The sequence below is a fragment of the Anopheles cruzii genome, chromosome 3 (genome assembly GCF_943734635.1).
Source record: "Anopheles cruzii chromosome 3, idAnoCruzAS_RS32_06, whole genome shotgun sequence".
Lineage (NCBI taxonomy): Eukaryota > Metazoa > Arthropoda > Insecta > Diptera > Culicidae > Anopheles > Anopheles cruzii.
In genome coordinates, this window is record NC_069145.1 from 16,396,124 (window position 1) to 16,631,471 (window position 235,348).

A 235,348-nucleotide genomic window follows, 5' to 3' on the forward strand; every position below is an offset into this window, starting at 1 on the left:
CGGCGAGAGCATTCATTTGGTCCGTTTTCCGCCCACAGTTGGATTACGACAACGCGTTCTACGCGTCCTTCGCGGCCGATGTGTTGTATGTTTTGGTCGCCTGCAGTGCGGAACTGATGTGTGATTCGCTGGATGCGTTGCTGGAACACTATTACGGGTCGCTGGCAGAGAGTTTCGAACTGCTTGGCAGCAGCCGGCCACTTCCTTCGACTGCCAGTCTGACGGGGCAGCTGAAGCGCCGCGGAGTCCTTATGCTGCCTACGCTAACCGAAGCGCTTGCCATCGAGATGGCCGAACTGACAGTGAACGACGACCTGGAAAAGGTCATTGCCGACAGCCGCGAAGGTGTAGCGTTGCGGCAGCGAGTTTTCGGCAATCCGGCGTTCGTGGCGCTCATCGATCGACTAGTGCCGACGCTCTTCGAGAAGGGGTTCTTTAGCAGCTTGGAAGGCACTGGTGCGTTAAATAGACTTTGATAAGATAGAATAGGTCAGTTGTTGGAAACACCAAATGTTCCTTCGAGGTGCGGTTTTCTATTCCCGCATCGATTGTTTATTAAAAGCACGCGCACTAGTAGTTCAACAGCCCACGGTTCCGGAAGTACGGTAAAAGTAGTTTCATTTGGTCCCCGTAGCAGCCGTCGGTGAATAGTGGTTTCTCCGACGGTGATTCCGGAACGCCCTCGTCTACCGGTGCAGCCAACGCCTTCGGTAGATCGATCAGTGTGGTCTTGATGGCGGCAAACAGTCGTTTGTTGAAATCGATATGCAACTGTTGCAGGGTCGGTAGAGGTTTCAAGTATCCGAGGAACAGCAAGTGGTGGGCCAGTTTTTCTTGGTAGTAGCGCAGGAAGTGTGCCTGCTGCGAAAGCTTGAGGTCCAGCGAGACGGACGAAAAAAGGAAATGGATCAGATCGAAGGCTGGCGATCCCCAGGCCGCGTTGCGGTAATCGATCAGCGCCACCCGGCTAACGGTGCCCCCTTCGGCGTAGGCAAACAGCAGATTGCGCAGTTCCACTTGGCCATGGTTGAGCACACAGAATGCATCGGCATCGATGGAGGCGGTATCGAGCAGCGAGCTAAAGACGTGGCCGGTGGCCGTTTCCAAATCTTCCACGTACTGTTCGGCGAAGTCGAGGTCCTTCAAATAGGCAAACACGCGGTCTAATGTGGGAGACAAATGCTGATCGGTTGCCTTTGCCAGCTCCATCGCACAGCACCCCTCTCGTAGTTCCTTCGGTAGGAAGCCTCCCAACTCACGGAACACGGCAGACGCCGCATGGAACTTGGCCATATGATTAAGCACAGCTTCGGTGTGCTGCTTATCCAGCCCATCGGACGGGCTAGCCAACATGCGGTAGCCAGTAGCGCTTAGATCCTCCAAAACGATCACCTCGTAAGGTAACCCGCCACGCGGTCTGTATGATCGTGGACCAAAGGACACGCACTCTCCGCGCGTCCGATACATTTGCTCAAACTCTGGCAGCAGATCATCGTACAGTTGCTGCTCCCGCACGTAGGCGTCCTTATCGCGCGCGTATGCCGCTGCGTTTCCTTTCGGTGGAGCCTTGATCACGAGCGAGACAAGCTCTTCGGTGCCGGGACCCTCGTGGAATAGGGTCACCCGTACCGAGTACAGTGCCGGGGAGCCGGTGTCGTTCTTCTGCGTTGTGCTCTTCACGAACGCACTTCTCACGGTGCCCGCCACTCTTTCGCCGGTGAAGTTTCTGTTTACCAGGTCTTGGATGAAGTCCTGGGTGAGCCAGACCGGCAGTTGTATGGCCGGATCGCAGTCGATGCCCGCCGGCTGTTGGGTGCCGAGTCCCAGGATATCGAAGGCACCACTGTTGTAGAAGTAGTCCATAATTTGCTCCATCTGCCGGACGTACAAGGGGTTGTTGTACATCTTCAGCTTGAACGCCAGCCCGGCGTCGCCCTGGTCCAGCATTAGATCCATCGAGGCGTCATCGGTTTTCTCCATCAGGACCATGGGTAGGATCGAGAACGACACGACGAACCCGTACAGATGGTGCGCTATCAGGTCCGAGTGTAGCTCCGGCAGCGTGGGAATCTCTCCCGAGTACTCGAGAAAGGTCAGCTCGCGCACGAGGTGCTTGTGGTAGTAGTGCACCAAGTGGTCCATTTGCGTAAACCGTTCATCGCCGTTTACGGAAGTGCACATGAAGTAAAGCAGATCGATCGCGGGTGAGCACCAGAAGCTGAGCTGATAGTCGATCTAAATGCAAACGGAAACGCAATGAGCAACGATCTGGCTTTCCCCAGTCCCTAAGGGCACCCTGCATTACCAAAACAATATCGTCGAGGTCACCCTTATCGTCGTGGTGGAAGAGCAGATTATTACACCACATATCGCCGTGGTTTAGCACGTTGAACGTTCGCCGAGAGGCGCGAGTTACCCGTACGATTACTTCAAACATGTCCATTCCCCATTGTTTCTGAAAACAAACAAACAACCAACCGGTTCCACCGATGAGTGCCTCTGCAAATAGGGTGGCCACTACCAGTGCGTACCATTAGCTCGGCGTAGAACTTGCCCTTTGCCGACCATCCGCTCATAACTTTGTACATAAAGTCGGCCTGCACTTTCTGGAACTGCTCGCTGAGGGCACGCCCATCCTCGGAGAACATGCCCGTCTGAAAAATTTCATCGTACGGACCGGTGCGCTCGCAGTAAACCGCGGACGCAGCGTGGAGCTGTGCCAAGCGCCGCAACACCATCCGGCAGCGGTCCATCTCGAGACCGTGGCGCCGATCCGCCATACGAAACTCGCGATCCAGCATATCCTCCAGCACGATCACATTCGTTGGCTCGCTGCACAGCTTGAGGCAGCGCGGTCCAAACGTGACGTCACGGCCCCGCTCGGCGTACAGCCGCGTGAAGGCGGGCAGTAGCGTGGAGTACATGCCCATCTCCTTGGGGAACAGGTTCATCGACTGAACGATCTCATCGGTGAGCGCAAGGTTGGGTTGCGCTTTCACGATCAGGGACACTGCGGTCGTTGCGGTTGGATCGGCACCACCGTGCACCACCACGGTCACGCGAACCCGATAAAGCACCGACGCGTAGTTATCGCCCACTGCTGTCGCTGGCTTCACATCTAGCTCGATAATCGTAAAGTCTGCCGCCGGTCGAGCCAGCTTGGCGGCTATGGCGTCGACGAAGAACTCCTTCGTTAACCAACCAGGTACGGCAGGTCCTTGCGCGCTTGTAGCCATCGCGTCCAGCTGAGGTAGAGAGTGTCCTCAAACGATACTGTACTCGAACGACACTTCACAATCGGCACGATGCGTGATCAATGTCCGATACCCGCGGTCACCACAGTTCAACTAACGCGCGAATGGCGCACGCTCAACACTTTTTTTGGGGGTGCTATTTGGTGGTGCCATCGATAACCCATAGCCCTATCTTCCTTAAGATATGAGGTCGCCGAGATAAGGTTTAATGTTCGACTTGTCGACGCACTTTTGCACTTGCGCTGAGTCAGCAGTTCTGTTCAGGCCGAAAAGGAAAGCCGATTGAAGCGACTGTCGAGATGTGTGACTTCCTTCTTGGTCAGCAACTGTTCTCTAGGGTGATTTGATGTACCATGTATGCGCTGCGAAATTGGTTAGCTTCGCGCGCATACCGTCATCCGCTATGCAAACATCGTCGCTACTCTCGCAATGTTTTGCCACCATTCCGGAAGCTGAATTCTTCGGACCGAAATTTGGTTTTATCATTTCTTTGATAAACTGCACTGATAAACTTGGAGCCGGTACAGTGCTTGCTGCTCAATCACTCGTTCAGGGCGGTAATGTTGAAAGGCAATGATAACACAAGCGACCACAATGACGAACGAACAAAAGCAGTGCGTAAACATGTACGAGGGCTGATCAATAATTTTCGCGACATTTGAATTTTCTCGGGCTACGTATATCCGATTTTCGATTTTTTTGTGGAGTTAGGTTACTACACATGTCAGTAACTTATGGTGAAAAGTTCGGTCATTTTGAGTAATCAGTCAATTTTTGACAGCTGTTTTGCTTGGACGTGTTTTGGCTCATCGTCGATTTTTGTCTCTTCCATAAAATGGATGGCAAAGAATCTTTATCAAATTCTGTGTGAAAAACAAAATTAAGAGCTCGGACGCAATCGAAATGTTGGCTGTGGCTCATGGTGAAGCTTTTAAGATCAAAAGCATTGCTTATCGGTAGTTCAAAATTTTGTCAGAGGTCCGAGAAGATGTGAACTTCCAAAAGCCAAGTTTGGTCGAATGTGAACAGTTTTGCTTACAATTTTCTTCGATTGCATGGTCGTGGTGCATTATGAGTTGTTGCCAGAGGATAGAATGGTCAATAAAGAATATTTCCTGCAAGTTATGCGCAATTCGTCCGAAGCAATCCGTTACGAATGCCCGAATTTGTGGGAAACCCGAAATTGGTTGTCGCGCCCCTCCTCACACATCGTGGTTTCTGCGCGAAGTTTTGGCCAAAACAACACACTAATGATGCCAAAGCTACCATATTCACTAGATTTGGCCCCCTGTAACTTTTTCCTGTTTTTTCCTTTTTCCAAAACTCAAATTACAGCTTCGTGGTCAATTACTTTTGGAGTACACAAAAATCGACGATGAGCCAAAACAGTCCAAGCAAAACAGCTGTCAAAAATTGACTGATTACTCAAAATGGCCGAACTTTTCACCATAAGTTACTGACATGTGTAGTAACCTAACTCCACAAAAAATTGGAAATCGGATATACGTAGCCCGAGAGAATTCAAATGTCGCGAACATTATTGATCACCCCTCGTATGAGTGATTGTAGGCACATTTGTCTACGATCTTTTACCATTTTTGGATTGTACTCAAGATCCGCTTATGGACGTTTGGATGCAGAAAAAGCGAATGTCATGCTGACACCTGTTTTTCGGTGCCAACTAAGGTCAATTAAGGTTACGCATTCGGCACATGAATCCCTGTTTCGTTGTATTGGTTTGGTTTGGTTAAATGAATCTTTATTTCGTCTTGCTTGAAGCTAGTGCTGGTGCGGCCGAAGGATCATTTCGTCGGGCGTGGAATACCGCGAACACGGAAGTATGGGATAAGCATTTTTAGATGGGTTCGGAGCTGATCATTATCTAGCATTTGCTTCTGGAATCGTTGCCCAGCATCGGTGCTCGTATCGACGATTGTATCAAGGGATGCGTCCTCCGTTTCAGGGACTAGCACGAACGGTAACATCATCATCGCACTAATTAGACCGTACAGAAGATGGTCGGTGAAATCCGCGTGAAGTTGCTGTAACGTTGGTAGACGCTTACTGTAACCCAACAACACCAGACTCTCGGCCAAACGTTCCTGGTAAAAGCGAAGGAAGTAGTTTAGCTTGGTCAGCATCAGGTCAGAACTGACTGAAGAGAACAGAAAACTGTGCAGATCGACCAACGGCGATGTCCAACAGCAAATCTGGAAGTCTAGCAGAGTCGAGACTAGTGGCACACTGGAGTTTGCCTCGTACTTGAAAACCATATTATTAGTCCACAGATCACCGTGGATCAAGGCATTGAACTGATTCTCGCGTGGAGTTACCATATCCGCTAAATCGTCGATCACCGTGGTCGTCAGCTCCTTTAAATCGTCATAGTAATCCGGTTCGAGGTCCCAATTCGCCATGTATTGCATCAAACCATCCAACATTGGCTGAAGAAAGTCTTTGCCCATTTTTCTGAACCCTTCGATCGGTTTCGACCCCACAAACTCGTCCGTCAGGGTGTGACCACGATCCACGTATACCGCGGAGGCTGCATGGAATTTCGCCAGCAAATCCAGTGCCAATTCCGTGTGCTTCAGGTCCAAGCCAGCTCGACGATTCGCCATACGACAGCCGCTGTTGGTCATATCGTCCAATACCAGCACGTCTGCAGGAATGCCTTGACAAGACTTGAGACAGCTTGGGGCAAACTGAACCTCGACTCCCTTGTCACGGTACATCTTTTCGAACGCCGGTATGTAATCAGTGTACATCTGAATTTCGCGTATCGAAAAACCCAAGGAAGCCATTTGGCCAGCTAGCATACCCTTGGGTGGTGCTTTGATTATTGTCGAAAAACTCTCAACACTGCCCGTTTGTTGATTCTGTACGTCGATCTTGGCTCGATACAGCACGGATGCGTAGTTATCGCCCTTTTTAGTGGCAAGTTCAACATGAACGCTTCTGATGATCCGCTCGTTGGCAGGAGCTTCTCCAAGCTTACGGCTGATCACGTCCTCGAAGAACTTTCGATCGAGCCACATCGGTAAGTCAAGCGAATCGTCGCAATCAACGCCCAACGCACGCTGGACGCCCAGACCATTGATGTCGAAAGCTCCCATGTCGTAGAAATACTCCAGAAGCGATCCCATCTGTTCAACATAGGCGGCACCGTTGTACATCTTTCGTTTAAACTCGTTACCGGCTTCTCCTTGATCGAGCATTAAATCGATCGAGGCATCGTCCGTCTTCTCCATCAAACAAATCGGTAGCAGCGAGAAGGTTGTTGCAAATCCGTACAATTGCCGTTCAATAAAGTCCACGTGAAGATCTTTCAGCGAAGGTCGCATGCCGCCGTAGCCGAGTAGGGTCAAGTTTTCGGTCAAGTGCTGGTAGTAGTAGCAAATCAAATTGTTCATCTCGTGCATCCTCAAGTCTCCGCGAACCGACGAGAATAGGAAGTAGTTAAGATCAATCACCGGTGAGGTCCACATGCACATTTGGAAGTCGACCTGAAATCAGTTCGTAATAGACGTTGAACTTATCGGGATCCGGTTTTATGATGCGCAGAAGTGCATCAAACATGTACATTCCCCAGTGTTTCTGCAAGCGACATGGAACATGGAACCCAATAGATCTCTTTCAACAAACGTTCCGAATCTCCCTACAGCGAGCATACTCACCATGAGGTCCGCGTAGAAGTTGCCATTGTTGGGCCACTCGCGCATTATTTTCTGCATGAAGGCATCGTGCTGTCTTTGAAACTGTTCGAACATGTTGCGGTTCTTTTCGCTGTACACGCCTTCCTTAAACTTATCATCGTAAGGACCGTTCCGTTCGTAATACACTGCAGATGCCGCGTGAAACTGAGCCAAACGCCGTAACAGCGTTTGGCAGTGGTCCATGTCAAGACCATTGCGCCGGTTCGCCATGCGGAAATCGTGATCCTTCAGATCTTCCATGACAATAATGTCCGTCGGCTGGGCACAGTGCTTTACACACCTTGGACCAAATGCCACCACGACACCCGCGTCCCGGTAGAGTCGTTCGAAGGCAGGCAAAATATCTGTGTACACAGCGATCTCCTTCGGGAACACGTTCATCGCGGTGATCATCTCTTCCGACAATCCCATATTTGGCAAAGCTTTCACGATCAACGACACAGCACGTCGCTCTCCGGGAGTGTCGCTGGCCACTTGCACCGAAACCCCGACACGATACATAATCGACACGAAATTGTCTCCGGCCTCGGTGGCCAGATTAACTTCTAGTGCCTCGATGCTGAACTCATCAGCCAATAAGCCGAATCTGGCTGCGATCGGTTCCACAAAAAAGTTCTCTGTCATCCACGAGGGAACCGCAACTGGTTTCGGAGGCGCCATTGTGTCGTTCAAACGATTAGGTTCGCACTGCTCGGATGCTCGAGAATTACTAGCTAGAAACGGGTCGGTCGCGAACAATCTATTTTGGTTTGCTTATGGCATTTCATAAGGCGTGTTATCTATACTGCGAACAGATGTTCGTTGTGTGGATTGTACGCTGGTCAGAATCACAACATTATTCGAAAGAAGTGGCACTTTGCTAATGATTATCATTGAAGTTTTTTGATGTTTTAAGTTATTTTAAATTTGTAAAACATTATCCTTTACTATACTGGAGAAAACTTATGCTCGATGAAAATTCACAGTCGTAGGTGGATATGAGCGATTCCGAATTCCCCAAAGGCAGCCCTCAACCTTGCACATAATTAAACATATGATTAGATGCCCTGTTCATATATTAAGAGAATTGTGACGACATTAGGTACTCGTGGTTTCCGTACGACGCGAACGGATCGCGCTTGAAAGCATGGTGTTGAGGTGCGTCGTATTTTTTTGTTTATTTATTGTGTGTGCCTATTTACGTTTTGAATCTTTTTTTACAATAGCACGTTTCTTTCAAGAATCGTCATCACTGTAATCTTTTCGACACACTCAACCATGTTAGGGTTCCGCTATCGCTGGCCGCTTTTATCGGTCTGTGCCATTTACGGAAATATATTTTGAAGACAAAACAATTTCATTGCGACACACTAAAAACAAGATAAAAGCTTGTGCAATATATACAAACTCACAAGCATTTAAAAAGAAGATTATTAGCATTTGCCCCGCCGCTTTAATCAGCTAAACTCTAAAAAAAATTACCATTTCCACAGTCGATTGATTAATTATATGAATCTTTTATTAGCTCTTCGGCAAGGGTCAATGAAAGAATTTTCCGATTAAATTGACAACATTTCCCCGAAATTGAAATAGAAATTAAAATGAGGATAGCTTCAGTGATTGAAAAGAGTGAATCTGCAGCCCCGAAAGAAAAAGCAGCAACAACAGCAAGAGTTACCAATACCCGCACATGCCTCAAGGAACTGAAGGAGATGAATCGGGCATCGGAGGAGGGAGTGAAGCTGAACATGTCCTTTTTGTACGATAAAAATAAGTACAAAAAGGGCAAGAAGCTACTCCCTCTTCTGGCCTACAGTTTCTTCACTGCCGAATTTTTGACGAGTTGTACCTGGACGCAGAAGGAATGGAACGGAATATAACATAAGAGCATGGTTTTCTTATCGTTAAAGCCTAAAGCAACACGTTGCTTAAATTTTTGTCGTAGTTTTATTATTTTAGAATTTTACTTTTTAATATTTGGGATGTCCAAAAACTTTCGATACATACTGTAACTGCCGATGCCGAAAGAAGCTGTCAAATCCAATTCTGACAGCTGTCGTCAAAGCATCATCATCATCATCATCATCAAAGCGTCAGATTCTTTGCTTCACAAAGCAGAAAAAGTTAGTGCGAAACGATTCCCGAAAACAAATAGAAACTCCTACCCGGTGTTCTAGCGTCGCGCGTGTGCCGTTTAAACAGTGTTGATAGCCCACAAAACGGCCACCCGTGTGCGGACAGGGATTTTTGGGTGCGCTTGCTACGAAGCAGTGCTTTGTGGACTTGTTGATCGTCGTTTGCTGGGATGTGTTCCGAATGAGATATCCGGTGATGAATGATCTGTCGATGGCGCACCTTCCGCGACTTACCGAGAATGATCAGTTGTTTGACGAGCTGCTCGATAACATCGTCTACGTCGGCAACCTGCCGAAGGAGACGATGCTGACCGATTTGATCGAGCTGTTTAAGTTTGCCGGTCGTATCGAGCGCGTAGCCTGGTACGGCGAGCACCGAACCGACATCAACACGAAGGTGGCGTTCATCCGGTTTCGAAGTGCGCGCCACGCCACGGAAGCGGCCAAATGGGACCGGGTGCGCTACAAAGACTCGATACTGATTGTGATGCAGATTTTCAAGGACCAATGGTTCGATATGAGCGTATCGATCATTGTGCGAAACATTCGGGATGGTTGGTTACTGCTGCGGCCGGTTTTCTTCCTGTCCACTCATCTATTATCTCTTCCACATGCAGACACTAGCGACTGGCAGCTGTATGAAGCGTTCCGGAGGTTTGGCAAAATCTATGGCGTACTGATACCGACGCACGGCACTGCTTACGTGGGGCTCTACTACGAAGAGGAAACACAGCGTGCACTCGAGATGGATAACAACATGTTTAACGGGAACCGGATGCGCGTAGCTATGCTACGGCGCAATCTGCCCCTGCAACAGATCGACATCTTCGACGTGACGCGTAACGAGGTCCGCCTATTGCGTGATATGCTGCTCGAGGTGGACGAAAAGCTGGAACAGTACTACTCCGCTTACGACGAGGCGTTCAACTATTCGTCCAAAGACTATCGCCGCTGGAGGCGGAAGCGACGTCGCGCGACCCCCCTAATGAGCGAATCGAGCGACTCATCGTCGGAGAGCAGCGTCTCCTCGGTGTCGGCGGTCTCGAACCGCAGCACCGCGGACGCCCGGCGCGCCCAGTCCAGTTCGAACGAGGAAAATCGCTGCCTGGGCATCTTCGGCATGAGTCCGGAAACGACGGAGAATACGTTGATGAAGTTGTTCTCGCGCTACGGTCAGGTGAAGGACATCAAGCTCATCTACGACGGCAAGACGAATGTGTCGCGCGGCTACTCGTTCATCTACTTCAAGCACGCGGGCGATGCCAAACGTGCCCAGCGCAAGCTCAACGGTACCATGCTGGACGGGCGCAAGGTACGCGTGGACTTTAGCCGCAGTAAACCGCACGAGGCTCGGGCGGACCGTCGGAAACGATCACCTCCTCCGGTCGCATCGACCAGTGCCGATCACGATCGCTGTTGCCATCACCGTGACCGCAAGAACCGCAAAAAGCGACGCCTCTGCTACTCCTCGTCGGATTCGGAGTAGGGTTCGGTGGGCTTCGGTAACAGACGCTCCCCGCCCCAGCGGTGATTGCCAACGCGATTTCGCCACTCGAATCCCGATTTCCCGTCGACCGGACCGTCGTATCCGCACGGAACAAACGCGCATGCGAACCCGCGCCGAAAGAGTGTCGACATCTACCATCCCGTGTGTTTTACCATTTATTTTTGTCATGTTTGCCTCATTTGTCCTTTTCTAATTTTAGGAGCGTAATCGCCTTCCGCAACACCACATACGGTGTTGGTACGGGGAAGATGAAAAATTCCGTAACTTTTTATGATTAACCATTTCTGTTCCCGATTGCAAGCCAGTTCTTGTGGAAAACGTCGGAAATCGTTCGAGTTTACCAAGCAACACAAGCAACCATACCCCAATCGGGGACAACTATCAAGAAGGAAGAAGACACATGCACACCGCACGGCGCGCAGTCTCAATCAGTTTCCACATAAGGTCTCTTTATTTCGATGCTTGCCATTTTGTTTGAACTATCCGTTCTTCTCCCGTGCGTTACCCGTGTATCGGCTCGGACAGACAGAGAGACATGGAAAGCGAAAGCGTAGGTAGGATGGTGGCCCCGTGACAAGAATCTCGCGTGTCCGCGTCTGTGCTTTTATTGGGTGTAAATGATGATGGCACAGTAGTCTGTTGATAGCGTAGAGCGGAAAAAATGGGCCGATAGGTATAGGAACTTTACCACGAGCAAACCGGTGGCTTAAACGGGGCTAGCCAAGGAATTTGAGGGACAGTTTTTAAGCAAAGGAATTAAAGAAAGCGCGAAGTAAGTACAAGACCAAATTCGTTATTCGGTATGAGACTGTTAAAATGTGAAAAACACATCGAGTAACTGTGCGCTGACCGCGATCGATCGCGACCATGTACAAACGAGTGATGTACTGTAGATCGAGGTAGTGAGAGACAGTGGAGATCAAAACTAGATTTTTAAGGGTTAGTCCCGAAGTCAAGCGGCAGAGAAAGAAGGAAACTAGAGATGAGGAATTCTTATACATATATATTGTTATGTACATTGCGATTGTTGAAGAAGGCTCCCTTACTCGTGAGAATCGGCCGGCCTGTAGTATCGAATGTCTGGAGACAAGTATTGGAAGTACCTCAAAGGGACGGATGGAAACCGAACAATCAACAGCGTAAACTAGGCAGTAGAGGGTAACTTACGTTGAAGGGCCCGCAAGTGAAGATTAGACAGGGAAAGTTTAACAATCGAATCAATTATAGGCCACGTACGTTCCATATATCGATGTGTTCGTGTATGTGCATGTGTGCGTGTCTGTGCGTGAAACGTTGTGCCTATCTTGTCTACCCTGGCGCCTGACTCGCGCCCACCGTCCGTCCCTCAACATCCCTTGCCAACAGTCCAACATCAACAGAATGTTTTATCAAACAATTTCTCAATTCTTCCGGTCAACCGTTTTTTCAAGTCCATCTTCAACCAGCATGATGTGCCACCGCGGACGCACCGTACGCAGAGACCAGATAGTCACTGCCGTTGGTGGCCGCGGAAGACGAAGAAGCGGCAGCAGCGGCAACGGCGGCCGCCGCCACGGCTGCCCGCTGTAACGACGGATGGTGCAGATGGTGCACTCCGGACGACGAAGAGCCCGTCGTTGACGGTGGTGGTGGTGGCGGTGGATGGTGGCCGTGGTGGTGCTGCTGCTGCACTGCCGCCGCTGCCGACGGTGCCGACGATTGATGATGAAGATGCGCATGATGATGATGATGGTGGGGCTGGTGGTGCTGGTGGTGATGCTGTTGCTGCTGCTGCTGCTGGTGGTGATGGTGATGGTGTTGGTGAGCGGAAGAGTTTCCTGTTAGGGTCGGGTAGAGTTCCGGTGAGCGTCCATCGTGGGTCGGTGTACCGGTCAGTAGCTCCGACATGAAGCCAATGTAGGTGATCGCCAAGCGTAGTGTTTCGATGCGCGATAAACGCTTTTCGTACGCGAACGTTGGCACCTTGCGGCGTAGTTTGTCGAACGCTTCGTTCAGGTTAAACATCCGACGGCGTTCGCGGATGTTCGCCGCACGTCGCTGAGCCATCGAAGCGACTCGGCGGCGTGTCTTTTTCGTCGAACTCGACGAGCCCGAATGGGCGCCACGTGGCGATAGCCGTTGGCTCACGAAGCTCCCTACTTGCTGCCTTGGCCAGATGGCTGTGAAGATATATACCAACAGGAAGAGAGAAGAAAAAAAGAACCCATCGGTGAGAGAAAGAAACATGCATCCGAAATGTTTGAATCCGCCACCAGCACACATGTCCACAGCAATCTGCCACCAATATTCGAATCCAACAATCGTCAAAATCTATCAGCAACCACCGGGGCTGCCGCATCACGGCACAGCCCCTCCATGGCCTACGCGTTTCAATTGCACAACATTCAATATGCCGCAGCCGCTCTACGAGTCAAGGGACGTGTGTTTTCTCAAAAAGTACCAGACGAATTTGAAATGTAAGCATGAATGTAGATGAAATATTCCTATATCTGATTAAAACACTATCTCTAAATGATGGAGGGAACACTAGTGATCGGGTCGCGTTTTTCTTCAATCCGCAAGACGCCAGAAAACGGTGCCATGAACATTGCTCTCAGCGACACGTTTCAATCAAGTACTCGTTGCAAATCTGTTTCGCTCCTCATCCATCAAACCTCGAGCAAAGTTTCAACGAACGTTAAATCTAATTTATCTACAACCAATCCTCTGGTGGCCCAACGCCCAAGAAGGAGCATCCTTTCCACAGTTCCTCCTATCATTGTTCTACCGAATCCGAACGAATATCAATATCGCAATCAGCTACAGAACTCAGGTTGGTATTGAACTAATTATAGTCTTTGTTCATCCCAAGCAGTTCGTAGGTGCCACTAATATGAACTACTTGGCAACAGTGGTTTTACTACTTTACTGAACTTTCAGGTTTTTGGCACAAACTGAGCTTGCCGGGCAAAGGTTCAAATGTTTAAGCCACACAGTTATTAAGGTAAGTGTAGTATCTTTTATCATCCGAAATTCCCCCATTTCAGCTTGCTTAGATTTTACTAACACAACGGGGGAAAACATCTCATAATGAAAAGCACTGATTTTTTGGCAATTACAATGCAGTTTGGCCAACCACGCCACTGCACCGATGGGCGGTTCGACCCTTGTGTGTTATGGAACATAACACATAAGAATTTGATTAACCTTAAGCAACAATCGTTAATAACCGCCAGAAATGCTGCACTTCAGCAGCTTTTAATGGACAAATGTCGGCAATCTGTTGACAATGTATCCAATCCAAGAATATCCAATGAGCCAGAAGTCGTGTATGAAATGCATAAATCGTTGTGATGCGGAATAAAATGATGATATAAACAGTTTGTTGAACAGTTTGGGCGGATTGAAAAGGGTTTGTGGCAGAGATATTCACTGTATATTCTTCTACTTTCCCGGTTTGGTCTTGATTTCTTTCGCCCAACAACTTTAATACAATGAACATGGCCTTTATTTTCAGAAACCTTGATAAACGACTGCTAACCAGCTTTTTACGAACATTTTTGGCAATATCACTGTTATTTTTACCACTAAAATTCATACTTTTAACCGTCTAACTGGTTTTATCGGTTAGCATTGAATATGTCAACCTTTTTGTGATTTTACAAGCTGCGAAACAATACATTTGTTCGTTTGTTTCGGATTCGTCATCACGCGCATCTGCATTTTGAATATCAAAACGTTCAAAATCACGTTATTACTTACAAATAACTAATCTACTCTAGGCGCTGCAACACCAAGCAAAATGTAGACATTATTTGTGAAAAAATGAAAACTTCAAACTTTGAACATAAAATTACCTTGATTTGTTTCGCTCAAATTCACCAATGGCTCCAAATACTTAGGTACCAGCACAAGAAATTTAAAAAAGCCATAATTTTGCTTCTAGAACCTTAAAGTAACATTCAACACTCCAAAAGAGTTTGTTTCGTTAGCCAGTGTATAACTTGTCTACAATATGCCCTGTATGAAACATATTAAATGATCGTAAATAGCATTTCCAGCCACTCGGTAACACATTTTCAATTCCAAATAGTATATCACCAAACACTCGTTCCATTCCTTTAGTGATTCACGAAAATTGGTACAATCTTTTAAACAACATGACATTTTAAACAACTACACATTTCACTGGTTACTGCCACTGGCGTCAAACTTACCCAAATCTGCACACGGGAATCCGGCCATCAGCTCGGGATAGTGGACCATCGGCGAAGGATTCTCTTGACCCCAGATGGGCGTGAACGGAGCGACGTCCGGTGGGAACGGTGGCTCCATTGTGGAATTCTGTAGGCGACCAGATGTCCTTTCGCTATCCGACGGTAGGTCGTCAAAAGGAGTTCCTCTGCTTGGGCCACCGTTTAGTTTCCGATTCCGATCAACTTTGAAGCGATTTTCACTTCTCCATCATCCTTTAACTATGTTTCTAGCGATTTTTTCGAGCGTTTTCACCAATTGCACTCTGGCTGCTAAAGCTTCGCTGGAAACCGCAGCCACTCGGGTCGAGCGTTCCGATGTGGCCACTCTTTTTGGCGTGGCCGATGATATCCTTTCAGCACTTTACAGTCCCAGATGCCACCGCAAGCCGCGGTGGGTGAACCGCTCCGTACGAGTGATGCTGTCCGACTGAACCTGCCAGTCTCTGTGCCAAATTTAATATGCCACGACGAAGGCGGAAACGATCCCCGGGGCCGGAGTCGGGAGGTTGCATTATTTTTAATATCCTTGCATCTGTGCGCTGTCGCATCCTTTCCGGTGGCCGGGCTCGGCGAACCCAGTGCCGCCCGGGCCGGGAAAACCCCTCGGCGCCATTGGTAGCAGCTTGCGCGAATGGCACTTCCCACTTCCACCCTACAAAGCACCGGCAATCCTGGGCGAATATCCTGAGTGGCGGGGATGGAACCCGGATGAAATATGATGGCTCACCGAGGGCACCGCTCGCTCGTTTGCTGGGTAAAGAAAACCCGAGGAAATGTGCGAAGAAAACCAACTATTCTACTACAAAAATGTGCCCGAAAAGTCGGTTAGTAAGAATTTTGTGCTTTTTCTGATTCTTCCACAGCATAGGGCGGCATAGAAGGTTCTAATGGAAGCGATGATGGCGTTTTTCTTGGTTGAAAAATATATAAAGATTGTGCGGGGCCATTGGCCATAGTGTTGCTCCTGTGTTCGGACGAGCTCTCCTGTTCGATATTGGTTTTTACAAAGCTCCTTTTATGCAAACGGCCCCATCAAGTGAACGGCAATAATCACGATGGAAACTTTTCCGATATTTTCCCCAAAGTGCTGCGAAGGTGAACAAAAGGTGAGTCAAACTTATGCTTCGAAAACACGGTTTACAAATTATCGATTGAACTTACATTTCACGAATAAAATCATACTTAAACAAAACTTGGAAAGCATACAGATTATTTTAATCATGTTTATTAGTTAACCTTTGGTATCCTCAGAAAGAAAGTTTTAGTAACTTTAGTATCAAAAGGTTCCCTGTATGGCTTAAATAACTGTTCTGAAGTAAAGAAGTTTTTGGGAATGTTATTCTTACCCGATGCAAATCTTATCATTCAGCCTGGTACCAGCTTGCGCCTCCATTGGATAGCGATTCAACAAGCGAACGGCAGCCAAAACGAGTCCTTTCCCCCGAGTCCTTGCTGTAATGGCACTCCGGCCGACTCCGCCCATCGCCGGGTAACAGATTTCGGCGACCAATGGCGAAAAACATGTTGCCACAGTCAGGAGCAGGCGTCGGCACCAGACGACCCCGAATGGCGCACCGCCGAATGCTGCAGAGCCAACTGTGGCGCGCCGTATGGTGGTGTGCGTCCTAGAATGTCCTGGCAGTAACGGCTGCGTACTTCGTTGCACCATCACAGTTGGCGTCGTCGGTGGTTCCTGTTTTTCAGCAGAGAGAAAATCGATGCCCGAACCCAAAATTGGACTACCGAACCAGCATTAGACGGCCATTGGATTGAAAATTTAATCCAATTCTAGGTGTTGGCAGTCTGGTAATTTGTCCTAATGCTTTAACCATTGTCACTAAGCACTGATGGCGCTGCGTAATTTCTACGATGCTTTATGTCCCTTAAATGGGTCTTTTATGAAACAACTCCTGGTTCCCGTAGGAAAATGAACAGAATCCTTTTACGAAGAGCCGATGCCGACAAAATGGCTTAGAATGCTCATTTTTCAGTTCTTGCAACAGAAAAGAATGCCGCTTTGGCATTTTCTTCTAATTTTTCAGACTTACTACATTTCATATACGGGTGGGACATTGAACTGTGAACTGTCAGCTATTTCCTTTGGCTGATTACGTACCATGGCGATGGAAAGTGGCTTCAAAAATACCTGGTTGGCCGATCACAACCCTCCTGTCGGAACAACCAACTATTACTATTATGTAAAATTTTGATTGCTGGCAGAGAGAAAGAAATTTCAGTTCAGTTGAACAAATTCCTACTATTAGCATTTCTCTCGTTTCGCTAGCTAAAGTACTGTCGAGTAAAAACCCAATGATGTTGATTTTCGTATCAGAATAATTATCTATAATCTCTTCTCCACAATGAACCAATGTTTACCTCAAACAACAGCGCTTAGACATCACAATACGAATTAAAGGCAGGTTAATCGTGCCTCTCTCCCAATTGTGGTCAAAGCCTGTCCCTCGGGGCCAATTGGTTTCTACTTGTTAAAAATTTAAATCGCTCCTTTAAAATTAAAGGGGAGGAACTGAAAACAGAAGGCAAACGCGCGCCCATTTAGCACCCTCGTCACACGCAGGAAGCGCCGCAGTTTCTGGCAAGCAAAAATCGACCGGATTGACCGTAGCTCTCGTCGTCCGTCGATCACGCTGTCTGTCATTACACCCTTACGACTCCGCGGATTTAGCACGAAACACACACCTAAACTCCCCTCCGGGATGTTTTTACCGCAGCAATTAGACACAGATTTGTCATCGGAATGACACTTTATTAATATCTACGCTCACCCTTCCACCGGTCGGGGCATGGAAAGGGCAGGCCCGGGTGTGATGTTCCGGCACCGTCGGAACCGGGATAAGCTGTACTCGTTTGTCCTGCTCTCTACAGCCTGCCGCTCCCCCGGTAGGGTGTCGAGTAGCATGGCCAACAAACAAACAGCTTCCTTCGGGACGACCCAAGGCTCGTCCTCTCGAAAGTCACCAAAAGTTAATCCTACGGTCCGGTCGGCTGGGTTCGCGTGTTGGTCCACACCTGACAGTGATCCTTTAATATCCTGTACGAGGGACGGCTTTTTCCGGCCCGCGCTTGCTGCGGAACGGTTCCGGCTTGACGAGGCGTTGAATTGAATCATATTATTTTAATAAAAACGCTCTGCCATCATAAGTCATATTTAATTTTCGCCTGTGGCCTCCGGGGGCAATAGGACTAATTTGCGATGCTTGTTTCACGCCTCGTTTTCGTGTCGGGAATTGCATCAGATGTTGGCTCCGAAGTCGGTTTTGCCTACTGTCGGCGGTGGGAGCCTGGCACATATGTGTCCTGTGTAAGGTCAGGTGGCGTTTTTCACAAAACATTTAGCGCACGGTGCTTTGGTGATTTGGGTCACGTTATCGAGGCTTCAGAAGGGCTCTAAACAGGTTGATTTCCGTACCGTTGTTATTAGAATCAGGATCAATTAGAAGCATTTTCTAAGATTTTCTCTTTGTACTTAGTGGTGCAATAATGGGGTTCAACTTCAAAAACATTAGGTTTATTCAATTTTTTTGTTAACGTTTTTGATAGTTTTGATCAAGCATAAAAGAATATGCTCATTCTGCTCTATATTTTCGGGGCTGATTTTCTTTCATAATTTTAAAACACAAGAGAGTTATGAAGAGTTGCAGATTTTATTTAAAAATCATGGGCCATCCACAGACTGATCTAGATGTAAAACATGAACCACAAGAAACAAACACCATTATCGTTTACACATTTTCCCATTAGTTCTCTGGAATTTTCGGAGGTTCGAGTTTCCCAGACCATGCTTTTTCTTTCATCATTTCGCAACCGCACGTCGGCCGGGCGTGGAAAACACATTAAAACAAACTCGTGCTTACTCTTTGTCGTCATCCAGCTCTTTAATTCATCATTTTTTTTGTTTTCATTCTGTTAATGTGTACGTTACGAAACTATATTCTCCCGCAGTCCAGTACATATTTCAAGCTACATCAACGCATGCCTTTGCAACAAACTATTTGCCTGTCCCTCTCCACCGATTCCTGGCCTTTTAACAACTAGTCTTACGCTAAATATACACGGGACAGAAGATTCCTCTGTCGGTTTTTTGCATGTGTATGTGTAAGAGTGTTTTCAGTGTATTTTCGGGAAGAGTCGTTCTCCAACTCTTTCGGGTGTAGTTACGCACTAATATATAATCATAACTTTGCACACACGCGCTCGTTTTTGTGTAATATGCTGTGTTTAAATTCATACATTGTTGTATTTACTTGCTTTACTTCTGCTACGCTAGGCTAGCGCGCTATGGCTGCCAGTCGCTACGTTTGGGAAAAAAAATATTTCGACTGAAACTAGCCGGTGCGTTTATTAAGACGAACCTTTACGCACGGTCCCTGCTCTATCAGGCGGACAGGAGGTCAATCAACGATAAGCATAACATTTTCTGCTACCATTTCTCTTATCATTCCCCTTTGACGACTGGTTGACACGTGCTTCTTAACGCGGCCATCGGCGCCGTGCTGTTGTCTGTGTAATTCTATTTGAAAACGAAATCAGAAATACGTTTTTCTTAACCAAGCGCTAAAGCGTATCGAAATTTTTAGAAAACCAAATAAAACAAACACTCCCGAACACTGCTGTTTTCTGTCTCCGTTTGATGTGTTATACACACAAAGAATACGTACAATGAACGAAATATTGCTATCTTTACAAAGGACCGGGCGGGCTCAATCAAACGTTTTGAAATGATGGCGAATGGGGACTACCACAGACCAAACTAGTAAACTAAGTGTATGGTTTTAACGAAACACGTTCACGGGGGGAGCTATGGTTTGTTTTTTCTTGGTGGAGGGGTTCAGAGCAACAACAACAAGGGTGGTCCAATTGTCCAGATTGTTGCGACGAATTCCCTCATCTCTGGAGATCACTGAGCAATTTAAACTCGGAAAGCGAAGAACACTGCGGAGATATGCTGGGAAATGTTTGACCAACAGTAACTTAAAACTACGAATCTGCTTTGGAGAGCGTCCCATGGTACGTCTCCGATGGTTGGTAATAAAATGCAGGAAGAAGCTACCAACACAGAGTGGTCAATAGAGTGAACAAGTGTTGGTGAACTGAGAAATACAAATTCTGCATACGATGCATAAAATAAGCGCGCGCACGAATAGGTGATGAAAAAGGGAAGAGCAACAATAAATGCACTACATGTTAAAGGTCCCCTAGTTCGAACTTCCCAACCGACAAGTAAAAGTTATAGTTAACACAGCAACCTTAACCTGGAGCGTGACAACTTATCGCTTAAGACAAACCTATAAACCGCCCCAAAGGGTTCTTGCATTAAGTAGCAAGAAAGAAGAAAACACACTCCCAATAGCATCCAGCGCACTCTGGGCACACAGTTTGTTGCGCCGGAGAAGATCAAAGTGCCCTGTGCTTGTGCTCACCAAACGACATGGTTCGAATCTTGTGTAGCAAGTCGAGTTTTTGGTTCACCTCGTGCAAAAGGAGCCCCATCGTGTGCTCTTCTCTAGCAGTAAACTAGTAGACGTATCATATTTTTTCGTTAAAGCATTAAATTTGACCTTTTTTATGAACGACGTTTAACCGTAAGTGTAGGCCGATTGTTGCTGGCGGGGGGATCGATGGTTGAGTGGCTTCCAATTAAAATGTTAAACATCTTCACCTCGCGCGTGTGTGTGTGTGTGTGTATTTATAGTGAGATAATGGCAAATTGGTACCGAACCCCTGTGCTACAGTAAGCAAGGGCTCGGGTTTAAATTTGTCCAGAACGGAACGTGGCGATTTCCATGCGCCACAACACACCGCAAAAGTCCGTTAGGTAAAGCTATCATCTGGATTATGGCTTCAGTTTTTTTTTTCGTTTTCTCGTTCTCTCCCAGTCGTCCTATTGCCGGTCCCTGTTCAGGTGGTCAGCATTGCTGTGCCTCTATAATCATCGTGCCGCCGCGTATTTCGTGGAAACTATTTTGAGCGTACGAAGACTATGGGGTTAGGGACTAATCAAAGTAACCGAGTTCGATGAAAAAAAAAGAATAAACCTCTTATGCAGGAGCGAAAAAGAACTATAACCTAAGCGTTACGTTTGAACCCAAATCCTTTCCATCTCTCCGTCTGCGGTAATAAACCAAATTAAACGCTCGTAAAGGCAACGGACGAAAGCTGCTGGTGCCTAGGTGCCTAGAGTCTGCCGCTGCCGGGCGCGGCTCCGATACTACGGTTCGGGGCTCGGGGCCGATCGTACCACTCCGGGTCGTTCGGATCGTCCTCTTCGACGAACAGTGACTCGCCCGTGTCCGTTTCTTCGTCGTCCAGCGGATCGTCATCGTCGAGCATCGGTTTCTCCGTCGGTGGCACGATTTCGTAGCGTAGCGACGCGTCGCGATTGTTCAGCAGGCGCTCCATGATGCGCTGGTTTTCGGTGCGCTTGGCCAGCATCAGGTCTTCGTCGTCGAAATCGTCCAGGTCGGTTTCGACGGCCGACATCGTGGTCGAGGTGCAGGAAGCGTTCGAACTGAACGGATTTTGGCTGCCCAACCCGAGACTGGCCGGGGCCAAATCGATGCTGGATTTCAGCACGAGCAGCACATTGTTGTTCGGATGGCGTGGTCGGCGCAGTGGCAGACCGTCGCGCCCCGTCAGCTTGCCGATACACTCCTCGACCAGTGCGATGTGATCGCTCGGCATCGATCTTAGCATTTCATCGTAGATGTCGTCTGTCAACGGGAACTGCAGCGATTCGTACGGCGACACGAGCTGAACGGGGGTAAATGAATCAATTAGAATTAATTCGTGACAATGAACGAATCTTCTCCTACACAATTACCTCGCGCGTGTCCGGCGGGGTGTTACCACCTCCGGTGTGGGCTTGCTGTTGCTCCTCGCGCTTCGAAGACACCGTTCTGCGGCGTTCCTTTTTGCTGAGACTTTTGTTGAAAGCTACGAAAGGAAGGAAGTTCGATGGTTAGACGCACGACTAAGGCGCACGTTAGACATTCCCTGTACGTACCGTTGATAACGTTTGCCTCCGAGAGAACTTGCCCATCCTGTGGCGTAAGCGGCGTTGACGGGCATGCCGGCGACGACTGAAAAGTATAGAAAAGGGGCACAAATTAGCACTTTGTGTACTCGGTTCCCCGTCCGTGCTGCCGCTCGTGGCAACGTACATCGTGCTCCACCATCGGAGTCGGTGGTGCCGGGGACGTGGGATCGGGAGTGTTGGGACCACTCTGAGACCCGGCTCGGCTCTCCGTGCGCCGATTGGCACGCGGTCGACTCCACGGGAACTTGAGGAACGTTTGGAACTTTTTGCGCTCCTCTTGCAGCGCTCGGTCGTGCTTCAGGTGGATCGCCTCCTCGGAAATGTCCTCCTCGTCCTGTGCCGGCATCACGATCAGCTGCTGCTGCTGACTTTCGACGCAGCTCGGTCCCGGTTGCGGCGTGTCGCCGTAATCTTCCTTCTTGATGACGCTGAAAGGCAGCATCGTGGAGGAGGACGACGACGACGACGTACCGGCGGCCACGGTCGGTTTCGTACCGTTCGGTGGATGAATTGGCTCAACTTTAACCGGTTTGATGTCCACCAGCACCAGCTCGTCGCCGCTGGTCAGCGTCGCACCGCCGGTTTCGCTCGCAGTCACGGTGGTCGTTGAGGAGGGTGACACCGAACCCCGAGGGTGGGCTGTCGGCGGTGAACCGGTCTGCAGCATCACTGTTTCCTCCGCTTCGAGCTGTTCTTCTGTCGCAGCATCTTCCTCATCCTGCACGATGCGCCATCTACAAAGGATCAAGAAATTCAATCAAAACACTGCCACCAATGCGTCCCCCCCCGATGCGTACTTTGGTATCGCTATGTCCTTGTACTGCGGCAACGACACCCTGGTAGTGGCCGCCATACTGAGCGGAATAACAATATTGTCGATGTCGTACGAAGTGCGATGCCGCCTGGAAGAAGTGAGACAACGAAACGAAACGTTAGACCACCGAGCCCCTCTTGGACCGCCGCCGTGCGGTGATTCGTGTCACCTTTCGTTACGATGATGATTTGGTGTTGGCGATGAGTTCTTGCTACGGCCGGTACTGGCCGCCCCATCCGGGAGCTGTCCCTCGGTGCACTCCAAGCAGTGGGACGATTTTCGCGATTTGCTCGATCGCTGCTTGTTGTTTTGAGGGCCACCATTCGGGCCACCGCTACCGCCACAATCGCCCGTTGCGTGGTGGTGGTGGCAGCACGACGATTTGCGGCTATTCGGTTGTATCACATCCCGCCGGGACTTGGATTTCTTCGATCCTGTTCAAACGATGGGATGATGGAATTGAGTGGCGTGTGCTTTGTGGGTCAGTTGTTACACGGGGACACTTACTATTGTTGCCATCGGGCAAGGAGGAGCGTTCGTTGTTCTTGTACTTGTTGCTGCTGCCGCTTACGCCGTGCTTCCGTTTGCCATCCGAACCGATGTAGCGTTTGCCGTGCGACGACAGTTCGCCCTCGTCGCCGGACGAAAGGAACGGTGCGGCGGCGTTGTTGCGAGCGTGCTCACCCGGTGGTGACCGCCAGCGGTGCTGCTGTCCGCCCGAAGATTTGTACGAAGAGCTGCCCCCCGTCGCCGACGAGGTGCCGGCAGTAGAAGCTTTGGTCGAAGCGGTCGGGCCGCGTATCATACGGTTCTGCATCTCCGGTACCCGCATGATCGCTTCCAAGTGCATCGAATGGGAAATTTCTACAAAGAAACCGACGAAATGTTGTTAAAACGCATCATTTGTGGCGCACCCCCCAAGACCGCATGACACATAGCCCCGCGCCGTTGTTATTCATCGTACTATTATCGATCTCAAACGTATATGGGTTCCAACGGGAAGGCACTGTGTAATTACACGGTGCACAACAGCGCCACACAGTTTAAGCTCAGTGTGTCCTTGCATGCCTCTCCAAAGCAGTGCGCCACGAAAAACGGGAGCGGAACCTCGGCTCGTTGCCAATTCCGGAAACAAACCGAAACGCGGCCGAGCCTTTGTTTGGAGCCTTTGTTTGGATCCGTTGTGGGGTGGGGGCGACAAGTGCTTCGGTGAGCGGTGTTATCTGGGACCTGGCTGGCTGCCGCTTGAAGGACTCTTCTGGTGGGGGTTGGTTGCACCCTTTGCTGCTGCGCATGTGCGCGCTTCCTTCCACAAACGTGCATTTTCTCATTACGGAAGGAACGTGGCGCCGAGAGGGGCCGGCCAAACGACAGCGAAAGCGAGACGAAAAACGAGGAACACAGTCCGTCGTCGTGACGTGTGGTGCAGGCAATGAACATTTTTGCGCGGGAAAAATAGTTCACATCGCAGCAGGCCCGCCGCGAAGCAACCAACCAACCCCCCTCTCGTAAGTAGTGCGTGGCTCGTCGCGCGACCAAAGTGTGCGTGTGTGCTCACTCGCTCTCTCGCCTACTCTGTTCCTGCTGTTGGGTTTGCTGGGTGGTGGGTTTGGTTGCACGAGAGCGCAACCATTTTCACGGGTGAGCGATCGCAGCAACATCATACTCACACTACACTCGGCTGGTTGGTGGTTCCGTCGCTCGCTCGGTGCAATGCAATACACACAAAACAACATGTTTGTTCGCCGCCAGATGGGCGCATTACGACAAAAGCGGGACGCAAGAGTAAGTGGACAAACACTTGCCGTGTTGTACAGAGACATGTGTGATTTGGGTCCAACGATGATTAAGCGATTGGCGTTTGAGCCATTCTCACTCTCTAGGGAGTCGCGAACGCCAGACCTCCCAAGCAAGCCATGACGTATTACGGATTATCAAACCCACACACAATCAGGGTCGTTGGTGGGTCTTCTCTTTATGGGGGGCCGCCCGTGCTACGGAAGATCAATTGAATGACTCCGCGCTCAGACGTGTGCGAAAAGGGGTTTTGTGTTTGTTAATAGCACACCGTTGGCAACTTTTCGAGAGTGCATGACGCGAGAGAAAACCTATTACAACCTCTGGATTGTTGATTAATTACTCGACCTCACTCACGCAGCGTGTCCACTTCCAGTTCAATACGTATGGGTAGGCGCGGCATATCGAAACCCGAGTTGCCATATTGTCCGACACGCAGCACGCGGGGGTTAATCTACTTACCTCCGGGGAAACTTAGCACAGGATGGTACGAGGAATCAAGCAAGGCCACCCGTTCGGCGAACGGCATCGTGGCGGGCGGATCACGTGGTGCCGTCGGATCGGATCGTCCCGTACAGAGGGCACACGGTTGCAGTGGCCACTGGCAACCACACTTGATGTTGCTGTAAGGAACGAGAGGGAAAGTGAGCCACCGGGCGTCCGTCAGGGTGTGCAACCGAAATCTCGAGAGCAATGATCCCTCTCTTACCTTGGCCGTGCCGCTCGCTTCGATATGATGTGCAGATTCGGTGTCTGCATCAGCTTCCGCTTGCGGAACTTTGAGCGGTTGTAGGGCCGGGTGCGCGAACAACTCGGAATGGCTTCCTCTTCGTCCGTCGCACCGAGCTCGCTGTTCAGCAGCGGTTTGCTGCTGCCGGGAAGCAGGCCACGGTAGCCGTTTAGCGACTGCGGCTGCTGGGCGTCATCACCACCGATGCTGCTGCTCCCGTCTTGGACCAGGGCAAACTCTTCCAGCGTGATGGGGCCCTTGTTGTAGCGAATTTTCATCAACAACTCATTGTGCTGCCGAATGCGGTACTCCAGATCGGCGACCCGGGCCACGAGCCAGGTCCAACGGCTTGCCACGGCTGCGCGATCCTTCGACCACTTCCATAAAGCACGTTTCCGGCTGCGTAAGAAAGAAGTTGGGTTGATGTTAGTGGATGAAAAATGGACCAAAACAACGTGATGGAGCTAAAAACATGGATTATACATCGACGAGCGATGTCTACATTGGAGGGTGCGCGATTTATGAATCCCAATAACTCATAAATACTGGGAGGCATTGGGAGGATTGTTGTTTACGGCCGCGCGCCTTGAACGCGAGAGGAAAAATCTCTCTGCGTGTGGCTTTTCCCGGTGCGAGCGTAAGAGTGAAAGCGGCCATTCCATTTTCAAGGGCACCCACACAACGGTTCCGGTCGGACCTGGAATGTACAGTGGGCCCGCCCGGGTGTGCTGAAAAGAGAGGGAGAGAGCCTCAAACGCCCTCGACGAAAAGATGGATATCACGATACAACGAACGGAATCAAATTTCTGCACATTCCGTGTTAATACGTCCGAAGGCGCTGTGGGCAACTTAAAACGGAGAGGATATCGTTACGATCGTTTACTCCATTCCGATTCGATCGTAGAGGTGCAAGAGGTAATCCTTTCCGGTGTCTGATGTGGCATGTCCATTCTGTTCATTACGAACAGCCGGAGCGCTTAATATTTTATGTGCGCCGTCGTGTATCATCAGCGTACGCGAGAGACACAACCGCGAGAGGTCCGCGGTGAGAGCCACATTTTGTTTGAAAACAGTCGTCAGAAGAAGTGTCGTCATCGACAAAAGAGAGGGCCATTCCGGAGTCACAAATAACAATCCGCTTCTCTCGGGCGATGTTTTTGCTTAGAGGTCTCGTTTTAGCTAAACTCCCTACCGGATGCTCGATGGATCCATTCCACGAACGGAATCACATCTGTCGATGCTACACAAGAGTCTTTTTAAAAATCTGTTGCTTGCCGGAACTCGATGCTCGATAGTAATCAGCGATCCCTTCTTATCGGTGCTGGGGATGTTAATAAAAACTCAAAACGTTCTGGCATCAGGTGATAGTACTTACATCGGAAGCGTTTGCTGTGACATGTTGCTGTATGGTACCGATTCGTCGGCCGAGTCACCACCGGAACTGCTGAGCGTTGCGTCGGAGTCGAGGGTCATCTGCACCTGGCGCAGGCCGGAGTGCAGCAGACCCGCCGTCTGCTCCAGTTCCAGCGCCGAACTCTTCTCGAACAGTGGAATCGTGTTGGAAATGTTCGCGTAACTCGGTGGACGCTCCCCGGCCGCAGTCCCGCGGCCAACCATCTCCCCCGAGGCGTGGTTTACGCCGTGAAAGTAGCGGGTGTGCAGCACGCGTTTGCTTTGCGCCGAGCAGATCGTGCTCGAGATTCCCTCCAGCCGCTTGGTGAACGTTTTGAGCGCATTGGCCGAGATTGGTTTCAGTTTTTCCGGCTGCTGCTCCACCAGCGGCGGTGGCGCCTGGTACGGTATGATCTCAGGCCACTGCTGCTGCTGACCACCGTCACCGCCGCCGGTTGACGTCGTGGCATGGCCAGAAGCACCGCCAGCAGCCGCACTGCTGTGCAGCTGACCTTTCGCGTACTCCTTCTCGCGCTTCTTCCAGTAGCGCTGGGCGTACTCGAACGTTCCGGCCACCTCCTCGCTGATGTGCTGGCCCATGTACCGAGCGCACAGCTTGCTCAGCCGGCGGATCAGAAAATCGCACTTCCGCTGCATCTGCGTCTGGCGCTTGATGATGTCCGCCCGCAGCTCGGACCGCTCACGATCCTTGTTAGGCGAAGCGGCGGACTGGCCACTACCGTCCGGACCGTCGCACAGGTTCGCTACGTCGACGTCGCTGAACAGCAGCAGACCACTGGTGTCGAAGCTCTTCAGGACCTGCAGCAGATCGATGTCGGCCGTCGACAGATCGTGGATCATTTGGTCCATTTCGGCGTTCTCCTTGAGGTAGTCCTTTTGCAACCCGCCTGCCTCACTACCGGCCGTGGTCCCGATGGATGACTGGGACAGCTCCTGTGCCGGAACGTTCATCATTTCCTGCTGCAGTTGCTGTGGCTGCTGGTCCGACTCCGACACCGGTGGCTGCAAAATAGTCGTCGGCATGCTGGTGATGGTGCTGGTGGTGGCGTTGGTCATCGGCACACCGGTTACGGTGCCCTTATTCAAACCATCAACGGCAGCAGTGGTCACCGTGCAGTTTCCCAAACCCGGCATACCGACCCCGATCGTGGCATCCTGGTGGAGCTGCTCCAGCGCTAACTCGATCAGATCGCGGCTAGGGTCGGGAAGGATCTTCAGCGTTTGGTGTTCACCATTGTTGGTGCTGTTGTTGTTCTGTATGTCATCGACCGTGGTGCTGCTCCCGAGAGTGGTGGTTCCGGACTGCTCATTACTGGTGGTGGCCGTTTCCTGCACTTCTCTGAAGGAGGAGGTCGCTGCGGCGTGATGTTCTGCGGATAGACCACCGCCACCATCGAGCGCTGCCGGTTGTTGGTCCGAGGACTGTGTGGTCCGTTCCTCTTCGTAGGCAACGGCAGCATCCGACGAAGCGATGGTGGTATCGATGGTCGTGGTCGTGGTGGTGCTGCTGCTCGTCCGGGGCGAGGCGCCCGAGGCCGCCGAGGAGGACAGTTTGCTTTGGCTCAATGGCTCCGTAAGAGCGGGGGCCATCTCTTCCACTGCATCGGATCGGAGAGTCTTCGTTGGCACCGACGTTGCGACCGCTAGGCCCATTCACCGGTACGCACCGCCGCGGACCCGCGCAAACAAATCGCGGACTTTGAAGGTCGGAAACGATCAACGACTTTCCGCGAGGTTTTTAGCAGTCTAACCGTTTGAAGTGTGTTCCGTCTCTCCTCCTCCTTCAGCGGACCTATTGTAGAGCGGATCGACAACGGATTCTGGTGGTAGACGGAAGAAACGGAGAAAATTACAAGTTAATTAATGTTTTCGTTCATGGTATACAATTATATCGATTAATAACATTTCATTCAATCGCCAATGATTGAAAAAAACATGTTGAACGTGAGCATTCCACGGAATGACAAGATCAAACATGTTGTCTCGCCCATAATAATTTAGCGCCGCTATTCAGCGCAATCCATCAGAGAGTGCGGTGTGAGACCAGCATCGCGCGCGGCGACGGAGAGACAAAGCAAGCGGTGCTCGCGTAAGCACATAAATGCACTCACACCAGCAAACGCGAAGCTCACGGCCATGTGAGAAACCCGCTCAAGTGGCGGCGTTCACCGGCATTCGCCTATTACGAACACACGCACACTGTCGCACGCCAGGACCATGGAAAAGGCAGACGAACCTCGCTCTCTCCGTGCCGTGGGCTGATGCTTCGCACCGGAGATGCTTATGTTTCTACCCTACGCATCGCATATAACCGGACCCCGAATGCCCTCCGGGGGTGGTAGCATTGGCATTTCGCACCGTACACCGTACAATCCGCAGCGAATTAGCACGAAAAAGGGGTAATGCTGGCGCTCCAACGCACAAATGTATGCTAATACGCATCTTTGCATCCGATTTCATCATCCACAACAAACATTCGCGAACCGAACACATACAACCACCATAGAAGCAAACAGTGAGTAGAATGAGTATTCTCGTCCGCCCACCGGTTTCAGAACTGGCTCACTACGATAAACGAATCGAAACAATCGGAATGGTTCAACGCAGTGGCCAAGAGTGTGGTTCCGATTTACTCATAAACACCCATTCTTCGTCGCCTATCTCCAGGGAAGAAGCAAACCGTGAACTGCGGAGCCAGCCTCCTTTCTATTATTCATCGCGTCTCTCTGTAACCGTCGTCGTGGTAACCAACACAGCCGCCCGTCCGTCCGTTCTAATCGCTTCTCCTCTCACTGACGCCTCGTGACAAACGAAGCGCTTACGCACCGTGCCTGCCTGTGCTGTTGCTGATGCCACATATGCTAGGGGTACGTTGCATCTTTTTTATCTTGCTGTTCTTTCTGATACGACCACAGCCGGGGGATAACGAATGGGTTACCGAAGGCGTTCGATCTGGAGGAAGTCTTTACTGCCTGTTCTGTTTGCAAGTTATTTCCGGCGCTGGATCCAATAATACCGATCGTATGGATAGGACGTCTCGTTATATAACGCAAACACGTTCCACGACAGCAGCAGCAACTCTCGATAATGCTTACAACGGGGTGGTTGGCTCCACAGCTCTTTACTGGCATAAAAACGAACTAGAACGCATGAAGACAATGAGAAAAAATGATGAAACCATTGCACAGCTTCTAGCACGGAACAGGATATACGAATATACCAGAGATGACGAAATCAACCTTGAGATTGCTGTGGTCATGAGCAAACCGTAACACAATGAAACCTGGACTATTCACATTGGACAGCCTCCGTTCTTCCTTGACTAAATCACTGCGTCGCTCGTTGGGAATCGATGCATCTTGTGGACGCCATAGCTGGAATAATCGCTCAACTAACTATACTCGCACTGTAGGCCGAGGGCAAGTGCGTAGGTAATGGATCTTTTAGGAAAGACGCAAAACCAACTTCGAACTAATGACGCAGTCCGATGAACAGTCAATGCTGGATGCTGTTCATTGTGGTTATCGTTTATAGACGAACAAAAAATGACATAACAAAACAGCATGCATTGCGTGCATTACCGGACGAATGCACAATTTGAATCGAAACTTTACAATGCTTCTGCAAATTCCCCGTGCCGCCGTTCTGGGCTGTATCATCCTCACACACGGAGCCTTTGCCCCACGGAGTAAAGTGAGCCTTGGTGAGTTGTACCAACACCACCATACACACACAAACACACTCGCTAGCGGCAATGCGTGCTTCCGTCCAAACAAACAGCGCGGCGCGCGGCATTTTCTGTCGATTGTGGAGCGTATTGTTTGTTTTTAGCTGCTGTCGAACTTGATCGCTTACTTCGATTAGCAGAGGTCCTATTCAGTGTGCGTTTACAGACGATGGTTTGGAATGGAGAAATGTACTATTTATATCGCGTACTACTTACATTGATGTTTCGCACCACACGACTCACACACACCGTTTAGGAGCACGCGCTTGGGGTGTGTGATTTTCGCCGGAATCCAGGCGCTAGAGTTTGTACAACTCTCGGACACTCTCTCGGCGTGGCTAGTTTCGCCACAAAACAAAGAACTGCGTCGACGACAGACACTAAGCACGTTACAGGAGGCGGCAGTGGAAACGCGGCCACTTTAAAAGCGCATCAACCAACGCGGATCGGATCACCACTTTCAAAGCACTTCAGGGCGGCGGTGTGATTATGAAACAACGCGCGAGGTGAGTCGTTTTATGGTATTGGTGCGCTGACCGGGCCCGTCTTTATCATTTCTCACCGTGTCTCACTTTCACAGTATCTCACACTCAGCTCACCAGGGGGTCAACGCGCGTTCGTTTCTCACCCGTTCGTCTCACGTGCGAGCCGAACTCGCTTTCAGAACACCAAGCGGCCGCGCGGGAGGCCCGTATCGCGCGGTGCACTGGTTTTTTGGCGGAACACGGCCGACAAGAGATTAATGCTAATTGCTGCTCCTTGGCTGCGTGAAGTCAATGTATACGCACACACCACCAAGCCCGAGACTGTGGCCCGAAGAAAAAAGCGAAACGACACGCGATGCGGCGCGGTGGCATACAAACGTACGCCTTCCGACACAATCCGCAGGACACGGCTAGAACCTTCTTCTACGGTCGGAGAGCGATGCCTAATTGTGAAGCGAGCAACGTGACCAGCAACGGAAACACCCACCGCACAATACTGCCTCTTTTATCCTGTTTTGCCGGATGACGGCGGACGACGAGCCGCGTCTGGATTCTCACTTTTATTTTGCTGCTCGCCAATGCTGCTCATCCGTGGCCGTTGTAACTAATGGGGGCCAGTAAGCAATAGACATTCGTCACACTATCGCTCGCACTTAGCTTATGGAGCACACACTAAAATGGTGGTGGCTTTCACACACACACGCAAACACGCGGGCTCGGCACACTACACGCCAGCAATCGATTGGGGTTTTTTCTCACTCTCGCCTACCGGAAAAAACATTCATCTCACTTCTTTACTGCTCAACCACTTCTCTCTCTCTCTCCTTTTTTGTTTCCCGCCTTCCTTCCTTCACACCCCTCTCACACGGACACCTTTTTTCTTCGTCGTTTTGTACGACGGCTGCTTTTGCGCTTCGTCGCTCGACCATAGGAGGCGGCCGCGGCGGCGGCGGTGTGTGCTGTGTCGCACCGAGCGGCGCCCTTCGCGCTGCTCACTCTCTTTCTCACTTTTCACTTCATCCAAAATCCCATTCCTGCCACTCACACACATTCACAGCTCACCGCTGCCGTCGTCGCACCGAGCGTACCAACCACCACACATACGCACGCTCGCTCGCTCACTGCTGCTGCCGTCTCGCTCTAGCGCATGTCGCTATCGCACCCGATGAAAACGGAAAAAAGATGGCTTCACTTTTGCCCCACTGCGCTTCGCTGCTGCGAATTGTCGCTTCCGAAACGGACCCCTGGCTCGCGACGACTAGCGCACCACATTGAACGGCGTTCGAGACGAAATTTCACTCCACACCATCGCACGCAATTCGGCAAAAGCGTTTGCAAATCGCAGAATAAAACCGTTTTTTCCAGTATCGGAACACAACCGTGGAAACGCGGAACTCAACGTCGACGGCGAAAAAGCGCTGCGATGCCGTCGGATGTTCGTTCTAGAAGTACCGCGGTCTGTGCGCGGCGCTGCTGGCGCTGTGCGGGTTCGTTAGTGGTTCGCTTCCACCGCTTCACTTCACACGTTTAATTTGCTCGATTCCTGCGGATGACACGCACACATGGACACCCGCCGTGGTTGCTTCGCCTGGTCTCAGCCCAATACCACGCGACGCGACGATTCATCGACGAAGGGCGAGCCGAACGTTCGTCGATTGCGCGTTTGCGAAAAACGATTTCGGAGCATCGCGTGCCCGCTGGTTGTCCCACTCAACGGCATCTTCGATCGCGAGCGGAAACGAGAGAGACTGCTCCGGGTAACGGCTCGAACATCCGATTTCGAACCAGGGAAGCGACGCGTCTCGATGACGTGTTTGATCGGAGCGAAGCGTCCAGCAATTTTATTTTCCAACATTTCATTTGGTGGAAGGACAAACGCAACAACAATGCTGAAAAGATATAAAAAAGAGAGTTTTTCATGTGAGCATACTTTTTCAAAGCATTATCCTACAACAAGGCTTGCACAGAAAAAAAATGTGTTGGATTTAATAGGAAAAGGGAACGTTTTTTTTCTGCAAATTGCAAAATGCATTAAACTAAATAAGCAAATTGATGTCGAAAAACTATCGATTTATCAACTGTTTCAAATAGAAAGCTGAAGAACCATTTAAGAAAATTAACCGAAAAGGCGGACGAAAGAGAAAAACGTTCGGAAAAATGGATCTCAAATACGGCGGCGCGGCGCTCATGTAACGGATTACACCGCGCCACGGCCTTTCAAAAGTGCGGCGTAAAGCGCCTTCAAAATATAAACATTCAATAACACCACATAAGCTAACAGTAAAAATGCAATGTTTTTAAACACAATTGCTGAATGGGAAGGTGCCGTGCTTTTTTGCAGCAAATACAACTTTAAACGTTTTCTATAGCAGGCACACGCATAGTTAAGTTCGCCAAGCTATGACTTTCCTCTCCGCGGTGTGCACTGTCAAAAGAGGTCACCGATGGGGATGTTGATATCATTTGATATATTATTTTTTTTGGAGCAATATGATTGTAAACACACCCAGATATTCACGATCGCTAGGATCAAAGTAATATCATTGAATGTGAATGGAAAATTATGGAACGGTACGATCCTCAGATGTTTACTTGTGTTAAGAGTGACGTACGAGACAACATTCTTCGGAAACAACAAAGAGCAGAATCTGAGTATTGTTAATCTTTGTGCTGAACATTATAACTAAGAATCATCGGTAAAACCTGTCCTCATTACGTTGATTGAGATAGACTAAAAAATAAACTCACCTTTCTGTGTCGCCCTCACGGTACACGTAGCAGTTCTTGGCTCGTTCGTAAATTGGTCAACAACGTCCATAAGACTTGCAATATCAGTGCAATTTGTGAAATTGATAGATATTTTGGCTCCATCCAGGGCATTTTCTGTAACAAATAACAAAACAAAGTTCTTTCAATCCCTCTCATTAGCAAAAGTACCCGACCAAAAAACCAAAACACTGTTTCGCGCACGGCTAGTGATTGTAACACATTCGGATCCGTTGCTTACTTTGTTATGGCTAGGAAATAGGGTCATCTGTTTAATTCTAGGAACTTCTTCGTAACTCTTTGGTTACCACGGTGATCTTTACTAACATTATCTTTCCTCGCGGACTTGTTGTGATTGTCAACTTATCCGCCAACCTGATTCTCGATTGCTTACCAAGGCTGTAATGAAGGAAGATGTCAACTTTCCAAAGGCCAGTGAGTAGATACAACTGGTAACGTAGTGTGCCTCGATTGTTGGGTAAGGACACTGGACACCAAACTGGTTACCAACGATTTTGATCCTTTGCGATCTGCTACGACTTGCGTGGGACAAAGTAGTGTGCGGAAGCCTGCCGTGAGGAGTATGCTTTACATTACAACATGCGTTCATTAGGAGCAACATAGCAGTGAATGAACGATCATTTGCCTGGCCGACGCACGGCAAATGTCAAAACGGCAAAACCGGGATTTGTTTGTTTACATTTCTCGCGAATACGATGAACTGGCCTATGCTTTCTGCGATTTTTTATCTCACGCTATGTAATTTAATTTGCACATAAAAATGTAGAATGCTGGTAGCCCTAGAACATATGGCCAATATAGTTAATGTGGCGTGGTTGGCTAATATGTTTTTTTAACGTGGCCCAATATGTTTTTTTTCTATTTAATCAGTTGCTGTGTGCATAAGATTCTCGACAAATGTTCGCACGGTTCATTAACTTCTATTTATGAATCGGTGGAATATTTGGGTTAGTGCACTATTAGGTTCTAACTTCGTACTGACTTCTGAGTGATCTAATAATCTCGAAATCATTATTATTGATATTAACTAATATTAACTTAACAATTATCAATTAACCTACAGTAGATGTTGTTGCATTTCTGCAGATGCTTCTTCTGCTGTGTGATTTTGCTTTTGTCCTGACTGCAGGATTTGCTTAGTCACCTGATCCAGATCATAATCTTACCTGATAAATGATGAGAATAAGTTATCATCGAATGAGTTATCAATGCTTCTTCTGCTGTGTGGTTATGCTTTTGTCCTGTTTTGATTAGTCACGGTACTCTTTTATGAAGATAGTTTATTATTAATTCATGAATATGAATATGTAATAAGCAGAAATTTATATGTGAGTTCAAACTTCGTTTTCTGGACAACGTTTGCTGCGGAATGCTCTCGGAGCTCGGGTTGGTGTGTTGGAGCTCGCGTGACGATGAACAGAACTGGCCAATATCAGATGTCCGGCGCTCAGTCCGGACCCCACAGGAACCCACATCCGGCGGAAGTCGGAGAAGTGTAACACTCGCAAACCGTTGTGAATTGTGTATTTAGGTTTAAAACAATCGCTAACGTGATTCTGTGCACCTTCGTGCTCTGGCTTTGGTTAACGCTTTGGGTTTTTTTTATTGAATTTTGCTTGACACATTTGGACAGCTTGGAGAAAGTGTTCATTCGCAACCAAATTTTCGAAACCAATGAACGCTTCGAAAAGTAACGGAAAATTGGTAGGTAGAAGCATAGATTTGAAATTGCCAGAGGAATACCGAAAGTGTGAATCTCGTTAAAAGAAAGAGAAATGTAACATTGTGGTTCCACCTTATATTTAACTGGTTAACGATTAGGACAGTTGTTCTGGTGGGTGTTTGGTGGCACACACAAACTAAGCATTCCCATAGGCAATGAGCCACAAATGCAGTTTAATTTGAATGATGCCGAGTTTGACAAACAATGAGTTGGTTCAATACGTTTTGCCGAAACGTATCGAACATTTAATTTACTGTATTATTCCATAAAACATGTTTCTATGCTAGACAATAGTTTATGCTCGTATGTTGTCGCACCAGTAGAAGCGTGATTGAAACAAGAAGAGAACACACGGAGCGTCTCCATTTCATTCTCCTTCGTTCGGTAAGAGGATGCAAAACGCACAACTGCAATTGATCGTCAGATAGCGCCATATAAGAGGGAGATTTTATTTATACCCGCGGAACCGCGACTGGCTTCCCGAAATAAACTTCAGTGATAGCCTTCAACCGTGGAAAAGATCCCGCGCAAGGAACGGAGCCCTGTTATGCGTTTCGGAAATCCGGCGAAGTGCGTAGAGCAATCCCGCGAACGGACGATTCAGTTGCGTTTCTAATTGAGCAGCGTGCAAGTGCATCGCTCGGGAGTGCAAAAGTTTGCTTGAGACCGTACTGTTAATTTACAATCTTGTGGAAAATTTCTTAGGAAAACTTTGGAAGTGGTACTATTGATGGTTTTTAGTGTAAGTGATCTTCCGAATGCATTCCGGCCTGACAAGCGTACGTGGCGTAAATCTGCCACCATGACCTAGCTTGGTGAACTTTGTCACGGACGGAGCGTCAGATTGAGCGTGCAGTTTTTGCACCCGTCCGATTCGAATGGCGTACCCGCTTATCCTGTCTGAAGCGAAGGTTAAGCAGAAGAAATGGCTTGCGTCATAAATCTCGGCTTCTCCAATGCTCGGTAAAATCAGCAATTATTTCTTCGGTTCGTTCCCCGTCAACCATTTGTGCAGAATCGAAGTACAGCCGATCGGTAAGGCGACGGCGGCCTTCGAAGGAAGTGAGATGTATCGATCGAAACGGCCACCATGACAGATCTGTCAGGATAATGACTAGCATTTTATAAACGTTGCGTTTCACTCTGGCCGAGGCCGCCGCGCGGGTCCGATCCGGCAAACTGGCCAGTGTAGAGTGTTGTACAAAGATGGAGTAAGTGTCCCCCGAGAACGGGGCCGGTGATCGCGCCACGTGACACTTAAAAAAGGCCCTCACGGTGAGCGGCCACACATTTTTTGTTACGAAGAATCGCCACAAAAAGGAAGTCGCAAAACAACAGTCGAATTGGGCAGACGGACAGAAATGGTTTCGACGAAAATAGGAAATCCTCTCGTACACACGCACGCACGGTGGTTGCTGGGTAGCGCCGTAGGTCGCGCTGACAAGGTCCTGCGTGTCCGTAATTTCTTTTGGCGAGTAATTTGGCGTTTGCACCCGCTCTCAACACCACCTCCAACGCATCCCCCCGCCACCCCTGAGGGTACACTGTGACACGCGTACACAAACACCAAGCACGCACGCTTTTGGGGATGCTGCGCAAGTGTTGTTCGCGCACTCGAACACTCTCGCACGTCCCGCGCCAACACAGGCACAGACTGGTCCGTCGACCACTCGCGGCTTCGGTTCCGCTCAGTCAGTCGTCGTCCGATCGTTAGGCAACATTTAATTTTAATTTTAACATTTAAGTAGCTCAATAAGCGTAGAACGTAACCCTTCTCGAAGCCGGGACCTTTCCCCAAAAAGCAAGAAAATCAAAGCAACCCAAAAAAAGCTATCGAACGAAACGCGAGTGGAGTCGTAGAATCGGTCGCAACGAAATTTGCATACGAAACGAAACGGAAGAGAGAAAACAAAAATACCCGAAACGGATTGAATCTCGTGCGCGGTCAAAGTGATCTCGGTCAATCGGTGAGGAAGTGAATCCAGTGAGTTCAAACCTCAAACAAATAAACCAACGAACATTTTAACGAAACAGCTGCAACAGTTTTCTGTTTAGTTTCGAGCCATCCCGAAAACCGAACGTCAGGAGAAAAGTAAAGTTCTGCCCAAAAACACAAACCACAAAAGTGCGATTTTTCGGGTGTGTCAGCGAACACATTCGAACACGCCGAAACACGCACGATTGTCACGCCGTGGTGTGGTGGGCAAGGATCAGCAGAAATCGAGTTGTGTGAGAGTGAGAGAGTGGTGTAAAAATAATTGAATCGCTACGCACCTCGGAGACCCGTGCAAACCGTGTCAACGTGAGGACAGCACGCACCGGTGGCCGCCATTTGCGAGAGGTGTAAAAAGGTACATCAGAATATATGCTTCGCCCTAATGATTAGCCCAAAAACTGGTGTGTTGTGAACCAAACCCCGTTGACAGTCGGGTAAGGAGGCAGAAAGGAACCTTTTTTGCTCATAGTCGATTAACTCATTACCTTAGGTGCGACATGCTGTGCGTCGGCTTGCTTCTAATAGTCACTTGCTGGTGAGGATGTTGACATAAAAGGGTGCCACAAACCTGGAATCAATTAAATATAGTAACTAATGTGGCCGCTGCTCACTAAACGCATTACTTTATGAGGGCTAGAGATTCGTAGGTGGTAACGCGGGGGTTAATTTGAAAACAATTATTCGAAAGAAACGGCAAGAAACGAGGCGCAATTTATAGCCTTGGAGCATGCGTTTTGAGGGCCGCGTCCAGGAAAGACAAGCACCGAGAGTTGAACACGCACTTCACCCCGTTCTGATTAGGTCAGAGTTGTTTGGCTCCAACAGTTCCACCCTCATCAGAAACCCATCCATCGGGGGGTGCCACTGCCAGGGAGCTGCCCTTTTTCGGCAGATCCCCCTCGGGTTGACGCGTGAATAAACTACGGGTGCGATTGACTCCCACAGTTTTTCCACGCCTTGCCGTGCCGTGTCGGGTCTGTTGGGACTTTAAAACAAGTTCCGCACACCCCGCTATCATCTGTTGGTTCTGATCGCGTTGTTTATAGTTTTCGCTGCTCAACAAGCGCAAACACACATTATCCTCCGTCTTGGGGTGCGAGCATAAAAATTTGTTAGAATCGCACAATCGAATAAAGTATTCCCGGTGGCGCTGTGTGGCCAAGCTGTGGTCGGCGATATTGCGTCGATTGAGAGTGAGTAACAAATGACAACGCATCGCGGTGATGTGGTGTAGAATCTAGAACGGATTACGTCAGTCCCGCTGGGGGACCGTGTCGGGATGGGAGCACTCTGGACCAACTATTATAGTTCCGTGCCGGCCGCCGTGCGGCGCATCTTTATCTTCCGCCGAGCACGCGCCACTCTAAATTTGGAGAAGTTATTTCAGACCTTGGCACTTGGCTGGCGCCGTGCTGGAAACCCCAAAACAGAGCATCAATTCTAGTGCCAGATTGATCGAACGTTCTAGTGGTTGGTGTGAAAATCGACACGATCGTACGATCCGCTTGTTGTGCGATAGAAGAACGATGCACCGGGATGCTCCTTCGGTTTGCTCGTGTTTTTAGGCTGCGTAGAGCTGACCGCACAGGTCAGCCGGCCATCCGTCATGGTAATCGTCCAATTAATTTAAATTCCGCAATAATACACCACTCGCTTGCTGGCGTCTGAAGGGGCTGGCCGAATGGTCGTGCGCTTGAATTGGGTGTATCCGACCAACGGCTGGGCCGGACAGCATCTATGCTCGGCGGTATGTAACGTGGCCGCTCATTGTTGCATTGTTTTCTAGGGCCATTGCGCCGGGGCATAAAACACTGTCGCATGGTGTTGGTTATTGTAACCGGAGCGTTGCAGGGTTACGATGCTAGTCGAAGGAGAGCATTGCTTTTGCCAGCTACAAGCGGCGCTAATTATTTTATTTGAGGTCTTACATCTCAAGCCAGACAGCACGGCTTGGTCTGCGCCATTTTCTCGGCCAATAAATCCCCCTGCCAGGTGCTAGCCATCCGCACAATGGAGCTAGATACATTCTTTACGATCTGCTTACGCAGAATCCGTGAATCCGCGATCCGCGGTTGCAATTCTCGACGAGGTAGTAATAAATGTTACGATCCAGAAACTTCTTCCCACTGGCCGGCCCACCAGATCGGGCGAGAGAGAGAGAGAGAGAGAGTTGAGAATGTCCGAGAAATCCGTAGTAGCACTGATCGGAGAGCATCGCACGATCCAAAAATATCAAAAATTTACTGCAAAAATACTAACGCCCGTGTGTTGACGTGTTTGGCGAGCGGCTTCAAGTTCAGGAGAAACGCGAAGAACGCGCACACGAACGCGCGCGGATGATGATTGACCACAATGAAAGAGGAATGAAATCATGTTCCATATTCTGGTGCAATTAAACTCGTCGGCACTTTGCGTGTGGTGTGTATCGAGTTTTACTTGAAGCGAAAATGGCGTAACCTGAGACTGCCTGTTCGCTATCGAGAGTGCGTGTACCTCGTTTGGATCGTTTTATCTTAGACCCACCCGGTGACCTAATGCTGCCCGTCTGGGGCTATCGGGCAAAGTCAATCCAAGATGCCTACCTCTTTGGGCAACTTTATCAAGAAGCAAATATTGTGCCTCGGCATGATCATACGCACGGAGGGGTTAGATTGTTAGCTTTTAGTTGGTTTCACAATTTACTAGAATCAATGTACTGCGCAGTAACGTGACTCTGTAACTTCAACCCAACTAAAATCGATTCAGAATTTTTGGAAGGATCAGGATTTGAAGCTTCATTGTAGCGCCTTAAGCAGGTTGCCTTGTTGGATGTATGTGATGCAATTTGTCACTCCACAAATGACAAATGATCGAACTGGTCGGCCCAACAACATGTGGATCTCCATCGACCACGTGCTCGGGTCACTCGGTTCGCCATTCGCGTCAATGAGAACTTTTCGATCGTATTGACTCTTGTTTTTCTTGCGCACGAAAACTCGCGCCAGCAACACGCAGCAGCAGCACGCGGCTATAAATATCGACGGCAATGTTTTGGCGCTCGCTTTCACCATCAATGTCACCGTGGGACTAATGCTCACTGCCGCGGCGGCATAAACATGATCCTTGCCGGTGAACGGGTGAAAGAGAGGGCCCGTCATGGCCGATCCATCACAGAGTGCGGCCCCGGATGGGGCATCTTATGCTGTTGTTGGTGATCGCAGGGTCGTTTGATGGGGCGAAGATCGGAACAAAAACACTCGGCGGGCCGGTGTAAGTGGGTCCGATCGAATGGTTCAATCCGGACCGACCCGCCGCTGTTCACGGAAGTGGACGAGCTCTAAACACTAATTTTTCAATCACACCAACGCACTGGGGAGGATTAGGGATTTGATTAGTAGGGCCGACCGTTAAACTGCACGGCAACATAAACAGATCATATGTCTGTTATGCTTTGATGACGCCCGGTTTTCGTTTCTTTGTTTACTAGCTGCTCATCCTAAGTCCCGTTTACTGTGGGGTTCTAACGAAGTTTTCAGTATTTTCCGGAACCCGTCGGAAGTCTGTCTCCACGCCGCGGAGAGGCCACACCCAGCGTGTCTAGCGAATCAAGCGGCCGTTTGCGTGACGCTCGTCCACATGACATCATGCCGAAAACTTTATGCCACTGACGCCACAGCACCATTCGTTGGCAGTCCAGGGGGGGGACCAGAAATAAGCAGGTGTCGTGTTTTGGGTTTCGTTGGCCGGGAAATCCCATTTACAAATCCCGAACATTGGGCATGTCGGTCGATGCAAATTCTGGCTTAACGCCATGCTGAGCGTCAATGTAGTGATCAATAATCAGAGACGAAAGGGGTCCCACAGGATATTTCATGATTTAGTGAACCATTAAACTAGTGCCGCTTTAAGCTATTCCACGCGGTGACCTCATTTTCTGGGTGCAGGCAACAGTTTAGATTAGATTGATTGGTGTTTATTCACGACGCCGCCGCCGCCGCCGTACGTGGGAAGGTGCAAAATGTTCTGAAAAAAGGGGTTTAGGGAGGCATCAGCAAAACACCATGATTATAGACTTTTTATAAAGCAGCGGTCCTGCTCGACGCTGCTTCGCCCCATCACGGCAGCGGTACATGATACCGCCGCAGTGCGATGGAGCGTCGCCATTACGAAGCATAACCCACGTTCCAGCGTCACCCCGCCACCATTATATTGTTTCTGTTAATGATGATATGCTCATTGTGTTCGTTTTTCGTCCGTTTCTTTACATTTGTTCACCGCGGGTGGTTCAGTGGCGGGACCCGTTAACGACCACACCACACCCAGCCAGAGGCCAGCTCCGGAAGGGCGAAATCGTATCGATTCGCGCGTCGAAGGGAACGGCAGTTTGTCGACGCAGCGTCAACAAGAGCAAACATCGAGTGTTGAGTGTTGTTAAAATTAAAATTTAAATGTTTTGCCTAAGCACCGAGTATCAGCAGTGAGAGAGCGAGACAAGAGCGAGCAGCGAAACGAAATGGCGCACGTAGAACCCCAGACGGGCGGGCCGAGCGCGGGCAATGAACGGGATGCTGGTGAGCGAGAAAGCGGCGGTGGAGTTAGTTTGAAGCGCAAAAAGGTGCCCTCGATCGGCGATGCGGTGGCCGTGCCATCGGAACAGCGATCGTACGCGGCGGTAGTGAAAGACCAGGAGCCACCGGCGGCTCCATCGTCGTCTGCGTTGGGCAACCTTTCGACGGCCAACGGCAAACGGCTCAAGCTGGACATCAAGGACCACGGTGGCGCGGCGATTATCACGCCGGCACCGCTCCACGGCGACAAGCCGACGGTCGTACGCAGCAAGCCACCGATTCCACCGAAACCGGACGCGAACCGGACACCGTCGGGCAAGGGGGTGGCGACCGGGGCGCGGCCCAAGAAACAACAGGTCACCGAGTCACATAATGCGCACACCGTCCAGAAGCTACTGGCGCAGAACGAACAGATGCGCCTGGAGCTGGCCGATCTCCGGAGCAGTTTGGCCGCGGAACGCAACGCGGTGCGTGTGCTACGGTAAGTCCGGCAACGTTCTCGCTGCTGTTTCTCCTTAATTCAGGCCCCTTCTCTTTCTCTCTCTCGTTGCAGAGCCCAAAACGAGGCCGACCTGCGAAAGACGAAAGCCGAATGCAAGAAGCTCCAGGAGGCGCTCCAGCACCATAAGCGCAACGTGGCGGCCCAAACGGTGCCACCAGCGCCGGCGGGAGGTTTGCCGGCCAAACGCACCCGAGAACACGAGCTGCTGCCCGGCCTCGCTGGCCAGGAAGTGGCCCGCGGCGGCCACCAGCCCCTGGAGGTTCTGAAGCTGAACCAGGAATTATCCGCCCTGCGGGAAACGAACAGGTTTTTAGAGGAAAAATATCAGGTGCGTGGGGTGTTTGGGTCTGCGGGGACGGCGGGGTAGAGAAAGGATTGGTCCGGCCACGCGCCGTGCCAGAATTACGTTAAATTTTTCAAATCGCTTCGCACGCGGTATCTCTTGCACGCAACTTGGCTGCGGTTCCAATACTGGCTGCGTACGTTTGGGGAATGCGATTCAAACGCAAATCGTCGACGGTTGAAACGCAACTTAACAGCTTTTGGACATTTTGGGACAAAAGTTTCGCATCTTCTAGCGAAAAACGGTTGCAATGGGCGCCAATTGGACGACTGTGGTTTGGTCCCAACATTAAACAGTAGCAGCTTGACGGACTCGTTTGTTACCGAAGCCTCATTAAGCGCTATATGCTAGGAGTAAAACGAAGTTGACGCGACAAAAGTACCCGGCCCTGCCTGTCCGGCCAATCGAATCGGTGATTGATTATTTTCGCGTCACCTACAATGTATTCAATTACGGCTGATTAATTTGTTGATGCAAAAAGAACAGCAACACGGGATCGTTGTGGGGCCCGCAGTGAATTCTGCAGCAAATGTCATGGTTGCGTAATTGGCATCTCACGCGCATGGCGCTCGCTGTGCGCCCAATGTCATCGCCGGTGATCGCGGACTCACTCAGCGAACGCGCCTCATCCTGTCCGCTTCGATCGGCATCGCATCGGGTTCGCTTTAAAAAGGATTAAACGACGGGGTCGGACACGGGCGGGCGGACGGACTGGCGGGGACGGGTCGAGCAATCGATTCGGGTAACCAGATGCGCCCTGCGATATGGTAATCAACCGGACGGTCAATATCTTCATCATCGCCGACGGTACCCCGAGATACGACCGTCGCTTTACGCGCCAAATTGGTGTTCGCGTTACGAAACACCACCGATGACCCTCGCCCGACGGACAGGACGTGCGCGCAGGAAGTGGCGACAGTGGGGCGAGGTGCTACGCTCGGTGCGGTGTCAGCGAGATGTACGGCCTAGCCCGAAAAGGAAATAAATTGATTTGATTATTTTATGCAACTGCAGGCCGCCGCCGAGGCTGCCGAGTCCTGGGCTCGAGACAGTACCTCCCTGAGGTCTTCACTCTCTCCTTCCTCCTCTTCATACGCAAAACTTCACAATTGCGCCAAAAAAGGAATCTTCTTTTTCTTTCCCCATCAAGCCGCAACGACTGCCCGTGAACGCCACGGTAGAAAGTGCTGTTTGAGCTTATTTATCACTTTTCATAAATAATTTCAATTTATGAAAGGTCTGCGTGCGCGTGCGCAACCGCGGCCAGTAACATTAATCACGTGCGCACCCCGAAAGTGGCGCGCGGGCGACCGATTGCGATTCGGTAAGGGCCTTCGTGGCCTTCGCGACCGAGTGCCAAAGTCCTTCACCCTGTTGTGCGCGGATTACAAGCGGCCAGAACGGCCAGGGTTGGGGCTAGAATTACTTAATGATCCGGCGAACAATGTGGCGATCGTCCGGAAACGGTTCCCCGCCGTCCCGGGGACTTGTGCGATGTCCTTCAGCCTTCTGTGTCCCCGTGTCTGATATGGCACGTGTGCGAATTCCACGGACACCCCACCGAGACGGAGCTGACCATATATGAACCAACCACGGTTCGAGCCCGACGATTCGCCGGATCGAACGGTTGGTTTTGCATAAATTGACACTCTGAAGGATTTGATGACATTTTAATTGAAAAGTAAAACTTTTCGGAATCGGAATTTTATGGCGTCCGGTAGTCGGCAATGTCACGCCGTATTTCACCCCGGTGTCGCACGGGGTTGCCCCATAATACCCGAAGGTTACTTGTACTTTTGCGCCATCCTCTGGCCGTGCATTCATTATTTCGCTGCTTATGCGAACGGGCTGCTGAATTATTCACGTGTTGAAGAGTGGGGCCGGTTCTGGTGTGGAGCCCGTGAACCCGTGAAGGCTTCCACATTCTTGAACAGAACAATCCCGCGGCCCGAGGACTTCCTAGAGTGGCCCTCGGACCCTGAGCCACTGGCGTGTGTGTAGTGGGCTTGTTCAATAAATCAATGCCATAATTAGTCAATCTGATCGGCATGATCTATGCGCCTGACATTCGCTCTTCGAAGGGTGAGTGTTTGGCCGTCGTCCGATCTGACTCTGGCCTGACCGACCGACCGACCGGCTGACTTATGGCCCGATTGTACCGGCCGGCCGATCCAATCCGCGGCTTCCTTTTCCGGGCTTATTGAAATGCATCTCGAAATCGGCGCGCGGCGTGTTTTCACTTTCTGCCGAGCGCCGAAGAATCGAAGGAAATCATACGTCGGCCACTGCCACCCGCGGCGACGGGGCTTATGCAGATGTTGGGACTGTTGCAACGGCCCTTGTTTCGGAACTGTGCATTGTTGTATTGTTTTCACTTTCGATGCGAATCTAACGGGGCGCATGGTGCACCAGAAAATGCACCGTCTGCGCCAAGAATCCGGTCGCACTCGGGGCACCGCAATGCATCAATCGGCGCCCGGTGCCGATGTTTACCCATGTCGGCATGTCGGGTGTTTCGCTCCGCTCGCCGTTTCTATACCTTCGATCCGTCCTAAGCCTAATGCCGGTGTTTCGCTTTCTTTGCTCACATTGCCGCCCGCAGATTTCCTCCGAGGCTGAACGGCGGAAAGCTGCTGATATTCGCGTCCAGCGTGATCTGTACGAGCTACGGTTGACTCAACTTTCCAAGTCTGCCAAGAACGAAATCCAGCGACTGGTAAGTGCCTACATCACGGTTTCTTTTACACAAACCATATTAGTTTAGTTAACTGGGGCAGCTTGGGTGTTTTTGTTCAATCAAACTACGGTTCGATGTATTGCATCAATTTTGTGTTACGATTAGTTTCACTGTGTTACATTTATTTATGTTGAGGTTTAGATATGACAAAAGAAAAACTTAAAATTAGAGTTTACAATAAAGACAGGAGCAGAGATCATAATGAGGGCAATAAACGTACAAAGAAAATAAAAATCAAAATGGACGTCAGAATGAAGAATAAACGTCAGAAAGAGAAGAGCTAAATAGCGTTCTTGAAGTCGGTAATGAAAATGTCGAAAGTCGATACAGACGTAACGCGATTATATGCTCTGGCAATATGACATTCTGGGTCAAGGCTAGACGACAAGAATTAACACGGACTCAGACATAATCGCATCTTCCCAGCATTGAGACTGGGGATGCCGTATTGGACAGACCAAGAATTTTCAAACACATCACGTCAGTAACGTCCTTAGACATATGCAAAACAAACCCTAAAATTTTAAGTAGTTGCCTGTTGCCGCTATCTCCGCCTTATGATCATTAAATGTAAGCCTAGAATCTAATCCAACATCTATGTCACGCACCGCATCAACTGTAGGGACAGCTGAACTTTGAATCTTATATGGAAAAAAGGACTGGACATTTCCTACGCGAAGGATTTGTTGAATAATTTCCTTTTTAATTTGTAATAAACCGTGGCCTTCGAAGCGGAGTCCCAAGTTTGAGATGTGAGATTTATCACAAGGGACCAAGCAAAAGGTTGTGTCCTCTTGGCATTGACCGCCTGCGAAGTTCGCGCTATGCTAGAAGTGATCTATGGGCCACGGCGGGATGGGATCAGAATTGTGGCTACGCGGACCGAATACTAATGCGGTGCGCCAACGTTTCACAATGCGGATTATGGTTTTTTTTGTCTCTTGTGTCACGCTGTCAAACACTCAAAATTATCTCACCAAACAACAGGCGCAACAGGCTGTCGAGGAAAGAAATTCTCCGGAATTCGAACCGTGTCCGTTTCCGTGAATATCGGCGCCACGGCGGGTGGTTCAGTTGAAACCCTTTGCTTCTTCGTTGGGTTTATTTCGCCTCTCTGATCCATCGATGTTTGGGTCGCCGATGCGTCGATGAGTCATAAAAAAGGCGCTCGTTGTATCTTAAGCGAAAGATCGTAAAACATTTCGACTGCGGTGCGGCCGTCTGCGGTTGTCTTCCTTGGGCTTCGGCCTTCTTACAGACGTTCCGGCCTCCGATGAGAATCCCGTAGTGGGTCCGTTCTGCCCGTTGGATACCCGTCTCGAGACGGAAATCCTCTTAGAAGCAACATTAAGTTGCTGCGCCATTTTTTTGAACAGCTTAAAATGCCAAACAAAAACCAGAATGCCTAATATCGCGATTGGTTTCCCTTTGTGGGGTTCATCATTACCGTTTTTTGTTTTTCGTGTGTCCCTATTGGTCATACGGTTCCGTCAAAAGCTGCGTCTTATCCGGCGATGAGAAAGCTCAACGCTGCGTGAACGGTAATTACTTTTGCCGGTGCAATTTGCCGGGCTCTGCCTCGGGCGTCGTGGGCTCCACAATTTAGTGTTGCGCTCGATCAAATTATGTTTCATTCATACCGGGCGTACCGCCCGGAGCTACGCTTTCGGTAATTGTTTACATATGGGATCTTGCTATCTCGCGTTCATTCAGAAAAGCTGCCCGCGAACTGCCCGAAGGAGTGGCTGGTCAAGAGCTGCACGCCTGTGCGGGTCCAGCCGATGCGGGCTTATGGTAAATGCAGATTCGATGCGTAAACGAACGTCGTGCAGAACGCGCATTAAGAGGGATCTTGCAAATGCAAACCCCACAACCGGAGGATGCTTCGTGTTCGCGGAACGTTAGGGACTTGTCGGCCGGACAGTGTCCTGAATGAAGCCACCAAGGCCAGTCAGTCACACCTCCACAGTTTGCCGTTTGAAGAGGGGCAAAAACAACACGTCGAGAGGTCTGGCCCGGCAAACGGACGGACGGACGGACGAAGGCTTAAAACGATCCTCCAGGGCGTTCCCATGGGTTCCTTGGCAGGGACGGTGGTTGCGCCCGAAGATTGCAGTTATTATGAATTCTTAAAAGTAGCTTCAGGCTTTGCGCGCGGATGATGAGTCATGTGGAGCAAATTGTGGGTTCCCGGACCCTCATTCGAAGTTTGTTGTAAGCAGACGCCCGAAAACCCCCGCCCCCCCCAGCCTCATCTGAGAAAATGTTCTTAATCTTTTCTGCCTTTCGCTATGTGGTTAGTTTCGTGATCGTACTCAGTGGAACTTCTTACGGGCTGCTATCGTTCTTCTAATGTTGCGCCTCGGGGTTTGAATAATTAGTTTTACGATGGCCAACACTCGACGTGTCAAGTTTCGTGTCTATCGAACTCCAACTCGGTCGCGCTACTAATTGGTAATTAAAATGAGCATAAAAGAGATGAAGCCAGCAGAAGTTTTACAACGACGGCCCCATAATCACGGCCTAATTTTCGCCAGCAGTCAGCCAGATTCTGGCAGACAACCGCCGCGTAAGAGAACCACCGGCATTGCACGGCATTGTTTATTGCGTTCTCCAATTGTGGCTCCATAAATCTCCATTTCAATTACGCGAACGCAAATTGGGTGTTGGGGTTTGTGAAAGAACCGTTTTGCCGTTTGCGTCCCGAAACTGCTAGCCTCGAAAGCTCGTTCGGGCAGTCGGTCAATCGGTCCACGGGGTGTAGGTTCTGGGAAAAAGGGGCTCCAAGCGGTTGCGGGCTGTTAACCTACTTCTAAATTCTCATCCACCTTTTCTGTTCCGTTCTTCTACTTCGCGTCTCATTTTCGGATCGACCAACAAAGCTGGAGGAACTGAAGTCGAAGGAACGCAGCATAGCACAGCTGAAGAAGGAGCTGCAGACTTCCCAACAGACCGCTGTCGCTGGCGGATGTCGCAAGGAGCGTAAGGCTGCTGCTGCTAAAAATTCCGCTCAGCAATCGCACGAGGTGAGTGACTTCTGGTGACCGCTACATCCTTTACGCTACCGTTGAAGAAAACAAAACAACCGTGCCTCCGTATCGACACCCAAATCTTCGCGCGGCCGTATCGCGTCGGGGGGTTGATAGTGAAATGCAGATCACGAAACGGTGCAGTATCGCGCCACGCCAGTCTGTGGGACCACGGCTGGTGGACAGTTATGTTGATGTCACGATCTTGAGCCGGAATGGTAAATCATTTCCGAGCGACGGTAGCTGACAGCGAAATGGGATGGCATTAATCAGGAGGCCGCCACGAGGCTCGTGCGTAGGCGCGGAGCCAGTCTTCTGTGGTGACGACTTGGCGACCGCCCGACGACACAGCGCCTCCGGTTGTCCAGCGAAACTCCGGGATCTATGTGAGAACATACAAAAGGCCAAGTCAAGTCGTCAAGACACTTTGTTTGGGGCAGATTAAAACTTGTGGCCGCCCAAAAGATCCTCCTGATCCGCCGCGCATTTTCTTGTGAAGCATAAAATTATGTGACAGAAAAACAATACCGCAATCGGCACCGGAACCACCCCATAAATTTGGCTCCATTTGGGTCCTCGATTGAGCTGTCGCTTTCTTTTCGATCGGTCCGCTCAACGATTTTCCCATACGGTCCCCGATCGGTTACACCACCCCGTGCCGGGGGCCTTTAATGAAGAGCTCACCTGAAAAGCGCGGACCACCTACCTGCACCCCCATACACCGCGTCATTTACCGCGATTGGCCACCGACACATGCGGCGGCCACACTAATTGAGCCGCGAAGGTCCAGGCGCTCCGACGATGCAACTTCCTTCCGGGACCCCGAACGGACCCTGGCGGCTTGATGTTTAATCTCCGGTGAAATATGAAACCATATTTTTTGAACAACTCCATTTTGGTTGCCCGGACGGACTTGGGAGGCCAATCGGTTCGTTTTGGGCACCCGCGCGCGCCTATTACTTGGGGCCCTTTCGCAACACTTTCCTTCGGTCGCTGGTCACTTTCTTCACCTAATGTTTCTTTCCTCACCCCCTGGGGGGGAAAGTTCTTTGCGAGCTCCGTATCGAGCACTGATGATAATTTCTTATACTGCGCCGTCCGGTGGCGGGTTTTTCACTTTCGTTTACCTTTCCGTTTAACTACTATATTCGGGTTGGGAGTAATGTGCCGCGGTACCGACCGTGGTGTGCGCGCCAAGGTCTCTAAATCGGCCCTTCCGATAACGGCTGTCGAAACGCTGATGCTGGCAAAACTTTCTCCCTCCCGGGTGTCATCAGACGTTTCTTTGCATAAACGTGAATGAGATGCCCGAAGTTCCCCGCTTAGTATTTCGTCCATTTTGACGTAGCTTCTCCGCAGCGCTATTTGGAACGGCACCCGCTGGGAAAGGCTCGTTAAAGGCGTTGGGGTCGTTTGTTGGGCTGGGCTCACAATGTGTTCGTCGAGGTGGCGCCAGTAATTGTCGCTGTCACTGGCGCTCGTGTTGAAGCAAGTGACACTTTCAAATGCTTTAATAGGCACCACGACTTGAGCCCTTACGGTGAGGGCTATTTTTGCCACCGCTTTTGCTAAACAATAAATAGGAGAGCCACCGTTCGTAAAAAAAACCCGAGCCCGATGCAGGCGATTCAACTATTTTTAAAGAAATTTATTCAGACGGCTCACGGGGACGCTTTTCTCCCGACAGATACCGGACACTTCACTCATTTCGTATGCCGCATCGTAGCGCATCGAATAGCGAATGTCGCCGTGTTCCATGCAAATATCTTATCGAGCCGCCCGTTATCGGCTCCGGTTGTCTCCCGAGTGGCCAGTTGGCCGGCCGGAGAAAACAGCCTTTTCGCATCGCATCCGAGTGAAACACTGACAAATGTCACCAGCCCCACGCGCAACATATTCCGATTAATCACCGCGGTAGGCTCTATCGGCGGCGCCGGGTTCATCGACATCGACGGTTCGAAATCGAAATCGGAATTCGAAATGATATAATTTATCATTGCACTGGCGCTGGCTTGCCGGCTTTCGACGCCGACGACAGCTCAGGTCCTGTGTGCCGCTGGTTCATCTTTCTGCTGGCCAGTTCGTTCGTGACCAGCAAGCCGAACGCGATTGGCGCGTCGTCGTCGTTGAGCTTTGGCGAAACGTCGTCATCCGACGTGCCGCGGCGTGGGCATTCCTTCCGAGACGGCGGTTGGAAGCCCGCAAGATGCAGACGCAGACGACGAAAATTACGACCTTTCTCCCGGGTCGTTTCATCACTCGGTTGCCCACGGATTGGTCGGCCACCGTGCGGTTGGGCTCGGTTGAGTAATATTCTGGGCTCACCTACCACCCGATGGCTGAGGGTGCGTTAACGAAGCGACATCGAGTGAGAGAGAGACACACAATGCTGTGAACGGGGGGGAAAATGTGGAACACATCGGTTGGGTTACGATCCTTCAACTGGGCCACTGGTGCTATTCGGCACTTTGAGGTGCTATTTGACTCCCAAAAATTAAAATCGTCGCCCTCAACTCAATCGTTGGAGTCCATTACTAGCTCCACTTTCCCGAGTGTGTTCCACGTTGGAGAAAAAAAAAAGAGTATTAAACGAAATCTCCCGGACGGGCGTCGATTCGCGGAGTTGACCCAGCCTGGGAACGCGCTTTCCACGCGCCTCGAGTGATTGAAACACAAAAGATCATGTCATAAAAAGTGTGGTGTGTCGAGAGCGTCGACGCAAAAAATGGATTATGTTGTCCCCAGCCCTCCCTTACGTCTCTCTGTCTTGTTACCACACATGCACACACACGGCATGGCCACCCGGTACCGCCCGGTGCTTGCTTGAGAAATGTGGGAAGGAAGTATGTCGCGCACCGAGAGTGCCGCAAGAGTGGTACACGCCGCCTAATTTGCATCGATCTCGATCGTCGTCATCGGCCGACTGCAGCATGCAGCATATATGCAAAATAAGGCCCGGCCACACCGCTGGAGCAGGTTGTGCGTCAACTGTCAATGCGTACGGCGCGCTGAACGCGGTGAACGCACTCCGGCCGGGTGGCGTAATCCGGATCGGTTGTGATTTAATCGTGAACCAATAGAATGGGGTTCCCGGGTCTCCCAGCGGTCGCCGCGGGTTTGTCAAATGCCACAGCGGCGGCGGCGGAGGGCTGTTGTGTGGTGGAGATGCACCATTTTCCCATACGCGTTTCTCGGGCGAAAGCCGACCGGCGGTTCACGCGGGAAGCGCCACCGCCAGGGCAGCAGGTTATGTGTCTTTACTTTCTCGGGCACCGGGCTTCACATACACAACGCACTTTTCTCTCCGTCCGTGGCGTGGATTGTGCCCGGTTATCGTACTTGACGTAATTCCCATCAGCCATCAGCAATCATCATCATCATCGCGTAAAGAGCCGTAAGTGATTGTTTTCGCATTTCGCCGATCGACGCCATATTCTAACACTCACGCGGCTGTTATGCTGACTTCGGTGGCTGTTATGTTCGTGTTCGCGGCACGCGTTCCGTCTGCTGTTTCGTAGGTGCTCTGCGATCAGATCACGGCTCTTCTGTAACATTTAAACCGCAACACAACGTCGTTCAGGAACGAGATCAATCAAGATCGCATCGCCACTCCTATCACTCGAAGGTGCGCCAGGGATTGACGGTTTAGTCGGGTGAAAAGTTGTCATATGTTACTGCATTTACCAGCGCCAACAATGCGTGTAATCAGTGTCTACCGCGTTGAATTACACCTACTAGTGGGAGGCTTCTATGCCGTTATCTGTTGTTTCCCGCTCCCGCACAGTCTCTCTGCACATTGTGTGGTGGCGGAATAAATTATTTTCGCATTAGTCTTTCGCTAAACTTTGCATTGTGTCAGAATCGGCCAGCCTATGGGAAGGATAAGAGCGTTCTGGTGGCGGTCTAAGCAGGGCTGATGGCGATTGCGATCAACTGCCAGCAATCATGTTGTTGCGGGTGTCGCACATTTATGTTGCCCATAATTACGGTTCGCTCTAAAAGATTGATTACCGTTCTACGATGGTTCTACTTACGGTACGCTACGCATTTGAAGATCGATACTAAAGACGGGATGGGTGTCTACTCCAATATAGAACCAAGAATTTATGTGTCGGACTGTGACGTGCAATTGAAACAATGAGTGGAAAACATGATAAATGATGCGAAACGATTTCGAATCATGAACATCTATTTTGTCCCCTTCAAAGTAATCCGCATTAGATATTCAATACTTGTGCCAACCCTAAAAGCACTGCAAAAAAACATTTTTTTTTGTTCAGCTCCTCCTTCGATGCCGTATTTATCTCCGCAATCGTAGCATAGCGTCGTCTTTTCATGTGGCTCTTCAGTTTCGGAAACAAGAAAAAATCACAGGAGATGATTCTATTGTGTGGCAAGAACTCATGATGCACCACACCTCGTATGTGTGGAATCTTTCAAGGAAGAAAGTTACACTTTTAATGATGTTGCTTGAACTAGCATTGTACTATCCTGATTTGTCTGCAGGTCGCTAACAACAGTCTTTCACGTAATTACAGAACTTTGAGTAAATATTAACAAAACTGTGGAGTCCACAGAACCACTCTCCAATCATCTGCGTAGATGTAGTGAAAAAACTCTTCTTAAACTAAAGTAGAAAACAATCCAATCCAAATGTCAAGCAATCCTAAGTAGTCCTGTGATACATTTGGCGGCCGAAGGCCACGGTGCCTTCGCTGCCAAAAACAGTCGGTGAATTAACATTCGCCCAGCAACCATCGGCATCGCAATCGGGATTTTTTGGCACCGCTCAGAACCGTTCTCACGCATTCCTCCAGCATGTTGTGAGCGGCACACCGAAGAATGTTTTCCGAATGCGTTCGCCAAATGCGTTGGTGCACGCCCGATTAGCAGCATTCTTATGCGCTGCAGTTGCCGCATTCAAATGAGCCGACGACGATGATCGGCTCGCGTTCGGATCATCGAGCTCGAGGCAGGAGTTTTGTGGAGGCAGAACATAAGTGTTTCCAATTGTTTCAGCGAGCGTTCGGAAAAGCGCAGGTGAGCCACGGCGAGAGAGCGCAAAAAAAGCCGTCTCACCTTCTCACTCTGTTGTCGGTTGCTCTCACCGCTTGCAGCTCTCTCTCACGCGCGCAGGTGAGCGTGAGAGCTGGGCACGAAAGGGTTAGCGACGCGCTTTTTGTGCCACTCGGCGCGTCATCTCACGTCCGCTCGCGATCATCAGTTCGACTCCGATCGCGATCGTGTACGGTTGTGTTCCGCGTTGCGTCGTACCATTGTTTTTTGCTGTTTATCAAATCTTCCTAAAGTGAAGTGCCAAGTTGATCGAATTGATGAATATTATTGCCAACCGCAGCTGTGAGATCAGCGACTCAGAGAGAGAGAGAGATAGAGAGTGAGTGAGCAGAGGTTCTGGGAAGCCCCGAAACACGAAGCACGCACGCACGGAAGTGAGCCTGCTTGGTATGTGCATTAATGATCGTGGATAGTCAGTGAAGCTTGTCGTCGTTGCTGTGGAGAAAACTGCACACTTTGATGAGTGAAATACTTAACAACGAAAGGTCCGTGCGTGTTATGTGAGCCGCGACGCCATCGCCGTAAGAAAGGATCCCATCTAAACCACGAAAAAAAGAATGTGAAGAGAGAGCAAGGCCAGTTCCGCTGCAGTTCGTTACGCAAGTGTACGTGTTCTTCTGCGGCAGGACCTCACCATCAGCAGCTGGAACAGGTGCGACGTCGATTCCGTAGCCACCGAAAGGGCTCTCTAAGGAGTGTGGTTGTGTGTGTTTGTGAGGGAAAAAGTGCCAGACAAAAATAAATATTCAGCGACAGTGGCCGAGTGACGGGGCTACAGCGAGTTTTCCGTGACGCGAGTCCCACCGGGTCGCTTGCCTGTTCCGTGCGTTAATTAATTGGATTAATGGTCAATTGGTGGTGACTGCGGTGACGGGGTGCCCAGGGACGGTCACACGCATGGCGCATGAAACCGTGGAAAGTGGTCGACCACCGTTAACCGGAGCGGCAGCCCAGCCAGCGAATTAGAAACAGCTTACCTTCCAGTGCCCAACAAAGGTAACACGGAACGGGCCCCATCGTCGTGGGGCGCGTGAAACGAAGAGGAAGGAAGGAAGCAAACAATAACAAACGCCCACACCGCACCGGGAACCGGGCGGTTTCCCCTCGCCGGTTGGTCACGAGCCTCCACGGATCGTGAAGCACTCGCCGAAGGAAGGAAGTCAGTTGCATTTCCGGCCCCCAAACGCTTCACTGACCATTCTGGCCGCCGCCGCCGTGCGGACGTGCTCGTGATTCAGCAGCATCTTCGTGCGGCGTGCGTGGGTTTTTCGGTGGCGGCGATGAAGCCCCGCACACGAGTCGAGCGGGCGCTACATTTCCGACAAGGTTTTCGAACTCCGATCGGTGGGGTTTGCGCCATAAACGCAAGAATGGGTTCGATGGCGCGCGGCCCGCGCTGTGCGCCAATTTATAACACGCGTAACATTGCGCATCGTCGATTTCTAAAATGCGCGGCGCAGTGATTCGATTACCCTCGGCAATTGGCTCGGCGTGGAGGATCGATGAGGATCCTCGGTTGCATAACAGAAGTGGGGCCGATTCGGGGTTCAGAGGTTGAGAACTAAACCAAACAAACGGCTCGATGAAGCTTTTCTTGATCGATCGATCGATTCCTTATTGGGACCGATCGCTTCCGAGGTGAGCTTTTGCTACACGCACGGTGCTGTTGGGTGCGGTCAGTGTTGGGTAAGTGTTGATGGCGATATCCTTCGATGGGCACTGTAATGGGTGGTGGACGCTTCTCTCCACTTCCGTCTGATAGGCCTCGGTTGGTTGCCGTTGTTGTAACGGCCCTCGCTAGCCAGCACCGCCAGGTCATCGATGGGCAGGTCCCGGAATCGGTCGGTCGATTGCACCGCGGCCGAGTTGGTGACTGGTTTTTCACTGGTCCGCCGCTCCTACCCCCTCCGCGCTGCTTGGGGCGGATTCTTTCGAGCGTGTCAAAAATATGTATTCGCAAATCGGCATCGATCGGCCGCGCGCGAAACCTGCCGCACGGGCGCGCGCGCGCGCTCGCGCCCTGGAGAAAGTTTCTCTTTCCATTTGGCAACACCGACACGGCAACGGGCGGGTCAGGATGAGGAAGCAAAGCAAGTGGGCACAAAACAAAACCAGCTTCCGCTGCTCCTGCTCCAGCCGTGCTCGCTGGTCCCACGCTCACCTACAACCGGCCGTCGGTCGTCGTCGGTTTGGGTTTGGTTTTGCGCCAAGCGATTTGCCGGAGCTCCCTTGCGGCGGGCGATCCGCGATTTGCTTTTCTTCCTTCTTTAGACATGACCATTAGCCGGGGCCAATGTCGTGCACGGCGTGGACGCGAAATTAAAAGGAAGAAAGAGTGAAAGAGAGAAGGAGGAAGAAAAAAAACGGAACCGAATCGCTGCACTTTTGGTTCCGAGCGAAGAAACGTTGAGCGAAATAGAGACCACAACCACGAGGGACATACCCGTACGCGAAGCGAGAGGGGAAGGGGGTCCGAAGTCCGTGACTCTACTTCTGCGCGATTTAAATAAGGCTACGAGCAAAAAAGTCGCCTCAAAAGCGCTGCTTTTGCTTCGCCGAGAACGAAAGACTTCAACGTTGGTGCAAGCGACGAACGGCATCGGCCCCCAAACATTCCGTGGTTAATTCCGTTTTAAGCGTTTCCGACGGTCGGTGGTTTGGTGAATGAATTCGGTGCTCAATGAAGCGCTTGGTCTAGGACAACTCTGCCCTCAGAACCCTATCATTAGACCTCCCCGCCCTCGATGCGGCGGAAGGGTCAAAATATTGGCCGCAGCAGCAGACGCGCGGCAGCGAACTTGCCGAATGGCTCCAATGGGGAGGGCATAAATCATTAACCCTGAATTTCACCGTGGCCCCCGCCCCGAAGCCCGCCCCACCGGACAGGTTTAACGGAGTCCGGCGGAGAGTTTTTCTCTTTCTCGGCGCGCTCACCGTTTTCCTGCACGAGATGCCATTATCCATTGCTCACGTTGCTGGCCGTTTCTCGATTATGCTCCGCCGCCGCCGCCAGCCAGTGGCCAGTGGCGTGGTGCACCGTGTGGCGGTCGATGCAGAATCGTACACTGAGGTCATAACCGGTTCTGGCGAGGGGGGAGTCTCGGTGCGCCTGTGGCTCACTTTGCGCCTTTTTTCGAACGAATCGAAAGCGAAACGCTCCTCCGAAAGCATTCCACCTCGCTCGGGGTTGGTCCCGGCCTCGGTTGCCACGATCGTTTGCTCGACCATCAATCACACCAGCCTTTGCAACGTGCAACACCACGGTACCGGGGCCCCGAAACAGGACCCGCCAAGTGCACTTGGCCCGAACGCCACGTGAACGCCAGCATACGGTGTGTGCGGTTTTGGCGGTGGTCACCGGTGACCAGTGGGCCCCTCGAGGCACACGACAGCCCGTAGGCGACGAAAGCGTCCACCGGAGGGGTGAACCAACCTTCGGTTGAACTTGGCGGTGACGGCCCGGCAGTAGCGAACGGTTTGACGTGCGCCCGACCAGTCGTCAACCGATCCGCATCTGGGTTCCGTGTGTGTGAGATGCAGTTTTACGGAAACTTAATCTATGCACGGTCCCGGGTGGAGCGAACCGCATGGTCATTAGTACCGCTTAACTACTACGCTTGCAAGGAGCGTATGCTTTGGGACATTAAATTAAATTAAAGCACAAGTAGCTAACGTTAAGTTGTGCGAGTAGGCAACAGGACTCCGGGACGGGAAATGGCTGTTGATACGCTACGGTGATGGCAGGGCCGGTATTCTAAGCTCCCAGTGGGCCAGAGACCATCCCGGGAACCGTTTTACCCGACCCAAGTAGCGTCAAAAGCAACCAAAAAAGAAACCATTTCAGCCTTTCCGATGCGATTTCCGATCGGCTTTTTTTTTGTTTTTGGCAGGCGGGTGTTTCGGGGTGACCGAATCTTTGACCGATGGCGGCGTAGGAAACGTTGGTAAATCAAACGAAATGACTTGGTGTTGTGGCGAGCGTTAAATCACATGCTTCGCCGACCGTTTTGGGTTCTAGTCGGGGCCCCGTCGTTGAACTCTTTGTGGTCAAAGAAGCGTCCTAGAGGCGTCTTCGAGAGGAAATGAAATGAGAGAGAAAAAAAGAGTGGTTCGATTGAATCGAAAAGGCAAATTTTGGAAGCTTTCCATCGACCGCCACCGGGGCCGGCGTACCTAATCATTACCGGGGCTGGGGGTGTAGGTTCGTCATGGTGTAGGGCATCCACTCGGGGCCACGACCGGTGGCCGTTAGGTCGACCCATCGCCTCCATCGGCAATCACCGCGGTTCTAGGTCTGCGGTTCATTAAGTGCCACCGGATCGCTTGGTTGCTAGTTTCGTTCTCGGCAAAGTTGTAATTTCCGCTTTTTATCTTCTTTTTTTTTTGCAATCCCCGAGCACAACAAAGCAAATTAAGATCCTCCTCCGAAAAAGGAGTGAGGAACACTTTACTATCGCCCTCCTCGAAAACAGGGTATCAATTACCGCGTTGTAACCGTTCATCGGCTTTAATTTATTTAAGGGTCAAGAGGGCGTGCGTTAGAATCGTGTGCCTCGAGCTCAAAATCTCTCAATTGATAGTAACAACAACAGCAACGTGTTTGTTGCTTGAGGAAGATTTCAAATTGACCAAAAGAAATTTGGCCCACAAATCAACTGATAGCACTAAATCACAAGAATCGTCAGTGGAATAGTGAATGCTATAGTGGCCTAGCTATCTTAGCAGTAAAACATAAAGATGTAAATGCTGCAGCATTTTAGACGGAATATCTGGACAAGGTATCACTTTCTTGACAATTGATACTGTGATAAATCAGGATGAAGCAGTAAATTATCCAATATAGTTTTTACCGACTGTTTTACAAGGACTGTTTCTATATATTTTGAAGTTGAAGTTTGGAGCTTTGATTATTCTGTTGAGAAATATCAATCCACCGAAAAATCATCGCAGCCACTATTTTAAATGGAAACTATAAAGGAGAATATTTACTACTACAACCCCTAATTCTCATATTACCGTCGGATATGCCCTTTGAATTGAAAGGTGTGCAGTTTCCCCGTACGATTCGCCTTGGCGATGACAATAAACAAGGCGCAGGGACAATTGTAATTAAACCTAGCAGATGATTGCTTCTCCCACGGTCAATTGTATGTGGCCTGACTGACTGCTTCTAGGACCCCAAACCAACTCGCGCCGTGTACAGCTAGTTTTGAATAAAAGGCTCAAAGGACATTCTTTCCATCGTACTTTCCAAACATACTTTATGTCATTTAATGTTTTAATATTTTATATTAACTCATTTTCCCCCTATTTCCGTTTCATTACAGGTAAGCTACTGAAATCGGCTCTTCGAGACGCCACAAATACCGACCGGACGGGCCCTAGTTTCGGTTTAAAAGCCCCACGTGACATAAGCTGCAATTTGTTAGCGTAACACACGTGGCGTGGATCGCCGTCGATCGCTCATCGCGGTCTCGGGATTTATCTTAATTAATCTGTCTCCTTTCTATAATTCGTCATCTCTCACGGGGCCCTCACCGGTGTGAGGTTCGATCAAATTTGGCCAGCGCCGGTGCGTGTGTTGCCAAATGAAGCTATCGCAACGGCACCTTTATGGGAGGATCACTCGATCGCTCTCACCCTGAGCATGGGTGGGAAATTGGCCATTTTCGGTGCCGTTCGGCATTATTGGTGGTTGCGTTTTATGCGTCCACTCGATTATCGTGCCTTCGCCATCTCGAACGCGCACCGGGAATGTCGTCGGACTGTTTGCACCGTCCAGAAGGGCGACGATCATAAACGGCACCCATAACCGTGATGTTACGTGTCCGTTTTTCGGTAGGCCGCCGCAGACTGTGGGCCACTTTACATGACATCATTTGACACGGCCACGGGGATTTTATGATTCATCAACTGTGCCGTGTTGTGTGCTTTGCGAATTCCCCGACCGAAGCTCCGGGAGCGATGGATGGGTGGCCATTTGGATGTCACATGATCTCAGATTTGTTGTGTGTCGTTCCGTGTGCGTGTGTGTGTGTTTATCATCAAACAAAGACATCTCGTTGTTGATGGCAATTTTGGAATTTCTTCTTTTATGTTGGAAATGTTTTCGTTTGGGGCACGCATGGGGCTAACGGTACCTTTCGGTTCTTCGAATCGCTGCGACAAAGGTTTTCATTTGCATTTCGAAGATTTCTATCCGATGCCGGTGTCGGGGACCGGGGAACAATAGGCACGGCTCACATCATAATGGATGCTGTGCCACCTAACGTTGCATCACCAATCATCACGCCCCGGGGGGACATAACACTGTTTCGTGACTAATAGATTACGGGCGGCTCGGGATTAGGTGTACCATTTCGTGGTCCTCTTCCCTCTTCGATACGGACACTAAAATCCATGAGAAATGACCCTCTCTCAGTATTTGTTGGCCAGTAGAAAACGTTCTTGGTGTGCCCGGAACAGCCTGGCCACTTGCTCTAAAAGCCGATAATTTTTACAACACCCGTTAGAGACCCGAAGGATTAAGTAATGCTTTTAAATGTCGATGCCGCGGCCAATGAAACGGGTTGGCTCACTCGCTGTGCGCGGAACATTCACACAGTGCCGCTAAAAAAAAAACAATACGACCTGCTAAATGTCACTCTCGGCCCAGGGCTTGTCCCCGGACTGTGTGTGTCCGGAAGTTTCCCTTCATTAAACCACGAACCGACGGACGGACAGGAAGGATCGGACACCGACGCAGAGATAGGGACTTGGTAGTAAATCCCACCCTTTTCGCCACTTAGAGTCACATGGCCTTTTAGGGTCGCTTCTTCACTTCATTGACGGACGGGGGCTGTTTTCGGGGCGCTTTTACTTCTCATCCGTCAATTTTGTTTTGTTTTGTTTGCGTTGCTAGAGTGTGGCCGATAAGCCGGACTAGGCCGGGTGTGAAAACAAATCGAAATCAATTACAAGCCCCAAGCCGAAGCCGGATCCCGCTTTTGGGTGCGTTTTCGGTGGTGTGTGGAATGAATTAATCGGTTCAAAATCGGTCCGTAGTTCCTGTCCGGTCCGACCGACGATGAAGACTCGGATTGGAGCCAGGTCTCACAGCGGGTTCGAGTTCAATCCCACGAATATGCAGACCGCTGGTTTGTGAATATATTCCATCAGTCACGCAGTGCTACTATTTTTGTATTGACCTTCACTTTCCCATGGTGGATGTGAGAGAAAGCCCGTTTTGAAGAGCAACTGATGCAATTGCACAACTCTTGGGCTTTCGATTGAATTCTCTTCTTTTTTCAGAAATCAAACTTTTCTGCCCTCGAGAATCGAGTTGTAGACCAAAAAACAATAAAACCAACATCCTAACCTCACTCTTTCGTGGCATCTGCTCGATCGCACGGGGCGGATGGACGCGGTGCGGTGGGTTTGCGTTCACCTTCACTTTCCCATGATTATGCGCTTCCTGCGGTAATTCGATACATCCAATTGCACTCCGGGCGAGATTCTGGCTCCGGGCAGTTAAAACGCCCCAGAACGCCCGACGTCCAGGAACCGGTTGTAATCGAAGTGTCCGTGGCGCTGGCCCGGTCCCTGAACCCAACACTCTCCCAGGGGGCCCAGTTCTTGCTTCGGCTCTCGGGCCTCATTTGAATATGATCCCACGGGAAGTGGTCGCCGGAAGTGCACCAGAGCAGAAGAGATCGGATATTGAAACCTTCGCCCCTCGGGCCGGTTATCGACGAGATCGTGCGTAGATTTTCTCATCATTTCCTGTCGATACGCTGCGCTCGAGAACGCCATCGGCGGTGCTAACGAGCCGCTAGCTGCTGCGTGATTGCAAAACGTTCCCTGTTTTTACTTCATCGCCGAAGAAATGCCATCGACGTCCTCGATTGTCACATGGAGTGCGTGCGCGCGTGTTACGCCAAGTACCAAGCCATTTCTCCGGAGGCCGGAGGTCCGCACCGGCGATGTCATAATTGATGACATCCTTCCGATCGACACGCTCATCGCAGCACCGGCACCGGACGTGACGGCTCATGGCTCATTACCGGTCGGGGCGGCGCAAGTGGGATAAGGTCCTGTTATTGCCACTGAAGGTGCCGCTTGATGTCGATTGTCCGTCCGGCGGGAGATAGGGCGTAATGCAGCTGCAGCTGCCGATGGGTTGATCGGCATTTCAACACACTTCCTCCGTGCTCTCTAACTGTCATTAGCTCGGGCTCAGGGCATGGGAGCAAAAAAGGTGGAAGTTAACCGGTAATTTCTGAAGCTCGGAAGCAGCTGCAAGTGTTGTCGTGGGGCCAATGGGTTGCGTTGGGTCGAGCGAACTTGAGCGGCACGGTCCATCACAAGGCCACGTGCTTAAGTTGCGATAATTAGTGGGTTAGCAGGGTACTCCTTTTTTGCTGACCACGGAAGACGATTCCAATACCGGTGAACCAGAGTGATAATATCGGTTAACACAATCAAAGGTCTATAGTGCAGTATCAGTGCAGCGATCAGGATAAGACTTACGAAGTAATTTTATTTGAGGAAATGGACTAACTATATTGTACCTTGGCTGGGAATTGGCGATAATCCCTTCGGCGTTTTCGAAAAAATAGGGTCCTATGACACCATCAACATATAATGCGCACCATACAGTCACCTGTTCTGGATATAAAGGCCTCTCTTTAATCGATTGAGAGTTTCAATTGCTTCAGATGTGGTAATTTTGCTTGTTTCCGTTGCCGACAAGTGAAAAGTGTCCCTTCTCGGTGAAGAAAATTTTGCTGGAAAAAGTGCGTTTGCGAATCCCCGCTTTGGTAGACAGTTTTAATAATTTTAACACGTTGTTCTGTTGCTTAACGATTCATTTTATAAAATGGCAAATTCATTCAACTAAAAGTTTGACACTTGGGTTGACAGATATATTCGAAAACTAAAAAAGGGCCAGCCATGTGATTTCGAAACTATCAAAGTCAAGTCGCTTTCGGGTCAAAGTCAAACTGCTTTCGGTACTACAAATCAGGTTGATCTTTCGCTGCTCGCTTATCGAGCGTTAACTAAAATCTGGAAGCCCGTATCGTACACGGAGTGTTAAGCGGCCGAGTGTTTTCCCTTCGCTGCCGCCTTTGATGCCGCGCGGCCCTATCTGCCGCGCGATCTTGGCGCAGCGTTCGACGACGTACGCAAAACGAAAGTGAACGTCTGCTGTCGACCATCTGTCTCCCGAAGGCTGCCGCCGCCGCAGGGGCCGTATGCACCGGCGGTCAAGTAGGTGACAGCGTACGCGAAAGTGACACCGCTTCCCGGTGGGACAGTACCGGGCTACCGTGACTCGTGACCCGGGGCCGGCCCCTGCCGGCTATGTGTCGAAAAGTGTCGCCCGTCCGTGGACTTGGCGCGCACTTGAGAGCTCGGTGGCCGTGGCCGAAGATGCTGTTTATTTATGCATTCCATTAGATGCTTACGGGGGCCCTTTTTGTCTTTGCATTTGAGGCTACGGCGTTTTCCTCACTGGCCGAGGGGCCGAGTCAAAGGGAAAAACTTTCTTCTCGCGTGAATTCGGCTCATGCGCTCCCTCAAACGACGCCCGTTCAGTAGCCCAGCTTTCGAGGTGTTGTTGTTGAGCCCATCGCCATTGACCACAAGAAGCCATATCCAGGTTTATGGGCGACCGGTGGACGGTGGTAGCGCGCGGGAGTCAGCTGTGCATACATTTTCTCACCGCCAGACGGTGGAGAGCACACAAACCGGGCGCGGATCCGTTAGAAACTAGGAATGGGATGGTGATCGTCGTTAGTTTTTTTTTGGGTGGTGACACGGTGAATGGGGAGTCACTTGCCTGGGCATAGCTTGCGACATGTTTTCCGTCGGAAGTAAACGGATAAGTCTCGCGGGGAGAAGAAAGTCTTCGGGGAGCTGTCGACTGCCTAAGAATGTTGGGAGGCCAGGCGTTTGATGGGAACTTTGGGATGCTGCAAACATGTTTCAAACAACGGAGTAGAGCTACTTACTTATACGAGCAAGCGAGTGTTCGGTCGTTGGAAACTTTGGACAACTGCAGAAGCTCCCTTTTTAATAACTCTTCGTTGACTAGGTGGGACACTACGTCCAGACGCAATCCGATGTCTTCAATTCTCGTGGCGGGAACCTAATTAATCGTCCCAACGTCCCACGAGGAACCACTGATTGTGCAGATGTTTCGCTGGAACGGAAACTCGGAAAGCATCTCAAGTGCACGTCTTGGCGCGGGATAGAAGATCGCCTTTGACGCAGAGTGCCGCAGACCGGAGAGCCCGGATCATTAATCACCGGATTAAATGGCCGGGCCGATGGTGGAAAGTGTTTGCCCTCGATGGGTCGATCGGCGGCGGCTGATTGATCGGTGAAATGTGATCACGATTCACGACACACGGCTCGCGGGTCTTAGAAGTGGTCTTAGAAGTGAGGAGGTTGGTCCATTTCGGTCCATCTTCCCTATTTTCGTGGGGAAGGGCGAAACCCGATTGAAGAGGTTGGGCCTTAAGAGAGCCACAGCGTGGATGGTGTCAAAGTGCCGATCAATAATGGCGTGGTGTGAAGTGGGTCACTCGAAAAAGTTCGGTCCGGAAGTTGGTATCTTTTGCAGGATGCAACCCACGCCGCGGCCCGATTGAAGAGTACTCCGGGGTTCGGGATTGCTGGGAAAATTTGGCCCCGAAGCTAAAATGAGAAAGTGGCACCGGAAATACCAGCTACAGTACGGTGCCGCTCTCTCGATCATAATTCATGCTGATCCTTTTGACCTTCCTGGCGCGTACGGCACCGAGGCTCACTCTTAACGGGCTCTGCAATGCACTGCACCGTAGCAAGCCCATCCCGAGAAGGCACGTCGTCGCCGTGTACGTGTCGTGTGTACCGTTTGATGCGCCCGAGGGCTCGCGGCCACATAATTTGTGACACCAATCAACCGGACGGACGGGACGAAAAGGTGGGCGCTCCTGCAAAGAGTGAGAGTGCCCATTTCCGTCGTCCCGGCAGGAAGAGGGCCGTTGTGTTTGGGGGGGGGCACAAACACGTTTTACATGCTGTACCTACACACACACCCGAGCACGGGTCAACGACAATTAGGCGAATGGGTCTCTTCCTCCGGGGGCCTGGCGCGCGCAGAGTAGGTTATTTATGAGCGGGCCCAACGGCATTTACCAGCTTCCTCCCGGAGGCGAAAGGGCGAACCGCAACATCTTGTGACACGCGGGCCGCGCTCTGTAGTCGTGCATCATCATCATCATGTTGCTGCTTCTGGGCGTGTCAACGCGCCGGCGAAACCCTTGACATTGATCAACAGCAGCCAAGGGAACTATAACTCGTTGGTGGTTCTCTCGTTGGGGTCAATAACATTTAAAGTTTTCCTTAAAATGTCACGGGACTCGAACCGAGCATGTGCGACACCGCAAGCGATGGGAGCTAGCGACCGGATTATCCCGCTAGCCGCGATCTGGGCCGCGTTGTTTCGGGTAGACCAATAAAAGTGACCGGCTTTGGGAAGTTTTGTCACCGTTAGCGTTGCGCTGCGGTTACGATGCTCCAATAGAGAAATGGTGCGCAATGGTACAATAAAACTGAGTTTCATCCTATACAATCGGGGCCACGTTACGGCATGAACTTTATGATGTCGGAACGCTGCTGATGTCGGCATTTGGATCGACACTTGCACGTTGGATTGTTTGCCGAAGCGATCGACAAAGTGCCGCGCGATGATCGGACCGTCGTTCCCTTCTCTCTGCGACACCCTTCAGATGGCTCTGTACTCGTTTTGGGAGAACGGTGAAGAAAGATGACACCGTCTGCGTGCGGCTGATTTATAGGGGGCGGTCTGTAAGCCCGGTGTCCCCGGGATGTCGTCATCTTCGTTAGAGTCAGGTTATTGCCGGAGCACGATTGCCGGTGCCGATGCGTGCGGCTATTTGTTACCGGAGCGCCGCCATAACGAGCTGGAACGTTCTGTTGGAGCAAAAGTTCCGTCCGATAATTGGCCTGCATCGTTGTCTGGCCCCGTCTGTGGTGCGCTGGCAAACTGGGGCACGGTCGAAGAAGATCGCCCTGAAGATGAGACAGTGACGAAACGGTACCTGGTGAATGGTGTCGGTTTAGGAAGCAACTTCGCGAGCTAGGAGACAGACCGCGGCGGGAGTGGAAAACCAGATTTTCACCGTCAATGTGCGCTCAATTGTGGCCATTGATGTTCGCGTCGCGGTGATATACAGCGCAGGTGTTCGGCCATTAACTGATTCCATGAATGAACACTGGGGAACACTTTCGCGTGCTAGGAGTTGGCTTTTCCTGGGCGTCCACCGTCCACCGACATGGTTAGAAACCGCGACACCATTTCCGGACCTGCTATTGGTAAGCCTTCCTTTAATTGATCGCACGCCAAACGGCGGTCACCGATAACCGGGATACCGTTCAGGTGAAACCTCATGGACCTCAAGAGGGTACAGATGGTCCCCATCAATGTCGTCGAGCGTCCGTTTCATTGTTATTTAGGCTGGACAAACCCAAACATTGAACACCGTAGCAGTCCCAGGCTGCATTCCAGATGCAGCGCTCGGCACAAGGGTTTCGGAACAAGGGTCTCTCTGCAGGAAATTGGACGTCCGGTCCCGGGGCCGGGTGGCCGCGGGCAATGGACCACTGGAGCTCGGGCAGGTTATTTATAACAGTAACCCAATTTGCCGCGGCCGGACCGATTCTTTCAAGACGGAGTCGGCCGAAGTTGCCCTTCCGGGCATATTCGAGCCGAACTCCGAACGGTCCACAGTCATCTAACCACAGACTTTCGCTCCGCTCGGGATGATGTGGCTGCCGGTAGCTTCCGTGGGGTGATCGCGTCCGTCACCGGTCGACTGGCGGTTCGGAGGTGATACCGAAAAGCTGCACTTTCATCGTCGCTGATTGAGCACCCGACTCCGAATGACATTCGTGACAGTTCGCCGTTGGCTCCGGGCGGGAAAACGGTGCGCCGTGGGATACATTTTCTACCACCGATGTGACGTCAAATGACCCACTTATCGGATCGAGTTTGCAGATAAGGGACATTTCGTTTACATGCTTTTGGAATGCCTCAATCCATCTGTTAAAGTTGATCGTAAACCATAAAGCTCGAACGTGTGGCGAAAAGTACTAATTTATTGCTTAATTTCATTGTCGTTACAAGGGACCCCACTCCACGAGGTGATCGCTAATTGGTACAAAATCATTCGATCAAATTGGTGATCGGACTTTTTGTTCGACACACACGCGCGTCAACCCTCATTTCCCTTTCTCTGGGAGTGGCGTTTTTGGTGTCCCTCTCGAAAGGTAAATTTCCGGCGGCGTCACCGTCGCCGCGAAGGCACATAAAATTGTTATGCTTATTTGTTACGCGTGGTTATGCGCAGTTACAGTTTTTTCCCGTCTGCCACGAGGTGACGACGATCGGCCAACTTCACAGCATCACCCTGGTTGGGTTCCAGCGATCAGCTCGATTGGATCGTTTGATTAATGAAGTTATAAGGCCTCGCTTCGCACGCCTCGCACGCCGCGGTGCGCTTTTTGCGCGCCCAGTTACCGAGGTAACCTTTCTCCGCCGGTTCCTGGGCTGGGCTGGAAAGCCGGGAACAAAAACGGAAATTATGCAACGCAACTACTGTGACTGCTGCGGAACACACGCGAGCGGTACGATTAAGACTAATCCGGTGGAGGTCCGGGAAGCTGCGAACGAAGTGTCGTTTTTCGGGCGTATGCTTATGTTGAGCACACACCATAAAAAAGGAGGGCGCGTTGCATAAATGTGACCCGGTCGTGGCGGTTCCGCCCTGTTCTGTGGCCCGGACCCGGGGATCGGTTCGCCCGGTTATGGGTGATTTATTTTAAGCAAACGCCGTGCCACGTGCGTAATGGAGCGGAGCATATTGGGCGAGGAGCATCGGTAGGTACGATGCGACAAAGACAAGACACAATCCGCGGGAGTCAGTGACCCGTGGAGCAGTGCAGTTGAGTCCAAGGTCGTCCCAACAATGTGTCATATCTGTATTTGGCACGGGTTATGCACATTTGACAAAAGGGTTCGATCGATTGTGCAAAAACGTGCGTCTTGATCACTCTTTGTTCGAACATAGTTCACGTGTCTGAAGGCGCGGACGGTCTCATCTCGGTTTCTTTGTTTTGATTTCGTAAGGAGTTTGAGGATTGATTTCGAATTTAATAACAAAAAAAATCCTTAAGAAGCCTTTGCTTATGCCTATGAAACTTTTTTACAGCATTTTTATTCGATGTCTTCGTCATTTAACACGGATACAGTCAACGGGCCAACAGGCATAGTTAACACTTAATACTAAACAGATGAGAAATTTACAACTACAGGGTGTCCAAGCAGGAGCTCTTTTTTTCATTTTGTTATAAAACAAAAACGGCTGAATATTTTTCGATGATTAAACATTTATTTGAAAGGTTGATTCTTAAATTTTTTTTACGAAAAACAATTTTGGTCAAATGTCTACCACAATTGGTTTGGCAGTAGCCCATTCGGTCGACCTATTTTTGAGTACATTTTCGATTGTATCTGGTCCTATTTCGGCAATAGCATCTTGAATTTGTGTATTGAGGTTGTCAATAGCTGCTGGTATGTTCGCATAACATAAATATCGATTGTGGCTGATGCTGTATGGCACGTAGCGTCGTCCTGTTCAAACCAAACGCCGTCCAAGTTCTCAGCTTCAATTTCGCTGAAAAACCAATCAGCCAAAATCCGCATCAAACAGTCACTTATTGTGGATGCATTGGCTTCTCTTGCACGATATGTTGCATATTAACCACAATACTGCATATTAACACAGCCACCGAGGTGGAAATGAGCTTCAATGAAATGTGCTTTTGACGAATGATTTGACGCCCTACCACGTTGGAAATAAATTTTTCATATTTCTCAAATTTCTGCAACCGAAACTGTATTTTGCACATAAATTCTAAGAATCTACCTTTAAAATAAATGTTTAAGCATCGAAAAATATTCAGCCGTTTCTGTTTTATAACCAAATGAAAAAAAGATGGTTTGCTTGGACACCCTGTAGATACAGGAGGGACGATCAAGACAGAAAGTGAAGCTTACTAACAGCAAACAATGGTGACAAAATAGCACAAAAGTGAGCTTCAAAAGGAATGGAAAAATATAACTATTTCGCATGGTCGGTTAGTGGACATGTTCAGTACAGATAATGGTTAGCAAGAAGGGAACTTCAATTCCTGCACCTAGATGCCTGAAGATGAAAAGGGCCCGAGATATTGATCGGTTTTGTGAAAGCGGGCGAATCGAGAATTCGACGGACTAGAACACACAAGTTTTCTGGCACATTACATCGGGGAACTTCTTAGACAAAACAAATCCTAACATTCTACGTGTTCTGCTTACTATGTCCGCATAATCGATGATCATTATGAATGAACCTGAACCGCGAACCACATCAATTCTTGGGATAATTGAGCTTCACAGATTCAATTCCTTTGACTTTGAGTTGCAATAGCCCTACATTCGTCTCTTTTACCTATTAAGCTACCTCTATGTTATTGTAACTTTTAATCTAATTTCATTCCATTGTATATCAATTGAATGGCAGTTGTCTTTCGGGGATCCTGAGCGATAAAACCCTAGTCCCCGCCCCAAGGATAATTGATAATTGAACCATACAAAGCATGAGCATTTTACATGAGCTTCATAGTATTTCTCAGTTTCATTCACTTCTTTACTTGCGGTCACTTGCGGTCACTTGCGGTCTTCCCATAATTGTTGAGGTTTGCAGAACCAAGAATTGCATGAGAAAGAGGTTGAAGAAATGCACTCAACATCACTGAAAAGCAGTCACAGAATTCATTTCTTGGTGACCCAAGCCTTCCTCGTGAAGTGAAGAAGCTCATGAAGTATGCTTCAGTTTACGTCCAATTTCCATCCCCGGGGGCGGCTCGGTTACGGTGCCTCAGTGGCATTAATGGCGCACGGCAACGCAAACGTAGTTCCCAATCGAGGATCGTGCTCGTTTTCGGTTTTCAGCGACATTTTCAGTTTCACTCGCGACGACCTCGTCGGCGTCGACTGGCCCATTCCATCGACAACACGTCACCACCACCCGGCAGCCCATCCGCGTGGCGCACAATGGCACGGCCACGGGCCCAATGCGGAACCTTGGATGTCACCGTCGCCGCCTCCCCCGATATGGCGGCCGCAGCGTGCTCTTGGTGCGTGCTTGCAAAAAACATTATGATTTCTGTCACCCTCTTCGCCCAAGAGTCCCAAGATGGGCACCCCGCTCCCTCCCGGAGCGTTCCCGGAGGCGTTCCCCACGCAGCACGCCAGTCTCTGATAGCCAAAGGCCTGACGGAATTGCACGCCAACCCAACGGCGACAGAAAAAAAGGCAACGGCGAAGTCGAAAAGTTACAACATTCCTGGCCTACCCCTCGGCCACGCCGGTATGCGTTTTCGGGGAGCGCGCGAACCATAAACGGGCGGAAACACCCGGCACCATTCTGGGCGTTCGGGCGGCGCCCGGCCACACGGTGTGTGGTGTCTCCGCAAAAAAGAAGCCATGCCAATCCTTATAAGCTGCAAGTTGACCGCGATCGGTACCGTGGCGTGAGGGGTACACTTGTGCGGCGCGCACCGCACCGTAAACAATAGACGCCGCCGTTAAGTTTAAAAATTAAAACTGAAAAACATTAAACATTGCCACCATGCGCAAGCTGCACCACTGGCCCCGAGTGCGAGAGGTCAACGGGGACAGTTGCTTTTCGTTTTCGCTAAGGGTGTCCATGTTTTAACGCGAGCTGTCGACAGTGTCTGGGTGTTGAGGTTGCAGTCGCTTTATCCCGGGCGACCGATCGCCGACAGTGTACTAGTGGGCCATCTGGCCATTTCTGTTCACATTTTGACTTCGTTGTCAAATTCTTTAAGGTAGTGCTTCGGGTGTGTTTTAGAAAGTAGGGCAGAAACTACACTTTAATGTAACCAACTCCACCAGAAAGGATTTTCTCAACAAAGTCCAAGTTCCCGGACAAATCTGAGATCAGTCAGAGAGTCAGCCTCGGACCATAACGATCAGTAATAATGATCTGATTTAATGATGTGTTGATAAACAGCAGACTCAGACTCACGTATGATCAGATATCGGAGGCCCCCTCCCGGTTACCCGAAAAGAATGCTCTCGGTTGGCGTTATGCGAAAGCATGCCCCGGCGCCACATATCCGATGCGATCAGTCGACGATCAATGAACTGCCGTGTGCACGCTTTCCCTCGTGCCTCGCAGGTTGTTGGGCGGGCAAAAACACACGCCAAACGCGGCGGTCGGCGAGTGAAACTGGAAAGTTTAAGATCATAATTACAAAATTACCGAACGCGATTCGTGCGCGTACTCTAATACCGGGCGTTCCGAAGCCGGCTACGGCGCTCCAGCCGTAGTCGGTCCGGTATTGTCGGCCATTACCATCATCATCATCATGAGCATCGGCATTGCGATGCGCTGTTTTTCGGTACTTTTAATCCAAACATAAGCGATACCGAGGCGATCTTCGAGTGTTGGGCGGTTCCGTTCGCGTGCTAATTTTTAGTACAACCCCCGGGAAGGTTGGCCGCCATGTTCGAGGTGGTTCGATCGGTATCGTGCCTCGGTTGCCAAATCGCAGCTCGGCGCAACTAGATGTAATTGTAATTGGTTTATTAATAACATTGCACTGAGCCCGAGCCAAGCCACCGAGGGCTCTCTGGCTGGCTGGCCCACCGGAAAACTGCTTCCGTAGCTCGGAGATGGTATCGTTGTGGTTGTCGAAAACTGTCGATGATTTGATCAACGAATTGCGCGTCCCAGGAGTACCCACAGTGGCTGAAACGCTGGCCATCATTATAGCAATGCCTGCGGTTGGTAATTTTCGAATTAGCGAACGCACGTCGATCGGAACGGTAGCGATTCTTTGCGGATGAGCGATGTGTTTCAGAAGTTCTGACGCAGAACGGATTCGGGGCTATTTCGTTTCACCAAAAATACCGATAAGTTCTCCGCTGCTATCGTGCCTAATTGACGTGTTATTATTTCTTCTACTTTCAGGTGAGTCAGTTTTCGGCTACCGATGCTCCAGACGCAATCCACCTCAAGAGTATGTAATCTCTGCCAACAGAAGAATCTATTTCGTAGGGTTTCTATTTTGTCTGCCTCAGGGTGGCCCCAGGGTGGCCCTCAGGTGGCCCCAAAGGCCCCGCATTGCTTTCAAAAGACTCTGCGAGGCTATGGGAATTATGTCGCGCAGCGGGTTTGATGAAATGTACGAAAATCCATCGCACTTAAACGATCTGTTAGGCGACCGTTCAAAGCCGTTTAATTTGTGTTAGCTGGCGTATTGTTTTATGGGAAACAGGCCGTATTCGGGCCAGCTGACATAATTCACCTGATTTACACACATTTTGGAATTTTGTCACAATTTCAATCGATGCTTTCGGAGCTGCTTCTCTACCTTCTGCTTGCAACGGAGACCTGTTGTCGTAATGGACAGGCCGATGCCAGTGTTAACAGACATTCGGTAGCTGGCCACTGATTTGGTCACACAATCGCTGAATGACGGAGAAACAATGTTTGTTTAAATTTGTTGTACATAACACGGTGCGCGACAATAATGGTCTGCCAAAGGTGGCCGAAACTCCAACTCATGGTGACCGTGAAGTGTCCCACTGGCCACGCCACACATTAGATGACCCGCTCTCCCGCGGCCTTAAAGAGGTGAAAGTGAAAGGACTTAATTGGCTGCGTGACGAAGCTGTAACGGTACGTGACAAACCGTACGAGGTTTGCGCTGCTCAAATCCAATTGCGTTCCCCAACACGAAGTGCCGTGCCGTTGGAGCCTTTTGTGGCCTCGTTAGGGTTTGGAGGAGGCTTGAGATGAGATGGCTTTTCCTTTGAGCTCTCCCGGAATCCGTGGTCAATATAAAGGGTAAACAAGCGGGATTCGATGGTGTAAATAACAAGAGGTCTTTTCTTTATTCATCCACTATGCACTACAAATAAACATCCTTGGCTGTGTGTGTGTTTTTGGTTTGTTTGTGTTGACAACTGCTACTAATTAGTAGTGCTTGCCGTATCCGTACGGCTTGTACGATTGGTACGACTGGTACGGCTGGTGGACCACCGGTGCCGGAAGGTAGTGCAGCTCGGTGACGACCGGAGCGGCTGAGCGTGCCTTCAATTTCGTTTTCAGTACCTTCTTCAGGACGTGCTTCAGGACGAGCGGGCTGGCGGACACGGCCGAGATCAGGACCACCGCAAGGATGATGACTACCGAGAGCTGCCTCAGATAGAGAGAGAAAGAGATTGAGAGATCGTTTCACAAGCGGACCCTGGACCGCTCGGTACCGCCTGAGACTTACCTTCATGGTGAACGGTGTGAGCGGTGGAAAGTGATTCTGGGGCCGCGGTGGCAAAAATGATGGACTGCTGTTGAAATGATGCGTTCACCGAAGCTGACGGGGCACGATTGATACTGTACTCCGGTGCCGCTGACCCATTTTATATCTGTAACGAATGTGCGAAGTGCATTCGCGCCCAGAAGGTGGCGGACGAAACAGGAATTGGCGGCCGAACGGCGATCGGATCGGAGCTCGCCGGGAGGCCAATAGAGGCCACTGCCACTGGCTGGCGGCAGCCAAATTGCAGCCCCGGGCTCGGGGCCGGCCCTGACGCGGAACTGCTTTTGCTGGAAATCGGGTCACGCCGTCGCCAGAGCTGCGCGGACGCTTGGCAACCTTGAGGCGAAATTCGGGGCGCAGGTGAAGCGATGCACGTGTCAAAGTTGTGGACATTTTGTGCAACATCTCTCTTAGCTCTCAACATAACTCAACCTTGTAACTCTCCCATCTCCGTGACCTGTGCAAATAGGACTCCGAAAATTAGTATATTTCGTCTTCAAAATAATTGTTCAAGAAGGTGATGGCGTCTTCATTCAACGAAAGCTTCTGTCCTCTGAGAGCAATGTTTGGATCGGAGAACAAAATGAAGTCACTTTTGGGTAAATCTGGCAAGTAAGGCCTATGGTCAAGCAGTTCAAACCGTATTTGGGTGGTTTTCGCCATGGCAACCGTTGCGCAACGTGATGGCAATATGAGCAATCGCGGCAGCCTCATGTTTAAATGTCAATTTGAAATGTAACACAGTTTTTGGACATGTTCGTAAAGTTGGCTATACCTCTGTCTGTCAGAAGACAGAGAGATAGCAAAGTCGCCAACTGCATGTTGCGGTCGGAAACATATCAGACCACCCTCGTAAGGCATAATTAAGAGCTGAAGAGTTCAGTGATGCAGCCGCCCTCTAGCTGCATCTCTAGCCACCGCTAGTTGTGCGATAGGCCTGCTCTTAATCATTCACTCACCTCATCCTAAACCTATCATCTTTCTCCACATGGCCGCGACCAAGGGAGACAAACAAACGGTTTGCTTCGTAAACTGTGCCCCGACCACGGGGTCAAAGTCGTCCATTCTCACCGTGGCCGCACGGTGCAACACCGGGCTGCTTGAAAAACGGCTGGAAATCCGGCAAAACAATCAACTTTCTTCACCTACAAACCTATAATTTGCCCGCAACTCTCGGGCAATTCTCGACAAACTAGCGTTTCCGGCAAAAAGCGCGGAGCCCCAAATAGGATTTAAGCGTCCCGAACCTGACGGCGAACGGGGGGCCTCGCCTTAGTTTCTCCTCTGCTCGCTTTTGCTACCCACCGCGTGAGACATTTTCCCGCGCGCGCGTCCATGATCTTGACAATGGCCCGAAAGCATATTTTCAAATGCGCTCGAGCTCACAATTTGCAACCCACACTGGCCCGTCATTTCGGGCCATTTGTGCGCTAAACTATGGCCAACAAGCGTAGCTACCGTAACGTTCGCTAAACGAAAGACTTGCGCCGGCGGTAGACGACGAACGCGCGCAAAACCTTGCGCGTTGTTTTGAGAGGACCCCCCAACGACGACGACGACGCGGACGACGCGGATGAACTACCGACAATTAGGTAGCTTAACCACACCATTAGCAAATTACCAGGGGGGGAAGGCTCCTTAGTAACGGTACTCCGGGTGGGCCGGGTTCTGAAGCCGAGACCCGGCATCAGAAGAGAAAGCTTCGGTTCTGCGACGCCACGCCGATGGTGCCAACGATTGGCAGTTCCGTGCCGTTCCCCGATTATGCAAACGCTCCCCGGCGTGGGCGGCGTTTATCGCTCTCGCCGTCGGGAGCGCCGGGCATCCAATCCTAATGGCGACAATTTGACGGCTGCCGCGGCTACCGCACGGCAACTGGAGCCCGGCAGCGCGATTCGCTACTCACGAATATCTCATTAGACTAATTGCCCGGCACGGGATCAAAAGTGTGGCCCCGGAGGAGGAGTGATGCCATTCTCCGGACCGCTGTCATGTGGTGCAATTTTCGTGCATGGCCGATGGCTCACGAAAATCGAGCCCCGACTGCGATGGTGCTGCTCCTGATGATGACGATGATGCAAATGCAAGTGATCGCGTTTCTGGCGGCCGCGGACCACGATGCGGTCGTTGTGGAAATGAAGTTGTCATTAGGCAGTGTCGGGTCGGGGCCTGGGCCTGTTTGTTTGGCACATTACCGAACAGAACCGGAAAAGAGGGATTACGAAATCGGCCCCCGAGAGGTCGGCTTTGGTCTGGGTGCAGTTGCAGGCGCTGCAGCCGAGACGCAACGAGGGCGATAAACGTAATATTCTTGTCACCATTGGGTCACCGATTTCGTAATGCGGCAGTCTGTGGGTCAAAACGGGAACAAAATGCAGATGATGGTGTCGTTCCGTTCCGTTCGACTTCTTGCTCCACTTTGCTAGCTACGCCTAGATGTAGACTAGGTTACTACCGAACGCTAATTTCCGCTAAGTATGAATTAAAATGGTGAATTTCCCCGGTAATACATACGGCCAGCGGTTGGAACGGCGGGGCCACATTTATGCTTTCGCTGCTCTGATTAGACGACCGGAGGGAGTCGGTGCGTGAACGGCCGCGTGCGCGCCAAAACGCTTCTTGATTATGATGGGCCCCGCACCGCATCGCACCGCAGCAGAAGCAGGTCGGCGGTCACGCCAACACCAAGGGTGTCAGGCCCCAAACCGACCTTTTCTCACCCGGACCCGGAAACCGGGACGGGGGCTGCAAAATTCATTGGCACACTTTCGACGACGGCGAGGACGCGCTGCGCTCTGTTTTGTATCTGAAGAGCGCAGGGCAGGGCGGCATCATAATGTGTGAGAGAGCGGGCGAGATCATTAGGAGCACGTTCACATTATGTGATGGATGGGATCGGCCTACGATGATCGACAGAGGGTAACCCACGGCCATAACGCACCCACGGAGAAGTAGCGGCTGTCTCAGAAGGAAGAGAAATTCGGTTCACAGCAGCAGCAGCAGCAGCAGCACCGTCGTCGTTCGTCCCGTAAGAAGCCATTTTCGGCTTCAGGTGGTGGCAACAGGTGGCTCGGGCTCGTAAATTTGAGGGAGCTTTGCGGTTCGCATGATTGTGGCCGCCGCTGATTGATCAATGAAAGGGGCAGCGATTTCTTCCATAAATATTCATTACGCAATCCGAAATGCATAATCGCCCGGAACCAACCCCCGCCCGTAAGGGTGGCTGAGAGAGAACTTATCGGACGAGCGCCGTTATGAGCGCCGTTGGAAAGTGATTATTGATCCATAAACGAATCATGTTTGGGGGGGTGTTCCAGCATCCATCTCTTTTGCGGCATGTGCTTTGTTTCTTTTTTTTGCTTCGTGCAAAGTATCAGAGTGATTTCTACTCATGTTTTATCGGGAACTCTTCGAGATTTAAGATCGGAAGCGACACTCTTCCTGCTTCCTCTTAAATCCTTTTCTCTAAACGTTCCGAAACATGTTCTTCGAAGTGTCAATTTTAGTCAAGGACCATAGTTCTGGCTAAGCCATTCCGTTGCCCGGTGAACATTTTAGATGGTTATGCTCCCAAGCAACAATAATAATTTACGAGTACCAATTTCTTCAGTTGGGCAATGTTTCCCTGTAACAGAACTGAACTGAACTGTCCTCTTTTTAAATCGAAAATTTGCCGAGAGAGTATAAAAAAATACATCCGCTGGCTCATTGGCAGCCTACGCAAACAAATGCTGCTCTGGCAGTTCTTTGAACTTAATACTTCATCCTCGACGATGTACAAGCATCTAATTAAACTATTTACTAATTAATTATTCATTATCTCATAATTCTATATCATTATCTCTCGGCCGGTGGCGTTGTCAGCGAGATTTATAGCGGTATTAATCCAATCGTAGGCCTGGCATGATCGTCTACAGTGCGATCGGTGCGTGTGTATGTTTTTTGCCAACCACAAGCACTGCCGCTGACAGCTGTCAATTTTGAGCGATGTGTACACCGTGTGGTTCGCGTTGCGTTCCCCTACCACCTGTGAGGGCTGTGAAAGGTTGGGCACGATTCCGGACGAACCGTTTCAGATACAGTTAGCTGGCTGGCTGGCTGGCTGGCTACCGGCATAAGGCATTAGAATGCCTCGTCCGACCGCCATTAATGACCTGCGTACGGGTCGGACTTGTGGCTTGTCGATCGGAGCGGGCAAAAAAGCCGACCACAGAAACAAAACAATCATCGTTACACAATCATCATAATCAGCACAGCACAGCTGGTGTCGGCCCGGCCCCCGGAGCCCGCTTCGAAAGCAGCGAAGTCGGCGAGAGACTCTATCAATCTGCCTACCATTTGGACGCCCGTGAATGGTGGAGCGCCGGCTCGTGTGAACTGTAAACACATAAAACCAAACCCGAGCCATCTAAAAAAAAACAGAATCTAGTTAAAAATTCGTACAACTCCTCCTAAGATTTGGCCCCCGAATGTGGGTCACGCGTGTTGCGTGAACCGCGCCTAACTCTCGCCGGGCTCACCGGTGGTACGTGTTCTCCGTTCGGCTTCTTTCCGGCGGCCCGGGTCCACGTTCGACGTTTGGCTAATGTTCGATAATTTAGGGTTTATGACAGGCACTTATGCTTTTGCATACGCCCAGGGTCCGTACCGACCCGCACCGCATCGACCATCTTGCGGTACTTTAACTGGCGAATCTGCCGAGGGGCTGACGAGCGTGGTTGATTAGGCCACGCTCGTCGTAGCGAGAACCGTGGCTCACCAAACATATTCCACAGTCCATCGCCAGCTCATTCATCGGGGGCCGGAAACCGAAATCGCCGAAACTCGCCCCTTTGGGGTGGGCGCCGTGTGCGTTACTAAAACCCTGTTAATTAACCTTAATTGCGCCTGGCGTGCGGCGTTCAGCGCCCCGTGTCACTCCCGGGCGGCTCCCGATGGTTGTTATTTTCTGGTTTCACTCACGGCTCTAGGGCGTTCCCAAACAGCCAGCCAACCAGCTAGCCATAAGGGGTGAGAATGTCTACGACCAGATCCCATCACCTGTGCGGCGCACCGACTAGCGGGATGCCTTTGGTGCAGATGCAGTCATTTTCCAACCTGATTACGCGATTCCGTTTCGGAAGGAAATTGGGTGGCGAAACGGTGGCTTAGGGCCTTTACAGAGCCGTTACACCGTCGTCGACTGTCAGTACGGGAAGCTTCCTCAACTGAAAGCGATCTGAGGTGAGCAGAGGAGTTGTTAGCGATCGAGATCACAATTGGTGATCTAATGGCGGTGGCCATCGGAACTAGTAATCGCTCGCGCATATCAACCTCACGATCGATCAATTTCCTGCATGCAAATTTCAACAAGGGTCAAAGGTTAAGCCGCCTGACGGGGAAAGAGCCCTCCACAAGTGAGCATAAAAATGGAAAAGAAATCGTAGCTCGTACACATCACCATCATCATCACCATCATGATCATCGTCTGGCCAAGATGAAAACGAAAGTGTCAAAATGATCTCCTCAGCTTTCATTTTCATCATTCCGTCGGCCGCCCAATTTGGCTGGTTGCGGTCATTTTACTGGCCATACTAATGCACGCCGCCGCCCCGAACGGCTTTGGGTGAAGAAACTTTCCAAGAATACCACCGGGTAGGCAAAATTCGTCCGAGGCCGCGGTGTGCTGCGGATGAAAACGACTGGCCCGGCCCGATGCTATCAAAGTCCGGAGCCAACACCTCCGGCCAACTCTCCGACGTCTCGTTTGGTTGTTTGGATTCGGACGCCAACTCAAGCATCGCATCGGAGTTGTTGAGCTGCCGGGTGAAGCGGTGCTTGCCGAATGCCGGACAAGACCTGAATGGTTCGCGGAGGTCCTTCCTATGAGCCTCATCGAAATGAGCACTTCTTGAAGGTTTCGCGGACGTGGATTACCTCGTCTGCTTCACGTTGGTTTGTGGTTCATTTTAATTCAAATTTTGCTTTCTTAAATTTCACGGTCCAGAAGTGATGCAACATTTTAATGCTGGATATGAGCGTTGTTACCATTGCTCGGTACTCGTGTTTTCTGTCTCTCCGCCCAATCCGCCAAATTTGGCAAGTTTACTGATTGAATGTTGGTCACCGATCTCAATACCATCGCTGAGACGTAACGTCAGCTCATCCAAGTCTTTAAACCGAAGCTCTCTATTTCGATTCAATCGAACTCAGTTGAGTCGTTCGATGCCGGATTCGGCTTTATTTCTATGCCGTCACTGCGAGCTACTTGCCTGATTGGGGTGGTTAAGCTAGAAATTTATGGCGTTGATCAAGAGTGCCGCTGCCGCCGCCACGACTCCGAGTGTCATCGAGAGCTCGTTACAGAAGCCCGTCGCGACGAACGACGTGGATGTCCTCGATTACCCGTAGCGATCCGGCGATGACCCTGGCCTGGGCTGTCACACGGTGGCCACGGCCAGCGGGCCACCACTCGCGAGCTTTTCCATCGCGGATTCCCATAAATAAATACGCTCGTAGCAGCACGGACACCGAACCACCGTCATCGGAACATTAGGAGGGGCATTAAGGGCACGGCCGGCGTGCGAGATGCGGTGCGGTTTGTAGCGCGGAGAGCCCGCGGAGAAATGGGAAGATGAATCATCGCCTTCGGAAATCGGCCCGACCAACCGACCGCTTCCCGGGTGCCGCCTCGCCAGTGACAGGGGCTCCTGCTCGCTTGCCGCAACATAAACAAATTGTTGCGACCCATTTACATATCCGATCGGTGGTCCTGATCGGTCGCGGGTAAGGTGTGCGCTGTGTGCGGCGCACGGTGAAAGCACACTGACCTATTGGCGGCGACCGAGTGCGGTGGTTCGGCCACTGTTAGCTTTGGCATTAGCCTGGCCAGGCCTGGAAGAGCGAGAGTTGATTGACTTGTTTCCCGCAACTCCTGTCAGCAGCAGGCAGGCGCGGTCCGGTCCGGTGCGCGCGGTCCTGCGCGGCGCGTAATTACGCCGCGCAAGACTCGCGACAACATGATCAACGAAATCGAAAAAGAAAAAAGCCATGCGGCATGACAGAGGTCCGGACCTCTCGGAATGGGACCTACCTCTGGGAGGGCGGTGCCATTGAACATTCGATCGTTCCGTTCCCGGCGGCTCGGCAGCGATTGATCGACCGAACATGACGCGAGCCCAACCCTGACCCATCCTGGGACCTGGGAGTGAGGTGTGTGATCTCATCAATCTGGGCCGAATGTGCACTTTCCTTTCGGCGGTCGAGATTGCAATGTTTTGTTGTGCGCCCCGAACGGAAAGTAAATTTGGTCAACTCCGTCCCCCCCCGGAGGAGTGTGTTGGGTACCTTTGAGAGGGGAACTGCGAATTCGCCGCCAGGTAAAGGTTAGCCTGCGGCGACCAATAGGGTGGTCTAGTGTTTGGATTCCGAAGATTTGCGGCGCAAAATATCGATCGTCCTGTAGAAACCAAATGTCGTCCAAGTTTTCAGTTTCAATTTCACCGAAGAACCAATCAGAAAATCAATTTCTCGGTAGCATCGACACCATCGACAGTACATTTTTGAAGAAAACTGGACCGATGATTCTGCCAGACCAAACAGTCACTCCTTGCTCGGGTGCATTGGCTTCTCTTGCACGACCTGTGCGTTTTCCAAGCCCTAAACATGACAATTCTGCTTATTAAAATAACCACGGAGGTGGAAATGAGTAATTTTTTAAATGTCTTTACTAAATATCTACAATTTCCAGAGTGAAGTTTGACGTTTCAAAAGTAAAGTAATCAGTAGTTTAAGATCCAAACACTATATGGATCACCCTATATAATGGCTTTTGAAGTTGAGCTTGTACGGACTCCGGTACGCTACTCACTGTGAGGTACGCTACTGACCGTGTGAGGTCAGCGCTTCTGGAGCTAGAGTTTCAGAATCAGATCTCCGCGGGCGACACGAGAACGGGCTGCACTCCCAGGTTCGTTTGTGTGTGTGTGTGTGTGTGTGTGCTAAAACACTTTACATGTTCTGTAGAGCGCCCGACGCCCGGTCCGACGTTCTTGGGATTGTATTCAAATTAGCGTCAATCCGGGCTGGGCGAACAAGATAGGCACACTTGATACACGGTGCGGCACAGGGTAACCTTTTCGCTGCTTGCCCTCGTTGGCCCGCGCGACTCGCACCGTTTACGATCCTGCCCGGCTCGGAGCTAAGAGGCAACGATGCATGGATACTTTAATTGCATTACTAGCGACCGCCGCACCGTCGGGAGTACCGCTCGGTCCTGACACCTCACCGGTGCGTATCTGTGCCGTCGCATGGAATCATAATAAAGTGCTTCGCGGACCCAGCGATTTCCCAGCGAATCGCGCTCCGGTTGCGCGATGTTGTCATTAGCCGCCTGTGCAACTCGATTTTCATCGGGCCCTGGGGTTTTCGCTAACGGTTGCCAGCGGAGAGCACCAGATCGGAAGTTCCCAGCGCGCGCGCGGATCTGCTTTCCGCTGACACACGGGGGGCTCGGCACCGTTCGGTTCTAATCACACTCCATTCCATCGCCATGCCACGTGAAGAAGTCACGCGAAACCAGACACCAGACCTGGGCAGCGTAAGCATTATCCACTCGAGACTGACGGAGAGAGCGGAGGGGAGCCCCAGGAAGAGGAAGACATTTTTGTGCCACGATCGTGGGCCACAAAGACCGCGCAGCTACAACAACTTAATTGTGAGACGTTTTAATTGTTTACAGTCATGTTAATGGTCACGATTAGAATCACATCACGCGGTTATGTCTTGGGGAGGGCTAGGGCCCTCGCCCCCAGTCACGGCACGATCTCCAGATGGATGGACCCCCTTCTCTCAGGTCTCAAGACCTCAGCGATCAGCTCGGCGTTCCGCAGAGTGAAGCAGATTCATTCATTCAGACCAAACCAGCGCAAGCAATAGGGAACTGTGAAGTGGACCAAAATCGACCTCAACCGACATTAATATCTGGTTTGCGTCTCGCCACTTCGATGTGGTCCCACAATGCGCATTTGACCAATCGACTAACCCGCCGGTGTTCCATTATTTGGCAACGATCTGACTTATTGGACCCCTAACAGTGTCCCCATTGGTGTGACGACGACGAACGGTGACATGGGTACCGTGACTTGAAACATTGAACTTGAACGCGCGCTGAACGAACCTGGAAGCAGCCTGCGGACCACCTTACCCCCGGGCCCAAGAGTTGTAATGAGCGTTCCGAGAGGGTAATGCGATTTTCTCACGCTTCGCGCAAACCGAGGGCGCAAACACTATTCTCTCACTTCATTACCCTAAGGTTGAACCAATCAGTCAACGCGGTCTGTGCATGGCACACGGACAGCCGTAGAAACCTTGTTGTGGCGCACACCAACCGCCAGTGCACCAACAATGAGGACACTCTCCTCGTGGACGTCGCGGTAGTTATGGCCGTTGTTACGATTTTCACTGCCCATGACGGCGGACGACGATGACGAGTCCATCTTCTCGCCGGCGGAAGACCTCGGGCGGTGCACACCAAATGCCAAACCAACCAAAGCTAGACGCCTTCCTCAATCCGGTTTTTGGACCGGACGGCGACGACGACAGCGGGCTCGTCCTAACGGGAAGTGTCGGGGTGTCGAGACTATCGGGTGCCACTAACGGAAGCCCTACGCAAATCGCGGCCGTGGATTTGTCGTCGTCCGAAAGATTGACTCTACAGGTGTTTCACCAACACCACCAGCAGCTAGATCGAGATCTTGAGAAGTGCGAGCCATGGAAATGAAGTGCCTGCGGCTTTGGAACCAAACGTTCAAGAGTTGGGGAACGAACCGAAAATCCAATGCTCATCATCGTCGGGTCGGGTGCTGCCTGCTGGTCACCTGCGTGACTCCGCGCTTTGGACGACTAAGAGTTTCCGGAGCTTAGGCCTAAATTCCACACAATTCTCACGGTGATCGATTCGCGCGATAGCATTATGCTTTGTGGCCAGCAGCGAACCGTCTACGAAACATGATCACCACCGACTTCTGGCCTGTGTTGGATGGGCTTCGTCGGCGTGATGGATCGATGACGTTGGCGCTTTGGAGCCCCCCGACAGCCAGCCAGCCGACGTGGCTGGTATCATCTTCGGTGCCGACCGACCCGATACGGACGGACGGACGGACCGAGTGAGCGGCATCATCAGGCAACCTGCCAAATACAGCCAATGGGGTCAGTGTGGCAGCGCGGCACCGTTCTCGGGCTTTGTCAGCGTGTCTGGTGAGCGGCTTCTAAGCAGCGTCTTTTGCAGCGTCACCAGTTTGGCGCTAACCCAATTTTCTCAGAAGTGCCCCCAACGGTATCCTATCTTCCTACTCCGACGACGTGAGACAGTTTTTGGGGGGTCTCTCACCAACTCTTCTGGTGAAGTTCCAATTGCAATTCACACAGGTGTGGTGGTAAAGGTCAACGATCGCCAGGCCGGCCAGGCGGGTAGATCCGAAAGTTTTGACCCATCGAACCGGAGCCACCGTAAGGACAGTTTGCACCAAAGCCCCCGGCCCCGGGCTTCCTGGGTATCTTGGGCAGTGAAAGCACCAGGCCAGGAGATGAATTGCGAACAGGTCGTCGAAGCCCAAGATGGCGGACGGTCGCCGCAAAGCATAATGGCTAAAAGGATTGCCTCGTGTTGTTGTTACTTTTTTTGGGCAGCTTTCACTTTCTCCCCCGCTGGGCTCCGGCGCCCCACCACGGCGGCGACACGTCCCTAGGCCCGCCCGAAAGGAAGCTCGGACCAACGAAATAAATAACGAAAGACGAGAAAACGATAGCCACCGGCCAGTCGGACGGGGTGGCCGGTGGAGGAACACTTTACGATCGAAACAAAATCGAAAACGGATCCGATGCCGATGGCGCGTAAACAGGTCTGGCCAGGACAGGTTCGGCTTCTAGAACGGAGCACACACGGCCACGAGAAGGGACTGTGGTGTCGACTGCGACTGGGCACCCTCCAAAAGTGGGCTGATCTCCGTTCGACGTGGTCCGGACAGCCGGTAGCAGATAGCATTGACGCGCTTGATCGCCATGCGCACCACTGGAGCTGACATTTGAAACCATATCGGTCGCCATGTCTCGGGTACTCCTACAAAAAAAACTTTCCCGGTGCCTTGGTCAAGGAACCGAACCCCATATTCTACCGGTTTGCTGCGATTTACTGACTAATCGATCGGTGATAGGGTTGGTTGGACAATGACAATCTCTGTTGCTTACTGTAACGCTGTATTTTTACGGGTGGAGTTTTTGGCCCCGCGGCAACAACTGACACTTTAACCTGATTAAAAGCCCCACAGGACAAGCGGACAGCGCCTTAACCCAATTAAACCTAATTCGCATGTCGCCCAAAAATGGACTTCGAATCGTTTTTTTTGCGCTTGGCACCTTTTTGGCGCCGTTGGATAATGAACCGCCAGACAAACCTAACGGTCCCGACATACCTGGTGTGCCCTATAACTGGACACCGGGCCCGTGGGGGCCTGGTTCTGCGAAACATTGTTGTAACTCTTCGCGCGGGGGGGACACGGATTGCGCGGCCGGCACCGTGGTCGCCGTCATCGTCACAAAACGTAGCCAATTTAAGGTCAATATCGATTGCACGGCCGCGGAGCGATTGTTATCGTGATCGCGAAGAAAAACGGTTATTGGTGTGGTGGCTAAGGTTGCGAGTTCATTCATCGGAATTGCGGCCCAAATATTGGGAGAACGGGAGTGAGTGGGGCTCCACCCCACTCCGGGTGTCCATTTTCCTTGACACGGTGGTGGCGGTCCGTTCACCGAAAGCCACTCACTGTCTCCCGAAAGGTCCTCCGGCTATTGTTGTGGAGCCCTCCGTTCGTCGCTCGTTGGGACATTGGGACAGCGTGTGACAGCGAAGCGTGACGTGTGTGTGTGTGGTTGGGGTCAGCACGATTTCAGGGTGAAATGTGTGGTGTAGAACCCTGCAACAGCAAGCAAACACCTCTCTGAATATGGTCCACACCGAACGGTACCTGTCATTTGGTCCAAACCCAAGTCTGCTCTACTAGCTCCATTAGTTATTGAAGTTTCGGTCCTTTTTGACACCGGCGGAATCGAACTCGCGCTGGCGTCTTCTGGGGCTAGTCGGTCACTCTCTAGCTGAAACCTGCACAAGACCCCCGCTGTGGGGACTTTGTTGTTTGTTGGCGTCGACGTCGGCGAGCTCGTTTCCTTGGTTACGCGTTCGGGCAGCTACTGCGCAGCGTTGACGCCCGCCATAAAACCCGAAGGGGGTCCACGAATGGGTCGCAAACATTCCACCAGAGGTCTCGGTTTTGTTTAGTTTTCTGTTCAAATCCCCATTTCCCATCGTCGGGCGTCCATTTTCACACCCCGCGTTTGACGTTTGAGCTTGGGGCAGCTCGATAAGTGGGCGCCGCTTCAGAGTGCATATTTTCTCAAAAGCGCAGCAACCATCGACATCGCTCGAAGGCACCGCAGGAAAATCCAGTCCAGTGAGTGAGTGAGCTGCTGAAGCACGCACGAAATGATGTTCCAGCGATGGCTGCGAGGCCTCGTCTTCGCCAAGGTGAGTGAGAGCTGGGAGCCAACAGTTAGTGGCCGGAGGGTTCACCGCCGTGGTGAAACCGGGAGTGAATGTCAGGGTCTGATTTGAAAATGGGGGCTGGTCGCGGAAATCTGTGCCGAATTTATGATGCTTCCTGACCGGTCCCACTTTCTGCATTCCGCCGATTTCGCTCCTGACGAGTGCGTCGATAAATCTCACTCGTCATCATTATCGGCACCATCATCGCCGCCGCCGCGTTGTTGTCGTGTGCGATCGATCCCGCGGCCAGCCAGACCCGGACCCCAGAAGCCTGCCCAGAAGCCGCGGGCCAACGGGAGTGTAGGGTACTGACGGTCATCAATCAATCGGCATCGGCGGCAGCGCACTTTATCGATTGCAAATCGGTCGAACATTCACCGGCCACGCCACCGCTCCTTGCCTGGGACCCCTGGTTGGTGCCTGGTCGGTCAACAAACATTGTTGCCATCGGTTACCATTACTTTGTTTTCTCGCGTGTGTGCCGTGTAATGTGCCAAAGTCCAAAGTACCGGTCCGTGGAAAGAGGGACAGGACCGCGCGCGGCGTCAACCGTGGCGTTGATGGGATGGTGATGATGATGGGCAGCCCAATGAAAGTCCTTCGCCCGGTCCGGTCCGGTGGGTGAGGTTAGGTTCTAAAAATAGGCCGATGTCGGGGGCGTCAGGGGAATTTATGAGCATTTGTCCATATTTTAGCAGAATCAATAAGGAAGTGGTCAGTGGTCTCGGTCGGCACCGGTTTACAGGATGATTGATCGATGGAACCCGGTTCCCGGTACCGCGGATCATTTATTAGAACGGAGGTTTTTCGCGGATTTTTCGCATCCCAAGTAAGGACTTCTGTGGAACGATTTTCCGGCTAGGTTTCTGCTCCGGGATCGATGCATGCCTCGAACGCGCGACTAATGCATTAATCAAGCCCACGGTCGGTCGTTCGGCGATCGCTCGCTACCTCGCCTAATGCCAATCAATTATGCATTTTCTTCGGTTCCGGGCGCACCACACGCTCGGCCACATTATTCATAAGGCACACGCTGGCTCGTATGTAATTCGCATTTCACCGGTGAAAGCATGTTGCATGCTAATTCCAGCCGCGAAACATTGAAGGCAGGTCCCACTGCTATAAGGCGTAAGCTGCTGCTGTTTGCTATGCGGGGGGCTACCGGTCCCCGGCCGCCACGGTCAGGTTATTGTCGCCCCTGGGGAGGACCACGGCGACGACCTGACCTTTGTTTGATTTCGATACTCAAGTCCGGATTGGCCCCGGTTTTTTTTGCTGGCCCCCCCGCGGGGGATGCAACCGGTGCACCTGATGGCCTTCGTGACTTATCCCTGAAATGTGACTATCCGCAGGCAGCGCAGGTTGCAGGCAGGGAAGGGCCTGCCGCCCGTCGCCTCGCGAGTGCGTTGCGCAGTGTCAGCACAACCCTCGATGAAGGCGGTTTTTCTAACAACGCGGCGTCTTTTTTCTCGTTTTCAGGTGAGGTCGGTGCGCAGGTTGTGGTGAGGTGGTGAAACATCCCTCTGAGTGAGTGAGTGAGGCATCACACGGCATCACGTGAAAGTGTTATTGGGTGAATCTGGCGCCCAGGAGGATGGCTGCCCAGAAACAAGTGTGAAAGTATTGCACCGTCCCGCACCGGTGTGCGTTACAGTTGCAACAGTTGCGTGCAACCATTAGTTAAATGTGACTAACCAGCGATTAGCCAGGGCCGATGGGTAGCCACGGCTGCAACAAGGGGTTGTGGTCCGATTGGCGCATTTTAATCACCCTGGGCTAGGCGTGACGCCGAGAGATGAGGTGGACTATAATTCGAAATGATGGTGTGTGGAGTGGAAAGCATTTAAATGATGGTAGCGCGCCGTAGATAAGGTAACATGACACGATAACGATCAACAACAGCGCATTAAGTGCAGTAAAATTAATTGAAAACCCGAAACGCAACGCTCACCCGCGCGATGCCACGGTCCAGGGAGCAAATGGCTTTGATCAACCTTCTTGTGAGACGACAGGCCCATCGGTCGGGCCTCAATGTCAGCGCTTCGTGAGACCATCCATCTCGTCCTGGGTTCGATTCTCGTTTTCTATAGGAGGCCCCTCATTTCCCCAACTTCGCCCAGATGTTGTGTTTTTGCCGATCAAAAACGAAAACAAATCGAAATTTGTTTCTAAACACCACCATTCGCCATTTTTGTGCAACGAGCACCACCACCACCCGAGACCGGTGTTTGCTTTCTTTCGCCGAAGCGTTGCGTGAGTGCCTTTGGCGAACCGAACCTCGTGGCCAATTATGTTGCTAATCAAAGAATTCGAGGCCCATGGCGCACGGTGTGTGTGTGTGCAGCGAGGCACGCGCCGCACCGCGCTCCTGGGTGTGTGTCTTTCACACCACATTTCGCTTCTTTCTAATTAGATTACGATGGCGCAATCGTGGCTGATCACATGGATCATGGTTAAATTACTTTACAATGCTTCGGTGCATCATTAGACGGCCCGATGACGGCGGGCCGACGACGGGCTTAGGGCGCGCGGTGTGCAGCCAGCCACCCGAAACCAGGTTAACAGCTGGCTGGCGGTTGGCTAGTGAGCCCCAGCGCAGCCCCTAGGCCCTCGACGCCACCGCCGCCACCAGCGCGCTGATTGGATTAGTAAATAAGCTGTTCACGACCGGGTGGCTTCCAATGTTCCTCCGTAACACCGTGCGGTTGTTCACAGATCGTGTCATCCAGGGAATCCAGGCCCGGCTAGGCCCGGCTCGGGCAGGCCAGGAGTAGATGGTTAGCTGTGTTTAATCGCCGCCATTGGTGGTTCGAATAATTTGGGCTTTCTCGCCCGCGGACAAGACGACCAATTAACGCGCTGTGACGGCGACGGCACGGCGTGAGGTGAGATCCACCTGCGGGGCTGCGCATCATCGCATACGCACAATGGACCCGATGGACTCCGTGGACGCCCGTGGCCCGAATCGTTACACAACTAATCTACCCGCGGGGATGCTGTTTAGCTTCTTCTGCTGCGTGGTGAGAAAGTGCTGCACTTGTACTGGAACCGAGTCCCTTGTGTGACGTGTAGCACGTCGTGTTCGATTCGAGCTCCGTGGGACACGCGGAATTGGATAATGTTTTACGTTCGATTAAGCGATTCGATTGCTTCGTGTGATGCATAAAAATTTTTGCATCAAATTAGTCAATCGCTCGGGTGTGAAGGTGCTGGCTTGCGGTTTGACGTATTACGAGGGTGGTTTATGTTTATGGAAACCTTAGTTATAGTAAGCAGCATGGACCGTTCGAGTTGACGAAAGACGAGTTATGTTTGTTGAATAACCATTTGGGGTTAATGAAGAGGTTATTTATTCATTTAATTATTTTTTTATTATGAGAACGAGCAGAGCCGTATTAAGCACTGACCTTACATCTTTCACATAGAAACCGATCGGTGCAGCGCAGACGAATGATTTACGAACAAGTTACCAATGGCTTGCCAGGGATCCCCAGATAAATTGCAATTTTCGAGGATCTAAAAGTGATTTAAAGTGGATCTAAAGAATCCCGTTTGGAGCGACTTAAAATCTTAAAACTCGCTTACGAACATTAGCTTTTTGCTATAAGATTGGCCAGAGGCAGGTAGAATTGGTTTCAGTAATTATTCTAATTCGAGCCAATATTTGCCTCTAATTTATGTTTTTTTTTATTCTATTCAATTTAATCTGAAAAATACTACGAGTAAGCAGAGGATTGGAACCAATTTGTGTCCAGCATGAACTGTTCGATACGCACTCGGCGGTGCATACGGATTATGCTGATAGCATAATGTTTACCCTTTTGTCCATCAAACGCTCGTTTGATCCGCATTGAGCTTCTTCATTGTGGTCGCGTTTTTTTTGTGGCGTCCGATATCCGAACTCACCATATCAGAGAGCATTTGTTTCCGTAGGTGTGTGTTTGCACAAATAAAACAACGACCCGCTGACGCGTGCATTGACTGTGGCACGTTCCGCAGCGCAGCAGATTGCCTGCGTTTCCATAACATCCCTGTTGCTTAGTTCGCCCCTTCAAAACGGGCTAAACAAACATTGTTTAGTATAATAATAAGCTGCCGGCACTGCGCCCTCCGGGGCCAGACAATGTTTGCCGCCGATCGGTCTCGGCCGGCGGAGAGCTTGCTGACAAATCAACACAGAGAAACGCAGTCCACGGGGACGCGACCCGTCACGAGCATCCCATAAAAGGCTGGGGGTTGGCTTAATTTGTTTCACCTTTTCCAGTGCCACCGGGTTAAAAATGCTTCCCTTTCACCGCCCGCCCGGGGTGTTGCATCATAACGCGACGCCAACATCGAAAATGCATCGCAACATTTCTATTTCGGCGGAGGGTTGGCCGGGCCACCGCGTTTATGGTTGATGTGTTTCCCGTGTTCGTGTGTTTTTTTGGAAGGTGTCCGCCGAAAAGAGCACCCTAATCGGGGGGGCCAAGATCTCGCTGCGGGAGGAAGCCAATTAATTGCCTCCTTTGTGGCGCTATCTGTCCGATTGTCGTCACAAATTACGCCGGATAAGCATCGATTTTTGGTGTTTGTTTCGTCTGTGGCCGCGGACTCTCACCCTCTGCCCGGGCCGGTCAGTCCGGAATCCGATCCGGAGGCTCGCGTGTGAGTAGATTAGTGTTTACCCGGGTTTTCTTTTATGTGTGTGTGCTGGTTGATCGACGATCCATTTCAGATAAATTATGCTGACGAACGTGTTAAGTAACGAAACTGATCCGCCGGTGCTCGGCTCGGCTCGGCCGTGTTATGCTGGGCGACCGGTTCGGCCCCCTAACTCGCCGTTTAACGGTTTGGTGCACCGCTTCGCTTCCTTCCGGTCCGGTTAAGGGACCTTTGAGTTGCAACATTGTAATCAAAACGCATTCGAACCGTTTCTATGCTGGACTCCGTTAGTCGATCGGTGGCTTTCGGTGATTTTCGAGCGAGAGTTGTCGAGCAGCGTTCACCACCCCTTGGCCTCCCCAATCAACGGGCAACTATTTATTGCTCTTTAATTACAACCGACCGAAAGCCAAAGGCCCCAAACCGGCCCTAATGCCTCGGCAGCACAATTTCGCTCACTTTCCTGCGCTGTAGCCAACGCGGAACCACGATGGCCACTGGCCGACCGATGAGCTTGGGATCTTTATTTGACTCTGCCGATGCCGCCAGATGGGGGTGCAGGCGTATGTGTGCGGGAGTATGATGTGTGGGTTGTGGGGTCTGCACGCCACCACTTGGTCCGTTCGGGTGGCGGGAGTCTTTTCGCGGGATCCGCGCCGCTGCCGGTTGGCTAATGAGACGGATAAAGTCAAACGGTGATTTGGTGCGCATGTGTGGGGTCAACGTTATTAGCGGCCGGTAATTCCGGGTGCCTTGGGTACCGGGCACCTTGTGGCTGATTTAAGATATTACCCCGAACCGCGTTAAGCGTTTTCATTGACCTGGATGGTGGAGAGCATTTATCTGTCTGTCAGGCGGTTACGTGTCTCGTTGAACCGCTTTGCACGTTGGTGATTCAATTAGCATGCAAAAACGGTTGAAATTCTTTCCTAGCTGAGATACTGTCTGGTGTTCCACTAATTATTTTGTATGTGCCAAATTCCTTCTTTTTTATCGTTTGTTTTTCAATTAGTTTGCAGGTTTGCAGCTTTCCTTTCCGTTTAATAACAATGTTTGGTCCTGTTTTTCGTAGATTCATGTTGTCTTTTTTCGTTTCAAACTTGTTTTATACTAAGTTACAAGTTTGATTTTGTTTTTTGACTTTTTTCTACTATAATTGGATGGCGCCTAGGTTCCGCCTGTACTTAGTTGTACCCTGTGACACCCAATCACCGAAGCCCTGACGTAGGAGGTTGTAAAACGAAACACAATGTCTGTCACTTAATAGTTCCTTGACAACAAACCACGCAGCTCTACGGATAAAGGACACCACCGACGAAGCGCGGCGCGTACAAAGGGCAAAAGTAATTTCACGAGCGCAACGAAGCGCGTTTTGCCTCTGCTGGCGCATGCCAAACAGAGGCCCTAAGTCAGCGGGTTGGCCATTTTTCTCTTCATCCGAAGCAGGTTTTTGGCGAAAAATGTTCGCCAACAGAGCGCACAGATTATGTCACACGTGTCGGAGTGCGTCGTTGTCGGTGTTAGAAAGTAGTTTGTATGTTGCGGTTGCTGTAGAGTTACCCCGTACCGACAGCAGATTGGCCCAGGAGATCCTCAGGTGCCGGTTGACGGCAGACGCACCGAACCGGCGGGCCAACTTGGGAGTACTTTGCTCTCGGGCGACGACGCCACCACAAATTGAATTCAAAATTAGCCAATCAAAACCCAAAACACAGAAACAATAGAGAGCCTCGCATGACATGAATGAGCTGAAGCTGTGTTAGCGCCGGCGAAAATACCCCTTTTTTACCCAACGCCAAACGTTGGCGTTTAGATTCTGGTTCGGATCTTTACAGGCACAAAACTGCCAGCGCAAAAACGCTTCTCCCTGTTCGGTTCAAGCATGGCCTCCGATTAATGGCCGTCGTTTGCGGGTGATTACGATTGTGGCAAAACTGTCAATCACCACCAGGCTGTGAAAGGGTGTATGATGTAAAAAGGTGGCCAAATGTTGCCAGGAGCCAGCCAGTGTCAGGAGCTGGTCTCCGCGATGCTGGACCACTCCGAGGTCTCGATCGGACGCATGCAAACGTCAAACAATAACGAGGTGTCAATATTTTGACACGACCCGAAGTGCTGCACTGCCCTGAGGGTTGCATAATCCCGGGAATTCAGAAATGCACACACGCATCGGTCACGTGCCAAACACTACGGTCCACTTAAACATTCCGTAATCGTCCGTCCGCCGCGGCCGATTATTGGAGAGTGCAAATTCGGTGGAAATTGTCAAACGGATCCTCGGTGCTCCAGGCCAACCCCGACCGCCGTGTGGAGAGTATTTAATTACGGAAAGTATGGCCAATCGGTTACCAGCACGACGATTGCCCGGTTCACGCTTGCGAATTGTAAACGTTTCGTTTTGCGTTGACCAGCCGCCAATCGGCGCCTAATCGAATTCGTTCGCCACAAACGCCACGGTCCGGATGATTGGTGATTAGGCTGGCTGATCACTTGATAATAATGGCGCCGTTGCCGCTCCGGAACCATGGGCAGGTAATTTCGGTTCGGTAATTTCATAATTTAGCCAGATTAAATAATGTTGCCCCGAAACCGATCGGAAGTGGCTCGGCTCCGGGAGCAGACGGTTCGGACTCTTGGATTGGCCACAACAATTCCTGTTCCAACAACAAGCAGGTCTTGAAGAGGTTTTGAAGCCATTAAAATGGGAGTTCGTAAAGCCTCGATGAAATGGGCTTCGAGTGCAAGAATTGTTGTAATTGAAATACTACGCTTCACGCGATTCCAACGACTTTTTGGACAGCCCTCTTCCGAATGGCTTCAGTTATGAATATCATCCCCGTGGGGCCAAAGCACGGAACGACATGATGCCTGCGTGGTTCCTGCTCTCTTTAAGTGCTCCCCATTCTCGTTAGCAAGCCACAAAAGAAGCCATTCGGTCATAATTAAATGTCTTAGACGGAGACCGCGGCGGTCGGACTCCGGGCGGCGGTGGCGGATATTGCGCGGTAAAACACGGTGCCATTTTATGCTGTCCATTTACTTCCAGCCCGTGCCGTGCCGTGTCATGGCGTGCTCTCGGCCCCGTTCGCCGAAACCAAAAACACAACATCCAGTCCACGAGCGAATTTGCGAATCACTCGATCGATCGATCGATCGAAACGTGATCGATCTGTTTCCCTCGGTTTTTGTCTTCCCTCCCTGCTGGGGGGCCCCCATTGCAATTTTACAGTTCCGTCTGCCGAGCCGGGCAGAGTCAGCCGTTTCCGCTTTTTAGACAGCGTTTCGCGGCGTGACGTTTTGCGTGACCAATATGAAGGACCGTTAGCCAGATCGATCGACGCCGATCGAAGGGGGCCTGACCGCAATTTCCGGTCTCACTTCGGCCAAAGTCTTGGTTTCGTTGTCTCAGCCGCAGCGATCGGCCGGCGTAGAACGAGGCGAACGTCCCGATCCCGACGATGCTTCAGAAGACCATCGCCATCTTTCGAGCAGGACGAAGCGGGACCGGGTTGCGTAATGGTACCACGCGCATATGAAGTGTCTTTCGGATGCGGTAATTCGGGGAAAGCATCAAGTGCCCATCGAGCGAGGGCGGCCAGCGAGTCGATGGTGCTCCGGGGTGAAAGTATCGGGGACCGGGAGAATACATTAGCGTCGTGCGTTGGTGAAGTACACTCGCGTGGTTTGTTGTCTGACGAAACAGCCTTCAGCTGATCGACGTTTCATGGCGCGACTTCGCAGACCGAGGGCTTTTTCGTGGGTAGCGCTACTTGGCCGACAACGGAGCCAAAGAGAAGGATCAATGTTGAGTGTCCGACAACTGACAGCAAAGCGTCCGACCCACGTTTTGGAGTTAGAAAGAACGACGCTGGCCGAGGACGACGTGAGCCACCGAATTGTTCCTCTCGCGGTCCGATCCGCTGACAGCAGCAAGGTAACGAAACAAGGATGATGATGATGACGCCGATCGGACGCAATTACACTGTCGGTGGTGGCGGCGGCGGTATGTGTAATTGCAGCCACCGATCGTTACCGTCCGCTAGTTGACCAAGATTCGGACGGGGAATTTTCGGTTAAGGTTATTGGACCTGTGTTGGGGCTCACCTTCTCAAAATCCCGCACCCTTCGACGGACGGAAACGGAATCTAAAAATGATCGGTTCTCCATCGGTGAAAAGCCACCGATGCCAACGTGTCGTAAGATGGCCACGTCCGAGGCGGCCGCTCTAGACATGTCAAACATCTTCGTGCCCGTTTCTCGGCCCGTTGTTGTGATTTCTGGTGATACTTTGGCCGGAATCCCCAATTGCTACTGCGAACCCCGCAGGCCAATTTTCAGTCGACTAATGCCGTCCAGGAGGGCCGCAACGGGCCGAGCACAATTACCGAATAGTCCTCAGGGGGGAAACAGGGGGCCCCGTACCTCCCGGTGTCCCTGTGACGTGCGCATCCAACCGATGAAAGGCCCGATAAAAATACGTTCGAGAGATGCCGATTAGTGCGAAAGCCTCGACGTTCGAGTGACGTCGATTCGGTTTCACTTTCGCCCGGTTCCGTTGCCGCCGCCGCCGCCGCCGATCGCCACCGCCGATCGAGTCGCCGGCGTTCCGCACAAATCGTCATCACGTTGCCGTTCCGTTCGTATGTGGCCGCTCGCTCGGAAGAAAGTGATTTATGGGATTCGTTCCGTTCCGGAGCCCACGATAACGATAGCCGCCGACTGCGATGAGTTTCGTGCGCGAAGGATGGTGGCAATTATGAGGTTGAGGCTGTGTTTTGCGTGTGTTTTTTCTGCGAGATCGCGCTTGGAGTACAGGCCACACGGGGGATGTGATCGCGTTGCATAAGGCGCACTCGGTGCTATCCTATAGGGTGGTGCATCTAGTGTTTGGATTCCGACGATATCGGGGCGCGAAATATCGATCGTCCCGTAGAAACCAAATGTCGTTCACGTTTTCAGCTTCAATTCGTACTCCGAAGAACCAATCAGCCAACCAGTTTCTCGGTAGCGTCACTCGTTGCTCGGGTGCATTGGTTTCTCTTACACGAACTCCTCTCACCACATTGGAAATAACTTTATAATAGTTCTAAATTTTTCTGCCAGCGTATAGCGTCACACTTCGTAATTGTCAAAGTTTTGACTAAATGTTTATAATTTCCAGAATAAAGTTTGACGTTTAGAAAGTCAAGTAGTCGGTTAAAAAGTTGAGTTAAAATCCAAACACTTAATGTATCACCCTATACATTTCAACGGCTCAGCTCTCGGGAGCGGCAGCCATGTCCCGTGCCGTGCCGGTGTTCGATCGATCGGGTTCGGGGTTAATCGAGAGAGAGATTGAGCATCGAAAGGATCATCGGATGGAGTCTGCAGATCGATCGACAAGTGAAGGCTCCTCAGGACTCCGTCGAATTCCCCCAGATAATCGAACGCTTGACGCCCAAGAACCCTCTCCCAAGTTGACGGTGACGGCAAATGCCGGGTTCGGTAATCGTACCGAGCCATGCCCGGACATGCCCGGAATTCCACCGTCTCCTCCCAGCCTTCCTCAACTTGGGCTGGGGATAAATCATGCCACCGTCCTTAATGACTGTCCCCCGGCACTCTCCGCACCCCCCTTATCACCCTCCAGGTCTGGTGCGGTGCGTGAGCCTCGGCCTCGGTCGTGGGCCTCAATTTATGCAAAAGCACCCCCACCAGGACCCCCTCACATATGGCAAAAGAAATTGCGAACTGCCCACACAACTTTCACTCGGCACCCTGTCACCTGTCACCCGAGTCCGGGCCCCAGAGATCCAGAGGGACCTACGTCAGCACAGCTCCCCACTTTTGTGGGTCGCCCAAAAGTTCGAACAAGTTCAATTTTCCTTTCGATCCGTGGCTCACCGGGGCTCTCGGAATTAACTCTCCGTTTCGTTGCGGTCGGCAGGTTGGCCGGTGGTCCGGTCCGGTCCGGTCCGGTCCGAAGGCACGACTTTGACTTCGAGTCACGCAATCTTTTATCACTTTCTCACCGTTTCAATATGGATCGGAGGTCGGTCAGCGTTAGTTGGTGTGGAGCCCCCCCTGGGAGACCCGGGAGATTAAACACTAGCGGTCCCCGTGGAGCTCTGCACATTGCGCGGCGTGCAGTGCGTCGGCGCAATGTAGACGGTGCGATGCAGACACTGTTACATAAATTTTTCCCGGCCAAGCCGGAACCCAGTGTTGGGTTGTCGGCTTTGCGGGATATTGGAGCGACCGTTGGTGGCGTTCATCCCACGCACCACGCACCTTCCCGCACACGTCAGCCACATCACAGCGTCGGCGGCGGCGAACGTTTCGGGGCGAGCATAAAAAGGCGACGGCCCAGGTGACAGGTTGCTGAGTGCTGGAGCAGAGCCCCTGGCGGTCTCGAACGCAGAGCCCGGCACCGTTGAAAACCTGTGAAAAGAATCGCTCTCCCCCTCCCGGCACCGCGTCAAAAACCGGTTCCAGTGTAGCGTCCATTGTGTAAGGGGAAGGCGGAAAGTAAGAAAGTGGCCTCCAGAAGTGGCTCGCGATGCACGCACGCCGGCAGAGGAGCGCCGTAATCATGATCATTGCCCGGCGCAATGGCGACAGCAAATGGCTTATGCGCTTTGGAAGCGCATAAGCGTGGCCCGTTTGGGGGAGGGACGGAGTGGGCCCGATTAAAAGTTCAATGTCTCTTTTTCTGGCCTCGCCTCGCACCGGTTTTGGGGCCGCACCCGCTCGAACCAGCAAGAATGTCCAGCCGGCCGGCTGGCTGCTCGGGAAGGATTATTTCGATTATCACAAGCGACCCGGGGGCGCGCCGCGTTTTGGGCCCAGACCTTACTGACCAGGTACTAACGGACTCTTTTTTCTCATCTTCGTCCCGTTTCAGATGCGAAAATTGCGTGAGACAGAATCATGTAGCGGCACCATTAGCAAGTGTAACAGCAACCACAGCATCCAATCTGTCGACGCCGATTACGAACAGCTGGAAACGAGAGAAACGCTGGAGCTGACGATTGTCACGGCAACGACAACGACGGAAGTTGTGTCAACCGCGGCTGGCAGCGACTGTCACCCGAATCGGAGATCAAACGGTCGGCCGGAGCCGGCCGATTTACTAGGAATAGCCACGACGACGTACGGCAACGATGAGGCTCCACAGCCAGCGCTGGTAGGTCTAGGGGACCGGTAGGGTTGGTGGAGTCCCGGTGGTCTAATAACGCCCGGCTTGCCTTCCATTCCACAGCCGTACGAATTACCCCAACGAACCATGGAAGCTCACAGCGATGACAACGACCCCATTAGTAGTAACAGCAGTAGCAGTAGCAGTAGTAGTGCCAGTAGTGTAGAAACGAAACGCCTAAGTGTATTAGCGAAACAATCAACACCTCCCATCGACTGCCGGGACCCGTCGCTCGGATCGGACACGGATTCGGCCCTGTCCTCGATGAGCCCGCAGCCGAGCAGCTTCGAACCCGCGGAACCGGTGACGGATCCGTGGCAGGTGTGCGGCGGGGGAGACGGCGGCGGCGACGCCACGGTGAAGCTGACGCGGATAAAGACGCAGCTGGACGAAATGCAGCACCGGTATGGGTCGCTCGGGCAGGACTACGCCGCCGCCAAGGATCAAATCGATCGGCTGGAGCGAGAGCTGCTGAAGGTATGACTGCGCTGAGAGGGGTCGCCCACCATGAACTAACCTGTACCCCGCGATTCCTGTGTATTTTCCATTCCCCACAGGCCACGAAAGAGACCCATGAACTGCGCGAACAAAACGAACTGCTCGAGTTCCGCATAATCGAGCTGGAGGAAAGCCATGACAAGGTAAGCGGAGACACACACCCAATCCCGTTAGTTGCTATTAGTTTCGTACAGCTGACGTACAGGTGGCGCTAGCTGCGGAAGAGAAATGGTGCTCGAATAATGCTCGATTAGCCGTGTTTCTAACCGATTCCCGTCCGAATTCGGAACAACAAATCGGTTCACTAAACTAGTACATTTTTCTCGCAGTAAGCAGAATTGGCCAAGGTTTTTCAAGTCTTGAAGTGTAAAACGAATGTGCGAGCGTTCGGTTCCTTTTTTTGGCTGTGCTTTTTCCTGTGCATCGTACATTAAGCGGCCACGGGCCGGCCCGACGGTGGACAACTCAATCTGTCACCAACGGAACGGGTTCCGATTAATCATCTACCACCGTAGCCCGTAACTTTCGGTTGCTGAGGGTCACCGGAATCGGCCGTAGTTGGGGGCGCCACCAGTACAGCAGCTGGGTGTGTTAAGCCGGTCCCCCCTAACGGCGGGGGGGGCCTTGGGCGAATAATTGGATTACGAATCGGACCATAATTCATGGCCGGGAGACCGGGTCGGGTTGGCCCCAGGGGCCGCAGGAATGAATTAGATCAGGTTTCAACATTTTTCGTACCGATTATGCCGTTTTGTCGGGAGCCCTGGCTGGCCACTATTGGCCCGAAATTGATTGATTTGGCGGATGGCGACTGTTTTGGATGGTAAAACAGTCGACTCTGGGACACACATGGGGAGTGAAAGCAAAAAAGAAGTAGTTTACACGCTACCGTTGCTACACTGCTCGAAAATGTTGCGCATAAACTGTATATTTAGTATCCTTCATTAACTCGCGCGCGAACATTCGCGTTTTATGATGTTAATTTTATAATGATCCATTTTTATCGCCAAAGTGCCCGTGCCAGGCACATTATTTGTTAGTGGCCACTTTGGAACGTTAGAAGACCGGGCCGGAGCTCAACATTCCTTCGAAACGCCCGTTTTCAACGCTCGATTAGCTTTCCCCACTCGAGAGGGCGCCGATCACGATCCCATGCTCGATCACGCACCGCCTCGCTGTTGTTTATGTTGCGCGGTGTTTATTCGGTGAACATCATCCCGAACTCGAAATCACACTCGAAACTCGACGCGACGCCAAAACTGGCCACACTTAACGCCTCCACAAATCGGCCGGCGCAACAATGTCTCGCTGTCGGTGTCGGTCTGTCTGTGTTTGTTGTGCAGGTCGAGGGTGTTGATTATTGATTCCAGATCGCCAACAAAACACATCAAGGGTTCCCGGCCTCCCCGAGACAGCTCACGGGGATGGTTTCGCGTGGTCCTCGCGTGCCGTCCAGCGGCTGTCAGTGACTAATCGATCTCAAACACACGCGCACACCGAAAGGTGGTGCCCGGTTTGCGGTTTTTCTCACGCCGTCGAGTGGCTGGCCAGCAACATTTTATGCTGCTGACCATGGGGCGCGGTTGGCCCGAATGAATGAAGTGCCCGCGGCCGGGGGTGGATGTGTCGCGTCGATTGATTCCTGTTGTTTGTCCCGCCCGAACGACCAACCGACCGACCGCCTGACTGGGTGTCCCCAGCATAATGATCGGTAAAGTCTAGGCTCCGCGATATTTATTTATCGTACACAGGTGTGCCAGACGGCCAGCGAGCCTGGGCCAGGCCAGGATTAGTCATAATTTAGCCCCAGTCGACTCGGGCCCGGCCCCGGACACACTATTGACACAGGCTGTTCGGACGGAGCGCCGCCCAGCAGTCGGACATTCACTACTTTGATCTTTGACGGGCCACGGGGCACGCTAATGACAGCGCAGATGGCGGCCACGTTCGCCGTGGCCGTGTGTGCGTGTGCGGCCGGTTCGGTTCGGTTCTGGGAGGTTTGCGCGTTTCGATCGCGCAAGATTTATGGAACGGCCGGGTCCCGCCGTCGGGCGCCTGCGAACCGTCGTTGCTGGTAGTTGCTGGTGGGGCTTATTGTAAGCGTTCACTAATTAGTCACTTAGTCGCAGTCGTTCAGCGGGCCAGCCGCGCGTCCAGGGCCGCCCGTTCTGGAGTGACCGGACCGGAGGGTGGGTTATCCATCCACCAATCGAACAATGAGCCGGAGCTCAAAGATACAATAGACAGAACGCCATTTCGTTCTGCTTTAAATCGATTCACATTTTGTTCGTTGCTTCCGAAGGTGGAAACACCATTTCGGATTTATGGTTTTACTGAGGGTGTCATAAAAGTCGCCCGCGGCGGCACGGGCGACCATCATCATCATGTGCTGGTTCTAGGAAGTAGCAGCTACAGGCCTACATAATAAATTCTCACCCAACAGCCGTTGGCGGGCAGTCAGATCGTGTCTGCTCTGCGCCAAGGAGGTCACCGGTCACAAGCTTATCATACCGGTGGCCCCACCGAGTGTGGGAAAGAATAGCGATTACCTCGGGTTCCACTGGCGGATGACCTTCTTCGCTCCAAAACGGGGCTCCCTACCGTGCTGTAAGCAGCCATTTTTAATAAATAAAAATATAAATAAGTTTCACATAATTACGCACGCGGGATGCTACCGCCGAGCTACAATTTATTCACCTTATTGCCCTCGAAGCTACGCAGGAAGGCCTCTGAAACCGTTCGCCAGACATACCTAACACCTTCAACTTGATCTTCCTTTTTACTGGTGGATTGCTGTCACAAGTCCCACAAGTTCGTTTGGCGTTTAGCGAATAAATTACGTATCATCGCGCAGCACGATGTGAAATTATGTACAATACTGTTCAAACATATTAAAAATACCCCCTTCTGCTCCCGATCTGCTTCCGATGATGATTGATGATCGTTCGTTGATCGTGCTTCGGCTTTCGGTGGAAAACCGTTGGCCCGACGACGCCGCTGCTCGCGCCAGAAGTCGTCCATACTCATGATCGTTTACTCGAACTCGCTTCCGTGCGATCGCGCGGCAGCCACGGGGAAAGGGAATGGTGGCACCAATGGAACGCGGGGTCGCGCACATGGTCCGCTTCGGGCGCATGTTGACGCGCGGTTCGCGCGCAGTTGCAAGCTCGATTGCGCGGGCGTCGGTCGGACTCGGTTTGGTTTCTTCGCTCCGCTCCGCACTCGTTCGCGTTCGCTCGTGTTTCCTTCGTTTCGTCTTCTGCTCCGTTCTGCTCCGTACGCATAAACAAACGGTCCGCGTTCGGTCCCGCGAAACGATGAGGTTCGTTGCCGGTGTCGGTGTCGTTGAAGTCTTTCGATCCGATGCGGCCCGCTGCTTAGTTTTCGGTGCCGCGGCGTGAAATCCACCCATCACGGGGAACGGACGCCAGCCTGCCTGCCCGGGGATCCCCGATCCCCTGCCTCGGAGGCTCGGAGATCAATCAGCGCGAAAGTTCGCGTTTTAATTGCCGCTGACAATGATTGATACTCCGCTTGGCGCTCCGTTCCGCGCTCGCCAGTGGTTCGTGAGAGCGATCGAGTCCACGAATTGAGGGTGATCGCCGTCGGCACGGCAGCATCACCGGACGATCAATACTAGATCGCCAGACAGACCCGGGGCGGACACGGACGGGCCAAAGAAGGGCACTCCTATCTTGATCTCGGCGTCCAGCTGGCGTCGGCCAAACCGAGCTTGTGTGTGTGTGTGCGTGTGCGTTTGGTGATCAACATCTTCGTCAGTGGCTCTAGTAGCAGTCGCGGGACAGCTTAGCAGTCGGGATCGGTGTCAAACGCTCCGATAGGACCCACGGGCCGGCACTTTTGGGCGGGCCGTAAAATATGGGTTTTGTGTGTGCGTTTGTGGCTCAGCGAAAGTTACGATCGTCGGGCTGCGTGTGTGTGTGTGTGTGTAGATGAAGAAGATGTGTGCCGGTTGCCGGGGTGTTAAAACACATTAACGCCGACGCCGACTGGCTTGGCACTGGGAGAGTGATTAGTAGTGATCCTGTTTTAGTGTCCCATAGCTGGGTGGGCGTGAAGAACTCACCAAATGCTGTCACGTGTCGTGCGGGAGGAGTGAAACCGAAGTCGAGCTATTTTACCCGCCTGCCGAATGGTATGTGTCGCTGTTGGCCGTCGCTAATTGCTCCATAAATTAGCCTCTTTAGGTGTCAGTCCACAGTCGATTGGAAGGGTTCGACCCGTTTGATTGTCTATCGATCGACACTGGTTCAAGCATTGTTGATGCGCGCTTTCGCAGTCGCTAACCTAGCAACACATCGATCAACAGTTCCGGGGACTGGCATGGAAACCGCGTCATTGCGATCAGTCTAGTCTAAGTCCAAGTCTTATTCATAAAGATGATATCCATCAAGAACCAAACACAATCATTCTTGTGCCGCTCAAATATTTTAATACCTTCTTTTGTAGAACGTTTTATCTTATTTGCTTCAAAATAGACCTCAGATTCAGAGATAACCTCTTTATTCGTACGAAATTTCTTACGGAATGTGGGAGCAATTCGAAGTTCAATTCATAATGCTGTACTCACTCAATACTCACTGTTGATGGTGCATTTCTCTTCTCAAAACAGTCGATGAATATTACACCACGTTCATCCAAAATACCGAGACCATAACATTTCCAGCCGATTGTTGTGCTTTCGACGAGGTTCACCAGTTACATTCCACTCAGATGACGATCGTTTTGATTCCGAAGTGAAGTGATGGATCCGTGATGAAGTGAAGTGATGCATCAATGTTTCGTCCATTGTCATATATCGACGCAAACATTTCAGTTTGTTACGTTCAAACATGGCCAAGCACTGTTCAGCATAGCCAAGACGTCCTTGGTCAACAGTGAGCAAGCGCGGCACTTTTAATAAACGGTCTTTTGATATCTTTACAATGTTAGCTAACTGACGCAACTTCACTTTTCGATCCTTCAGAAGGATTTTGTGGATTTTTTTAAATGTTTTCTGGCGTTACTGACCTCATTTGGACTCGTCCATTTCATTCTACTGCGTTTGCATTGTTGTTTCTGATGGTTTTCAAGTCATTGCTTCGCTTGTACGGTATCTTTTCTCATCAAGAAGCTGTGTAAAATTATTGTAACACGAAATATGTTCTTTGAAAATATACAACGTTACCGGCAATCTTATGAGGTCAACTGAGGGCAAAAATCAAGTAATCATTTTGGAGTCCATTTTGGTGATCGCACTACCTTCGAACGTCAGCGATCTTATTCAACGTCGCTTCTGCAGAAAAATATTCGGGGTCTTTAATGATGATCTTTTTGACCAAAACTTCTTATTGGAATATCCCTCAGTGTCCCTGAGTGCGATGTAGTGCGCCTTCAGGTGTGTCTCGAGCATCGATTAACAACTTTCCACGCGAAATGAGCTCACGAAGCAAAACGGAACGATTTTTGCGGACCGATCCGATATCATTATCAGACCAACGATGGTCGGCGCCAATTCGTGGTATTCGATTCGAAAATTGCACTGTGTGGGACTGTATTTGCCAAACCTTTGCCCCGGGGGTTTGCGACGTTGTGCGGGGCACGCTTTCTTCTGTCGGCCGTCATTGCGCCACCCGCAAATGCAAATGGCCATCATTTTCCACTCTAATATCTCAATCCAATTCACGTCTCCGACGAAGACAGGGACGAACCAGCGGGTGAGCGGGGCGAGGCATCTATTGGTAAGCGGTAGGGTCATGATCTTGCTCATAAAGCACGAGGTGTACATTTCGGAACAACGCGGAGCCGATCACAATGGGCGCCGCGAAGAAGAGGGCGAAAATCCGCTCACTCCGTCGTTCGGTGCTGACCTTCGGCGGTGTTGCCTGCATGACCCACCGTGTTCTGTGGCTCTTAATTTTGTGGCCCCCTCCTGCGTCCGTCCGTGTGTGTGTTCTATGGTCTTGTAGCGCCGCCGTCGCCGCCGTCACCGGAATGGTAGGCAAATCGGGGGCCTCGAAGTACACTTTGGCCGCGGGCGCACAATTCGTTAGATCCAATTTTATGATTTCACCCTTTTTACCACTCTCCAAGTGGCGGTGCATGAAATGGCTCTGGCTGTGGCCCCAAGGCCCGACGGCTCGACGGCGAAGCAGCCACCAAAAACAGATCGTCTCACGACTTTAAGCCGTCGTGGCCGGTGACCATCGGCTTTTGGTTGGGGCAATAATTATTTCGGTACGCTGCTTTCGGAAGCCGGTGCCACTCGGTGCCCGATCGCCGTGGTGCGCCCCAGAAAAGCAACCGTCTTGGGACGGAGGAACGGCTGGCTGGGGGATTTCGTGACGACATTACGAGGCACTGGCAGGCGCCAGAACCCTGCGCGCGGGAGTCTCGCGACGGATTCAGTAGCGAGATAACAAAATAGTTCACCACGCCCCACCACAGATGGCACCCCCGGAGGGGAAGTGGAACCCACACCGGAACAGCGGACTGACAGCCAACAAAAGACCATAAAAATTCTTCATCACATATCTCCGTGGGCAGCGCGGAACGAGAATCATAAATAAAAACATAAATTAACGAATTACGCGCACCGCCGCCGACCGCTGACCGCCGAGTTCCACGCCCTACTTCCGAGGTGGGGGTCCCGCGATGCGAAGGACCCTGCCGGACCGAACCCGGCCGGAGCTACCGTATCTGCGTTCGCTGACTGGCCTGGCCCGGCCCGGGGTGATAGCTGGGAAATGGAGCCCTTTTTGTTGCGCGCCAGCCGACGAGCGGGTCGGTGACATGGTGCGCGTGCGTGAGACTTGCCGCGCGGTGCGTTGCGTGTGCCCCGCACGGTGCAGGCGCACGCACGCACCGAAAGATGCGCCCAAACCGATAATTATCGGAGTCCAAGACCGAGCCTGAGCCAGTTAACCAGTGGGAACGCTGCGCGCGTTGGGAAAATCCACGACCGTGACAGCTAAAGCCAGCAGCAAACACCGGCAGAAAGTGTAGTTGAACGACCCGACCGGATTTGTGTACCATTTCGCACGCAGGCCATCCGTTCGATTCGCAACGGGAACAGCTACAGCAATACTTGTCGGCGTCCAAAGTGACGTTTCTGGAAGCTCCAGAAGGGGGGGTTCTTATCGGCGAAACAAGACGCAAACAGTTCTGCAGGCTGACAAACGATCGTAACGGTAGCGCAAGCAACGAACCCTTCGGGGAACGTTTGTTTCTGCGCGTTTCGGTTGATCAATCAACCGAAGCATCAACTTCGGTTGTTGGAGCGTGTGAAAGGATCATATTTTTCTTGCTGTGGCCGGAAAAGTCCGTTAAGGGGGGACTCTGAATGTTTTCAAACTGAAAAGAACATAAAATATCTCGTAGAAATGGATTTGGTGTCATTATCAAGCCCTGTCAAGGTCCGTCTATTGTTATTCTTCGATCGAAGCAGCAGTTGTTTAGGTGGTTTTATCCTAAAAGGAGCGTCCAAAGTGTTCTCGCGTACGCTTACCGGCTCCGATCTTTTGTTTCTCTGCCTTAAACCCATTCGTTAATCGAATTATTTGTCCTAGGACAGACATGGCAGATAGGAGTTACTATCTGACAGTGGAGGCCTCAAGAGAAGATTGTGTCCGGCAATAAGAGTTTTCGACAGAGTGGTGCCAACTATTGTAAGCGATCAAGATCCGGACGGACCTCAGTAGTGGGACCAAAACCCTTATGGAGTAATCTTTACTAAGAATACCCTATCTTTGTCTTCTTTTATCCATGCATCGCTTCTCGGTGGTGGTCGACCCTTTTTGGGTTCAATTTTCGTTCTGCGATCTAGGGCCCTTCGAAGGACCGAAGGACCTATTCGATACTAGCACAGGAGAAAATCAACCAACGTTTGGGCAATTAATTCGTAAATTTATATTCGGATCTAGCCGGTAGGCCTACTAGACCTCCGGAACATCCACACTACTCCCGATCAGTGACTGTGACTTATGGACCGTTGCTCCCAGATACTGATCGTCGTCTTCCTATTCTTCTTTTACCTATTCTTCCTTGGCAGTGGTCACTGGGCAGCAACTCGAGCCCAACGGTCGGTGGAAGCACGACGAAGGACGGCTGGACGGACACGGAGAAGGAGCACGATGAGCTGACGATGCTGTCGGAGCGGTCCGACTCCGGCGTGACGTCCCCGAACAGCCACCACCACCTGGAGGACCAGCCGAGCGGGGTGCCGTCGCCGTGCGACCTGTCGCTGCTGGACCAGATCCCGACGGACGACGTGCGCAAGCGGCTGGTGGCGATGACCAAGCGGCCGTGCTACGACGACGAGGACAAGCTGTGCCTGCTGCAGATCCTGTCACTGCTCAACAACCTGGAGGCCCTGTCGCAGGACCACGAGATCGCCGGCGACGACCTGAGCCTGGTCGAGATGCCTTCCCCCAAGTACAACTACGCGCTCCCGGAGAGTAGCACCCCGCCAAAGGCCCTCCAGTCGTACCGGGCGGGTGCGGGCAAAATTGTGGCCACGGTCCAGCCATTCCACAGCACGGACCGCAGCACGCCGGCGGAACCAGCCGTCGCCACCACCGCCACACCCAGCAAGAGCATGTCGATCGCGTCGATCGCCGAAACATTCGGTGGCATGAAGAAGACGACGCGCTGGAACACCGCCGCGGCCCTGCAAGAGAGCGGGGTGTTCGTGGACGAGCCGCTCGGCGCGTACTCGGCGGCGACCACGCAGACGGAGCTGGAGGACTTCCCGTGTCCGGAGAAGACGAACGCCGAGCTGTGCGCGGAGATTGAGAAGCTGAACAAGTTCCGCCAAAAGATCGAGGAGTGCAAGGGGAGCGCGGCGAAGGTCGGGCCGCAGCTACCGGCGGCGACCGGCGACGAGACGTGCGACCGGCGGCGGCTCCAGTTCTACGTCGAGCGGTCGGCGGCGCTGGAGAACAAGCTGAAGGTGTACGAGAGCAGCGGCGACCAGCAGCTGCGTCTGCTGGCGGAGCGGCTGGATCGGGAGCTGCACCTCGAGGGCTGGGTGAAGCAGCTCTCGGAGCGGGTCCACCACCTGGAACTGGACAATGGGCGGCTAGAGGAGGAGCGTTGCGAGCTGGAAGAGGTCGAGAATGACACCCGGTTACGGTTACAGCGACTCGAGGAGGACCTGGAGGTGATGGGCCAACGCAACGTGGAGCTCGAGCTGTCCCGTGGCTCGTACCAGACCAAGTATCAGGACGCCAAGGGCACGATCGTCGGGCTGGAGGAGTTGGTCCAGAAGTACGAGGAGAAGATCTTCCTGCTGGAGGAGAACGAGCACGAGCTGCGCGATCGGATCGAGGTGATCAACATGTTCATCCCGCTGCTGCTGCTCTACAACAGCTGGCAGATCCACGAGCAGCTGAAGGCGCTCCAGCAGAAGCAGCGCGAGGACCTCCACCAGCAGCAGGCTCAGCAGCGCCTTCGGCAGCCACGGCCACGGTCGCCCCCGGCCATCCAGTGCATCCCGCTGGAGCGCATCGAGTACTACGAGGGCACCGGGACGGAGGGGCACGCGGGCGATGAGCTGCAGCAGCGACTGAGCGAGCTGATGAAGCGCGAGAAGGAGCTGACGCAGAACATCGCCGAGCTGAATCGGGCGTACAACGAGACGCTCGAGAACGCGGACAACCTGTGGGCGCAGATGGAGCGCGAGTACAAGGAGAAGATCGGCCGGTGCGAGCAGGAGGAGGCCACGCTCAAGGCGAAGATCGCCCAGCTCGAGGAGCGACTCGGCAAGGACGCGGAGTACGCGAGCGAACGGATCGCGCACCTGGAGGAGGCCGAGAACGGGCTGAAGGCGCGCATTAGCCGGCTAGGCAAGGAGAACAAGGAACTCGGCGCCAAGCACGGCGGGCTGCTCGAGGAGTACGGCGCTCTGAAGGACGACTATACGCAGTTGCAGTGCTATCTGCGCGGCCCAGCGGCCGAGGCACTCGAGCGCGAAAAGAAACGCGTCCTGGCGCTCGAGGACGAGCTCGCCCACACCGGCCAGATGTTGCGCGACAGCGAGGACTCGCACCGGGCCGAAGTTGGCACTCTGCGCGGCCGACTGCTGGCCGCCACAAAGGAACTGAACCACATCGAGGTCACCAATAGCGAGCTGCGCGAGGAGGTCGAAACGCTGGAGGCTCGCATCCGTGAGCTGATGACGTTTCGGAGCCGCGACGAGGAAAAGATCAAGCACCTGACGGAGGAGCTCGAGTCGAAGCAGTCGCAGATTGTGGCGCTCCAACACACACGGTCCACCGCTGGTGGCGGTGGCAACAGTGGCTTCCGGTCGGTGGCGGCAGCGGCAGCCGCTGGGCGCAGCCTGGCACAGGAACTCGGCTCGTACACGCCACGGCACGCCAGCTACTACGAACCGCTCGGCGGCCGACGGTTCCCGGACAGTGACGGTAGCAGCAGCGAGGTTAGGAACTGGCAAGCCATCCTCACCTTTCTCGGTGTGGAAGTCTCTAACCGCACGTGTTGTTTTGTTTACAGGAAAACAAGGCCTCAAAGTTCTCCAGCCAGCGACCTCTAGCGGCGGCGGCAGCGTTCGAAACCAAAGAAGTGAAGAGTCTCGCGGAAACCATCATCCTGAATGCCGAAAGCCGGGGCGGTGTGAAGACGCCAAAGAAGTCGTTCGTAGAGGAGGTAAGTCGCCCCCCAGCCGTTGTCGGGGGACTGTAGTCCACCCCTCGTCGGAGGGCCCATCCTCCCGTAGAGAAGGTAGCTTTCGAAGTAAACCGATTAATTGCGATCGGCGCAGAGTTTGAACCAACTAAATTGAACGGTGGCGGACCGCGGTAGAAGAGTAACCTCGTAGAATCGGCTGTCCTTATCTTGTAGTGTCCCTTGTAATAAACCTTGGTCCACTTGGTCTGCTTTCACGATGACACCTCCTCCACCAACGGTTTAGCTATAATGTTGATGCCCTTCCTTTTAGGCGCGTAGCCGGTTCGCCCGCTGGGTGTGAGAAGGGCGTGTTCCCGGGCGGTTCCAGAGTCAGCAACCCGCGGACGTTACCCAGAAGTCCAGTCCCAGTCCAGTCCCGACTAAACATGTACACATGCACGCACACCCATACCAGTGCACCTGCACACAAACAAACACACCGTAGCATGCACCCGATCTTCCGTAGCAAAGCGCCCTCGTCGGCGATGGTGGCGACGATGTCCGCCCTGAACTGAACGCCCCCTGCGCATAACAGTCCCCAGCTCCCAGGGTCGGTTGTGTTGTTCCTTTGCCCGGGTGGCCAGATCGGACGCATTCTTCCAACATTGGTGAGTTTCCATGGCGGCGGTCGATCGGCGATCGTTTCTGGCGGCGACCCTCACTCGTCTACTACCATCTCTGCCATCTTCTTCGTGCTGTCCGACTTTCTCCATTTGGACGCTGTCTCTTCTTCGGAGCCTGTCCAACTCTCTCTCACTCTCTCTCTCTCTCTCTGGCTCTCTCTCTTAACTTCTTGGTCTGTGCATTCACCGATTTGGGACCTTGTGCTGCGAATGTGGGTGTCTCACCGAAATGTCCTCTTTTTTTTATTCTCGGCACGCACCTAGACGGACAATTGATTGGAGAGAATGGTAGCAGCACGCAGCGGGGACGCAGACTCTCACACACGCACACGGTGGACAAACAGGACGCTCGCCGTCGGGGGGCGCCCAGGAGGCCAGCAGCAGCAGCATAGGACCTTCGGTACCAGCTGCGACCACGTGCGCGATAGTCAGCTCGCTTCCGGCCGTCGTTTCGCCACCTTCGCCACAGGTGTGCAGGTGGTTCCCGAAATGATGGCCCGTTGGTCGGTTGGTCTACCGGCGCGGGGTCGCGCTGGCTGAAGGCCATCAGAATCAGAATGGAAAGAAGGAAAGAATCTAGTCGTTGTTGATGTTTGTTTTAGTTGTCTCTGTTTACGATACTACGATAGTGTAAAAACGTTACATCATGTACCCCATATTTAGAGCACGTATAGGAAAAGCGAATGCGCCTAGGGAGGCGTTAGTGCGTTACTCTGGCACTACCACTGGCACTACGTACAGCGCGGTGATCGGATACGGATCCATCGGCCGCTCGGACTGGGCGTTTTAGTTTAATTGTTCAAATTAGTTTTGGTTGTCCACCTTCACCGTGGCATTCGCGGTGAAGTTTGCATTGGTAGCGAGTAACGGTGTTAGGGGCTTCGTCAGTGACCCCTGCGAGGCTGCCGAGCGATTTTCAGTACTAGTAGTAACCTTTTTATTTGCCTCGATTTGTGCCGCAATTGCCGTTTGTAAATAGTTTCATTTGCGTTCAAGTTTAGTTTTATTTGTTTTGTGTGTGTTTCTTTTTCGCTGGCTCAAGTTATCCCCCACGCAACACGACAGGTTACGTTGCATCCTCCGGAATAACCCGGAGCCGGTGTTCCGTTGTTGGAGAAGGACACCCTTATGGCTAGTATTCACTGTGCTATTTGCGAGTATACGAGTGATACGATACGGGCAGGAGCAGGTAATTATTTAGTTGAAGCCAGACACAGCACAGGCAGGTACAGCAAGGGTACTCCATCCGGCATTCGACTCGCCCGTCTACAAACTAGGAGCTAGGAGACTTCCTGCGTTGCCGATCTGACCACTCAGCACCGTGTTGTCGTTCGCGGACGTGAGCTTCCAGGAAACTATTTAATCATGATAACAATATCAGCCACACATAGACTCATTTGTATGCCCTACATTATTCGATTGATCAGGGTTTTGTAGTAACACGCGGAAGGAAGGAAGGAAGAGATGTGAGGCGTAGGAATGTAGTAAACCTCGAAATACATGCCCGTCGGTGTGATAGTTAAACGAATGTGCCGTAAAACCGTAGTATCCGAAAGTCCGTCTATACGTTGGATGCAACAATGTTTTCTCTTCGCAGTGGTCATAAGGAACAGTCTCAAAAGCATCGCCAGTTGGGCCAGTTAGGCATGCGCTCTTATTTTCACAAAATGACGTCGAACATCAGACCCAATTTGATGACACATTTGAGCAAACGAGTGGTTTATTTGATTTCTTTCATGTTTCGGCGATGGATGCAACGGCGATGTGGCAACAGCGCAGCGCGTCCGAAACGCGTCTGCCCGCTTCAAAACTGTGGTTCATTGTCGCAAAGTTGTTCTTATTATCCAAACGGAGCTAAACTTATCCTTCGAATTAACACACACACACATCCATATTTAGTCGATTAATTGATAGGTGTTAGTAGTGGGTTTGCTGCTCATTCGATAGCGATCGCTGCCATCTTCGGGCCATCGGTCAGGCCTAGGACTTCTTCCACGAGTAGTACATCTCCAGCGGCTTGTTAACCTGTCGGGGAGAGAAACATCGGACAAGCCTCGTTATTATGGCCGGACACCACCGACAGATCGGTTTAAGGGGCGCGTGGAAAGTCAAAGTTATTTACCGCTACCTTCCAGAACTTTTCGTTCACTTGCTGCAGCGTCTGGTTGCCGCTAAGCACCACCAGCTGGTTCGGTTGCTGGGCGATGTAGATGCAGAAGTTCAGCAAGCGGAACGACTCGGGCAGCTCCGGATCGAGATCGAGCGTCAGGCGCATCGCCAGGTACTTGCTCAGATGGTCAACTGAAAAGCGAAAGCAAAAACCGGAAAACGTTGAGGGCCCCAGGTACAGTGTGAGACACCCGGCACCGTACTTGTGGCGTTCGACGTCGTTTTGATGTAGCGAACCGAGTTTTCCTTCAGTGCCTTCAGCAGCGGATTGTCGCCGGTCATCTCGGTCGGGTGCGGTTTGAAGACGAGCTCGATCTCGTCACTACCGTGCTCCGAGTTGCCGTCGCCCTCGGTGTCCAGGTTCGAGTCGTTCTCTTCCGTTCGCACGTCGACCTCACTGTTGCTCTCCGATTCTTCCGATCGCTCCGACATCATGACTGAGCGTGGCCGCTTCACTTTGCTCGCCGAACTAACGTTCGACGGTACGGGCGACGGTGTGCTGCGTACGGAGGGCGGATTCGAAGGGCGCGACTGCTCACCGGCGGTGGTCGACGGAGCCCCGGTACTGGAACCGGCGCCGGAATTGGAACCGGGGCCAGAACTGGAACCAGCGGCCGAGTTGGAACCCGCGCCAGACCCGGAACCAGCAGCGTTGGCACTGGCACTGGCACTGGCGGGTGCACTCGCCTGATTCGAGTCCTTGCTAGCCGGCTCGTTCGGGCCACTGTTGCTCGGCACGTTTGCAGCTGGCGTTGCCGGAGTCGCTGTCGCGGTGGACGACGAGCTGGCATTCGACGGGCACGGCTCATTATCGCCCTTCTTGCCCCGGTTCGGGCGGTTCTGGGACTGTAGTTTGATGCCCTCGTTGATCGAGTGCACCAGCGCCTGCTGCGAGTGACTCTGGTTGAACTTGGCCAGCACCCGTTCCTGGTGCGCCTCGTACTCGTCGCGGCTCGGGTAGATTTTCGAGATGAGCAAATCAAAGTTCGGATCCGGCCGGAGCGAACGCTTCGAGACGAGCTTCTTGCGACACGTCGGGCACTCCTTGTTGCCGGACCGGAGCGCGGTGATGATGCAGTCGGAGCAGAACCGGTGCAAGCACTCCTTGGTGGTCATTGTTTTCTTCAGCATGTCCAAGCAGATCGGACACATCAGCTCGCTGTGCAGGCTGCGGGGCGACACGGCAATCTCGGTGTTGTCCGTGATCGTTTCCTGCGGCGCGCGGTGCAACTCGTACAGGGACAGGTCCCACGTTTTGTTCTGCACTGCCTCAATCGACGCCATGGCGGGGCAAATCCGTGCAAATCGCACAACACTTTCACACCGAACTAAACACTCGATTTTTATCTTTCAGTGCGAAAAGAATGCGAGATTTTGTTTAACACCAAGGTGTCTACACATCACGCGTCGATGGTGAGACGTCAAAAGATGACACCCGTCAAACTTCATGAATGCCGCAAACAAAATAAAAAAAATGCACAACCTCTCTGCAAAATAAACATTGGAGGTTGCACATTTTAACCAAACAAAACTGCCCCCGTTACACGTTACACTCCATAATTTACTCGCAGCCACTCAGATCCTGATAGAGTGCTTTGATCATGCAGTCGGAAGTCGGAGGTGCCGTTATTAAAGACGACGTAGCGACGAATCAAGGGCATCATTGATCCATCTGTGGTTGCTATGCTGCCAATTTTTCGGTGCTGTCTGTAACATTGAAATTGTGTGGCTTAAAAGTTGAAATCATCAGTCCAAATCTTAGCGTAGTGCCTTCGAAATTCCGCCACGCAAAACCGGGCCGTGAACAGCTTCTCCGGATCGCCAAAATGGATGTAAGAAAGATGCGGAAATGTCTTAAACTCTCCTGCTCATTATCTTCCGTTTCCGTGTTGCAGTTGCTTCAATGTTTTTGCAAATGCGTGAGGAATCTGACCGAAGAGGATCTCCGTCGGTACATTGACACACTGGATCGGGCGGAAAGCTTCGTTAAAGAGGAGCATCTTAAGCAACTGTTTCGGTGCATGTGCGATCCCGAGGCAGGCACCAGCAGCCGACGAGCAAAACCGCGAGCCATCAAGTACTTGAACGCTGCGGAAGAAGCCATCGCATTACGCGAGAAGCCGACCCTGCAAAATGACGAAGAAAGACTGGACCGTTTCTTGGGTGGGATAGACGAAAATCTCGAGGAAGAGTTTTCCAACGCCTCAACCGACGAGCGGGCCGCGGTTTTGGAGAAGATAGCCGTGCACTACAGCAAATTATTGGCAGAAACTTCCGAATACCAGCAGTTCAAGGCGAAGCTCGCAGACGCATACAAAGGGAAAATTAAAATCAGCCGAAATCCAAAGACGTAGAATAGGTTCGCCCGGACACATCACAAACCGGAAGCATCACCAAATCGAACGTTCATCACCGAACGTTTGAGTGTAAGGAGGAGTTCCTGCCGCTGGTGGCCTTTAATTTATTGTTCTCGGGGACAAAAGCTTAACATTTTAATTATTTTACCAATAACGTAACACCCGTAACGATGCATTGATTTTAGACTGGCTTACATTTAAGCAATGTACGAATAAATACCAACAATTAACGAGAATCTATGTTTAACCTAATTCAGGATGAAATTAGCTTTGGGAAACATTGTTAATATAAAGTACATAGATTGCTGCAGTGGTTCGATGTGAGTGTTCGACTGATATCCATTGGTAGTGATGTACAGGATGTGATTCGTTTTAGAAAGCAATTGATTTGAAAGTAAATAAAATTGCACCTAATTTTAGTCTAAGGACATTTTTCATTGACAAAGGTTTATAGAACGACAGGCATTCTGATTCTCATTCACCCTGCTCATCTTTGACAGAGGGTCTCTAGTTGCATTACCCTTCATATAGCAACCTTGTCTAACGAAGCTCGAAGGAAAACATCACAAAGTTTGTTTACATCGTGCCGCAGGTTGAAGATCCCGGAAAAGATTGTCGATATTTTCTTCCAATAAAGCCGCATAAGAAATGGCCGCTAACCGTGAACGAAGATCGAACGCCGGCCGGCGCATGGCCGGTTTGCTGGACGAAGAGGAAGAGGACGAATTCTACAAAACCTCTTACGGAGGATTCAGTGAAACGGTCGACGATCGAGATTATGTGTATGTTTGGTGTTTGGTTAACGGGCTAGCCGGGGGCCAGTTTGAAGTAATTTTCGTCCCTACGATTGTTTCAGACAAAAGAACGACGACGAGGAAGACATTGTAGACTCCGACTTCAGTATTGATGAGAACGATGAGCCCGTATCGGACGCCGAGGAGGAATCGGGCAAGGGACCGAAGAGGCGTCGCCAAGTGGGCACGGTTACGAAAGCGTACCGCGAGCCGCCGCCCAAAAAGGCGGCCGTTAAGCCGGCCAGAGAAACAAAACCGAAAGCGGAGCGTCAGGCTACGCTGCGGAAGCGCGCCAAGTTCACGGTGATCGATTCGGGACGCAAATCGTTCCGCAAATCGACCGCCGCCAAAACTGCCGCGACACAGAGCCGGCTCCGGCAGAGATTCGAAGCGGAACGGAAACGGACACGGGTGATCAGAACGGAAGTGTACATCCCTACGCAAGAGGAACTGCTGGAAGAGGCGGAGATTACGGAACGAGAGAATCTGAAATCGCTCGGTATGGACATTCTCGTCCAGGTACATCGCGATACTCACTGTGTTGTTACTTATTTCCACCGTCAGAACGCTTCCGAAGGATGGAGCTGGAAAAGCAGAAAACACGACCCACGAAGCGCAAGTTTTCGGGCCCTACAATCCGGTACCTGTCCACGGCAATGCCAATTATCGAGGTGATGTCGAGCGGCAAACCAGACGACGGTACACCGAACAAATCTGCAGAAAGGGACGCGTTCGATCTGACTGAGAAAAGGTAAGACATGTGCCCCCTAACAGCATAGTTGGAGCTGACTTTACTTCATCGCACTCTTCCTGGCGGCCAGTCTCAACCTGAGGGATAAGACGGCGAAACGGAACAAAAAGAAAACGAAAGTAGAAGTAACTGGCCAGTACGAGCGAACGTTCATCACGTTCGAAAATGATCTGGATGAGAAGATTTTCGACTCGATCTTCACCAAACCGGACACCGCCCGAAGTCACCGTCAGATCTGTGCCGTTACTAGGCTTCCGGCCCGCTACTACGACCCCGTCACGCAGCTACCGTACCGGAACATGCAGACATTCAAGATCCTACGCGAAGCGTACTACCAGCAGCTGGAGGAACGGGGCAACACGGACAATCCGGAAGTTGCCCAGTGGTTAGAGTGGCGCCGCAAGATCAAGCAGTTCCGGGTGGCCGCACTGAAAAAATCCCAATCGGAGGCAGCAAGCAGCGAAAGGGTGCCGCCGAAAACGACAGAAACCGCCATCGGAAGTAGAGTGAAATAGAGCCCCCAGTCTTGTGCTGCTTCTTTCGGAAATAGGTAATAAACACATGGACGCGCTTGCGACATACAGATACGTTCGAGGCTAAACTGGCGTTTGTATTGTTATCTCGCGTTCTTTTGTTCTTCTTTGGCAACTGCGTCCGCGGCAGAATCGTTAAAAAGCCTACAAACACTGCATATCTATCACATTCATCAGACTATGTTTATAGTAATGGTTTGCTATGATCGCTAAAGTTTAACATACCGCCGGGCAGGGCCGCCCTCGGTTACTGTGGTAATGGTTTGCAAATGCGACTACGCGCGACGACTGGCTTCAACGGACTAGCTAACAGGCTATCTATCAATTAATTAACGACATCAAACAACACATTACAATCCGGCGTCGGCCGGTGCGGCCACGTCAATTACGGAGCGTGCCAATCCGTCCAATTCTATCCTACGTTAAAACACAAAAGTATGCAGCTTGTTAACCCACTGCGGGTTGATTAATAGACATTTGCCTCCTTCGTGCCTCAAACACACCTTTGTTACCTTTGGACTGCCGAGCAGAGCTGGATTCAGTGCTGAATTCCCTTTCCGGCATGCGTGCGCTGCCTGTAACTTGGCTCTTGCCTCTTAGGTTTGCTGTTAACGGGTATGTTGTTAGCGGTATTGTATTGTTACTGCTTCGTAAGTATTGTATTACTTTCCACTCCACTATGTTGCTAAAATTTGTAAATTTATCATCCCGTCAGTTACCCGTCCTTTGGCCAATCTGCTTCGCGGAATAATGCTGAACCTGAGTAAACGTGCGTACTGAGTGACTGATCCCTAGTGGACGGAAACATATCGATTGAACGTGTGAATGCGGTTACTTTGATGGCAGTAACCAAACGAGAAACGAACGGCACCGTAACTTAACGCAAACCAGTAGAGTGCTAAACGATCGTAATCAGCATTGCTCGGCGAAGCAGCAGGACCTGCCATTGTGGGTTATGTGTAGCTGCTACAAGAACAATACATATGCGTGCTGCTTGCTGATTGATTGTTGGTGGAGTCTGTTGCACGTGCCTGGCGCACTATTTGCGGCCATTCTCCTGACGCAAACCTGGATTATATTCCCCACCGCCACTCTTAATTCTATCTCATCTTCACGAACGAACGAACAACTTCGAAACGGGCAACATGAACAACAAAATACACTCTCGTAAAATGTAAAATTCTTCATCACACAACTAATGCCATCTATGTATAAATATACGGGTGTGTATGTGTAGGTATATCGATCCGATCCGATCCGAATAACGTTCAAATGTCCTGTCCCCCACCAAAGTCTGGGTCAGTCTGGGTCTGGGAAAGGAAACAACAAAGTTGTATACTGTGGCCGAGTGGGCCTTCGGGAGTTTGGGGGGCTTTCGTTCCCACGGTGTGGGCTAACGGAACATCGGCCTCCTCCTCACTACGGTTTACGGTTTCCCGTCGCGGGAAATCTACATTCAAAAAGGAAGGTTAACGTGGTTGTTTAAAAAAATCTGCATGCTCGGCGGCACTCATTCCGGTTCCATTCTCTCTCGCTCTCTCTCTCTCTCTCATGCTTTGTGGTGGGATATGCAGGATCGAATGCCACCTATTGTTTTGCCTCACGTTAAAACCTAACCGTCCATTTCGTATCTAAAACAACTGAGTAAAAGCGTTCCTCGCATTAGACCTCGTTTTGCTTCGTCCTTATCAGCGACTGCGATTAAAATACTGATGGTGGATAGGTGGTAAATTGTCAACAGTTAACACGACGACGGGGGTTTTGTGCGTTATGTTGGTTTCGGTCGCAACGGCGAGCCCTAATAGTGAAGTAATACTGATTGCTTTTGCTTCTTGTTTGATAACAGTTGAATCGGTTGTTTAGCGTTGGCCGCTTACCATCGATAAACAAGTCTAATACTCTAATACTCTTGTGTATATATAAAAAGGAAACTTGTACCCGGTTCGCGCCTCGGAGCTGACGCCGACAATCTTCGTCGCTTTAAAAAGGGTGGGCTCTACATTCGTCGCTCAATACAAAATACTCGTTTGCCCTATCGGTGCTACTGTATATAAAAACTCGGGGGACCTAAAATGATTCGAAACAAGAGTGGAACTCTAATGCATTAAAAACGTTCAATCCAAACCCGGAAGCCAAACCCGCACGCGCGTCTGCGCGTTTCTCTTATCAGACTAACAATTCGTTAACATCGACCAACTTATAGACCGCAACAGACCGTTCCTGGACGTTTGACGCCTTGCAGGACGCTATGGTGTCCGAAGGCGATTGGTTTGCTTTAAAAACAATACCTCTCTACACTTGTTAACATTACTTATACCTATTCCGCCGTGGCGCATCAAAAGAGTATGTCGCGATGTCCCGTAATCGTTTGGTCGCCACACTCTTTTGCAATCAGGCGAAGCGCGTTAGTAGACGAAAGGGCTGGCGCATTAGATGAGCGTGTCCTCATCCTGCGTCTCGAACAGCATCAGCAGCGAATGCTGCGAGGACGAGCGTCCCCCGAGGGCGTTCCCCGAGAGGGAGCCATCCGGCGAGAGCAGGCCCGTCTGCAGACTGTAGTTGTCCCGGTAACCCGAGGTGGACGAAGTCTGCGATACCGAGTCCCAGCTCAGGTCTCCCAGTGTCGCGATGGCACGGTTGATGGGTTCGAACGGTGGCGGCTCGTTCACCGTTGGTGGCACAGCGACGGAACCTACCACACCGGAACCGATCACACTCACGCCTGGTCCAGCAGCCACCCCAGAGCCGGCAGAGGATGGGGACGGTACCATGGCCAGACCTGCGCCGCCGGCCACCGTCGGGATGCTGCTGAAGCCGGGCTCATTGAAATTGTTCGACCGCATACCGCGTCGGTTGCGGAACGTTTTGCGGCTCTGGGCTCTCGACCGCTGCAGGCGGTGTTTGTTGTGGTTCTCGCCGGAACTGTCGTCGGCCAGACTGTCGGGCGAGAGGGGCGTAGTGGAGGTTTCACCGGACGAGGTTTTAAACTCGACCGACGACACGAACCTCAACCGGGGCGGTTGCGTTTTGGCGGCCGACGCCTGGAGCGAAACAGAGTGGGACAGGTGCGGGATACTGCCACCACCGATGATGGCCCCCCCCTGGCTGCCCGGTGTCGCCTGTAGGTCGACCGAACCGGCCTCGGCCAGGGTGCAGGATGTCAGCGTCAGATCGGCACTCTGGGAGTCGGCGAGCAGCCCTGCGTCCCGATTGTTGGTGGTCGTTGTGGTGGAACTGGACAGCGATTCGCCTTTCGGTGCCTGCAGCGTCTGCTGGGACAGGGTGTCGCTGGACGTGCAGATGCCCGTTCCACTGCGTGCGTCCTGCTGCAGCGCCGACAGCAGGCTGGTGGGCGGTGGAACCCCGGTCAGCATCGAGATCAGCGACGGGCGCTGCTGATGGCGTACCGGTTGTTCCGGGGCCGCCGGCACATTCGGCATGTCCCGTTTCGATGTCTCCGTCGACATGTCACGATCTGCAAGTGGATGTCAGGTTAACAGAAATGGACCACAACACCTGAGTACCGAGTTCCGTTTCTTACCATAGCGTCTGGTTTCGAGTTCTTCCCGTAGTTCGCGCAATTCGCGCGACAACTCGAGCAGGATGGCACCGCGCGACTTGGTGCCCCCGGATGGTTGCGTTCCACGCATACGTTCGCGGATCAGAAACTGCATGTGTCTCTCGTGGTCACCTATCGGTGGTTGCGAAATCTGTCAAAGCAATGAGAGAGAAGATCAGAGATTGGGTCCCTTTCCGGTTCTTTCGGCACCACAGTACCTTGTGCAAAATGAATGGCATCAGCACGATATACAGCGGTGTGCGCTGGGTGACGACAAACTCCAGGAAGCTCCACAGTTCCGGTGCGGCTTCGTTGCGCCTGCCGAGATCGCGCATGACCCGCGCAATGCGGGGCCACTCGTGCGAGAGACGCGTCTCGAAGCAAATGCAGAGCACCCGCAGCGCCAGGAAGGTGGCCTGATAGAGAGCGCTCGATATCTTGGCCGGTCGCTTCGCATCTCGGCTGCCGGTGAACGTGAGCGATCCGGCTCGCAGATCGGCGCCGGTCCGGTTCGCCTGGATGCCGGACTGGGCCGTCCGGCCGGCGACCGGACTCATCGCGTTCAGGACGGCCGTCACCAGGAACGAGATGTCGGACTGCTTCAGTTCACCGACGTCCGAGATGCCGCGACCGCTGCACACCTTCAGGCACAGCGGCATCAGCAGGTGCATCAGGAAGCCCTCGGCTTTCTCCTGCGTCGGGAAGTCGGCACTCCCGCCACAGATCTGCTCCAGGCCGTGCGACAGCGAGTCGACCGGGCTGACGACTTGCAGCGCCACCAGCCGTACCACGTTCGAGCAGAAAAAAGCGGGCGGACTCTTGGACATGAGGGCTGCCCCGGCGCCGGACACTCCTTCCGGGAAGTTTCCCTCGTTTACGATCAGATTTTGCACGTTCGTCAGCAGGGCCTTCATCTCGCGCCAGTGCAATATGTGCGGGTAGCGGATGATGGCCTCGGAGACGCCCTTTAGCAGGCCGGCGGCCGCCTCCCAGTTGGTGTTGCGTCGCACGGACGACTTCTTCGATATCTTCAGAAACACCTTGTCCAGCCGGCGAAGGATCGTGACGAGCGTGGGCTTCATGCCGTGATCGTCGGCCCATTCGGCGCGTGGGAAGATGCACTGCATGTACCGCTGCAGCCCGCGGCAGGCCATCGATTCTCGGTCGTACGGGGACACCTTCAGTAGCGAGTGGGCAATTTCGGCCAACCGTACGTGACACTTGACGTCCAGCAGCTCAGTCGGCTTCGGTTCGCCCTGCTTGCGGGCCAGCTCCGCGAGCCGCGTCGAAGCCGAGATGATAAAGTCGCCGACCACCGACAACAGCACGTCTCGCGGGCGCCGATATTCACGAATCGTTTCGGAATCGTCCACCGAGTCGTTCAGTATCTTCGAGCGTCCGATATCGCTTACGTACTTGGCGTGGGACTCGTCGTCGTAGTCCAGCCCGGGCGAACACGGTGGCCCGCGGGAACAGTTCCGCTGGCTCGAGCCCTTGTGCTCGGGGCTGTTCCGGAACGGTCCGTTGTAGCTCCTGTAACGGAAAACAACCAGTTACCGATCGTGGACCGAGGCATGAACCGTTTAACCCGCCCTTACTTTGACAGTCCCTCGCAGTTGTGCACCATCGTGCGGATCGTGACGGCCAGCTGTAGGATGATGTCTCGCTCGCATTTGCCCTCGAGCGGAATATACGACGACGACTGTATCTGCTGCATGTAGCACGGGAGAATGGCTTCCAAAATGATCTACAAAGAAACGGAAAATGTCGATCGGATCGTGTGCTGCAGAAGTGAGAATACACAGTGGATCAAAGCACACTGACCAGCATCTGGTAGCCACGGGTGCTCTCGGCCGAGTACGACACAACCATCACGCAGAGCGTAATGCAGTCCAGCACGGTGACCATTTCGTCCTCATCGTGGTAGCAGAAATCGATGGCCTTCAGTGGCTTTGGTTCCTTCACCAGTTCCGCGATGTTGAGCGGATCCGGGGATGGTGTTTCAAGGCTGAGCAGCAGATTGAACAGGCAGCTAGACTGCACTTTGTGCGCCTCGCCGTACGTACCGTTCTCGTCCGTGTCCAGGATGGCCGACACGGAGCCGAACATCTGCAGAATGAAGGGCTTCCGGTTGAGCAGATAAAACTGCTTCACCGCGTACTCGATCGTGGTCGTGACGAGTTTGTTCGTCTGGTGCAGAGAGTACACCTGCAGCATGGCCGGCATGATCATGAAGTAGCCGTTGGTGGAGAAAATGTTCTTAAAGTTGGACGCCGCGTTGATGAACGTAGCCGTGACGTAGCGCATGATGCACGCGTCCTCCGAGTGTAGCAGCGCGGCCCCGGACAGCACGTTGAGAAACAGCTGGATGTCGGCCGAGTAGGCAAAGTTGCCGGCCATCGCCTCGAACATGCGCGCTATCAGCCGGACCCACATGAACTTGTGAAGAACGTCGAGCCCCAGTAGCTCCTTGCCCAGTTCGCCGCCCTGGTGCAGGTCCAGATCCACTTCGAGTGCCTTCCGCGGAAAGGAGGGCAGCTTCATTAGCTCCTCGTGCAGAAACACGACACGCTGCACCACCATGTCTACGTTTTTCAGGATGGCCCACGTCAGGTGTACCTTTCCGATTTCGACAAACTTTTTGCACAGCTCCTGGCGCTGCAGCGCATTAAACGAGTCCTCCGTCTTCATCTCGACCAGCCGGAGCTGCGGGTACTGCGAGCGCTTGAAAAAGTACAGATCGCGCACGTACCAGTTCGGGTTCAGGATCTGGTGAGTCTTGTAGTCGACGAGCACGTGTTGGGCGTGCTTCTTCTCGTCGATCCCGAAAAAGTCCAACGACTCGTTGAGAAGCTGCGAAAACTGCGTGTCCTCCTGCACCGGGAACTGAGACGGTATGCCACCCTCGTCTGCCGGAAAGAGGAGCAACATCAAATGTGATTAAATTTGCGGGACGTCGCCTGGCACCCGTCCAACTTACCTTCCGGACCGTGCACGATGATCTTCTTGGCCGAGGGAACGTTCGCCGTCAGCAGTATCGAAGCATCGCACTGTTCTTTGCGCAGAATCTGCTTTAAGTCCTTGAACATGATGCCGTGGACACTGTGGACCACCATCCACAGGACCGACAGCGCGGAACCGACGAGCTACAACGAACGAAGCCATTCGAATGAGGAACAGCTGTTGGATTGTGGTGACCACTAGTGACGTACCTGTTGGCTACATTCGTGGGTCGATCGTACGTAGAACATGACGTAGCCAATGATGTAATTGTACAGGGCGAAAGCCGCCTGCTGCGGCAACCTTGGCACGAACCGTATCAGGTGGCGCAACAGCTTAAACATCTGATCCTGATGATCGCGCGTCAGGCGCTCCAGCACGTACCGTAGAAAGAGGGCTGAATCCTCGACGAGACAGATCCAGATCACTTGGTAGGCCACCTCGTAGACCGCGCAGCCGTCCGAGTTGACGGCCGCATCATCCAAGCAGGCCACGATCTGCATTACGGACGAGCAGAGACAAGACGGGAACAGCGAGTGGGCCGCGTGCATGTGTATCGCCGACCGGGTGCCATCTTCCTCCTCTTCCACGTGATCTTCGGCCGGCCCATGATCAAGCCCGGGCTCGTGTGCCGCCTGCTGCGTGACGGGGATCGTGGTGATGAGGAAACTTTGCCGTTCCGAGCGCTGTTTGTCCTCCTGCTGTATCATCGCATGCCGGATTGCTTCCGTTTGTTGCTTCTTTCGCGTTTTTGTCGCTGTCACCAGCGATCGCTGCGGTAAGGAATCAAACGCCACGAAACGCCTTTATCGACCGGACAGTTCTGCGATCACTGCACAACAGTACTTACGTGTCGCTCTTGGTTGAGTGTCACTTCCATATCCTTGTTCTGTTGCCTGGGCATCCAGGGTGGATCGACGACCGGAAGGCTCTCGATGCCAATCTTTGGCGAGGGCAGCGTGAACTCGATGCCCGGTGGGGGCACCTTGAACGAGAGGTGCGCTCCCTCCTCCATCCGGGGCCACACTTGGAAGCGGTTCTTCCACAGCACCTGATAGCGCAGGATCGCCTGGATGCGCGTGTTGGGGCATTTGTTCTTCAGCGAGCGCTGCATAATGTCGGTGGCCGTGTTCGGTGCCTTCACCGAGGCCAGTATGAACAGCGCAGCGGAAGCCGCCGACACCTCCTGATCGGTTTCCAACAGCAATTCCCACGCAATGGGGATGACCTCGACAAACTGTTCCTCCGTCAGCACGGCCGCGCCCTTGACGAGCGATGCAATCGGCGAGTGGAACACATCGCGCACTTGATTTTTGATGTACTTCAACACCGGCGGATCCTCCTGATGCTGCTTCGGTTCGTGAATGAACGTTGAGTACTGGGAAGTGTTCGGTTCCGATTCGTCTTGCAGTACGATGCTGGAGTTGTGGGACAACGGAAGGTTGGGGAGTCATTTAGCAATCTATTCACAGCCCTCGGCCATGCTTACCGATCTCGCTTTGTGACACTGTCTTTGCGCTTCGATGGCGAGGTTTGCGAAGAACTTTGATCAGACACTTTGCGGACCTGCTTCGAACGATCACGTCTCGTTGTTCCTTTCGCGGACTCATTCGGTTGGGCGTAGCTGGAAGCAGTAACCCCAAACTCATCCCCATGAATCTGAAAAATATTAAAAAAGTTTGTAAAAAAAAATAAAAAAGTGTTTCGAAGCATCTGCCTCCTGTGAGGATTGAACTCACGACCGCTGGTTTACGAGACCAGCGCTCTACCACTGAGCTAAAGAGGCTACAGGAGCTCACGCTTCCGTAACGCTATATGAACACGGTGCTGTCAGCGCATGCGTCGACAACACAATGAGCTTTGCTCGAACGCTTATTCGAGCGCTTTCTAGCAGATAGAACCAAAACAGGTATATTTCATCCAAGCGTCGCGTGGATGACAAGCGTGTGAATGTGGCAAATTTTAAAATACGGTGCTCTTGTCTTACCTTACGGATGGCACGAATTAACTTGGCGGCCGCTCGCATGTGCCGGCGGTAGCAGTGTGGATGACAAAAGTTCTGATGATCACAATAGTAGTTGAACGACCCAAGAAAATTTGAAACCGCTTTCAGCCACGGTAAATTTTTCGTCGTCTCATCCGAATCATTGGAATCACACGGAGACTCCGGAGGTTGATCGTCACTGTTCGGAGCAGAGGGTTATTACGTCTGTGCAAAAACAGAGAAGATATCACTTTCTTTACCTCAAAATGCCTGGAGATTCTTCTCCACCGCTAATCTGTCCCGGTTCCGAGTTGTCGCTCCTGTCGGACAGCGAAGAGACCTTCCGTTTCGATTGAATGGAATCCGTGCGCCGGACAGGATCTGTAAGCAGAGGCAGAGTTTAAGCACAGTTTAAGTTGGGTAATTTTCTGGCACGTACATTCGTTTTCCACTTCCTTCAAATCCTTAGCCCCTCTGCGAAGCTTCAAGGACCGGCGCTTGAAAGAGCCACCGGCGGGCGTAGTTGAGGTACCACGGCGAAGCAGAATATTACGAGATGCCAGAGTGCGCTTTCCTTCTGCAAGAGGGACACCGTTAGTAGATGAAGTAACCATCGGCCATCGTGCAATGGTGGCACTACCGTACTACTTACGCTGAACATTTTCCTCTCCCTGGATCGTCAGGGTCGTGTTGCTACTATTTTCCGACTCGTTATCCGGTTCCTGCAGGACGAACGAGATTTTGCGCTCCGTTTGGCCGGCGATCGACTGCAGACTTTGGGCCGATGTCTGCGAATGGCCCATCGAGCTGAGGGCCATCGACCATCGCCGATTGGTGTCACACCTGTTTATCGTAACGAAACCATGATTGGCGTACCGAAGCCATGACACACGGGCAAATTTGATCCGAGTATTTACCGAGACACCTTATCCCACGGGGCGTGCTTCTCTTTGGTGGACAAACGTGACGCCTTCGGCAACGTTTGGTAAGTTTCTCTCAAGAACGCCGTAATTTCCAGCAAAAGCACACAAGCGATCAGCTTGAGAGCCGGTGGGCAATCGTTGCCGTGCGGGTTGACGCTTGCTGAAACGATGAGAAAGGACCACAGGTCTTCAGTGGTGCGCTTTTAGAAGATGCTATCTTTGCTTACTCTCGTCCAAAAAGTCCTCCTCTTCGTCCTGCTGTAGCAACTGTTTTTGTTTCTCCGGATCCAACAGACTGGCTGCCAGCTGGTCTGCGTTTTGCTTCTCGTTATTGATCATCTCATTCAGTCGTGCACCAAGCGCTTCGCCCCACTAAAGTCAAAGCGAATAGTTAATCTCAGCCCTCTGAGGCGATCGAACGTGAACGCACCTGATGGAACATTTTGCCCGCCACTCGCTGGAGGACGTGTGACCGACGGGTTCCGGCAGCCATTGCCGAACGGGTACCCATCGCCGGTCCGGATGGTCTGAATACGGGCAGATTTTGCTTCATCCACGATGGCCACTGTCCGCGGTTGCACAGGTGCACGAAGTGGGCACACTCGATGAGAAACGCTGCTCTGGCCACTATTGGCGCTTGAGGCTACACGGTCGGGAGAGTACGGCGTATTGAGGGACTTGGAAATGAACACATCGAATGCTAGCGACTTACCAGGTCCAACAGAGCTGTCACGAGTGCCGGATCCGGTACCGATCCGGGGGCGCACACCTCGAGCAACAGAGCAAACCTGGCCATCCCTTCCCGCACCGGCAGGGTCGGAATGAGTCTGCGCTCCTTCAGCACCACCACCTCAGACTCACGTGGCCCATCGCTGATGTCCAGCGAGCTCCGGCGGCTGAAATCTGGAAAGCGAAAAAGAAATGAGGTTGTGGCGCGCTCGGCCATCGCCGGATACTCACAGCCACCGCCCGTATCCTCGGTTCCTCCGGTTTTCTTCTTGCCCTTGCCGATACCGAGCCTATTTAGGCGGCGCTCCACACGTCGTTTTGCCTTCTGGATCGAGCGACCGATGCCTTCGGTGGCGCGGGTCGAGCGCGTCTGGAAGTTGAGCGATCCCTTGCGCATGAAGTTCGTCATCGACTCGCTGCCACTGGCGCCCATGATGCCCGACTCGAGATCGATGGAGTCGCGGTCCTTCGAGCGACGGAACCAGCGCACGATGCCCGTCAGCCGACCGACCGAGTTGCGCTCGGAGCTGGAAGTAGAATCAGACAGAAGGGCACGCTCACTGTGCCGAGGGGTTAGCGTGGGCCGCACTTGCGGCCCCTTACGTCGCGGATTACTCAGCGGGCTCTGGCTAGCCCGGTAACCCGGTTCCTCGAATCCCTCCGTCTCTAACAGCTGCAACAGGAAAGGAACGATCTACACGTTTGAGTATTTATCTTATTGAGAGAAAGTTACACCGATAGGACATTTAGCTCTACTTACGACGCACGTCGAAGAAGTGCTCTTCTTCTTGAACAGCAGCTTGCGCTGCGCTTTCTCATCTTGCTGTAGCAACTGAATGTCGTTCGTGGGCAGGTGGCTGGACGTGAAGTAGATAGAGAAAAAGGCGCGCTTCGTACACTCTGTTCCGTCAGAATCCCAGGTCCACCGCCGGCTTACCGTATAACGCGCGTGGTCTGCATGTTCGGAGCCTGCTTGTGTGGTCGCGGCGTCACCGCCAGAATGCCGCTGAGCGCCACGACCCGGAACGGGCCACCGTGGGCACCCTTGACGTAGGTGATCAGTTGGCGCACGTCGCTGTACAGAGCCAGGTTGTCCTGCGATTTGAGCTCCTTCAGCGAACGCACCAACCGAGTCGCCAGCGTCTTGAAAACGGCCGCGATGACCGGACCCTCGGTGCCACCGGTCAAACCGCTCCCGAAGTTCGTCGCGTAACCGCCCTGGCCGCCTGATATACCGCCAAAGTCAGGGTTCAACGATTTTATGCCAGATGTTCTCTTATGGTCTGAATCGGTGAAGATGAAACACATATACGTGCAAGCTTTCTACTCGACAAGCAATGGGAACGTGGTGATGGTTCAAGTTTTCATATTTCACTCCCACAGGGGGTCTCTAAGACAGCAGCTAGCTGAAAACGGTGGCCAATCGAACTAAGCTCCAGATCTGTTTGTGTGTTGTACAAATTTCGGTTCAACGCAAGCGACTTAAGTGGCGTCGGAATTGAAATGGAAATTTTGCGCCCAGCTGCTGCTATGCGAAGCAGGAAAATGAAGTGTATAGAGTGACAGAGAGTAGCAAAAAGCACCTTTCGATAGAATGCATGGTTGAAGCACAGGTTGAGAGGTGAATAAGAGCCATGGATGATGCGTCACACGAGGATCAGATCCTGTACAAGCTACCTAGTGTAGTTGTCCGATCGCACGCTGACACCGAGTCGTCTAACGTAAATGTTTGTAGCGAAATAAAGATACAGAACATGTGCAGTAAGGAAGGAGCGCTACCATGAACCGCGAGCTAGATAACGGCACGCTCGAAGGATGGCGATCCGTCACCACAAGAAAGTGGTAGTTCCGCAACGCGTGTTTTGTTTGGTGATGAAATCATAAGCGAGTGGGTGCCGTTTATCAAGAATATAGACGATAGCAGAAGATAGGTAGATTGAGCACAGCCTAGCGTTGGTAACAAAAACGGCCACGACGGGAAACTGATGCATAGCTATTCGGGTGTAACAACATTGATTGCCCATTGCCACACAACTTACTTAGCGGGGACAGCAGCGAGCTGGGATCCACACAGAAGCCCAGGTACGCGTGGAAGAAGTCGGTCACCTCGTGCATGGACGATTCCTTGATGAACGATCGCAGATTGCTTTTCAGCAGCTTGCTGTTCTGGCGCAGCAGTCGGGACAACACGGAGTTGCACGTGGTTCTGAGCACCTCCGCCGGTGGACCGCGGTTTGCTGTAAGACGATCGATCAAACTGTAGCGGTCACTCTAGCGGGGAACTTTTGCACGACGCTTACCATCGTTACACCCATGCGGGCAGCCCAAGTGCATGAAGGCGCGCTTCACGATGCCGACCGTAAGCGAGTGGGCATGATCGCCCAGCTTCAGCACACCGAGGTCCATCAGGATTTCGCAAATGTTTAGGCCCGCCTCGAGGACGCGCAGTGTGCACACGCTTGAGTCCCGCTTGAAGACACAGTGGACAGCCAGCAGAACGACCTCGTAGTCGATGGTGCCCTCCTTGCTGATGTAGAAACAAGACCCGGGCGCTTCCGTTTCGTCCGACACGCACGTGTACCCGATGTGGGAATCGGTGTGCGAACGGAGCATCTGCGACTTGAAGATTCCGGTACTGCCCCCGGCACTGAGCGCGTCCAGTTGCGAGTCGATGGAACCCTGCAAGATAGCGCACGTAAGGGGCGTCGGACAATACATGAATGCCGCTGGATCGAACCTGTCGTTTCATAAAGTCCGGCGATGGTGTCGGCGTGTGCTCGGTGACGGTAATGATCGGGTACTTGGGAGTAGTGCTCGATTGCCGCGACTGAGTGCTCGATTGCACATTCCGGATGATTTTCGGCGCTGGCTCGATGGCACGATGCAGCCTGTCAAGTACAACACCAGCTTTCGTTAGTTACGTTTAGCACGGTGTTCCACGGACACACTACGGCGAAGGTGTTGGGGATCGATCGAAATGAAGGTGGGAGTACCAATTTTGATAGTGCGATACCGATAGCAGTCCAGATGGTGGTTAGCAGGATAGCACGGGAAGGCGTTTTGGGGTAGGTGAACGAGAAGAAACTTACCCGCCATCAATGAGACAGCTGGTATCGTTTTACAGATGGAGAAGGAATGGAGTTTTTACAGCACAGTAAAATAGATATAGAAAATGACTTTATGCTCTAGTAAAGCGTGGAGATTTCATTAGAAAGTACATTTGAAGAGAAGAGGTGCAAAACATCGAATTTCTTACGACCGTTGTCTAGAATTAGATTGCGATTGTTAGCCAGTGAGAGAATCAAGCTCAGAACCTAATACTGCTGTCAACATCATTAACATCGACGCAGTAATAGCTGAGATTGATTGAAAGACCAGTAGCGTACGAATTCGTCGATAGCGTGAAGAAGTATCGAATCCTCCTCTATTCTACTTAGAATCATGCACATTATGTGGAACACCCTTTCAGATGATGCATACCTTAAGCTTGGCATACTTTTGCCTTTAACCAGATTCGTCGATGGTGCCCGTGAGATCATCGACGCCGAGCGGGACAGTTGCCGTTCGCCGGTGTCCAAACTTCGGTGACATTCCTGCAAAACGAAGGCATATTTAGTAGCAGTTTCTCTAGCGTTGATCGGTGAGATACCATCTGCTGCAGCCGCTTTCCGTTGCTGTTCGCGTCGAGCCCAATCTTTTCCAGTCCCCGGTCGGATTTGGACAGAATGCGCGTTTCGATGAGGGTGCGCAGATCAGCCATCTTCACGCGACGCTTCTTCTCACTGCCCTTACGCTCAGTCATCGGCCCAAGGGAACTGTCCTCGGATGAAACCTTCGCCGTGTAGCAGAGCGAGTCGGTCAGCATGGCGTTGATCGGTGGATCCGGTATCTCGATGTAGTCCTTGTTCACCGACCCGATACTGGGACTATCGCGACTGCTCGTGGGCCCTTGATAGAGCGAAATCTCAATCTGCGGTATTGGCAACGAGTTCGATCGTCTTCTCGGGTGCGATGGAAGAACGGACGTTTCTTCGCTTATATCGCGCAGCCTAAAAGAGTACACCGTGGTTAGTGCCGTACAGGAAACGGGTTGCCATTTTGCCGGTGCCGTTACCTATTGTACAGATAATGCAGACTCCAGTAGACGCCTTCCTCTTGCCAGTGCGAGATGAAGAGGCAACGCAGAACCGCGACGTCCAGAAAGGTGGCCGCCACCACATCACACTTGTGTGTCTGTGACAGCTTCGGGTCCGTATCGAAAGACTCCCGTTCCGTGGAGGAGCTAGTCTTGGGTTTTGAGTCCTTCTGCAAGAAGACGCCCCGAATGAACCATCAGCTGTCCTCGCCAGTCAAACCAAACTTACACTGTACGTGTCGATCTTGTCAAAGTCAAAGCTCGTCGCTTCGCCTCGATGATGGTCGTGCCGGGCGTCGTGCAGAGGGTGTGGCTTTGGACCGGTGCCACTACTGCCGGCCGTCTGGTGCGGCTGCTTGTTGAACTTGGCACCATGGTGAAGCAGACTGGCATCGGCCGTATAGTACGATGGGTCCGGCGCTCCACCGTCCATCGGCAGCCGAAAGATGACGACGCGTTCCTCCTCAACGCTCGAAGCTTCCTCGGGGATGGTTTCCGGAAAGACGGAATCCTTCGGCGACGACACAAACGACAGCTCATCGTCGTGCTTGACGGTTCCGGAATACGACATACTGGGCGGTGATTCGATGTTTTCGTTTTTCTCTGGAACGTGAAAGAGTACTGTTGAATTGAAACTGTCCTACGCCGGTTTCCAACACTTGTGGCCGTACTTGGCGAGAAGACTTCCGGTGACGGTGTGGTGCTGACCGAGCTCAGCAAGTTGCGAGCCTTCGGCTTGACGGGGGCCGTAAAGCAGGGCGCATTCGGGGCACGGTACTCCCACATTCCTTGCCACATTTTCAGCCCATTTTCGAGGCGAAAGTTTTGAAAGTCCGACTCCTTCAGCATGTGGGCGATCGGGGCAAACAGAAACACAAACAGCTGCAGAAGGGCAGAGGAACCGTGGTGAGTTATGCGTGCACTGTGTCACAACGAGCTTCCCGAACGACACCTACCGATATGGTGGGAATCGAAAACAGGTAGTTGTTGGTGGTATTGTCCTTGTCAGCTTCGGCATCGGCACACTCTTCGGCCGCGAACAGCAGTATCCAGTGTAGCGTGTAGAGAATTTTGGTTTCCGCCGATCCAAGAGCTTGCAGATCTTTGACACTGCAAAGGAAAGGGCTGTAACCAAGCGAGCAGACGGTGCCAACAAACCTCACTCACCGATTGTGCATCAACGCTCCGGCGCAGTGTATAACGTGTGGTAGGGCCGCCTGCACGATGCGCCATCTTGGGATGGATTCCAGAGCCGAGGAAAGCGAAGGCGATAGCCCAAACTGGATGTTCTGGACGAGCACCTTCTCGAACGACTGTAAAATATGATCGACTCGCATGAGTGGCCCATCCGGTGGCTACCACGCTTCCATCCACTTACCTTACAGGCTTCTTTCAGCTCCTGCGTTGGAAAGAGAACGGTGCGCGTTAGTGAGATTCGTGTGAAAAAATGGAAAATCCTAGTCTAGTTTAGAGCCTTGACTGCGTGTCTTGAACATTCACAAATCGGGGTACAAAATACAGCAACCATGCGCAATGATTGGCAGCCACGGCCGATGACCGCTCATAATGAATTTCTCTGCAAACGAGCCGACATGCCTTACGACCCAGCTACGAACGATTCGAAATCATGCCAGAATCATGCCCAAACCATGCGGTACGATCGACTAGCTTCCCAACGGGTAAGACAGCTACAAGAACTACTTCCACTGACTGATGGGACTGGGACTTGGATGGGAAAAGCGAACTACCATAGCCAGTGTTCTGCGACGTGTGGACTACGGGTGACTACGGGCTACGTGTGCAGTGACTACGGCTACGGTGTAATGTACCTGCTGCACCGGGTTAGGATGCAGCACTAATCCTACGGCAGCTAAGGTACAGGCGTACAGGTGAATTCCGTGAACGTGACGCGCAATGTGGTACTAATGGCGGTGGGAGCTCTACACGACACAGCTATCGCATTCCAATCGCTAGCTAGCGGCTTTACCGAGACCAAACCAGCGCTGGCATGATGGGCAAAGTATCGAACGAACAAAACGTATGGATACGCAGGATTTTATCATCAACCACATGAAGTTATGTACACTTACATGGTGTCCGGGTGCGTGTTGACAGAACTATCGTACAATACAATTTTGCGTTATTGTTTCGCGCGAAAACAGAGAGCGAGAGCGACCGAATTGAATTTGTTTCGCGGTACGCGGAATGCAAAGTAACGTTTTGGAGGTGTTTGTTTGTATGTATGATGTTGGTTTTTAACATTTGTTTTGGTTTGTTGTGTTGGGGCACACATGATGACAATAGCAAACATTGAGAGATTGGCAGAAGAAAAGAAGAGAGAAGCATGAAATCAACATCAATTCGCACGACTATGTAGATAATTATGTTCAGTGTTTATGGGTTTTTCTCTTCTCCGGGATTGCTCGTTTTGCGTCCAACCATTCCGTTGGGCCCTTTAGTGCCGTTGTTATATGCCGAATTTATGTTTCAATGTTTGCCCGTTATTTACACTCACAGCTCACACTGGAAAACAATAAGTTTAGTAGTTTTTTTAACAATAATAACGAAGTTGTTACAAAATTAGGTAAACTCCAAATTAATACTTTTGAGCCAATGCTTAGCCTTGTTAGTTAACCTGCACATTGTTTTAATGTTGGATTTAGTTGAATGGAGGCGCCAGTACTTCACTGCCAGGCCTCATGAACGTAAAAAGGGAACAAATTATGTACAATTGTTAATTGCTTCTTCTTTGCAGACGGTTTATGACGGCACTGTTGTAAGGAAGTTATCGGTTTTTAAGGATACTGCCACCATGAGGAGCGAGGGGGCAGCGAAAGCACCGAACCGCATACGTACCATACAGCTGGCCTCGTGCAGTTTGCCGAGCTTGGGCCGGATGAACGGTGCTATCTGTTGCCACAGGAACGTCTGGACCGGAACCGGGACGCCCAGGTCCTGCAGACCCTCGTCGATGGGATTGGTAGACGAAGTGTTCGCCATGGCGAGACAGGTGGGAAAGTAGGTTCTGTTGGTGAGATAAAATGGTGGAACGGACGGGTCACCCTTTTGCTATTGGCTGGTGATATGCCTGCACGTGCACAATATAAATATCCAACCCGTTAGTCCAATTACGGTGTCATAATGGCATTGAATTCTAATTACACACACCATCCCGGGTACGATAGTTGATGCAGTGCCAAGGACTATTCGACCGAGCAACAGTTTCCGATTCATCAAGTAGTTGGCCAGCGGACACATCGGTACACACTTTCACACTGGACTTGTTGAGCCTTGTGTCGCGGGTTCCCGAGTCGAAGGACAAGCAAACAACGCTGGCGCTTCCAATGAGATGAGAAATAAAATTTGGCACCAACCCCCGGGGCGTCACATGCGCGCCCCAAGCGGAACGGCCGCCAAGCAACAGATGAGCCAATTTTATGCATTCCCTCGCTCTCGCTCTCCCGCCAAGTCGGCCATGAAAATGATCCCGCCCAGTACCCCGCTACCGCATGCAGTGCCAGGCTCAAAAACGGAGTCGGCTAATCTGATTCGATTTTCATCGATTATGCCTCTGTTTATGTTTTCTGGGCCGCGTTGGCCGAAGGCTGCCCCGTTGGCCGGTCACTGATCCTGTGTGTGGGCTCGTCTCCGTGGGGCCAGAGTGGGGCTCGCCTCTGCGCAATGGCATCGAGCAAGTGTCAAATTCAACAGCTGATTTCATCGATCCGGAATGCGTGTGGTGAGCAGTGGTTTTGTTTTGATGGCGCTCGACCCGCTCTCCGACTCCGACTCGCTCCTACCGACGATTTACATGCTGCGAAACACACACACACACACACGCGCACACTCCAACGCAAGCTCCATCTTTCTCCAGGCGGTACAGGCGCACAACGGGTCTGGGGAGCGAGAAAAGAGTGGCCCTAATCGGACCATCTTCGTGGGGAGTGGTGTTCCGCTTTTACGGCCCTCGGGGGTGATAAAATTTTTATGTAAGCCCTCAAATCACGTTGTCCATTGGCGCACACCCTATGATGGTGATGTACAAAATGTTTCACTTTCACTCGGCCACGCTCGACGCTCGATTGAAGGGCTTCGTTAATTCAATAAGTCCCGTCGATCTGTTGCTGCGCCAATCAATTTAATCCCTTCGGTTCGGTTTGCTTCCGGGATTTACGTCCTTCCCGCGACGGTTGTCCAGAAGCGGAAATCCTGTTCGTTGGAAGTAAAAGATTCATTTCACGGTATCGAACACTGGACACCCCGAGGCACCACACCTTGTTGAACCATGGTTCCCGTTTGTCACAGCTGGTACTGTGCACGGGTCCGCCATATTAGAAAGGTCGACCTAATTATTCCACGTCACCAGATACTTTACTTCCTCCAACACACAGCACACACCGTTAAGTGATGAAAATCCATTTTCACTTCCGGTGGACACGTTAGATCCATTGGCCCAGGTGTGGCCCACCAGCTGGACGAATTATATAACCGCTTACATGGAGCGATACAATCGGAGGCCTCTCAGCACCACCCATCCCAACTGTGGAGCGATGGTGGCCAATTTTCCCGGCCCCAAAGGAACGCCCAACGGGGATGCTTGTCACGGTCGACAGGCGATGCCACTGCTATTTGGGGACGCGCGCTAAACTTACCAGAAAAACCGAAAACCGCCCAACGGAGTTACATGTTCCGGAGCAGAGCAGGAGCACCACCGAAACCAGCCCGTAGCGATGTAATGGCTGCACTGGAAAAATGGTCGAACCCGACTGGGAGTGAATTTTCCATCGGGCGCGTGAAGGTGCGTGCGCGCGCTCAGAGCGCCAACGATGGGTCCCAGGTTCGGCTGGCGTTCGCTGACAGGTTGCTCTGCTTCTACTTCTTCGCTCGCGGTTCCGGGCGGCGGAGGAGACTGCGCACTGTGGCCGCCATCCCGCTTTTGGAAGTTTATTTACAAACAAATGCACGTGGCCACGGACGAGCGTGCGCGCCATTAGCCGTGCCGGGACCTGTTGGAAGCACTACGCGCCCGATTCGAGAGCGCGCGCTTTCGTTTGACATCGAGCCGCGTGGCAAAGTGCGAAATTTTCAACGGTCAAACGGGTGACAGCACCCCGGCCATTGCCAAAGCGTAGTTGGCGTTGAGTTTCGCTGGCGTCCGCCATGTTGTTTGGCGCAACGGAAAACAGTTGGCTGTTAGTGAACAAACATTAAACATTAAAGAAAGATTACTAAGCAAACCACAGCTGCTAAGTCCTAAGTTGGAGAATAAAATAAATGGCAAGAAACAATAAGAAAAACAAACTAAGCAAAATGAACATACTTAAAGAAAGCAGCTAATTAGGATACCCAAACGAATAAACAATAAAGAATATTTAAAGCATTCAGTAAAATAGGGCTATTTACACCTTTCTTTCTATCGTTTTCCTGTGTTATTTTGTCATTCATTAGTCACTCATTAGTTTATTAATCAGAAGTCGACTCGAAGGGCTTTTCGTCCCTTAGAATGGATAGAGCCGTAGTATAGAGCTTCACAGGGCCAATCAATCTGCCAAAAAGGGTACAAAAGGTTGTTAGCATTCTCCACGCTTTGGTTGGCTTGGCCGCCTACTACTTGGTCCCCTCTTGAGGCCTTTCTTTTGCGCCACCCTTGGGCGACCCTCCCTTGGATTTGGGCCGCAGTTCGGATGGCAGTCCGAGAGTGGCCCCAGCGGTCGGTACGCGTCCGGCTGGGGCCGGCTTCTTCGGTATGACCAGCGCCTTCTGGTGCGTCTCGAACCGGTCCAGCAGCCCGTGCTCGATCAGCTTGTTGTTGATCGGGACGCGCGATAGCAAGTGCTGCGGAACGATGTCTGCCTCCTTGAAGTCGTGGAAGTGCTCCCGCTTGTAGCTCTGCACCGTCTTGAGGAGCGGCAGGATCGGCCGCCCCTTGACCCGGGCGTCTCCGATCAGATCCTGGGCGTACTGCAGGAACAGCTTGTTCTCCTTGTCGGCGCAATCCCTCGCGTACCGCAGCTCGAGCGCCGTGTCCGCCTCCCGACGTTCGCGCACCTCCTTCTCCACCATTTGGCCGAGCAGCAGCTTCCGCTGGGCGTACGTCTTGGCCGTCTTGTCCGCCACCTTGTGGCGATCGAAGCCGTACGTGACGTCGATGTTCTTCAGTCGCTCCTCGTACTCGCGCCGCGTCAGGACCGCTTCCTCGGCCTCCCGCTGCCGCTGCCACTCGATCTCATCCAGGTGCGCCTGCATCCGGGCCGCCTTCAGCTGCTTAGCCTGCTCCGTCTGCTCGCGCTCCTTGATCGACGCGATCCGCTCCTTCTCCTCGGCGGCCCGCTGCAGGTTGCGCTCCTCCTGCGTTAGCGCCGCCCGCTGCCTCTCGATCGCGTCCCGCAGCTGGTTCGAATTGTCCCGGAACCGGTGTTTGTTCACGTGCAGGGTCTGCTTGAAGCTGGCGATGTTCTGCTGGCCCTCGGTGTAGATCTGGATCAGCTTGTCCTCGATCTCGCCCTCGCGCTTCAGCCGCGCCCGCCGGTCCTCGGCCATCTGGATCGCCTCCAGGGCGCTCATGCGCCGCATCTCCTTGCTCTCCTCCGCTGCCCGACGCTCCCGTTCCTGGTGCCGGCGCATCTCTCCCTCGATCACCTCCAGGCTCTGCTGTTCCTCGGCCACCAGCGCCTCCTTGCGCTGGCGCTGCAGCTCCTGGTTCCGCACCATCGTCTCCTTCAGCTCGCGCTTGTAGTTGTCGAACCGCTGGCGGTCCTCCAGCAGCCGGTCGCCGTGCGACCGCAACCACTGATTTGCCTGCGACAACGTCTGCTGATCGACCGACTGGCGGCGTAGGTGCTGGGCGTTCTCCTGCTCCAGCCGGAACTGGCGCTGTAGCTCGCGACCCTTCAGCACCTCGCAGAACTTGGCGGCACTCTCCAGCACTCGCGGACCCACCTTGTCCTTCTGGATCAGATCTTCCGCCTTCTGGATCAACTCCCGCCGCTGTATCTCGTCCGCCGCCTTCAACTCCCGGTAGTGGCGCTGATCTGCTCCCGGAAGGCTGTATGAGTTGTAGTTCAACTACCCGCCCAGCGGTCCATACCTACCTTCCTCGATCTTAGCCTTGTCGCGGCGCAACCGCTCCGCCTCCTTCTTGTCGCGGATGTTCTGCACCGTGTTCTCCCAGCTGCCGGTCATCTTCTTCGAGCTCCGCTTCAGGTACTCCCGGAACTCGCGCTCCTGTTGGCAGAGCACCTCCGTTTCCTTGTCGGCCGGGCTGGTGACCTTCTTCCACATCTGCTCCCACTTGCCGCTGCTCAGGATGACCGCCTTGTTGGCGTAGCTCGGACGGTGCGACTTTGGTTCCGCTGGCTGGTATAGCTCTTTGATCATTCTCCCGCAGTGTCTCGTCTGAAGTGTTGAAGCGGAGTCACAGAGTCTGTTCACAGGCACTATTGGCAAAGGGCGTTTCACTAGCCTCACTAACCACCAGCCAAATGGCCCACGTAGGCGATCCGGTCGCGAACCGATTTGCCGTCGGTAAACATGTTTCCAGGCAGCGTTACCATGAACACAGGTTTGGGACCTCTTCCCGGGCTGGCCAGCGTTTCCGGAGGGGTGCGTTGCAGTGTGCTTGGGGGGTTGGGAACCACCACAAATAATCTTCCGCTGGCCGCGCGGGTTTGATGGACAGTGACAACAGTTACGCGCCATTGATTTTCGATTTGCGGAATCCCATCTAAAATGGAATGACGATTTAGGGGGTGCATTCCCGGTGGCCTTTTTTAAATTGTATCAAGGACACGATCTGTCTGGTGTATATGGACCAACAGAGTACGGAGGTGGCTAGTTTGGAAACCAATAAACGAATTGTCTGAGGCTATCGGGTAGTTGTGGAACGCAATATTTGTTGATTTTAGTTGATGGGCTCTAGACCACCAAGAGTGATAAACAACCAATCCCAATTGACCTACAAAGCAATATGATGAAACATTTCGCAAGAAATGTTTCACATTCGCACCACTAACGACGAGCCACAATTAGCAATTGTGGCTAGTTTGAAGCCACAACAGGAAGCAATCCGTGAGACTCTGATGACATTCGGTTTCATTTTATCGTTTGTAGTTCTTTAAAAAATAAATTCTTAAATGCGCCAGAAACCGAGTGTTGTTGTAGAAAGATCCTTGGCTCATCGTTCATTTAGTGAACCAGAAAGTTAACCAAACGTTTGGCTTCCCGTTTTTGGTGGCGTTCACACCACCAACCCCCAGCCAAAGAACGATCTATTTCGATGTAGGGTAAGACGCTGGGACCAATCTATGTCACAGGGCCGGTCAGTGAAGAGTAACCTAGCGAGGACCACGGTGCCTGGCCCCATTGGGTGGAAAATTTTCTTGAAATATGTGTCCACGGCCACACCGCATCATTACTGATAAGGCACCACCGGTTGAAACGCGGACGTGCGGTCGGACGGGCCTGTTTCCTGTCGAAGTGCCGCGGCCGCCGATTCTATTTCTTCGCTGTGGCGCGCGGCCGGTGACGTTCCCGATTCGCTTCTTCTCGAGAATCTCATCTCCGTTTGCGAGCGAGCGCAACCTCAAGCTGTTGGCTGTGCCGTCGACGACCTCCATTTTTGACTGCCTGACTCTGCGCACGCGAAAGCGCAACTACTACCGTCGTCAGCGAGCGATAGTGATGGGCAGTATTTATAGAATCTGTGCTACGCCATTTTCGCTGCCACCGCTTCCCGTGTGGCGTGCCGCGTGAATCATGAGGTCTTATTTTCGGTACATTCCGCACACAGTCTGCCCGGTTTCCGAGAGGCTTGATGGGTCCACCGGATTGCGGGTGTAATGGCTGCAATAGGCGTACGGTATCGCTTCGCCGCCGCAGGTGGGTCGGAGCAGTGTCGAAAGGTTCACCACCGGCCGACCACGGGTGTGCTGCTGCTCTACTCCAGGACACAGCGGCCTGTCCTTTGTCGTCTCGTTTAATTCGGTACATTCTCTGAGGCCATTAAACAGGAGCGGTATTTTAGCGACTGGCGGTGACGGTGCGGTGCCGAATGAATGAATCTGACTGGCTGGCACTGAAGCGAGACGACTTTCCTGGCCCCTTGCACCGTCTAGCTATTCGGGGTCTTTCTTGCAGATGCGACGTTTGTGAGCAGACGGGATTAGTTATCAATATTGGTCCACCTTGAGCTTGATCCCCTTTTTGCTGGTTATCCGATGTAACACAAGACCTACCCAACCCAACCCAAGACCCAACACAATACTACTTTTTAGTGAGAGTCTTCTGATGTGCATATTGACGTAGTCCACAGTCCTCTTATGGGAATTTTTCAGTCCAACTTCTGAATCATTTCCAACACTCCAAATTCTTCTCGGACTGGGATTCGACTCAGTTACGAATTGGGAATCGGCCACCTTGTGAAATCGCTCCCTCTGGATCTACATTCCTTTGGTCAGTGCATGTTTACGGACTTCGGTTGATGAAACTACTCCTACGACACGAAGATAAAAACAACAATCAGCCCACTGTTTACAGTTTTGGTTCTTTTTTTAGTTCCGTGTGGTTCTAGAAAAAACACTGATAAGGACGGAGCAAGGACAAATACCGACACTGTTGGTTATTGATTTCTGGGAACAATATCTTCCATCTAATAAAAAAACCCCCAATATGGAAATCTTTATCACATGTTGGGCCTCTCCATATCAGACTGAATGTGGAAATCGATTTGACGGGTCCCTTGGCCGCCGGTTCGGTCTCAGAAAGTGCAAAGTGCACCTCCACACCCGTGCAGTATAATTTCACGTCATAGGATGAGCAATAAATTTCGCTTGCCACAGGTTGACAGATGGTCGCAGAAACCGATTCCAATCCCCATTTCCAAACGCTGGGGCCCGGTCCTTGGTCCGGCTAGGTTTCAGTTTGGGATCTCTTTTGCTCTTTCTCGTAAAAATAGTCGCTAGAGCCGACCGACCGAGCAGATCCAGAACCAGCGTGTTGTGTTGCCGAACACAATTTCCCTGAGAGGACTCTGTCGGGCGGCGGTTTAGCCTTCGGGATTAAAAATAGCTCCCGAGCGCAGCCGTGCGCACACACAGTGCTTGGCACACATGGGGCCAATTTTCCTAGCACAAGATGCACGACTTTTACCGGTGGGCTTCTGGGAACAGTGGGCATGCAAACGAAAGAGAGGAACCTACAATGGTAGACCCGGGCGTACACATAGTCTAGAGTGCATAGGCAATAGGAGCACACCAATCTTGCGGTATGAACATATTGCAAAAAACAGCACGCAGCCGCCCAGCGAAGATGATGGGGTCAAGAATTTAGACCGGCTCGGAGGGAGCTTCGCCCGCTAAGCCATCACGCACTGTGAGTGGCCCTCACACGAACACCTGCACAAACCGAGACGACCACACAGCCGATCGGATCCCGCGGTCGATCGAGATGAGGCGCAGCAGTGCGCATGGTCCGATCTGGCCGCAAGTCGGCAAGTGCGCGACCGATGACGGTAAAGACCGACCCAACCTGTGAACGCTAAATATAATTCGTGAATGTGAATATTTCAGTGCTCTGTGAACAGTGGTTCGGAATAGTACGCAGTTGAGTTCAAGTCGGTCCGCGAGCTACACAACATCACAATGGTGAGTCTGGCCGGTGGACGGCCGCCAGCTATGATGGTGGAGTTGGAGTTGCCCGTTCTCCGTTTCTTGAAAGTTCTGCCCCAAGGGGATTTTATTCGTTGGATTTACTTCGGAGAAGTACAGAAGTGATCTAGAAGTTGGAAGCGAATTCGGGACAGTTTAATGTTCAGTGGCGCCACACAGCAGCTGCCAAGTTTCTGAGGCAATTGCAAGTGAAGTTCGACGAGCGAAAGCCATAAATAGAACCGAAGTTACGAGCACACGTGCGAGCGTGAACCTTGCGTGGACTTATAAGGAGAAACGAATGGATCCTGACCATTACCTGCGCCAGAGCATGCGCAACGCCCAAAATGGAGAACCTAATGTCTTTCTTCCTTTCTGCCCTTTCTTCCCGATCCGAATTGCGAATGACGTCCGGTGACCATAGGCCAGCGATCTGAAGGATGTTGAAATTGAAAGTGAGTAGCCTGGCAGGGCAGGCCATTAGTGCGTTAGGGAGTGGAAAATAAGCGTGGCGCAAGTGCACTTACACGGTGCTCCCGGTATGTCTCCCTTTCCGCAGAGGCGCAGTTCGTCTTCTCCGTCTACGATTGGGAAGGCTCTGGTGCGATGGACGCTGTCGACCTCGGCAATGCCCTCCGTGCGCTGAACACGAACCCAACTCTGGACCTCATCAACAAGATGGGTGGCACTCAGAAGCGCGGCGAGAAGAAGATCAAGTTCGACGAATTCCTGCCGATCTACTCGCAGGTCAAGAAGGAGAAGGACCAGGGCTGCTACGAGGACTTCCTCGAGTGTCTGAAGCTGTACGACAAGGAGGAAAACGGCACCATGCTGCTGGCTGAACTGCAGCACAGCTTAACCGCTCTCGGTAAGTGAAGTAGGTCCGGAATCCCCGAGTCCGTGGTACTAACGCCCTGTGCCCTGTTTGCCACACCAGGTGAGAGGCTCAGTGAGGACGAACTGGAAGCCGTCTTCAATGACTGCATGGACCCCGAGGACGATGACGGTAACATCCCATACGGACGTAAGTATCGCTTTCACCTTCCAGCGTCCTGCCGGCGTCGTCGAAGACCCGGAACTGTGCTAATCAGGATGACCCTTCTCTTACATATTCCTGTGGCGGTGTTTTTGAAACACTCCAATCGTTAACCTGGATGTCGCATCTTCGTGTCCATGTATCCATCCTCCACCTACGTGTCACTCTGTACCCACCTGTCTGTCTGTGTGTGTATATATGTGTGTCTGCATATGATCGATCACCGAATGCAGCGTTCCTCAAGAAGATGATGGATAACATGGTCGTCATTGACCACGTTAAGTAAACTCACCATCAGCTCAATTGTGTACTTTTACAAGTCATCCACTAAATGTCATCAAAAGAAAAGAAAACAAGAAGCAAGAGCACACACAAAAAGAGTATTCGTAAGTATTCGCTAAAACATATTCGCTTTGCTTCTCGACTGCTTCTTGGCGACTGCTCAGCAAACCTGTCATTCGCCCACCGGAACCCAACCCACCATTCCGAGTTAACAAAAAAATCATAATGACGAATTCTGCCGTAGACTAACCTATTGTATCGTTCAGAGTCAGAGATCTGTGCGATTCGTAATCCACCTCCTACGCGCACTGTCCCACATTCCACGCCCCCGCGCACGGTCCCATCGCGCCAACGGGAGGCGCCAAAAATGGGGTGGTGAAAATTCGAAAATTTTTAACGCAATCACCGCTTATGCGCAACGCGAACGCACCATCATCCCGCCCGAGGTCCGCTCACACTCACTTGGTTTGCTTACGTTCTATTTTCAGCATATCTTCAGAGATTGTGTGACCACACGCCACCGGCTTATTGAAAGAGCTGTTATGTAATGGAGCTATTTATAATACAACAAAAATATCAAAGAGAACAACACCTTCGGAAGCAACAGCAACAGACAGCGCCGATGGCGAAACCTGGCGAGCAAGGAACAGCAGCGCATCAGAACATCAACGAATGAGATTTCCAGTTGAAACACAACAGCAAGTGACAACAAAGCAAACAACAACAACAACAACAACAACAACAACAAGAACAACAACAAGAACATCAAGAACAAGAAACAAAACGAATTACCGTTCAAGAACATCGGAATGTAAAAGAAAAAAACGGAAGCGGTTATTAATATTTTCCTGTTAAGATTTAAATAAATTTCTACATAAAGAGGTCAACCGTGCTTGTGGTTGTGCGTGTGTGCGCTGGGAATTGTTCCGAAATCCTTGGCTACATTGCTCTGCTGGTGTACTGTGGGTTGAAGTTATTTCTTCGTTTCGCCCACATCGTACCGCTCTTTATAGATTGTGACAAGTAAACGGGGATTGAATATCCGTTTCGGGTTGTTTACTACTTGGTGCGTTTGCATTCGTTTCCGAAGTGTCGTTCTCGACACTTTTCAAGCAACGGGAAAAATTATTGCCGCCCTCAATCGCAGGCGACATCGCTAGAAAAGCTGTGAAAGCGCTCAATTTCGGCGCGAACCTGGGAACTTTCGGACACGAGCGCCATCTGTCGGCGAGAACACACGCATGCGCTTCACTCCGCGGGCATCCTTCCAATTCGCTATCGCATTCGCGGACGTTTGTTTTATCACTTCGCTCGGTCATCTTATCGGGTACAGGCTTCCGCGCTCTCCTATCTCTCATCCTCGCGTGCTGGTGGTGGCTCTAGTCTGGCACAAAACCCTATCTGTCTAGTGTCTGGTCTGTGGTCTGTCTGGCCCCCCCCATCTGGAGCCCAGCTCAGGCGAACGCCAACTCCGAAATTCAAACGCATCATCCGAAACCAACCCGTCGTAGTGACCTGTGTGGATGCTGTGATATTGAGTGCTCTGCGTTGTCGTGGCGCGATTTATGCATTCGCTGACGTCGCAAAACCATCGCGTCGTCGCTTCGGTCAGGCTCATCGACGGTTCGGTGGGTGCCCTCCCGAGCGGCCACGGGCAGTAGTAGTGTACCGAGCCGCCAGTGTGAACGCCAGTGCTCGCCCGGTTGCCTCAGATAAATCCGCTGGCAATCATCCCAAAAGAAAAAAAAAAACAAGATACCTACACCCCCACGCATCTCGCACACAGTCACAACACAAAGGAAAGGACCATCCTTCGCGCAAACACACAGCCAGACAGCAAGGTGTATATACTACCCGCGCCAAGACGAAACACGTTGATCGCGGGTTTTAAAAATAGTTTTCGGTGACAATCGGACACGTCGGTGGATTTGAAAAAAAACAAAATTGTCGAAAGGTAATCGTGTAAAGTGCAAATAACAAACATCAGTGCCAATCGAAAGAAAGAGAGAGGGAGAGAGCCAGTGTGTGTGTGTGGCAGGGCCCTGACGCGAAAAAAGTGACGACGCCGTCGAGTGCAAATCTAGAGTGTTCCATCGGAGGTTCCAAGAGAGAGAAAGATAAATAGAGAGAGTGACAAGCATCTTTTCGTCCTAGTAGCCGGGACTCATCCAGGACACCAAGATGGCGACGGCGCAGGCGACACTACCGGATGCTGCGAGCAGGCAGCGCCACAGTACAGGTACTGACCACCGATTGTTGGAGCTCATCGAATGGATTGTTTTCTGGACGGCCAAACTCGCCAACTCGCGTACTTCGTAATGGGTCACCCTGACTCCCGGTTACGGTCCATTAGATGCTCTCTGTGTGCCGCTTCGTACAGCGCCAAACCCCCGTCGCCCGCCCGTGTTGGTGTGTTTTGGGGTGGAATTGATTAAACGTGCTGATTAGGCCGGCTTATGGCTTGAGGCCTGCGCCACTAGTGGACGTTATCTGCTGGACGCACCCCTCTACACTCTGTGGAGCATAGTGGGAGAGGTTGGTCCCCCACCGGCTTTTATGGGTTTTAAAACGATTTAACCTTAGCCGTCCGCCGGAGCATCGTGGACGTGGCCAAACTTTTTTCACCCAACCCGTGCCCGTAACGGATTCGCTGACAGTTTGGCCCCAAGAAGCGGCAAGTCAGTGAAAGCGGCACGCGACTCTAGTCGCTGGCCAAGCGCCGCCGACGATGATGGTTTGGTGAATGAACTTCCTTGTTAATGACCCCTTCGCGGAGGGGTAGTTTATAGGCGAAAACAACCGTGCTACGGTTGCTACGTTACCCACCCGGTGCCGTCGCAGTCGCAAATGAAGTTCTAATGACCGACGACAACGCGCGTGCCACGAGGAGGCATCGCACGCCAACCACGTGTGCCCCGAAACGTCACGGTCCGCTCGCTTCTGTGTCTACATATTGATTTACCCTAAACGCCTCGGAACTTCTTGCGCGACTTCTTCAGCCACAAACTTGTGGCCGAGAGTTTCAGAACAGCTCCCCGGGCCGGGTGAAAGTGCGTGACGGCGGCCGCCGGAGGTACGCTGCGCATCGAATTCCCTGCTGGGGTGCCTGCTGATGGCTATCTCTCGAGGCCCCGAAAGGATTTCGACCGGATTCGGGCTTTGTTTCAACGCAGACCCGGGTTCAGTTTGGTCGCGATTTTGTAACCGTCGTGTAGCGTTACCGCGGCAGCAGTTTGCTTTCAGTGCAGCGAGCCACCGGAACCGGAAGACCGGACCCTGACACCCAGGTAGTGAGGAGCCCTGGGCATGGGCAGCCCTTTTGTTTGCCCTTTTTGGGGTTGGTAAAACGGCCATTCTGGGACCAGAGACCAGAAATGCGCTGGGGGTTAGTCGCATCTGAGGGTCTAATCTAATTAGTCACCAGAGAGGTCGTTGCTTCAGAACCTGCCATCCCTCCGCCCGGACTGGATGTCTGTCAGCCGTCAGTTGACATTCTGTTTCAACCGGCTCTCGCCTGAAGGGCTTTTAAATCGGCTTACTGTAGGCCTTGTGGATGTGTGGTGCAACAGGAATCTCGAGCCCAACCCCCGGCCTGATACCGGTGATACTACCAGCCATGCTTCCAAGCTCTGCGCAATCGGTGTATCGGCGGGGATTATGACGACGGCGAGTCGGTCTGGCACACGCCACTCTAACTAGAGTTCGTGCGAAACACAGAGAGAAAGAGAGAGAGAGTGAGAGTTTATTATAGAAATAGTCTTCGTAATCGATTTATTTCCGACGTTCCTGGGCGTTGCGAAGAAGATAAGGGGCGCAGTGATCGTTAGGCAGCGATAAGGTGGAGGATAGAGCACGTTCATTAGTTTAATCGATTGCACGCTTTGACAGATGTTACACTGAAGGCGGAAGTGGGCCCCGACGAGTCGGCCAGTGGGCGATGCTTCCCACAGGCGCTCCCAGGTCATTAGCTCTTCGGTTCCGAGCCCACGGGCGAATGTTCCTTTCATTCAAATAACCTACATGCGGTGTTTGGCTTTCCGATCGCCATTTTTACTTCGCTGCTTCCGGTTCTAATACAGTTTTTACCGTTTCTTCCATTTTCAGGTACAACATTGTCGAACGATAACTTAACGCTAATTCCCGAAAGGATGTTCCACACCCGTGCTGGTGTTCCCACAGCTGCAGCCAGGTTAGCAGCCCGGACGGGCGTGTTCTGCACGCGCCTACGCTACAACATTGGCAGTACCGTCCTCGAAACTGAACAATTAAAGAGCGGAAAGCATCCTCGCAACAAAGATTTAGTCATTTCGACAAACGACTGCCGACAACTACCAAGTGAAACAAACTAAAAAAGCACCATAAAAGCACAATTCGTTGCGTGACGGCACCGAAACGGGGGTATCTGTTTCGGCAGCGGATCCACACCTGGGAAATAACTCCTGGTACCAGGCAGTGCGGCCATGCCCTTTAGATTATGTTGTGGTGGAGCGAAAACGAATCGATGAGTGAGCATAATCCCAGGTCACGCCAGGACACACCCAAACGGGGAAGGCGAAAACAAAAAGACGGAATGATGGATTCCGTTACGCCCGGTTTTGGCACAGTTTTGGGAGTTATTCGGGAGCCCAAGAGTTGTATTGTCAAACTGGTGAAGAATTGGGACAAAGTTTCCACGCTCAATTACGTCAACCGCTAATAGGCGTTTTGATGGATTTAAGGATATGGAGCTCGCTGTTAACCGTTTCCGGTATGGGTTGCCCTGATAAACGCTTTCTACATTTACGATGTGCCAATTAGGCTATTAGGCTCCTTTCTTCAATGTCAACAAACGACGACTGACGAGCGACCGGAAGCACTCGGCAATCAGTTGAGCCATCGCAACCATATAGTGGTGGGAAACAGGAAACGATTGTTGCTTCGGCAAGGAATTCAGACTACACGCCACTTTGATGTAACCGGAGAATAATTAACTCAAAACTATCAAGTGTTGTCAACTTTTTGGGAGTATTTGGAAATCAGATGTCAGTCCGGAACCTGACATCCAAAATCAACTATTTGATTACTTTTTTAGTCACTACATAAAAGACTCTAATCAGGGTCACCCTGTAACGTGCCCTTCAACATCGGTACCGCACTGTAAGGAACTGGGCTTCTTGCTTCCCGAGCGCTACTTTCTTAGTGGCATCGCGTGCCGACACCGAACGGTGCGCGCGAACCACGGCCCAGAAAAGCAAACCGAAGAGAGTTTGTTTTGATTTCTCCAACTCTGGCTCCGGCGAATCCTCGACGGCGGCGGCCACCGGGGAGTTTGCGCCGTTGCGCCCCCGTGCCGCGTATCCTTAGCGTTTTGACAAAACAATTTTGCCCAAATCGCGGCACAGCCAGCCAGGAGGTGCCTTGCTGGCGCGCGGCACCGCAAGACATTCAGTCTTCGGAGCTAGGCGACGCCGGCAGGACACCCAGACCCCGTGGACGTGCTCGCGTAGGCGCCAAAGGCTCCAGGCGAACAGGTAACCAGGCTTCTGGCTTGTGGGGTGTACCAAGGAAGTTAGTTTTAGTTTGGTTTTTTTCGTTTTTGTGGTAGTAGCTCTCAAGACTCTCTGTGTTGGGTCACCGTGCGTTTTTTTTTGAAAAGCAAAGTCGAAGAGCTCTTTGGCAACACTTTTTGATCAGTTCTTCAGTTTTTCCTCTATTTTGTGTACCAATCTGCGTGACCACAATCCCCGGTCCAGCTTGTAGTGTACCGCGCTCACCCACAGGGAGCTAGTAGTAGTCCCATTCCGTTTTCTCTCCGCTGTGGTCCAGTAGTACGTCTTTTTTGGTATTGGTAGCGAAAACGCAGTAGCTAGTCACTAGGGATCCAAGTAGTCCTCTTAATCTCGCACCGGGCGCCCGATGGAAGCGTGAACTCCATCGGAATGGTGCCGATTTAATTAAGCGATACCAGCAGCCACTGCATCGCCCACCCTGCGCGATGCAGGTCATGCCTTCTTTCGGCGAGGTGTTCAAATATGTGCCACAAGAAGAAGCAAAAAAAGGATTTGCCACAAGACCGGCCAGCGTGTGTGTGTACAGTTGTGCTCCAAGAAATCCTAGTAACGGATGGAAGTAGCAACCACCTTCCCGCGTGTGTGTGTGTGTGTATGAATGTGAGTGTGTTCTGCTGGTGGACTGGTTTCCTCGGTAAAGTGACCTTCTTTACGTACCGCGCGAGGGCGGCGATACCGCAGGCTGTACATAATGGTACTGAGCGCCGGAAGGTCCGGCAAGATTTGGGTTGAAAGTCCACATGGTGTGAGCGTGTGTCGGTGTGCCGGAGTGTGTGTGCGTGTGGTTGTGTCGACCCGGTAAAGGTCGCTCCTTCCCTTATGGAGTAGCGTGACAACTTCCTTGGCCAGAGCCTTCCGGAGAGCCCTCGATTAAAGCGTGCGGGGCGCCGTAGCATCGGCGCGTGTTGTGAAGTTTTAATTTTCCGTTCTTAGTGGCCACAGTAGACACTACGGTGCCGGTGCTATCCGAGCGCGCGCGAGACCTCGTATACTAACGCTCGTCACGCCAACCGAAGGCAGAAGCCTGCCGGCAAACTAATTACGAGCTGTGAAAAATGCAAAACTTCTCACATTCGGTGCCGTCGGTGCCTTCGGTGCCAGCTAGCGCCAGGTGTTGTAATGCTGCCTATGGGCTGCTGTGTGGTGGTCCATTTTCGCCCGAAAACAAACTAATGTCGGTTCCGCATGCTGAGGACATTAACAAATCGACGAGTGGCGTCGGAAGATAACCCACAAAAAAACACGTCCGAAGTAGGTGTAATGGCTGTAAACATCCTTTCGCTTCCGACCGTCAACCGACCGTGGATTCTTCCAGGGTCTGCTGGGTCTTGAAGCTCCGGGTCTCCTTTGGCTTCGACGGGATGCGGCGCTTTGATTCCGGTACGATCCGTTCCACTAGGAAGCGCGGTGTGCTCCATCAAGACCCGTGCTCCGCGTTGTTTCTAGGTTAATACGGGTCGAGCCCGCGAATGGCGTGTCACCGTGCAGTATTTGCACAACCGCACACCGTGGCCAGCGCGTCGCACACGCGTGGCAATGCGGCCGTGCCCAATGTGAAAAATCGAAACCCAGTGAGCATTTATTATCTCGCATAAAAATATGGCTTCCACTTTGCATAAATTTTATGTGTATTCAATTGATCAAACATACACCGGGCCGTGAGGGGGCCACCCGCAAACCGTGGCCGTGGGTGGGTGGAGACAAACATCGCCCCTGGAGATGGGAAAACTAGGACGAACGTCAACGCCGGGAGCGTGGCGTCTTTTCGGGGGAAAATTTTTGGCGAAGAGGTTGACATGAGCACCGATCACCACCGCGCCTTATGCACGCTCGTGGGTCTTGGTCTCCGATGGCGCGCTCGTCAGTGGATTCGATTGCAACACGCCAACGGTCGCCGGTTGGCGGTTTGTCCTCCCTGGAGGGCTAGGGTAAATTTATTGCAAGGTTCCGATCCTTCGCCCCACAGTAACGTTATGTCAACCGATATATTCAATCCCGGCTCAATTCCAACCTACTTCACGCCATTCGGTTCGGCCCTCATACACGGCAAGGTATTCACACACAGCGAACTGCTGGCGCGGGAAGACCTGGCTGGTGTCCTTGGCGGCGGATGGCGGGATATTTATTAGGGGCCCACCCGTAGTCCGTGCTGCTGCCGATGAATATTTCATACGATCGACTATCCGATACCTACGATAGTTGGCCGTTCCAAATGGATTTATGGGCAGCGGCCACACATGCCTAGAGACCCTGGATCTGGATCTGGATCTGGGGAGGACCTATGTACATTAAGTCACCATTTGCACCTAGTCAGAGATGTAGTACCTGAGCCTGATCTCTCTTTCCTATTACCACTAGTTACAAGCCCAACCGGAGCGTTACCATGTGCGGACACAGCTCAAGTTGGCGCACGAAACCAGCTCAAGTAGGATTTATAAATAGAGTACACCGAGTGAACGGTTCCTTTGCTGGAACAAGCCCGCAGCTACCGAACGATGAACGAACCGTGTGTGTACATATTACAGTTGTACAGACGGGGTAGGAGCAGCCGTGCTTGTACATTGCAACCTGTAGCCTCCGGAGTGGAGTCGGTGTTCCGGAAGCGGAACGAACGAACCGCACGAACTCCGCGTACGTGTTCCGATCGTCAGAGACAACTGACTGCAGCAGCCCTTGCGAGGTGTCCAACCTGTCCTACAAAATGGAACGAGGCCCACCGGACGCCCCAAGGCCAGCCTGCCATTGCGAATGGCTACGCTGGCCCGACCAGGCTGCTGGCCGAACACACCCCTAGAACGTAGGATGAGGACGATGAGTCGAGAATTCCGATTGAAACCGATCGACGCCTACTGTGGACGTCCATTTTTTCTTTCAGTCTCGAAGCGGTAGCACACACAGCCTACGTCGTCCGAGCAAAGCTCACGACTCACGACGCGTGGTGACTCAGTGGCAGATAACTAACAAGCTAACCTTTAACCATTAATCGTAAATTGAAATATGGATTTCCAACCGGTAAGCGTTATCGTCGAGGGTCGTCTACACTTGGGATTTGAACACCAAGTGGAGCCTTCCCTTTCATTCCCGCGAAGAATTCAAATTGGGATGTGGACCGTGTTGCTTCTGTGGCGCATTTGGCGTACCTCCTTGTAGTGTGCGCCTTGGTAGTGTCGTAGGACGTCTTCGAGGGCACGGATTAAATGTTTTCCTGTTCAATATGTCTATATGTCAAACACAGAAACTCTCTGCTCCCGAAGCAAAGCCCGCGGTTCGGCTGACTTCGCAGAACTTTTTCGCACCCACCGCCAACCAGCACCACGTCGCAGCACCGACACCAGCGCCGATCGCGGTCCATTCGCTGCCGAAACCTTCGCCGGCAGCCCTAGCACCGACGGGAGCACCTATTCTGTCCTCTGTGACACCTCCGCAACTTCAACTGAAACAGCACCAGGTCCGCTTTGTACCCGAGCAGCGCACGGAGCTACAGTTTGCTCCGGTTCCGCTGAAAGTTCCACTGGTCCGGCCATTTATCCCGCCAGCACGTGAAGGAGGTCCTGCGGCACCATTCCTACAGCCCACTAGCCTCGGCCGGCACGTATCGTTCCCGATGGATCAGGGCCCCAGACCACCGAATCCGATGATGGGGCCTGGCGGGCCGCAGATGATGCGACCCCCCCTGGGACCACCGATGCGTACCGGAACACCACCGCAGCTGCAACCCGGTGGTCCCCGGCCAATGTTTGTCGGTGGCGCCCATCAGCAGCCCCCGGGCGTTCCCATGCCCATGCGGCCACCGATGCCACCCGGGACGGGAGTGCCTGGAATGCAGCCACAACGCCCTCCGTCGGCGCCCGGTATGCAGCGACCCCCGATGATGATGGGACAACCGTCCCCCATGCGACCTCCACCACCCGGGATGACCGGCGGTGGGCCGAGGCCAACGATTTCACCCCAAAACTCGAACCTAGGCGGCGGCGGCGGCGGCGGCGGCGGCGGCGGACCACCATTTCCACCGAGCGGCATGATGGGAGCGGCACGTCCGCCAGGTCCTTACGGCCCGGTGCCCGGAGCCACAGAGTTTATGCAGGGCCCACTGCCCGCCAACAGTAGACCGCCGTCGACGACAAACGTGCGGCCGGCGTTCTTCAACCGCCCGGCGGATCTGCCCCCGTCGGCCACCCATTCGATCAACGACGACGATGACGACGTGGTGATCGGTAAGATTACGCCCGAGAGTCCGCATCCGGCCAATCGCGGGCCGCCGAGAAACTTCACAATGCCCACCGGCGGTCCGATGGGTGAGCGGGAAAAGTCCATCCCATCGCGGCCACCGTCCGTTGCTGGGAACTACAAGCAGCCAGCGAACGATCAGGAGTCGACCGACGGACTGCCGACCGCCGCGGGTAGACCGCCACTGCACGCCCTGAAGGACTTCCTGCACAAGGAGCCTCCGCAGCGAGCCGGACAATCACCCGGACAATCGCCGTCGCCCGGCAGCCAGCAACTATCGCCGGCCAATACGGACGAAAACTTTAGCTTCCGCCCGGGGCCCAAACCGCCTGGCCAGCCCGGTCAGCTGCCCCAGCAGCAGCAGCAGCAGCAGTACAAAGTGGGTCCCTCGCCCGGTCGAGACGGTGTCACGTTCCAGCTACCCAACGGCAAGGATGGACCACCGCCGGAGTGGAACAGTCGATCGAGACCTCCTCAGCAGCAGCCGGTCGGTAGAAGCATGGGCCCGATGAAGCCCGCGGACCAGCATCATCACAGTAAGCCTCCGATCCCAAACAGCAGCACACCAACAGCGAGTTTGATTGCGTGTCCGCGCGTGTCTGTGTGTGTGTGGAACATCCTTTCGAAGTCTCGGTCGGTGGCGTTTGGCCCGCAACCGGCCGCATGGCACGTTCGTGACACGAGTTGCTACCAACCGGGTGACCGTTTTGTTTTTCTGTTCTTCTCTTCCATGCCGTGCGTGCAGAAGGTGACAACGACAGTGGCGTCGACGAGTACACTCAGGAAAAGGTAGGCCCGGAACGGAACGGATTGGATCCGATCCAACACGCAACACGCGGGTTGAAAGTTTCCTCAAAACAGCTCGACCAGCGGCACGTGAACGGCATTTGGCACTCTCTTTCTTTGACGTAGTTGAAGCTAGGAAGGTTGGCTAGGAATTTTGTAGGACACACCTACTGTGATGTGGTGGAAGTGTGATGTGACTGTAAACAATGTTGCTGCTGTTACCGCTCTTCATAGTAACTGCTGGGCTCCAAGTTACAGTGCCTTTAACTTGGCGGAAGAAACTACATTCCCCGTATCTTTGGGGATATGGATCATCGTCAACAATATCTTGTTGATAATTTTGATTGTCTTATGAAACTAATTATTTTCTTTTGCGTTTTGACCATACATGGGCCACACTTAATTCATAAGTTCAGCGGCATCGAATATGGACTTGCTGAGTGGGATCGTTTTAATCATTTCTCATTCGGAAAGGCCGCCGTGTAGCGTATACGCCTCGCCAGACTCCGGGGGGCTCGTCATGTCATGGGACGACCAACCGACCCGTGGAGTCGTTTTAAGCCATACAGAAACGCGAAGGCGACGTAATAGGGCCGGTTAAAATTGAGACCGCCTAAGTAAGTACTAACAGTGAAGATTATTTGCCAACACTCCACAAAAACTTGTTGTCCTTTGTTTTTGTTTTAAAGACTAGACTTAACTAGTGCACAAAAGAAGAGCTGAGTGGTTCTCCAAAAAACGGTTCCTCGGAAAGAAGTCTGCCGAAAACCCGAAACCATTGAATTCAACTGCTTTGACAACTTAACACCTACGATCCCACTGATCGCGGGCTCATCCGTTTCTTTTGGAGCTTTTTAATCTTCCCTCATTACCTATGGTAATTGTGTTAATGCGCGAGCTAGAGAAGAAACCGAGTGCCGCCGTCTTATAGGCGACGTTTCGGGAGCTTCAATTTTGCCCAAAAACAAACCACACCGTTCGACGAACCAATTAGCAATTGGGTAATGCCGGAGAACTTCCAACCGGCGGCCGGATTGCTCGCCTTGAACTAGATAGCGCATCCGATCTCCCGCTGCCCGCCGCTATTTTTAGGTTACTTAGAGGCCATCGCGAGGTCCCCGAGGTCTATGCCAAGCCGACGGGGCACGGGAACAAGTGAACCAGCGCCCTGGCCCCCGGATTCGGGATGGGAGCGCCGCGGGATGCCGCAGATGATGATGATGTTATCGTGGCCGAAAAAAAGTCCAACGGTAGCTCGAGTGGGACAACCGATCTACGGTAGTGCCGTCGCCCGGCAGACCATTACCGGAGATGGCCATGTAACTGCGCTCCCGAGGGTGCGGGTGCGCGGTTGCGCTTCACTGGGCCTTACGGCGCCCCTTATGGGTCTTATTGTTTCTTACCGTCCCGAGCTCGCAGTACGACAACGCGCAGTGCCATTTGTTTTGCACCATTTGCACCGTCGGAAGCTACGCTGCTGTTTGTCCAACCATTTATGAGTCCCGTGTCAGTTGCGCACCACACAGAGGGACGTACGGGACCAACCGACCAAAAAACAAAGACAAACCCGCACTTACCCAGATATCGATCGGAATCGAACCGCCAGACTCCAGAAGGTTCGACCGACACGCACGGTTGGGGCCGCCCGTGGGCAGAGTTTTATGTTCTGTCGCATCAGCGCCATCTTGGACGCGGGCGCGAGCGCGAGCGCGAAATTGAATCGCTCGATCGCTCGAGCGCTGTAAAAGGCAGTGGAAATTTAAGCCGAAAAATGTCGCCGCTTCATGGGGCAACACGGGTCGGGGACGTAATGGGCCGGTTAGCACACGAACGAACGATCGAACACTTCACGATCGTGGCTTCATTTGGCAGGATCGCTCCAATGCGCCAACATCGCCCGCGTCGCCACTGAAGTCACCGAGCAAGATACCGGCCCTAGCGAGGAGACCAGACAACATTGGGTCCGAGAGCCGATCGCGCAGTACCTCGAAGCAGCGTGCCAACGCGAAAACACCGGAAACGCCCTCGGAGCAGCCGCTAATCAAAAGTGAGTTCCAGTCACTGCCACCTCCGGTCTCCGGCACTACTTCCGGCGTTCCTACTTGCAGAAGTACCAATGAACAAAATACAGGTCGGTGGGGCACCGTCACCTAATCTGAAGGTAGTGAAGTCGAAGATTGGCTCGCTGGAAAACACCAGCCATAAGCCGGGCGGCGGCAATGTGAAGATCGAGACGAAAAAGATCGACATCAAGGCGTCGGCACGGATCGAGGCGAAGAACGACGCGTACATGCCCAAGGGTGGCGACAAGAAGGTGAGTGGCTCCGTCGGGTCGTCCATGATCCTGGTAGTAGTAGTAGCAGTAGTAGTACCCTGGTGGTGGTGACTCTCTTTGCGCCCTCAGATCATCAACAACAAGCTGCAGTGGGTCGCGAAGCCCAAGATCGGATCGCTCGACAATGCGGCGCACAAGCCGGGCGGTGGTGACAAGAAGATCGAATCGATCAAGACCGACTTCAAGGAGCGGGCGAAGCCCAAAATTGGCTCCAAGGACAACATGACCTACAAGCCGGGCGGCGGTGACATTAAGGTAGGTTTGGTGACCTGGCCCGAACCTTGTCTCCAGGGTGCGCTCTCTCATGTCGCTTCGCAATTCTTCGCAACCCCCGACAGATCGTGCACCAGAAGCTGGACATCAAGGCGGAAAGCAAGATCGGATCGCTCGACAATCTGAAGCACAAACCGGGCGGCGGCGACAAGAAGATCTTCGACGATAAGGAGTATCTGAAGAATATCGAACACCCCATCACGCCGAGCCCTTCGACGCAGGTAAAATCGGGTTCCGGGTCGGCGGAAAATTTACTAGAGTAGAGAGACACAGAGAGAGAAAAAGAGAGACAGACCGCTCCGTTCGGCTCGAGAGGTTCGTGGATTGGCCGTGCGGACCTGGGCCGGCCGGCCCGGGGGGCGAGGCAAACGAACGAACGACCGTACTTCCGTAGCCGCCGGTAGCTCACTCGCTCCTGCCACTTCCACTCCACTCGATTCTGCTATTAAATATATATATATTTATTGACCTTGTTGCGTAACTTGTGGCTCTTCCCTATTTTTCGCGTATCGCGTAGATTTGGGCAGCTATTTCGTTATTACTTCGCCTCTATTAAGTTCACTCTCCTGCCCCACACACACACACTAACACGTCGTGCAGGCCCCCATTGGCCGCGACTGTAAAGCAAGATTGATCCACCATCGCATCGAGTCACCTGTTGACCTACCGTCAGCCAGATTTCATCATTCTATGATCTTCCTTTTTTCTCCTCCCTCACGATCGGCCATTTCGCAGGAGTACCTGTACAAATTCTATTAGAGTATTAGAAGCGAGAGAGAGACAGAGAGAGTGAGAGAGACACACACGATAGTCAAGAAGCCAACCAGGGAAGCCCTAGGGGTCCCCGGATCGAAAAGTATTGGCCTCTGCGTACAACAAATCCCTCCAGGCTCAACACCCCAAAACGATCCGGTTCCGGTTCCCTGCCCGTCTGTAAGTTATGTGCACTCCCCGCCCGGGTTCACCGGGTTTGATTGCGTGTGTTGTAATGCGTGTGTGGTTTGGCAGCTTAGAAGACACAGTTTTTTGCCTGTCGTGATCGATGATACTTCGCCTCACGAGAGCTAAAAGAAACAACCAACGAACCGATCGACAACGATTAGAGTTGTGTGTTTGAGGTGTTCCCCCCGTCGCTGTAGCTCGATCAACCCTCTATTGCTCATTCAATCCTGCCCTGTCTACCCCCCCATCCCGAATGGTCTGCCGCGCCGATCTCTGCCGCGCCCGAACCGCATCCGGAGGGTGTCGAACTAACTCACCTCAACCACGAATATATTTCACGACCAATTTCACAGCCCGACGGAACGGATGAATGCAGCTACGATAGCAGCGCTGAGCCGGCAGAGCTGCAGTAGTGCGTAGTGTAGTCCCGCTGCCACCGCCGCCGCCACCGTAGATGATCGTTGGTCGTCACGTAGATGCCGCGCCACACGGAGTGCGTGCCGCTTCCGTAGCATCACCGCTGCACGAGGCCATCGATCAATCGAGCACGCCATTTGGGTTCATGCACGCCACGTAGCTTCCGCCAACGAAGGCAACGCTCGACAAAATATGCACCTGTTTGTTTGTTTATTCGACGCCCCCTTTTTTCATGTGTGTTTTGAGACGTTCATTGGCCATGTTTTCATCCTGATTGTTTACTCTTTTCGTTTACTATCTCTTACTGTTTTGCTCTTACTTGCGACGATTGTTTTATGATTTTGTATTGTTTTTTTCCTTTTTCTCTTTCTTTCTCTCTCTTTTTCTATTGCAGCGCCTTCGTCCATAGATTATCGTTTTGTTTTCTACTATTATTTGTTTACTACTATTAAAAAATAACTATTGTACGTTCTTTTTGACATTATTGATTGTTGACATAAGTTAGATTCTTTATACGAAGTGGAACAAAGAAAAATTTATTAAAAATAATATCCGATTCGTTGTTATCTGTTGAATTATGAGCGATTAGAAGAGTCATTATAACAAGCGGTTAGTTAAGTCATGTCACACATGTTTTTGTTACGCGGCTTAACGTAGCTGACGCAAATGAGTTCGTAGCGCCTATACACGCATTACTACTGCTACGCAGCACCACAGTATCACAGAGCATAGAGCAACTACTACATTCGAAAAACAAAACCATTAGAGTGCGAGAGTGGCATAAAGCATCGCACCACAGTAAAACACAGTGTATACAGAACCATAGTATTGAAAAGGAATCGCGAAACCTCCCCGCAAGGGGGGACACTAGTCACACCAATCCCAAAATGTACCCCATTTGCACGCACACATTGTGGGAACTATATACTAAAGTTCACCTCCTCACTGACAACCGATTATTAGTTTTCTTTTTCGCACACTCTGCGGACAGTAGAATCAGTAAACAGTAAACACAGCACATCGGGGACACGCACGCACAAAACTGTAGAGCCAAAAAGTATGTGAATTGGACCAAAAGTACACTAGAGCGAAATCCGCTTCCGATTTTCGGGCTTTGCTTTAGGCTCCTGAGCCCGTTTCGTGTTCCGGGCCGCGTTCCGAGCTCCGAATAAGATTTTCCGCCCCCGAAACGGTGTTAACCCAATAATGGGTTTGAGCCAATCGAGACTAGAGGTGGTCATAAAATCGTAACGGTCCTTTGCAAAACCATATATGGCCCCCGAACTTTTCGACACACAGTTTTGTGCGGCCGTGCACGTGACCGTGGGAAAGTTCTCCACCAACCCAACTCACGCGTGCCGGCTCGCTTATCCTCGCTTTTTCGCCCCGGGAACTGATGACACCCGAACGTCTAGCCTAGCTCGGCACCGGACTAAATAGATACAAACAATTAACGAAAGCCAACGGTTGTTGTTGTTAATTTCAGTGCAAACACACGTAACTACAAAACACGCAACCCGATTGCGTAGGCATATTGGCGTGACACGACAAATTGAGCATTGGGCGAGATAGGCATCATAAGAAGCTTCATCGGAACATTCTTACACACATTTAGACACACACACACACAGACAGATACACTGCTATGAAGCGTGAAATTGATACGAAATTGATCGACTTGATGTGTGTGTGCGGAATGATCGTGCGAGTTCTGGTAGAGGAAGAGGAAAGTTTACCTGATTGACTATGATAATGATGATGATGATGATGATAATGATGATTAACATAATAATTGATGCATGATAACGAAACAGAAAAAGAAATCAAACTATACGTTACTATTGACTAATAAAAAACACGAATAAATCTTGATCGGACAACCGTGATCGGTGAAAAAAAAAAACAAAAATTCGCACCATTCCGTGAGTTCTTCCCCCGTTGTGTTCTTCTTAGCGCCGAAAGTAGTGCCGCCCTTTTGGGTTTCGTTCTGACCGCTTCGTTGTTCCTTCGTCACTGGTCCCCATTTTCCCATGTACGGCACGGCGACACTTAGAACAGCACCAGCAAGGGCCCCAAAAGATGCGGTGCCAGTAGAAATGTAAAGTTGACTATCGGCTGAAGACGGACGGAGACCGTGTAAGTGCAGCAACACCACTGAGAAGTCGTGGTCCTCCGCGTAGTAGATGGACAAAGTTTGCACTTACCTCGAAGTCAATCGGCGATCCTCTCCGACACGCTTACACACACACATGGCACACCCACATGCCCCATACAAAGCGCAAGGATCCGTGCGTGTGTCGTGCATTTGGAAGGATGTCGCATCGGTGCCGTCGTCGAGTGGGGTCCCGGTTCAGCTTCGATATGGCTTCCGTCCTGTTGTGTTGGCTCTTCCCGTAAGTGCATGCTGTACTTTGTAATCATTTGCCACCACCAGTAGGTCCATCCATTGCTCACGGCGATTCACGCTTTTGAAAGACATTGCACGATCACACACGGACGACACAGTCTCATGTTGCGAGGATCACCTTCACCGGAAGCTGGTGACCTGGGACACAGGAATCCCGTCCGGAGGGGAACAACACGTAACTAATGACACTTTCTTATCTCCTGCACCCCCCGTCCGCATGGTCCCTGCACCCGAAGCGTTCCACTTCGATGCGTCGCATGACGGCCAGCGTGTCCGGGGTCGATCTGTCGCGCAGTATCGACTACGAGTCCGTCCGAGCGGCACCACTGATGACGGCATCGCTGACCACTTCGCTGATCCTGCCGACCGAGTGTATTGTGCTGTCCATTGCGCAACCGGACGCCCCGAGCCCGGAGCGGAAGGTGCAGAAGCTCGAGTCGGCCCCGTGCTACATCCGCAGAGATGGCCGCGCAATTCATCCCAAACCGTTCCGCACGTACTAAAAGGTCACCACGACGAAACGACGTCCAGCACCCAGTCCTCAATCATTTGAGATTCGGCAGGTTCAAAATACGATCGCGGCATCAGCCGTCAAGCACCCGATGGAACCGTTACATGGCACACATAGCATAATCAACATTGTTTTAAGGACATTCCCTCGCATCGATCCACTACGGTCACTACATTCCACGAAAGTTTGTTGGAGGAAAGATTTAAATGTGAAATTATTATTTACTACTTTAATGAGAAAGTTCGGCTTAAATATGACCTATAAAAAAGCGATTCGCAAACCCCGTCCGCGAGGCCACGTGGCATCCAGGGGGCTGTGCATGTAGTAAACCCGTCCCGAAAACGACCACTGAACATCTTTTCGCGATCGTGCGAAAAGATGAAATCAGAATAATAAACCCCGCTGGAGATGTACTCAGAAAAAAGAGAAAACCCAAACGCGACCAGGAAAGCAATCCCACATTACTTTGCTGTTCTTTTTGACCACGAAAAGAACCATTTAAGTATGGAAAAGTAGAACGCAGAAGGAGCATCACCGAACGTGTCCCCGTGTAACAGTAAGCCGAACGCGGCCGTCCGTCCTTAAAAGCTAGCGCTAGCGCTGTACGAGAGCATTCGGATAGAGTAGGGCAACAGCAGACCCACGCTAGGTATCCTTGGGGTTAAACCGCACCGACCGACACTAACCCGGCACCGGCACACTACACTGATACGCAGACGAGTTGTAGGTTTCTCTGTTTCTTTCACCCCACCAAGCGACCATTGATGAACCTAAGTTAAAGGAAACTAGAACACGAGGATTAGTTTTTATTCTATAGCAATGCAAGATGTTAGTATGTTTCTTTTTTAGTTTTTCGTTTTGTTTCGATTTGTTCCTCCTTGTCATGGTTTGAATCGTCGATTCTATAATCAAGCAAATAAATATCAAAATACAAACGATTTTACTTGAACACGTGTTACATTTTTGCGTGCTCTCGTGTCCTGCCTCTGCCGTTCCTGTGAACATTGCCGTTGCTGCTGCTGCTGTCGCTCCCTGCATCACCTTTCGTATTGTACGCTTTGTTTGTCTCGCTCTCTCTCTCCTCTTTCGAAAACGTGAAAACCAAACATACCAGAACTGAAAACCCCGGAACAGGATGCCGCAAAATCAGTGAGTTTAAACATAATACATCGTGTCTTGGGGAACAGATAAAGTTTCGTTTTTTAAAACCAAGAGAAAACCCTATGGCAGTCTTCCAGGCAGGCGAGTTGAACGTACTACAGGGCTATCGCTTCCACAGGTGAACAAACCCATGATCACCGCCGATCGTGACGAAATAAGGAGAGAGTGGAAAGCGTGTTCCCGAAGCTTTCGTCTGTTACGATCACTTAATTGACGCTACACTACTCGTCGTGATTACACCCCTTTGCGGACACTATCCCCAGCCAAACCTGGCTTTCAATGATCATCGAGCGGTTTGATGGGTTTCGTGACCCTTAGCGACTAGAACACCTACAACCTGGGTCTCCTCTTTGATTATGATCCTATTTTTGGGTTCCTGTACGATCATCCCTCTACCCATCACACTTCGTTGTTTCGCACGATCGTGCCCACGGTTGCTCTTCGTCTGGAAGCAGTTTACGTATGAAACTCAGGCCCTCAGCTCGTTTGACCGAGCGCGAGAAAAAATTAGGGTTTTGTTAAATGATAGCTTAAAAGTGACACAAAACAAATCTTTCGCAACCCTCGCGCGTACACTAAGTTTAAAAAAGTTAAAAGCTTAAAACAAAAAACACTTTGGCTCTCTCTCTCCGGTTCCCTCTGTACCACTCGGCCACAGTACCACAGTCTTCACGGCACACTCAGTAAGCATTCGAGGCAGCGTTCGCGGACAAGCGGCTGGGTCCCCATTGCTGTGGTGCGTTACGCGGAATGAGATTTACTTCTTTACGTGAGATGAAGTACGGCGGCTACGGAGCTCCACCGTAGGTGAGATATGAAATGTCGGAACCGACCTTCCGATTCGATGTACGGTGCACAGGCGTTAGTACTATTGCGTAGCGCACCGCGGTGCAGCGTAATGAAAGCGCACTTTGCTCGTAAAACTGCCCAACAACCATCCTCTAGCTTAAAAGCAATAGCGTTTTGATTCGGGTTCAAAGAGGTTCGAGTAAGATTGATGTTTCCGCACCGAAAGGTAAAATTGACGGGGTGGAAAACAATACGTAAAGTGAGGTATTTTTGGCTAGTTCCTTTGTGTGCTCTGCCTGCTCGCGCATATTGGTATTTCCCGTGCGTGTGTCACTTGTTTTTGTCCTCTCATGTGCCTCTGCGCCAATCTCAATGCTCGCGCTTCGCCATATATCGCGCTTATCGCAACATGGTCCGGTTTTAATTTTCTCTTTTCTTTTTCGCTGCGCGATAGTCTTTCTGTTTACTTTTTGTCCCTCAACACCCGCGCGATCACGCACGTTATCGCGCTCGCATTGATTCATTCGAATCCGCACGTTTCCGGTTGTAATGGCACACGATCATTCTGGAAAAAGTTAAAACAAAAATAAAACCCAATTCCAAAACACACTAACCGTATAAAACTAGCGTCACAGGCTATCTCTGTGTACATCCTCATCTTCCTTCCGTTCCTTCGTCGCGTCGCGGTACTTATGTTTGGTGTTTGAACCGGCCTAACGAATCCGCGATCTGCCGGTTCGCTTGATTGCTGTTAGGTTACTAGTTTTTTTTTCTTTTTACTTTTCGGGGACTTTGCACGCCCCACGTCGTCATCCGATCTTCTTCCGATTCTTCATTGATTTTCCATTGCTTTTTGCCTCAACCCGCATCACTAAATCTATGTACAATATTTGCTCTAAACACGTTCGCTGTGCCGGTGCCGGCCCCCGGCTTTGTCACCCCAGCCCCGGGTGGCCGGCCCCACGGTCCGCCGCTGGCAAACCAGACACATCCACCTTCTACATCACAACACACTTTCGTTGACGTCGTTTCAAGGGTTCCGGTCTGAGCACGGCCCGTACCGCTTCGTCGAACACCTGCTTTAGGCCTCGCTGGGTTAGCGCCGAGCACTCCATGTACTTTACGGCTCTTATCTTATTCGCTAGCTTTTGGCCTTGTTCCCGCTTCAAGGCCGACAGGCCCTGCTCGGCCAACACGCTGATTGTTTCGCGATCTTCTCGAAGATCGATTTTGGTGCCTACGGGGAGCGGAGATGGGTGAATGAAATATGTGGCCGTCGGATGGCCGTAGCCGTAGGACACCTACCGACTAAGATGATGGGAGCGTCGGGGCAGTGATGTTTGATCTCAGGGTACCATTTGGAAGTAACGTTTTCAAACGACGATGGACTCGCCACGCTGTAGCATATGAGAAACACGTCGGTCTGGGGATAGGATAGGGGCCGCAATCGGTCGTAGTCTTCCTGCCCGGCCGTGTCCCACAGTCCCAGCGAGACTTGCACACCGTCCACCACCATCGGCGCCGAGTAGTTGTCGAACCTGGGCAAGTGGTTGGCCCACCCAAAAATAAGGAACAGGTAAAGCAAACAGCAAACCATTATCACCGACTTCACGGTCAACGGGAACCGCCGGCCCGAGAGGGTCTTATCTTACACCGTGGGCACATATTCGCCTGGAAAGCTGTCGGTCGTGTAACTGATCAGCATACACGTTTTGCCTACCGTGCCGTCGCCAACGACAACACATTTGATCGGCCTTCCGGATGACATCTGCCGGCGAACCGGTGGGCGATAGGGGCACGAAGAGACACGAAAGAAAACAATGATTAATTTTTCCGGAACACACACACGCGCGCACACACACGGAACCATTTCCCGGAGGTGCCGATGTCACACTGTCACGCATGAACTCGCGATTGCACCGCTAAGCGAGAGGAGCGACCATTTCCACGGCTCCACGTCCACCATCCGGTACTTCCGTGGAGCAAAACACTTTAATCTAATTGAGCAAGCTAAGCACGGACAACGCCTGCTGCGGGCACGGCGCGCCGTCAGGCTGGCGACAGATGAGCCATCTGACGACGATGGGCAGAGCCAGGAGCCAGGGCCGGGTCGGATTCCTACCTTCTGTTTCGTGCAACTAAACCCAGGAAATGACGCACACGCGAACGGAAAACGCACCAACAGTTACGGGCACAGAATAGACGAAAAACGAAAAAGCAGCTCGCGAGTGGTCCGATTTCTCATTTACTTTTGCAGCAGCAACAACGGCATATCATTCACGCGAAATCCTCCTCTCCGTGCACAAAGCGATCCGGACCGGACTGTCAAAAGTAATGGACGCTCGGGCACCGCCCTGTTTACGACTTGCGCTCCGATTCTCCACGACGCGTACTCCAACTGTCACCCTGGTTGACGACAAACTCCTTGCGAGTTTGAGAAAACATAGGAAATATTTTCCGTTTTCTTTGAATATAAACTCCGGAAAAACACTAAAATGACTTCGTGAGGTGCTGATAGTTATACTTTCAAGGTAAACATCCTTTATCGTTGCTTTGATTTGCTTCGAGAGGCTGCTATTGATATTTTGCCACGGAATTAGGGTGCTGAACCGTTAGATCCTTTCAAACAGGCCGTTGGCGTTAAAATAGAAACAATTAAATTTATTTGCAGCTAGAAATTCGTTGACTATAACACAATAAATTACATCACATTAATTAACATAAAGTACATTATAGTAATCGAAACAAGTATAATAAATCCACGTTTATCTGTTAACACAACTGTTAAAGCTCTCCTTATTTGTTATATCGAAGAGTTCAATTGCAATAAATTTGGTACGAATACATTGTTAACTCAAAAACTGTTTCTAAACACACTGTACCCTAAAAAAGACTCATCACAAGCTAACAATCTTCCAAGGGGTTCTTCTTACAGAACCACTCAAAATTAATCCACTTCACAGACCGAAAGGTAAAAGTTGCTCGCACCCACCGTCGTCGTTCGATGTCAGCGAATTCGGCTACTTATTCTGATTAAACACACACCGTGGTTGGAGCGTGTTCCGGGGCCAAGCCACAAATCTTCTGCGGATAGTAAGGAAAATTCACCGCACACAAAAATGCAAGATTTATTACTTTTCCGAATTTCCAATACAGCTACTTTGTGGCCCTAGGACCTCGCCCAGAGCTTTTCCACAGGCCTCGCCCTCGCCTGTGCCGACTTCCTCTCGCAAATTTTTCCGCATTCCAAAACAGATCACGCCGAAGCGGAAGCAGCAAACGAGTTGAAACTCTTCATTAGTGTCTGCAGCAAAAGTTTTAGGACGATTCCTTGATTTTTTTCACTTTTTCGTTTAACTTTTGTAATTCGCCAAATGCAAGTCTGACCCAAGCGAATGCTGTAAAACTTACGACGGCCAGCGGAAGACGACCAAGCTGGACGAGTACGAGCAAAAGTTTCGTTCGCCGGTACGAAGAACTCCTGTGTCCCTCATTTGCGGAAGCATTTTTCACCCATTTCCGGAAACTACATTCATCATTCCGATCCGATACCGTACGATTCATCCGATGTCCACAGCCAAAGCCATACGCACGCTGCTACGTTGGCTCTGCGGGAGGTATCTTCCGCTGCGTCGACATTGCCATGTCCGGCGTCGGTTCGAGAAGACGGGTAATTTATGGGAAAATAATTTTGCAAACTGTCATCGCATCCCGGCGTGAGAGTTAAGGTACTACATGGACACATGCTGTGTCTAGTCGGAACGAAAGCAATTGCTAAAGAGCGTGGGCATTTAAGTAATCTTTTGGCAAGTGATGCTGTAATTTTTATACCGATGCTGCGAAATCTGTTAACAAACGGGTGTGATGTTTTCGCATAAAGCAAGCAAGCAAGCATAAAGCAACACAAAAGCAAGCAAGCAATAAAGATGGTAATTGGACGTTAGTGAAAAATGTTTGTATAAAACAAGCGTTATGTAACACCTCAATATGAACACATGAAAAAGGAAGCGTAAGTATAAGTTATTAGAATGTCAAGGGTAAGTGTTAAAGCCTCCTTTGATACATCGATATGAGAAACGGTCCATTGATAAACGATAAAATTATGTACATGCAGATTTCCAAGTTGATCAGATTCCCGCAAGAGAAGTTCCCGGAAGAAAAAGCTTACAGAAAGTACGCCCCTCAGCATAGCGATAAGACTCTTTTATCGCCTGTACCGACTAGCATTATGCAACACCGGAAGTGAAGCACGCCTTCGCCGGCAGCCTATGTACCGCAAATTACCCAACCAAAGAACAGTTTCAGCCACCGCTCTCGTTAATAGAATTAATAAGTGGAAATTAAATTTCGCGGCACAAGTTGGAGCCGCGATGGAGGCGCCACAATCGCACCAACGTCTGGAATCGCGAAGAAAGTTTCCGCGCGGCATTGTGGGGAAGCCTTTTTTTTATTCTGTCCTCGCGTGATTTTATGCGAAAAGAATCGAGCTCTCCGAAAGCAGATCGGGTGGCCGATGGTGGAAAAAGGACGCCTTGCGATGCCTTGCCGGGGCTCCATTGGTGGTGTGCCGTGGGCTCGTAGGCCTCGCACTTGTTGAGATGGTTCGTCCGTAAGGCGGAGGGCCAAAAACCCGAACCACCGAACGATACTGCACTGGTGAGAAAGACAGCGAAAAGCTTCACCAACCAAGAAAGTTTGGCGCACAGTGGTTCGTGCTTGCTCATCCCCGGAACGCCAACGTTGCCGTCCTTGTCGCTACAGGACGCTACGCCCTGAGAAGGCCCCGTTCGGAAAGCCTGCCTGGTGGGGTTATATGCTGTACCTGCCAGTGCCACATGCTGGGCCACGTCCCAAAGTCCACCTCCGGCGAATACGCGGTGGCCACGCTCTCGTACATAGTTGCGTTGCGCGGTGGCCGGTGCGCAGCCACCGGAAGTACCCAACCAATCGGCTGCCAGTGTTGGCACGAAAGCTCGAAAGCCACGGACGGCCAGCGAAAGGACGGCGGTCCTGGGTTTCCCGAGGATCTTCGGGCGAACCCCGAAGACAGACGACCGATGACCAACCGGGTCGAGTTCGGCTCGGGTTTCGTTTACCTGTTGCAGCTAGTAGCTACTACTCCAGAGAAGGATAGTCCGCCGAATGTTACGGCACCGGTGTGTAGGTTATGCCCGTTATTGCCCCCGTGTACAGCTGCTTGGAGCGCGCGCTGGGCGTAAGCAATAGAAATGATAATTCAGCCGACTCTGTCAACAGCAGCTGGCTCATGTTTGTCGTGCATTATCTCCGTTTGAGACACCGTAAGAATCGTCCCAACTGCGACTCTGCTGCGTCCCATATGAATGTCACCAAGTCACCTTTTCCGGTCCAAAATGGTCCACCATTCGACGGGGAGGCGTCGATGGAGCACGACTTAACGATCCCCCAAAAAAAACCCTTTAAAACTACCCAATCACCTCGCAGTGACCTCTCAGGGACAAAGCGTGTACTTCCGCGGGCGCTGCGAAGCGAAGGGCACACAGCCGCCGCCATATGACAGATTGGCTGCCGAATCGATTCGCGCGAAGGGCACGCAGGGCCGGCAGTGGGTCGCCAACATATTTTACGCGCTCGCTGGGAATAGATTGGAGGAAGTGACCATTTTGAATACAAAACGCTGCCACCCGAACGTACAGTTGGACCGATAGACGGATAGTTGATTAACTTGACGGGAGGGGCGCCAAGGGCCTTCGCGTGCGTGCCCTATACGTCCGCGCATAGGTCCATTATAATTTTGGGGATGGAAGGTTAAATATAGCACCAGGCGGAAAAAAGCGACCGCATGATCCCTCGTCTTTATCGCTGATAATGTATTTTAATATAGCCATTCCTTTTTGTTTGGGGTCAATATTTCCCAACCTCCAATAAGCCGTTTAGTTTAACTAACTAACGCACGTTCGATTGATCGGTTCAAATGCTGCCGTTCAATATAAAGCAACGATTGTAACGCTGTTTGTTGGATGAGACCTGTTTCCGTGTCTAGACAGACTGTGAAAGCTCCCCGAAGACACAAGAGAATGGTACTATTAATTCGGCTTTCGGTCACTTTTCTCACTCGAACGTGTTGCGCAACGCGGCGGGGGCCGTAAAGAAACCAGCTGATCGGCAATAAATGGTAGCGGCCGAGCTGATAGTTTGCAAATATCTTCACTTCACAGTCCATGCTGGCCAACTGGTCTGGTCTCAAATTCAGGTAACAGCCATCCAGTTTAACTACCTCCCCCAGTCGCTGTGGCCAAATCAGAATTGTAGTTGAAACACATGGAGCACATCCAACCCGAGGCGTAAAGTGAATGTTTTGACGGCTTTTTAAAACTACTCCTTCTTCAGCCAAGCGCAGTGCTGGAACAGAAAAATGCATCCAGTTCACGAGAACTAAAAATACTGTAATTGGCCATCGGCGAAACGTCGCTTTTACTACAATCCAGCAGATACTTACTCGTGAGCTCGGATACCACGTGTGGAAGCGTAGTAACCATTTCGGCCTATATTTAATGCCCAAAGCCACACCGGCGCCGTATCCGAAAACCTGCTTCTCGGCGGCCATCAGCAAACTCGTTCCCGGTCCATTCCTTTTTGGCGATTCCTCTCCATCGCGTCCAAGGCAATACATTCGCCAAAAGAAAACGTTCCCGCTTCAGCTCCAGAGATTCGGGCTTTCCATTCATTTTTTTAAGGCGTACAAAAAAGAGGGAAGTACTACTTCTGGCGACACACGCGCCCCTATGTACTACGAGCGACGGAGAAGAATCAATTTGGTCGAAGTACATACCAAATATCGCGCGCGAAAAGTAGTGCTCTAGAGTCTATTGCTTTCTGTTTTGTTTTGATAGTGAGATGTCCACCAAACTCTGATGCCCGCGTGTCAAGTGTCGGCTTTTTGTCCGGCACTACCAACACGTAGCCCTTTTCGGTTTTGGCAAACCGCAGAGTTTCCCGTCCGACCTGTCACGTTGCGATGGAGGCTTTCGGCCGCATTTCTGTCCCACGTGCACCGCGCTCGTACAAGTACACGGCGGCGCGGGGCACAGCAACAGCTGAACGCGAGGGGAGCCCAGGAACCACCGAAAGCCGCGTTCGCCGGCGAGACCGAACTCTCGTTCCGGCGGTTCGTGTTCGCGTCGGCGTCGTCGGTGTTGGTGTCGGCCGACCAGCTGCTTTGCCGCTTTTGCGTAACAGCGAACCCGCTACGAAACCGGCTGGCCATCGGCGGAGTGCGTACGCCGTGAGAGTGTGTTCGTGTCTCCTGGCCGCGGCCAATAACTATTCAGCAGCTGCTGCTGCTGTGGTGGCCGAGTGTTCGTCAGTAGCACTTTTACATCCGGCTCGTACGCAGCAACAGATAGCTAGCAGGTGCTCCGTGTTCCCGGGACACCGAGATTCGCGGTTCGCGGCGCAGATTAGTCGCAAATCGGGCTGAAGAACTGAAAAAGAAAACGAAAAAACATCAACGATTCAACCAAACGCTTATTCCGTGAGTTCCGTGTGCGACGAACGAGTTCAGCAGCATCCAACTGACAACTCCGCTCTTATCGTGACTTTGTGCGCGTTCTGACGTATGTGCCCCCTCGCGTGTGTGTGTGCGCGTTAGTTTGATTATGTGTTTTTGTTTACTCCGTGGGATTCGGTGTTTTGAATTTTGTCACCCATCCGCTACTTGGGGGTTTCCCTCCCCCGGGGGGAGCTGTCATCGGCGCGATCGAGAACGGCTCCGGCAAGGATCGCTTGCCACAACACACAGAGTTTCGATTTCCGTTCATCACGCTTTTCCCTTTACTTTCTCAACCCGGTTTCCCGAGAGGTGCGCGCCAATCGCTCGATCGGCGGGAACGGGTTTTCGGTCCCTGGCATGTAATTAGCGTCCGACGGTGGGCATCAGTAGCAGTAGCAGCAGCAACAGAACGATCGATCGGCCGGGACGTCGGATCGCGACCGGATCTCGGGCGAGCCCAAGGCAGCCTACTTTTGCCGGTGGAATAAATTATCGTTCCATCGCCTGCATCGTCACGTTCCGGAGAAAGAGGACCCCGGGGGCCACTCGGTTGGGAAGCGAAGACCCGGGTGGAGCCACCGGTTTTCGGACGAGCGATCGATCGAGCGATTTCTCGTTGGGCGATAGAAAGGATCTCTCTCTTTCTCGGTGCGGTCGCTCTGGAGTTGTGAGCCACGCCACGCCGCGTCGGCATAGGAGAGGTGCGGCGCCGGGCACGTGCAGCGACACGGGAAACCACGGTGCCCGTCAAGTGCAACGATTGCATAAAGTGGCCGCCGGCACCGTGTGCCGCTCGTGTATTGCGGGGACCACGAAGGAACATGAGAAATGGGTGGAAAAATGGCACGGTACGAGAAAACTGCTAGCGGCCGCCAGCCCCTAACCTTGAAGGTAGACCGTGGAGGGTGGTGACCGAGTCGTGGCCGAGGTGCTCACATCAGGCTTTCCTTCGCCACCCACCGGTGCGTACGATTTTCACCGCCCAAGAAACCGCTGTCGATGCCGTCATCGGGCAGCAGCTTTTTGCTTTCCACTCTCTACCGGGCTCGATGATCGTGATCGGTGCGGATCGTGATTCGCGCGGATGGTGGGCTTTCCCCGGAGAGAAGACGGAGCGCGCCCTTTCGCGCGTTCCACTTTACGTGGTCCGTCGCCGGGCGCAAGATCAAGGCGCGCGCGCGCGCTACGTGTGCCGAAAAGCTGAACAAACTTCCCTACGCGGCAGTGGGGCGAGGGCCGGAATGGAGCAGGGTCAGTGTGTAGTGATAATGGGGCCGGCTCCACACACTCAAACACAAGCGGCCCAGCCCGGCTGGAACGCGTGCTCCCCACCAGCCGTCACCCCAAACGTTCCGTCCCAAGGTCCCCAGGGTCGATGGAAAAAAACGGAATTGATAATTATCTGACCGACGGCACGGGGCGAACCGGGGCGCCCGTGTGCGTGCGCGTGTGTGTGTGCGGTGGCTGTGGAAAGGATCAAGTTCGCAGTAGCGGTGCTCACCTTGAAAGGATCTTACGATCCTTTCCGTCAGAGCGGTCCAATTGGATCGACCCATTCATCCTTCGAACACACACACACACACACACGGATCCTCGGATCGGATCGGAACGAGATGAAACTAGGAAGCGACGACGGAGAGTCACCCCCCGAGACCAGGCCAACCTGCTTTATGCGCATCAGAATTTCGAAGCGCTGCCGTAGGAAGCAACCCCCTCGGCGCGGAGTGCGGCGAAGAAAGAGGGAGCCCTCCGAAACCCTGTCGCCGCCAGCCCTCAAGCTCTCTCTGTCTCTCTCTCTCTCTCTCTGTAGGGGCAGTATGAGGCGCGGACACTGCGCACGGTTGTATTGGTGGTAATTTCGGCCGCGACCGCAGAAAAAGAGCTACCACACGCCCAGTGAACAATTTTGAGTGCCCGAGCCGAAAGTTCACAGTTACGTTGAAAGTTCGGAGACAATCCTATGTATATTTTCTTCGCCAAATCGTTCTCGACTTTGTCCGAACTTTGAAATGGCGCAACGAGCGACTGTCAGTTTAAATTCTCTCGCGCGTGCCCCTTGTCTCTCTCCCTCTTTTCTATGTGTCCCCTCTCCCTCTTTCTTTCTCTCGTATCCCCAGTCGGTTCCCGAAGTAAAAATGCAGGGGTTCGTTTTCGGTTTCGATTTTCGGTTTATTTTCGGTTTTTTTTTTCGTCTCTTTCGCTCACTCGTCTATTTCACGGTTTCACTTCCCTACCTATTCGTGCATTCCTGGCGCTATGCTGCGTTGGTGGCGGTATAGAGGCATCCCGTCGAACACATTGTTTCGCGTACACACACATTGTCGGTGGGTCCAGCCGGGTTTTTGTTTGCTGCGTAGATTGTTCACGCGTGGTCTTCGATGCATTTCTCAAAGGAAGAGAAGAAAGTAAATTGTTGTTAGATTGTTTGCATTGCAATCCTGTCATTTGTTCTTACCTTTTCCACAAACTGACGAGATAACTGACGAGACACCTGACTGAAACGAGAAAAGTGAAAACTTTTGAACATTATTTTGCTGTCACTGAACACTGTCCAATAAACTTACCTGTATTATTTCAATCAGGATCACACATGATGGAACGAAAAGCACTGAACGAGAACTTGACACTTAGAAAATACAGAGGCAGACGCTTCGCCCCGACACGAAAATTCAACTAAGTCCTAACCGAACAAAAGTAAGATACTGACTGTCGTCGGTGGTCCCGAACATAGAATTTCTTCGCTACCCTTCCCTACCTACCTGACCATGCACTCGGACTTGTAAAAATTTCCGAATGCCCGGCGACACACACGCTTCGTTTCTCGGCCCTTCCTCCCTTCCCTCTCCGGGTAAATGAAACCCACAAGCTCGCGTTCGTATTGCCTCTCGGCTCTGGCACCCTTCCTCTCCAGGTAATTCAAACCCACAAGCTCGCGCGAGGAACTCCCTCCTCTCGTGGTTTCTTCCGCTCTTTTCCGCTGCTGCCTACGAGCGGACCCTCACGAGCCCGCCTGCCCGTCTTTTCTCTTCCTCGTCGCAGGCAGAGGGGGTTCGGTTTCAGCCTTCCTCATCCCTTCCTCAGGCCGAGGGGTAGCTCGGGCACTCAAAATTGTTCACTGGGCGGTGCGGCGGTGCTCCCGGCACCCTCGCTGATGATACTCACGCCGTCCGTCGATGATGATGATGATGATGATCGCGCGATCGTGCACACGGAGAGCGCACGATTGTGTGCGCGGTGGTGTGTGAAAAATATTCTGCCAAGATTTTCCTCGTCTCCTTGTGTGTGCGCGCGCGCGATCCGTGCTCGGGACACGATGGCGCCGACGGTGCAAAAATAAGAATAATACGAAAACGAGACGGCCCAAAGCCGCAGGAGGATGCGCGGCGACGGCAAGGGCGCAATCCCGCATCTCAAGTGTTCGTAGCGCCGACGGAGCGAGACCGACCGAGAGACAGAAGAACGAGAGAGAAAGTGCCGGAGTGATAGAGGGGGGGCAGGTCGTATAATAGTAGTGCCCCGCTCTATTGCTGATAATGCGCGCGCGAAAGGCGTAGCAATCTGCCGACGGTCTGCTGCGTACGGCCTTTACGGTCGTCTGGTCCAATAAATCGACTTTTCCGATCATGGATCGTACTGTTCTGCTTCGAATTACTCTGCCCGTTCGTCCCGGTTTACGATCGGTTTCGGTGGTCACCGGCAATGGCCGCACTTGAACCCCGCGGCACGTGTTGCCGCAGCCGTCGACACGTGTTGAAATTCAAATTTTCAAACTCGAATTCCGAAGTGTGTCCGCCGTAGCCGCGGCTCCCGTACCGTCGGTCCTTCGGTTGCGGCACTAATTGTCATTATTATTGCCACCGCTCTTTTTTGCCCCATCTTCGTCACAAATTACACCCGCGGAGATCGTGTGGTGGTCGAGCCTTCGATCTTCACCCCGCGAGCTGGCGAAAGAGAGAGAGAGAGAGAGAGAGATGGTGAACCGTAGACTGGTTCCCCGCGAACAGGGCTTGCGGGACGTTGGCACCGAAAACACGCGCGCGTTACACAACGGCTCCGCGCGCCCCCGTTCGTACTCCCCAGCGCAGTGCGCACTGATAGTAAATCATTGCCGCGCGGGTGCTTGAGGATGTGTGCGTGGTGGCCGCGGCGCGCGCGCGTGAGAAGCCCCGCGAATGTGTCGCGTTTCGCACACCTCCGCGTGCGCCGCGCACGTGGTGTGGTGAGTGTGCGTCCGCGTGTGGCGTGCGCGCGGTGGACAAGAAGCTGCGGGAACCCGCCGCCCGCCATATGGCGCGCACGTGTGTGTGTGTGTGTGTGTGTGCAGTGGCCACTACACACGCGCGGTCAGTTCGCGATTCTCGCTACACACATTCCGAGAGGAACGTTGCCACCTTTTTGCTTGTTTGCTCTCGATCCCACAGGATTTCGGTGTGTGCGAATGATCCCACACGATCATTGTGGCATTGTGGCAGATCCGCACACAAACACACGCACACTTTCCAAATGCTCACACTTGTTTGGGGACCTTGGTGTGTGGGTCCTCGCACGACACGCGGCTCACGGTGTGAGTGTGTGCGGCCATTATCAATTCCGCTGCTATCCGACCGCGCGGATCGGCCCGGGTCCGCCGCGCCCCGGGTGCTGCTTCGCAGTGCTGGTTTCGGTTGGTCTTTGGTCGCACGTTCCCTCGAACTAGGTGCCCAGGAGTACTCCCCGGCGCACGCGGCCCCCCCGTGTGTGACTGTGTGTGTGTGTGTGTGCGGTCCGGTGGCGCGATCAACGCGCTTTATCAACGAGTTGAAAATGTATAAATTTAGAGCATTTGACCGTTTCGCGTACCCATCTTGAGTTGACGAGAGAGAAAGAGCGAGACAGCGAAGGAGTGGAGCTCGCAGCCTCTACTGCGCGGTCAACGAGAGACAGAGAGAGAGAGAGAGACTGACTCTCGAGGACGAGACTTTGGCTTCATCGTTTTTTTTTTATCAGCGCCATCGCCGCATGTGTGTTACGCACTTTTTATTGGCAACCTTTGCTTGGTATCGTTCACACGGCTCCTCTTATCGGAATTGGCCGATTTTCGGTTCCCTCGCGCGCCACTACTACAGTGGTGGCCAGATTTTGACACGTCGTGCATCGCGCGGTCCAGCTAAAACAAATCCGAATGTGTTAAAAGTTCCTCGCTCTCTTCCTCTCTCGCTAGCTCCGTCTTTGCCGAAAAGTTCTAATAACCTTCTGATGCGTTCTGATTTCCACCACAGCTTCAAGTGAACCCCGCGAAGGAGAACCCCGAACGTGTGTGAAATTGAGTGGCCGCGTCAGTGTGGACGACGACGTGTGTGAGCATGGGACCAGATTGACTGGATCGATCAGACAGGCCGCGTGCGAAGGACAATATTCAGCGCAGAGTGTGTGTGTTTGCCCCCAAGTGGAAGTCAGGAAGGACTTTTGTGCAGTGAGCGTGCGAGTGTGCGGGTGCCACGTGAGAGTGTGAGGGAGAGAGAGAGAAAGGGTGCCGGAGAAAGATCAGTTGAAGTGCCACGCCGATCGTCACCGCCGATCGTCCTTCCCGGGCCGGCCAACGATGGATCCGTACGGTGGGGGGGCCGGCTGGCCGGCGTCACCGCTGCGGGGCGGCGGCAGTCTGTACGACAACATTTCGAACGACGGCATCCCGATGGACGCGCTGGCCGAGCTGCAGGACACGGGCTTCGAGCCGCAGACACGTGCCCGCTCCAACACCTGGCCGCTGCCGCGGCCAGATAACTTTGTCGAACCGGAAACCGAGCTGGACAGCAATAAGTGCAGCAATCAGCAGTTGGCCACCACCGGTTAGTGTCGATCCGATTGTTTGTCTCTTTGTCGTTACTAATTCATACGCACATTCGCCGGTGCCGTGGCACCTCGTAATGACCTCGCCGAGGCCGAGAATTAAATGGCCTCGCCGAGCCATTTAATTCGTCATTAATTCGCTACCGACGGTGTGTGTGGTAGGTTCCCACCAAAGTGATCCTTTTGGGGCAAATATGCATAGTAAGGTTGGCATTCCTGCCCTTCAGATCCGAGGCATTCAAATTCATCGTAAAGTCTTTTTCCGGATCGATTTCTTCCCCGCTGCGGATTCTGTCTCGTCCGTAGACTCAAAACGGTGTCTACGGAGCGACCCCTTGAATTTAGCGAATAGCCAAAAGTCACACATGATGCTAATCGTCATTCGTATTCGCTGGTTGGACCGAACGATATGGATCGAGTTTGTGGTGAAATGATCACCGAAATGTGAGAAGGTGTATTATCGTGATGAGAGGTATTCTTTGTTGACAGTTTGGTCATTTGGAAGGAATTAATGATGCTACACTTCGCTTGACTTTAGCGAAGGAATGCTGTGTCTGCTGTTGGCGCATACCAAGCTGTTCAATAAGTTTTGCCGTTCAATAGGAAAAACATATTTTTATGGTTTGAAATACACTTTATTGTTCAGTATGGTTTCCCTTTCCCCGATTTCTGGACATGAACTCATTTTGTAGCCAAAGAACCAGGTTCAGACCACTATTTGGCCTCTTGTTTTGATTCAGGATCATGGTGATGATTCAACGTACAAAATCCACTTTATCCTTTCGAAAACGCTCCAAATGTTGCCGAGAAATTTGCATTCGAATAGTTACACTGCCCAATGAGATGTCTAGGTCTTCTACTAAATCTTTTCAGTCGCTCGACGATTTTCCAATACGATATCCTGTATTTTTTCTATAATTTCTGGTGCTGTTGCTATTTTTGGACGTCTTTGGCGTGAATCGTCTTCAAGGCTTGTTTAATTACGATTAACTTCAAAAACCGCCCTTTTAATGCACTAATTGAAGGCGAAGAGTCTTTACATATTTTTTGTTCATTTCGTTCATAAAATTCCTTTGCTTTTAAACCTTTTAAAAATAAAAAAAATCAATCACTGCACGATACTTGACTTTTCCGTTGTAAAAATTACTTTGACACGTCGATTCTAAACGGCTTGTAGACAAAGAATGAAGAGACAGATCGAAATGAAACTTCACATGCGTTCATATGAAGAGTGTACCAACATAATAAAAAAAGTTAGACTAGTAGCTGTGCCCTCCGATATTGAACAGCAAAACTTATTGAACACCCCAGCATATCGCGGCGTGATTTGATTCCCCGTGAACAGTTCTATAACGGATGATCGTCATCCACTTCTGTTGACATTCCTTTCGACATTCTCTTCGATTGGTCCTGCCGAGTAACAGTGAATATGAAGTAGCCAGCCAGCGGATTCTTTTCGTCGACTATTCGACTATTCGGGGTACTCTTCTCCATCGCCAAAGGAATTGGAATTCGTAGTCCTGGGGTAGCGACTTTTTCCCCCAGCGACGCAAGTATCGAGCGCCTCCACCGGCCGCGGTCAACCCGCCAAAAGTTGTGCGGAACTGCGTCGCAAGCAGCGTGCGTGGCTGGCGCCGCCTCAGGAGCCGCGGGCCGGGCCGCGTGCGCCACTCGTGCGCCGCCTGGCTTGTGGCTTCTAACGCGCGCACCCCACCCCCCGCGATCGCCGAGTGGTGTCGTCGTTCTGTTCCTGGTTGGCTTTAATGTTTACATTTTTAATTGGCCATTCGCCGCGACTCGCGCGCGCACGTTAGTGTGTGCGCGAAGGGCAGGTCGAATGCGCGTGTGGCGCGGCGCACGTGGTGTTGGTGCAATCCGCGTCCGCGGTGCTCTCTATTTCCACTATAATCACACACGCACACACAGACAGAGAAAGAGATCGGCGGCGGCCAAGATCGCGGCCGCCGACTGATGGGAGACTTTTTCGCACTTCTGGGGCCACCTCCGCCTCCGGCTCTGTCTCCTGTGGTGCGCGGGCCGCCGTGGCGCGATCAGTGCGGGGCGAAAAAAAAAACGCGTCGAATCAAAACTGGTTTTCGAGTGGCCAGCCGCCGGAATCTGACCTTCGCGACGACGGCGACGGCGACGGCGGCCACTTCAGGACGCGCGCGCTGGATGGATGGATTCTGACGCCGTTTGACTGAATTACCGAATTACTCGTTCGCCGAGGGGGAGGATGGCGCTGTTTCCCCCTCCCCCCCGCCACCTGCTCCGGTCCATTCTCTCGGTTGGTTCCGCCATTAATTCTGTATTTTTTTCATGTGCGCGTCTGTGTGTTTCGATCGCCCGACGACCGACTGACTTATCGCCACCTGGCTGAGCGGTGAATCCGGTTCTTTTGGTTTTATTGCCTGCTGGTCGGCATCGACGGGTATCTATTTAATACCCCGCCCCGCTCCACGCGATCGTCCATCAACTGTGGTCAGTTCCTAGCCCGCTCAGCGACCATCAGACAGGTTACCAGACTTCGGGGTGGGAGGGTTTTTTTCCCCGGTTTTAGACCATCGTCTAAACAACGTCTGGCGGCGCGCGCGCGCGCGCCGACCTCTAGGAACCACCGGTCCGTGGCGTCGAAATTCTCGGCTGGCAAAAAATGGAGATCCCCAAGACGGAAGCCCCGCGGTTACTTGAACACATCAAGTCATCCAACCAGGAAGCGTCCACTGGCCGCCACCGCGAGAAAACGGAATATGGTTCGCGCACAGCCAAGTTTCGACGGCAGTGTACAAAATGCCCCTTCTGTTGATCGCCTCTCGAGGAGGATGTGCCGCCGGCCGGGGATTTGGAATGCAAATTCTTGCGCCGCCGGTGAATGTCTTCGATGACGCTTCCAGTCCCTCCCAAAAAGGCATCAAATCTGAAGGAGAGAGATACAAAACCCAACACGCGGATCACAGGAAATTTCCATGACCTTTCCGCGCCCCGGCGAACGAACGGACGAAGGATGCAGTGGCGTCGGGTTGATGGCGATTGATTAAAATACGATCAACACACGGAGACACGGAGAGACTAGATATGTTTATGCAATGCGGAGCTTTAAGTCCGGCAGTGCTCGCACCAGGGGCCCAGCCGAAGGTTTGATGGCAGGCAGGCAGGAATTCGCTTCGCGTTTTATGGTTCCGTATCCGTTCCTTCCGCAACACTTGACTTGGCCCATTAACGCCTGGCCAACACAACCAAAACCTGTTCTTCGGTCGGGTTCGGCCGGTTGGCGTTCTAAATTTTCCGGATGCCCCCAGGGTCACTAATTAATGTGTAGAATTAATGTACACACCGAGGCCCCTATTTTTAATGCCTATTTTATGGATATTTTTGTGATTTATCGACACGTGTGGAATGGATCTCCGACTAGAATGGATCGTCCGTTAATTTTGGCGGTGATCCACCGGCCAACTCATGGCTGATAAGCGCATCAGATTGGCACAGTAATCAAATTTAATTGCAATATCGCTCAGCGTAGCTCAACGTGGCACACGCAACAGTATAGTCTCGAGTCTCCCGGCGCCTTCATTCAAGATTCTCGACACCGCAAAATGCTTGCCAGCGAAGCGAAACAACGACGTAGGCAGGTTGGTGCATGCGGCGATTGCAGTTGCGCCGTTGCAACGTGATTTACGTGCGTCGATGGAGCGCGCGCGCCCGCACGGACCCCGGACCCGGGAGATTAGCATACCACACATTCCGCGCGCGCGGTGGTGTCAGTAGTTGTCGCAAAACTCGTCCGTTCCCTGCTGTACTGCGTCTTATAATTGGCGTCCACCATTGGCGGCGGCGTCATGTGTCTGCGACGGGTTGCAAAATGGCCATCGAATGAACGAGCCCCCGGCCGGGTCAGGTCTCTCGAGTGGGCCGACGAGTGCATGTGTACTTGCAGCCGCAGAGCGCACCAAAACACACCTCACCGCGCCGCGCCGCGCCGCGCGTCACCTATCAGCTGGGTCACCGTCATGGTGCGGCGCGGCATACATTGTCGCGGTCGAAAAACGGGGGACTGGGTTTATGGGCGAAAAGCGAAAGTGAACTCGCGGTGGGCCGTCGCATCATCGGTTCATTGAGTTCATGAAATGCGCCGAGAACCTCCTGAGCCCGCCACCGCCGCCAGTGCAAGAATTTGGAGATCAAAACAGATCCGCGAATCGAAAACAAAACAAACCCTTCGTGAGTCACCCTTTTTTAGTGGGCCACTAGAATTGGGCGACCGCGCGGCCCCGGAAACAATCGGTACGCTTTCGCACGCACGGCGCAGTTCGTGGTGGCGTGTTGCCCTGCAGTGCCACACCACCCCTCTTTGGGGCGACAGGGGTTGTTGAGAATAAAAATAGATAAAATGACGCGACCGCGTGCTCTCTCCGCGTGCTCTCTTCGCGTGTCGGAGGATGATCCCCCGCACGCGGTCGGCAGTACTAGGGGCGGTGATTGGCGGTAATCCCTCCCACCCCGCCGGCCGGTCACAGTTGATCCTCGAGACGAAGCAATTTTCCGAGAATTGCAGAATCTTGCGACATCATACAACCGTTTCATGGAGAGCAAAAGATTTATGAAAAATAAGGCCGAGATGGTCTTTTTGGTCTCTTTTTGCTGTCAGAAGAATACTCAGACATTCCATGAATCATTTGTACTGAAAATGATGTACAATGAAGATTAGCGAGCGATCAGCGATCATTGAAGATGCACACATTGATTTCATCACAAGGAATTAATCTAAATAAGACAAGCAAACGCAGCTTTCTGAGGTTTCTGTCTATTGTCAAACTTTATAGTTTTTGTTTCATATCTTCACTTTGAACTTTCCATAAAACCCTATAAATTATGATGGGATCGATCTTGCTCCAATCGATCGATTGAACTATCATCATCCGTGAATAAAAAAACGACCAGATTGGTGCATAGACAATTCTTGGTTTTTGTATTAGGTCTGCAAATTAATTTGTGTGGTTTTCTGGTCGTTTTATGGCTTAAGCTTGCTCCAAACGCAGTATTTTTTGTCGATAGGGTTGTCTATCAATCTTTTCATTATGTTTTAAAAGCTCATAGTACACCATGCCTTTCATATCCCACCATAGCATAACCTTTGCACAGTTAATATTTTGCTTTGGTTGCGATGGAGGTCCTTTTTGCGTTTGGGATTCTCAGCTAGAGCATATTCATCATAAACATCCATTAAAATACGATGACTTTCGGTCAGACCATTGAAGAACTGAAAGTTAACATCACAGCGGAAAAGAAAAGGGCCTTTTTTGTGTGTCTATTGGAGGCGGTCATTTGATCGAAATTCTATTCTGAGTGAATTGCCAATACACGACATTCTATACCCTAAATAAAACTTATTCATTTTTCAAAATCGACTGAAAAATACCATTATGGCAGAATTATTTGAAATTTAAATAGGTCCTATCACTATGGCTCACCCTGTACATATTACACATATTTCATAAAAAAGTTGTGACATTTAGATGTTAGTGAGTAATGAGATCTATTGAAAACCTGCAAGGATTAATTGACACACTTAATATCACATTTTCGGTGATCGTTCCGAGATCATCTCGCCACAAACTCGACCCATATCGTCCCGCAATCACTTCATTCGATTGACTTAGCACCATGTGTGACTTTTGGCTATTCGCTAAACTCAAGGGGCCGCTCCGTGGACACCTTCTATAGTCAGTATTTGAGATAGGAACCGAAACGAAGAATGTGTTGAAGGTTATTCATAAACAGAACACTTCGTACCGTTTCGAAAATTGGAACATAACATAGACATAGATGCAATTGCATTCAGGGTAGGGATTATTTTAAAGCCAATGGCATAGATTTAGACAAACAGAGAAAGAATAGTAAATATGATTTAATTTTTCGATCGCTTCTTGTGAGCGCGCCAAACACCGTTTACCCCGGCGCGATCACAGATTCCTTCCCTGCGTCAGTGTGTCACACGCAGAAAATGTTGTGCGTGATGGTGTGGTGCTGGCTGAGGGACTTTGGCTCATCTTTGCCTCTGATGTTGGTGAGAATTGTTCCTCGTTCTATCGGCGCCATCATCGCAACTGACCTTCCGCGAGCAACAACAATGTATCAACCAACGGAACGGTGGACCGATTGCGGAGCCAAGCGATTCCCACTCACACTGGCAAGTGATCCGTACGATCCGTATCTCTCTCTCGCTCTCGGTCACGTCGTACACCCTTTATTGCTGCCCAATGCTAATGCTCCGCAGACGACGTCCCGGTCGGTTAGCATTAATTTAATAACGATCGTTTTGGGATGGTCAGCCAATTAATGTATATGATTGAGGTTGTAACGCGCTCAGCTCTCCGCTCGATGCTCTTGGCACTTGCTGGCAATTCCGGGATGGCCCCGCATTACGTAACGGACTTCACAGTGGTGCCGGGCGTGTCACGGCAGTAGTGTTCGGTAGCTTCGACGTCTACACGACGACGAACGAAAAAACCGCGTGACGCGTAGGAGCGCGAGATAAATATAAACAAAAAACCTTGCACCCTCTCGCTCTCGCGCTCCGTTCTGCCCCTTTCCGATCCGTGATACGTAATTAAAGTGACCACAAAACGGTGGGCAAGAGCAAATGAAGTGACACTTGGCGGGTTGTGGTTGGCTTTCCTCTCGGGGAGGGTGCTCGAACTCGTTCGCCCGACATCAGATCACTATTTTCAGATTTGATCGTGTCCTTTCCTGGCCACGTGTGCGCAGGGCGAGCGAGAGAGAGAGAGAGAGAACGTAACTAGGCGATCAGTCAGACGGCAGTTTGGCCACGGGTTTTCGGCTTCCGCGCGCCTTCCTTTTTACTGTGCACTTTTATGACTACGATTATAATATTTGATTGCAAATTTAAGTAAATTACACCACGCGCGTCTAGACGTGCGCGCGGTGGTCGAGCGTAACGATCCGAGAGCCCCACGGAGTGTGTCCTCAGACGTTAGACGGTGCGTCTAGAATGGTGCTTCGCCTTTCGAGCCATTCTATCGCTGCTAATCGGTCGGCTCAGCGCCCCTAAGATTACCTAGCACCTTCTCTCGGGCCGGTGCGAACTGGTTTGACCAGTGCCAGGTTCCACTTAATTCAGGCTGACGGTCCAGCAAATTATCCGCGACGAAAAAAAAAGAGAACGTTTTATTACCACACGGCAACGGCGGGCGGACGGCCTCTGCAGATGGTTGGGCTAAGTTTAGAACTATTTAGCTTCAAGGCAACCTTCCTGCGCGGTTTAAACCGCGCCACCGAGGCCGAGTTTTTTCTGATCCTCCGGTTTCCTGGAGGCCCTACTTTGCTGTCCCGGTAGCTTAGGGAAAGTAGCTCTCTTCCAGAGTCTCCCCGTTCGAGGCATGGGCAAATTTAGAAAGTCAGGCTCCCTTTCTGGCCAGATTGCTGGGGAGATTTCGGACATTGTATAAAATTGGCGTTTCGTTTTTTGGGTCGGTGCAAGAAACCTGAATCAAGAACCCCGGCGGCGGTCGGCTCTGGCGACATGTGGCTAATGGCGGCGTGTGCATTATGCTTGCAGTTTTCGGGCATCCGTCACTAATCTGGCGCTCGCCACTTGTACGGCTTCTTCGTCCTGCCGTCGCGTCCCTGATCAAGAACCTCTGGCTCAGCGCATTACAAATTAAACGCCGCTTTTTTAAACATCAAAATGGATTTATGTTGAGCTTGAGTTGAGGTGTTTGGAGGGAACAAAAAGAAGAAAAACGTGTTCATGATGTGGCCGCCGGCGTGGCGTTTAATCCACGCTCCTCGCCGTTGAGTGTTTATATGGCCTTGGCAACATGTGTTCCACTCTGATCGGAACGGGGGGCGATCGGTGTTTCGTCCTCGTTCGTTCCCATGTGGCCATGTCACGCAGGTAACCTCAGCGAAGTCGGAGAATAGAATCAGAATCAAAATTAATACGAAAATGTTGTGTTATTCCGGACGTTGGGAATCTGTTAACCCCTATAAATAGCAATACAATTTAACATTAATAGCTATCAAATTTCTGTGCCACTCGAGAGCAGTCGATCCGGAGTAGCAACGTGGCGTGTTTTTGCTGCGCAAATTACGCATCACTTCGCGGCTCTAATTCGTTTCTATTGCTCTTTTCTCTGATCGGCGTCACCGTGTAGCGGCCACCAGCAATACGCAGCTTCAGTCGGCGGCATCGTCGTCGTCTTCGTCGAAGAAGAACTCATCGCGCCGGAACGCCTGGGGAAACCTGTCCTACGCCGACCTCATCACGCAGGCCATCAGCTCGGCCACCGACAGCCGGCTAACGCTCAGCCAGATCTACGAGTGGATGGTGCAGAACGTGCCGTACTTCAAGGATAAGGGCGACTCGAACAGCAGCGCCGGATGGAAGGTTCGTAACCGCCTTTGGGCTTCCATTCCCTGAGTTTCTTGAGTAGCTAAATATTGTTTCACAAAACCGGGACGGATGCAAGCCCAAGACGAAGTGTGTGTGACCCCGTTCGCGTGTGCTGGTCCACACCCCACAGGAGCTGGTCTAATTTGATTAGAATCATGTGAATCGCGCGCCGCCCGTTCCGGAGTGTCGCTCTCTCTCTCTCTGTGGCTCTGGTGGCATCAAATAAGCGTCACCCCAATTGATATCCGATTCAATGCATCATCATTCCGGCGGCTTCCGGTTGCGTGGTTCGCGTGGGTCGCGTCCATCGCGCCCATCTTCATTAGGACTCTAATGGTGACGTCGTTCAGCCGGGGTGACCGGAAAAATGGCCATCGACGCGCACAATTGGCACAGAGCGCATCGCGTGGCACGTGGTTTCGGTTGAACTCCTCTCTGGTTGATTGAGACGCCCATATGCTGGTGGGTGGGCCCAGAAGTGGGCCCCCACCGGGAGAACCGGTTCAATATGGGTGATGATAATTCACCATGGAGTGAAGAGGGCTCTGGTGTTCGTTCACGTGTTGTGTTCGATGACATTTCGTGCTCCTGAAATGACCTTATGGCACTGCCCGGCCGGCCGGTGGCAGGGTGTGGGTCCAATCACAGCATCGGCCGGGCCGGGCCGGGAATGAATCATTTGCGGGTGAAAATATCGAATCGAATGCATACATGAATTTATTCAAAGCCCATTTACGGTGGCGTGTATCGCCATCAAACACAATGCACCCCTCGGTGGGCACGTACCGGTGCCGGGTGGGGGGCTGTCCGGGGCCAAGTGCCAACGCACTGGAACGGGCACGCACGCACGATCGTATTTCAGGTATTTTCAAACCCTCCACCTTGGACCCCGGCTAGATAGAAATGGGAATTATTTTATTAAAATTTAAATCACGTCAATAGAATTTTAAACCGCCCTTCGCGGTGGGCGCGTAGGGCGTTATGCTAATGCCGTTATGCTCTGTGTATTGGGCGTATTATGCTCTGGCTGTGGCTATGCACTCCGCTGCACTGAACGATGACGACTTTTCGGCCGCTTTTTTTTGTGACAGTCCGTTTCGTGTGTCGCGATTTTTATCTCCAAACCCCCCGATTTCAGTCGAAGCCGAAGCGAAGTTTCGATGTAAATCCTGCGGAAACAACTGTGGAGGCTGGAGATTTAAGACAGCGGTGCTAATTGCCGCTTCGTTACGGACCATTTCGGACTCTCTTGCCCTTGACAGCCTGCCTGTCTGTGTCCGGTACATTAAACAACATAATTTTAGGCGCACAGAACATCAAAAACGTCGGATACCGGCAGCGGTCAGCGGTGCCCAGCCCTGTGCCCGGCCTGTGATGTTCCCAACTACCCTAAACACTTCCGTCGCTTTTCACACCTTCGGCATCCTGGCTGGCGGCGACATCCGGCATGTGTGCAGCCCTGTTGTACGCAATTATTGGAGCTTGCCGGCCGCTTGGGCGTGTGGTCTTAAAGGACCTTAAAGTGTGCGGGACTGACTCTCTTTCTCGTCACGGTTGTCTCTCTCTCTCTCTGCACGGTTTGTTCTCTGCGCACCACCGAGGCGTAATAACGGTTGTTGGCGGTCGTTAGTCGAGTCGTTTTCCGCTCCCCGTGTGTGTACTAGGCTACGGTTGATTTCCTGACACATGGCCATGACGTCGTCGGACTGCGCCTGGCCGCGCGCCGTTCGTGGAGTGAAGGATTGTCTTATCAGCCGATCGTGGAAAATATTAACAAACGGGCCGCGCGCGGAATGACGTTGGCGATGTTGTGCGATGCACACAACAACGTGGCTGCAACGTGACGGTGATGATGCACTTGTGCTCTGAGGCTGATGTTTCACTTCGCTCTGCGCGAATGAGGAGCTTCACAAGCCCCACGAACCAAAAGACACGTTTGGCAGGTTTTACGCGATGCTCACAGTGTTGTGTAAAAGTGCGTGTAATTTTGCAATATCAATACTTATGACATCGATAAACTCCAGTGACTCTGAGGAAGAGTTTCATGGACACGAGGATGACTTGATGTATTGAACTCCATGAAAACTATGACTTGAAAAAATAAATTTAGTTTTCAACTTATCTTTGACCATGTCGATTTTTGTGCCTGAAAATTACGTTTCGCGCAGATCATTGATTTTCTGTATAATATATTTCCGAATAATAGATTTAATAATTATTTCCGACCTCAATATGAAGATGGCAGCACTAGCAAATGAAAGCTAGTGAAATTGGTTGTCAATCTGTTGACAGGTAAAGACCAAAGTTCTAGCCCCGAGCGACATCGCTCGAGGACGTAGTAGGCTTTCGTCGAATAAAAAGGCAATTGTCACAGACCTGACTAAAAAAAATTTTGAGGAGAAAAAATAATATGTTTCCGAGTGCACTTTTAAAACGGGTTACAGAGATGGGAACATCGCTTTATTTGAACAAACTGTACCCGTGAGTCCTTTCCACAGACTAACTAAAATCAAATAATGAAATCTGCACGTAAGTGTTTCATGATGAGCTGTGTCGACGAAACGCTGCACTTAGTTTATTAAGTGAACAGAATCGAGATAAGAAGGTGAATAATTTAAAGAAATACGTTTTGCAGACTCTCTCAGACTCAGACGCATATTAGTCTGTCCTACCATACACACACACACACAAACAGCATCATTACCGGTTCGTAGATTTTGCCCCCAGCCAGCGCGAACCCGTTCAAGGTTGTTCGTTTTCTTAGAAGAAAAGAAAACTCCTCGTTGGACACACCCTCGCGCCGAGTGCGCAACCGACAGCAACGCGTTACGCAACGCTCTCCTAATGCTACCGACGACGGAGTGACGGATTCGGAGTGAATCTTTCGGAGAAAAGCGTAGCCAAAAAAAAAACAGACACGGAGGAACTATGCCCGTTCCTGTGGCGGACAGAGCTTGGTGTAGGAATAATTTACGATATGAACTTGTTTCATTATGCGCATGGGAAGATTTATGCCCGTTTTTTTTTCTTCCTCTTCCATCCATTTGTGCGGGGACGGCAACTTATGTACAGCTAGATGTACCCTACTGAAGGGCTCCTGAAGGGCGCGTATTTTATAAAACTTATGAATACGTAATATGCGCGCTTCCAAGCGATGCACCTGGCCTGGCGGGGGTCGTCGGGACCCCACAGAGACATGACATCGAGATCTCGGCTCGATCACCGAGCTGCCAAACAAGCTGTGATCGTGTTTCCCACGAACCAGGAGGCGGAAGATGATTGATTTGACTTTTTATTGGAACAATCAGGCACGGGAATCAGGATATTGTGGAGGAAGCCCTCGCGGAATAAATCAATCCAATTTTTCGAGCAAATCATCATCATCCCGACGTGCGACGCGGCGACGGGTTCGAGGAGCCACCTATTCAGATTGATTCTTGATGTGCCCTGCCCGGTGCCCGGATCCTCGGAGACATCCTCGGAGCCCGCACACACACACACACACGCACGCACCGCGTGTGCCCGCGCGGACGTCGAGTTATTCAATAATGCATGGGAAACGTTATACGCCTTCAATCAATCTGCGGAGGACTCACAATAACACACACGCGGGCACGGGCACGGGTCGGACCTGTTCCACCGGATGTTCGTTACCTCGGTTTCGCTCTCTTATTTCTTCCTTCTGCCCCGGCGGAGGGGTTCCGCATTTAATTCACCAGAAAGGATGCCACCAGCCAGAGGACAGGATTGCCGTCGCCGAGTCGCGCGCTGGCTGGCTGGCTGCTGTCGTTTTCTTATTAGACGCGAAAAAATGAAGGAATAAAGTATCCGGTTACCAGGAGGACCGCTGCTCGCGGAACCGTGGGACTGCCGGTTCCACCACCTGTGTGTGTGTGTGTGTGTGTGTGACGAGCAAATTGAGTTGCTCGCTGGCAGCGAAAAGGGTGTGTTTCGGGATGTTTGCATACGCTCGGCTCGGGAACTCGGCGGCCGCCACTTGGCAGAGAAGACACTCAAGCGTGCCTGCCATCCTTCTGCGCGAGGATGTCCTATTTTTTTTGCCTCATCCCAGCGCCATGAGGACACTCCTTTGGCGCACCTTGACGAACCGCCTTGGAGCACCTCATCCTGTGACTGATTGCCAAAAGAAGTCCTACAGCGGGAAGTCCGCGCGAACCACACAGGGGAAAGCATATGGCAACACATCGGTGGCTCCCGGCGGTGCCCGACGATTGGTTTTGCAGTTGCAGGTTTCGCCGGATCAGAGCGATCCGCTGCCCAGCGAACCGAGGGGGAAGTCGCCAAAAAGGATTCATTATGTTAAGTAATATTTATCCTTCCGGCACGGCACTTCCAGGGTGAGCTGCGGGTTGCGGGACGCGGATCCGTCATATGTTGCTGCCGCCCGCCCCGAGTCTTGTTGCTTTTTTATCGGCCGATTACGGAGTTTGATTTGGTTCCGAGCGGGGGACCGCCGTGGCCTGACACCGTGCACTGGTTGTGCTTCTGTTGATTTAATTTGGCCCGGCCAAGACCAGCGAACCTAATGCAATTTATAAAAGTGCTTCTGTTGCTCCTGCTTATGCTGCGGATCGCGGAACAAAAGTGGTCATTGCCGATAAATCAGAAGCCGATCGGTTTTCGTTGTCCGATCTCGGTATCAGTTACGCTCGACATGTCTGTCCGATCGTTACGTAAACAGTTCGGATTTATTAACATTTATTATTATTAATTCGATTAAAAAAGTGTTTGTTACGAAAAAAAGTCTGGCGCCTCCATCGTCGTCGTAGCACGCGGGCGCCTCCATTCGGGGCGCCTCCATCCATCGAAAGGAAAACTGAAGCCGCTGCCTCTGCCAATTGAAATCGATCCGATCCATCGAAGAACAAGGAGGAACCGAGAAATTTATTTTAATGCACATTTTGCTATACAATAAGCGAGAAGAGGCAGTACGCGTTGGGCCACAAGGGCCCAACGACCACTTCAAACGCTAATTGAGTTTCCATTTCCGGAACCGGCGGCCGGCCGGGAAGCATCGCTTTGCGTCGATTGTTCCTGCGCTTTGCAGTGCCCGAGCACAAGTGCGCTCTTGTGTCAATTTCCTCATAATTTTCCACCGAGTATATCCGAGCGAGAGCCGCGGGCCTCGGGTTGGCCGTGGCAGAATCTGTTCCTGCCACACGCCGCGCCACGGGTGTCCCGTGGTTTGCGCTTTTATTTTCGCCCCTGCCGGCGCACGGCGAACTGCAAGCCGCATCCCCCGGCCCCGGAGTACTTGGGTCGTTTTTACGATTCTCTACAATGGCCCATAACGGACGGGAACCATCGTTTAGTTGCTGCTGCTGGTGCCGCCTGTTGAATGTATCGTTAACCGCCGCAAGGAACGTACAACTTCCCGCGGGGCCGTGGCGGAACATAATAAGATCTGGAATCTGATTTCGTAGCGTAGCGTTGGTGCAACTTCCGGTGGGAAACAGAGGGGGACCACGGGCCAAAGAGAGCCAGAAGACGTTCTTTATGTCGCTGGAAGGTTGTAAGAAATGTGTTAATATCTTTTAAATGGACGCGGGGAACGTGTTGCCCACTTTGAAGCAACAATGTTTTGTTTTATTAATACTTTCTATAATTATTTAACTTTTTTAGTACTTGACTTTATTTTAAAGTGGTTTTTATCATAATTTTGGTTGGGCAGATAGAAGGAATTCCATCCCTAAGCTTCCGGTTGCTTGTGGCTGTTCTTTGTCAGCAACACGTCTGTGGCACCGTGTGGAGCAATATCTGCAATCGGTACACATGTGGAGGACACCCTCCACAGTTGCCACGAGAGCAGCAAGAAAAAAGGGCCGAAAGTATCACCTCTCATAACATAGTCAGCATGATTATGTTTCGCAGTGTTAAAGGTTTTGCCATATTAACTTAAAGGGAGCCGCGCTTCGCAAACGACGACATCGGCGGAGACCGAAGGCGGAAAGAGAGAGGGAGAGACCGAGAGACAGAGTGAGAGTGTCAGAAATCTGTTTCACGCTAATCGGATAATGATAATTAGCGAATTGGTTTCCGTCGGCGAAGGGATGCTGACTCCGCGTGACAGCAACCAAGACGCGCTCGGTTTGCTATCAAACTTCCCACTTCCCCCAGGCCAGGCTCTGCGGTGGCGGGGACTGCGAACGTCGCTAATGTGGGGCCCGGAACGACGGGCGCGGGGAACCATGGCACTGCTAATTGGCCGCCACTTGCAAACACGCGGTGGTCGTGGTTCGCGACCCGGAACCCCGGAATTCCCTGAGCGAGCGTCGCCGACTCCGACTCCGAATTGCTGGCGAATGTTTTATTTTTTATATATTTTTGGCCGAAGCGATTGGCACGTTTTAGGCGGATCCTTTTTTGGCCCTTCACGGGGAATGCGGGAAGCAATCCGTGTCAGTGACATCGTCGCAAGGAGTTCGCCGTTTTCAGCTCATTACCACGCGACAGCGACGGGGGCTGACAGGAAAGCACAGGAAGTCCGCAAGTCGCTCGGCGACTACCGACTACTGTCTTGGCGACGGCCATCAGACCGTGCTGTTGTTGGTGATCCTGATCCTACCGGAGTTCCGTTCCGTGAAATCGAATGTCGGTGGCGTTGGGTTCGGGGGCGGTGGTCGGTCTGTTTGATGGAGCCCTCGGACGACGACACGGGGAATTATCTCGTTAGGGGATAAAATATCGGCACACTTACCTATCAAATCGGTATTTCGAGCCCGCGACCCGCTCCCGGTTCTATACCGGGCAGCTGGGGAGACCAGCAGGAAGCAATAGGTAGGTCAATTAGGGGTTTATTTCCGTGTAAATTGTGTCCATTTACGCTTCGCCGGTGCCCGTTGCTAGGGTTGGGCCGCGTGCCGTGCCCGGGGACTGCTGACCTTCACCGGGGAACGAGGTTCTGCTCAAGATGCGAAGGGTGAAACCGAGGGCGATAGCGACGAAGAAGACAAAGAAGAAGAATTCCTTCCTGGCGCGTATCAGATGGCAACTGTGGCCTTCGTCCTTGCAACCATGGTGTAAACCGGGAAACGGAATTGGTTTGTTTTATTTTCTCTTGGTGCACACGCTGACTACGCTGTTCGAGGGATGTCCTTTTTATGGCGTGCGTCTTCTTAAAGTGCTACCGACGGGGTGGTGGCACCGAGAAAGGAGTTAATGAAGGTGGTGTAGCCCGATGAGTGATTCGATTGATTAGTTTGGAAAAGGCTTCAATGTAGTGTTGAGGCAACGATGACCAGGACTTCATCTTGATCCATCTCATGATGCTCAGTAGGAAGCATGTTTCTCTTTAAGTTGATTTCACGGGTTTGTACGTATTGTGCGAGTAGCTAAAGTATCGAAATTCAACGACGTTTTAATGGTATTTCGGCATTATTCTATTTGATAAATGTTTTATTACTCTAATAGTTTTAGAAGCTTTAGAAGATTTCTGGTGCTCTAAAATTTCAACTTTATTGTTATCAAGATGAAAATATATAACTCATCTTTTATCAGGGAACTGACCCAGGACCTTTTGCAGAGTCCTTAAACAATCCTTTTCATGTTGCAGTGCAATAGTTTGTAATCTTAGATGAGAAAGTAGATGAGAAAAATGATACCAATTTTGAGTCTATTGAAGCTTTAATTACACATTTTTTTTATTGTTCATAGGTACTTACTATTTATTATTATTTTATCGTTAAGAACGGAAAATAAGCAAATAAGCAATAATAATAAGCAACATAAACTTTTGCATTTGCTTGTACTGTAAACTGTAAAGAATTTGAAGAAACAAATAGTTTGTGCTTGGTTTGTTTGGTATGCATTAATCGATGACCAAATTGACACTAAATAGACAACAACCGTCCATATTTGCGTGAACTGTCACCATGTGATTATTTCCTATTCCCTAAACGCAAATTGGCCATGAATGGTTGCAACACGGCTTTAACTCGCTCGTTATTACTATTACTGTGTAAAAACGGACAAACCGGTACACAACGTAGCAAATGATCTTTCATTTCGTTTCGAAATGTTTCACCTTCGCACACCTTAAGTATTCAAATACCAATTGTAAACCATCGGCAAACCTTCGGGTTCGGTTTTCCACCGGAAGAGTCCTTCCTATTGTGGCAAACGCATAGAAAAATCCCCAAACTGAAACCAACCCACCAAAAGTCCTTGCCGTCGGAGCCGGGGCACCAAGGATCCCGGAGCTGGCGGGGAACGCCAAAAATAAAACGTCGAGCCTCTCCCGAACGAGGACAACTTTTACTGTCCCCGTCCGACGTGTGTGCGTGTGTGCGCGCGTCGTTGATTAAGTAAAAACCATCGACGTGTCGATCCCCGGTCATTAGTTATATCGGCCGTGCCCGTTCGGCCGTCCTCTCCGTCGTGGTGCCGGGCAGCCCAGATTTTTTTTTGTTCCGTTGCCCTTCTGTCGTCCCCAAATCTCCAAAAGGACACGAATCCTGACAGTAAATTCCGTAATTAAATAGTAAACGTTACGCCCGCGGCGCGATGGTGGAGAGAAGTGTTGGCCAAACCGTTTTCGGCTCTTGGCTTGGGTGGTCGGCCCGGCCGAGAAACCCGTTCGTTTCGTGGTGGACTTTCCGTTTCTTTTTTTTTTTGCTGGACTGTGCATCCGGTCTGGTAACCCCCCGATACACATTTGTCAGCTCCGGTCGAACGCGCGTCGGGCGACGATTGGCTCCGCGGGAGGCCCTGTGGATGCTGCTCGGCCAGCAGCTTGACCGACACACACGGGGGCTCTAAATCTAAATCAATCAATATTCAATGACTTATCGTAACAACCCGGGCAGAGCACCGGGGACACCACACCCGGCACGTTCCGGCAGCCTCCGTCGTCTCCGGGCGCGGGGACCAACCGAACCGAAAGCCATTTGTTTCAATAAAAATAAAGCTCTGGTTCGTTCTTTCCGGGCTTGGAGAGTCCAGAGTCAGGGACACACCGTGACATCGCGTCAGGCCGCTAGGCACCGTTAGGCACACACACACACACACGGACGCCTTTTTTGGGTGGTTCAGCAGGAATTAGCAAGCCGTCGCCATCGTCGGGAGGAACACACGGGATGACGGGATCTTCGGCTACGTCCGGGGAAGTTCAATGCCGGGGAGTGTTCAGAGTGCGCGAGATAAAGGAAGCCAATAAGCAAACACCCTCGAAGCACCCACCACCACCACCACCACCACCGGGCATATATTAAAGCAAATAAGTCCAATCGCATTCGATCGTCCGCCGTCCGCCGGTCCAGAGTGTGTAGACCCGCCGCCAGAGGGAGCCACCGGCCAGTCGATTTGATTCGGCGTTCCGCAAAAACGTGCGTCGTTCGATTGCAATCTGGGTCCGGGTGGATTGCTGTTGGCCGAATTTGCTGTGACCAACCGGGTTGGTGAGCATCTCGATGGCTTCGATGTCGATTAGTGTTTGGTTTGTGTGGTTTCTTTTTCTCCGCGGCATCGGACCGTCGCTGGGATTGGGGGATCGTTTGATGACGAACGCTAGCTGGACCGGGTCGGGAACCTCATGCGATGCGTGAAGAAACACCCCGGAGGTCCGAAGTTTTGGGCAGGAAAAATGGCCACGGCCAACTCGCTGCAACCAGAGTACTTCTACGGCAAACAGTGTTCCATCATTCACCGAGAGAGAGGAAGCGGTCAAGTCCGGGAAATTTATTTGCTCAAACGTTTCCCAGGCCGCGCCAGCGTATCTATCCGGAGGAACATCGTGCTACATCACAGGAGATACACATTTCTGGAGGGAGTTTAGTCGGTCGGGCCGGGCCGTGTGGATCAACCAGAGCAAACAACGCATCATACGAAAGCCACCACAACGCTCGGTGGCATATTTTGGCTACGAGTAGCTCCTGCGCTACCCCACAGAAAGTTGACTGGAGCCTGCCCGGGCACTTTTTAGGACTCGCAGTGGGTCGTTTAAATCGGGCCCCGAATTAAGGTCAACTGACCAGGTAATAAAGCGCCTTCACCGCACCCGAAATGGCCAATCGATAAAATGCTTTCCCACGCGCCGCCTGAATAAAAGTTTAATATGTTTCGCCGCCACGAGAAAAATTATTTAAACGCCAAAAAGCGGGTTCTCGGCGGCCGGCGGGTTTGGTTCTATACGGTTAGTAGTGGCCGCACCATGTCCTCCACTATCACACACACACCAGAAACCCGTCGAGGGAGTGGAGGGAACCGGGTTTGCCAAATCAATCTGCACCCGTATTTTGTTGTTGTCGTGCCGTGTTGCGAACGTCACTTCAAACCAACGAGCTTCCGAAGTGGAGCGTGTAATACACATCAACTGACGGAAGGGTAGAAAGGGGAAAAAACGGCCAGGGAAACAAGGGTTACTAACGCGGGCACCCTTCACCTGCCCCGAGAGTAGTGTTTATTAACCGTCTGCCAAATCAATTCGCTCTCCGACGCGGTCGGCCGGAGCAGCGCCCCACAACAACAACAATCTCAATTAGCACCTTCCAAACCCACCCGGTCCACGGATCAATTGTGAGGCGGCCGACGAGTCTGGGTGTCTGGGCGCTTCGAGAGAGTGTCACAATCTCTTTGTGGGCCGGCCCAGTTCCCCAAAAAGCTCGGAACATTGCGGCCATAAAGCGCGACCGGCGGGAGAACCTGCGAAGAACTGCGTTGGAACTTCGCCCGCGGGGACTGCATTTGCATTTACCGGTAGCCCCAAATCCCAGAAGCACGCGCCAAGAGCACACTGCCCCGTAAAGGACGGTTTTACTGCCGACTGAACGTTTTACTACCGCAACTCACGCGCGCCGTAAAGTGAAAAATAATTTATTAACTTCCGATACAGTGGTGGCCCTCTGGGTGGGGAGCGGTAATAATCTTCATCACCACCTCCACGAAGGTCCCTGTTCTGGGCCCCGGGGATGGCAAACAAAAAAGTTGTTGAAGATTATCGCCACGTCGTCCTTTCGGCCCCGGTTCCCGCCCAGGGTATTAAGAAGAACATCAAAACCGGCCTCCCCGCACCTCGGCGCTGTTCCCTGCAGCAGCAGCAGCAGCCGTTTATCACTCATTAATTTTTGACAGGGATTTAGACGTCACTTCTGAGGCGCATCCCAGTAGGTCGCGAATGTTTCACTCGCCCTGCCGGGGAAGTCGATGAAGATAAAAGAGTCCCCCTGATACAAGCGCGGGGCGGGTGCTTGGTACAAAGGTTCCCAAGGTGCCCCCGTGGGCGGCTTAGGCCGCAGGGCTTCTATTACCGGGGGCCCACACAGGCATCATACATCAAGTCGGCTCGGGCTGAATGGCAAGCCGAAAACAGAAAAAACGCAGGGTGTAGCTTTGGAGGGCAAGGGAGAAGATCCTATCGACAGGAAGCGAGAAACGGTGCTACGGAGAGCGCCTCCGACCTCGCGAATCTCCTCCAATATGTCACAACATATCATTATTTCATCTGTCAATAGATGACAACAAAAGAAGTTGGTAAGTACACGGACGCGCCGCCGCTCCATCATCATCGCCATCAGCTAGACGGATGAGTCACCAAGGTTCTGAGGCCAGTGGTGCCGTTTCTGTGGTGAACGATACTTTTCGGTGCTCTTCAACACACACACACACACACACACCCCCCACAGTAATGGGGGCCACTCTCGCCATTAAAGCCAACAGTCCGTTGTAGGAGCGATCCACTTTAATGTGTAGTGTCCTCCGCTGGTGATGATGATGTGACATTATCGATGACAGTATCGTCGACAGATTTGAGAGATACCGCGTCGGCTCGTGGCCCTCGATGACAGCCGGTTCCGCGGGAAGCGTTCCGACAGACCTCTAGCGCCTCTCTGGAGCTGCTTCTTGGTGAGTGATGGTTGGTGACACAGAGAACCAACAAAAAAAGGAAGAAGAGTAAACAATTACCAGGCCGAGCAGACCGGGCCGGGGCGAACGGATTGTGGGGTGGATTCGGGGTTCCCCCCTTATGGTTCACTTTTTGCTGACCTCACACACACCCGGTATCGCCCAAGGACGACCGTGCGACTGGCACGAACCGGTTGAATGCGGTAAAAAAGTCGGTGGTTAAGCGCGTCTAATCGAATTTATACCGTCCATCTTATCCCCGGCACACGTCCGGCGTGGCGTGCGGGAACCAATCGACTCGGCTCAGATTACATCAGGTATCGCAGGTGTGCGGACGGCCGTCGGAACGACCGAATTTGGAGCATCGCGCGAAATTGAGTTATAATTTAATCGCGCTCCCTGCACAAACCCGATTCCCTGGTCGGAACCACCGTGTGGTCGTAGGGTTGCATCCGACCCTGCTCTGATAGTCAAGAAACAGCTCCACGTCGGCCAATGGGCCACTCCAGTGGTCACCGTGATGAAACTGGGGTTTTGAAGGTGGAACACCTTTTTGTGGCCGCCAACAACCGGGGAGTCTCCTACTTTTACGTGGTCGCAGCCAACAGGGTTTTCCCCATTAAACTACTCCAGCCTAGCCTGGCAACCCTGCCCTGTCGTTGCCTCCCGATCGGATGGAGATTTATTGAATTTTTCACAATTTTGCACCGCTTCTCCTGTCGGTTTTTTTTATCAACCATCCGGTCGTCCCGGTCTCGGAGAAGCCTCGGAGCGCGACCCGGAAGTGGGATTAATTGGAAGCGGTTATGGTTGAAAGGATTAGCCTTTAATCGACCGTGCGCCAGCCGCTGCAGGCGGGGAGATCCGTAACCACGGTCTCTGCGCCAAATTGGATCACGGCAGGTGGAGTGGAATAATTGAGTCGTAGCAAAAAAACAGGAGGCTTCAGCTGTTAGAGCGCTGGACACGATTTTAATTTCCGTATATCCTTGGGTAGTGCATAGCGTTCTCCAACTTTAACGACTTTTGCCCACTCGCCCCGGAGAAGATCTGAAGGGGCAGAACGGTTCTGTAACCCCACCTAGTCATCTTGAACCCCTGGGAGTTATGATTTGCTACTCCCAACCACAGTGGGTTATAACGCTCCTGACGCGCATCCAACCGCCATCCGGCAGGGCACGGAGAATCAGAGGGTGGAAAGTTTTCGTAACAAACTTCGGGCCTCCGGTCTCCCAGGTGGGATTAGCTTCTTGTCTTCGGCCCGCCCAGCCCAACCGAAAACAAACGACGATACGTCGGAGTACGTCGTTCCCCTGCGAGAGTGACTATAAACTAATTCAATATTGGGCAAGTTTCTCATCACTGGGAGCACCGGGCACTGCATTTGCGCTGTACCCTCCTGACGCTCGAGTCAAGGCTGTGCTGTTTAAAACCTTCGGCTCTCTGCTCCGCTCGGGTCGCTCCGCACGCTGCCTGCATCCGGCCCGGGAGCACCAGAAATGCAGAATCACTGCTCATGCATATGATAATTTGATATTTCGAATGTAAAATCGTATGCGCACGTTTCTCGCTCTGCCATCGCTCTGGGCGCTGCTCCGCTGCGCTCTGACGTACGAGGCCTCCGAAGCGTACACCGCGTTGGCCTTGATGTGTGCCACGGGCCGAAGGAGTCAATATTTCGGTGCGTTTCCGGTGCACTTTCCACGGTTCCCTCTGATGTTGATCTACCGACCACACGCCACCCGGTGACCGGTGGCGGCGGAGTTTGTTTGCCGGGGTGACCCCTGGCAGCCCAGAACGGGAGAGAAAATGACTTCTCGCAGTCGGGTCGGGCCCTGGACACCATGAGTGTGTCCAGGTCCATTTGTCCAAAGAAAAACCGCTCTGTGGCAGCGCTGAACTTTGGACTGTAAATATTGAGGTTCCGTGCAGCGTCATCATCAAAAGCCGCGCCCGACCGACCAGTGGTGGTCAGTGGTGTGGTCCAGCTCCACTGATCTGCCGTTGACGTGCCTGTGCTGGAGATGTAGAATAATTTAGCATCCATCGTCTTGGGCAGACCATCAGTTTTGGGAGCACTCTGACTGAATGGAACTCTGGCGTAGCTGGCTACGACCAGCGGACTAACGGTGACTGGCTGACGCGCTGGCTGGCCTGAAAATCGGAAAAGAAAAACCTGGCGAGCACATTAAATTTCTTCGAGGAAGCGAGCAAAATGTGTCGCAATACACCTTCTTGACGACGGTTCCGACGACGGCAATGATGGCACCACGGCAACCGCGCCATAATGGGGACAGGCTGTTCTGAAGTGTATCGCTTTTCGGTGGCATGAATTTGAGGTGCTTCAAATGGGGAGAAAGTACCCGTAAAATGGTCGAACATTGGGTTCTATGTTTGGAATGGTGTTGGCTCTCTTTCTCAGACACTCTTCGCCATTTGGAGCGTTTTTTTAAAGAACGGAAATATATTTCAGTGGTCGAATCGCCTTTCTTGATGGAATTGTGTTTTCTTTTTTTTTTGCGAGCACGAAACATTACAAACCACATTGACTGGAGGTGCTAAACATGGCCAAAATCGTTCCTTTTCTTTCACTATTGTGTACTGAACTTATTTTTCTAAAACTCCGTTCGATGAAGTACGAGTAGTCACTGAACGCGCACCTTCTATTCATGCTCCGATGTTTACTTGATGTTATTCAATCGAAACTTGTGATCAAAGAAGGCGTGAATGGACCGTTTGACAGTTTGAATCCCTTAAAATGGGATAAACAAATTCTAATAAATGTGATCATATAATTGCCTATATTTGATCAATTTAACTTCGTTTAATTTAGTAACTGTGGACATAACCGTGACAGTCGCTCAAAGTGAAATATTGGTCGATGTCTTCTACTATGCAAATTCCATTTAAAAACATGTCACGAATGAAGAACATGAAGATTGATTTTGAAATATCATCGACATCGACTGGCCATCGCCGTGGAATATTGGGTGCGGTGAAAACAGTGTCCTTCCGACACAGCACTGGGTGGCTGGGACCTTGAAACAGCCGCCGAGCAGATCTGTTTTAAAGTCCGTCGGCTCTCCGTGCTGTGGCTCGCCTAAGGGACCCGGGCTCTGTTGGGAACTAATTTCCGCGAGGCAAAAGGATGCCGCGTTTGGGTGGATGATAAACGGGCACGACTGCGGCTAGGATCCACCTAACGTTTGAACAACCATCGGAACGACACCGTGACGACAGAAATGTTTTCCCCACTCCAAGCCCAGCAACGCCAGCCCAGCCAGCCAGCAAGAAGCGGTGGTCGGTCGGGTGGCCTTTGATCCGATTGTGTAAATCTCGACAATCCGCTAAGTTGTGACAATTGCTCCGATGACAGATAGGGTGACACCGCGGACCCGCACGGTCCTGGCTCGGCTTCCAGAAGTTTCCCAGACCTTCTGAGCTTTCTTGAGAAAAATCGCTTGCTGTCATCGTGACGGCCGAACGCCAAGGCTTTCGTTTTGGTCCTCTTTCTTCGCTAGCCGAGAGTGAAAATGAATCAAAGGACGAGATGCGCCCGGAGAGATTGTTGTCCGGACGTCCGGGCCTTCGTCCGCCCCCTTCTGGGGTGCACGGCCGCGGAATGTGGATCCTTCCGTTGGCCTCAATTAAATCACAATCACGGGCGGAAGCGGATTTTTAAAATGTCACCACATTCCATCGCCGACTTCCTAACCGGCATCCTAATGGAGCCATTTATCGAGAACCCAGCGTGGCAGCAGCAGCACCGACCCGAGCCGAGCCATACAACACGTGGTTGTGCTCGAGCCATTCCGCTATTCGGAGTGCGACACTATGTCGGCAAAGCATATCGAATGCAATGTTAGTCGTCCCCAACTCTTTCTGGTCGTCGATAGTTGCGCGTGAACGCCGCGATAGTTGCGGTAGAAACTGCGGGGGAACGGAATCATCCATTTCTCCGGCACTCCGACTGCGACCGACCGGCTCTGGTGGCGCCCCCTGGCGGTTAGACCAGACAGAGCACCCCCGGCTGGCACGCGGAAGTAGACAGGATTCGTGTCTGGCGGGCTGCATGTGAGCTGCTGCTCCCCACGCCCGGACCGGGGTACCTTTCACTGCTCTCCTCCTCACCTTCTCGCCGGATGTTCCGGGGATGCCTTTTTTCGCCCGCTTCATCTTCTTCTTCGCCCTCGCTCCACGGTTGATCGCTCTCGTTCGGCCCGTAACTGGCGCTGCTGCGGCCGAAGATTGGAGGCGCCACCTAGACGTTGAGTTTCAGATTAATGGATCATTTTTCTTCCTCTCTCGCGCGCTCCCGGCCCCGTCGAGCGGCAGATCTGCCACCCGACTTCGCCGACTAGTAGAACACCGAACTTCTGGGGCCACCCTCGCTCACTCGCTCGGGCTGGCTGTTCGAAAGTCTGTGTGGTGCTCTCTCCACGTCCTCGGGTAGACTTGATCCTTGTCTCGGCGGCCCATAGGGTAGCACCACCTTGAGGGATTCCGGCGGAGGAGATAGTTCTCTCGCCCGTCGCTTGATATACGTGAGAAAGTGTGTTCCTGGCGAGGAAGCGAAACTACGGAAGATGTTCCAACCGCGCTCCAACAGAAAAGCCCACGACGACGGCGGCGACGACGACGACGACGACGGTCCTTACCAAACCTGGATTCAACAGCGGCGGATCTGCCGCTGCCACCGAGGGGAGAAAGTTTTCGATAGTGTAGCAATTCAATCTCTATTTCTGGTCCCCGTCTTCAGGGCGTATTCCTGCTTCCGAGTTTCGGATTCAGATGCTGGCTTTTTTTATCGCCGCCTGCAGGGGGATCCACGCCGGCGTGCTTGTTGGGGGGGTTGGAATAAATTTATAGATATATCGATAAATTGTTCCGTAATGCTTACACTGCCGGTCGCGAATATGATGGCGCTGCAGAAGCGAGCGCCCCAACCGGGAACTGTTCGGAGAGCTCCACTACACTTCCGCAGTTCCTCAGTTCCAACATTACACAAAAATGTGGAAAATGTAATAAAACAGTTCCAACAGGTCCAACGAGTCCAACGAACCTCAGAATGTCCGAATTCCAACTTAGTGGCAAACCATAAACTCCAAAAGTAACTTCACTTTAGAACCTTTTCGTTTTCGAACCTTGTGGAACTTTCTTGCACACCAACTGTGAGCATGACGAGTGGCGCATCTGACAGAAGGGTTCCGGATGTGGTCCTCATCCGACACCACTCTGCTTTTTTTTTGTCGGGTCTGCCCTCCAGTCAAACAGGCGACATCTCTATCACCCCCGTGGTCGGCATAGGTGTCGCCGCCGGTAGCGCCAGTGATGTCAGTCTGCGGCCGAAATCGAAACGGAAATGAGGCGCTTTTTGCTGTTCTGGTCTGGTGGAGTGGCTTACGACGTCATGTGAAGTCCTTTTGTTCGGGACTTCAACGCAGTGGTTCACTCAGGACAACGATTATGCACACGCCAACGATTGCGTGGGACCTGATGACCTGCTAAGGACACTCTTGTGAGGGTTGCCGTTTGTGTGTAAACGAAGGACAAGTCTATCGCTTAGGCATTGGCGTTTAGCATAAACAGGTTTTCGACCTACAGATAACAATATGGTCTAATATGGGTACGTTATGGTCCCAATCTTCGATCTTGTTTTCTACTATTTCATTGTCAAAATAACTTGTTACGTATATTTTTGTTTTAGTGGATCCTTCGATACCGATACTCGTGTGACCTTATTTCAGGATAGTTTCTCCACATTCCATTAGTCGAATCATCAACCGAGCAACAGTTTGGTTTTCCCAAGCCCTTTAATGTGCCACCGAAACGGCAATCCCGTCCCACCACCGGCTTTCAGCGAATCACTCGACATATCGGACAGGATATCGGTCCTTCCGCATCGTAACGAAACTCTAACCGGTGGCCTCTGTCCGGGAGTGGTAAACGGGGAACGGGAACTACTGTCGCGCTAGATCCTGCCCACCCGTTAGTGGCCGACGCGTTGAAGCAATCTGCCCATCGGCTGGCGCCTCTAGCGATGGGAACTTCAACAGCCGGCCGCCCGTGAGTTGTGGCGTTGTGTTCATAAATAAAAATCGCGATCGCCGCACCGCGATACGCGGGACAGGCTCTCTGGGTCTCGCACGGAAAAGGTTACAAATTATAAGTTCCAGTTCCACGAGCCTTTTTTTCTGCTTCCGACTCCCACTCGTGGGCTTCTACAGCCCACGTCAGTAGTTTCTCGGGGGTTTTATTTGATTTTTCCCGGGGTTTTTGCATTAGTTTACGGCCGCCCCTCCAAAACGCCGGGTCGCGCCATATTTTTATAGCACGCGCCACCGTCGTCCTTGTCGTCGGACGGGCTGTTGCTGTTCCTGCTTCATTTGAACATTACGCGTCGCGAGCCACGTCAGAGGCCGCGGGAGTTTTGATGCCAGATAAAAATGTTACACAATTTGAAGCATTCCCACATACATATTTTACGGTTCTCCGATATCGTTCCCGGCCCGGAAGGATGTCGGTTACCAGTGGCAGCAATGGCTGGCGGGTGCCGTCGACGGCCCGTTCGTAGCCAACTGGCCCGGCTTTCGGCGCCAGCCCCGATATTAACGTAAATTGGATAAATGAGGCATCTCTTCTCTTGTCAAGAGTTTTCGGAAGAGCGCGCCCGGCACACATTTCGCGCGAAACTAGTTAAGATAACGTGCACCCCAGGAGGAACCATCCTGCTGGGGGAGGATCAGGCGGACGAGTTTTTGGGTGGCTTTCATAATTTGTTTCTCCGTCAACTTCGCCCGGGCCACTAAAGCGCTGGGCCGAAAACTTTGGCCCACTTACGCCGGGCCTCGGTTCGGAATTTTTCCGGACTGCGCGCGTGTGTGTGTGTGTGTGTGTGTGTGTGTGTGTGTGTGTGTTTGTGTGTGTGTGTGTGTGTGTGGAGTACTACGCATTTACTATCAGTTATTTAATCTGTATTTACGCGCACGCCACTCTCGGCACTCTCGGCTCTCCGATGTACAGAGGCGCCCGATCAGAGGCGGCTTTCAGACGCCGAAAACGGTTATTGGAAAAACTTCTGTGGGAGCCGGCATGGTTGGGTCTAATTCGTTACGGAAATTTGCGCATAAAGCATTCGTTAGTAGTCGCATTCGAAACTGCTGGGGCGGCCTCTCATAATACCGGACCGCGAAGGCAGCGACGGGAAAATTATCGATGGCGCGCAGAGTACAGCCCGCGACCGAAAAAAGCTTACGATGACAGTACGTTATCGGAAAGAGATTGACTTTCTTTACGACTCGCCAGCAGCAACTAGCTCGTTGGGCTTGGGCTTGGGGACGACACCCCCCTCGGTGGCGCAAACTTTTCTAACCGGGCCCTTTACGACCGACCAGCAGTAGCAGCAGCGGGGCCGGCCGGTCTGTGTGGAAAATGTCACTCAACGGGGCCGCCTCGTCGCTAAACTACAACTAAACGCTGAATGGCGGGATGATGATCATCGAACCCCGGCCAGCAACGCGTGTCCAGTGTCCAGCCGGGCGAACGCACCATAAAACCTAATCAGTGTCAGTAAAAAAGTTGACACGGATGTAAAACTCTACCGCGCGCCCCATAGTTGTTCTTTTTTGTCCAACACATGCGGAGGACGAGCAGAAAAAAAAAATCATCGCCCAACACTGGGCGACCCATAGGTTGGCCTCGGCTCCCGCGCACGATATCCGATATATCGGCGGCGCCCCATAATTGGATTCCTGCTTATCGGCACGAAAACGGCCGGCAAACAGAATGAGGAGAGGGACACCGATTCCGATTTGATTAATGTATGCTGCTGCTGCTGGCCGGGAAAAAGAGAAACCGAAGGACGGCCAAAATGGTGGCAACAGCGCCATAAAGCAAAGATTTAATGTAATGGTGCAAAATTTTAGTGTGTCTCTTTTAGTGGCGGCAAGTTTACTCTCAAAACACGTCAAACGTCCGTGGTTTGTCCTGAAAAGAAGTGACTCAATCAATCCCTTCCTTTTAATCCAATCGAAAGCTTAGAAGTAGAAAAATAGAGTAACGCAAAATTCGGGTCTCGAACCTTCTTCTGCTTGAATCGGCAATAAAACGCGCTGTCATTTAAACCAGCGCCACTGTGATTGCTACGCTACGCTTCGAGGCACTTTTATACCACAAACACCAGTGTGTCCTGTGGCAAAAAAAATATCTCTCTCTTGCGAAAAAACCCAAAAGTCTATCTTCTCTCTATGCGGTTCCGTCGACGACACGGAAAATAAAATGTGTAAATTTTCCATTTCAATTCGGACGATTAATTTAATCTCCGTGCTAGGGTTGCCTTGAAAAAAAAATCTGGCAAACCGACTCGGACTAGAAATGCTCCCCGGCGGGCCACGGTTTTGCGTCGTACTACGCCGCGCACGCGACCCATTCGGCGGGTCATTAAATGTGTATCAACGGCCCGGAGTCCCGGGGTTCCCAGCCCCCGGGACAGCAGCATTATGCTCATTAGTCGTGCTCAATTTCACCGGCAACTACTACGAACGGGGAAGGGAAATAATATGGCGCGTGTAGCATTCCCTGAACAGAAAAGAAGAAATCGGTAATCTAAAATGATAAATAGTGCCCTACAGTTTCGCAACTATCTCTGTGTCCGTCGGCCACTGGAACCGCTGCCAATTGCAGTGGCGCGCACGTACACTTTATATTCATTAGTGTCGATGCACAAGGCTGACTACCAACTTATGCTCCGGAGGCGACGGGATTCGGTTCGGTTTGGAAGTGATTTGTGAAAATCCATCCACCGTCGGACGGATTAGCTCGCTCTCCGGAACGCTTTCAGCTATGCGGGGTGCGAAGTGCTGGCAAAAAAAATGCGAAATGTTAATGAAATAATTATTGCCGCGCTCACTGATGCCGGCGGATGGAGGATGGCCAGCCCAGTGGCGGCAGCAACGGGACACTAATGGAATTAATTCCTGCCTGGACACACAAAGCCAGTTGCCCAGCGCTGGCTGGCTTGGGGTTACTTACTGGCAGCAGCATTCTTTGGGCAACGTCAAGCTTTGCGCTAAAAGCGAGCATCGATCTCGGCCAGCCAGAGGGCAGGGGACGACAGCGGACTGGAAAAAGGGTTTCCTCTTCGCGACGGCAGCGGTCGCGGCGACAACATACTTTCTTGCTCGCTCCTTCGGCTGTTGTCCCGGTGTTCGATTAAAAACTTTTATGAACAGCACAGCCGGCGCGGCCACACGACGAAGGCGGCAAGGTGAGGCGAATCTCGCCCGTCGTCGTCGCCGCCGCCGCCGTCGACGAACGCATTTCTTAAATCAGACACGATGCGCCAAAAAGGCGCCAGTGGTCCACATTTTTTAACCCCTTCCTTCATTGGGCGCTGCGCGGCGCGGAGGATCGCGCAAAAGGACCTCGGCGGATGACGGTCGGAACGGTCGGGACGGGAACGCTCGGGAAGAGAAGCGCAGTGCAAAGTGGTGGTGCCGGTAACGGGAATTTTCCGATGCTCCCAAGGCCCGAGACTTTCTTCTCCGAGCGCGCGCTCCGATATCCTTCGATATCCCTTTCCGACACACACAGGCACCTAGACCCAGCCACAGACAGTTCGATGCATCGCCAAACCACTCCTGGCAACGATTCTAAGGATCCCGCTTCCAACGGTTGATGGTTTCGCGGAGCGATTCTCAAAAGGGACGCGTTCGCGATTAGGACGAGCGAACGTTATTATCCTTTTTTTCATAGCACCACCGACGGGTGAATTATATGTGGTGGGTCCGACTCCAGCAGTTCCGCAGGCCGGCCCTGCTGGGACTTGCTAACGTGCGCTCCGTGTGCCGATTTTGGAAATGGAAACTTTCCGAACGCACTCCAGAAGCACTTTAGCGCACCGGCAGGATCTGTTTTCCGCAGAACGGGTGGTAACCGCTCGCAAGCAGGAAGGAAGGCCGTTGATCGGGCTGTGGCTTAGATTCTTCACTTTCACTGCGATGCGCGTTCTTAGCGCTTACATAAGCTTAGCCCCCCCTCGGCGGGAAGCAGCATTAAAGTGCAGTTTAATGAAGTTATACACTTTTAATAAAGTCTGATTAATGCCCTTTGCTGATAATTGAAAAGAATTGTTTGTGAAAGCTTTTTCTGCTGCGTCAAGCTGCTGGTCCGCCGTGGGCAAGTTTTCTATAATATTTTACTTCTGTTTTAAACGTCTTTTTTTGGCTTACATCTCTTCCCGGTTTGTGGCGTTGACTTTAATGGGCGCGAAAGCGACGCCATCGCTGTAATCGGCACCCGGACGTGGCTGACCGATGAGAATGACTTTCTCATCTTCACTCTTCGATCGACCACGGCGCATTTCCATGGTCCGTGCAAGAAATAAAACATTTTTTGCACAATAATCTTTTGTGCCACAACAATATTCCGTTTCGTTTTTTTGTCTCCAGAACTTCTCGAAGCGCTATTGCTTTTCGTTCGCTTCGAACCTCTTTCTTTTTTAATATCTTCCGAGAGTGATTTGTCATATTTTTATCGCCCGAGCGTCCGTGGTGTCCGCTGCTCGAAGAAACTCGAAACTCGAAACTCGATTTTTCAACTAACTATGGTCAAACTTTTCATCAGCTGTCCGAAATTAATAACGCCACGCAATGTTGCTGTTGATGCCCAGCGCAAGATATGGGCTCTCCATCGTCGAGCCCTGTTTCGCAAGGATGTTGAGTTATCACTTTGAAGTCGATTGATGGACAAATGTTGAGAACGTTTCAGTATCGGCGTTAAGGTGGTCTGCGGGAAAAAAAAGAAGCGCTGGTCCGTTACCTTTACAAGTGCCCATTCAAAGTCCAGTCCAATCGGTGGACTGCTTCGGGTTTCTTGAGTTTTTTCTCCGAGGACAACGCTTTCCTGCGAAACGGCACTTTGTATAGGGCATTTCTTCGACATTATTATGGAAATTTTATGATGAAATCACTCGAAGCGCGAAACAGTCGTGCTTCTTTCAGTTCGATTGTGACCTTCTCAGGTACTCCTTGTGGCTTTTAGATGGGATTGTTATGTTATGTGACACATGATTGGCTATTGAGTTCAACTGAAAGCAATTGTGGAATCGAGATCTGTATTTGGATCGCGTAAGCTTGACTGGCTTTAAAATTATATCTTTTCATTAACTTGTTTGAAAAGCAGCAACGTTTTATCGCAGCTCAATTTCTAACGTTCACCGGACGATGTTTCCGGCGCTTCAGCTCCGGACAAATTTATACGATTAGGATTTATGCTGGCACGCGTTGAATTATGCGTCCGTACTCGCCGTTTGGCGTGTTCGAATTTAGCGCCACAGCGCCTTGCAAACCGCTTCCGACGTTTTCCGAGAGCGCACCCAGAGGTGTCGTCGATGTCGGAATTAGAGTCGAATGTGCGCTGCGCTGCAGACGGTGGTTCCGCTTTCGGACACCACCACTGGACCGCCGGCAGCAGCAAACGGAATTGTCCTCTTTCGCAAGTTACCAATAAACTTTACGATCCTGTGGCGGGCACCACACGCAACACTTTGACGGCTCGAAACCGGAAGCGCTCTTCTTGGTGCCGGGCGCCATTTGACCATCAATTATTTGACTAAAATTTATCTCCTTCGACTGTGCAATAAATTTTCGTTCTGTTCGTTTTTTCTCGCCCGGCCGTTCGGTTTACGGTCCGGTTCCGGGTGCCCGGGACCCGACACCGATCCGACACCGCCGGCCGGCCGGTCCGCTCCGGAGCTCCCGCTGGTTTGCTGCTGACACTTCTTTCTCTTTTTTCTTTCTTTTTCACGCGCTTTCTTTTCTTGGCCCGCGGCGCCACACACAGAACTCGATACGCCACAATCTATCACTGCACAATCGCTTCATGCGAGTGCAGAACGAAGGGACCGGCAAATCGTCCTGGTGGATGCTGAATCCGGATGCTAAACCGGGCAAATCGGTACGCAGGCGGGCCGCCTCGATGGAGACGTCCAAGTACGAGAAGCGCCGGGGCCGGGCGAAAAAGCGCGTCGAAGCCATCCGCCAGCAGGCCGCCCTCGGACTGGCCAGTAAGTACTTCTTTCCGGCTGTCCAAATTGCCGGCTCTTCTCCGCTAGTCCTTCAACCTTCAGTCGTGATCGTGACGCGGTTCTCTCTCTCTTGCTTTCCCAACAACAGCCAACCCTCTCAACGATGCCACGCCGTCGCCGAGCAGTAGCGTTAGCGAAGGATTAGACATATTCCCGGAGAGTCCGCTGCATAGGTATGTCCCTAAGCTGAGCCCATCTTCACTCTTTTCGGTTTATTATTTGTTTGTTTTCTTGTTCTTCGACTCGCTGTCGCTCTACTGTCCCTCAAGTGGAGCGTCCCGAGGTTCATATGTTTGTTTTGCATTTACTATAATCGAGCCCCAGACCCCGCTCGCATACTTCAGGGCGGCGTTTCGGTTCTTCTGTTCGGTTCGGTTGACAAAATTAGAGTTGGTAGCAATTGGCGACACCGTAGCCGTACTTAGCACTCTGTAGCGCCTAAAGATTGTTTTGAATGTGAACGCTTTTGGGGCAGCATTAGAGTTTTTAGAGCCTCTTTGTGTCTACGATAGTAGTTGATACACTTTCTTCCAGTTTTAGCTCGTAGTATTGTAGTGAATTACTATCTTCCCTATTCTATGCATAGTTTTAGATGTTTTTTTTTACAATTAGCAGCAATTCTACACGTTATTCTAGACCGTTCTACTCGAATATAGCTATCAATTGTTGCGTTCATTCAATTTTACAATCGTTTTTATTTGTTCATTTCTTTAGTTTTTCCATCTCGAATTTCACTTACTTTACTCACTTTCGTTTTCATTCTTTCTCGCAATATATGATCCGTTTGATGTTCGGGTTTTCTTTTTCCGCATTACACTTATGGCCTTTTTGGTTTCTTTGTTTTATTTTTCTTTCTTTTCTCGTTTCCGTTTTTTCGAAACATAACACTACGAACTTGCAATTTGGTTTGGCTCGGCCCCTTCGCCACGGAACACGCCTTGGAAACATCGAAAATCATCCGTAAAGCGGTAACTTCCAGCTGTCGCCCGACTTCCGGCAGCGGGCGTCCTCGAACGCAAGCTCTTGCGGTCGGCTCAGCCCGATCCAGTCGATCGTGGGCGTCGACAACGTGTGGACCTATCCGCCCGACCTGGCCGAGTTGGCCGACAACCCGCAGCAGGACCCATCACAAGGCGAGCTGGAGCTGGATCTCAGTGGGCCGGCCCAGGCGCAGCTGGATCAGCTGGCCGGCTCGCTGGCCGATGAGCTGACGCTACAGCAGACCGACTTCTTCAAAGGGTCAGTATGACTTCATCACCTGTGTCCCGTCCGCTAAATGTCACCGCCCGTGTTCCGTCTCCTCCCTCTGCTGTCATGTGTCACCCAGCTACCGGCTTCACCCATCGACACACTCATTATCACTGACTTCGCCATTGCAACAAAGTAAGAAACGACGCCGCGAGGTGTAAAGGTGCCAAGTGACCAAGGGAATTGGACGAGATCCCCAGGAGATCGAGTCTGGTGTGTTACGTACCGTTCAACCGTGCTCTACGGTGACCGCATGCTGTTCACCTTCCCTCTAGCCGTCTGTGTGTGTTTGATGTTGTTGTTCCTCTCTCTGACCGTTGTAGTTGTGTGTAGAGATAGATTCTGTTTCTCTCCTCTTTATTTATGTATTTTTTCGAACTTATCACCGGCCAACGCTGGCCAGTGCTGAGACGTCTCGTCTTTCCCCCTTCCGTCCGCCGACGCCCCGGGGACCCGCTGGAAACCACTATTATCAATTTGTATTCGTTTTGCTCCTTTCGCCCTTTTACGCCCCACTGGCCGCACTACTGGAGCAGATTCGCCCAATCGACGGCGATGCACAACCAGCCACCGCCGCCCCCGTATCAGCCGCCGCAGCCCTACTCGCTGATGGCCTCGGTCGCACCCTCCTACGGTCTCCCGCAGCAACTGAACCAGTGTCCGATTCACCGCGTACAGCACTGTACCTGCATGCTCCAGAATAATGCCCGTGAGGTAAGCAGATTTGCGGACGGACGGCCTTGGGATAAAGGACTCTGGTCAGCGTACAATGTAAGCAACCTCCTCCGCGCCAGGGGAGACAACTTACAAACAACATAATCCTTCGGACAGCTCCATTTCTTTAAATGCCACTCTCATGCTGAGCGGATTTCGCTCACGACCGTGTAACGACAGCGCCTTCGCACGTTCGTTGCCCGTGGATACGTAGCTTCAACCTTCCTGGGACGGCACACAATTTGCGATGGGAATCCGTTGCCATGGATGCAAACTCCACGGATCGAAGTAGGAGTGGGAACAGAAGTCCCTTTTCTCTTCCAAAGTAATTTTGTGGAAACTTACTAAAAACGAGTGGACGAATCGAAGACGGACATTAGCCCGTTACCGCTTGATAACGGGAACTTGACCAACTTTTGTGAGAGATGGGATGATGGGTGGTACATCTGATTAGAGCAAAGTCAGTGTGGTGTTGCATCACCGCGGCCAGTTCGGTGTGTGTGTGTCTGTTAACACAACTGCCAATAAATTGCCGGATCGGCGGCCGCCCTTGGATCAATCGATCGGTGCAAAGGCAGGCGGCACATGATCTTCATTGGTAGGCTTCATAGGGACGCGGTAACTGATACGGAAATCGCTAAAAGTGTCTCTATTTGCCGATTGGTTCACGCCGTGCACCGTTCTGTTTGTTCAACTGCTGTGTGGCCGCGGAAGGCAGTCTGGGAAATGAATAAAAGAGCGGCAGAGCAACGCGGAGGTCGTCGCCGTTGTGTCGAAACGCTAATGACGTTCCTCTTCTTCCGTCTTTTTTAATCGACCCTTCTACCGATCGGGGTGCCGGCCACGTAGAGCATTTCGCCGTCGTCCGGGACCGGCATGTCACCATCATATCCACACAGCGAGCCATCCCCCGACTACGCCATGCTGACCGCTTCGCGCGTCATACAGCGGACGCCCTCGTCTAGTCCACCGCTAACACCAAATGCGCTGTGCGGGTTGATAGCGCCATCTCACCCAGGTAAGAGGGCCGTCGTTACACGGCACAATCGTATGTCTATTTGTCCGGTAAACTAATCGGTATCACTTATCGGCAACCTACAGAACCGACACCGCAGACGCTAATGGGACAGGTTATGGAAGCTTTAAACAGCCAAACAAACATAGACGACATCAACATCAACGTCGAATCGTTTCCGTGTGTGGACGAGGTAAGCCTGTGCTTCTGTGGGCAGCTCACTGAACGAAAACACGTGGCTAACCCGGTCGTTACATTCTCCCATTTTCTGCCAGGTGCTGAAGCATGAGCTCAGCCTCGAAGGTTCGCTGGACTTCTCGAATCTGCCGCTACCGCTCCACAACAACAGCTACTCGGCGCCGAACAACTCCAACTCGTCCGACTCGTCGTCCGGTATCAGTGCAATGACCGCACCGTCGCCGAATCAGCAGGCTTCGGCCCACAACCACGGTCAGTACGCGGCCAGAACGAGCGTAACGCCACCGTCGTGGGTCCACTAATTCGGCGGACGACCACCAACGGATCGGTGCGGTGCCCGTGCGATCGATCCGTTTGTACCGTTTGTAGGCAGAATACACGTGGAACGCGGACAGTTTCGTTGCAGGGCAAGAGCTCTGTGTTGTGCCAGGTAAGAGAGTGGCTACCTTACCGTGCTTACTGCCGTGGCAAACTACTCCCAACTTGGCCAATCATCCGTTTTATGGTGCCAACTTTACGACACCACCGAAGCCAGTGCATTGCCATTTTTGGCACCTTGATCTTATTTTAGGGAACCCGGCGTAACTCAATCCAAGCTCCAAAACTTCACACGAAGCTTGATTAATCTTGTCCCAACCGAACGGGCTGAACAGTACCGACCAAAATCGGGCTGTAAAACTCGAGAGGTGGCAACGATCAAACTGGCGGCTAACCACGGCGGCGGTTGTCTCCTTCAAACAACATTGACACAAGATGTCGTATCAGAGCACACAGAGCAGCTATACGAAGTGTTCCAGGACTCAGCCGCCGCCAGGACTCTGTCCTGGGTGGCCAAACGTGTGCGTACATCACCCGAAGGCAGAGCGAACGAAAAAAAAAATCATCGATGTAAAAGTTTGGCGCATGTTGGAAAGTGGTGCACATGCGACCGGGGTCCTGGCCCGGGGGCTACACACATCCGACAACCAACCCTCTGGTCCCCTATGCCCTGCGGGACAGTAAAACTGTCAGAAAGAAGTGGCAGAAAAGTTCCCTCTTATGAGTTGTAGCGCTCCGTTCCGGTTCCACCGACACCGGCCACCATCGCAGGGGCTCAACGCACGGCGCGTTATGATTGCGTAGGGTGAAAGGTGAAAAGTTGAGCATAATTTGCTGATTGACTCGCCCGTCAGGAGGGGTCTCCTTTTGGGGCGCCTTCTCGCAGGCGGAGATCTGGGCCGGAGCTCCTGTCGGCCTGTTCGACGCTCTCTACACATCGAGGAGAGGAAAGCACGACGCCGAAGCGCGTTAGCATACTAGTTTATGGCATGTTGTGGCTGGGAAATTGGCTGCCCAAACTGTGTGGCTCCCGCGTTGGAGTCTTCTGCCTGGACTTCTCTAACACATGCCCCAAGACCAACATCTTGACGACCGGCGGTCACGGTGTGAGATTTTGATTGAACGGCAGCCCGGCGGCGCAGCCTGTGGCTTGGTCTGTTAAATTATTCGTCGTTATGATTCGCTCCCTCCGCTCCTATGGCAGCAGGTTTAAACCTCCGGAGTCCGGAAGTAGAAATCGGCACCACGAAACCACTTACCGGAGCCGGTGGCACCTCGTTGCGGCCGCCCGCCCGCCGCGAGCTGTTCATTTTCTTATCAGCCAGCGAAAATCAGTTCGCTCGACGGCACTTTTTTTTTGGCTCACGGCCACCTCTCGTGCGCAGCGATATCAGGCTCCCGGCGGATCGAGTCTTAATTACGTGTTGGTGGCCAAGCCAACAAATCATTTCTCGCACCAACAGCTTCTGCTGCGCGCCGACGGGTCGGATGACGGGTGTCCTTCGGAAGACGCGCCCGTCGTCCTTCGGTTTCCTTGCGGCACGGCAAACTGCCAACCCATCTGGCTTCTGGCGTCTTCTTCCAGTCGAGTGACCCTCCCCGTGGCCGTACGTCGGAGAGGAAAATTGACTGGCGCTGGCCGGGTCTGCGGTCGGGCGCGCCGTCATCGTCACCATCACCTCATTACTGGCGCGCGATGGAAGATTTCGCCGCTCGCTTGCCATCGAACGGTCCGCTCCGACACGCCGGAGCCGGCCGCCGTACCAGCATGTGGGCGGATGCTTAGTCGAAGACGATGAAACAAGGAAAAAACTCCGCCATCTCCACGGCCAAACCGAAATCCCGCCCGCTGTGTTGATTGATCTTTTCAGATGGAGCGCGCGTTTTGGGTTAGCGAAGTGGAAGGATCCCAGGACTGGCGATTAGTATAAATTATGCAAGAAATTATGTTACATCAAACATCGCGCGGCCCGGCCTGCGATGATGAAGGGGACGTACGGGACGGCCGGGGCCGGGCCGTAATCATGTTCACGCTCTTCTGCCGTGCATTCCCTGGGCGGGTAATGAGGCGAAGCAAAACTTCCCGACGTGGCCACCGATGGGTGGTCTTTCCGGTTTTCTTTCGTGTATCCTCGTGTATAACAAGGATAACGGTTCGTTCAGGGTTCGATGAGTGGCACGTAATGCGACCGGGAATCATGATTCGTCGAAGCAGCACACAGCGTGGGTCGCAATCCAGTTCAATTATTCTGTGTCGGAGTGGAGTTATTGTACAAAATACTTTACATTTTGTTTTGTTATTTTGTTTTATATTATTACCGCGGAACGTTGATGTTAAAATTTCGTTGTTGCGTTTTCACATAAGTTACGGCCATTGCCATTTGGACGACTTCAGGTCGGCTCCAATGCGGCTCCACATTAACTAAATACAAACGCATTTAAGCTAATGATACAAAGCCTGTGAACGTTCTTTAAGGCGCTACGAGAGCCCATATGGTCGAAGAAGCATGACTGGAGCAGGTGTTCCACTTTATGAATTGTATATTTTTTTCTGCACTAATTTCCTAAGCGCCACTCGGCCCCCACCAAGCCGAAGTAATGCCGGTAGCGATGCGGCGCTTAGCATTCTCGAGGTTGAGATGACGAGAAGCCAATTGAGTTTGAAACAAGTGCCGCGGACTCCCGGACTCCGTTGCCGCGGGAGTGCATCAAGTGGCCCTCCAATTTGGCCCGTTGGCTGTTTGAAGGTCGAGAGACCGAAACGCGTTCCGACGTTAAAAAGCCCCACGGACGGACGGGGAAGCTGAACGACGAGGGCTGCACCGCTAGGCATACCTTGTTGTCAAACAGAGTCTACCTTCCTCCCTAGGCCGTGCCGCGGTGGTGATGTTCTTTGCTGCCTACACTCGATTCCTCGGCAACGGTATCGTTAACATATTATGCTTCCGGCCAAATTACCCGCGCTGGATTATTGTGTGTTCTGCCGCCAGCCTCCACTCCGCCGGTGCCGGGCACCGGTGGATGCTTTGTAATTCGAGCTCAGCCCTCGGGAAGATGTGCTCTTTGATTTGGCGAAATGTGCCAGTCGGACACACACACACGCACGGGCGGGCGTGTGAGAAGTCTCGTTCACGATTTTTCGTGGCCCATTAGCGAGGTCTATTTTTAATGCCGCGCGCGCACGCCCCACGTCCAACGCTTTCTTCCGCCTTCACGATGTGCTAAAGAGATTAATTAAAAAAGACTCAATTACGCAACAAACAGCGTCGTCGCGTGGCGTGTAGGGCAGTGGGGCCTCCGAGCGGAATACCATTTGTCCCACCTGAGCCCCACGCACCTGACGTCGTAGGACTTTGATATTTTAATTAACCGGAGCTGCAGCTTCACGCCGTCGTCGGCCGCCCGCTACCGGGAACAACCGAAATTGCGAGCGCGGTGTCTTGATGGCAAACATTTTGAAGAAGTGAGTTCCTTTTTTTTCTCTCCAGCCAGTATAAGGAAGCCGGAAACATGACACCAGGGCTAGGTGGTCCTTGCCACGTCGGCTGCTTAGTCGCTAAGCTGGCAAGATTTGGTGCTTTCTGACCAACTGCAGCAACTGACCACTTGTTGAAAGCGAATGAATCAAGCAGGCCACACTATTTTAACGACTCTCTTTGCCTGTGACAGATTGGCTGCTTCCGTCACGAAGTTTATTATCGCGTCAGCGAATGTGTCAAATGTTTCCCCAGTGTTTGTTGATTTTTCTTGGCCCAAAACACCCGATCCTGCTAAATGGGCGGAACTTTCGCCCGCGCACGGCGCGCGCATAATTCGGTTAGAATTTATGTGAGGCGCATGTTAATTTGTGAATCAAATTAAATTATTACGAAGAGCAACAACCCTCCCCGGTCGGCGACCGGATGATGGGGTTTAAAAATAACTCTCGCAAATTTATTCATGAACATCCAAATAACACACTCCACGTTGTTGGTGGCTTTCGCGTGCCAGGATTCGCGTCGCGTACGTTCGGTATCCGTTTTGTCGGCGGGCGGCGGTGGTGTATCGCCGAAAATTAAACCATTTGTTGCGCCACTATGAGATGCGGTGCAACATCGGCCCTCAACAAATACACACACACACACACACAGAGGGTAAATTCAGAATCTGATCGGTGCAGAAATATGTTTCCTAATAAAACAACCGCGCCATCCGTTTTTCCTTATCGTTTGTGTGCCGGGGTTTGCCATGCTCGGCCGGAATGCAACTTGTTGCTTCGCAGCCATCCATCAGCGGGAAAGCGGAAGCAGGGCGACGCTCATGGCACACTGGCCAGGCAGCTCTCGAACGAGCTGGCAGCAAAATAAGTGTTTGTTTACAGATTGTTTTTGCAAGATATAGCCGCCACTACTACGCGGCACACTACCCACATGGGATGGGTTTTCCGGCCCGACCCCAGCCCATCCGTCCGTGTTGTGGCCATTATTTGTTGAATCCCGTGCCGGTCAGCCCCATCAGCTCGTGAATTTTTCGCATTACAGCATTCCGTTCGTTTGTTGGTATTTCGCTCTTTTCTTTTTATATCGACTCCGAAGGAATGGTTCATTCGGGTATTCAGTTGATTTATTTCTTGCTTTGACGCAAATGATTTAAGTTTTATTAATTACTGAGTTCGTGAAAACTATTTCGACTTTTATAAGACTCTTCTTTAGTGTTTTTTCGCACAATTTTGGTTACTTTATTGTTTGCTGTCATTTTGTTGTTGCCTTTTTCGTGTATTTTTCTAAAGATTTCTATTTTCTCAACAACTCAATTTTACGCTGAAGGCACTAACAATAAGTGTTTTGTGATATTTCTTGATAGAAATTGATACACTATTCGTAAAGTCAGTCGTAGTTTGTCTCTGTTTCGAGTTATAAATTCAAATTTGTTTCCTTTTTTTGCTGTCCATTCAAGCCGCCTGAGGCGTGCCATAGATAACGAAGCAAGTTGCAACGCAATTTAAATATGAATAACCACAAACGAACGTTTCGATCGTTGTGAGCCTACGACACAATGCGCAAAAATGATGGATGGCACAGCAATGACGATAATAGTAGATGGTAATAAAATAATGATGTTTTTCCAATCTACATTTCGGGACGCACTCTGGAAAAACTTTACCAAGCAAAAGGACGACCCGTTTGACTGTTTCACTCTCCATGCATGTGTCTCGCTTGTCCCAAACGGAACACTTCCAGCTACAACACAAGTAGCAGCGCACCATTAACCAGGCGTTTGCTTTTATCGCCGACCGTAAAGCGTGAGAGAAAAAGCCCGATGAGACATATTAATTCGAGCATCTTCAGCGCCACCACCGGAGGGCGAGGGCGAAGACAAGCCGGCGGCACCGCAAAAGAAAGTCAGCCCCAGTCCTGACGTGCTGCTTCCCCCACATGAATCCCTTTCTTCCGAACCGGTAGCTATAGGGACGTTTATTTATGTTTTGCACCGCGCAACAGCATGTAATTCATCTTTCGCCTTTTATCTATTTATCTCGTCCATCATCACCCCTTTCGGTCCCGGGCACCCCGAAGCACCGAGTGCTGGCAGCTCTTCCGAAGGGTTCCTTCTGGTTCGAACCGACGGGGCTAACCGGTTACCCCTGGGAACACTGCGAGCTGGGCGAACAAAGGGACCACAAGGACACCGCGTGCCGGGGGAGCATAAAAACCTCGAATCGCGAGTGTGTACGTGCGCGCCCCCGGGGCAAGGTTTATTTGCTCCTCTCCGCTCGGTGCCATTGTGTGCCGGTGGTTGAGGTTTGGCAAATTTGTGTGCGATTTATGGTGTAAAGTGTTGGGCGGACACCACGGACAAAAAAAAGCCAGCCACACCACAACGACAATGAATTTTCCATCCCGTGCAGGGTTTCTTGGAGATTACGACACTATTACGCCCTCTCCGTTCGGTTCCTTCTGGAACGGCTTCAGGTTCTATTCATGTAGCCAACAATTGCCCGCACTACTTGACTTCTTCGTTAAGCTTCGGGTCGCTATTCGTCCTCACCCGGCAACTTATTCTCGCCATTGAATCACTCGTCGTGTTTCATCAAACGATTAGTGGTGTGGATTCTTTTAAACTCGAAACCACTTGCGCCCACTACACGAGGCCACTGTCCGTCCACGATCACGACCCAATAACATCCTGCTCCTGGTGCTGGTGGACTGCGTTTTTTATTTGAACTTTAAACTGGTGCTACGATAAAATCGGGCCCATAAATTTTACAGCTCCAGTCCTCCAGTCCCAGACTATAGTCGCGCGCACGGACTATGCTGCTCCCCATTCGGAATGATGGAGCATAAAATGATCGCCATGCACGGGGAAGGATGGACGGTAAATGTACTGGCCCCGGCCGATAAACGCGCCACGCGTTTTCATCACTTTCTTCGCCGTGGCTACAAGGCGCAAGCAATAAGTCAACCGTCAAGTGGCCACAATGACGAACTTTACCGTTACGCAAAAGTAGTAAAAAATCGTCTCTCACCCAATCCGGCGGTCGAAGGCTCGAACGTTCTTTCCGGTGCTTCCATTTTATTGGAGCAACCAACCGCTGGGGTGGTAGTAATAGGGCGGCCACTGTGTGAGGGACAATAATTTTCAATCGACAGCCGAATCGCCCGATGAATTGCACATATTATTATGCTTCTTGGTGTGGGGCCGGAACTTTATGGCATGTTTTACTCGGCTCGCTTTTGCATATCATTAATATTGTCCGGTCCATGTAAACGCGCGCCGGGCGTCGTGGAGAGTTATGCCTTTTTGATGGTTATGGCGACATGTTGTGGATGACTCTATTATTGAGCAGGTCACTTACACTTACAACGTGGAGCTATTTCTGTGCATGTTTTGTGCGCTTGATTGAGTTCCAAGTGCCGGAATCGGTGTTTGTTTGTTTAACCACTGCCACTTTTCTTAACATTTCGTTTGACGTAATTTTACACAGTATGTCAAAATGCAGCCATATCTATTAGTTGGTAACATATCTTGAAAGGTACGTTCTGCCCCTTCATTTACATTTTTCACGAGCTTAAAAGTGATGTATAAAAACAGCATAACAAACCATTAACCTGCGGAATGGAAACCATTTTGCGGCTCAGAATGATTCCACTCAACCGTTGAACCAATTCTTCAGACGTACAAAGCACCTCAAGCCGACCATTTTGGCCGAGAGCGTGCCGCAGTAATGGAATAATTTGATTGACCTAACTTGTACAATCATCCGGTGCCGGTTCCTGGCCTGACGGTTCTTGATTCATTTTGCCACTGCATTTTGCTATATTGCTTCACTTGTTTGGCCCGCAGCACCGGCTGGAGAAACTGAAGCAGCGCGATTTTTCCCACATAATCACCATTTTATGGAACCACCGCCACGCTGGCACGTGCTCGAAGGACGTTTTTGTGAAACTGTTTTGCCTCGGGGAGAGCACTCGCCACTCGGTCAAACGTTCCAATGAACCGCCGCCGCCACATCGTTCGGCCGGCAAGGACGAGGACAAATTGTATGCAAAATGTCAAGTAGCGCTAATAATCGGTGGTGTGGGCGCCCCCGACGTCGTTGGTAGAAGTCCGGGTTCGCTCGGAGAAGAAAACCCGGGGCCACAAATAATTAAATCACCACAAGCACAATCTGTCACCGGTGACGAAGCATTTATCAAATTTATCAAATTAGTCACAAAACTTAAGACGCAGCAGCTCTCCGGCGAACGCCAGTCTAGGGTCGTCGCGTCCGCAGATGGATCTTCGCGTCCCCGGGACGCAGTGCCTTCGGGGCTCACCGGGAGTCTCAGAATTTCAAATCAGAGTTGAACCGGATAGTGGAGGGAAAAAATGTAAGCGAACGCTTAGGAGAAGTCGTGAAGCGTCTCCACCAGGGGCTCGGGCTGAGTCCAAAGATTAGGCGGGGCACGGAGACAGGGGACCATCCGTCGGGGGATCAGCCTCGGAACGACGATACGCGGCGAAGAGGCAGAAAAAAACTGACGGCTGATGATAACGAAGTCAATAAAAAGTCGAATTTGGAATTCTGCCTCGCCTACGGCGGCAGTCCACGTGATGGCCACGGATGCTGTCGCCAGCCTGGCCACCCCGCGTCGGGTCGACTGTGCATTATATTGCGGTGGGTGACGATGTGGGGTCGCATTCGCCACCACCCACCCACGAAGTTGGCGAACAAAAAAGTTTAAATCACTTTTTATTCAATAAAATACGAGCTCTCGGTCGGCCCGGCCACGATTTGCCACGATCAGCGCAAAAAGTCCCGGCGGCCCCCCCAAGGAAAGATAAGCCGCCATTTTACTGTTGTGTTCCGGGGCTGCACACCGTCTGTCGGTCTCTCGTCGTCGTCGTCGGTCATTTGCGATGAAAACACACATTTGGGCGAAATTCACTTCACTGCCGCCAACTCCATTACGCGATTTTTGGTTCGCCTTTTGGCGGCATAAGGCCACGCGATAACATCGAGCAAGGGTTTACTTTTGTTACTACTTTATCACACATGCAGATGGATGTGGCTGTGCGATGAAACAACACGTTAAGGAACTACATTTTTTTTCGTTTGGGCATAATACTAAAGTTTTATGATACGGAATAATGCCTGCCAATCTAATGATCGAGAAGCGCAGGGAATCAGTACCTCGGTTTACGCCTCAAAACAGACTCATGGTGGAGGCATCGAAACTCGCGATTGGGTAGATCTTTTCCCCAACGTCAGCATGGCGCTAAGATCTTTGACGTGGCAGTAAATATGCTCCCCGAAAAAGAAGCAAACATATTGAACCAACATCATCGGCGAAAGGACCGCGAAGCCACGGCAATAAGTGTTCCTGGTGATAATTAAAAATAATAAGAAAGCGAGTAGATCATTTCGATGAAGCAGGACAAATCGACGACCGGAGTGTGTGTGTGAAGCCTCTTCTTCCGAAGAGAGTCCTTTTTGATCATCGCGTCCACAAAGCGCGTTTCACCAACGGCATAATAGTCACCCAGCCACCGGCATAAGCACCATCATTGCTTGTAAAAGCACTGTTATGTTTCTTCCGGTCCTCGGTAACAATCCTGGCATCTCGGCACACACGCACACACCCCGGCCCCACAGATCGTTACAATGCCATTACGGCGAACGAAGCCGTGACCAAATAATTTAGCACTTCACTACACTGCGGTGTCGCGACGGTCGCCACAAACAGCCACCAAAACGCCAATCCGCCAATCCGCCAATTTCGGGCCAAAGGAGCACAGGAAGCTTAAGGAAACCAACCAAACGCCCGGCTGGCCCTGCCCTGCCTGTCGGCCACTCACTTGTTGATGTGGGGGCCGCCCATCCCAGCAGCGTTCGTCGGCGCTATGCGCTTTCCTCTTTGTCCGAGTGGAAAATTCAAAATGATTCATTGAATTGATTTGATGGCGCCATGTCCCACCCAATTACCATCATCGGCTAGGCGAGCAGCTCCTTCGCCCAAAACCAAGTTCCCTACGCAACCGATCCAGACGCGGCGCGGCCGCCTAGTTGTACTGCCAGCCTGCCCAGAGATACTTTCCTTTCCAATTTACCGACTCCCGAGCCCCCGGGGCCCGTTAAATGCGACATGAAAAGAAAACGATTTACAAAACGTTTCGCTGGCTGGCTGGCTGGCCGAGCATCCCGGCGGCGGCGAGTGTGACGATATAAATTGTGGACCCGTGGACCGTTGTACGGTATCGCTCTCTCTCTCCCTACGAGGCAACTTTCTATGTTTTGCTGTTGGAGGATGTGAGTTTTTTTGGTGCTCTTTTAAGTAGCATCCACGTGGCAAGGGTCTCTGCTTAGAAAACGGAGCCGGCACTCCATTTGAGTAGCGTAACGTAAATTAGGGACATAGAGTGATATGATATTAATAGTAATCTTTTTTACTTTAATGGTAGTAGAGACATTTTCCGGATTCCGGTTACGCTCACAGACTTTACAGTCTTCCAAACACGACATGACGCAGAATGTTTACTTAGATTGGTTGTGTCCAGAATTTTTTTTTTGTCGCTTTTTTCCAAAGCTGTCACTTAACAATTAAACTATCAATAAATAATTCGACAGGCAGTGAAAGTAGGCCATGATGGAAAACGGAGAGAATCCCCCTTAACTAATTCATGAACTAAAGATAATTATTTGACTTTCTATGTTTTTATATCACTTTTTTATAGTGCGTCCTTTTACTGCGAAACAGAGATTGGATTTGTTAATATTTTCACTGCCTTCAGTTGAGCAGAAAAGTAACAAAGTTGCATGAATTTTCTCATTAATTTTCACGACTGCCCCATCCGCGTCGTCCGCGGAGCAAACTATGCGAACACAGAGGCGACACACTTTTGGCTCTAACGACCCCCAGCATAAAAGGGAGCGGGCAGGATAAGTACATCGATGACGATCGTAAGTCGACGGCCAATTTTCCGCCTCTGCGAGCCCCCATCCCCCGTGCGGTGGTTGTCCTTGTCCGTAACGAGTCCAAAGGAATCTCGGATGGCATGAAATGCAGCCACAACACTCACACAGAAACACGACGGACGGACCGGAAATAAAACGAAAAGAAAGCGGACAGAGCAATTGACCGAGACCGGAGGATGCACAGGATTGGTGGTGTGATTGGCCGTCGAGGACGAGAGCCAACACTAACGCGGTCAGTGTGCGCGGCTCCTTGCGAGGCTTCCGGCATCATTCATGACGCCGGTCAGAAAAACTTCCGGCCACCGGCGGTGGCGGAGTGGGTTGTGGGCGACCTCACAGACAGCCCAACAGACGACAGACGGACTCGACGGACGGTCGGTCGGTCGCTTGGTGGTACTCGAACTCGTGTACCCGGCAGATGAAGGAATCAATTGAATCTAATATAAATGTTTGCCCGCCATCGACCATCGGAACGGGGGAGGGATGTCGGATAAATCGGGCGGAAATCAGATGCTCAACTTAGCACCGCCAACACCGGCCCCCCCGGCCAAGCTCCTGGAGGCGCTGGAATGGCCACCAGGGACGGGACGTGATGAAGGATAAATAATTGTATACGTTTCCTATTGTATCAATTGAGAGGAATTCCCGCTTTTTTTGCTACTTCCACTTCTTCGCCAGAAGAGCTCCTTCCCGGTGTGTGTGTGGCCTCCTGGTGGTCGTATCTCCAGCTTTATATCCCATTGACCCTCGGAGTCGTTTCACTTTCGCACTCTGCTGCACCATTGCATCGCCAGGCTTTGGGAGTAGTCATTTGTTAGGCCCCCCTTGGGTTGGGGCGTTCCGCCCCGGGCGTCGCCAATCGAAATGGCGGTCATTTGTACTTCTCGCCCCCCTCTCGGTAACATGATGATATCCGCCGCTCGTCGGGATCCGTCTTGGCACCGGTGGTAATGCCGACACTTTATGGATGGGACCGATTAGCGTAATGAACAGTCTTTTGCTCGGCGATCCTACGCCCTGCTGCTACTGCTGCTACTCGGGATTGCGTGCCAGATGAACCATACGCTCGCTCTCGACTGCGATGGCTCACAAATGGTGAAGGATGTGTCACTACATGGGGGAGGCCAATGATTGGAAGCCATTGGAAGCGCCCTTGCGATGCGTGATTGAGGTTGTAAGGACAGAAAAAAGAAATGAAATCATTAGGATAATATAACATAATGCGATTATTAGGCTTTATTAAGCTTGGTTCTCGGTGCCTTGGCCTTCTGTAAGACCCTTATTGTGCGAATCTCATTCGAGCGACTAACATCCATTCAAGAACGCTCGTTTGCATCTTGTCGGGAACTTAATTAAACTTTGGACACAAAATCGATACTCATTACCGTAGACTTTCATAGAGCAGTCTCGTGAACCTCTTTTAAAACACGAGGACCTTATTAAAGGTTTGGCTTGCCACTTCCTTCGTATTTTATTTTTTTCACCCGTGTATAAGTTCAATGCTCCCAGCGCTCACCCGATTCAAATTTCTACATCAAAATGTTTTTTGGAGCATATAGAATAACTTTCTAGTCACCTCACAAAGGCAACAAAGTATATTCTCCATCCAAAACCGTTAACCGCCATTTTGTAACAAAACAAATTAAATACTTGCCAGCTGTTTAAAACCGTAATCTTTGCCTGAAAAAAGGACACGTCAAATTCTTATCGAATTAAATCTTCATAAGCGATTGAACACATCCCGAAATGAGGTGCTGCATAACAAATTCCCGGGATGCTTGTTTTTTTCTTATCCTCCCCCTTCTAACATTGTCATCATTGGCCCCGATTTGACGGCCTAACTTCAGCCAGAATCGGGAAGCAGGGAATGAAAAAAAGCGCCCACAAGGAAGCCGAAACACTTTTCTTTTCTCGGCCCAGCAGGCAACGGTGCGAGAGGTGAATGAATATTTAATCACTCCTTAATCGAAACTTATTCTTGTCAACCGATGACACCACACCCGAGAAGGAAGCACATGCCACAGAACGACGGTGCCGGAACGAGCGACAAAACATCGTCATTCGCCGCCCGATGACAGTTGGCGGAAAGTTTGAAAAGCACTTGACACACCGGCGGCCCCGCCGCCGGTTCATTACGAGCGAATGGGCCGGGGAATATCGTATTCATCGAAAGCCGCGTAAGCCGTGAGACTTCTGAACTTCTGAAGGTGCATGCGAAAGGTGTGTGTGCACCGCGCGAATTAACCTGCCGCCCGGCCGCCCACCGACGTGCCGCGCAATAACCGTCAATATCATATCACCGCAAACGAGACGTTGATGATGGTGATCGACGGTAGCATAATGGGGTATCAGTCCCCTTCTACGGTTGAGCCGTTGTATATTTGACACGGAGTACAGAGGATTGGGAGGTAAAAAAGTCCTCCTCAACGGTGTCAGCGTGTCAAAGAGGACGTGCCGGGTTCACGTAATCGTCCACTACCACCACCACTTAACGGTGGTCGGGTGGAATGCATCGTGACAACAGCATTTCTCGAGACAGCCTCCTTTGGGCAGAGGGCAGCCAATAGTAATCCCCTCTGCGACCGATCGACGGCCCATCGAGTGGCATCGACCACTCGCGGGCGCTCGAGTGGGCCTCGTTGTCGGTATCGGTTTCGGTATCGATTGGCCCCGCAGACAGCCCTTTGAGCCCCCTTTAACCGCTTCTTTAGCCACTCGACTCGGCAAACTCTAACCTCCCTGTGTTCCGTGTTTTAATCTTCTTTCCTTTCTCTCTCGTTCCTTACAGACTCTTTCGGCTGCCGTTCATCTTAGTTTTGGCCTACAAACTGCAATAGCCGTCGCGCCCCGTTGACGCACCAGAGATGGATCGCCCAATGGGAAGCGCATGAAACCCGGAGATCTCCGGAGATTGCCGGATCGGTGTCGCGCGATAGAGTGTTACATGGTTCATGAAAAACAACTAGAGTAGTAGTGCTATAGGCCCGTAGTAGTCAACTAAAGCGTACGTAAACACACAGACACACCCAGCTATCCTTATCATTACGCTGAGCTGTCCGTGGATCGTGAGCGGAAGATCCTGTGCACGTTGATCGAACGTTGCTTAAAGCTAGGTTTCGGTTTTATTTGTTAACATACGATTGCCAGTAGCTACTATTTCATCCTACCCATTCGATGGGGGGCGTGTATCCGATTGTTAAAATGTTTGTTGAGCTTTTTATTTTTGTTTTCTAATCGATACTTTCCGTTCACTGTGTGATTCCCTCCGATCGACGTGGCGGCGTGTAATATAGTGACCTTAGGTTATCTGCTATCTAGTTTAACTAGCCCTTGTTTTAAATCTTGTTTCTGCTTGTACGCCCAGAGATGGGTGAATCGGAACACTACGCACTCTGGAGCCCATTCTCAGTTGGGCTCCAGTTGCCGCCGGTAGCTTGCTGCGGGCTTGCTTAGGAAGTTAACCCTGTGTACATAAGTGACGACAATATAGTTTGTAAACGAATCTTAATGCGTTCGATTTCGCTTGCACTTCATCGTTGGTCTTGTAACCCGCACAAAGCAATTGGGCCAACTTGGGCTGGCTTTCCGACGCCCGCTAAGCTAGTGATCGGAATCGGACAAAGGAAGGACCTTCCCCACTCGCTAGGCTAAATGCCCCCGCACAGTAGAGCGTAAGACCCTATGAGAGGTATCTTCAACAGCTGTCGATTTGCGAGATATGTACTAGCGACTAAGACATAGCCGTAGCGCATAATGATGTAGACTTTAAACAATAAAACGCAGTGCCATTAGGGATGAGAACTAGTACTAACCGCGTACACTGTACAGTCGGATACAATTTCTTGCTTGTGGTGGTACGGTTCTTTCGTGCCGGGAAACCCCGGGTACCGAATACCGCAGACAAGAAGTAACCTAGTAGCTATGAATCGATTTAACTTCTCTATGCCGCAATGGAGTAGGCAAATAGTAAAGAAGAAATTAATCAAAAGAAAGGGACATTTACTGCAAATTTAAAACAATTAACCAACCAACACGCGCGTTCACTAGCATTTCCGGCACGAAATTAAACCACAGATCAACCAGTGGCGCGGTGCACTAAACAAAAGAGTTTTACGAAAAAATGTTTCCAATATAGTAAAACTATTATCGAAAAATATGGTTTGGCACACACAATATATGGCATAAAATTAAGGTACGAAAGCAGCGGGCGGAACCGGTGCGAAGAGACGCATCTCGACATTGTTAGCTCGTCCCCTTGTAAATATCATTTGTGATCGATAAGTTAGTTAGAGAGCCGTCTCCACACGCGATAGCTTTGCTCAATTTATTGTACAGTTTGAGTTTTTCCTTCCTAACGGACACTCTAATTTGTTTTGAATGCCTTAATGCAGCTCGTTTGACGTGTTTTTTGTTTGTTAAGTTTTCTATTACGTTTGTTCTGTGCTATAGGTGCGCGACATGCAGCGACATGTAAAGTAATGTACAACTACCAGGCGGATGGTTAGAGGGGCACATCGTGATGTGGCGCCGTTTACCATTATCCAACTCGATGCGAATATGTCATAGACCAAGCAAAAATTCGCAAGCCTTCGGCGTACGGAATCATTTAGGTTTACTTCACACAAAAATGGATTGTACAATCATGTATCGCAAAGTTAGCTTTAATGAACTTTTTTCTTTGTTTTTGCTTGCACATCCTGCGAGAGACCTAGGGCCTAGGAGAGCGCACGGAGCGAATAATGGCGATAGCAATAGGGACAGAGATAGGGTAACGAACACATTACTTACTCTAGTAGATGCTGAATGGTGTGATACAATTGGAAGAAAATCTTCAGATGCTAACAAGAAACATTCTTCGAATGAAAACATCCTTACTAACAGAGAGACAGCAAAATAAGAAACCCAACAAAATCGCTTCCATCCAACCCAGTACAGTGGCGGCCGGCCTCGCGAGTTCGTGGCCCGTCTGGTTCGTGTGCAATGTAATCAGAACGATCTGAACGATGTACCTTTTAAGATGTAGAATGCAAGCAAAACAACCCCCACAAATCCCCCCCTCGGTTACGAAGACGGCCTATTATAAATCGGACGCTTCGCGGGCACTGCGAACGGCGGGCGGCCCCCTCCCTTCAAGCAATCCCAACACCGACCGAATGACAGGACCGCAGGTCGCTCTCAAAGAGGCACCAATGGTCGGTAAATTTTAAAGGGATGAGCGCCATAATTCGCGTTGTGATCAAATGTAAAGCAAAACAAGCAATTCTCTCGCGGTGACGACGCGGTCAGATTTTAGCCAAGAGCCGCGCGGAGAGTTTTTGGGAGATGGACACAATTATAAGCGAGTGTAATTCGGCGCATAATATTCCCTACCGATTGATTGAGATGTTAGTGAGAGAGTCAGTGACCATTGCAAACCAAGTACCCAATGTGTTCAAAGGAAAATTAAAAGAAAACGGAGAAACAAGAGAAAAAAATGAAACGTTAAGGAACGTGACGTGACGTGGTTGGCGCGCGGTTTGCGAGGACCGGCTACCGGAATGCAAGCCACAACCAATCTCGGCGCAGGCATATCTCGCCAGCCAACCAACCAAGGTTAATCATCTTCGCTACGCTTATAATTGCTGGTTGATAATTCTCGCCCCGCGGTTGTTCATTTCTGTTTACATCGCCATTTGTACAAATTACTTTAGAGTTCCGTAACCTGTAGTACGTTAACGAAGCGGATCGGCCGGCCATCGTGCGGCAGCGAATGTTATCCGGCCTGGAAGGACTCTGGAACGGAAAGGAACGGACCGGTGTGTGTGTGTAAAATAGCGATGGACGGTAGTAGACACGGCGAAGGCGAAGGGAACGATTTGTAAACGCCAGAAAGGATGTTAAAATAAACTAGAAATACTTATTACTTTACCGATGAGTTGTTTTATACTTCGTGTTGCTTGCTCGATGATGACCGATTGCCTAGGGAGTGGGATCATTTACGATTCATTTTCGATCCGATTCGCGATTCGCTGTTTTCAAACGCTGTTTTCACCGATTGCGTGCAAGCTTGTTTGGCAACGGTTGCATGCGACCCCGGGCAAACATTGCGTGGAACTAAGCTAACTAAGCTCTGCTCACCGAAAGCTCTTTTCGTGCGTGCTACGAACACACATCCGGCGAGCGTTGTCCTTCAAGGACGAAACGGAAACCACCGCACGCCACCGGATGGTTTGGTGGCAATTATCCTTTCCGCCGCCGTGGCGTGCTAGTGCGGAGAAAACTAAGAAGCGAGTCCACGGGTGCTACGAATGTCCGTGACCGGAAAAGTTGGAGTTGGAGACCGGAAAAGGAGTTGATGGTACGTTTGGCAACACTGCGGCCACTCTCGCGCCCCCATCGCGGGAGCGTAGAGAGTTCGTCCTCGTGGAGAAGGGATGCTGCGATACCAGGACGGATGCTGTGCGATGAGAAGTTCTCGCTCTCTCGAGAAATATCGATGCTCCGGGAAGGCTGGGAAGGCTCCCATCGCACCACTATCTAGTCGCGCGCCACTCCAGCCAGCAGCCAGCATCGGCCACCGAGGAAAAGCCCCCAATTCCCAGTTCAGTCACACCACGGTCGACGAAGGACGTGCTGCTACGCTATATATCCCCGCTACCGTCGCCACAACCGTTTTTGCGCGCGTGCGTCTGTGTGTGTGTGTGTATGTGTGTAGCGTGTGTACGAGTGTCTGTGCGCGCGTCCGTGTGCTTGTTCTTCGTTCCTCGCCCCGTTTCCGGCGCGCCTTCCACACCAAGCCAGCAGCCTTCAGCGAGCGACAAAGAAGCGAAGAAAGCTGCTAGAGAAAACGGTGGTGCAGAAGAAAAGAAAAGTACCCCACCCGGCAAAGCCCCCCCAAAGGTTCCAGCCAGCTAGAGCCAAGGGCCACCTCGTCTCTCTGTCTCCTCCGCGGGCGTGCGACTGTCGCTCTGTGTGCGTACGTGTGTTTGTGTGTTCCTGTGCACGCGGTTCTTCGGTGAAAAATCCTTAGCATCCCTAGCGTTACCATAGCCACCACCACCACCACCACCAACACAAGCAGCATAGTCGCCCGCTTCGTTCACTGACCCCCACCACACCACACCCCACCCGACACCAAGGGCTGCTTTGTTGCTGGGTCAACGGGCGAGAGGTCCGTGAAAACTCCGTCGTGCGTTGCGTTGGTACGCGTTTTGCGCCGAAACAAAGGCTCGGTTGCCGCCCTATCCCCCGAACCCCCGGCTGCCCTTCGTCCCACCCCACGCCCCCCGCCGTAGGGAACCAGAAGGAACCGACACCCCGGGACTCCGACTCCATCGCCAGGGCCGTGACGAAAAAACCGACGGACGAAAGCCCTCGGCGACAGGGCTCTGCGCCGCGCTTTACATAACGACCGTGACCGACAAGTGCCGCCTGGCCAACCCGCCTGTGTCAGGGACTCTTATCTGTGCCCGACTCATCCAGGTGCTCTAGAGTGAGCCCGTGTGTCCGTGTGCGTCAAGTGTCAAGTGTCAGTAGGCGAAAGAGGGCTAACCGGAAACCGTGAGGTTTCGGGAGCACGCAGCGCCGCGAACCAAGAGCGAGGCAGGCCAGCCAGGAGCCACCGGCAACAGGAGCAGCAGGAAGCAGGACCAACGTTGGGACCGTAGCAACATCGCGACCACTCAGCGACAGGCGCCTTCACCGCAATGATTAGTAAGTCTTTAGTGGTCGCGGCGTGACTTTTTCCGTTGATCTCCACGTACCCGTGCGCCTGTGTGTGTGTGTGTGTGTGTGTGTCGGTCGGTCCCATAAACCCGCCCAGACCCTTTCTGCCCGTGGATCCCCTTACACTGTCCTTTTTTTGGGTGGGAAGCTCGGGCTTCACGAGATATGAGCCGTGCGAAAGAAAGCGGACGGCGTGCGGGAGAATTGTTTTATGACCAGCACCACCCCTAGGACCCACCCCGTGTCCGCGAGGACTGCACGAGAAAGGTGATGATGATGCTGGATGCTGACGGTGGAGCCCGAGATGGGGGCCATCAAATCTCACCACCAGCACGCAGCGGCCTTACCATATTGAGCCCCGTGTCCGGAGATGATCTCTCTCTCTCGCTGTCTATCTCAATCTCTCTGTGTGTCGCTGTCTCCTGTATCCTTCACGGGGGGCGCTTTCGGCCGTTCCGGCCTTCCAAACACGCGGAGACCATAATGCATGCAGCTTTATGCCACGCTCCGGACAACATGGCGTTCGGGCTGTGTTAAAAGGGTTAACGAGTAGAAGCTGAAAAAAAGGACACGGGAAAAAGAAAACATTACACACACACACACACACACAATTAGCACGCACGCACGATCCACGGTCTTATCGCGGCGTGCGAAGTGCGCCACACACACGCGCGAATATTGACACTACGGCGTGCGTGCGTGTGTGTTTGCTGGTCTGAGAATTATCTCGCAACACTCGTACTTACGATAAGCGGATCGTGTCAGAAGCTTAAGGCCACCGTCGCCGCCGTACGTGAGGAGCCACCACCGAAGGGTTACGCGAAAATGGCGGCACACGGCAACCAAAATTAGATCGAGTCAGGATTTACTCACCACCGCAGCCGCCGCCGCCTGCTGCTGCTGCTGAGGTTTCGCCGCTTTCGGGTGTTTTGACAGAAAGCAGACGGCGAAAATAACAGAAAAAAAGAAAGCTCCATCGGAAGTGGCGAGGCCCGCTACACGAGCGTGTTGCGATCGAAGCGACATCCTGTCACGCATCCGCATCCGTGCTGTAGGTGCTCCACGGTGGCCTGTACCAGGAATCCGTCTTACCGCACACACACACGCGGGCGAGTACACAGCAGAGCAGGCTACTCAGCTCATCAAAATTCATTGCCATTTACACAGCCTACTTCCCACTCTCTCTCCATAGGGTCACCCGGTATGGCCATACTTTAGTGTCCTTTTCTTGTTTTCTGGCTTTCCTTTTTTGCCTATGCACACTTACCGATGGGGTCGAAGATTGAAGCCCTTTTCTCCGAGGGAAGGGATGGCCACGCGCAGTTGGGCTGAGGTTTTTGCTCCCTCCCCGGGGTGGTCCGACTGGGGGCCGACACCTTTCGCATCGATGTTCACTGTTCACTTCATCTATCATCTGATTAGCGCAGCCTTCCACCACTGGGACTGTCCGGTCCGGGACTGTCCCAGGCAACCGCCGTGCCGTGCCGTGTGCCGTGTCTCCTGGAGGTAACGAAGTTATCGCCACCGTTTCGCCGGAAACACACACACAGAGTGAGACTTCCGTCGCTCTGACAGATTCGGCCCGTTTCGATTCCGGCATCCGGGCAGCGAGAAGTAATAAAAACACTTGCACACACACACACAACTGGTGACGGTGACCGGAAGGATAGTAGCAGGCAGGCAAAAAATATAAGGATGATAACGGTTCACGGGTCCACCGGTCACAGTCCCGGTGGTTCATTAAACTGTTGCGCTCCCGCAACGGCAATAACGCCGCGGCGCATCGCCGGAAACATCTGCTGCTGACGCCGTATCCTTTTTTGGGCCGGACCACAACCGCCGGCAAAAGGTCACCAATTCCACCGTCGTAACCCGCGCTCGAAAGATGCTGGCCACCGCCGCCGGGCAACAGATTCGAGAGATTCTTTATTATTTATGCTGCCGGGCCGTGCTTTTAACACTTCAAACAAACACTGGCTCCTTACTGGCCCTGCTCCCGACAAGATGGTCTTCTTATGCCCGTCAGATGAAAGCAGCTTTCTCCGGGGGGCCAGTGTGGGGCGCCGGGTAAAGGTCAATGGGCCATCGGTGCGTGTGAAAATAGGTACCGCCGCGGTGTGGCCCTTCCAGGAGTAACTTTCGGCGCACTTACGCAACTTCTGCGTACCTCCGGAGTGCCAGGAGTACAAATGGCGATTAAGGCGATGAGTACTATCTCCGCCTTAGGGGCGAATTTCCAGATCGTTCGTTCCAGAAGATCATTACCACCGTGGCGGGCGGCGGCGTGGATCAGGTGGCCGTGGCCGCCCGCCATATGGCCTCTGAAGTTGGCGTCAAAACCAGAGCAACAGGAACCCCGCCGCTACGCCGGGCGTAGCGAGTTGGCCCATTTCATTCCAATTACATACTTTCAGGCGCACGTGCTTTGCCCTTTGCCTGCCAGGTAGGCGCACACACCGGAACATAAATCATGCCCGGGAAATGGAATGATTTCCAGTCCAGTGAGAGAATGGCCGGCTACCCGGAAAATATTGACCAACCGCCCAAGCCGACTATGTTGCCCTGTTGTTTGCGCCACTTTCTTCTCGAGCAGAACCCCGAGAAATTATCAGTGTTTTCACCAGTTTGGGATACGGAAAAATGTTGCCAATTTTTACAAACAGGTGGTGTGGTGGTCAAACAGTTCATTAGTGCCCTTGAACAACAGACTCCACTCCACCTGGAGGCTATCATCCTGGCTACCGATACTGCCCGATCCGGTCCGGTTCGGTCCGGTCCAGTTGATCCGGTGATGATATTTGCCTTGCTTTTAATCACAAAGTTATCAAACGTTACGTTGCTAGGTTTCCCCAGCCGGCACAGCCCTTCACTGCCCGCCCCAACAGCACCCTCTCTGGAGTGCTCCGTGGAAAGTGGAAAACTTTCATCGAAAGCCGAAACCCGACACTCGACTCGACGAACCGCACTCGGTATTTAATTTGCAGCCGCCGGGCAACAGCATCGGCCACACCGGGGTTGTCGCTGTTGCTCGCGCTCCGTGCACTGCCCCCGGGCTCCCCCGTTCTGGCTCCGTGGTCGTCCGGGCCATTCCGCTTCAATTAGTATTCGATTTCGAAGAGTGTTGTTGCCACCCGGTGTGGCAACACCGCCGCCCGAACCATTAACCATGTAGCGGCGGTTGTAGCGAGCAACGTGTTCATAATTTTCGCACCTCAGGCCACCATACGCTCTCTCTCTCTCACTCTCTCTGGTCGCTTTTCCCACAATTTTTCACGCCAAACAGTGAGTACGGTTGGTTCGCGGTACGCGCGGTTTCGCAATTAGCCCCCAAAAATGAGGTTATGGCGGCTGGGGCGCCTACGGTAGCGGATGTCCTTTTATCGCCATCGCAGGCGCCCGCGTTGGTGGGTGCAGCGCGGCCTGTCATCGCTCGCGGTGTCAATGAGCCGTGCAAATGTTACGCCGCGCCGCGGCCGCGAGAAACCCCTGGCGGTACCGGCACCGATCGAACGTTACATAATCCACAGCCTCCTGAGGCTGTGCCCCTCCCGTGGCATCGGCCTCGTACCACAGGGCGTGTACTGCCCTCCACCGGGCGCCTGGAAAGCGCCGGAAAGCGTCGTTACATCGTTGTTCTGTTGTTCCGTTTTATTTTTCCCGCACCTTTCCCGTACTGGATAACCTCAAATCCAGCGGGGTGTCTGGAACTTCGATCAATCCGAGGCGAAACAGCACCACCACCGAAAGCAGTCGATAAAGTTCATTAGTAGCCCTGACGGCCGGGAAGCCTTGCCAGAGGGTAGCCCGGTGCCGTGGCGAGTCTGACAATCTGCCTACTTCGTTCGACAATATTAAAGCCCGGAAACTATCGTAGGGACCCAACGTCAGACTTGGAACCATTCGTTAGACCGACCACTTGGTGTGGCGCCACTCTCTCGGACCCGACAGATAGTAAACGGTCGATCGAGCGATAATAATCGTAACACAGCCCCTTCTCGCTGCCCGCGCGTCACCGGGGGCCATTTTTGTTTGCTGTCATCCACGCCATGGGAACGCCTGGTCCAAAGCGAGAGTGGGATGCGCGCGGTGGCAGACCATAAACTTTTCCGGACGAGTTTTATCGACTTGTGCTGCTGCTGCTGCTGTAGGACATCAATAAAAGTTGATCCTTCTAAGCAAACCCCTTTTGATGTGCCCCGGGACGGGCGGCCTCTTTCGGGTTCCCGGCCACTAGCCGGCTACGGCCGGAAGCCACGATACCCGGTCTAGCCGGGCGGGGACTCCTTTGATCAGCTTCAGCGCTTGTGGAACGGAAGGAAAATTATACTTTTATTAAGACAGATTTCGCGATGCACCTACCGGGGTGTTTGCTCCCGGATCCTTTCAGGTCGCGGCCTATCCTTACCCGGAAGGTCCGGGTTCCCTCTGAGAGCCCCCCTTCGGATGATGCAATTAATTTAATCCCGGTCCCTGGTACCAATCCGTGCCGCTTGATTATTTCGAAACCGGAAGTCTCCCCATGTGTGTGTGTGTGTGTGTGTGTGTGTGTGAAGAGCTAAGTGATGCAACGGATACATGGACCAAGACTACAAGCTTCGCCAACGAAATTATAATAAGCGCGCCGTGCGAAGCATCAAATCTGCGCTAATTCCCCGGTGACCCGGTGACGTGTGGTCCTCTGATAATACAGCCTTCAACTGAACTGAACCGTGACGTGTTGAAGCTTGTTGCTTGGAAGTGGGCTGGAGGTCTGCACCTGTGAAACACACATTGACACCTGTCGGGGTCGTCTCGGGACCCTACCGCCCGGATGCTCCGGACGAGAAAGGTTGCCACTTGCGCCAAGGACTCTAGCAATTGATTCGCTTCTTCGGGGGCTCGGGGTCGGCTTTCATATATTGCATCACACGGTGCGGTGACGAGTGGCCCTCCAACTGGGCGGTGAGATATTATGAGGACAGCCACACGTCCCTCTGCTCCCGGTGGGCGGTGGGCATCTGTTTCCTATGGGCCCGTCATCGTTCCATTCACGTCACATACGGAAGAAGCAATCAAGGAGCGAGTCGCAATCGCAATCCAAACACCGGTCGGAGCTGAATCTGGGGACCAGGAGCGCTGTCGTGCGGCCGCTTTTCTTTCACAGCCGATCCTCCCCTGTATGACAAGACAAAATGTACATCCTAATTGGTGTCGAGACTTCGATGTGGGTGTGTGAAGATGCATCCCAGCGCGCCGCCCCGAACCATGTTCGATGTCCTTTTTGTGCTTCGTCGTCGTCGTCGTATGGCAGGAGATCATACACACACACGCGGGAGCGTGACGAGGAAAGCTCTGTCAAAAGCTTCACTTAACGACAGAGAAAATTAAGGAAAGATGGCGGCCCGGATCGGGGGAAGTGAGGTTATTAGGCAAGGTTTCCCAGCAAGCAAACGACGACGGACGGACGACAAATGGGCCGCCACTGCAACAGATCGAGAGAGCGAGAAAGAAAGAGCGAATGAGAGAGTGATCTGAAACAAGAAACAATACTCACCGCCCCACTCAAGAACCCTCCCGTTCGTTTTTGTCCGGACTTGTGGGCGGCGGGCGGCCGCGCGGCACTGACAAGCGGCGGTGAAGTGCGGAAAAATGGGCGAAAGCAAAATCCAAGCAATCCGTGCGCCCCTCTCGCCTCCCCTGCTGGCTGGCTGGCGGCGGAGCAGCCCTATCAGAAATGGCTGTCAATGGCATTTGTTGGCCGTTTAGTTGCTTCTTTGTTTTATTTACCGCTCGCCTCCTGGCGAGCTTGGCCGCCTGTTTTTCCCAAGTCATCCCGCCGCTTCCAGCCCCTCTTCCAGCCCCTCTTTCCCTCTCTCTGTCGCGCACACACACACTCACGGAAACTTCGCATCTTGGTTGCCGTGGTGTGAGATCCTCAATTTTTCATCGATTTCGATCTCCGACAGTCGGCCGATATGGTGTGTGTGTGTGTGTCGACTTTGCCACCTTCGGCCGCGCCTCACCGCCGGTGTCTGTTTGTGTGTGCGACCTCGTTTGTCTGTTGGGCGGTTGACATTCCAGACGCGCTCTTGATGCTGCCGACGGGCATCGGGAGCGAGCCACCGGAGCGCTTCCTGGCCCGGGTCGCCCGGACATTCCGCGGGAAGGCTCCCGTGCCCTCGGCGTTCTCGGCCGGAGGTGACAGATCGATTGTGGGCGGGAGACCGTCGAGCCGTCAGATTAGTTTCACATGCGGATTAGAATGGGTGCGCAGCGTAGAGTTTTAATAGAACCGTGGTCTGGTGCAGGCACGGCAAAGGGTGGTGCAAAAAATTCAAAACATCACCCAGCCACCCCACATCACGTCCCCGGAGGCGAACTCGGGAACGAGTGCACGAGCGACTCCGTCCCGTGAATGACAAGAAGCCACCGTTTTGCAGTGCACTCGGAGCCGCACGTCCGGTTCCAGAGCGCGCCGAGATGCGAGCCGGAAG

The 235,348-nt window shown here is 51.9% G+C and overlaps 14 protein-coding genes, 1 long non-coding RNA gene, 1 other non-coding gene and 1 pseudogene across 22 annotated transcripts in view; 7 read left to right on the forward strand and 10 right to left on the reverse strand.

Annotated features, from left to right (window-relative positions):
* The window catches only part of LOC128269939 (uncharacterized), an 8,305-nt gene extending 5,069 nt beyond the window's left edge, over positions 1–3,236 (reverse strand). The window contains exons 1-3 of the mRNA XM_053007343.1: positions 2,532–3,236; positions 2,306–2,455; positions 605–2,235 (exon numbers count right to left, since the gene is read on the reverse strand). Of these exons, the coding sequence (XP_052863303.1) occupies positions 605–2,235; positions 2,306–2,455; positions 2,532–3,236 (2,486 nt within the window). The remainder of the gene's footprint in view (positions 1–604; positions 2,236–2,305; positions 2,456–2,531) is intronic.
* Positions 3,237–5,013: 1,777 nt separating this feature from the next.
* LOC128275779 (uncharacterized) lies at positions 5,014–7,630 on the reverse strand (annotated as a pseudogene).
* Positions 7,631–9,280: 1,650 nt separating this feature from the next.
* On the forward strand, positions 9,281–10,570 carry LOC128274136 (nucleolin-like). Its single transcript, XM_053012242.1, has 2 exons — positions 9,281–9,638; positions 9,702–10,570. Exons 1-2 carry the CDS (start codon positions 9,281–9,283, stop codon positions 10,568–10,570), a joined length of 1,227 nt encoding a protein of 408 aa, XP_052868202.1.
* A 1,458-nt stretch (positions 10,571–12,028) lies between these two features.
* Positions 12,029–14,905, reverse strand: LOC128269940 (protein Fer3). The gene is made up of 2 exons (XM_053007344.1): positions 14,788–14,905; positions 12,029–12,750 (listed from the first exon to the last, which is right to left on the reverse strand). The coding sequence occupies exons 1-2, from the start codon at positions 14,903–14,905 to the stop codon at positions 12,029–12,031; spliced, it is 840 nt and encodes a 279-aa protein (XP_052863304.1).
* A 6,116-nt stretch (positions 14,906–21,021) lies between these two features.
* LOC128269941 (uncharacterized) lies at positions 21,022–28,242 on the reverse strand. Its single transcript, XM_053007345.1, has 10 exons — positions 26,600–28,242; positions 25,204–25,623; positions 24,957–25,117; positions 23,205–23,561; positions 22,867–23,131; positions 22,681–22,785; positions 22,008–22,617; positions 21,851–21,926; positions 21,668–21,780; positions 21,022–21,597 (listed from the first exon to the last, which is right to left on the reverse strand). Exons 1-10 carry the CDS (start codon positions 28,225–28,227, stop codon positions 21,022–21,024), a joined length of 4,311 nt encoding a protein of 1,436 aa, XP_052863305.1. The 5' UTR covers positions 28,228–28,242.
* An 8,838-nt stretch (positions 28,243–37,080) lies between these two features.
* Positions 37,081–110,752, forward strand: LOC128275344 (uncharacterized). 3 transcript variants are annotated; one of them, XM_053013815.1, is made up of 12 exons: positions 37,081–37,710; positions 41,624–42,383; positions 42,456–42,732; positions 45,350–45,463; positions 48,367–48,510; positions 97,134–97,415; positions 97,491–97,904; positions 97,985–98,068; positions 105,976–108,363; positions 108,438–108,590; positions 108,883–109,219; positions 109,499–110,752. In XM_053013815.1, exons 2-11 carry the CDS (start codon positions 41,848–41,850, stop codon positions 108,910–108,912), a joined length of 4,422 nt encoding a protein of 1,473 aa, XP_052869775.1. In that variant the 5' UTR covers positions 37,081–37,710; positions 41,624–41,847; the 3' UTR covers positions 108,913–109,219; positions 109,499–110,752. The 3 variants fall into 3 exon arrangements, with proteins under 3 accessions (XP_052869775.1, XP_052869777.1, XP_052869776.1); XM_053013816.1 differs by lacking the exon at positions 37,081–37,710 and adding an exon at positions 37,741–37,789; XM_053013817.1 differs by lacking the exon at positions 108,883–109,219.
* Positions 110,753–110,975: 223 nt separating this feature from the next.
* LOC128271920 (E3 ubiquitin-protein ligase RING1) lies at positions 110,976–112,743 on the reverse strand. 3 transcript variants are annotated; one of them, XM_053009605.1, is made up of 3 exons: positions 111,607–112,743; positions 111,363–111,535; positions 110,976–111,259 (listed from the first exon to the last, which is right to left on the reverse strand). In XM_053009605.1, the coding sequence occupies exons 1-3, from the start codon at positions 112,685–112,687 to the stop codon at positions 111,215–111,217; spliced, it is 1,299 nt and encodes a 432-aa protein (XP_052865565.1). In that variant the 5' UTR covers positions 112,688–112,743; the 3' UTR covers positions 110,976–111,214. The 3 variants fall into 3 exon arrangements, with proteins under 3 accessions (XP_052865565.1, XP_052865564.1, XP_052865562.1); XM_053009604.1 differs by having other exon boundaries at positions 111,360–111,535; XM_053009602.1 differs by having other exon boundaries at positions 111,357–111,535.
* Positions 112,744–112,966: 223 nt separating this feature from the next.
* On the forward strand, positions 112,967–113,975 carry LOC128273840 (uncharacterized). The gene is made up of 2 exons (XM_053011896.1): positions 112,967–113,235; positions 113,299–113,975. Exons 1-2 carry the CDS (start codon positions 113,230–113,232, stop codon positions 113,755–113,757), a joined length of 465 nt encoding a protein of 154 aa, XP_052867856.1. The 5' UTR covers positions 112,967–113,229; the 3' UTR covers positions 113,758–113,975.
* Positions 113,976–114,377: 402 nt separating this feature from the next.
* On the forward strand, positions 114,378–115,860 carry LOC128273293 (vacuolar protein sorting-associated protein 72 homolog). 2 transcript variants are annotated; one of them, XM_053011229.1, is made up of 4 exons: positions 114,378–114,542; positions 114,617–115,053; positions 115,119–115,305; positions 115,376–115,860. In XM_053011229.1, exons 1-4 carry the CDS (start codon positions 114,409–114,411, stop codon positions 115,818–115,820), a joined length of 1,203 nt encoding a protein of 400 aa, XP_052867189.1. In that variant the 5' UTR covers positions 114,378–114,408; the 3' UTR covers positions 115,821–115,860. The 2 variants fall into 2 exon arrangements, with proteins under 2 accessions (XP_052867189.1, XP_052867191.1); XM_053011231.1 differs by having other exon boundaries at positions 115,119–115,219; positions 115,383–115,860.
* Positions 115,861–117,858: 1,998 nt separating this feature from the next.
* LOC128271373 (protein unc-80 homolog) lies at positions 117,859–133,168 on the reverse strand. The gene is made up of 34 exons (XM_053008864.1): positions 133,025–133,168; positions 132,259–132,285; positions 131,547–131,567; positions 131,336–131,481; positions 131,125–131,278; positions 130,840–131,050; positions 130,398–130,771; positions 130,148–130,338; positions 129,683–130,082; positions 129,514–129,626; positions 129,123–129,140; positions 128,771–128,921; positions 128,334–128,712; positions 128,073–128,270; positions 126,971–127,316; positions 126,794–126,890; positions 126,265–126,727; positions 126,017–126,207; positions 125,735–125,947; positions 125,532–125,676; positions 125,299–125,464; positions 125,034–125,224; positions 124,821–124,958; positions 124,642–124,762; positions 124,385–124,580; positions 123,887–124,056; positions 123,248–123,815; positions 122,610–123,170; positions 122,378–122,543; positions 121,222–122,306; positions 120,996–121,144; positions 119,616–120,930; positions 119,380–119,548; positions 117,859–119,313 (listed from the first exon to the last, which is right to left on the reverse strand). The coding sequence occupies exons 1-34, from the start codon at positions 133,166–133,168 to the stop codon at positions 118,268–118,270; spliced, it is 10,023 nt and encodes a 3,340-aa protein (XP_052864824.1). The 3' UTR covers positions 117,859–118,267.
* On the reverse strand, positions 124,112–124,183 carry Trnat-cgu (transfer RNA threonine (anticodon CGU)). Its single transcript has one exon. It is a non-coding gene; the product is annotated as a tRNA-Thr (tRNA).
* Positions 133,169–135,775: 2,607 nt separating the features above from the next.
* On the reverse strand, positions 135,776–137,545 carry LOC128269942 (trichohyalin-like). The gene is made up of 2 exons (XM_053007346.1): positions 137,260–137,545; positions 135,776–137,199 (listed from the first exon to the last, which is right to left on the reverse strand). Exons 1-2 carry the CDS (start codon positions 137,543–137,545, stop codon positions 135,776–135,778), a joined length of 1,710 nt encoding a protein of 569 aa, XP_052863306.1.
* A 3,136-nt stretch (positions 137,546–140,681) lies between these two features.
* LOC128275225 (myosin light chain alkali) lies at positions 140,682–143,016 on the forward strand. Of its 2 annotated transcripts, XR_008269319.1 has the most exons (6): positions 140,682–140,808; positions 141,236–141,266; positions 141,371–141,679; positions 141,749–141,835; positions 142,081–142,233; positions 142,618–143,016. XR_008269319.1 is itself a non-coding variant. In XM_053013648.1 (5 exons), exons 1-5 carry the CDS (start codon positions 140,806–140,808, stop codon positions 142,659–142,661), a joined length of 474 nt encoding a protein of 157 aa, XP_052869608.1. In that variant the 5' UTR covers positions 140,682–140,805; the 3' UTR covers positions 142,662–143,016. The 2 variants fall into 2 exon arrangements, 1 of the variants encoding a protein (XP_052869608.1); XM_053013648.1 differs by lacking the exon at positions 142,081–142,233.
* A 7,659-nt stretch (positions 143,017–150,675) lies between these two features.
* LOC128272261 (basic proline-rich protein) lies at positions 150,676–157,021 on the forward strand. The gene is made up of 8 exons (XM_053010037.1): positions 150,676–150,690; positions 150,914–152,441; positions 152,651–152,694; positions 154,564–154,738; positions 154,800–155,005; positions 155,096–155,281; positions 155,365–155,520; positions 156,595–157,021. Exons 1-8 carry the CDS (start codon positions 150,676–150,678, stop codon positions 156,652–156,654), a joined length of 2,370 nt encoding a protein of 789 aa, XP_052865997.1. The 3' UTR covers positions 156,655–157,021.
* Positions 157,022–160,379: 3,358 nt separating this feature from the next.
* On the reverse strand, positions 160,380–163,812 carry LOC128272263 (ras-related C3 botulinum toxin substrate 1). The gene is made up of 4 exons (XM_053010039.1): positions 163,649–163,812; positions 163,179–163,294; positions 162,832–163,064; positions 160,380–162,763 (listed from the first exon to the last, which is right to left on the reverse strand). Exons 2-4 carry the CDS (start codon positions 163,292–163,294, stop codon positions 162,525–162,527), a joined length of 588 nt encoding a protein of 195 aa, XP_052865999.1. The 5' UTR covers positions 163,649–163,812; the 3' UTR covers positions 160,380–162,524.
* Positions 163,813–171,015: 7,203 nt separating this feature from the next.
* LOC128272265 (uncharacterized) lies at positions 171,016–171,752 on the reverse strand. Its single transcript, XR_008269246.1, has 3 exons — positions 171,622–171,752; positions 171,513–171,552; positions 171,016–171,443 (listed from the first exon to the last, which is right to left on the reverse strand). It is a non-coding gene; the product is annotated as an uncharacterized LOC128272265 (long non-coding RNA).
* Positions 171,753–174,482: 2,730 nt separating this feature from the next.
* LOC128272262 (forkhead box protein O) lies at positions 174,483–227,067 on the forward strand. The gene is made up of 10 exons (XM_053010038.1): positions 174,483–174,885; positions 183,061–183,293; positions 207,000–207,222; positions 207,332–207,416; positions 208,210–208,482; positions 209,028–209,205; positions 210,055–210,223; positions 210,307–210,413; positions 210,496–210,848; positions 223,960–227,067. Exons 1-9 carry the CDS (start codon positions 174,639–174,641, stop codon positions 210,718–210,720), a joined length of 1,740 nt encoding a protein of 579 aa, XP_052865998.1. The 5' UTR covers positions 174,483–174,638; the 3' UTR covers positions 210,721–210,848; positions 223,960–227,067.
* Positions 227,068–235,348: the final 8,281 nt, after the last annotated feature.

Bases quoted from the DNA above. Each gene is read 5' to 3' on its own strand.
- LOC128274136 (XM_053012242.1), top strand. From the start codon at position 9,281: ATGAATGATCTGTCGATGGCGCACCTTCCGCGACTTACCGAGAATGAT. The intron at 9,639-9,701 runs GTTGGTTACTGC...TTCCACATGCAG, and splicing joins TGTGCGAAACATTCGGGATG to ACACTAGCGACTGGCAGCTG.
- LOC128269940 (XM_053007344.1), bottom strand. From the start codon at position 14,905: ATGGAGCCACCGTTCCCACCGGACGTCGCTCCGTTCACGCCCATCTGG. The intron at 12,751-14,787 runs GTAAGTTTGACG...ATATCTTCACAG, and splicing joins ATTCCCGTGTGCAGATTTGG to CCATCTGGCCAAGGCAGCAA.
- LOC128269941 (XM_053007345.1), bottom strand. From the start codon at position 28,227: ATGGCCCCCGCTCTTACGGAGCCATTGAGCCAAAGCAAACTGTCCTCC. The intron at 25,118-25,203 runs GTAAGAGAGGGA...CGTTCCTTACAG, and splicing joins AAGCGAGCGGCACGGCCAAG to CAACATCAAGTGTGGTTGCC. The intron at 21,927-22,007 runs GTACGTTGCCAC...TATACTTTTCAG, and splicing joins CTCCGATGGTGGAGCACGAT to TCGTCGCCGGCATGCCCGTC.
- LOC128275344 (XM_053013815.1), top strand. From the start codon at position 41,848: ATGGCGCACGTAGAACCCCAGACGGGCGGGCCGAGCGCGGGCAATGAA. The intron at 97,905-97,984 runs GTATGACTGCGC...CATTCCCCACAG, and splicing joins TGGAGCGAGAGCTGCTGAAG to GCCACGAAAGAGACCCATGA. The intron at 108,591-108,882 runs GTAAGTCGCCCC...CCTTCCTTTTAG, and splicing joins AGAAGTCGTTCGTAGAGGAG to GCGCGTAGCCGGTTCGCCCG.
- LOC128271920 (XM_053009602.1), bottom strand. From the start codon at position 112,687: ATGGCGTCGATTGAGGCAGTGCAGAACAAAACGTGGGACCTGTCCCTG. The intron at 111,536-111,606 runs GTACGGTGCCGG...TTCGCTTTTCAG, and splicing joins AACGACGTCGAACGCCACAA to TTGACCATCTGAGCAAGTAC. The intron at 111,260-111,356 runs GTAAATAACTTT...TCTCCCCGACAG, and splicing joins AAAAGTTCTGGAAGGTAGCG to GTTAACAAGCCGCTGGAGAT.
- LOC128273293 (XM_053011229.1), top strand. From the start codon at position 114,409: ATGGCCGCTAACCGTGAACGAAGATCGAACGCCGGCCGGCGCATGGCC. The intron at 114,543-114,616 runs GTATGTTTGGTG...CGATTGTTTCAG, and splicing joins GTCGACGATCGAGATTATGT to ACAAAAGAACGACGACGAGG. The intron at 115,306-115,375 runs GTAAGACATGTG...CCTGGCGGCCAG, and splicing joins TTCGATCTGACTGAGAAAAG to TCTCAACCTGAGGGATAAGA.
- LOC128271373 (XM_053008864.1), bottom strand. From the start codon at position 133,168: ATGGCGAACACTTCGTCTACCAATCCCATCGACGAGGGTCTGCAGGAC. The intron at 131,568-132,258 runs GTAAGTGTACAT...TTTCCAACGCAG, and splicing joins AACACGCACCCGGACACCAT to GAGCTGAAAGAAGCCTGTAA. The intron at 124,763-124,820 runs GTACGTGCCAGA...CTCTGCTTACAG, and splicing joins GAAGGAAGTGGAAAACGAAT to ATCCTGTCCGGCGCACGGAT.
- LOC128269942 (XM_053007346.1), bottom strand. From the start codon at position 137,545: ATGATCAAAGAGCTATACCAGCCAGCGGAACCAAAGTCGCACCGTCCG. The intron at 137,200-137,259 runs GTAGGTATGGAC...TTCCGGGAGCAG, and splicing joins CAAGGCTAAGATCGAGGAAG to ATCAGCGCCACTACCGGGAG.
- LOC128275225 (XM_053013648.1), top strand. The intron at 141,267-141,370 runs GTGAGTAGCCTG...CCCTTTCCGCAG, and splicing joins GAAGGATGTTGAAATTGAAA to AGGCGCAGTTCGTCTTCTCC. The intron at 141,680-141,748 runs GTAAGTGAAGTA...TTGCCACACCAG, and splicing joins GCACAGCTTAACCGCTCTCG to GTGAGAGGCTCAGTGAGGAC.
- LOC128272261 (XM_053010037.1), top strand. The intron at 152,442-152,650 runs GTAAGCCTCCGA...CCGTGCGTGCAG, and splicing joins CGCGGACCAGCATCATCACA to AAGGTGACAACGACAGTGGC. The intron at 155,282-155,364 runs GTAGGTTTGGTG...AACCCCCGACAG, and splicing joins CGGGCGGCGGTGACATTAAG to ATCGTGCACCAGAAGCTGGA.
- LOC128272263 (XM_053010039.1), bottom strand. From the start codon at position 163,294: ATGTCATCCGGAAGGCCGATCAAATGTGTTGTCGTTGGCGACGGCACG. The intron at 163,065-163,178 runs GTAAGATAAGAC...CCACTTGCCCAG, and splicing joins GGCGAATATGTGCCCACGGT to GTTCGACAACTACTCGGCGC. The intron at 162,764-162,831 runs GTAGGTGTCCTA...CGCTCCCCGTAG, and splicing joins CGCTCCCATCATCTTAGTCG to GCACCAAAATCGATCTTCGA.
- LOC128272262 (XM_053010038.1), top strand. From the start codon at position 174,639: ATGGATCCGTACGGTGGGGGGGCCGGCTGGCCGGCGTCACCGCTGCGG. The intron at 208,483-209,027 runs GTCAGTATGACT...CTACTGGAGCAG, and splicing joins CAGACCGACTTCTTCAAAGG to ATTCGCCCAATCGACGGCGA. The intron at 209,206-210,054 runs GTAAGCAGATTT...CCGGCCACGTAG, and splicing joins TCCAGAATAATGCCCGTGAG to AGCATTTCGCCGTCGTCCGG.